The following is a 280,829-nucleotide window of genomic DNA, read 5'->3' as shown; positions in this document are numbered from 1 at the left end:
ATGCATTGGACTCTTATCAACACCTACGATATTTGCATGTAATGTGACATGCTATCATATATTGAATTTATTAATTTTATGTCTGTCACTATTGTTATATGATATGTATTTGTTACCATTATTGCTGTGCATGTCTCCCCTCTCTCCCTGTATCTTCATCTCTCTCTTTTTCTCTCTCTCTCTCTCTCTTTCCTTTTTGTCATTGTTGTAATTTAATTGTTATTTACGCCATCTATTGCATGTCCGTCCTGGAAGAGGGATCCCTCCTCACTTGACTTGACATGACTTGATGGAACAAGTGGCTGTCCTCTCTCCCATGTGAGCACACTGCAGTAGTCATTACTGCAGTTAAAGGGGGCTCTGAATGCAGTAGATGACAGCCAGCCAAAACCAGGAGTTCTGATTAAAGTGAACAGTAAGATCCCCCCCAGTTGTCTGACCCAAGCCCTGGATATTAGCTCTAGTCTATTCTTCAATGGTCTCCATGACAACAAGACCAGGCAATGCTTATCCTCTTCTCATGACCTCACTATTTAGGAAAATGTGTATTTTTTGCACAGATGTCACACAAATGCCCACTGCCAACACATGATGTCTCCCTGTAAAAGTTGCTGTTGGGTTATAGTTCTGTGGGAATGCAGCTAATGTAAAAAACAACAACAACAACAAAAAAAGAAAAAAAAACTGTAGCACATTAGAATATAGCCCGCAACTTACTTTGGAGGCGACGGGGGGAAAGGCCAAGCAGAGGACATGGCAGAGGTGCTCGTGGTGGTCAAGAGAAGCCCTATGGTCTGTATGCTTGTCACAACTGTGGACTGAGGAGACACTGGAGCAAAGACTGTTCTAACAACAAGAAAGAGGAGAAAATCCCACATCCTATGTCAGACTGAGAGTAGGAGGAGGTAGGACGGACCCAAGTGACGGAGCAGCCTGCAGCACACACACATACAATATTGGGTGAGTCACAATCTCAAACTGAGCATGATAAAATAGTGAATGCCACTAAATATACTGAAGCTAAGGTTAAAATAACCAAACCTGAACAGCCTACAATTGCGATGTATAATGATGAACATAAAGGATTTAGAAAATTACCTAAGTAAATTTTAATATAGCAGTAAATTATGTATTTTCAGTTGATTCAGGAACTACATTACCCGTACTAAAAGCATTAACATCACCTAAATCACCTTAAAAGAAGTAACCAGATTGCCTGTGAATGCGCAAATGGTGAAATGCAGTCCAAACTTACTGCTCTACACAAATTAGAATGGTCTCTTGTCCTCACAGCATCAAGTGAATGCTGAGTTTCTAAATATAGCACACACAAGTACACACAGCACCCAAGCAACCTGTTACATGCGGACAGACTGATTACACTGCACATCATATGTATCTGAAAGACCAGATGAAATTTTTGAAAGTTTAAGAAAGTATGGTATGAATTAATTAGGAAGTAGAAAAGTTGTGTCAACATGTTTTCTGGACAAAGGAGGCTGCAGCTGTTTCTGTATCTCTGTCTCCATGTCCACACCTGCCACTGTCCAAGCCTGCTGGATGGCAGTGGAAGGATTTGGAAATATGGGTCCACACTCAGATATTGCTGACTGACTTCAGTCCCAAGGATTGGGATCCCACAATTTTGTGCAGCAAAAGGGGTAATGTTTTCACTGCTTTAGTTAAGAGAACAACTGAGCTCATTCCTATTATAAATAGGACACATACCATGGTTCAAGAAACAACAGTCGACATTGCTGAATTATCCGAGGTGCCGTCTGAATTATTGTCAACATGATGTTGACCTGATGACAGGTGCGACACCCCTGGTGATTCACCAAGTCAGATTTCTGGATGTGCATTAAACAATAACCATTCAAGCACAAAGCACTCAAAAATATTTGACCTATTTTTGATTCATTGTTACAGGCTGTGGTCATTTCTTCCCTGTCATGACTCTCCTGTGCGATTACCCATATTTTTGATAAAGAAAATTCTTGATACCGGCCAGCGAACACAGTGGCATTTTGTCCAACATTTACAGGCAGTTAATGCCTCTGCCCATCCATGTGTGTTGTTAATTTCCAATCCACACACAATTTTGCGAGTGATTCCACCTGAAGCCACACAGTTTTCCACCACTGATTTGGTAAACACATTTTTTTAAGTATTCCTGTGCACATAGATTCCCAGTAGTGGTTCATGGTTTCTTTCAAAAATAAAATGAAGCTTCATCCATTTAGCTACGGGCTTCTGTGAAAATTCAGCAATTTAAAACGCAGCATTAAAAGGAAACCTGGAAAGCCTAATTTTGCCAGGTGGAAGTGCACTTCTATGATATGTTTATGATTGATGATCTGTTCACCATTAATAAGAGGCCTATAGGAGTTACGTGGGACCACCGAGGAAGATGGCAGCACACTAGTGGAGCTCCTGACAACCATCGGATAACTTCAAAAATTTCAAGACATACACTTTGCCTTTAACTGTAACTCTTTGGTCTTCTTCAAAAGAAAGTATTATCATCAAAACTCTATGGTAAAATGTTGAGTAATAACATAGCAAACTCCTTCAAAGGTGCGGAGACGAGAAACAACAAAGATACGTCACAAAGCAGCATGCTGCCCAGGACTAAATCTAAATCTCTGCAGGAAAAATCTAAAGTAGATGTCAGCAGCCGCTCTGGAAGGAGTGACGACAACAACATGCTGGAGGAGATATGGAAAATGAACACTATTCTGCATGTGGTGGCAGTGGATGTCGTTTCGATTAAGGAGACAACGAAAGAGCTGAAAGATGCCGTGGAGATCATACTTGTAAGGCTCGGGGATGCAGAACAACAGATATCAGACATCGAGCATGCAAACACACGGATGGAGAAAGGCATGAAGTGCGACAATAGACTGGAGACACTGTGGACATGAGTGCTTAGCAATGTCATTTTCTGTGTTGCTTGGCTTGGGGTTATGTTCTTTGTGTTCATGTTCGATTTTTGCATTGAGACAGTACTGACCTGGCAAATTCAGTTTTGGGTAATCTGTTTTTTACTTTTTTTTCTTAAAGCCACTGTTAGGATAAAAAACTTGAAAACACAGGGTACTTATAGGTTCGCAAATGGTAGCTAAAAGGTACATTAATAGACCTTCCGACGGAATGAGGAAGATGTAGGGCGCGTTTCGCAGAAGCTCCTCCGGAGTGTGACTTTTTTACACTTTTATTTTACACTTTTTTAAATTCTTCCTGCCGGCGTTAGGCCCTATTCTGCAGCCTTTCACTATATGTAAACTTTATTTCGCTCGTGGGCACTCTATGATGGCAAACCGAGGAAGAGGCGACATGACCAAAACAGGCTGCAGCAAGCCCCGACTATCACCTGAGCCAGAATCCCTGGATCAGCCAGATCCTAACACCAATGCTACCCTGTTGTTGAACATGAGGGAGATGATGGACGAAGACATCCTCAGTAACCACTATCTCGGCAGTAGTTAAAAGAGAGATTGTGGCGGCCCTGGAGCCCTTTGAGAACAGACTTGTTTCATATGGCGAAACAATCGCGGACTTCGAGCGCTCGGCTAACGCTCACGACACGGAGCTAACCGACCTCCGAGCTAACGTTAGCAAGCTAACCGCCACGGTTGACTCCCTGTCAAAGAAATGCGAAGACCTGGAGAGCCGTTCGAGGTGGAATAATGTTTGCCTAGTAGGCCTCCCCAAGGGCACAGAGGGACCCCGTCCCACCGAGTTCACCGCCCACCTCCTGCAAGACATGCTCGGTCTTGACAACAAACCTGTGCTGGATCGGGATCACCGCACTCTACGTGCCAAACCTAAGGACAGCGAGCCTCCTCGTCCACTTGTCATTCGGGTTAATCTATTCCAAGTCCGGAACCATATCCTGCGTCGAGCCGGAGAAGCCTCCCCGCTCTCCTACATGGGCAGGAGGATCTCGATCTTCCCCGACTTCACCCCGGCGGTGGCTAAGAAGCGGGCCGCTTTTGCCACAGTAAAGAAGGAGCTCCACGCCTGCCCGAACATTAAGTTTGGCCTTCTGTACCCAGCAACGCTTCGCATCACTCTGCCCGGCGGGCAGACCCACAGGTTCGAGGATCCGACATTGGCGCTGGATTTCATTGGAAAAAACATTAAAAAGGGAGTCACGCCTGACACTATTTAGCTGACATGCTATTCTTGCTAGCTTTGAAGACTTTTTTTGTCTCTCTCCCCCTGGATACCTTGTTTTCTCAACGTGCTTGGTGCACTACAATTCTGAGGTAACACAGTTTTTTTTTCTCTCCTCTTTACCATTCTGATTCTGGACTGTTCCTCATGGTGACTATTCGAGTGCAGGTATACCTCATGTGAAATCTTTAGCACTGTTGGTGCTTCACTGTAATAACAGAATCGTGATCTGCTGCTTTTTTTTTTCTCTCTCTGTGTCTCTCATCTTTTTAATTCTTTTTTTTTTCTTTTTATTATTGTTGTTTAAGACTGTTGTATTGAGTCGGCATTAGCCATCTGGCTTAACTATAGTACATTTATTATAGTGTAATCTTTTCATTGATTCAACTCCATGTCACAGCTCCTATGCCTAGTAATTCTAGTTCAGTAGCTGTTTAGCATAGGTTGTTTTTAGAGCTATAAGAGGTATGATAGTTTGTTTGTTTAAAGGGGTACATTGCGTGCATCCCGTTTGGGGGGACGCTTCTGCTAAGGTTCACATGGGTGGGAGGGCAAAGATGTATGTGTGCGTTTTTATGCTTTCTCTCTTTCTTTCTGTCTTGGGGTTTTTTTTTGTTTTTTTTTTTGTTTTGTTTTGTTTTACATCAGTCAAGTTTTCTCCTCCAGTTTTGCTTCAGATCCTCACATAATATTTCTGTCTTCTTACAATGACTCCATGTAATGTAGCATCATCCAGTGGGTGTGCCATTAGATTTACAAGCTTCAACTGTAAAGATCTAAACAATCCTATAAAACGTAGCAAGATACTCCACCATCTTCACCATCTAGGTGCTCATGTTATTTTCTTACAAGAGACCCACCTCAAAGTCTCAGACCATCCTAAATTGAAGAGGGGATGGGTAGGTCAGGCTTACCACTCCTCATTTCAAGCCAAATCTCGAGGTGCAGCTATTTTGTTACATAAATCTGTCCCCTTTGTAAATTCAAGTACTATCGCTGACCCTAATGGTAGGTTTGTCATAGTTGCTGGCCAGATTCTTAATACCCGTGTGGTCTTAGCTAATGTTTATGCTCCCAATTTTAACGATGATGCTTTCTTTAGACACCTTTTTCTAACTCTTCCTGATTTGTCGTCACATCACTTAATATTAGGTGGAGACTTTAATTGCTGGCTTGACCCTCAGCTGGACCGCTCTTCTCCCAGAGCTTGTGCTCCATCCAAGTCGGCTAAGGTAATCCAGTCCTTTATGGAGGAATTTGCTGTCACTGACGCCTGGCGCTTTCTTAACCCTTCCAAGAGGAAATACTCATTTTTTTCTCACGTCCATCACACTTTTACCCGTATTGACTATTTTTTAGTTGATAATAGACTGCTCTCATCGGTATCTACTTGTAAATATGACGCTATTGTCATTTCTGATCACGCCCCTATTTCCATGGATATACGCTTTAAGAACTTTAATCCTGCACGTGCACCATGGTGTCTTAATACTCGCCTACTTTTAAATGATGACTTTGTTAACTTTGTCTCACAACAAATTGATTTTTTTGTGAGCTTAAATAAAACTCCCGATGTGTCTGCCTCAGTACTATGGGAGGCCTTAAAGGCATACATCAGGGGGGAGATAATCTCTTACTCAGGATATGAGAAGAAACTTAGGAAGGAGAAATCAACCAGGCTGACACAATGCTTATCTGAACTTGACAGATTGTATGCTACTCACAAAACTTCAGAGCTGTATAAAGAGCGCCTCTGTTTACAGGCAGAATATGATGCTCTAACGACACAACGTACTACTGAACTTCTCCTACAAACAAGGTCCCAGTTCTACGAACATGGAGATAAGGCCAGTAAACTGTTAGCACACCAATTACGTCAGGCATCAACATCTCACCTTATTCCGCAGATTCATTCTAACTCACGTAACACCACTGATCCCATGGAAATTAATAATGTGTTCAAGGAATTTTTTATATCCCTTTATTCATCTGATCATGATGCCACTCCTGATTTTGATAATTTTTTTGAAAATTTGGACATTCCCTCACTTGATCAATCTGCTGCGGAAGAGTTAGAGAGACCAATCACGATTGCTGAACTTAATACGGCTGTATCCTCGCTGCAAAATGGAAAAAGCCCTGGGCCAGATGGCTTTCCCTCTGAATTTTTCAAAAAATTTTGGCACAAACTTGCCCCATTGCTATTGGATATGTTCAATGAGTCATTTGAATCGGGCCACCTTCCTCAAACTCTCAATCAAGCCTGCATTTCCCTTCTCCTTAAAAAAGGCAAGGACCCCTTAGCATGCACTTCCTATCGCCCAATAAGCCTATTGAATGTCGATTTTAAATTGTTATCCAAACTATTAGCCCTTCGCCTGGAATTGTACCTCCCTTCTATCATTTCCTTGGACCAAACAGGGTTCATTCGAAATAGGCATTCTTTCTCTAACCTTAGATGTTTGTTCAATGTACTTTATAATGCCTCCCCTTCTAATATCCACGAAGCCGTAATATCATTAGACGCCGAAAAGGCATTTGATAGAGTTGAGTGGGACTACCTCTTTTATGCTTTGGAGAAATTCGGTTTTAAGAATAACTTTATTTCATGGATTAAGTTGCTTTATTCAGCCCCACAAGCATCAGTCAGGACAAATAACATTCAATCAGAATATTTTCGCCTCTATCGCTCAACTAGGCAGGGCTGCCCTCTGAGCCCCCTATTATTCGCAGTCGCCATTGAACCTCTTTCGTTAGCCCTTCAGTCTAACCCCATTATTACAGGCATATTTAGAAACGATACTCAGCTGAGAGTTTCCCTTTACGCAGATGACCTCCTTTTATATGTTTCCAACTTACCTGTCTCAATTCCTGCTGCCCTTGCTACCCTTCATTCATCTGGGTAAGTATCAGGATACAAATTAAATCTAGACAAAAGTGAGATATTTCCTATTAACCCTGCTGCTAAGATATATCCTTTGAAAAAATTTCCCTTTAAAGTTGCCTTGCATAGTTTTGTATATCTTGGAGTTCATGTTACACACAAATTTGAAGACCTTTACAAAGCTAACTTTGCCCCCCTACTGTCCCGAATCCAGAAAGACTTTGATCGATGGTCTTTGCTCAATCTGTTTTTGAGTGCACGTGTCAACTCTGTCAAAATGAATATTCTCCCAAGACTCTATTTGTTCCAGTGCTTACCACTCTTCCTCCCTCAGTCCTTTTTTCATAAATTAGACAGTTTGATTTCAGAATTCATCTGGGATAAGAAGGTTCCTAGGCTGCGCAGACAATATTTGCCAATAAGGCCGAAGCCACTGGGAGGGCTGGCCCTGCCAAATCTTAGGTTCTATTACTGGGCCACCAACATCAGGAAGTACTGGCTTCAATATGAGGCTTTTGATCCTCCACCTGCTTGGCTAGTTATAGAAGCGAGTTCAGCAAATCCAGTTTCTCTGAAAGCCTTAGTTCACTCCCCTATCAACTCCTCCACTTCAACCTATTATTTACTTATTGTTAAGACCTCACTTAGGATCTGGGTCCAGTTTAAGCGCTTTTTTGGCTTACAGACATTCTCTATTTATGCACCACTAGCTGCTAACCATGCCTTTCCCCCTTCCCTTATAGACAGTGTTTTCCTAAGGTGGACAAATCTGGGTATTCATAACTTTAAAGACTTGTATATCGATAATGTCTTCGCTTCTTTTCAGCAACTTTCAGATAAATTCTCACTCCCTAAGCAACATTTTTTTTAGATATTTACAAGTCCGCAGCTTCGTTCATGACACATTCCCCAGTTTTCCTAATTTACCCTCTGACTCAGCACTGGATAGTTTCTTGACACCAGTTCCTACTCTTAAAGGCTCTATCTCATATATTTATAATCAAGTCAATCTTCTACGTTCAGAGTCCCTAGGCTTAATAAAATCACTCTGGGAAGAGGACCTGGGGATGGTGTTATCAGAGGAAGTTTGGACAGAGATTTTGAGACGTGTTCATAAATCTTCTATTTGTGCAAGAAGACACAGCCTTATTCAGTGTAAGGTTTTACACCGTACCTATTATACCAAGGCTCGACTGGCTAAGATTTATGATAGTGTAACCCCAGCCTGTGATCGGTGTCAACAAACACCTGCGAACCTAATACACATGCTCTGGCATTGTCCATCTCTTTATAAATATTGGACTGAGATTTTTAATACCCTGTCAGAGGTAGTTGGGGAAAAAATAAAACCAAATGCTTTGAGTGCGCTCTTCGGCGTTGCTCCCCCTTCTCTCAGTAAATCCAAAAAGGATGTACTTGCCTTTATCACTCTACTAGCCAGGAGATTGATTGTAATCAATTGGAAGTCAACAATACCGCCTTGTCATGCCCACTGGATTAAAGATACCCTTTATTATCTTAAACTGGAGAAAATCAGACTGTCCTTAACTGATCGCTCCAGTAAATTTGTGAAACTATGGGGTCCATTTATTCACTTGGTTAAGAAGACGGATCTTCCACTCACCCCTGATTGACACGACTGAAGCAGCTTTGTGAGGTGGATATGTTATTTATGGCGTAATGAGGAGTATAGGTCAGTACTCTGTTTTGGGATGTCTGTTGCTATTGCTGTTTACTTTTACTTGACTGATGTGTCTGTGTTTCTTTTATTTATTTTCTTTTTTCTCTTTTTTTCTATCTATTTTCCCCTTAAATTGTTTATCTCTGTCATAGTCCTACCCCTTTTTCCAATTTTATTTATTTTTGATTAATTTATTCATTTATTTTATTGTGGTTATTCTAGTTTTTCACAAGTTGTTTGGGTATGCCAGAATCCTTCCGTGACCACTTTATTCTTCTGTTGTGTTTCTAAAAGAAATTTTTGTATACTTGACCCTTTATACATAGAAGTGCATAAAATTGTATACTTCTGCAAAACCCAATAAAAAAAGTTTGAAAAAAAAAAAAAAGAGGAGCAATAGAAAGCATACTGACTGGAAACATCACGGACTGGCATGGTTCGTGCACAGCACAGGAAGGCTCTACAGCGGGTCATTAAAACTGCCAGAACATCACTGGTTCCCATTTACAGTACAGAGCATCAGTGACCTCGGTGAAGTGAGGTGTCTGCTCAGAGCCCAAAGGATACTGAAAGACAGCAGCCACCTCAGCCACAGTCTACTCACCCTGCTGCCATCTGGAAAAAGATACAGAAGTATCTGCTGACGAACCACCAGACCATACACACAAATCCAAAAATACAGACATAGCATTTATTCAGGAATCCCATATAATGCAGGATGCGGAAGCAGATACATTTTTAAAAAGTAGGTAGGCAAAGTTGTCCATAGTTCTTACTCAAGCAAACGACATAGGGTGCTTATTCTTAGCCATAAAAATTTAAGCTTTGTGATGTTGAAACAATATAATGACAAGGAAGGTAGACTTATTTGCGCTGAAGCCTTGATCAACGGAATCAGGACTGTGTTATGTAATGTATATGCACCTAACAAGAAAGAGCCTGATTTCTTTCATAAAGTTGATAGAGTGTTGGGAGACATGGAGGGTCAAGTCATACTGGCAGGGGATTTTAACCAAGTAATAAATGGAATGATTAATAAGAGCAAGCTGAGTGGCAAGTCTTTTCCTAGGGATAGACCTGCAACCCAAATGTTGACAGAAGATCTGAGTTTGGTTGATATATGGAGACTGGTGAATCCACGTGAGAGAATACACCTTCTTTGACTTTTTCCTGATCTTTAACACCTAAGATCGATTCAGTATAATAGATAAGAAATAGATTCAGTAGTAGACTGTGAGATAGGAGCCATTGCACTCAGTGACCATGCCTTTTCGACCTGAAAAGTGATTTAAAAGAGGCAGGTGGAGGCTCAATACTATATTCACAATATCAGAGGATCTTAAATCCTTCTTTGAAATCGATATTGGCTCCACACCAAATATATCCTCTGTTTGGGAGGCATCTAAAGCGTATATAACAGGAAAAATCAGTGCTAATTCAAGAAACAGAATACAGAGAAAGAAAAAATATTAGACAAAGACATTTGTAATGTGGAGAAAGAATTGGCAAGGCACTACTCTGAGAATCTAAACCAAATCATCTGTAATGTAAAATATCAACTGCATGAAATATAAAATAAAAATGCATATTATGCCTTACTGAGACTTAAATCCAATTTTTACGAAGGTTGTGAAAAAAATGGCAGACTTTTAGCAAGGCAATTGAAACAACAGGATAATTGTAACAATATTCCAATGATCAAGAATGGCAATAGGATAGTGACATCATCAAAGGACATTAATATGGTTTTTGAAAGCTTTAACAAAAAATTTGTAAGTTTGGACGGCCTCCCAGTCGAATACTACAAGAAATATATTTGTATCCTAGCTCCCATCCTACATGATGTGTATCTGGAGGCATTTGAAACAGGCTTTCTGCCTGGTACATTTAATGACACTTTAATCTCTCTGATCCCCAAAAATGACAGAGACACTGCACACCCATCCAACTTCAGACAACTAAGTCTCCTTGATGTAGATTGTAAGATCTTGACAAAGACTCTGGCGTCACGTTTAGAGAAAGTATTGCCAGACATCATAAATGGTGACCAAGTAGGCTTCATTGAAAACAGGTCATTGGCTGATAATATGCAAAGGCTTCTACGTCTTATACATATAAATTGATCCAGTCCAGTTCCAGTGGCAGCCCTTTCGCTAGACGCTGAGAAGGCTTTTGACTGCGTTGAATGGGGGTTTCTCATGTCAGCTCTGTCAAAATTTGGGTTTGAACCTGGTTTCTGTCATTGGGTGAAAGTGCTTTATTCCAAACCAAGGGCAGCTGTTCTCACAAATGGGCTAGTATCCTTTTTTTTTTTTTTTTGCCTTTTCAGGGGAACTAGGCAGGGCCGTGCCCTCTCCCCCCTGTTCTTCACAACAGTGTTAGAACCACTGGCTCTAGCAATTAGAGGAAATGCAAGAATAAAAGGTGCACATGCAGGATTGAGAGAACACAAGTTGCTTATGTATGCAGACAACATTTTAGCAGTTATAATGAATCCTTTTTACTCTCTCCCAGTGTTACTTGATTGTATTGACTCAATTCTAAGTTGTCAGGTTATAAGATAAACTGGCATAAATCAGAGGGTATGCCATATCAAATACATGTCACTCTAATTATGTTACTTTATTTCTTTTAAATGGGTACCTTCAGGTATGAAATACCTGGGTAATCAGTTAAATCCAAATCTGGAGGAAATAATGGCTTTGAATGTGGAACCACTCCTTTTTAAGATAAAAAACAATTTGGATAAATGGGAGAAGTTGAGGCTTACTCTGTGGGGGGAAATTAATGTGATCAAAATGGTGGTTGCCCCGCAATTCAATTATGTTATTCAATTATCCATGCTGTTGCCTGTTAATATATTGCCTCAAATGTTTAAAAAATTTGATAGGATAATCAAAGACTTTCTTTGGGACAAGAGAAGACCAAGGATCAACGTAAGGAAACTGTAGTCGCCAAGGGATATAGGAGGTTTAGGCCTCCCTAATGTAAGACTATACAACCTAGCATTTGAAATGTCTGAACTGAATATGCACTGGAAGGGAATGGATTCAGGACTGAGCTGGATCCAAATTGAACAGGAGCTAGTCAGCCCCTTCAAACCTTAGGATGTTCTTTCACATGGTTTAAAGACTGATAGACATGTTGATAGTCTAGTCTTGAGAGAGGAACACAACAAGTGTGGTGTGTATCATCTAAGACAATCATATGCATCTTTATGGCACAACCCAGCCATACATATTGAGAAAAAATGTGTTCACTAGAAACAGCGGCTTATAAAAGGGATTCACTTCTAGTTAAGTGACCTGTACTGTGAGAAGCACTCATCAACATCAGGAAAAGCTGTGTAAGTCTTGGACTGAATGCACATAAATGGCGTACACTGAGCTGCCAGTCAGACCAGAGGGGAGGAAGCCGAAAGCAAAAGCATTGGATAAAGAGAGGGAGGAGAGCCAGCATCAGGGTGAGGCTGACCTGCCTTGGACTGAGAGCTGTTCCTCTACCAAGCCTTCTTCTAGCTAATGTCTGGTCGCAGGAGAATACAATGGATGAGATGCGATTGAGGCTCACTCAGCAATGGGAGATCAGAGACTGCTCTCAGACAGGTCGCAAGAGAGGAGGAGGGCTTTGTGTTTATATAAATGGTGATTGGTGCTCAAACTCAGTTAAAGTGGATGGACTGTGCTCACCAGATGTTGAGTTTTTGGTGCTAAGATGTCCACATTATCTGCCCAGAGAATTCACCGGTATTTTTTTTTTGTTGCTTTATACATACCCCCAGATGCAAATTCAAAAAATGCAGTGCAATAATTATATGATGCCATCAGCAGGAACATCACCAAGCAACCAGAAGGAATCTTCACAGAAGCTGGTGACTTTAATCAAACAGACCTCAAATCTGTCTTACCTAAATTCCACCCGCATGTCCAGATCCCCACTCAGAGGAAGAAATATCCTGGGCCACATGTATACAAATATTTCTGATAGCTACAAAGCCCTCCCACGCCCTCACTTTGGCCTATCAGATCATATTTCTCTGCTATTTCTGCCCACATATTGCCAGCTGATAAAAAGAGTCAAACCAACAGTTAAAACTGTTAAAGTGTGGACAGATGGAGCTGTAGCTACTCTACAGGACTGTTTTGAGTGCACAGATTGGCAAATGTTCAAAGATGCTGTCACTCAAAATAACAAGATCAATATTTAAAAATGTGCATCTTCTGTGACATCAAATATTAGCAAATGTGTTGATGATGTAGTGATTACAAAGACGGTGAGATCATTTTTCAACCAGAAAGCCTGGATGAATGGGGAGATGGAGGCTCTTCTCAGAGCAAACAAAAACCTGCCCTTTTATAAACTGGAGGAGACACCAGCAGACGCTGGAGAGCAACAGCACTAAAGATACGTGGCAGGCGATTCAAAATGTCACAGGCTACAAAAGCAGGAGCGCCCCCATCATATGTGAAGCCATGCTGCCGGATGAGCTGAACACATTTTACACTTGCTTTGACCTCCACAGTAAAAACTCAGCTGTGAAGTCTACTCCGCTTCCAGAAGACCGGCCACTCTTAGTGACTACAGCAGATGTGAGAAAACTCCTGCTGAGTGTGAATATTAACAAGGCTGCTGGTCCAGATAACATTCCCGCATGCATACTAAAAACTTGTGCAGATCAGCTAGTTCATGTTATAACTGACATTTTTAACATCTCACTCTCACAAGAGAGTGTTCCCTCCTGCCTCAAGAGCCATCATCGCCCTATACATAAAACGTCTGCTGTGTCTAGTCTCAATGACTACCACCCTGTGACTCTTACCCCCATCCTGATGAAATGCTTCGAGAAACTGGTTCTCCAGCACATCAAAGACAACATCCCTGCTGGCCTTGACTCACCAGTATGCTTTCAGAACCAACAGATCCACAGAGGACGCCATATCTACTGCTCTACACTCAGTCTTCACTCACCTGGAGAATAAGAACAGCTTCATCAGGATTCTGTTCATTGACTTCAGCTCAGCATTCAACACAATCTCTCCCATGAAGGTGATTGGAAAACTTAACACTCTGGGCTTCAGCACAACACTCTGCAACTAGATACTGGACTTGCTCACATGCAGACTGCAGAGAGTTCGAAATTGGAACAAACACCTCCTGTACATTAGTATTACAAACAACGATGAGAGTTCATACCAGGAGGAAATCAACCTACTGTTCAACGTCAGTAAAACTAAGGAGCTGATTGATTGATTTTAGAGGCAAAGACACACACACCTGTCCACATCAGGTGGAGCAGGTGAACAGCTATACACTCAAAAAAATGATTCTTGGGTGTCATTGGTATTATAAGGGTAGATTTAATTGATTTTACCCAATTTAACATATTCTCAACCTATATACACTAGAAATAAATAAAATCAACGTGAATTGTTCTCATTTAGAGTGAATTCAAATGAAACGCATAAAATAAACGAGATTGGGTCTCATAAATGTTTGGCCACTAGGTGGCAGAATATGTCTCTAGCGTTGTAAAGTGCTTTGCAGCTACAAACAAAGAAGAAGAAGCAGCTTGGACACAGCAACGCGGGAATTCTCCTCTCCTTTCTCCATTTTCCTGGTTGTCGGTAAGCTGTATATCTTTATATTAGTTTAATTTAATCGATTATTTGTAGCTCTCATCAATAAGTAGCAGCTGCATATTAAGATATCTGTCAGTTTCCATGTTAGCTGGATTGTAATACGTTTTTTTTTAACATTATCAACCGTCTTTACCTCGTGTCTCCTGGGCTAATATTCTCAAATATTTTTTATACAGCTGAAGTTAGTTGCACTTAGGGTGTAACGGTACACAGAAATTACGGTTTGGTACAGTATGTACGAAAGTCACGATTTGGTACTGTTTGGTTCGGTACGTTTCGTTCTCAGTTAAGGGGAAAATGAATAAAAAACATTAGCATTAGCATTAGCCATCCCATTCGCTAGCTAAACGGACCGTTTATTCTCCTGCTGGCGCTTCTGTGATGAGCCTAGTCTGTATGGCTAGCGAATGGGATGGCTAATGCTAATGGGTTTTTTAATTAATTTTCCCAAACTAAGAACCGTGCGAAGTACCGAACTCATGATTTTGTGTACCATTACACCCTATTAACTACTGTTTAGAACGAAAGACTATTATTTAAATTAACATAATAATACGCCGAGAAATATTCCTTGTCTTCATTCAAACTCGGCTGGGACCGTCACTTGTGGCAACACTGTCTTTTTACATGGTCAAATTCAAGCTAGTTTAGTGTTAGTGGCTGAACACAGCATTGCCCGTTATGCAGTCCCTTAGTGTATGTGTGGACGTTTGTTTGGCCAAGGCAAAAGAAGCTGAAAAAATATTAGCTGATATAAAATTTAAAGCAGTTTTTGTTTGTGGCTGTGTTCAGTCACCAATACTGCGTTAGGGTGGGGGAAATTAGCGTTGTCACAAGCGAGGCAGCTAGCATTTAGAGGCAACTTGGCATGGATCTGCTGTGTAACATCTCTTGTAGATTAGGGTCTGTTGCACAAAAACACTATTTAACATCTCAATAAAATTAAATTGTGTAGTATTGACTTGATGAATTTGTATTCTCGTTTTAGGTTAATATATTGGAGGTTTTTCCTAAATATGTATTTTTTCTTGCAGATAGTGAACTTCCTTAAACAGTATTCTGTGATATTCCCATTCCCATTTGTGGAACACTGCACCGGGCAACCTCCATATATTAGTAAGTATCATGTAGTAGCCTGTAGTTATAATTCATACGTTTTTATATGGTCATAGATACCTATTTTTGGAACACCTACAATGTGTTTTTATTTGTTAAGATGTATTTTTGTTGAAATTAGTTTCTTTTTCAAGTACAGATACAGATATGACAGAATTCATAAATCCTCTGAGTCCAGGGTGTAATTGGCCATTTTGGACTACTTTAGATTTTACATTGTATATTTTATCTTAAAAACTGTTTACCTTGCCTTGTTTGATGTCAGCACAAGCTCACAAGTGTGACTGTACAGTTATTTTTTTCTCTTTTTAAAAAACTATTTACAATAAAACCACACAAAAAACAGATATGAGAAGGAAAAAGCTATAAACATTTTTTACAACTTATATTATAACAACACAATTTAAAAACTGGTTTATAATTTTAAATCCACACTTTCAAGACATGTTTAATCTGAGACTCAGATCAGCTGAATTATGTGATGACATCATTTTGAAGCAGTCATGTCATGAGGGACACACAGGCATATCTGCGCTCAGAGGGTTAAAACAGATTTGAGTGTTAATTGGCAATATTTTGACCTGCAGTAGATACTTGTGGAATACAGTGACTGATCATGAATTTATTTCTATAAAAGTTGTAATGCTCTCCTTTTTCTGTTTTTAACCTGCAGGTCTTTGGATGTGGCAGTGTAAAGTGTGTGACATATCATTATCTAGTAGGTATGAGTTGCTAAAACATTTTCAGCTCAGACATTGTCATTATGGTCGCAACTACAGGTATCGTGTGTGTATACTGATTGTCCATGCACTTTCACTTTATGGAAAAAACTTTTAAATCATGTTTATCGAAGCCATTCCACTCATACAACCCAAAAGTCATCAAAATTAGCCACATTCTCTTGCCAGATCTGTGCTTGCAAGGATATTTCATGTGAAAGGGATTACTTTGTTCATATTAATGAGCATCTAAAACGTCATGAAACAGTAACCTGTGTTTTTGAAAAGTGTTCTTTTCAAACTAACATTTACAGCACATTTAATTCACACAAAAACAGGAAGCATAAGCCTCTCACACTTTGAAAGATTTTTAAAGCTGGTGTAGTTACCACCACTGCACAGCCTCTGCAGTTGGTTGGCTCTGCTGATGATAATGCATCAGCAGATGTCACTGTGAGTGTCACACTCTCTTGAATACAGACAATGACCATGACAATCATACACTAGAAGACCTTCCAAAATTGATAGAACAGAAAGTTGCTGCTGTACTACTGAAGCTGGAAAATATTCTTCATGTTTCCTTCAGCTGTTGATGAATTGCTAGAAGAGATTCACTTTGTAATAAGCTCTGCATCAGTGCCTGTCACCTTTAACATTGTTTCTGATATCTTTAAAAATCACAACCTTCAGATAGATGCATCAGTCATAAAGAACTTGCAGCAGCAGTTTGTACATCTCATCCACTGGGGAAAGCTATTGGCAAAGAGGGTCCACTTGCTACTTGGCTTTAGCATAAACAATATTACAAAGAACAGTTTTGTGTTGTAGAGCCAGTTGAATTCATTCTTAACCCAAAGTCAAAGCAAACATTTCAGTATATTCCCTTATTGCAGTCTCTACAACAGGTACTAGGTAATACAGAAATATTAAAAAATATTTCTGGCGTTAATAGGCTTATGGAAGTGCTACTGTAGAGTCTGACAAGCAGCTCTACAAGTCCATAAGAGACGGCTTTTCTTTAAAGAAAACACTTGCTTTGCTGGTGAGGATTTGAAAATATCTGTATATTTGTACATAGATGATTTTGAAATTTGTAACCCCCTGGGTACATCACGAAAGAGACATAAGTTGTGTGGCATTTATTGGACTTTAGGTAATTTGCCGCCAGGTTCTCATTCCACACTCCACATCTATCTATTTAGCAACTCTTTGCAAGACTAACTACTTAAAGGTGTATGGGTATGCTAAGGTCTTGGAGCCCCTTTTACAAGATTTAACTACTTTAGAACACCAAGGTGTTTATATCTCAAAGCTTGGAAAGTTTGTTAAAGGAACAGTCCAATGTGTCATTGCAGACAATCTTGGTGCCCATGGGATAGCGGGCTTCATTGAAAATTTCACAGGAAATGCGTCTGCAGATTTTGTACAGGTGAGAAGGCAGATTTTAATTCCAAAGCTGTTTTGTCTGGTGCGTTTGAATTTAGAAATAAAAGAGACACATGGTGCACATGTTAAGTTTGCACAAGATAGTGGTGTGACCTGTTTTGGAGTAAAAGCGAGCTTGTATAGGGCTCTAACCGAACATCTTGCTCATTTTCATGTTACCAGAGGCTATCCTCCTGACATTGTACATGACTTGTTTGAGGGCATCGTACCACTTGAGCCTGCTCTTTGCATAGGGTTATTGATCTCAAAGAAATACTTCAGTCTCAATAGTCTTAACATATCAATACTAAATTTTCCTTTCAAGTGGGGTGATAAAACCAACCGACCACATGCTGTACCACAAACCTATGCTTCTAAAAAGACCATAGGAGGCAATGCACACGAGAATTGGTCATTACTGAGACTGCTTCCTTTCATTGTTGGAGAAGTGATACCAGAAGGTGATTCAGCCTGGCAGGTGCTCTTGGACTTGAAGGACATCGTCGAACTGGTTGTTACTCCTGTGCACACAAATGAGACAATTGCATATCTAAACTGCAAAATTTCTGAACATAGAGATAGGTTACTTGACCTGTTTCCTGATATAAAGCTCTTGCCCAAACATCATTTCCTTGAACATTACCCTCAAATGATAGAATTTTTTGGCCCTTTGGTAGCACTATGGACCATGAGATTTGAGGCCAAGCATAGTTTTTCAAACAAGTTGCACTGGCACACAAATTGCTTCAAGAACATTGCACTTACCTTGGCATCTAAACATCAGCAGATGATAGCCTATCATATAAATTCTCTCAGTTATAGAAAATCCACATTGGAAGTAGCAAATGTATCCACGGTTCCTGCAGATATTCTAAATCAGGAGGTGGCATCAACCCTCCAGCAGAATTTTCCAGGAATCACTGAAGTCCATCTTGCAAAAAATGTGACATTCAGGGTATCAAGTACAGAAATGGAATGCTAGTTGCATACGGATCTACAGGAGGACTTCCTGAATTTGCAGAAGTCAAGCAAATTTGTATCATTCAGGACAAGCTGAGCTTTATTGTCAGGCTCATGTGTGCATGGTACAGGCATCATTTTAGAGCATTTGAGCTGACCACATCCCCCAGTAGAGAGGTTGCCCTGGTTTCACTTGAGCAGTTAAGTGATCCTTATCCACTTGCTGACTACATGGTCGGAGGGATTCGAATGGTGACTTTGAAAAGACACATAATAATTACAGGTTTGATCATATAACTTTTTATTATTCAATCATTTGTAGAGGAGTTGGGGGGTGGGCCATATTCAGGGGCAGATAAAAATTGGAGTAGTAGGCTATATTTACATGGCAGCCGTCTTCTTGTGATGTCATGCTGTGTGTGGAAAGCTTGTATATTGTTCTGTATTATTATAGTTATTCAGGTGGTAAGTTGTGTAAGTGTTGTAAAAGTTACATAACCAGTTACTATAATACAGCAAAATAATATACAGCAAAAAACAGAGAAGCTGAGGAGAATCAAGAGAGATTAGACCATATTTTAAGTAAACAAAACATATATTACAGCCCATGAGCTAATCAGTATGCAGCTTGTATTAGCATTCAGCCACTTTCTAGTCAACAGTAACGTTTTGAAATCTTTGATACATGTGGAAAGGAGAGAGTTTGAGTCTAAGTTGCATTTGTTGTTGGCAATTTTCTCTTTTTGTTAGCTCTCACATAATATACTTACAATACTGTATGGTGTTTTGTCATTGGGGGCAATTAACCCAGTAGTCAGGTATTGTGTTATTTTTTTCATATTTAATTGAGTCTGAAAGTGTGTTTATTTGCAAATGGAGTTTGTACTCATAAGATTTCAAATCTCTGCCAGATTAAGCCATAAAATTACGGTGTAATGATTTAAGGAGTGTCTGTGTTCACTTGAGTTTTAGTGGATTGCTTTAGGTCAGTAGTTCTGATCACATTTGGTATATTTTTGGTACATTTTGCATAAATGTCTCCACTAAGCTGGCAGAGAGCCAAATCTAGAGGTTAATAGTGGGCAACTACTGGTGTCACCACCACTAATACACCTGCTATTGAAAGCAAACTGTGTCAGAAGAAACACATCCTTTAAAATAAAAGACTTTATATCACTACTTTTTGGGAGAGCATGCTTCTGCAACCCTGTAAAAATGGCTTCACCACCCACTTTTGGGTCCTGCCCCACCAGTTGAGAACCACTGCTTTAGGTGTTTTGTTTTAATAACCAGCTGAAAGTCACTAGTTAACTTTAAACCGTAACAGTCTGTCCCTCTCATATAATATAATTAGATACCTAACATGATGTAAAAATAGACACTCATGTAAACATTGGCTCCGAAAGTGAGTTTATAGTAAGCTTTTAAATATTATGAAAGTTTCTCTTTACCAATCATGTCTGTTTTTCAATGTTGTTGTTAATGTGGAAGTGGCTTAATACTAAAGGCTATGTTTTGATGTTGGCTCATAGGTAGTCAAACATATATAAACTTAAAATACAGTTTAATCTCTCACCATATCTTCACTGTGGTTGCTTATCAATCAAGGAGCTGTGAAAAGACCACACTATGTCAGGTTAGAAAGTGTTGGTACACTTTACAACCATTATAGCACTTGGCGACAAAAATATACAAGTTCTCCACCCAGAGCTTGATGGTACAGAAAGATGGCCACTGTGATAATATTGTCTATTTCATTCCTGTTCAGTTGGATCTCCCAGTTCATGTCATTGATTTTATGCACAACATCTATTAAAATCATAGGACCTGATTTTTATTTTACAACTTTAATTATTCATTTTGTGTGACCATTTTATTATTTTTTATTGGATTGAGCTCAAATGTATGGATATTTTGCAACGAGTTTTCAAACTCTGCATTCTGAATGAGTTGGCATGAAATCAGAAATACTTTATTTATTGATCCTGGAGGGGAAATTGCTAGAAATGTAATATAATTAATAAGAATTTATTTCTGTAATATAAATTAATAAAATAAATAATACATTTATAATTAATAATAAAATGGAATCCATGTTTTTTAGTTTTATTTATAAGAAACAAAATGTAAACCTATTATAAAATATTAATTTTTCAAGTTTTCTATTTTTCCAGAGTGACTCTGTTGGAAGATGGCTGGTCAAGTTACCCTAAGAATCCTGGTGGGCGGGGACCACGACTCCAGGAAACTTGCTCTTGAAGCTGGAATTCCAGAAACTGTGGATGAACTCTATCTCAAGATAAAAACAGTTTTTGGGCTTGACAAGCCATTTAGGCTTCAGTACCAAGATAAAGACTTTGGCAATGAATATATGAATCTGTTATCAACCTCAGAAATTCAAGACCGAAGTACCCTGAAGATAATGTACCTTCCCAGTGAAGCCACAACCTCTGATGTTCACATGACTCTGCCATTAACTCTGGGAAGCTGCAGTACTCCCATGAACCCGGCTAATATGATGACCACTTCAGGTTCTTCCCAAGATGAAGATGCTGTGTCATTTGATTCAAGTGACAGTACAATACTGATGTCATCTCCTACAATATCATCTGAAATTTCATCTCCTGAGACTAGGTTGTGTTCTTGGCCTGAAGTCTTTGTGGTACCTAGATTTACATGTGCTGCAGAGCTACAACTGGAGAAAGCAAATGAAGAATTTAAAAAAAATGGAACTCTACTCTCACCATCTCCAAAGCTGAGGTCTGATATTCTCGAGGGCATGGCTGAAGAACTTATCAAGTACACTGCATACCCCAAGAATAATCAGCTGGAGGAAGCCGCCAAGGCCCTTACGGAGGCCCACCCCTGTTTGTGTGAGAGGGGATCCCAAACTGGTTCTGATGGATGGAAGCTCTACCTCAAGGTGAAAATGGCAAACTTGCGCTCAATTCTTGGGCGACATGGACACCCAGAAGTAACTGTCAATTCCCTGAAAAATAAACATCAAGGTCAGGGAAAGCCTGCTGCTAACATAAAAAAACCCAGGAAGGCAGAAATAAATTTTCTTCCATGCTACCCAAAAGGAGAAACCAAAGAGAGCCTGGAGACGAATGCCGGGTCGCTCTTTTGACAGAAGTTAAGAAGAGGAACAATGGGGCAGTGATCAAGGAGAAAATGCAACTTACCTTCTCATATAGACGCCAAGAAGTGGTTCAAGATATGCCAATGGTTGCTGAAATCCGAAACAGATGGCCAGCTCTTTTTCAAGTTGATGAAGCATTATAGTGAGGAAAGCCTAGAGCATGTAGCTATTAACTACCAGCACACTTAACATTTGTTAACCGTTGTTTTTCTGCTTCTTACAGCAAATTGTTTAAGAGTTTGCTTTGTCTTTTTATTTTGTTTTTAAGGTTAATGCAGAGTTCATGCGGATAAATGTGATACCCCTTGAATCTCGGTTCATCTCCCAGCTGGATAAATACACCAACAACCTGATGACGGTGTTCCGCAAAAAGGGTGGAGTTTCAGGAAACAAGATCCGTCAAATAATGGCATTGACAAACAAGGTATGTGATCAAGCGCTCTCTCAGTTAACCACACTGCACAATATTTCCACCAGTAGGGTCTGGATATGACAAAAAAAATACAAGGGATAAAAGAGCATCGAAATGGTACACTATTAAATGTATTAAGTGCTGTCAACTTTTTCCTCGGCTCTAGAGTGATGACATTAACCTCAAGCGAGACTGCGTTTTGAAATGCCTCTTTGTCTACCTCAATGAAGACGGCAAGGATCTCGTCAAAGGAATACTCGGTCAGTAAATATGTAAAGGGATATTTCTGTATTATTGAAGTCTGGTTCTATGGAGGTTCTCAGCAATAGTAATGTTATCAACCTTAGTTTTGGAAAAAAGTGGACTGTCTGTTGAAACAAGCTCACAAAACCCAAGCATTCAATCTGAAGATGAGATTATACAAAGGCATAAGAACAAACCAAAGTTTACATTTTTAAATAGTGCAAAAACTGAATGTTTTAGATGAAAATTGAACAACTCTACTGTTTTTTAAAGGCGTAAATTCATGACAACAGTGTTTTGGCCCATTTTTTCTAAAACTGTAAATTACATTGTTGTAGTTGTTGTAGTATGTTTGCAGGCATGTTAACTTCTTGTTTTGAATTACCAAATACTGTTCAACTTGGTTTTGTCTGTCTTGGTTTCTCTCAGAGTGTCGATGTGGAGAAAATAGAGCTGGAGTTTCCTCAGACAACCATGGGGATCTACGTAATCAGGAAAGAAAATGCAGAGACTGAAGAACAGCCAGAGGATGTTGGAGTGCTGATTGAGGGGATGGAGGTTCTTGCAGGTCTGAAGCATCACACATGCATGCGTCATGCTATTAGGACTGATCTATGCTCTCAACATGAGCTATCCACAGGACTGGAAGTGCACATTTGAGGTGTTTCAGAAGATATTGATGAACCTGGATGGAAAGAAGCTTTCACCCAAGCTCAATCTTTGAAGATTAAGATGCTGCAGTGAACTTTGTTACACAGTTTTGCCACACCAGTGGCGTGTTGACTTGCATAAATGCACTAAAAAGAAACACTGGACAACATAATGTTATTGTTGCACTCAAATGTATCTGAAACTGACATTTGACATTGTTCTACAAATTTTTATCCAAGACCCAAGTCTTGAATTTGTTGTTGGATTTCAATGAGTCACAGTTGGAAGGAAATCATAATCGGCATTTATCTTCAGAGACTTGTAGCACTTCTCAAGTGCCTCTCTTCAACAATGGTTTGTTTGGAAAGGTTTTCTTTTAAAATATTACTGTTGCAGCCTATGTTTAGATGTTCACTGCATAATTGCAGGAAAGGACTTTTCAAAGGGTTGCTCAAGATTTTTCTTATTTTGAAATGTGAAATTTCACAGCAACTTTAACAGATACCTTTGTTGTATTATATGTCCTAGTGCTTTACTTTGAAGGGAAATTGTATCAGCCATGGACAGGTTTGGGGAAAAATAATTTGTTGAACGATTCTGTTTTGCTTTCATGTTGCTGTTAACAGTTGAAAAAAATGCAGAGGCTCCGAGGAGACATGGTATGAATAACTGAAGTCAAATGTTTTAATAACATTAATTTATTTTACAGCGGTATGGATAGTTTGTTGAATCAGGCGCTGTCGAAAGGTTTCAATTGTAGTTGGACATGGTAATCTGAAAAAATAGTTTATACATGGATGTTTTAAGAAATAACTAAGTTCATTTCAATACACTGCAGTGCTGACAAGTTAATGTCTGTGGCCAAAATCAGTTAGTATGGTAATTACCTATAGAGCAGGGGTGTGAAAATCCGGTACTCGAGGCCACAATCCAGCATGTTTTAGATGTCTCCCTCTTCCAACACACCTGATTCAAATGATCAGCTCATCATCAAGCTCTGCAGAAGTCTGAGAACGATCCTGATCATGTGAATCAGGTGTGTTGGAAGAGGGAAGCATCTAAAACATGCAGGATAGGGGCCCTCGAGGACCGGAGTTTGACACCTGTGCTGTAGAGAGTAGTGAGTCAAAAATGGCTTGGGTTGTTGACTGTGTAGTTCTGTCACACATTATATTAATTGCAGAATGACGTTTGATTTACTTTACAAGTGCATCTCAATAAATTGAGAAGTTAATTTATTTCAGTAATTCAGTTCAAAAAGTGAGTGTATATATGTATGTGTATACACATACATATATATGCATATATATGTACCTCCACATATACATATAAATACATATCTATACATACATGTATTTGTATGTATACATGTATATGTATCTATATTTGTGTGCATATATGTATGTGTGTACATATATATACCTATATTGTACAAACAAAGGATATATATATTTCTTTTTGTGTATGAATATGCACTTTGCGTTATTAAAGGCAGTTGTAGTTTCACTTGGCCTTGTAATGCTAAAGATTTCAATAAAAGTGTTATAATTGAAATGGTCTTGTTTTATTCATCTAATATGACTAAACTGAATTTAAATTCATTTGTTGCACCAACATATTTGATTTACATAGAGTTTATTTAAATGTAAGGCATAAACCTAGTTCATTTGGATTAGGTAAATTCTATGAGCTACATTTACATAAATTCTTACTGTCTATTTATCTCTGTTTTATTCAATTTCAGTATGTAAGAGCTATTAGTATTAGTTTATGTTAGAATTATTTAACTCAATTGGATGGAAATTTGTCATGTAACTGAATTACATAAAACTGACAAAACTGGCTGAAATATTTTTTTGAGTGTAGGTAACTTTCAATTATCATCACTGAGAACCTATCCAGGTCATCACACATCACCACCCAGGTTAAAAAAGCACACAAAAGGCTCTACTTCCTACGGAAACTTAGGAAGGCTAAATTCCAGAGCAAGGTCCTGGTTAACTTCAACAGAGGAGCAATAGAAAGCATACTGACTGGAAACATCACGGACTGGCATGGTTCGTGCACGGCACAGGAAGGCTCTACAGCGGGTCATTAAAACTGCCAGAACATCACTGGTTTCCATTTACAGTACAGAGCATCAGTGACCTCGGTGAAGTGAGGTGTCTGCTCAGAGCCCAAAGGATACTGAAAGACAGCAGCCACCTCAGCCACAGTCTACTCACCCTGCTGCCATCTGGAAAAAGATACAGAAGTATCTGCTGACGAACCACCAGACCATACACACAAGCACACACACACACAAACACACACACACACACACACACACTTTTCAGTTTTTGCACCTTGTTACAGGAAGTGTATGGTTTGTGCAGCCAACAATGCAATTTGGCCATTTTGTGATGAGTTTTACTGAACTAACACAACATGAAGGAAAGAAATACTAATATAGTCTTGTTATTGCTGACATGTTCAGTTAATGGACTGAAGTTTTTTTCCACAGCTAAACAAGATGCCAGTGCAGTTTCTCGCTGAAATAATACTCAGATGGGCTATTTCAACAATCAGTCGTCATGACCAACTGGCAATGTGCTCTCCAAAGTGTCACACTTTTTAGGCCTCGATATATCAAGTGAAAAGTGTCCTGCCCTTAGCAGCCACAGCAGTGTTTCAGAACTTGAAGCCAGGCGATTGGGTGCTCATTAAAGACCACAGGAGGCGTCACAGGAGGCAAAGACAATATCACCATCCATTCCAGGTGCTGCGATCTACAGAAACAGCTGTAAAGGCCACACCAGCCATTCCAAACTCATCCCAGAACTCTATGATGACACAGGGCCCTCCATTCGCTTTTCAAATACATTAGCTAATGCAGAGAGCAAATTAAAGTCACGCATACTCCAGGAAAAGATCTAGGATGACAGTATTGACATACTGTCTGAGGACACCAACAAAACAACGCAATGAGCAGGGGTGAAACGGCAACCTCCTCCTACAAGTAGCGTGCCAAGATACCACCTAAGTGACAGCGGTAGACAACCGTGTCACCAATGAGGGATTAGCAATGGAACCCAGATCCTTCAGACCTTCCAGATCCAGCCATGATGGCCCTACTTCTCTTACTCATAACACTATAACTCACTTGCTGCAACAGAAACTGCTGTACATTCATCCTTATAACATGACACTAAATGGATCATTCACAAATACACTGACTGAACTAGAAGCTCTAATCGAGGAACTAAAAAGGAATGTTGTAACAAACACAACATGGATGATGGACTGGTTTGTCTTAATGTTTGAAAAATGGAAATCATTTATTCTGACTGCTGTATCTGTACATGGTACATGTACATTGCTCTGTTAAGATGTTTTATTATTACTTGTGTCAGAGGTCTTATCATCAGAGCTTCTGAAAGGTCAGTCATACGCCAAATTGTTTTTTTACTAAAAAAAACAACAAAAAAACCCTGATAACAGAAATTCCATGGTTGTTCCCTACTCCTGTGTGAATTCCACCTTATCATTATCATGAAAAACCTGATGAAGACCTTGATGCATGAGTGTAAATAGTGATTTCCCCATGCTTACTTATCCATATCACAATGTCTATGTTCTCCTAAAACAGCTAATGCTAATTTCTACTGGTCATTTCATGAAGTGTTTGCTTAAACATGTAAATGTTTGCTCTTACTGATACTGTGGCAAGTTGTGTAAACAGATTATGGCCATAGAATGGCCAAAGGGGGAAATGTAGAGACAAAAATATTCCTTTACCTATATTTTCACATCAATCACCTTACATTAAGTTTTTATTTGACCTGAAGTTAACTCATATGAACTTGTGCAATCATCTGACCAACTCTCCTTGGAAGTTTCACTTGTGTGTGAGGAAAATTGCTGTTGAGTTCCTTGTTCCAGTACACCTTATCTCAGCAGAGGTAATCTCCTTGATTTTCCTGACACTGTGTTGCAATTAAAAATATGTCACTGAATGTGATCTTCTTTGTCAGACTCACTCAGTACACTCTAGGTGTCTGAGTGACAAGAGGTGAACCCAAATGCACGACACTTGAGACCAAAGTAACAAACAAAGGATTTATTAAGAAATTGCTTTATAAATACCCATACTCATGTATTCACATATCAGTTACCAACTGTAGTGAGGACTCATGCTGTGCTATCATAGTTCATGCAATATCATAAGTTATCGTATGCATTAAGTGAGGTACATATTGATGCATTTATAATTATTTGTGCTTCATCAGGTTTCACTGTTGGTGTAATCATTTTCATGCATTTATAAGAATCTATGTGGCATCATAAGCGATTAATGCCTACCTTATACTAGAATACTTTGAATATACATGGAAAAGACTGAAGTCTGACAATATGTCAGTAGTCAGAGTGTTGAGCCACAGAATCAGATTTTAAAATGACTGGAGGTCTTGTGTCAGAAGTGGACAGAAACTGTTACATCCCTTCATTCTGCTCTGTCTCCAATTAAGGGCACAGTGAGGATGCACCAGGTAATCAGCATCTTACCTGGGCAAATCAAGTACAGGGACATCAGTTGTTTTTGTCAGAGGCTTGATGGTTGACGGGATTGTGAGTGCTTTGACCTTAAAGTAGCTACCCTGGATTCATGCAGTGACACTCCCACTGCAGACACCCTCAACCAAGAACACAGAGACCCCATGGCAACCACAGGAGGGTGACAGCAACTTCATTAGAGAGTGTTTTTTTGTCAGGTATGACAATGATGTGTACCTTGGCATCATCATGGACATTGAGGAGCATAGCATTCAAGTGAAGTGCATGCATCGCAGTAAGGTGAACAAATACTGCTGGCCAAGTCCACATGAAGATATCTGCTGGTATGCAGTGGACCAACTTCTGTGTCTTTTACCAGAGCCACAGGCAGTCAAAAAGTGCTTTGTCCAACTGGAGAAGTCCACATGGAAATATCTAGAATACCACTATAGAAACTAGATATATGTAGGGTGCTTTCACACCTATGTCGTTTGGTCTGGACTTTTGTACTTTTCAGTTTGATCCAAACCAAAATGACAGGTGTGAAACTTCCCTTGTACCATGGTCTGCACAAACAGCCAAACCTCAGTCCGACCAAAGAAGGTGGTCTCAGTCCGGATCCAACTGAACCACACGACATTGCCAAAACAAAATGACCCCCAGAAGCCCATTAGGTGAAGAGGAGACCTAATTCCACCTATTCCTCCTTGTACATCAAATTTGTTCTACCATACTACAAAGATGGCCTACTTTTATTTCTGAAGTTTGTAGATGTGCCGCAGCTGACATGCAGCTGAGACGCTCCTGACCACCTCTGCTCAGATAGGCAGTGTGGATGCTCTAACTTGATAACATGGGCGTTGAAATAAAAAATAGCACGTAAATATATAGAGAAAAGTAACACACGTAGTTGATGACGATATGACGTATATTTGTCACGTAAATTCCATTAGTCTGTTTGCATTAATTGCAGTGTGAAACCAAAACCAACTGGACCAAATGTATACAATATAACAAAAACTCAAACCTTGGTTTGCACCTTGGCCCGGACTTTTAGGTGTGAAAGCACCCTTAAAGACTTAAACCCTTTTTGCTTAAACCCTTGGAGAGCATAGGTCATTCATGCACTTTCTGCAGGTGGTTCGGTGATTCCAAGATGTTCTTGTTTCTCTTAGTTCTGCCTCCATTGACCTTTTCCAACTGCTCCCGGAACGTCCTTGTTTTCCGTTATCTTGTGGGTTCCACATTAAGGCATGTCTGGTTGTATTGGAGGGTGTTTTCCTCAATGTATGCCCCCATTTCCTGCATTTGATATTTGATATGTTTCATTTGTTTATTGTGAAGAAATGTGCTGTCTTATTAAATAATTTTGAAAATGAAAACAAAATAAAATTTGTGGAAATCTGTTCTTCCAGTTTTTCCCTAGTCCATCATAAAGAAAGTTTATCCATGCTAGAATTAATAAAACGCATTCAATTACATTCAGGTTTTTGTCCACCCTATTACGCTCTGTCCATTCTCTAATGGTAGTATTTTTCCATTATAGTTTCATTAAATATAAAAATATCAAATACATATTTGGAGTGACAAAGATATGGAGGGGATTGATTATACATACCAGAAACTTTTAGTAATTTGCACCATAATTCACTTTTCTTAAAGAAAATAAATGAAGTAATATGTCCTATTACCATAATATGCACTTGTTTTTCTCATAAGCTTTTAAAAAATTATTGCATTATAAAAAAAAAAAAAATGATTAGAGTGAGAAACACACACTCCATATAAAAAGGTCATTTCAACAGTAATCATGCACTGAAAACACATTTAAACTGATATGTCTATGCCCTTAAGAGTGGACATAATGTGTCACACATTGTTAAAATATCTAAATATAATATTTAGGTGTCTGAGCTCAACCAATATGTTTTTCGATGTGTTAAATACGTCCTTTACATAATAGAACTTTCATATCCAGGTAAATCAACTATTTATTTTTTCCTAAGTTATGAGATACAAATGGCTCACTTTAAAAAAATGACCCAGCTAATGTTAGCTTGCAGGAAGAATCCACAGTGGTTAGCTTACAGGATACAACATACTTACCAGGGATTTCAGGAGTTGCAGCAATCTGTCCACTTCTCCACTAAAAACACATCACAAATATCATGTCAAAGAAGGATTCTTATTCCCTTCTCACCTCCGCATTGTCCTTCTTTTTCCAAAGTCCAGGAGAAATGTAGCTGAAAATGCAAAAATAAACTATTCAACTTACTGAAGAGAAAAACCAGATGCAACGAGTACTGGCCAGTACACAGTAAAAAACGTGTCAATTCAGTGTCAATTTAACTCTTCGAGAATTTAATTTAACTTTATTTCAGATAACATTTGGTCCCACTTGACAAGACTGAACTGGAATGAACCCAAATGCACGGCACCAGGTATCAAAAGTCAAAAACACTTTATTATAAAAGACAGCAATAAAGTCTTTACAAAAACAGATGCAAAACTCAAAAATTACTCAGAAGAGGAAAAGTATCAACAAAAAATCACTCGAAGGAGGTGCATGAAAAATCTAGAGATCAACAAAGTATCAAATGAAAATAGGTTTCAATCCTGAACAATGCAAAAGGCGAGGAAAAACAAAAACTTGACTTGAAGCAGTGGAGCAAGGAACAACAAAACTTGACTTGGGCATAAGTAAGGCGCTGGTTGACTGGCAGACAAGACAAGATGAACTAGCACAGGACAAAGGGAGACGCAGGCTATATATACACAAGGTAAGGGGAAACAGGTGGAGACAATCAGGGCGGGCCGACAATCACAATGACGGGAAAACACACAAAGGGAGGAAGTAAGGTGACCTGAAACGAGAGGAGAGTTAGGATTTCAAAAGACAAAAAAACAACATAACATAATTTCCTTGACATGACACCACTCATAATTAGAGTAAAATTTACTCTATGGCCAGTGTCAACTTTTCATAGTTAATTCTACTCAATTCAGTGTCAAAATAAACAATGAAATGTGTAAAAATATTTAACACTGAGGCGTGTTCACATTGTTCAGAGAAATATGATTACACTTTATAGAGCTAATTTTACTCCAAATTTAGTTTTTAAAATTACACTCTAATGTGCAATAATATTTAATTTTTATTTCTCTGTAGTGTTATTTTTACATCTAGGTGATATGATGCTATTTTACTATGATGCTATATATATTACTGAATTGCTTTGATCTAACCTATCAAATGGAAATAAACACAAACAAACAAGGTTACAGTAAGAACTTGCTTTAATGCTCACAGATAAAGCAATAAGGGACAACAAAGAGAGCTGTGCCATTCACTCCATATGACATTTGTATGTCAAAAGGCTTGGGATAATGCAGATTGTCAACATGAAAGACAACAACGTCATGCTTTGTCCTGGTCACCTCATATGCATGGAAATATTCTTGAAAAGTTACTGTAAATAGAGGCACAGTGAGCAGCAACAATTTCTCATGTATTATCAGAACTGACTCAATCAGGTAAAAGAGAGGCATTTCAGATTCAACTTTGCCACAAATAACCAGATGTGGGTGGTAAACAAAACCATTGTGTTTAGCCCATTTCACTTTTAAAACTTTAACACTGGAGGGCACTTGCATTGCCTTGACAATTTCAGAACCTCCTTTTACCATTTCTAAAGACACCATTTTTCCAGGACCAATGTCTAACCGACTAAAAGTTGTTGCCATATGATGCTGGTGTTTTTTGGCCAGTGTTTTGGTGATATTTTTAAATGACTTGAGCTGTTTCTTGAAAAAATTGTGCTTGCTTTCATAGTGCATACACCAGCTATGAAGTACAGGTCCTATTGTCTGGATGCAGCCGGGATAATGGATAAGAAAATGGTGCTTTGGTAAAAGATTTTTCTGAGGACACAACATCTTGAACAGTTTGTGGTGTGCCACAATCAAATGTTTTAAATATACACACAGACCCTGAGTTAACATGGGAGAAAATACAATGTCCACTATTTGTAGTAATAACAGAAGTAGGCCCCGATGTTGGTCAGTAGAGGTTACCAAATCGCCAAAGAGGACGGGAGCATTCCTCAATAAGCACCATGACTGAGCTGCACTCAGACCCAGATCATTAGACCCTCCACCGAAATTCACAGCCACTGGCCTATTGTTTCTCTCCATGAATCCATAATCAAAACTTTGTATTCTCGAATTCAGCTCCCCCAGTGTAACGTTGTTCTTTAAAATACAAAAACAACAGCTTCAACTCGTACTGGGCCACCCCTTCCAAAATGTCATGCATCACATCAACTGAGAAGTTCCCAGTTATGTGAAAATATGTCAGAGTTCAATAAGCTTGACCTCTTCACACCAAAAACATATGGAAGAGATGGACTATGAGCCATTTCTTGACAGTGAGCAGTGTGGGTGTCTTTGGTGCGCAACACAATTATGAAAGAATCCTCAGAGAATTCTGTTTGAAAGTAATCTTTTTCAGCTAAACAAAATCTGCAACAGTACCTTGCACTGAAAGAATCCACTTGACCAAACAAGCTATTAAGCCTAAATTCTCACCAGTGACCTGTACCACACTGCCACAAACACGACCTCCATATAGTGTAATATCAATACCATCATTCTCTAAAAATGTCTCGAACAACAGGAGCAAGAATTTCACTAAAACCGTACCGTTTAAGATCTTGTGCATGAAATAAGGCACAAAGGTGTATGTTGGCCAACACAGAATTCCATCATGTAGAGATGTTTGTTAAGGAAAAATATATTGCACCCAATTATGAATACCTTGCTTGGAACCAAGAGGATTCGCAAACCTCAAAGTCATTATAGAACATTTGAATCTGCACTGTGTGCTTTTCAGTTGAAAACAGAGGGTAAGTCTTAAATAAAGATCCATCACAAATATCTCTGAGTCTCGAGTCATCAGTGTCTGAGCTTTTCAACATTTCAGCAATATACTGACTTTTAAATATCAACTCCAGTGTAGATAAAATTGGAACATACATGAAATTATCTTGAATAACAATCTGATCATATGTTCCAGTCTTTTTATTTCGCCTTGTGTCAAATCTTGAGCCAATTACACTGGTTCTACAGTTTCCCACTTGCCTGATAAAAATTTTGATCGCTTGTATTCTGAATTAAGATTGTGAAAGGATTCTCTTCCCTTTGTCTCCTGTGCCGGATGATTCCCCTGTGTTTCCATGTCTCACTCGTGCTTCCTGTGATGTCCTGCCTCTTGCCTTGTGTTCCGCTCCTGCCTATTGTTTGTGTTAGTAAGTTTTGGGTGCCTCGTCACCGTTTCCTTCATTGTTACTTGATCCGCAGTTTGTCCCATCTCGATGGTGATTTTTAGTTTACCTTTTTGTTGTTACTTTTCCCTTCGGGTGATTTTCTGTTGATACTTTTCTCGTTTTTTGTGAAACGCTTCCTGATTTGTAATAAAAGACTTCTTTTGTTGAAACTCTGCAACTGGGTCCTGGCGTTTGTGACTGGCCGTAACACAGATGACACGTTAACATCAACAGCATTACACTCAACACTCTGGTGTGGTGAAAAATCACCTTCTTCAACAGAATCAAATGACCGCTTACATGGCACTTATTCAGATGCTTTCTGAAGCCAGAAAAGCTACCAAAAGATCGTGAGCATCCTTCTTGGCCACATTTAAGAGTCCGGCCAGTACAAAGACCATGAATTACTGTAAGATGCTTTATAAGGCTGTTTTGTCTCCCATGGTCACTTCTGCAAAGAAAACACTTCATTGTTTGATCTCAACACTAACGCATCATTCTTACTCGCAACTCTGCAACTCTGGGAGTTTTCTTCGTTTCCCCAACGTCAATATTGTAAATGGTTGTTTGCAGAAACGTGGCCAGGGAAGAGCTGTATAAGGTAATAAGACGTAATGGGCCTTAAAGAGGGCTCCCACTGAACCTTGCCATACATGGAAGTGCATACTTATCAACCACAATAAAGAAGGTGTGATTGCTGCTTCTTGCAGGCCCCTGAGCGAGGAGGTAGGGCTGGCTGCTTTGAATGATGTTATCCAGGTACTGTTGTACACTGGTTCCAGCCTACAACCAAACATTCGACAAAAATATTTAGTGACCACCCTCTGACAATAGAACACTGGGCATGAAATTGAGGTGATGAAAATTATATTTTAAACAACTGTTCAGCATACTTTTATGAATCTGATGAGGTGTTCCACAACCTGACATGCTGACATCTTCCCTGGCCTCTTCCTTCCCTGTGCGGATGGTGGCAGGAGATGAAGAAGCAGCAAGATGGCAGACATGTCACTGTCCTAGCCTACCAACAAACGTCAAGTTAGCATAAAGATAAGATGAGATAAGACTTATTTGTCACATACACAATTATACATAAAACAATGCGCAGTGAAATGTGTTATTGTGCCTGTCACAAGAAATAATAAAATAAAAAGACACAAGGTAAGATATAATATATAATATATAAATTATGAAATATTTATGTCACCTGTACATTAAACTGGCACAGTGACAAACAACAGAAATTAAAACCAACCACAACCAACTCAACCACAGCAGTTGACTCAGCATTGCACATTAAATCCAGCAGCTCTGTGGGTACCAGTCCTTGGCTTTCTGTTATCACTTTTGTCTTGAGATTGGTGGGCCACTTCTCTAAGAATTTGTTGGCCGTGGCTTACCCTAACAGCAGTCGGAAGCTTGTTCTATCTGTAAAGCAAAAATACAATGCATAGAAAGGAGAGATGAGAGATACTGCATTTGTGATGCCCACTGATGTGTGCCCACATTTGTGAACTTTAATTATTTTGTTTCTGTGTTTTAGCCCTTTGGGACAATATCTGACAGTACAGCTATACACATACACACGTATGTGTGTATGTGTATAGCTGTACACACAGGCCTTTGCCACCTTGGTCTCAAAAAAAAAAAAAAAACAAGGAAAACCCTGACCGTATGTAAAATGTGATGGTGGCGATGCATTTAGTTACTGTGTAATACAGGCAAAGGTAACATTATGATTTCGGTGGCTCAAATGTCTCTGTTTTATGTTGTCTCACGGCTTAAATAATAAAATGTGTGAGAGAAGTTGACCAAAGAAGCCATGTCCTGCAAATGGTGACTCATTTTCTCAGTTCACAGACACAGATACAACTGTTAACGGGCATCTGCAGCTGGTACCTGTAACACATGCTGTATGGGATATTTCAGTGATTCAACTAATGAAATCTCTAGAAATCTCGGGAAGACTGAGAACACATCTGCTGTGGTCTTTTCATCGTTGACCATTGAATGATGATAACTGAAGGTAGCATTCATCTTCTCATGGACAGTGTCTTCATCAGCAGAGTGTTTCAAAACAGCAATAGCTACTTCCACCTCCTCATCAGATAACACTTTGTCAGCAGTGAAGGATCTAGGCTGACCATGGCCTGGCCCACCACCTTAAGACAAAACACAATTTTATTGACTCCTGCCTACACAATTCATCAAAATCATATGTAACTGATAAGTAAACTTACTTTTGGGAGACAGAGGGACCTCTTTCCTCTGCAGCTTTCCTTTGAATGCTCTTAAACCGCCATGCAAGGTATCCTGAACCGCTCTCTGGGTCATAGTAATGTTCCTATGTAATTAAATAAACACAGACTGACTATGCTATCAACATTTCTAAGGGCAATTATGTGTTAAATGTTGTTATAACCCTTTTACTTATCCATGTTGTGAATATGGGTCTTCCAGATATGGAAACAGAGCAACTATCCCCTGTGTGTACATCACTCTGACACTTTGGGGGGGGGGGAGTGATGACAATCACTCAGTTGAACACAATTAAAAACAATCCAAGTAGTAACAATGTTTCTTCTTAGCCTACTTGTATGATTCTTACCCATGTGTTTGTGTCATCTCAGCAGCAAGTATGTTTATCATCTGTCTTCTGGTGGCATCTCTTAGAGATTTAGTTTTTGCATACTCTTGCATGATGTGTTCACTGCCAGGCTTTGTTGTAAGGATTTTTTCAATCAACTTAAATGGAAAAAACATGCAGTCAGAAATTTTTAAACCATATGTATGACTGGAAAATCATAACATAAAAACACTCCCCATTAAATGGAACAAAATCCAGATTAGACTTAACAACAATGTCCACTACCCACCGCTTTTGTGTCATTGTTTATGTGGCATGGCCTTTTTAGGTTCACTTCCTTCGGCAGCAGCTGCTTCTTCAGGATGGTCACACATCGTGAAGTTCAGAATGATAGTCTCTTCAGATGTTACTGAGCATGATGATGATGAGGATAGAGAAGCATCTATGCATTATGGAAAACAAACAAAACAGAAGAATATTAAATGTAACTGTTATTACTCCCATCCCAGCCTTTAAATTTAACATGAACACATATGTGAATGGTCAGTGTTTACCAAATTCTTCGTTGATCAACATGACTCGGAGGGTTCCAGGTGACTCCTTCACTATTTCTTCAAAGACCTCTCTGTCAGCTTCTGTGTCCAGCACCTTCATATCTGGCTGCCTGCCTTCTGGTATGTTAAATTTAGGCACACTAAAGTAAAGGAAGGAAAAGGGTATTACAGAAATCATAACAAAGCTTGAAAGACCATTTCCTTCTGGTGAAAATCAAAATGTCAACTAAGCAGAGTAAGTCTCATGTTTTTACAAAATTTTGTGTTGAAAATGAGGTCAATAGGTCATTCCCATCCATTTTAAGGCATAGCAAAAACAATTATCAACTCAGATAATTCAGAAGGAATGGTTTTATGATGAATTAGGTGTATCAACCAAGTAAAAAGTTGTGATATTGTTTTATCCTGATGTACTCACTAACCTTCTTTAATGAAGGCATTGCATGTTTGGTCAGACAGCCTAACATACTTCTGCTCCCCTCCAAACAAAACACGCAGTAGCATAAACAAGATATTTCTTGTTTAACATATTAAAAAAAGAAAAAGGAAAAAATAACAACCAAATAGGAAAAAATAACAACCAAGAAAAACAACTGAACCACTGAACTGTGCTTATATTGTTCCATAACCTGAGCCTATTTACCAACTATCGGTCCACTCTGATTGCAATTCACTTGATTACTGTGAACAACAAGGCAAAGTTTATACAGTTAAGTTGTGATTAACAAATCAATCATGCTATCAGTTAACTAAATTATCGATTTGGAGGGACTATGGTGGGTGGTCTGTGGGCATGCTCCCCTGGCAGAAAATGTGTACTTTTAAGTCAAATGGATTACTGTGGCAAAATTGTGATGGCGTGGGAACCGCGACTAGGGAAGGACCCACAAGCAAACACTTGGACAGGGATTGAAAAATTGAACAGCTTAACATTTAATGAGGGAAATGTGATGAAAGGGGGGGAAAAGGAGCCGGGGGGAACAACCATGGACAGGGATGGCAGGTGTGGTAGGTATGGTGCAGGCAGGTGAGCTTGATATGGCGAAGGGCTGTGAAGATCCAGAGCGGGTGGCTGAGCTCGAAGAAGAGAGGCTGGGTGGTGAGGCGCTGGAGCGTGACACGAGAGGCACTGGAGAAAAACACAGAGAGTCACAATGAGTAAAAATCTGAGAGACACCAAAATGAATCTTGAAGCACGGAAAGAATCTTAGAATGAGACAGTCAATCTACCACTTGCGGAGCGGGAAATAATCTGGCGCCGAGGAGATGTGAAGTCCCAGTATATAAGCAGTGAGAGGTTGACTGATGATGAGGCGCAGGTGAGAGAGTGTGCCCCGAGCTCCAGTACCCGGAAGCCACGTCCAGCCCCTGCAACACAGACAGACAGAAAAGACAACCCCAGCACACACACAGAAAGTCCCAAGCACTCACACACAGTCACAATGGCCAAATCAGCACAAAAATGTAATAGTCTATGGCAAAGACAAAATAGTTCCATTAAGTCGTAGAAAAGAAAGACTTAAAACGTGTCTATTTTAGTAGGAGTCCAAGTCCTTCAGTTATATTTGACTGGGAAATTACATGCTCAAAGTTGTCCAGTTCCTCTCCAAGCAGTCCCTCTTCATCTTAAGTTTTCCACGAAGTTAACACGGGGGTATCAAATAAACTGCTGATTTGAGAGTTCACTGCCACAGTTAGCTCAATAATAACAATTTACGACGTTCCCTAAATGTCCCATAGTCAATGAAGCGGCTATAGTACATGAGAAGACACTTAACTTCGGCGACAGCGGTACACTACCCGCTGTAAACGTACGTTATACTCAAGCACTCCTTGTCGCTTTGTGGGTGAGCGTGTCTTGCTGTGCATAAGCACCACTTTACAACTTTATTTTACTTTATTCATCAGGGAGAGCGAGCAACAGTGCGGTGTGCACGGCGAAATGCCTGTGGCGCTGTGTAAAGAAGCACCACTGTTTGTGTAATTTACGCACCACTTTGGCCACTTCAGAAAAGGGACAAACTGACCGTTGAATCGTCGGGTATTGAGGCCACACAGAGGGTATATGCTTCAAGCTAATTAGCGATTATGATTGGCATACTAATAAACAACAAGATATAACTTTGCCATAAGGCAGGCTGCGTGTATTTAAGTCTCACCAGCACTCAGAAAAAATACGTAGTTAACATGTTAAATACTGCAGGTGCATCTTTACTCAATGAGAACATGTCGAACTTACGAACTGCTAGCAAGTTAGTTGCTAGTTGTTAGCTACTCAACAGTGTCATCCAACAGAGAGATAGATGTTGACAACATGTCCTCAAACATCTATGAAACTATAAAACTGTGTTTAGTTGAAAAACAATTATTAAACGATGATGCGGACACAGGAATGTTAACGTTACTTACCTGACTGTGGCACCACTCCAGACATCTCCCACTGCATGTGCCGGCACAGCATTCAAGACGTTACGCAGACTGACATGTAATCATCATTTTGCAGAGTTGAATTTTTCACTGCATGTCTGCAAAATTTTACACTGACTTTTAACTCTACTCTTAGAGTGGGTTTACTTTCCATATAGTTGTGAATACTCTATTTAGGTTAATGAAATATTAATAATATGGGACAGCTGCCTAAGCAGGAAAGCCCAGACTTCCCTCTCCCTGGCCACTTCATCCAGCTCTTCCCGGGGGATCCGGAGGCGTTCCCAGGCCAGCCGAGAGACAGAGGCTCTCCAGCATGTCCTGGGTCTTCCTCGGGGCCTCCCACCAGTGGGACGTGCCCTGAACACCTCACCAGGGAGGTGTCTGGGAGGCATCCTTATTAGATGCCGTTCTCATTGCGGAAGAGCAGTGGCTCTCCTCCGAGCTCCTCCCGGATGACTGAGCTTCTCACCTTATCTCTAAGGGAGAGCCCAGCCACCCTATGATCTTGGTCTTTCAGTCACTACCCAAAGCTCGTGACAATAAGTGAGGGTAGGAACGAAGATCGACCGGTAAATCTAGGGCTTTGCCTTTTGGCTTAGCTCCCTCTTTACCACAACAGACCAATGCAGACAACGCATTACCAGGCGCAGCACCGATCCCGCTCCATCCTTCCCTCGCTCGTGAACAAGACCCCGAGGTACTTAAACTCCTCCATTTGGGGCAGGATCTCCTCCCCGATCTGGAGAGGGCACTACCCGTTTCTGGCTGAGAACCGTGGCCACGAATTTGGAGGTGCTGATTATCATCCCGGCCACTTCACAACTGGCTGCGAACTAATCCAGTGAGAGCTGAAGGTCATGGCCTGATGAAGCCAACAGGACCACATCATCTGCAAAAAGCAACGACCCAATCCTGAGGTCACCAAACGGGACCCCCTCAACACCATGGCTACGCCTAGAGATTCTGTCCAAAAAAGTTATGAACAGAATTGGTGACAAAGGACAGCCCTGGCAGAGTCCAACCCTCACTGGAAACGAGTCTGACTTACTGCCAGCAATGCAGACCAAGCTCTGGCACCTGTCATACAGGGAATGGACGGCCCGTATCAGGGATACTCCCGGAGAACCCCCCACAGTACTCCCAGAGGGACACGGTCAAATGCCGTCTCCAAGTCCACAAAGCACAGTTCCACGACCAGGACGAAAATTGCATTGCTCCTCCTGAATCCGAGGTTCGACTATCCAGCTGACCCTCCTCTCCAGTACCCCTGAATAGACCTTACCAGGGTGGCTGAGGGGTGTGATCCCCCTTATAGTTGAAACACACCCTCTGGTCTCCCTTCTTAAAAAGAGGGACCACCATCTCGGTCTACCATTCCAGAGGCACTGCTCCCAATGTCAACGCAATGTTGCAGAGTCATGTCAATCATGACAGCCCTACAACATTCAGGACCTTAAGGAACTCCGGGCGGATCTCATCCATCCCTAGGGCCCTGCCACCACGGAGCTTTTTGACCATCTCGGCAACCTCAGCCCCAGAAACCGGAGAGCCCACCCCTGAGAACCCAGGCCCGGCTTCCTCACCAGAAGGTGTGTCGGTGGGAATGAGGAGGTCTTCGAAGTATTCCTTCCACTGATCCACAATGCCCTGAGTCGAGGTCAGCAGTGCACCATCCCCACCATACACAGTGCTGACAGAGCACTGCTCCCCCCTCCTGAGACACCAGAACCTCTTTGAAGCCATCTGGAAGTCCTTCTCCATGGCCTCACCACTGCCGCTGGAGTCCCACAGGCCAAGAAGGCCCGATAGGACTCCTTCTTCAGCTCTACGGCATCCCTCACTGCTGGTGTCCACCAACGGGTTGGTATGGGTCTGCCAGTCAGCCAGATTGCTCAGACATCTGCAAAGAGCTTCCTGTCACCTTAATGTAACATTTTTTTTTGAGTCAGACAGCTCATATGAATGTTCCCCTGCTGAATTTATTGAGCTCTGACATTGATTTACTTTACTACAGTTTATCCTCTTCAAAGGGTTTTTTACTCACACAGGTGTCATCCTACTGTCTTAAATGTTGAGTAATTTCTCAGAAAAACCCAGAGACAGCTGGTAGCTGGCCTGGATGTGATACTGTGACCTTTGTATCCCAACCACAGTATCCCCTATCTTTTTAACTGATGGTAACTTTACTTTTGACAAGGGAAGATCGATAGAACTGTTGCTGAGGATGGATGACTCAGTTTGTGGTAGGTGCTCAGTGCTCTTGGAGTGAAACGCCTGTCGATCCACCTCTTTTGGGCCATTATCAATTTCATTTGGCAGCAGAACCAAAACAGAGAAAATAGGAGCAGGCCAACAGTCATTACTCTGTGGGGACATTCACAACTCCATGTGTGCCACCTTATAAACACCAAAGACACACTAGTTGTCCGTCACCACAGAGGGACCAGTGTCCCTCACTCAGTAGTGGTGACACTTTCCAGGCAGAGTGACAACTTTCCCTTTATCCTTAAATGTCATCACTTGAGTCCAGAGGAGAGTAATTGTCCTTGACCCTTCAAATAGTCATGATTGGGTTTAAGCGAAACATGTCAAGATTGATGGATCAAGCTGTCACAACTCTTTCTACCTCTAATTCTTCATGCCACAACAACACACATAATTCCACAGAAACACCCTGCATATAAACTCCCAATACTATCAATAGCATCTGTTTCGCACTTTTTTGCTCTACCAGCAAAACTTAAAGCGGTTCGTGGAGAAATGAGCCACTTGTTCAACAGCCTGCAAGAGGTGAGGGTTTTCATAGACTCTCTCAGAGAATAAACTGCCATTCATTCTGGTACAGAGGAGCTGATTTTAATTTTCATTTTTACTGTGGAACTTGCATTATTCTGGCTCCTTTTTTTTGGCTTGTTTTATTTCGTTTGTTTGTTTTGAAAATGTTTACATGATACAGCTGCTCATTGCCTAGTCTGTGGACAGAGATATGACCTTTTAAATTACATATGTGGGGCTGCCCACCCTTAACTTGCCCATTATTACTTTAATGGTATGACACAACTGTATTTGGGGGGGCTGCGCGCTGTGAGGGAGGAACATGCCACTCAAGGAGCACGTGTCCAACTTGCGGGGGGAATTTAGACTCCCTGGGAGGAGTTTGCAATCTTTGTTATTATTTTACTATGTTCTTGTGTTCATGTGTGGGATTATTTGGTTTCACCCCCTCCCGTTCTTTGGAGAGTGGCTGGGTTTATGGCGACTGGACTTTTGGGGTGGGATGGATCTCTCTCTGTATTCTGATTTCTTACTGTTGTCGGTTCGCTGCACTAGTGTGCATACTACGTCTCCTCTTTTGACTACAGAGGTACAGCAACACATTAGCTACTGTAAGTAAACATGTGTACGATACATTTTATTAGCTGGAATGTAAATGGGCTAAATGGTCAGTTCAAATGCACAGCTTGTCTAGATCTTTTGCGCAGACAGCGTGTGGATGTTGTTTTCATACAGGAGTCTCATTTAAGATCTATAGATCTTCATCGCTCTGCAAACAAGCATTACTATGTGGCTGCGTCTGCATCTCTAGATACCAAAATCAGGGGCTCATTAGTAGTATTGAAACACAACCTTTCAATAACTGTTTTAGAGAAATTTGGTAGCAATGATGGCAGGGTTTCCTATATCAAGACTATTATAGGTGGGCGCAAATTTGCTTTTATTTCTGTCTATGCTCCGTCTTAATATGAATTTGAGTTTTTTCCCAACTTGACTGCAACCATACTGCAGCTTCAAGATTTCTCTCTAATTCTTGGTGCAAACATGAATTGCTTTGTGAATTTCACATTGGATAAATCTACGCAACGTTTCACATACAACCAATCACGCGCATCCACAGATTTTCAAAATTTTCTGTCTGCACCTAGTTTAACAGACCTGTACCGTGCTGTCAATCCCACATCTAAACAGTATGCTTTTTATTCAGCAAGACACCAAAAATTTTCAAGAATAGATTATATACTGGCTGCGCCTACATCTTTCTCAGAGATACATGATGTTTTAATCAAACCCTGCTCTCTATCAGATCATAGCATTGTTGCAGCACATTTCACACTCCAGGGTACACCCTCCAGAGCACCACCGTGGCAGTTCAAAACTTCACTGCTGAAGAGTGAAGACTTCTTGGACTCTCTTAGAGAGAATGTAAATGTCTTTATAAATCTCAAAGTAGGCTCAGAAGGTGAATTCTCTGTTAAGATGCCGGACAGAGTTTTTGATGCAAAGGACCAGAAGAACATACTATTTTAAATGAGCTAGACCTAGCCACCTTTAATCTTTAAGATTGAAAAATAACGAGCAAAATACTCAAATATTGTGGCCATAAAAACTCCTACTGGTACTTTGAGCAACCCCCGCGACATCAATACTGAATTCAAAACATTTTACTTCACTCTGTATGCATCTGAAATTCTGCCTTCCCTATCTAATGATGAAGCTGAGTCGCTCAATGCCCTCATTTCCTTAGAAGAGTTAAGGTTGGCTCTTGTTAGTATGAAAAAGGATAAGTCCCCAGGATGGGATGGAATTCCGCCAGAGCTATACCTTGGGTGAATTCAATGTAGGTGTCAACACTGCCATAATCTCTGTACTTCCAAAACCGGTAATTACAGACCCCTTTCTCTTTTGAATAGTGATGTTAAATTATATGCCAAAGTACTTGCAACCCGACTGAAGGTGTATCTTACAAAGTTAATTCATAATGATCAGACCGGTTTTATTAAGAATCACCAAGCATCAGATAACATGCGTCACCTTTTGCACATCATCCATTCAGCTAACAGTATTGATTCTCCTTGCTCGGTTCTATCACTGGATGCTGAAAAAGCTTTCGACTGGCTGGAATGGGCATATCTTTAGACTACCTTGGACAAATTTCACTTGGGTAAACAATTTATTAATATGATCAAAGTTTATATGCGGGTCCCACAGCAATGGTTTGCACAAGCAATATCTGCTCACCCAATTTCCAATATGTAGGGGTACCCGCCAGGGGTGCCCCCTTTCACCTATTCTATTTGCACTATCCCTCGAATCGTTAGCTCAAAAAGTCAGACAACATCCCCTGGTGCATCCTATCACGTTTTGTAATACGGAACACCGGATTGCGTTATATGCTGATGATATCCTTCTTTATGTAGGTAACTCCGGTTCCTCAATACCACACCTGCTTTCTACTTTTGATTCGTTTAGCTCAATATCTGGATATAAAATTAATTGGACAAAGTCGTCACTGATGCACTTAAACTCAATTGTGTCCCAAGTTACCCTGCCTTCACACATACCAGTTGTTAAGACTTTCAGATATCTCAATGTTGATATGATTTTTGCCTCTACACCCTCAATTGCTATAAAAAATTTTAAAGGTATATGTAATAGGATAGAGACAGACTTTGAATGGTCTAAACTACCACTTTCATTTCAAGCCCGTATATCAATAGTTAAAATGGATGTACCTCCCCGTGTGAATTTTTATTTATCAAAGATTCCCCTTGCTCCCCCTGTAGGATACTGGGAGAAGCTTCATTCGTTAATTTCCAAATTCATATGGAAAGGGAAAAGACCATGTTTGAAACTTGCAACTTTGCAGCATGACAAATCACAGGGAGGACTAGCCCTACCAAATCTTAAGGTGTACTTTTGGTCTAGCTCCTCTGTCTCTTGGAGACCAATTGAGAAAAATCTCTCACTGCCTCACAGATTACAAGACCTAGTCTATTCTAACAAATCATTGAAAAAAGCCAAATTACGCCTGCCTTTCTCATTTCCAAGTTGGAAGAGTAAGGGAATCAATGTTTTGAAAGACCTATATGATAACAGTGGCCTACGAGCTTTTAACGATCTGCAAATTCAATATGGTTAACCGGGTTCATCCCATTTTTTCTGTTTACAGTTAAGGTCAGCCATGAAGGCCTATGGTGTCCCGTGGGGATTGGCACCCCCAACACACCCTCTCCACAAAATATTAGCTTCATTAGGACCTACACGAGGGATTGTTTCTAAACTATATAAATTTATTTCCAAGCCTAACAAAACATTACCAGTAGTTAAGTCAAGTCAGTTTTATTTAAAGAGCTTTACAGTGTACGACATCCCTCTGCCCTTAGACCCTCACATCACCCAAGGAAAAACTCCCCAAAAAGAACCCCTGTAACGGGGAAAAAAAAGAGGAAGAAGCCTCAGGAAGAGCGGTAGAGGATAGTGAGGGATCCCTCTTCCAGGACGGACAGACGAGCAATAGATGTCGTAAATAGCAAATGAAATACAATCATGGCAAAAAAGGAAAGAGAAAGAGAGAGGGGGAGAGGAGGGGGGGAAGAGAGGCACAGCAATAATAGAAACAGATGCATGTCATATTACAATAATGGTAGGTGTGAAATTAGTAATTGCACTCTATGATGATGTTGAGGGAGATGATAACAGTCTCATGCATATGTTGATAGGCAAGTGTCCAAAGGCAAGATCACAGCATCGGCGCAACCAGGACCAGACCACAGTCAGGGCGAGCGAGGGGCACAGTATCAGTACAGCCACAGCACGAGCACAACCAAAGGCAGGATCACAGCATCAGCACAGCTATCACCACGGTCAGGCACAGTCAAGGTTACGGCCAGGATCCAGGGAAACTAGGAAACAAGGGAGCAGGAACGCTCCCGAGAGGCAACAGGATTAGCGTAGTGCAGTTCAACAGACCCAGGCTCTGTAATCGCGAGCCCCAGGTAGTGAGAGTACCACATGGCTATCACAGAGCGAAGCTAAGCTTGCAAATGGCAATGCAGTTAACAGACATGCATGATTTCTGATGGCGGCATTGAGAGAAGGAAAGGAGCTCAGCGTATCAGGGGAAGTCCCCCGGCAGGTTAAACCTATGTCAGCCTAACTATGGGCTGGTCCAGGCAGCCTGAGCCAGCCCTAATTATAAGCTTTATCAAAGAGGAAAGTCTTAAGTCTACCCTTAAAAGTTGACACGGTGTATGCCTCCCTGACCGAAAATCGAAGATGGTTCCATAGGAGAGGATGGTAGCTGAAGGCTCTGGTTCCTAACCTACTTTTGGAAATTTTGGGAACCACAAGTAACCCTGCATTTTCAGAGCGCAGTGATCTTGAGGGTTGGTAAGGAACTATGAGCTGTGACAGATAGGACAGAGCCTGACCATTTAGAGCTTTGTAAATAAGGAGGAGGATTTTAAATTCAATCCTGGATTTCACAGGGAGCCAGTGCAGAGAAGCTAAAACAGGAGAAATATGATCCCTTTTCTTGCTTCCCGTTAAAACATGAGCAGCAGCGTTCTGCACCAGTTGGAGAGACCTAAGAGATTTGTTGGGGCAACCAAATAATAGGGAATTACAGTAATCCAGCCTAGAGGTGACAAATGCATGTACTAATTTTTCAGCATCTGTTTGGGAGAGGATATGTCTAATTTTTGCGATGTTACGCAAGTGAAAGAAAGCCGTCCTTGAAGTTTGTTTTATATGGGAGGCAAAGGATAAATCCTGGTCAAATAAGACTCCGAGGTTCCTTACAGTTGTGCTCGAGGCCAAGGTAATGCCATCTAGAGAAATTACATTGTTGGAAAAGGAGCTTCTGAGGTGTTTTGGGCCAAGAACAATAACTTCAGTTTTGTCTGATTCAACATCAGGAAATTACGGCTCATCCAGGCTTTTACATCCTTAAGAGATGTTTGAAGTCTAGATAGCTGATCAGTTTCATCTGGTTTCATAGATAGATATAATTGCGTATCATCAGCATAACAATGGAAATTTAAGGAACGTTTTCTAATTATGTTGCCTAGAGGAAGCATATATAAAGTGAAAAGGATTGGTCCAAGCACCGAACCTTGTGGCACTCCAAAGCAAACCTTTGTATGTGCAGAGGGTTGATCATTGATGTGAACAAATTGGGAACGATCTGATAAGTATGACTTAAACCAGGCTAGTGACGTTCCTTTAAGGCCAATTGAGGTTTCAAGTCTGTGCAGTAAGATTTGATGGTCAATGGTGTCAAATGCAGCACTGAGATCTAATAGGATTAAAACAGAGACCAGACCCGTGTCAGAAGCGATAAATAAGTCATTAATTTTTACTAGTGCCGTCTCTGTGCTATGATGAACTCTGAAGCCTGACTGAAAGTCCTCGAATAAACTGTTGTCTTGGAGAAAGTCACAGAGCTGATGAGCAACCACTCTCTCAAGGATTTTAGAAATAAAGGGGAGATTAGATATCGGTCTATAATTAGATAAAATCTCAGGATCGAGGGTGGGCTTCTTTCAAAGAGGTTTAATGACAGCTACTTTAAAAGACTGGGGTACATAACCTGTTAATAAAGACGCGTTGATTATATCTAATAAAAAGTTGTCTAATAAAGGCAAAACTTCCTTAAGGAGCTTAGTTGGGATGGGGTCTAGCAGGCATGTTGATGGCTTAGATGCAGAAACCAAAGTATAGAGTTGATGAAGGTCAATGGGGGAGAAATGGTCCAGATAAATTTCGGGCCTTGCTGCCATATTCAGGCTATCTGAGTTCGGGGTCAGGTCAGTTGAGGGTAAGAGGTGATGGATTTTATCTCGAATAGTTATGATTTTATTATTAAAGAAAGTCATAAAGTCGTCACTGCTTAGGGCCAAAGGAATACAAGGCTCTATGGAGCTGTGACTCTGAGTCAACCTGGCTACAGTGTTGAAAAGAAACCTGGGATTGTTTTTGTTTTCCTCAATTAATGATGAATAATAGTTTGCCCTGGCATGGCGGAGGGACTTCTTATAGACTTTAAGACTGTCCAGCCAGACTAAACGGGACTCTTCCAGTTTGGTCGAACGCCAATGTCTTTCAAATTTTCGCGATGTTTGTTTCAATTTGCGAATCTGGAGGTTAAACCATGGAGCAAATTTTCTTTGTTTCATTATTTTCTTCTTGAAGGGTGCAACAGTGTCGAGAGCTGATCGCAGTGAGCCAGTAGCATTATCGATGAGACAGTCAATTTGAGAATGACTTAAGTTAGTAGTAGTGTGCTCAGTCGTTGTAAGACATGGTAATGATGTCAAAGCAGAAGGAATTAGTTTCTTAAATTTAGCCACTGCTGAATCAGATAGACATCTAGAAGAGTAGCTCTTACTGAGAGGCTTGTAGTCAAGTAATAAAAAATTAAAAGTTATCAAATAATGGTCTGACAGAGCAGGAATCTCAGGAAAGACTAATAAATCTGCAATATCAATGCCGTATGCAAGGACTAGATCGAGGGTGTGATTGTAGGGTTGGGTGGGTTTATGTACACACTGACTGAAGCCTATTGAATCCAAAAGTGTGGAGAAAGCAGAACTAAGGCTATCACTATTAACATCCATGTGAATGTTAAAATCTGTTAAAATCCCTACGATAATAATTTTGTCTGATTTGAGCACTAAACTTGATATAAGCTCAGAGAATTCAGATAGAAATTCAGAGTATGGGCTGGGGGCACGGTACACTATGACAAATAGAATTGGCTGTAGAGTTTTCCAGGATGGGTGAGAAAGACTAAGAAAAAGGCTTTCAAATGAATTATAGTTTAGCTTGGCCTTAGTGTAAATTGCTAAGCTTGAATCAAAAATAGCAGCGACTCCCCCTCCTTGGCCAGTGTCCCGTGCAACGTGACTATTTATATGACCAGGAGGAGTGGATTCATTCAGGCTAACGTACTCTTCAGGACAAAGCCAGGTCTCAGTGAGGCATAATAAATCAATATGATTATCCAATATTAAATCTGTGACTAAATGAGCCTTGGTTGATAAGGATCTAATGTTCAAGAGTCCGCATTTAATTCTCCTGTTATGATGCTGTATGACAGGAGATGAGTTAATTTTTATGAGATTTTCATGTACAACTCCCCTTTTGTTTATTTTAGCATTAAACAAATGAAGTGGTCGGGGGACAGACACTGTTTTTATAACATTTAGATTATGGGTGTGTGACTAGAGTGTGTGAGAGAGTAGAGTGTGTGCTAGAGGAAGCTCAGAGAAGCGTGTAAGACTGCAACTCTGAAACCTGGTCCCAACTCTGATTTGTCATGGCTTTGGGCCTCTAATAAAATCGGCCAGATTCTTAGAGAGGAGAGTGGCTCCATCCAAAGTGGGATGGATGCCGTCCCTCCGGATAAGACCAGGTTTCCCCCAAAAGGAGTGCCAATTATTAACGAAGCCCACATCATTTGCTGGACACCACCATGACAACCAGGGGTTGAGTGCTGACATGCAGCTAAACTTGTCATCACTGGTCACATTGGGGAGGGGTCCAGAGAAGATTACGGTGTCTGACATCGTCTTGGCGTACTCACACACCGACTCTATGTTAATTTTAGTGACCTCCGATTGACGTAACCGGGTGTCATTGCCGCCAACGTGAATAACAATCTTACTGTATTTACGTTTAGCCTTAGCCAGCAGTTTCAAATTTGACTCGACGTCGCCCGCTCTGGTCCCAGGGATACATTTGACTATGGCCGCTGGTGTCACTAACTTCACGTTTCGCAAAATAGAGCTACCAATGACCAGGGTTGTGTCCTCGGTCGGTGTGTGGTTGAGAGGGGCATACTTATTTGAAACGTGAAGGGAGGGTGGGTGGTGTACCGTGGGCTTTGGCTTACTATGCTTCGCTCGGACAGTCACCCAGCCTCCCGGCTGCACGGGGGTTGCCGGGGGACGGCTAGCAGAGGCTATGCTATGTTGGTCCGCACCGGCTACAGGGGGCTTGCTAACTATCGCAGCTAAAGAGGGATTATCCACGGTGCGGAGCCGCGCTTCCAGATTGCTAAGCCTCGCCTCCAGTGCAGCAAATAAACTACACTTGTTACAGGTACCACTATCATTGAAGGAGGCAGAGGAGTAACTAAACATCTGACACACTGAGCAGGAGAGAGCAGAAGAGGGAGAGGAGCAGAGAGAAGCCATCGCTAACCAGAGCTAATGCTAACGAAGCTAACCGGCTAGCAGTGAGAGAGCGGTTGTGAATACACAGGAAAAACCGCTGAGAGGAGGAGACAGCTGTGAGTGATTTAAGTAAAACTTATGTGAGTTTTCAGTCACAGACAGATAAACGCAACCGAAGTAAGGAACAAGTTAGAAGATTAGCTGGGAATCGCTCGTAGGAGCAGCTCAGAGACGCTACCAGAGACACAGACAAGATACACCGGAAGTGATGTAACACGATTACCCGCAGTACGTCAGCACGTCAGCAGTACGTCAGCACATCAGCAGTGAATAAACATAGAACATAGTAGAAGCCATATGGCATAGAGACCTCACTTAATCTGCTTAATCTCATTGGTGAAGTGGAACTGGCCTGGAATTTTTTTTCTGCCAGTTTCCTGAATATTTTGAACAAACATGCTCCCTTTCACAAACTGCGAGTTAAAGGCCGCAATAATCCTTGGTTTTCTCCTGAGCTAAACAGTCTTCTTTGAGATAGAAACATTGCCTGGGCCAGAGCAAGACAAAGTAAAACTGGTGATTGGCTCAGATTTCGACAACTTAGAAATCGCTGTACTCAGGCTCTAAAAAGAGCAAAGGCAGAGTACTACCTCATGGAAACGAATAAAAACCTTAATGACCCAAAAAAGTTTTGGAAAGTGATCAGGTCTTTTTCGGACAGGTTTCCTCCACCGAACCACCATCCTTTATCAAAAATGGCTCATGTATAAAAACTGATAAGGCTGAGATCCTAAACTGTTGTAATGAGCATTTTATTTCTGAAGGTTTCTTATTTGAATCCAGTCACAATTCAAATAGTCCTGATTCTGTTTTTGAAAGCAGCAATGTCTTGGCTGGTAGTAAAGAAAATGTGGTACCCCCATTTCAGTTTCTTCCTATATCTGCTGCTGATGTGTCTAGAGAGTTGAAGACAGCGGACCCAAAGAAATCTGCCGGTCCTGATCAGCTTGAACCCTACTTTCTTAAGTTGGCTGTGGACTGCTCAGCCCTTGTCAAATTTGTATAATTTCAGTGTTCTTAATAGTGAGGTCCCAAGCATGTGGAAGTCTAACCCTCTGCTAAAAGTTGGAGATCCCTCAATTTTAAACAACTACAGGTCAATTTCAAAGCTGTGCATTTTAGCAAAGGTATTCAAAAGACGTCATCATTCAACTACAGGATTTTCTCGATAAAAACAGCATCTTATCAGGGTACCAATCTTCAGGAAAAAACATAGCACAGTTTCTGTGACCCTTAAGGTTTTAAATGACATCATGGAAGCACTGGATTTGAAGAAAATGTGTGTAGCATTATTCATAGACTTATTCAAAGCATTTGATACTGTGGATCACATTATCCTGATTGATACATTGCACAAAATAGGCTTATCCAAACATGCAGTTTCTTGGTTCAGAAATTATTTATTGGGTAGAACTCAGTGTGTCCAAATGGATACCCCGAGTTGTGTGGGGGTGCGAGGGCCTGTTCATCGCTGCTTGCAACTTTAATTACGGCCCGAGCACCGAATGGTGGAAGGCCCTCTTGAAACTGAAAGAATTATTATTATTATTATTTTTATTATTGTTATTATTATTATTAGGGCCCGAGCACCGAACGGTGAGAGGACCCTGTTGACACTGAAGGTATTATTATAATTATATTGTTATTATTATATTATATTATATATAATTAGCATGTTTTGCCATGAACCAGGAAGTAAACAAAAGTGAATAAGTAAATACAAGTGTCAAGTAACTCTGCTGTGAATGGTCCAATATGACCCAAACTTCACATGTTTGATAAGAGTCCCGCCCTAAACACATCGATATGACAGTTTTAAGCAATAATGAGAGCACCACCATTGGCACAAAAAAGGCAACATTTTACAGTAAGATGCCCCTGTGGTACATTTCACCTAGAGCTACAAAACTTGGGAGGCATGTGTAACAGCCCAAGACCTACAAAAAAGCCTTTGGACCCATACCCTAAACCCAACAGGAAGTGAGTCATTTTATATTGAATGTGCAATTTTGGTGTATTTTTGGCCATTTTCAGGGGTTGCAATATTTTTATCTTCTCCCACAGATTTCATGTGATTGAATTCAAAATTTAAACATCCTCTCAGAAGGCGCTGGACATCAAAAGTTATTACATTTGTGAATTTCTGTCACACCATGTGGCTGTTACTGGGCCAAACATTTCCATGTCTGGCCATTAACTGAGGGACATGGTCCAATCTGCACCAAACTTCACGTTTGATGACTGTCTTGCTCTTAACACATCATCAACATGACAACCGTTACCATTATTTATAGCGCCCCCTACTGGCAACATGAAATGTCCTGGAATGACATGCTTTCTTCTTTGATGGAATGCTCCGACAGATTGTATACGATTGACTTCAAATATGGTGACAAAACCTTTAAGACCTTATTTGATGCATCCCTCTGAAGTATAGGTTTTCCGTGAACGCTGTTGGTCTCAGTGGTGGCCGCCAAAAAGGAAATTATTGTAACTTGGTCAGGCTGCAGCCCTTATCACATCAACAACTTTTTTATCTATGATGCTCACTGAGCCACCTACTGTCAACAGGAAGGACTACTCGTACCACAACTATCCTTTGATTTTCATGAAGTTTACATATTATTATTATTAGTATTATAATTATTATTATTATTATTCTCTCAAATGAATTGCCTTTTTGAGGGCTTTAACATATTCAGAAAGTCATGAAACTTTGCATACTTATCAGGTTCGGTGAAAAATTTGATATCTTAATTGTCTCGTGCGTGGGTGGGAGGAAATGTATCAGTTGCGCCCCCTACTGATTTTTCAAGGAAGCAGCCCCAGCAGCACGTTTTACCTAGAACTGTAAAACTTTGGAGGTCTGTGCAAGACCCCAGTACCTACTAAAAAGTCTCTTGGGGCCATACTGTAAAACCAACAGGAAGTCAGCCATTTTGATTTTAAAGTTGTAATTTTGGTGTAATTTTTGGCCATTTTCAGGGGTTGTAATCTTGAGAACTTATCCTAGAGCTTTCATCAGATTGATTTCAAATGGTATGGCTACCTTCATAAGACCTTTGCCAGCAAAAGTTGTTCAAACCATGAGTTTTCATCACACTGTGTGATCTGTATGAGGCATCTTATTTGCATGTTCTGCCATGAACCAGGAAGTAAACAGGAAGTGGTATGTAACTCTGCTGCAAATGGTCCAATATATGTCATATATCTATATGACAATTTTAAGTGATAATGAGAGTGCCACCTATTGGCACAAGAAAGGCAAAGTTTTACAGTAGGATGTCCAGCTCCTAGCAGGTTGACTTGATTGATTTTAAAATGGTCTCAAAAAATCTGTAAGACGCTGATGATGCTTGAAAATGAATATTGAGAGTTTTCGTTGAAGGGCGTTACCGAAGTCGGTAGGACTATTTCGATGTTTCAACATGACATCAAAAACTGTTGTAACTTCGCCCCAGATGGTCAGATCTTTACAAAATTTCACAGATTTCATGAGAGTCCAGGCCTGAAGACATTTGCAGTGCAAATTTGAATCTTAGTCATAGCACCACCTATTGGTAGCAGGAAGTTGCTTTTTTACTTTTGATTTTAACTTAATTGACCTCATATCTGATTAGAATACTGTAAAGACCTTCATGATGCACAGAAATTACACTTTTGTTATATATATATATATATATATATATATATATATATATATATATATATATATATATATATATATATATATATATATATATTTATTTATGCATTATTTGCCATAAAAATGGAAGCACTTTTTGAGAGGCAAGGCATGCACCAAAACTCACAGAAACTGAGCACACACATAAGAAGTCCTAAAATGTGATATTTGATATGATTGTTTTTGCACTAATGTGGCAAAATGGCTCTGTAGCGTCCCCTAAAGATTTCAACGAAGCCCCTGCAGTACATTTCACCTAGAACTACAAAACTTGGGAGGCATGTGTAACAGCCCAAGACCTACAAAAAGCCTCTTGGACCCATACCCTAAACCCAACAGGAAGTCGGCCATTTTGAATTGAATGTGCAATTTTGGTGTATTTTTGGCTATTTTCAGGGCTTGCAATTTTTCGATCTACAGATTTCCTCTGATTGACTTCAAAATTTAAAAATCCTCTCAGAAGGCCTGGGACATCAAAAGTTCTTACATTTGTAAATTTTCGTCACATCGTCTGGTTGTTACTGGGCCAATCATTTCCATGTCTCACCATTAACCAGGAAGTAGTTTATAACTGAGGGACATGGTCCAATCTTCACCAAACTTCACATGTTTGATGACTGTTTTGCCCTTAACACATCTACATGATAACAATTACCATAACTTTTAGCGCCCCCTACTGGCAACATAAAATGTCATGGAAATTACATGCTTTCTTCTTTGATGGAATGCTCCTACAGATTGTATCGATTGATGTCAAATCTGGTGACAGATGATGCCTCCCTCTGAAGCATAAGTTTTCCATGAACGCTGTTGCTATGGAGACCCAATGGTGGCCGCCAAAAAGGAAGTTGTTGTAACTACACTTTACATTGACCAATTGGCCCCAGATTTCACAGATGTGGTCAGGCTGCAGCCCTTAACACATCAACATGTCCTTTAAAATGATACTTACTGAGCCACCTACTGTCAACAGGAGGGATGCTCGTACCACAACTATCCTTTGATTTTCATGAAATTTACATGTTTTGTTCGACAAATGATGTAGACCAAGATGCCACAGATTTTGTGTGTCCAAAGGAAGTAATTCACCTTGTGAAATATCTCCCTCAAGGGTCCAAAGTCTCTACATACTTTTTCCAAGTCACACTGAAATGGATGATTGCATCACTCAGAGTCCAGTAGCCTTGACATGCGTGAGGGTGCGAGGACCCGTTCATCAATGCTTGCAGCTTTTATTATTAATATTCCTTGAAATGAATTTGCTTTTAGAGGGCTTTAATATGCGTGAAAACTCATGAAACTCATGAAAACTCAGAACTGATGAGCTTGTCAATGTTTTATCTGTCTCAGGCTTGGACCTATAAAATGGCACATGAGCGCCCCCTAGACAGTTTCTACGGAGGAGCCTCAAAAGGCCGTTTCACCTACAACTACAAAAATCAGCAGGCACATGCAACACCCCAAGACGAACAAAAAAGTCTCTTGTAGCCATACTGTAAACCAATGGAAGTAGGCCATTTTGAGTTGAAAGTGCAATATTGGTGCATTTTTGGTCTTTCAGAGGGATCATAACTTTTCAAACTAGTGCTACAGATTTCATCTGATTGACTTCAAATTTTAAACAACCTTTTAAAGGCCTGGGGCATCAAAAGTTATTAGATCTTTACTAGTTCTTTTACACCTTGCGGGAGTTAATGGACCAAACATTTCCATGTCTCGCCATAAACCAGGTTACTTCCTGGTTTATGGCGAGACATGGAAATGTTTGGAGGTAGTTTATAACTCTGAGGGACATTGTCCTGTCTTCACCAAACTTCACGTGTTGGATGACAGTCCCACCCTGAACACATCTACATGATAAGCATTACCATATATAGCGCCTCCTACTGACCACAGTATGAGTTCTTCTTTGACGTATATCTTCTACAGATTTCACCCAATTGACTTCAAATGTGGTTTCTAAGACCTTAAGACTTGTAACACAACAACTGATTTAGAAAATTGAGGTTTTCGTCACACTATGTGGGTGTGGCTTGGTTTCCAACTTTGATGTTTCGCCATGAAACAGGAAGTTGTTGTAACTCAGCCAAACATTATTCGATCTGCCCAAAAGTTCTCATGCTTAATAAGAGTCCTGGCCTGAACATATCTACATGGATCTATTGAGTTATCATGACAAGGCCACCTACTGGAGACAGGGAGTTATATGTTTTATATTTTGATGTGCACCTCCTTACAAGTTGACCATATCAGCTCAAAGTTGGTAAGAAAAGTGTTGAGACTTTGACGATGTCTGCTTGTGATTTCAGAGCTTTTTCTGAACATTGTTGCCATGGCAACATGGTCTTCGCTGCCAAACAGGAAGTTGTTGTAACTTCACTTTGCATCAACCGATTAGCCCCAAATTTTACAGGTATGATCAAGGTGCAGCTCTGAACACATCAACATTACAATTAAGCATGATAATCACAGTGCCACCAAGTGGAAAAAAGAAGTAAGCCTCTTAACACAACTATACTTAGATTTACATGACATTTACAGGATTTGGTGTACAAATTCTGTAGACCAAGATGACTTACATGTTGTGTGGTCTCTAGCTCCACCTAGTGGCCACAGGAAGTATTACCCCACATGAAATATCTAACTGAAGGATTGGCACTATCTGCCTGCTTGTTCCATCTTTCACTGAAATGAAAGATCATGTGACATCAAAAGCTTTTCAATTTCTGACTTTTCATCATACCGTGTGGGTGTGGCTAAGTTTTCAACTTCGATGTTTCGCTTGAAACAGGAAGTTGAAGTAACTCAGTCAGACATTGTACAATCTGCTCCAAAGTTCTCATGCCTGATGAGAGTCCCGACCTGATCACATCTGCTTGGCTCATTTGATGTAACAGCATACCGCCACCACTAGAAACAGGAAGTCACATGATTTATATTTTTTGGTGCATTGACCACATTCAGCTCAAACTTGGTAACAAAAGCTGTTGAAAGACCTCCATGATGCATCCTTGTGAAGATTATGTTTTTAATGAATGCCGTTGCTGTGGCAATGCAGTATTCGCAAACAAACAGGAAGCTGCTCTAACTTCAGTTTGCATTAACCAATTAGCCCCAAATTTTTTGCAGGTGTGATCAGATTGCAGCCCTGGACACATCAACATGTCAGTTAACCATGATACTTAATGCACCACCTACTTGCAACAGGAAGTATACCTTATAACACAATTATCGTTTGATTTACATGGAATTCACATGCTTTGGTCTACAAATGATGCAGACCAGGATGACTTAGATTTTGTGGTCTCCAGCACCACCTAGTGGTCATAGGATAACACTACACTATGTGAAATATCTCACTCAAGGGTCCAAACTCTCTGCATGCATTTTCCGACTATCACTAAAATGTAAGATCATGGGAGATCAAAAGTTATTCAATTTGTGTTTTTTTTTCACACCATGTCAGTGTGGTTTGGTTTCCAACTTTGATGTTTCACCATGAAACAGGAATTTATCGGAATTAAGCCAAACATCATCACCGATCGGCCCAAAACTTCTCATGCTTGATAAAATTCCCGGCCTGACCATATCTGCATTGCTCTATCGAGTTATCATGACAGGGCCACCTACTGGAGACAGGGAGTTATATGTTTTATATTTTGATGCGCACCTCCTTACTGGTTGACCATATTCAGCTCAAACTTGGTAAGAAAAGCTTTGAGACCTTGATGATTCCTTCTTGCTGTGTCAAAGGTTTTTCATTGCCATGGCAACATGGTCTTCGCCACCAAACAGGAAGTTGTTGTAACTTCACTTTGCATCAGCCAAATGGTCCCAAATTGTACAGGTGCAATCAAGGTGCAGCCCTGAACACATCAACATGTCACTTAACTATGACAATCACAAGCAATATCACACGAAAGGGAGTGATGTTGTGTTCGTATATCAACACCACTGTAATAGGCATGAGGCTGCAGGCTGGCCAGCAAGGGCAAATTATAGTGCCAAAGATGCAGGACACACCTCAAAAACTAGGGCTGTAAATGCTCACAGAGGGCCTGACACTGACTAACAGCTGGCTGTTGGCTGGTGTGTCACATCTCTTCTATTAGGAACAACAACTGCTGGAGTGTAAAAAAATGTCCTTAAACAGACTGGCACAAGAGACAACATCCAGGGACCCTGATCAAGCGACTTGCTGTTGCTTTGAGGTGTGCAAAGAATAATCAGGCAGTTTTTCTGGCAAGAGTCACATTGCAAAGCCTGTTTGAAGTGAGGCCATCTACATTACTAAACTAAAAACTAAAAAAACTAAAGCAATCTTTATATTTGCTTGTTCACAGCACATCCAGTTAGGAAGAGGTGTCAGGGCCGTAACTCTTACCAGAACACAGTTTATTCATCTATCCACTCCTTTATCATCCATTTCGCTTTTATGGATCTGTTACAGCAGAGCATAATATTACACCATACCATCATGGTGCACTCTTCAGCTCCGTCTGTTCCCTCAGAGGTCAGCTCTGTAATGGCAGTTCACCAAGGTTGAATTTCACATGAACTTCACACCTCTAAGAGTGAATCTAGTAATTCCATTGAAATTATCTTATTTATTGATTATTTTTTTTTTTGCTGTCACCACAACCTATGGCACTACCACAGTTTAAACATAGCATACTATAAGCATAGCATACTAGTCAAGTCAAGTCAAGTCAGTTTTATTTATATAGCCCATTATCACAAAACAAGGTTTGCCTCAGAGGGCTTTACAGTGTACGACATCCCTCTGCCCTTAGACCCTCACATCACCCAAGGAAAAACTCCCCAAAAAGAACCCCTACTACATAGCTGTAATCACTCCTTTTTGGATGGGATTCAGTATCTTGCCCATGGGCACATCAGGAGTATAAATGGATCAGCAGTTTAAAGCCCAGTTTTTCTCTAGAAGAACTGCTATGCCAAATGTACTGCAATAGTTGTGTCCAACTCTCTCTGTATGCTATTTTGTAGTCATGTTATTTGAAACTGCTTTTCTCAAATAAAAAAAAAATAAAAAAAAGCCCAGTTTCTGACCACAGGACCTAGTTAAAATATAAATACTCCCTTCTGATAACAGATGATTTTTTAATGGCAACAGTAACCCTCAGGAACGGAAACTGCCTGAGCTGTAAGCAAAGGAAACACCATTTTTTCTATAGATTTAGCCTTCAACTCTAAATGTCAAGCATTAGCTGAAATCATCACACCAGATAATCCATTCAGTCTGGGTTTCCCGCCAACACTTTACATCTCTATGGATGAAAAATTTACTAAGCATGCATGATGTTTACAGCAACACTAACACTTTTGTATTGACAGTTGTTTATCAATGATCAGTGTGCTTTAGCTGAGGAGACAGTGGGCAAGGGAAAGTATCTCTTACTTGTATTTTTAGGGTGCACAGCAGTTGCCTGGAGAAAAGAGAAGTTGGTGTGATTATGAATCTGTAACATTCTGGTCAGGAGCCTGCTTAGTCCAGTCATAAGAAACTTAAATGAGTGATTCTGATGTTATGTGCAATAACAAGGCATGGAAATGATCTCATCCTGTGTATTCACTGCAAATGTCAGTTCAGCTCATACAATTCAAATTCAACAGCACAGTCCAGCTGAATTATTTTCATCCAATAAATATTATGGAAAACATGTTGACACAGGACAGTTTATGTCTTTAGTTAGACCTTATCTGACATTTACAGTTTAACAGGGCAAAATGCTTAATATGTGCCTGTGTTAGTGATGGGGATGGAACAAGGGCTGCAGAATTTGTCCCACATCATTGACATTCAAAGCACATTAGGAGTAGATTTTTAAAGGCCAGTATAAACAGCAGGAACCTGTTTCAAAGCATATTTCAGCACCTGGTAATTGTTTTCTTGCAGACAGCCCCAATAGCTTGAGATTAAACTACAGTCATGATACATCAACATTCAATACCTAAAGTATCTTAAGCAGACAGTTAACTCCGGAACATTAAAAAATGTATTTTTCCTCTTACCCGTTGAAGGTAGAATGTAGATTTATTTGTCATTTTTTAAAGAAAGTTCAAAAAACAAAATTTCATTTCAGCAGATGTGCACTTCTTTTGCCACTAGGGATGGGGTTTTAAACCCGGTATTAAACGGGACCCAGTGCCGAAATATTAAAGACCAGAAGATCAACAGTTCTGCTATTGGCACTGGGGATTTTAAGAAAACACATTTTTTGTTTATTTAGGTTACATAAATTGTCTTTTACAGGTTTTATCTCACTAACTCCATTTATACTTTGAAACAAGATGACGATTCATCTGTGATCAATTTTCGCTCTTCAATCCAGAAGAGAACTCTCTGTGTGGGAGCCATGGTTGTATTAAAGAAAGTGCTGATGCAGCCTTGGAGGCGGGGCCTCGTTAATTTCTATGAGAGCTGCTCATTGGCGCATGAAGCAAAAAAAGCTCTTTTTCCAGATATAAAATACCTGGAACTACTGGCCCATAAGGCATGTGCACTAGAGACTTACGGTGGCCAAGCGTGGTCGAATGTGCCCAAGCGAGTAACATTCGCTGACAGAGCGATTGATTTCCGGTTTAGTGCTTCGCTAGCTTGAAGGGCAGTCTAAAGCATTTAACCTTGTAGCTGTTTTAGACTTCCCAATAACTGGATGAACTGGATGGCTTAAATCTAGATAGTGAAATGAGTTTTGTGGGGGTTTTGAAACTCATAAAAAATTATTTACTGATTTACTGACATCTATTTCCGAATGTAAGTCAATGGGGAGAAGACACACACACACACACACACACACACACACACACACACACACACACACACACACACACAGGGGCCCTGCTCTCTGTGTCTCGCTCCAAAGTCTGGTTAAACTTTAACTTGTTAAACAACAGTTGATACTGCTTGTTGCCAGAAGTGCAACAACTCTTTTGCATGTAAGGGTGAAAACATCTAGCGAGGAAATGCACTGTCTTGGACCATCTCGCTCGTAGTTTATCACCCAATATGTTACCCCATCCACCTCACGTATGTTAAGAGTCTGTAATAGTGATTTGCTCAAAACAATGCTACTGCAGAATAATTTAGAAAATGTTATTACATGCAGTACTCTACAAAAGTCTTAGGCCATATTAAACTTTGTTATTTTAGCAAGGTTATAATGATCTGACATATTTATTTCTCAGTATTCTCTTAATTAAATACAACTGGAACATGTAGGAACACACTGTATACTGTATTGAAAACACAAATACTCCAGAAAAAAATCAACTTCAACAAGTTGCAAGTATTAAGTGTAATATTAATTCTGTTTTTTTTTTTTTTAACCTTTCTCTTAAATCCCCCTAAAAGAACAGATAAGAGTATGGTTAATGTACTTAATTGATTAGCAGCATTGGTAAGAATAGTAGTACCATTAAAAACTTAACAATACCCATGCCTATTTGCCACAGTGATACAATTGGTAGTTGGAGTTCAGCAGAGAGAAAATAGTTTCTAAATGAAATTTCTCTCAAGAGGGTGTGTAGATTATCATCCTCAGATTGTTTTGGGATTTAGCATTGGAAAAGTCAAGCACACACCAGGATGGCTCTGTGTATGTGTGTGTAAGTGCCTGTTGCTATGGTAATTAATGGCCCATCTGAACGTTGCTATGTTAATTAATGGCCCAACCGCACCCCTCATCCCCCTCTCCTCTTAGGTCAGCTCCATGGAGGCAGTTGAATTTAATGGAAATGTCCTTGTCAAAGTCATCCACTTTACAGCCATACCTTTCACCAAATCGTCAAAATATTACATTGGGTAATATTTTGATTCTGTGTAAAGAAAAGTTTGTGGCAGCCAATTTCCAGAAATTTCTCATCTTAATCTGTATTTGAGTAAATGGGGAATTTTATAGCTCTCCCTTTTTTTTGAGGCCCCATGAGCCAGCTGTGTTGGGTCGTCAGCTTTCAAACCCAATTTAATACTACCACCACAAGTTTTCCTACATTCTGAAGTACAAATTGTGTATATTCACTGCTAGCTGCGGGAGTAGCTACAATTTGTTCAGAAAATTTTTAGATTATTTTTCAGCTCCTCCACACTCTACCAACAGAGTGGCCTTGTTATGTGAAAAACATCACCTGCGAATTTGTAAAAAACGTTATCAAAATTTCCATTTATGTGAACACAGTTCACAACCTGGTGAATCATTTAACGTTTGAATCATTACTCTGCGTCAACTTATGGCCGAGTTCTATGGCCTCAAAAAGTCATAAACTTGAGCTGTTTTTACATCAATTTCTCAAAGCTCTGTTTACGTTGTATGGGAAATTTTTGACAGTTTTTTGATTGTTTCGGGAAAACCGCTTGACGAAAGTCTTAGAAAAGTCATGGCACACAATTCCCAAATTTTCCACATGTTTTGATGTATGTTTTCCTGCGGAACATGCGTGTGGATGCTAATAGCTGAAATCAGTTCAAGAGCATGTTTGAAAATAAATACATTTATTGCCGAAAATGCATACATTTATTGCTGAAAATGCAGAGATGTATTACAAAGTGATAGATTGAAATATCTGAAAAACTGTCAGAAATGAAAAAAGACAGACAAAGAGATTAGGAGAAAGAGGTAGAAAAATAGATAGAAAGAGAGAGAGATAGCCAAAAAGACAGACAAAGAGAGAGAGAAAGAAAGAGACAGACAGAAAGACAGAGGCAGACACAGAGTAAGAAAGACAGAGAGACACAGAATGACAGACAGAGATGAAGAGAGAGAGAAAGGCAGATAAACCGACAGATAGAAAGACAGAAACAGACAAAAAGACATAGAGAGTGAGTGAAACAAAGGGAGAGAAAGACAGAGACAGACAGAAAAACAGAGACAGACAGAGAGAGTAAGAGAGACACAGAGAGACAGACAAATAGATGAGGAGATGTAGAAAGACAGACCAATAGAAAGACAGACAAAAAGACATACAGGGAGAAAGAAAGACAGAAACAGACAGAAAGACAGAGAGACAGACAAAGAAATGCAGAGAGAGAGAAAGATAGAAAGACAGACACAGAGAGTAAGAAAGACAGAGAGACACAGAAAGATAGACATAAAGATGAAGAGAGAGAGAAAGGGCCAGTTAAGGACCCCCTCCACCTGAGGGGCCACATGATGGCACTATAAAGGGTCAGTTAACCAATAATGACTAGTGGACAAGTGGACCAGGCATCACTAAATGGCATCTTTGCATTGAAAAAGTCATGGACACACCGAGATGGCCCGGGAAGTGCCCGTTGCCATGGTAATCAATCCAGGTGCACCCCTCCTCTCACCTCTCCTCTCAGGTCATCTCAAAGAAAGCAGTTGAATTTGATGGAAATGTCCCTGTCAAACTCTTACATTTTACAGTCATACCTTTCACCAAATAGTCAAAATATTGCAACTGGAAGACAGAAAGATAGACACAGAGAGTAAGAAAGACAGATAGATACAGAAAGACAGACAGAGATGAAGAGAGAGAAAGGTAGAAAGACAGAGACAGACATAAAGACATACAAGGACAGAGATGGATACAAGGAGAGAGGGAGAGAGAGAGAGCAAGAGAAAGAGACAGGCAGAAAGACAGAGAGAGAGACAGACAGAGTAAGAGAGACAGACAGAAACAGAGACTGGTCATTGGTAGCTCTATTTTGCGAAACGTGAAGTTAGTGACACCAGCGGCCATAGTCAAATGTATCCCTGGGGCCAGAGCGGGCGACGTCGAGTCAAATTTGAAGCTGCTGGCTAAGGCTAAACGTAAATACAGTAAGATTGTTATTCACGTTGGCGGCAATGACACCCGGTTACGTCAATCGGAGGTCACTAAAATTAACATAGAGTCGGTGTGTGAGTACGCCAAGACGATGTCGGACACCGTAATCTTCTCTGGACCCCTCCCCAATGTGACCAGTGATGACATGTTTAGCCACATGTCAGCACTCAACCGCTGGTTGTCGTGGTGGTGTCCAGCAAATGATGTGGGCTTCGTTAATAATTGGCGCTCCTTTTGGGGTAAACCTGGTCTTATCCGGAGGGACGGCATCCATCCCACTTTGGATGGAGCCGCTCTCCTCTCTAAGAATCTGGCCGATTTTATTAGAGGCCCAAAGCCATGACAAACCAGAGTTGGGACCAGATTTCAGAGTCGCAGTCTTACACGCTTCTCTGAGCTTCCTCTAGCACAGTCACACACCCATAATGTAAATGTTATAAAAACAGTGTCTGTCCCCCGACCACTTCATTTGTTTAATACTAAAATAAACAAAAGGGGAGTTGTACATGAAAATCTCATAAAAATTAACTCATCTCCTGTCATACAGCATCATAACAGGAGAATTAAATGCGGACTCTTGAACGTTAGATCCTTATCAACCAAGGCTCATTTAGTCACTGATTTAATATTGGATAACCATATTGATTTATTATGCCTCACTGAGACCTGGCTTTGTCCTGAAGAGTACGTTAGCCTGAATGAATCCACTCCTCCTGGTCATATAAATAGTCACGTTGCGCGGGACACTGGCCGAGGAGGGGGAGTCGCTGCTATTTTTGATTCATGCTTAGCAATTCACACTAAGGCCAAGTTAAACTATAATTCATTTGAAAGCCTTTTTCTTAGTCTTTCTCACCCATCCTGGAAAACTCTACAGCCAATTCTATTTGTCATAGTGTACCGCGCCCCCGGCCCATACTCTGAATTTCTATCTGAGTTCTCTGAGCTTATATCAAGTTTAGTGCTCAAATCAGACAAAATTATTATCGTAGGGGATTTTAACATTCACATGGATGTTAATAGTGATAGCCTTAGTTCTGCTTTCTCCACACTTTTGGATTCAATAGGCTTCAGTCAGTGTGTACATAAACCCACCCACTGCTACAATCACACCCTCGATCTAGTCCTTGCATACGGCATTGATATTGTACATTTATTAGTCTTTCCTGAGATTCCTGCTCTGTCAGACCATTATTTGATAACTTTTAATTTTTTATTACTTGACTACAAGCCTCTCAGTAAGAGCTACTCTTCTAGATGTCTATCTGATTCAGCAGTGGCTAAATTTAAGAAACTAATTCCTTCTGATTCGCAAATTGAAACAAACATCGCGAAAATTTGAAAGACATTGGCGTTCGACCAAACTGGAAGAGTCCCGTTTAGTCTGGCTGGACAGTCTTAAAGTATATAAGAAGGCCCTCCGCCATGCCAGGGCAAACTATTATTCATCACTAATTGAGGAAAACAAAAACAATCCCAGGTTTCTTTTCAACACTGTAGCCAGGTTGACTCAGAGTCACAGCTCTATAGAGCCCTGTATTCCTTCGACCCTAAGCAGTGATGACTTTATGAATTTCTTTAATAATAAAATCATAACTATTTGAGATAAAATCCATCACCTCTTACCCTCAACTGACCTGACCCCGAACTCAGATAGCCTGAATATGGCAGCAAGGCCCGAAATTTATCTAGACCTTTTCTCCCCCATTGACCTTCATCAACTCTATACCTTGGTTTGTGCATCTAAGCCATCAACATGCCTGCTAGACCCCATCCCAACTAAGCTCCTTAAGGAAGTTTTACCTTTATTAGACAACTTTTTATTAGATGTAATCAACGCATCTTTATTGACAGGTTATGTACCCCAGTCTTTTAAAGTAGCTGTCATTAAACCTCTTCTAAAGAAGCCCACTCTCGATCCTGAGATTTTAGCTAACTATAGACCGATATCTAATCTCCCCTTTATTTCTAAAATCCTTGAGAGAGTGGTTGCTCATCAGCTCTGTGACTTTCTCCGAGACAACAGTTTATTCGAGGACTTTCAGTCAGGCTTTAGAGTTCATCATAGCACAGAGACGGCACTAGTAAAAATTAATAACGACTTATTTATCGCTTCTGACACAGGTCTGGTCTCTGTTTTAATCCTATTAGATCTCAGTGCCGCATTTGACACCATTGACCATCAAATCTTACTGCACAGACTTGAAACCTCAATTGGCCTTAAAGGAATGTCACCAGCCTGGTTTAAGTCATACTTATCAGATCGTTCCCAATTTGTTCACATCAATGATCAACTCTCCGCACATACAAAGGTCTGCTTTGGAGTGCCACAAGGTTCGGTGCTTGGACCAATCCTTTTCACTTTATATATGCTTCCTCTAGGCAACATAATTAGAAAACATTCCTTAAATTTCCATTGTTATGCTGATGATACGCAATTATATCTATCTATGAAACCAGATGAAACTGATCAGCTATCTAGACTTCAAACATGTTTTAAGGATGTAAAAGCCTGGATGAGCCGTAATTTCCTGATGTTGAATTCAGACAAAACTGAAGTTATTGTTCTTGGCCCAAAACACCTCAGAAGCTCCTTTTCCAACAATGTAATTTCTCTAGATGGCATTACCTTGGCCTCTAGCACAACTGTAAGGAACCTCGGAGTTTTATTTGACCAGGATTTATCCTTTGCCCCCATATAAAACAAACTTCAAGGACGGCTTTCTTTCACTTGCGTAACATCGCAAAAATTAGACATATCCTATCCCAAACAGATGCTGAAAAATTAGTACATGCATTTGTCACCTCGCAAGCCAATGTCCGACAGGAAAACATTTTCCCGTTACCTGGACAAGTGTTACTCTGACATGGAATCAAACCTCAAAAGAACCTTTGAGTCCCTGGATCATGTGTCCACCACCGCAGATATCTGGTTCGCCAATAATAAAAGTTATTTAGGAATGACGGCGCATTGGATAGACAGCATTAGTTTTAAATGTGAAAAGGCTGCTCTTTGCTGCAAGAGAGTGAGAGGAAGACACACGTACGATGTCATAGCTTGCGAGATGGAGGGGGTTCATTCAGCGTTTGGGCTATCACATAAAGTAACAGCATGTGTCACTGATAATGGCAGCAATTTTTCAAAAGCCTTTAGAATGTTTGAATCCCACCCTGATGGTTCTGACTCTGACAAGCCACCTGATGATGAGGAGGAGGACGTCACTTTTACTGATGTTGCTGAAGCACTCTCCACAGGATCAGACGAGACATTTTCACTGCCACCTCATCTGCGCTGTGCATCACATACACTCAATCTGATCTCAAAAAATGACCTGGAGAAATGGCTGACCAGTAACAATGACTGTAAATCAGTTTACAGAAGTGCTCTTGCCAAGTGTACAGCACTCTGGACAAAAGCTAGTCGCTCTACTGTGGCCTCAGACCAGATTGAGGATGTGCTGAAAAGAAAGCTCCTCATACCCACTGCTACACGCTGGAACTCGACTCATGACGCCTTATCTCTCATAACAGAAATCCCAATCAGAGATTTAAACACCATTTTGTCTAGACTGGGTCTTAAGGGCATCACTGAGCGAGAGTATCAGTTCCTGAAGGAATATTGTGCAGTGACAAGACCTCTTGCTGCTGCATTAGACATACTACAAGGAGAAGATGATTGCTACTACGGCACCCTCCTGCCAACCTTGGAGATTCTCATGTCAAAGTTGCTTGCCTTGAAGGATGGCCTTTCCCAGATGACAGCTGGCATGCCTGGTGCTATTGTACAGGTAAACACATATTGAATAATAACATGAATAGACCCTACCCTAACCCCTTACATAATATCTTGCAGTGTAGGCTATAGGCCTAGAATGTAATATAGCTGATTTAGCCCAGATTTATGAGGCTGTAAAAGCTGTTAATTTAACTGTATATGTTTGTCTAATGTAGCCTACTATTTTATATCACAGGCAATCAAAGACAGATTTGCATCTGTCTTGGACAGCAAGGATGCTCTGATGGCTGCTGCCACATCACCCAAATTCAAGCTCCGCTGGCTCAAAGATGAGAAGAGAAGAGATGCTGTCCAAACCATGCTGATTTCTGAATGTCGTGCCCAGACTCCTCCTGAAGAGCCACTGATGAAACCAGCAGATCAGAGCCCTGCTACCTCCAGTCACAATGGCTTTTTTGATTTTGAAGATGACATTTCCTACACAGCAGAGACTGAAGTTATGGAGTACTTCAAAACACCTGGATCCGGCTGGGAGGTTCTCTCCAGGTTCCCCAGGATTAAGGAAATCGCAAAGCAGTACAACACTCCAATACTGTCAAGTGCACCAGTCGAAAGGCTTTTCAGCCTGGGCAGTATTGTTCTGACCCCAAGAAGGAACAGGCTGTCAGATAAAAGATTTGAAAGACTTTTACTCATGCGATACAATCGTTATTTTGAAGAATAGAGAGAAAAATTAATTGAGTGGGATAAAGTTGCACTTCCTGTTCTCTCTGTTGCATTTTATGTTTCCTGCATTGTGATAATTGCAACACACAATGTTTCATTAATAGGTTCAAGAGTTTGTGACGGCTGTCAGATAAAAGATTTGAAAGACTTTTACTTGTGCGATATAATCGTTATTTTGAAGAATAGAGAGAAAAATTAATTGAGTGGGATAAAGTTGCACTTCTGTTCTCTCTGTTGCACTTTTGTTGCACTTTATGTTTCCTGCATTGTGATAATTGCAACACAATATTTCATTAATAGGTACAAGAGTTTGTGACGGCTGTCAGATAAAAGATTTGAAAGACTTTTACTTATGCGATTTTGAAGAATAGAGAGAAAAATTAATTGAGTGGGATAAAGTTGCACTTCCTGTTCTCTCTGTTGCACTTTGGTTCCTGCATTGTGATAATTGCAACACACAATATTTCATTAATGGTTCAAGAGTTTGTGACTTTGTACGTTACCAGCTTTATACAGTAAACACTAAGTGTTGATAGAGCTATGATGTTTGTCCTGTATCTACTCGGTAAATTAAGAAATGGGAAAGTAAAGTAATAAGTAGTGAAGTTACTTTTCAAATTCAGTAACTAGTAAAGTAATTTCATTACAATTTACAGAAGTAACTAGTAATGAGTAACTAATTACTTTTTTTGAGTAACTTCCCCAACACTGATTGTGGATTGTAAATGATGAAATCCCTAAATTCCTTGCAATTGTACATTGAGAAACATTGTTCTTAAACTGTTGGACTATTTGCTCAAGCAGCTGTTCACAATGTGGTGAACCTCGCCCCATCCTTGCTTGTGAATGACTGAGCCTTTCAGGGATGTCCTTTATACCCAATCATGACACTCACCTTTTTCCAGTTAACCTGTTCACCTGTGGAATGTTCCAAACAGGTGTTTTTTGAGCATTGCTCAACTTTCCCAGTCTTTTGTTGCCCAGCTGTCCCAGCTTCTTTGGAACGTGTTGCAGGCATCAAATTAAAAATTAATGAATATTTGCAAAAAAAAAAGTTTGAACATTAAATATCTTGTCTTTGTAGTATATTCTATTGAATATAGGTTGAAAAGGATCCGCAAATCATTGTATTCTCTTTTTATTTACATTTTACACAACATCCCAACGTTATTGGAATTGGGGTTTGTACTTCACAGATGCTCCTGGTGCGATGTGGAGGATTGGGTAAAACAGCACCACAGACGTAATGCTCTCAACATGCTGCCGGTGGAATCGAGAGGTTAAACTACAGAGCAGCGTCTTTCCCCAGGCTGTGAGACTCAAACTCCTCCTTTGATGCCAAAATATGTAGCAGGATTTAGGGACAAATTTTAATTCAATTTTTCTTAAAACTACATTTTAAAAAAAAGACAAATACATCTGCCTTGTACCTTAATATTAGATTGTGTCATTGAACCTTTTGAGGATAATAAAAACAGACCAGTTTTAAGGCTCTCATCATGTTAGTTGATATTGTGCTTTAGTTGGTGCATATTTCCATATAAAGGCACAATTAAAACACCACAGATCTGCTTTGCCTTTTGGTCATCCTGCCTTGTCTAGCTGTATCACAGCATCAGAAACATCTCTACACATCATCTGGTCAGTCATATGTCATCATTACCAGCAGGAATGATAAAGAAAGGTACACAGATAAAAGCTTTAAAATTAGGACTTTGTTAAACTTAGTCTAACAGACAGGGTGAGACGTACCATGTGCTAAAGGCATAAGAAAATATTATTCTGGTTCAGTGGAGAACAACAAAAAGATGCAAAAACTCACTTTGAAGCTAGACTGGTTCAGAATCTACAAAGAGGTGTAAAAAAACCCAAAACAAAAAATCTCTTTGTCTCCCTCTCCTGTATAATGCTTACACAACAGCCTGTAATCCCATAGCATGATTGAGAGTGCAATTATTAACCTTGACATGCTTAGCATCACTTACATTAATCATATTATAGTATGAGATACAGTCTCTGATTCGGTGGCAGTAGATTGTTGAGATGTGCAGTGAGAGCAGCAGCTAGTTCTCCTGTTCTGTTGTGAGGTGGAGGATTTCTTCCCATAAATTTGCTTAAAGACATCGATGTGCACTGTGTGTATTGAACACCGAGTGTGGCTTGCTGTGGCTCTCAAAGCCATTTTGGCACCAAATGTTTGATAACAGGAAATGGAAGATAACTCATAAATCTTTGATGGTCAAAGACACAGAAGGACAAAGCCATTGGCTGAAATGTACCATACACCTTCCAAAAGTGAAAATGCTGCAATGCACTAATAATGTATTGGATGCAATCTGTGTGAAAAGAAGTCAGCATGACAAAACATTAAGAGTTTAACTTGTAAAAATCCTAACTTATACATCAGCCCAGGAATAAGAACAATTAAATCTTTCTCTCTTTAATCGACAAAGCATATTAAATAATATTTTGTTATTGCTGCTCGCAGCAATGCTTCACAAGACAATAAAATTACAAATAAGCATGAAGACAAAACAATAATCTCAATTCACTGAAAGACATGTTTGGTCGTCTGAGCAGGGGCTTTAAGGGCGAGTCCCTGGGTGCATCCACTGAGCTTCTGGGCAGGTCATGGCAGGGCATGGCACGGCAGGGTTATGAGATCCAGTGACTTTAACCCTTTCACAACCACACAGGCTGTCTCTTTTCTTTCAGCTCCAATGTTCTGCATAGACTTGTCACTCACAGCTGATGCACCCAATCATGTGAGGACATCTTCTGTACCTTTCTTATCCCGTCCTCTAGCTGAAAGTGTTAAGGATGCTTGGTGTTTCAGGCAATGATTTATTAAGCACTTCCAAACTTTACTGATGCAGAAGGAGTCTCAGTTTTCTCTAAAGGGTTAACACAAGAGGTCCCTCCTGCCAACATCATTATGATAGAGATCAGCAACAACTTGTTTTGTTCAAACTGTTGACTGAAGGCTATGGTTGCAGTTGTAGACATCTTGAGAGTGAACTCTGTAGCCATGTATTACAGGGCCTCGATGCTTTGGTGAGCTAGTTTGGCTCTGAAGTAAATGTATTTAATGAGGGCAAGGGTCATAGGGGGCTAGCAGTGCACTGACAGCGCAGTGAAGGACATGAATTGTGTTTTACAATTTGACGGAGTTTCACCATTGATCAGAGGGAGGGGGAGATAAGCTTAGCCCCAAAGATGCATTGGGGTCAGGGCACGTGCGAGGCCACTGTTTGCTTTGTTGAATCTATGCAGCCTAATTGTCAGCAGTTTGTTTAAACATGTAGGGAACATAATCAGGAGTATCCCTCTTTAAGTCTGTCCACTGTTCCCCTTTTAAAAACACCTTGAAGACCTGCTTCATCCTCACAGTTTAGTCTTTGCATGCATTTTGTCCATTAAGCCCATCCAATAGCTGCTTCCTGTATCACACAGAGAGTGGACATCCTCCCCCTTGTGCCCAGACAAGCACACATCACCTTTCTTTCATTCAGCACCTGTTTGTAAGTCTAATTCAAACCCCACACCCACAAGTTATGACCACAGTTATTAAAATCAGGTTTGCCTCCAAAAAATCCCTCCGCTCATTTTGTTGCTTCTCCTTAAACAAGGCAGCCATTCTCAGAGTTACAGCTTTGTCCTTTAGTCCAGCCGGAGATAGCTGGGTGTGGAGTAGTTGAACATAAGGAAGTCCAACTTGTAAAGCTGGTAAAGTTGGATCTGTTGCTGAGTGCTGATATTGCTAAAGAATTGGGCTGTCATAGCATCTGTGGTCCGAGTGGACTTTGCGTAGCTTGGGAAGCGCAAGGAGTCGGCAACACCCACCAGCCGCAACACGTAGTTTGCATCCTCTTCAAGCGTCTCATACTTGCCCACCAGGTCATAGTGGATGTGACATGGGTGACAAAGCTGGGAAACAGTCTGCCAGTGTTCATTGAGTGGACCGTCACGCTGCGTGGCTGGATCCACCAGGTACTCTGCAAATTCTTTGAATTTGACATCAGCACCGCTGAGCAGGGCATCCTGCGTAGCGTTCTTGCGGTAGCGCCGGATAATGCGAATGCCAAAGCGTTTGTGGAAGGATGAGTTGTACTTGAGGGTGAACTTGTTTCGGTATGCAGAGACCAGCCTCTCAAAGGGCTCACGCACAAAGAGAAACTTGAGGTAGTTCTTGAGGCGGTGGTTGATCTCAGCAATACTGTACTGGTTCAGCGTTTTTAGGTTGGAGGGAATGTGGGCTTCATTGGAGGGGATTTCCATTGGGTCACTGTGGAAGAGAGGCATAACAACAGTGAGGAACAAAAAAAAAATCAATATATCACATCCTTGTATCATCATAAACTTCTACTGTACATCTTACAACATGTGACTTGCACATTTTTCTTTCTATTTGTCAAACACAGAGTAATTGGCTTTCAAGGACAATGATATGATACGATATGATATGATACAAAATACTTTATTGCCCGTGTTGGGGAAATTTGTGTTGGACTCAGTGCTGCCCAGATAATGCCTCCACAATTACAATAAAAACAGTAACTGCACCATACATACATTACAAACACAATAGTCTAAACACAAACATTAGATGTACCATTGCACATAATCCCATTTCCACCTAACACACATTCACCCAGTAAGAAAAACACATACAGCACACACCTAGAAATAAAAACACCATAAGACTACGTAACAGCATTGTTGCGTAGTTTAACTGAGATGGGGGGGCACTCTGTATTGCCTACCAGAAGACAAGAGCTCATACAAGAGCTCATACTCTGAGTAGAGGACATGCAATGGGTTGGAAATAAATGGAAGGCTGAAAGTCTCCCAGGTTAAGACTCACCTATATTTGCCACGACCTGTGAGCACCATCATGACACGCTTCCAGTTGGTACAGGCCACCTTGGGCACATAGCAGTAGATGACCTCATGGTCCTCATCCACCACGAGGTGTTTGAGGTCTCCAGGTGTCAGGACTCTGCGCTTACGGCTGGATGCACTGTAGACTCGACAGGCATCCACTACCTGATCCCTCCTGGCCTGGTGGAGCACAGCTGCTCTGGAAAACTCCAGCTGGTCAGGCAGAGACAGAGGGAGTGGGAGAGAGAATCAGGAAAATATTTTTGGCCACGAATGTAAGCAAATACCAGGCATGCATTTGACCCAGTGTTTTTGTTGCTCTCACAGACAAACAGTTAAAAAAATGGCAATAAAAGCAAACATGCTGAAGGTAAACACAGAAACAGCAACATGAAGGGACATTACTGTAAATTTAAACACAGGGGGTTGTGTATCTGTATGAAGGTCTGAAGACTGTCAGCTCTTGGATAGACATGAATATATATATATATATATATATATATATATATATATATATACACAAAAACACAGGAGTGATTAAGAGAGAAAGGTGGAGTGTTATTAATCTCAGCCTTTCATATCATACTCATCTCTTTACTGACTCTATCCTTTCCCCTATCTTAGTGGCTGCGCACATCATGAGAGAGATTAGTTCATGGCTAAGGAGGAAGATAATGATATTTGAGGATATTACAGATATTGAGTGTTCACCTTGCACAAATTCAGTCGGCAATCATATATCTGAGGCATATTTCATATTCACCATGACATTTGAGATGAAGTGGACCATGGCAGGAGAAAAACAAGACTAGTTTAAAAGTAGTAGTAGTATAGTACTTTCGGGGACTTCTTTACTATCATTGAGTAAACTGAAGACATATTTTAGGGATATTTTATATTATATTAAATTCTAAGCAATAATATTAGAGAACAACTGATAAACTGTACAATTAACCCAAATGGTTTCTGTGGGAAGTTTGTGTTAGATTAGCAATTATGATGAATTGTGAGCAGTTTATTTGCTGCACAAGAGTTTTCCAGATATTGGTTAAAACTTTGTATAGGATCCAATTATACGCACAATCATACATTCTTTAAAGGCTTCTTTTTAGATAGCAGAGCAGAGAGTGAAGGCTCTGCGAATACAGCTTGTGTTTAGATCCTCACAGTGCCCCATGAGATTAAAAAAAAAAGTACAATATTGAATATTGATCTAAATTAAAAAAAAATAAAATTACATTTATTTATCTTAGTAATTTTATGTTATTTTGTTGTATTTTATTTTTTAAAAATGATGTTTTGGTGTGTGCTATTGATCATTTTACTTGGGAAAAATTGTTTTGAGTAGGCCTACTTCTTCTATAGTTGCCAACAGCCTGACAAAATTCCCGGTTAGAGAAAGGTTGAAAATAAGGCTCCAGACCCCCAAATTCCTACCCCTGGTAATGATAATGAGATCTCAGCAGCAGAATGAGACACAGCACGATGCATCCTGGTGTTTCTAAATAATTCCATACAAAGTATGACTAAACCTGAAACTAAAACAAAGTAGTCTGTAGAAGTCTAAAGAAGTCATTTTCCACTGCTGCATATTTGGCTGTTTGTTCATTCAGACACTTTGGTGCTGTGACGAGAAGCTCCACTCTGTTTGTCTGTCTCTCTGTCACTGCGCTGCTGTCAGGCCATCCATTGTTTGATCAGCAAAAATGAAACGCTGCTCCGTTATCAAATAATTAGCTGTATTAGAGTTAAAGTCATTCACTGCATCACATGATTGTTCAACGCTTCTGCTGTAGCAGTATTTTGGCGTGAGATTTGCCTGGGCAGTGTGAGAGTGTGAGACTGATGGTGAAAGTGTGTGTCACATGCCAGGAATGTGAGAGTTAGCAACCCTGAAATATGTGTTAAATGTAAAACAATACACTTAACGTTAGATGCAGTCAACAACATAGGGCGGCGGAGGCTGCGCTGTCTGTAGCCGCTGTGTGACAGGCAGCGCTCCGCTGATACCGATAGTTTGTGAATCTTCTTATTGCCACTTATTAACACACAGAGAATGCTGTCATTGCAGCGTGACCCTATCCGACACTAAAACATGTAATGTCCACTTCATTTTCAATGAGTGTCTGATTTTCTTCTTGTCTTCATAACAACAGCTCCATCGGTTCTGACACTAACACGTATCAGTTAAGAACTTTAATAACTGCAGGGCTCCTGTTTTAGACATAGCTGTTACTCAAACAAACTGATGAGGTGATCCTTTCTCTCCTCCCTCCAAAACTGAAATAAAAACCACAGATGGCTTGTTAGCTTGTTAGCTCTTGCTATTTTTACCATGCTGCCATGTTACACTGCTTACAGAGAATGAGGAATAACTTTAGAGTATAGGACTGTCAGGGTCTGTCAGCTTGTCCACCGTATCCGTGCCTATTTCATTTGAAAGAACAAAGGCCAATAGGGAAACAGCAACGTCATGTCCAGCCAAAAAGGAGGCTGGGGAGAAATTCAAAGAGTCTGAGGTCAAGGGCAGTTGCCCGCTTTTCTCCCTGACTCTAAATTGATTTTACTCTGGCCTGCATCTTTACAGCTCCATCCCACTTACAACAAGTGTGGCCATTCAGTGCGGCAATGACTGTGGCTGGAGTGCTGAAATATCTCAGAGACCACCAAGCACTAGACACCAATACAGCTTGATTAAAGAGGTTTTTATGCATTTTTTCTTTGAAGTCTCTAAGTTGATTTTCCCACTCACTCCAAAGGACCTGTTCTGTATTTAAATTGTGTGACTCTTAATTGCACTACAGCTGATCTCCTCATTCCTGATCATATGTTGATATCTTTTAACATTAACTTAACACTGTCCAAACAAATCTGTTCCGTCTCATTTCATTTCGCAACATCAAAGATATTAATTTAAAACCTCTTTCCAGTGGTACTGACAGCCTCCCCACTGTTAGCTGCTTATCCACTCCTGATGAACGGGTTTCTCATTATAATGATGGTCTACACAGTCTTTTAAATGCCCTGGCTCCTTCAAAAACCTGGACTGTCTCCTTCATCTGTTCTGCCCCATGGTTTACACCTGCACTATGTCAACTCAAAGCAAAAGGCCGTCACTTGGAATGCCCTCAGGAAGAAAACTGGACTTGTTGTACACAAAGAAATGTACAACAACCACATTCTTTACTACAAGGGAACACTCTCTACAGCAAAATCCAGTAACTATTCAGGACTAATTAACTAAGGTCAAGGGAACGCAAGGGCCCTTTTCTCAGTGGTTAACAACATACTTCGACCACCAGACTCTCTCGCTCCTTATATGTGCTCAACAGATTATCGACAGATCATGTCATTTTTTAATGACAAAATTGACCAGATCCACCAGCAACTGACTCCGAACCCCTCCTACAGTTCACCCTCTCTTGTTGTCTCAGACTGTCTCTCTCATTCACTTTCAAGTTTCAAACTTACCTCTGTTGTTGAAATATCTGACCTCATTTGGAAATCCAAGCCATCTACCTGTCAGTTAGACCCTCTTCCTACTGTCTTGGTCAAGCCTGCCTTCCGTCTCTGTCCTCCCTAATAATTGACATCATACACTCCTCCATCACCTCCTTATCATTCAAATCTCCTGCAATAACACAAAACCTGGTGCATACCCTAACAATTTTGATAGTTTTCTTTCTATTTCTTACTTACCGTTTATATCTAAAATCATTGAAAATGTCATGCTCACTTGTATGACATTAAGCTTTATGCACAATTCCAGTCTTGTTTTCGCCCTCTCCATAGCACAGAAACAGCCTTGATAAAAATCACTAACAACCTCCTCAGGGCAGCTAACTCTGGACTGTAAACCATTCTCATCTTTCTTGATCTGAGTGCCACCTTTGACACCATCTCTCATTACATCCTCCTTTGAGTTTCCAGAAAAGCGCGATATAAATACAATGTATTATTATTATTATTATTGTTATTATTATTGTTATTATTATTATTATTATTGGCAGACTAGCCTCTATTGGAATCATTGACATACCCTTTAATTAGTTTAAATCATATACGTATCTCTGACTGCACTCAGCTCATTCAACTCAAAGATTTCAAATCCCGGCCATTTCCTGTCACTACTGGTGTTCCCCAGGGTTCTGTCTTGAGGTCCTTTGTGTTTATCATCTATCAACTCTTGGCCCTATCTTCTGTAAATTTAATATCCATTTCCATTGCCCAGCAGATAACACACAGCTCTACCTGTCCACCAAACCAACCTCCACTCTCACACCCACCTCCCTCTCTGATTGCCTACCAGATACTGAACCCAGAGTCTGGGTGTCATCCTTGACAGTACACTATCAGTATAAGTTCATATCAAAAATGTCACTAAGTCAGAGTATTTCCATCTACATAACATTAATCGCCTCCACCCATCTCTCACATCCAAAAGGACCATGATTCTCATTCACAGCCTGGTTACATCTCACACTGACTACTGCAACTCCCTTCTTTTTGGTCTATCTCTCACATCCCTCCATGAACTTTAAGTGGTGCAGAACTCTGCCGCCATCATCACCAGAACCCCCTCCATTAATGACATCACTCCTGTCCTTCAGCAGCTTCATTGGCTCCCATTCATATATCACATCAACTATAAGATACTGCTCCTCACCTTGAAGGCTATCCATAACTTCGCTCTTCTGTACCTCTCTAAACTCATACGAATCAACACACCCACCCACACTCTCAGCTCTTCTTCTTCTATCCACTTCACTGCGCCACCACCAGGTTTAGAGCCTTCAGCCGCTCTTCCCCCCACCTCTGGAACTCCCTCCTAACTGACATCTGTATCACTGACTTTCTTTCCACTTTAAAATCTCATCTTAAAACACATCTTTTTAAACTATTTTTAAAAAATACTGATCAATTTTTTTTTTAATCAAAGTCTTTTTATTTAGGTTTTACAATTAACAGTTTACAATTCAACATAGGTCTAACAAAACATAAACAGGACAGTAAAAGCCCTTCAACCCCAGCCCACCCTTTTTTTCCCAAATACCAGATGTACAATGTTAACAGTGTAGAGTACAAAGTGCAAAATACAAAATTCAGATAGCCAGACATAAAGGAAAAAAAAGACAAAAAAGAAAAAGAAAAACAGAGATTTACAGTACTATATTATCTGGCTCCATATCTTCAACAAACATTAAGAAAGGCTGCCAGGTATATTTTCGAGTAGACCCCCTGATTGTGTATCTGATCTTCTCCAACTTGATATGGTACATGACTTCCCTAATCCAGTGACTGTATGTTGGAGGTGTTGGGTCTTTCCATTTCAATAATATCAGTTTCCTAGCTAGCAGAGAGCAGAAAGCCAACATAGTTCTTTCCCACATCTCAAGATGGGAACCCATCTGAGCTACACCAAAAAGTGCAATAAATGGAGATGGCACAAGCTCTTTCCCAAGAATCTTAGAAAAGGTCTGAACTGCCAATAAATGCAAAGCTTCGGACATTTCCAGAACATGTGTAGGAGAGTGGCTGGATCCTGTCCGCATCGATCACACGTAGGGTCTATGTCAGCTTTGATCTTAGAAAGTCTAGCTTAAGACCAGTTCAGCTGGTGTACAATTGAATAACTGAATGTCTAACACAAATGGAGGAGGAGAAGATTCTCTGTATTATTTTGTGCCAAGTGTCATCTGTGATTGGTTCATTTAAATCTGCCTCCCAGTTATTCCAAGCAGTCCAAAGGTGTCAAGTTATGAGAATATAGTACTCCGTATATTGTACCAATAGTCCGTTTTCTAACTTGTCTACAATCAAAAATTGAGTCTAGCAGACAAGTTGGGGGACATAAGGGAAAACCTTTAAGATTAGAGACTGCATAATTCCGAAGTTGCAAGTATCGATAAAAATGTGATTTGGAAATATGTTATTTTTGTAACAACTGTTCAAAGGAGGTAAAATTACTGTCAATATACAGATCAGCCAGTGAAGCCATAACTCTTCTGGACCACCTATCAAAAACCTCATCCCTCCCACTGAGCGAGGTCTCTGAAGTACACTTCTTTTTATCCGGGGTGTTTTTTTGTTCCAAAAAAAAATTGATATCTGATTATTTAATTTGGTAAAAAAAAAATGACCGGAAGACGCTGAAATATATATAAAAACTTAGGCAGTATATTCATCTTTACTTTATTGATTCTTCCACCCAAAGAGAGAGGCAAGGGACCCCATCGTTCAATATCCTGATTTAAATTCGATAACAGGGGCTAATAGTTGGCTGCATAAAGATCTTTATGTTTATCTGTGATCGATATGCCGAGGTATTTGAATTTTTCAGGGCTAATTTTAAAGGGAAGTGAATTCAAGGATGTCTCACCATTACTAGTGCCAATGAGCATCAGCTCGCTTTTCTGAACATTAACCCTGTAGCCGGATAATTTGCCAAATTCAGTTAGCAAGAGCCTTAGCTTAGAAAGACTCGAAAGGGGTTATGATATATATAGTAGCATGTCACTGCTCGTTGAATTCCTTTGATATCAGTATTTTGTCTCAGAGCTAGAGCTAGTGGTTCCGTTGCAACCGCAAAAAGAAGCTGTGACATGGGGCATCCCTGCCTGGTGCCACATTTAAGCTCAAAGAAGGGGGACAGATTATCATTACTACGAACAGCGGCCATTGTAGATGTATATAAAAGTCTGATCGACGATATGAACTTATGGCTGAATCCAAACCTCTACAGTGTGCTGAAAAGATAGCCCCACTCCACCCGGTCGAATGCCTTTTCAGCATAGAGTGAAAGGACTACCTCTGGCACGCCTGGTGGAGAGGGGCTATAAAGGATAAAAGGCATCTGACATTGAAAAAAGAGTAACGATTCTTGATAAAACCTGTTTGGTCAGGCGTTATAATGGAAGGAAGAACACCCTCCAGCCGGCGTGCCAGAACCTTGGCAAGGATTTCTGCATCAGCATTAAGAAGAGATATTGGGCGAAATGAGTTGCACTCCAGGGTTTTTTTTCCTTTTTTGAGAATAACAGAGATAACTGCGTGGCGCATGGTCAGAGGTAAGGTCTAACGTGAATGTGATTCTTCAAAAACTTACAGTAGTAAAGGGGTAAGTTGGACTTAAAATTTTTTGAAAAAATCCGTCAGATAGCCATCCGGCCCTGGGGACTTGACATTTTGCATAGATCTGATTGCAGATGCTATCTCCAGGGCCAGGAGCTTGGGTCCACTGATGGAACATATAGGGATCTTAAAAAATCTTCCATCGCGGAGGGTGTTGTTGAAAGTTCTGTTGTGTATAATGATTGATAGAAATTTTGAAATTTAATCTTGAGGCTGTCTGTGCACTTCGAACCCTGATCATCATTGATTGCAGGTATAGTCTGATTGGCAATTCTTTGTTGTAGCTGATGAGCGAGAACTCGTCCAATTTTTTCCCCATGTTCGTAGCATCCGTGTCGAGATTTGGAGAGGAGATATTCAGCCTGTCGTGTTGATAGGATATCAAATTCAGTCCGTAAGGACAGACGTTTTATATTTTTATCAATTAGGATAGCTGCCCCCCTAGTCTTTGAGTGGAAATTGGAGTGATAGACTTGTCCTGACCATCCTCTCTTTATTTGGAACAGGTCTGTTGTGCGCAAGTGCGTCTTGGAGAAATGCAATATCGGTTTTAAGTTGTTTTAAGTGTGTAAATACCTTTTTATGCTTAACTGGATGATTAAGTGACTTCACGTTCCAACTCACAAAGTTGACGGATCCTAATTTTACCAGGGGGCTGCCCCCTGGTAAAATTAGGATCCGTCACGACCTACTGAATGAGAGATGCCATGCACTTGAAAGTTACATCTATAAATTAATGAATAAATAAGTCCAAGAAATGAACAAGTCTGGCGTTGTGTGTGACACGAAGACGGGCTGGAAATAGTATACCAAATCGGACGTTCTGACGGTTGCGGAGGAGCTTTCTGACCTCTGTGAATGCAGCTCTGGCTTTTGCGACTTTTGCAGTGTAATCCGAAAAGATAGCAACTGTCTCCCCGTTATACCGAAATGGAGCACGGGTGCCCGCCCGGCTCAGAACCTCAATACAATCTTGGAAATAGTGAAGTTTGGCCACTATCACTTGTGGTATCCCGCCGGGCTTTCTTGGTGCCAGGCAGAAGCGTGAGCAGTCAATGAGCACATCTTTATCCAGCTGTAGCACTTCACGCAGCAGCTTTGAGACCGTTGTCGTGGAGCTCGATCCAGTCGTCTCAGGCACCCCCAGTATTCTGATGTTACACTGCCACACTCTTCCTTCCATGTCTTCGACTTTGTCTCGGCGGTCCGCCACCTCCGTCTTCAGAGTATTTACAGTGGTCTGCAAGGTAACCACCTTGTCTGACCACGTTGATATTCCGGTCTCCATATATGGAATTGTGGTTTTCATTTGATCTCTGATTGAATCACCGCCATGTTATTTTTAACTTGCACTTTCAATACCTGCAACTCATTTTTAAGGAAGTCAAAGTTTTCGCTTTTTCATTTATGCTTCCGTCGCAGTGGCAGTAGCAGTGTGGCTCGAGGCGGTGTTGGGCCTAGTGTTCGCTGCTCCAGTGAATTTGAATTTACGCAGATTCGTCGCCATTCACTCAAATGTGGACCTTCACCCAGCCTCAGAAATGTTTTCAGAGCAGACTGGTTAATGTATCAATGTGCAGCGTGCTTACTAACTTAAAATAGAAAAAAAAATCTTACTCCATCGCCAGCTCAACAGCGCCCCCCATACTTATCGAATTTTAAGTGAATGTTAGCTTTTACAGTGTTGGACCGGTGCTGCCATAACAGAATTCTCAGTTTGTTAATCAGCAGCGACAGGATGATTCACAAACTATCAGTATCTGTACAGTACTTGGCTCTAATAGCAGCTGCAGGTAGAGCAGCCTCTGCCGGTCATACAGGGACATTCATCCCTGGGTCTGAGCGGAGCTGCAGAGGGAGGATGATCAGCGGGTACAGCTCCAGAGAAAGCAGCTGCCCTCCGCTGTGTTACGGTGTCTAAGGGTGTCTAACATTATAAGTGTTTTGTTCTGCGTTTTAACATATATTTTAGGGTTGCCAACTCTCACGCTCCCGGTGTGTGACACATGCTTTCACCGTCAGTCTTGCGCTCTCACACTGCCCAAGCAAATCTCACTCTAAAACACTGCGACACAGAAGTGTTGAACAGTCATGTAATACAGTGAACGACTTTGACTCTAATACAGCTTGTATTTGATAACCAAGCCACGTTTCATTATCACAGATCGAACAGGTGATGTAGAGCAGCGCAGTGAGACAGACAGACAAACAGAGCAGAGCTTCTCCTCATAGAGTGTCTGAATGATCAAACAGCCAAATATTCAGCGATGGAAAGTGACCTCTTCTTTGTTTCAGATTTAGTCAGACTTTGAATTATTTAGAAACAACAGGACACATCACTCTGTGTCCCATTGCACTGAGCTCTCATTACCAAGGGCAGATATAGTGATTTGGGGGCTTGGGGTCATAGGTGCATTGCCTTATTTTCAACCATGCAGCTATAGAAGAAGTAGGCCTACTCAAAATCAATTTTTCCCAAGTAAAATGATCAATAGCACACAGCAAAAGGTCAAGTTAGAGCCCTGCAGTCAGGAGAGGTTGGCCTTTTATCAGCACAATGTTCTTAAATCTACTTGAAGTTTGTTTAAGATGGAGCTTTTTATTCTTATATAATTTTGGATAGTTTAATAAATAATAATTCATCATATGTTTATTACAGTGCAACATAACATGGTCAAATGAAACTGTAAATGTCCTCCTTTTTTATTTCTTCAATAATAACATTGATCATCAAAATTTAATGATATATAGATTGCCAAACTGGAAATTTCCCCGGTTTTCATTTCTGAAATCTGGTCACCTTATACTTAAGTACAATACTTGAGTATATGTAGCCACTGTAAATCAACAAACATTTAGCTGTTTAAAACTGTTAAATGAGTAATAATAGCAGTTGTAAAGTATTCCATTTCCACTTAATACTAATACTAATTACTGGCAACTGCTAATATTTTTCACATCAGAATAATTCATAATTCAGTACATTAAAAAAACATCAAAATACAGCTTGTTTACAAAAACAAACAAACAAAAACAGTCAAGGATTCCTCCTGACCCCACTGTAAAGGTGTGGGCTAACCGTCGATAAGCCCATGGCATCAAAATTTCAATCCAGTTGGCAACCCTGATATTAAGGGTGCATGAGTTTTATAGCTGGACTGCAACAACACATTTCATACACCTCTGGTTCCCAACCTGGGGTCCCAACCCCACTGTGGGTCACCAAATCTTCCCAGGGAGCCATGAGGCCTTCTTGATTTTAAAGGCTGTTAAAAACATTAAAAATAAAATAAAACATAATAACATAAAACAACTAAGATAATTCAATGCAATTTTATTTTTTAAGATTAGATTAATGTTCAACATATACCTTTTTTTTTAAAATCTCATGGGGCACTGCAAGGACCTAAACAAAAGCAGAATTAAGTATTCAGTCTCTACTGAACAGCCTTGTCTTGTCATAGAAAAAACACATCTCAAAAAAAGAAGCCTTTAAAAAACGTATGAATGTATGACTGTAGGTATATCGAACCGTATACAAAGTTTCAACAAATATTGCGGTACTTGTAACAAGTGTAGTTTATTTGCTGCACTGGAGGTGAGGCTTAGCGATTTGGAAGCGCGGCTCCGCACCATGGAAAATCCCTCTTTAGCTGCGATAGTTAGCAAGCCCCCTGTAGCCGATGCGGACCAACATAGCGTAGCGTAGCCTCTGCTAGCCGTCCCCCTAAAACCCCTGTGCAGCCGGGAGGCTGGGTGACTGTCTGAGCAAAGCACAGTAAGCCGAAGCCCACGGTACACCTCACACCCCCCTTTACTTTTCAAATAAGTACTCCCCGCTCAGCGACACAACGGCTGAGGACACGACCCTGGTCATTGGTACCTCTACTTTGCGAAACGTGAAGTTAGTGACACCAGCGGCCATAGTCAAATGTATCCCTGGGGCCAGAGTAGGCGATGTCAAGTCAAATTTAAAGCTGCTGGCAAAGGCTAATCGTAAATACAGTAAGATTGTTGTTCACATTGGCGGCAATGACACCCGTTTACGTCAGTCGGAGGTCACTAAAATTAACAGAGTTGGTGTGTGAGTATGCAAAGACGATGTCGGACACTGCATTTTCTCTGGACCCCTCCCCAATGTGACCAGTGATGACATGTTACCTGCATGTCATCATTAAACCACTGGTTGTCGAGGTGGTGTCCAGCAAATGATGTGGGTTTCCCCCAAAAAGAGTGCCAATTAATTGGCACTCTTTTTGGGGGAAACCTAGTATTATCCGGAGGGACGACATCCATCCCACTTTGGGATGGATGTTCTCTTCTCTAGGAATCTGGCCAAGTTTATTAGAAGCCCAAAGCCATGACATCCCAGAGTCCAGGGTGCAGAGTCACAGTCTTACACGCTTCTCTGAGCTTCCTCTAGCACAGTCACATACCCATAATGTAAATGTCATAAAAACAGTGTCCGTCCCCCGACCACTTCATTTGTTTAAATTTAAAATAAATATAAGGGGAGTTGTACAAAAAATCTCATAAAAATGAATACATCTCTTGTCAAACAGCGTCATAACAGGAGAATTAAATGCAGACTCTTAAACATTAATTTAATAATTTAATTTAATATTGGATAATCATATTGATTTATTATGCCTCACTGAGACCTGGCTTCATCCTGATGATTACGTTAGCCTGAATGAATCCTCTCCTCCTGGTCATATAAATAGTCACCTTGCGTGCAACACTGGCCGAGGAGGGGGAGTCGCTGCTATTTTTATTCAAGCTTAGCAATTCACCCTAAAGCTAAGATAATCTATAGTTCATTTGAAAGCCTTTTCCTTGGTCTTTCTCACCCATCCTGGAAAACTCTACAGCCAATTCTATTTGTTATAGTGTACTGCGCCCCTGGCCCATACTCTTAATTTCTATCTGAATTCTCTGAGCTTATATCAAGTTTAGTACTTAAATCCGACAAAGTAATTATCGTAGGGGATTTTAACATTCACATGGATATTAATAGTGATAGCCTTAGTTCTGCTTTCGCCACTCTTTTGGATTCAATTGGCTTCAGTCAATGTGTACATAAACCCACTCATCACTACAATTACACCCTAGAGCTTGTCCTAGCATACATCGATATTGAAGATTTATTAGTCTTCCCCCAGAATCCTGCTCTGTCTGACCATTATTTAATAACTTTTAATTTTTTACTACTCAACCACAAGCCTCTCAGCAAGAGTTACTATTCTAGATGTCTATCTGATTCAGCAGTGGCTAAGTTTAAGAAATCAGCAATCAGCTCTCAACTCTATTGCACCTTTCAAGGAAAAATTAATGAAACAAAGAAAATTAGCCCCATGGTTTAATTCCCAGATCCGCAAAGTGAAACAAACATTGCGAAAATTTGAAAGGAATTGGCGTTCAACCAACCTCAGAGAGTCCCATTTAGTCTGGCTGGACAATCTTAAAATGTATAAGAAGGCTCTCCACTGTGCCAGAGCAAACTATTACTCATCCTTAACTGAGGAAAATAAAAACAATTACAAGAACACTCTAGCCAGGCTGACTCAGAGTCACAGCTCTATAGAGCCTTGTATTCCTTTGGCCCTAAGCAGTGACGACTTCATGACTTTCTTTAATGACAAAATTATAACTATTAGAAATAAAATCCATCACCTCTTGCCCTTAACTGACCTGTCCCCAGACTCAGGTAGCTTGGATATGGCGGCAAGGCCTGGATTTGGACCATTTTTCCCCCTCTGACCTTCGTCGACTCTCTACTTTGATTTCTGCATCTAAGCCATCAACATGCCTGCCATCCCAACTAGGCTACTTAAGGAAGCTTTACCCTTATTAGACAATTCTTTATTAGATATAATCAATGTGTCTTTATCAATGGGCTATGCACCACAGTCCTTTAAAGTAGCTGTCATTAAACCTCTTCTAAAGAAGCCCACTCTCGATCCTGAGATTTTAGCTAACTATAGACCGATATCTAATCTCCCCTTCATTTCTGAAATCCTTGAGAAAGTGGTTGTTCATCAACTCTGTGACTTTCTCCAAGATAATAGTTTATTTGAGGACTTTCAGTCAGGCTTTAGACTTCATCATAGTACAGAGACGGCACTAGTAAAAATTAGTAACGACTTATTGATTGCTTCTGATTCAGGTCTGGTCTCTGTTTTAACCCCTTTAGATCTCAGTGCCGCATTTGACACCATTGACCATCAAATCTTGCTGCACAGAATGGAACAGTTAATTGGCCTTAAAGGAACAGCATCTTACTTATCAGATTGTTCCCAATTTGTTCACATCAATGACCAATCGTCCGCACATACTAATGTCTGCTTTGGAGTGCCACAGGGTTCTGTGCTTGCACCAATCCTTTTTACTTTATATATGCTTCCTCTAGGCAACATTATTAGAAAACACTCCATAAATTTTCATTGTTATGCTGATGATACACAAATGTATCTATCTATGAAACCAGATTAAACTGATCAGCTATCTACACTTCAAACATGTCTTAAGGACGTAAAAATCTGGATGAGCCCATTTCTTGATGTTGAATTCAGACAAAACTGAAATTATTGTTCTTGGCCCAAAACACCTCAGAAGCTCCTTTTCTAATGATGTAATTTCTCTAGATGCCATTACCTTGGCCTCTAGCACAACTGTAAGGAACCTCTGAGTTTTATTTGATCAAGATTTATCTTTTGCCTCCCATATAAAACAAAATTGAAGGACTGCTTTCTTTCACTTGCGCAACATCACAAAAATTAGACATATCCTATCCCAGACAGAAGCTGAAAAAATAAGTACATGCATTTGTCACCTCTAGGTTGGTTACTGTAATCCCCTATTATTTGGTTGCCCGAACAAATCACTTTGGTCGCGCCAACTGATGCAGAACGTGCTGCACGTGTTCTAACGGGAACCAAGAAAAGGGACCATATTTCTCCTGTTTTAGCTTCGTTGAGCTGGCTCCCTGAAAAATCCAGGATTAAATTTAAAATCCTCCTCCTTACTTACAAAGCTCTAAATGGTCAGGCTCCATCCTATCTGTCGCAGCTCATAGTTTACAGTTCTCATGTCCTTACCAACCCTCAAGATCACTGCGCTCTGAAAATACAGGATTACTTGTGGTTCCCAAAGTTTCCAAATGTAGGATAGGAACCAGAGCCTGTAGTTACCATGCTCCTCTTTTATGGAACCATCCTCCTGTTTCGGTTAGGGAGGCAGACACCGTATCCACTTTAAAGGGTAGACTTAAGACCTTCTTCTTTGATAACGTTTATATTTAGGGCTGGCTAAGGTTGCCTAGACCTGCCCATAGTTAGGCTGACACAGGTTTAACTTGGGGGACTTTCTATAGGGGTCAGAGAGCAGTGGGGACTAACACTGCTGTCTGACCTTTATATTTAAGCCATAATAGCAGTTAAGTAAACCTAGTTTCGTTAGTGTGTATATTCCTGGAGCACAATTTTCTTGTGCTCAGTTGAAATCCCCGTCTGTGTGACGGGGAGGAGGGAGAGGTAGCAGAGTTTTTGGCCCAATCTGGTGGGGGTGGTTTTGAGTCCGTTCCGACCTGCCACTCTGGCTTTGCTTCCTCTCTCTTTCTTTCTGGCTCTGCTTCCTCTCTCTTTCTTTCTTTTCTATTACTGCTCTCTGGCATTCATATTTAAGTCGTAATTGCTGATCAGTGATTCTAGGATCCTCATTGAGTGCTTATCCTTTTTAATGTTCACCACCTTGGTTCTGTTGAACTGCACAACGCTTATCCCATTGCCTCTCCGGAGCATTCCTGCTCCCTTGTTTCTTAGCTTTCCCGGATCCTGGCCACAACCCTGGCTGTGCCTGATCGTTGTGATATCTGTGCTCCCCCGTTTGCCCTGATCGTGCTCTTGGTCCTGCTTGCGCCGATGCTGTGATCATGCCTTTGGACACATCCGTATCAATATATGCACGAGACTCTTATCAATATCATCATAGACCCACAATGACCCACAATATCATCATCGAGTGCATTTGATAATTTCGCACCTATCGTTATTGTATTATGACATGCATCTATTTACATTATTGCTGTGCCTCTCTCCCCCATTCACCTCCTCCCTCCTCTCTCTTTCTCTTTCCTTTTTGCCACAATTGTATTTCATTTGTTATTTACAGCATGTATTGCACGTTTGTCCATCCTGGAGGAGGGATCCCTCATCATCCTCTGCTGCTCTTCCTGAGGTTTCTTCCTTTTTTTCCCCCGTTACAGGGGTTCTTTTTCGGGAGTTTTTCCTTGGGTGATGTGAGGGTTTAAGGGCAGAGGGATGTCATACACTGTAAAGCCCTCTGAGTCAAACCATGTTTTGTGATAATGGGCTCTACAAATAAAATTGACTTGACTTGACTTAAAACATTTGGAGGGAAGTGTAAATTGGCAAGGCATGATGGAATATGAATGAATCTGATTCACTCCCAATTATTCTGTCTTTGTGCTCTCTCTACTCTTCCCTATTGATGGTTACACCCACACATCAAAGCCCACTAAGGCATACTTACAGTGTACAGAGAATAGCAGCACATAGCAGCATCTTCGTTGATCTCTCATTTTTTAATCCGCTCAGAGACATCAAGCTATGATTCACACAAATGTCACAGTGAGCGTGCGGCTCTTCATCCCAGAGGAGGACAAGCGCTAACAAGCTCTAATTAAATTGGGAAAAAGTGACAAGGGAGGGAATCTTGTCATCTCCTGCTCTGTTCCTCTCCTTATCTCTCTTATTTTCACAGGATTACCGTCTGTTCAATCTCCTCATCAAACAGCTCAATCAAGTCTCTGGTGAAGTTTTGATGAAAGAGTGAGGATGAGAGGGACAGAGAGGAGGAGATGAGAGAGAAGATAAGTCAATTCAGTCTGCGCAGGAGCAGATCACTGACCTTGGGCCATGTCAAGCCGTTTCCATGGGAGAGCAGATACAATTACTTGCATATTTTCTTAAACCTAAGAAAATCAGTCAATCAAAGATCAATAGGATTCATCAAAGCACCTCTCTCTCTCCCACTCTCTTTCTCTCTCTCTCCCCTGCCCTTGTTCTCTTTCTCCCTTTTTCTCTCTCTCTCTCTCTCTTTCTCTCTTTTTCTGTATCTCTCTTCTGTGTCTCTCTCAGACTGTCTTAGTCATCCTCTCTGCTTACAAACTGGCATTCATAGAGCAGGCGGGAATAAAACAGCCAGTGTACCACAACAATACCAACCAACCACACACACACACACACAGACACACACACACACACACACACACAGACACACACAGTCACACACACACACCTGATTTTCAAGTGCATAATGCTTCATCCATGTCTTGTAAAAGGCAACAAGGCCAGCCACTTCTATAAAACTTTGACAATGCCAACAGTTTATGCGGACAATTCATCCTTTCCACTGTCAGCGGCACATTAACTTTCCATAATGTCATTATGAGGAGTCAGAGCAGCAGAGGGGGGATAGGCCCTTACCGGCTGCTGCCCTCCTGCACCCTCTGTGGCAAGGAAAAGACCTGAGGAAATGTTTCTTTACCTTACCTTTATCCAGGGAAAATATGGAAAGTGCTTCATATTCATGGGTCTCCGCACATTCATACAAGGAAAAAGCTTAATATAACCACAGACATCTACTGAGCAGCTCTTAAGGAGGGGTCAGTACCAAAGGTACCTCAGTGGCACATAAAGTGAACCCTAGGTAATAATGGAGTAAATTTAAGGTTTTTGGATGAGGTGTATCATCATTATCGTCCTTCTCATGCAAGACCTTCATTAAAACTTGAACAAACTAAGAAACAGAATCAACAAAAAATCATCTGATGCAACATTCATACAGTATGAGAGTAATTCATGACTAACTAGTGACTAACCGTAAAAAACTAACAACAGGCAATTGTATTAACAAAATCTGCTTTTTATGTCAAAAGTGAAGTGGTTAACATACATACATACGATGCCTTTTATTAGAATGATCTCAAAATGAATAAATGCAAAATGAATAAATGCACACTGAAGTACACAAATGCATTTTGGGATTTATATGTAAATTACTTTTTACACATAAATATTTTTCAATTCACACACTATATTATATTTTACTATATTTTTTTGTTCTATATAAATGCAAAAATTATCCACATTTAAAATAATAAGGTTCACAAATGTATTTCTGATGCACACACAAATATTTCTTGTTCTAAATATATACAATGGAAATCCACAAATATGTTTATTTGAAATAATTTGCAATTTTCATTAAAACATACATGTATGTTGTGAGACTTATACACAAACTGTTGAATCTGCATTTATAAAGTGCTTGTGGTTTGTGAACTTCCCTGCATTTGTGTGTGTAATTATTTCGACTCCCGCAGCATGCCAATAACTGTACAAAAGCCTGGGCTGCTAACTTAGCTGCAGGCAACAGACTCTGTTAAACAGTCATTTCAACAGAGTGGTGAAGAAATGGGTCCTAAAACATGGAAGTCTGTTAGCCTTTTTGCACTTCCGGCTCCCATGTCTTAAGGTCTCTGGGTATTTTGAATGGGTTTTTGGTAAAATGACTTAAATAAGGTCTATGATTAACACAGGCTAAAGATATTTAGACATTTTGTTCTGCAACATAAAATACATCTGTATAATCCGTATACTTCAAAACACAAAAAGTGGTGTTGATCTGTGAAGATTATCACACTGAACAAAACATGTAAGTCTTATATATATGTGTTCGTCATAGAACTCATTTTTGGTGATAATAGAAAATCCCCTTCAGAAATCCAATAAGGTTTGGATGAGGGAACCAGTGCAATGCTAACTTCCTGGTTGGCCTATACAAATATGTCATCCCTTCACAATAAGCATCAAATTACAGCTTGTTTACAAAAACAAACAAACATAAACAGTCAAGGATTCTATGTCTACTCATCCACTCATTTGCAAGATGTAAGCTTAGCCTCATTAGATCGCTCTTCCAGGACGGACAGACGTGCAGTAGATGTTGTAAATAACAGTTAAATTAAAATAATGACAAACAGGAAAGAGAAAGAGACAGGGGAAGAGAGAGGGAGAGATGCACAGCAATAAAGGTAATAAATGCATGTCATATTACAATAATGATAGTTGTAAAATTACTAAATGCACTCTATGATAGCATGTTATGTTCTGGGTAAATATTGTGGGTGTTGATAAAAGTTCCATGCGTATATTGATAGTGAAGGCGTGACTCATAATAATGGCAGTAGAACGTCACTTCAAGCAATATCTTGGAATCGGTACAACCAGGAGCCACAACACAGGCGTAGTTTTAGACAGGATCACAGCAGCAGCAAAACCAAGACCACGATCAGGGCGAGCTGGTGGTACTCGTTTCAGTGCAGCCACAGCACGAGCTTGACCAAAGGCAGGGTCACAGCACCTGCACAGCTATCACCGCAATCAGGCACAGCCAAGATTGCAGCCAGGAACCAGGAAAACTAGAATAAAAAGGGAGCAGGAATGCTCCGGAGAGGCAATAGAGTTAGCGTAATGCAGTAAACAGACATAAGCGTTTGCATATGGAGGGAGCAAGAGAGTGTATCATAGCAAGTCTCCCGGCAGATTAAACCTATGAGAGGATACGGGATCATCTCACCCCTCGCCATGCCCTTCATCATGCCACCCCCAAGTTGCCGTCATCTGAACAGAGTTAGAGGAGATTCAGAAGGAACGGCTCCACCTCCAGCAGTCACATCAACGTATGGCAGCGGACTGATGGATAGTGTAAATGATCTTCAGTAAGCACAAGCTGCACAAGCCAACTACCTCAACCACGCTGATGACAAAGAGGTTGCTGAGACTGGCTGGTGCCCCCACCCTGGCCAAGCTAAGGTGAGTAAACACTACCCTTGAGCAATGAACCTGTGCTGGAACGCCTTGATAAAATGATGAGTGAACCTCAAGTCCTAAAAAATGACACTTTAGACACCAGGCAGGAACAGTCAGTGAACCCCCTGCTCCCTGCTGCCTCCAACCATGAGCGCTCAAGACCGAGCAATCACTTTCCTGCAGGCCCACCAATAAGTCACCCGTCCTGGTCTGGTTTAGCTCCCCCACCACTGAGGTTCACCTCCACAGCCTATGAAGTGCCTGTGAACCCACCAGCTGTGTGTTCTCAGCAAGCACAACACCCAACACCTTCTCAGCACCTCCTGAACACGTCAAGGCAGACACCAGCTTACTCTTGGCCCTCCTATGAGAACACCAGTCTGGATACAGTCTACCATGGGCCTCGTCCAACCATCCCAAACCTCTCTCATTGAGACCCTGGTGAGTTTCCTCATCTCAAGATTGCCTTAGAGAACTTGTTACTCCTTGACAGTACAGAGCTGGCCAAGTACCAAGTTTTGTTAGATCACCTAAAGATGGATGAAGCCAGATTGATTGGCGACCCTTACATGTACTTACCCACACCCTCACAGACACCATGGTGACTTTAAATGAGAAGTTAGGGCAACCTCATCAGTTAGTCCTTAATTGAATAGCCACAGTAATGGACTCACTTGACATCAGATGTGGTGATGTGGCCGCCTTTGATAAACTCTGCCTGCAGATCCAGTCACTGGTGGGGATGCTAAAGACGTTGCGTCCAGGGTGGAGAAGTAGAGTTGCAGTGTGGTTGTCATGTTGCCCGTTTGCTAAGCAAGTTACCCCCAGAGCAGTGAACTGAGTTCTGCAGATGTATGTACAGACACTCTGGGCCAAACCACACTCTTACTGACCTAGCCTCCTGGTTGAAGTATGAATCCTGGTGCTAGGACTTTGATGGTAAGCCATAATGGCAAGCACTGGCTTGTCTTTAAATGCTCTTTTGAGCACAGAGGTCAGAATCTCAACAAGTATCTCCTGCCTGGTCCAACCTTGGGAGGATCACTGCTTGGAGTCCTCCTCTGGTTCTGGGAGCGTGCAGTAGCTGTAAGTGGAGACATAAAAGGTATGTTTCACCAAGTTCACCTACTCCCTAAGGACCGCCCACTCCTGAGCTTTCTGTGGCGTGACCTGCACAAGGACGAGCCTGCTGCGGTGTATGAATGGCAGGTACTTCCCTTTGGCACTATGTGCAGCCTGTGCTATGCCACATTCGCCTTGCAGCCCCACACAAGAGAAAACAGCCAGCCTGGAGAGGAGGTGAGGACTTCCCCAGAGAGGAGCTTCTATGTTGTTAATGGCCTCCAGAGCCTGCCCACTGTTGCAGAGGCAAGAGAGCTGGTTGACAAGCTGAGAGCCCTCCTGTCTTCAGCTGGATTTGTGCTTCGCCAGTGGACCAGTAACAAACCAGATGTCATTAGCCACCTTCCCGAGGATGTCTGGTCCAACAATGCTGAACTCTGGCTTGCACAGGACAAGATAGACATCCCCAAATCGACTCTAGACCTTAGCTGGCATTTTCCACTGACACGCTAGGGGGATCATCCACTACTGCACCCCCACCCCCCCATTACAGAAGCTCTTTTTTGGGATTTTTTCCTTCAGTGATGTGAGCGTCTAAGGGCAGAGGGATGTTGTATACTGTAAAGCCTTCTGAGGCAAATCGTGTTTTGTGATAATTGGCTTTATAAATAAAATTGACTTGATATGACCCCTTCATCTCACCCTATATTATGAGGGCCAAGATGCTGGTGAGGTGTCTCAGGACAAGCATAGGGACTGGGATGACTGCCAGTTGCCACCACTTGCCACCGGCCCTCTTACAGCAGGGGACAGTGTGGGAAGAAGCGCTGCAGTTTCTCCCTTAAGATCTCCTCCTTTGACCATACCTGCCCAAAGACACAGCTACACCGGTGAAAGACACGAAGCTGCACATCTTTTGTAATGCCTCTGAGCAGACCTATGGGGCAGTGGCATACCTGAGGATGGTAGATGGCGATGGTGTAATCCACCTAGGCTTTGTGATGGCTTGCTCAAGGGTGGCCCCGAAGTGCGTGCACTCAGTGCCCCAGCTAGAGTTGTGTGCTGCACTCACAGGAGCACAGCTAACCAAGCTCCTCAAGGATGAGCTCACTCTGAGGATCAACAAGACCATCATGTGGACCCACTCTACAACAGTGCTGGCTTGGCTGCAATCAGAATCTTGCAGATTCAAAGTCCTTGTTGGCACTTGCATGGCAGAGATCCACGAGCTGACCAATCCTCATTCATGGCGCTACGTTGTCAAGGACCTCCCTTTTAACTCATGGACCCAGACCAGTGGCCGGCTGACCCTACCAGCATTCTGGAAGACCCTCCAGGCCAACTGAGCTTTGTAAAGAAACCTTCTGTGGGGTGTCATCTACTACAAAGCAAAATGTGGCCTTAGACCTGCAGCAGTAAAACTCTTGGCAAGAGTTGTTGGAGGCCACTGCCTCCTAACCCTGTCCCCAGAGTTGGACAAGACTGGAGTTCTCATCCAGGTTGGCAGTCGCCTCCGTCGAAAAAAAGACCTAGCCTTCACCACCTTACACATGTTGGTACTTGACCCCTCCCATCCAGTCACCTGTTTGATACCCAGGTTGAGAATGTATTTGTGACGACAGTGCTGTATAGCTAGTGCACAGCCCCTTCATGTGTAGGGCATCCTTAATTGACACTATGGGTGAGGAAGTGGAGGACATAATAATTTCCTTACAGCTAACCCCTCAAAGAACAAGTGAGTACCTGGCTGTCAAGGAAAGTTAGATGCGCACTTCATAGCTTGCAGAAACGTCATATTTGAGAGGGGAAAGTTTAATCAGCAGAAGCAAGAGAGTTGGCTTGAAAGCTTCATTACTGCGCTGCATTGCCTGACGGAGCACTGTGGATGCGGAGCTCTACATGATGAAATGGTGAGGGACAGACTTGTGGTGGGTCTGAGAGACAAATGCTTATCTAAACAATTACAGATTGATCCTAGAGCTCACTCTTGAGAAAGCTGTTACAAAAGCCAAAATGAACTGGTGAAAAAGCAACAAGACATGCTAAAGACTAACTTTAAAAGTGACATCTCAAACACGCTGCTCGACAGTGTGCATGCGCAGTGGAGCGGCCGCACAAGATCAAAACAAGCCAAACCTCAGTCCAGACAGACGACTCTGAAAACCCCAGAGAAACAAGCAAGTTGCAATACATCTGGGGATATAAAAGGGCACCACCTGCAACAAAATCCAGTGAGGGAAGCAACTTGCAAGAAATGTAGAAAAAGAGGACATTATGCTAGAATGTGTAGAACAACCAAAATGTGTGATATGAACATTGCTACAGTAACCGAGGATTCTGATGACTGTGAGGTTGATTTCCTGGGTTCAATGACAACTGATGCAGAGAGTCCATTGATGACAGAGATAAAAGTAGATGACAGCACAGTAGTTAAAATCGACAACCACATTGCAGTTGGTCACCAGACTAGATGACATCAGTTTGGACTCCACAGAGACTGTGAAGCAAGAGTTCCCAAAGCTTTTCTGTGGACTTGGAAAGATGGAGTGTTAGTACAGCATTATACTGAAGCTGGGGGCGCAGCCTTTTTCCATCACAACGCCCAGGTGTGTCTCCCTCCCCATATTACCAAAAGTTAAAGAGGAACTGAATCGCATGGAGCAGCAGGGCATGATCTCAAAAGTAGATGAGCCCACAGAGTGGTGTGCATTCATGGTGGTGGTACCCAAGCACACAGGCAGAGTGAGGATATGCTCTGACCTCACCGAGCTGAATAAATCAGTGATAACAGAGAGCCATCCACTCCCTTTGGTTAAACACACACTGGGACAGCTCACAGGAGTCAAAGTGTTCTCAAAGTTGGATGCCAATGCTGGCTTTTGGTAGATTCTTCTCTCTGAAGAATCTTCCCTGATTACCACATTCCTCACACCATTTGGGTGGTATCGTGACAACCGTCTCTGTTTTGGGATCTCATCAAATCCGTGTATCATTCGTTCTTTCTATTTTCAATTGGCAATCAAAAATGAAAAAAATAAAAAAGGGACAGATTATTTTGTTTTTCCTTTTTTAATCTAACACAAAAAACGAAAAAATGCCTGGTTTTTAATATTTCAATTTCAGGATCAGATCAAAAATACGAAATGGAAAAACAGGCCACATGAATAAATTTGATTTTAATATTTAATTGGTTGGATGTACGTGACCCGGAAGTTTTGTAATGAGCGTTAGCAAACATAGCTACGCTAACTTGCTAGCCGCAACAATCTATCGATCTGGACCAGCAGCCAGGAGCCACCAGCCCCATCAGCCATGGACAGCTATGTGTTGTTTTGGGGAGCAAAGCGTGTCACCCTAAAGGAGGAGGACATGACTACCGAAAAAATAGCCAGGATTTTCCAGGTAAATATTTTTTGTGAAATTGCACTCTACTTTTAACCACAAAACGTAACCTAGTTGTTCATTTCAGATATCTATAATGAGATTTCAGATATCCACGACTGGCATTTTTGATATCAAAAATGTGATTCTGCCTAATTGAAATGACATCATGTTTCCCATTCATGTGTATGGCGTACATCATGACATACTGTATATATTTAATTCAGTTGTGACTAGTCAAAACATGAAATATCTGCAATTAGCTACATTATGACGAGTCAAAATTCCAGTTACAGATAACAACAATTTAATTCTGACTAGACATAATTACGGTTAAAGATATCTTCAACTCCCTTTAATTAAATATATCTATAGTTTTCCTTTTAAGATATCTTCAATTATGTTTTAACTAGTTAGTTAAAACAACATAGAGATACCTTGAACTGAAATTGTGACTACCCTGGTGAAATTTTTTTTTACTTTATTGTATTTCTAGTATATTCATATTTTCAATAGTATATAAATGTGGGCTAGTGTTGTAAATATTTTTCTCTGACAATAGATTAATAATAATAGTAACAGGTTACAATAATAAGTGTTTTTATTTTGAAATAGAAATGTGTTGTGTTGTCGTCAGTTAGTGTAGCGTTTAGACTTTAAGTTGCTACAAAGAATCTTCTGGTTGCTAGGTAACAAATCTGATTTTTCCTCCTCGTCTTTTTTATGTCGCCTCTGTTTTTCAGTATTACATGTTTTAATCAGTAAAAATGATCGGCCTGAATGAGTGAATGTAACTAGTCAAAACGTGAAATGCAGATATCTGAAACTACATTATGACCAGTCATAATTCCAGTTTGTAGTGGACTGCCTTGGCGTGGTCATTACATTTTTCCTCTGAGGAACTCCAGAGCTCAACGTCCCCTGGGCAAGTGGGGGACACGTCAAGAGACACTGTTTTACAACCCAAAACATCCAACAGAGGGTTGTTAATTAACTTAACTGATACTCCATGTAGGCATCTGCAAACACATTCTGCTTTTAAGCCACAGAGAGCGTCAGTGCTTGGCCCTTTCCATCACAAGATGTGTGGGAGATAGGCACTCTTGAGGCCACATCCAGCATACCACAGGATGTAAGATATCTGAATGACCTCCTGGGGTCACTCAGGCACATGAAGCAACAGTCATTCATTGCCCCCACTGCTGAGATGAAAAAAGGCAGAACATGTTGTAAAGTCATTATACATCCCTGTGTTGAGACTAACATCTGACAGAATCGCTTGGACCTAGGTTGTGATTTAAAGTTTGACTTAATTCTCTAATCCTTCTCTTTGTAGGTGAGTCTGGGCCTGAATACATCTGCAGTGCAATTTTGAATCTTGCTCCACCTATTGGTAACTGAAGTCACTTTTTTTACTCTTAACTCAATCGACCTCATACTCAGTTAGAATACTGAAAAGACCTTCATGATGCACAGAAATTAAACTTTTGAGTTTTCATGAAACGCCGTTGCCAAAGATACGCATAATTTGCCATAAAAACTGGAAACACTTTTTTAAGGGCAAGGCATGCACCAAAACTCACCAAACGTGGCTAGAAACATTAGAAATCGCTAATTGTGATAGTTGACATGAATCTTTTGCATTGATCAGTCAAATGGCTCTATAGTGCCCCCTAGAAATTTTCACTAAAGCAGCCCCTGCCGACTGTTTAACCTAGAGCTACAAAACTCGGGAGACATGTGTAACATACCAAGACCTACAAAAAAGCCTTTTGGAGCCATGCCCTAAACCCAACATGAAGCCCATAATTTTTTGTTTTATTGAAAGTTTAGGGCGAATTTTTGTCATTTCTAGTAGAGCCCGACTGATTTTTTAATTCACTGATATTATCAGCCGATACAAGCCTTTTATAGACATAATGGAGCATTTTGGCATCAGCGTTTATTTTTTCCAAGATCGCTGATAGGAAAACTTTGTTCACCGACCATATAATGCAGGAAATGAAGGTCGGTGGTTTAGAAATTGTGTCTACAGTTTGTCCAGCAGAGTGCGCTCTTTTTAAACTACTCTCAGCCCTCAAGCACCTAGTGACAGACAGCGTTGCAGAACAGTGGATGGTGTTGCAGTCAGTCAGAGTTTTTTCACAGTAAGCAACATGAAATACATATTGTGAAGTTAATAAACAATGGCCTCATCATTCTGCACATGTACAAGACGATCCAAGATCCCAGGTTGACAGGAGGAGAGGACTATTACCGTGCCGACATTATCCCTATTTAGGGATTTCTCGGACCCTCTCATCGGCGTTGTATTTAAAAAGCAACAAGAAACACACTTACACTTATTTAGATCATCAGGGGATGGGGGAGAAATATACTGTCATTTACTTACTCCATTGTTAAACTACTCTCAGCACAGAGTGCACAAGAGAGCGAAGTGGAGCAGCGTGTTTTACCAGAAAGCCACTTTAAAATACATAGGAACACAGATGGCACGGTTTCCACTGATAACTGCGGTGACATTCCACGAGGGTTAGTAATACCTTTAAAATTTTAATTATCATGATTACTGAGTGATCATGGTGCTCTGAAATCATGGTAAAAACTGACAGCGGGGTCCCAAATGATCACCCACCAAGCACCAAATATGATCAAATCTCTGAAGGTTATTCAACACATTGGCAGGTAAATATTTATGGAAAAATAGTCACATATTAAACTCTGCTGAGAATCTCAGATACGTTTTTACCTGTCTCTGTGTCACCTGCACGGTGCGCCAAGCCATCTCGAACGCTACTTGTTCTGTGGCTCTGTTTACAGCACAAGACATCAGGTGATTACTAAACTATCACCAGCAGCCGGTCTGCTGGGAGCTAATGCTGCATGCATACTGATGAAGGTTATGAGATATTATGACAGAGGCCCCATAATTTGAACCATCAGAGCAAACTCTTTTTGGCTCTCACAATGACAGCGTCAGTGCAGTAGCTGCACTTCTCCTGTTTTTACCTTTCACAATAAAAACCCTGGACAGATACAGAGCATCACAGCTTGCCAGAGGGAACTTATTTATACACAGAGGTTGTGGCGTGAGATGTTCATAATATTAAATACTTTAACTTAAGATTTTGCTCTGACCTCTTCTTTCAGTTTGCATATTATCTCAATTACATTTACTCAAATAAATGTAAATGTGAGGATAAAAAGGCTATTTATTTTTTTGTCTGGTAAAAAATATGCTTGGCTAGTAGATTTTCTCTTCCAGCCAAATTTGCTGATAAATCAAAAAGTTAATTGTGGACACTGACTGTCAGCTGTAGCAAAGCTGCACTGATTTTGCTTTACCCAGACTTTTAACTAATCAACAATGACAAATCAACAGAGTGATAAGTAGCCTACTGCCTATTTAAAAAAATGTAGAAGTAGGAAATGACTGATATATATGACAAGAGTCATATTCAGTTCAATTCTACAAAAATAAGTGAAAGTGCCAGCAAGAGGTGATACAATTAGATGTATTTCACTGCCAATTATTTTTTAAATCCCTTTAATTGTCCTTTTCACTGACTTCCACCTGCTGAAGTAGGTGTACATTTTAAGCTATGTCTTAACTCCATGTTTTACGGCGCAACCCACATTTATGAAGTTACACCGTAAGTTAGTAAATACAGTTTATACTAGACTGTATATTAAGATTCCTGTCACCAAGCAGCAACCTCTGAGGCTGACAAATGAAGCCAACTGCAAAAACTGCAGTTTCTCTGATGTCCACTTGAGGCTGGCTCCAAAACAGAGTCAGCCTCCACTAGGGGTAGGGGAAAAAATCGAGTCACATAAGAATCTCGATTCTCATTTCCAACAATTCAGAATCAATTAAATCTATTAAAATTAAAAATCAATTAAAAATCCTAAACATCGATAATAGACTATATTTACTAGATATAGTCTGTTTTAACCCTCTAAAATTTTTATAATTTAGAAAAGTCTTAATTATTTTGAGACTGTTTGTCAGATCGCCTTATTTTTTTCACCAGTGAAAGCTGTGGGCTGTTGCCATGCAGAGGGATGACTCAGATGCACCGTAGCTCTTTTAGAAGCCTCAGTATCTAGCCTGGGAATTTGGATGTCTTTACAGGACCTTGTTCAATAAATTCATAATGATAGATCCGATATTGGGTGTCTTCCGTCCATATTTTATCCATATTTCGATAATAAAAGTAGATTGGCATCGATGCTAAATGCCATATTGGTTTCTCATGGTTCCTTTGGAGAGAGGTCAGAGGTTTGTTTTGGTCTTGTCCACAAATCGGAAGACGATCCAACGCTTTGTATTCGCTTACATATGTCACGTAATCTGGAGCAAACTGCACTGTGATTGGCCTCATCCTACTGTATTTATCGCTCTGTGTTAGCACCTCGTGCATTAGAATAAACTCTGGTAGCCCCTATAATAATAATGAGACATGGGTAAATCAAGAGACAGTCTAACAAGCAGCAGGGCCTCATATGGATGTAAACTCTCTGTTCACTACAGGCAGACCAAGCAGGAGAATAAGGCCCCTCTCTGGAAGTGTCAGGAGTGTGATGTGGCCCTCTGCATCATCACAGATATGAGCTGCTTTGCAGAATGGCACAGATAATGGGATACACAAACAACTGCAGAAAAATGATGGGACTTTTTTTGGAAAAGTGTGTCCACTTTTTGAACTATAAAAATTACGTTTATTTTTTCAATTTCTAATTCCAAAAACTTGGGAGAAAACCGCCATAATTTCATGCACACTTTGCTTTCATAACATAATATGCCACTGGCAAAAAAGATTGGAGTAGATCCTGAAATTACACCTCCTATATTTTGAATCGGGAATCGATATTGAATTGGAAATCATTTTGAATCGAGAATCGATTATTATTGTTTTGTTTTTGTTATTATTATTATCGTCCATTATTTTTACACTCTATGGCTTCCACTTCCCCCAACTATGCAGGAAAAAGAAAGCTAAAATATGGATATGGCCATCTTGTGTTGGTAACCTGATTTGGAGTCTATGCAGTAGCAATCTCTGCGTAGTTGGAGTTCTTACCCATGCAACCCACAACCACTGGTACAAGAGCTGTCAATCATGATGTTAAAGCCCCTTTTTTATAGCATCGAATAACAAATTAAAAACAGAGGTATCAAAAAAGGAATATTTGAACATACAATAGCATGGAGGGAGTGGGGTTTATGTGTAGACAGGAAAGGTGGGAGAAAGAAGGGGGATGAAATGTTGTAGGTCAGGGTCAATATAGACCATCGACATGGTCTGAATTGAACTTGAGCTGCTGCAAATGACTCAGCCTATACAGGGTGCACACTCTACACCCTCCCACACGACATTCAAACTAAAGTACATTTAAATTTACACACAGCTGGTGCAACAAGCTGCTGGGGTTAAAACCAGCAACCTTGAGGTCACATGCTAACCTCGCTTAGCTTTCTAACCTGAGACATCCCCTAAACTTTTTGAAAAGCAGCAAATAAAAAACTTTAAAGCTGTAAATCAACTGATTTATGATTCCTGAACTGACACCTTTTATGCAAGGCCACTGCAGAGAGGCAGTGCATGGACACAGTGTATATGATGAGGGCTAAAATCACTGGCCACACAGATATACAAGTAATGTGATGCTGTTTGCTGCAGGGTTTCTGGTCAATATTCTTCATTGATCTTCAGTACAAAAGAATGCTGGATAATAATGATGTAATCATTTGTATAGCCTTTTAAGAAAAGTCAGGGGTAAGTGAGTCAGTATTGCCTAGCAGAAATATATTGGGAGTGCAGGTTTTACTTGTCTCTAGGCACTTTAGAGATGGTTAAAGCTGCAGTGAAGCCCGAGGCCTCACCTTGCCTAAAGGAGCTGTTAACAGATCATTTCACAAGAATTGCACTAGCACCTTTTATTGGAGAGTTTTTATGATGATCTAACTGAAGACAGGGATACAACTATGGGAGAAAACACTGAACGTAGGGCCTTTTTCTGTAAAGAAAATGTTTAAAATAAACAGGACTAATAGGATTATTAGAGTTAAATATTGGTTACCAACAGATTCAGATTTGTTTCAGAAGTACTACATTGGTAGAGTGTAAATAAGTAGTAAAAATCCATTTAAAAGGTTCATAATGAATACTCAAAATGAAATGCTGCGGTGCAAGCCTCCCTTTTTGTGCCCCTTTATGTATGGTGAGATGAAAGCTGTAGTCTTGGACCATATTGCCGTATGGTTAAATCAACAAGTAAGCAAGAGGCCTGCCCGCGGACCGTAACACATCATGATTACATTGTGCTATTAATAGAGCAGCCATTCAATGCAGTATATGGCATGCTGCATATCACCAGAAAGCTGAGAATCTTGTGATGTGATTTATTTCAAGATACAACCACCACAGCAGGTTCTATAACCACTTATATCAGAAAAAGAAACAATCACAACTTGCAAGAAAAAGTGTTGTAACTTACCTATGATGGTTTAGGATTATCCACATATCAATATATTCCAACAAATATATATATATATATTTTATGTGTGTGCGTGTGTGTGTGTCTGTGTGTGTGTGTGTGTGTGTGTGTGTGTGTGTGTGTGTGTAGCTTCAAGCTTCAATCTCTGGTTTGATTATTTTCAGAAATCTGAAATACTTTATTGATCCTGGGGGGAGGTTGTAGTTTGTTACAGTTGTTCTGATGTAAGCATAGAGAATTGTTGCAAGTAGAAATAAGTACAAGCACAAGTATATAGTTAACAATTAATACAATGTGTATTTTTTTAAATGTAGGAATGTAAGTATATGCTAAGTATGTAAGTGTGTAAATATGTAAATGTAAAGAAATACAAAAAAGAGAAGAAATACAAAAGAAATACAATCCAATAATAGACAATTAACACTAATATTTGAATATTTAAATTATAATCTGGATAATGTGCTGAGTGTGTGAAGTGTGTAAAATATAAAACTGTGCCTTATGCTACAACACAATGTATAAAACTAGTATGTAAGTTCAAAATATAAAAATTACAAGTTGTGCAATGCTACAATGAACAACAATGACATACACAAGTAAGAATAAAAAAAAGAATATATATATATATATATATATATATATATATATTATTGTATATATAATATATACAATATATACAATATGTGTCACAATATAGCCTATGTTCAAGAGTTGGAAGAATATTGCACATTTGAGTACAGAACATAGAGGATTGCTGTGGTTGAAATATTGCACCAAATATTGCAGTTGAGACAGTGAAATAAAGAATTATTGCACCATAAAAATTTTTTATGGTTGCACATTTCAAGTATTTCAAGGCAGGGGCAGAGAAGATTTGACAAATTTTTCATGGTCACATCTGACATACTCGGTTCTGCTGATTGTCCCACAAATGCATGTTGCTTATGCATGGCACCATAAAAGGGAAATCATCAGGCTTTCCAACGGTATAAGATTTATTGCCAAGAAGCATTGTTACAACAAAGAAATAATCTACCAAACACAAATTTCCTTACTTTTTGTTATGTAATTTTCATAGTAGAGGTGTGTATTATGGCCAAGTGCAACTCCATATATTTCAATGTGATTTAAAAAAGAAAACTCTCTCTTTCAGCAGCAGCTTTTCTAAAAAAATTGCTAATTTATACAAGTTGTGATATTTTAAGGAAATTTTTCTGCCATGATATGAATAATAATTTAAACGGGAACCTGTTATGCTTTTAACCTTGTCTGTATTGTTTTGTATCGCAGTTTTGTGCTTGTAATAAGGAGGCTCTCTCTCCTTAAAAAGACACTGCTCCTAAGCTGCCTAAAACAGCTTTTTTGAGTTTCAGTGTTTACTTCCATAAAATGGTGACATCACAATGCAACAAATAAAATAGAATGTGCATAGAGAGCACCAGCTGACCAATCAGAGCAGACTAGGTTTCTGGGAGGCGGGACATGAGCTCAAACAGATTGTATGTTTTTTTTTAATTGATTGCCATTTATACCTTTGATACAATCACCTTGCTATAAATGCAGGGACTGAGTGTAGTACTGAGGTAATGTTATTTCTGTTCCTCTTAAAAGATAAAACCAACAGATTTTGGACATGAAATTTAGGGGGATATATGAAGCATGATAAACTGTATTTAAAACTGGATATTTTTTAGGTGACCGCTAGTGAGTAAAACAATGAGCCTAACGCCTTCTTGAGAAAGACAACAGGGATGACATGCACTAAGGGTCCCAGTTGGATTAGAACTTGTAATGTCAAGCTCATGAAATTTCCTTCTGATAATGACAAAACACAACATTTTTATATTCTCTGCAGCTATTGTATAATACTACCTCTTCTCTCTACACAGTTTATCTTCTCAGAGAGCAAAACATCTAATCTAATTCCCTTTGTCTCTCTCCTTTCACCTCCTTTCACCAGCCACGCTCATATGCAGCCTTCAGAGATAGACAGAAACAACAACAGTGAAGCCTCATCCTCTAAATACCTTTGTCTTTATACCCAGAATGTCTTATCTAGCTTTCCATATACACATACACACATATTCTATACCCATACCTGCAGCGTATAGCTTTGCTCTTGTCTGATGGTTTTACAACAGCGCAAGACTCAGACAGCTGCTTTAGCGTCTTTGCTGTGGCTGAAAGGTGCAATGTTTCTTTGAAATTGGTGCCAGCTTCTGCTGCTGTGTCACTGCATAATCTGACCCAGGGGCCCAGTTCCAAGGAGGAGGGGAGGAGAAGCGTGAGAAACCAACACACACACACACACACACACACACACACACACACACACACACACAAAACTAATCCAAGGAATTGTGGGGCTGCAGTTGGTGAAGCAATCCAGACAGGTATCATCTAGTGGCACTAACACATGTATGACATGATAAAATGACCACTCAAAACGTGATTAATATTCACATTCAAAGCATTTCCAGTGATAACTGTTGGATGTTCAACCAGGATTGATCAGTAGATTATCTTCTCTTTAAATTTCCAAGCAGGTTGTTTTGTATTTTTTTGGCTTTTTTTTGTACAGTCTTCACCATTCAGCCAAAAGTCAGTCTTAATTTAGCAATCAATCCTCCCTTCTGTCCATGTGATCTGATAATGGCTGAAAGAATGAGACCATGGATGTAAGTGCTTTGTAAAATAGGCTTTGTTCACAGGGACATTCTGAAGGAGCCTCGGGTGGAACTTCTTCACAGTGAAATGACCCAGTAAAGGTGCCTCAGTATCCAACCAAGGAGTCTCCCGGAGACCCCTGTGGAGGTATTCTAGGCATGTCAGACTGGGAATAGACCCTATATATAGAACCAGAGCACAGAGGACTGATTTCTCCATTGTCACCTAATCATGTTTCAAAAACAATATGCAAGTCAAGGTGAAGTTCAGTCTTTTATCATTGTTAGTCAAGAAAGTCTCACATCATCAACTTTGTGACTCGAATCTGGCTTGAGTTAAGTCATGTGACTTGGGTCCTAAAACTCTGCAAATAACAGGTAAACAAGAATTCTCAATACAATCACTCAAATGCAGAGATAGGCGATACTCTTTAGTCTAGGGTTAGGGTTTCTCCTGTTTGTGTTCTTTCTCTGCCCAACATGCTGACATTTTAAATAATTAATTCACGTTTTAGCCATAACCACTTATCCTCTTAAGGGTCATGCGGGGCTGGAACCTATCCCAGCAGTCATTGGGTGAGAGGCAGGGTACAGCCTGGACAGATGACCAGACTATCAAAAGACTCATACATAAAGACAACCATTCATACTCATATTTACACCTACGGTCCAGGCCGAAGATATGCTTGTTGTTTAACCATGCGTTCACATACACATGTCCGGCTGCATACGGCTGCATCATATGCATTTTTGTAAATATACTTGCCTATAAGCAACGCATGCTGCTGGAGGAGACCTCTAGAGGGCACATGAGAGAGATCAGGCTGTATGCAACTACTGGATGTGTGTGATATAAACATCAGACATGGTGACACTTGAGGAGTTTACTATCATGTTATTGCTGAGATTAAGGCAGAAAAGGCGACAATGTTGGTATATAAGGCCTATAAAATCAGTACATGACTCTCATTCTGCCAAGAAGTTAAAGGGTAGAAGGTAGATGTACTAGTCATTTTTTAAACAAAGTTTAAAAAACAAAATTACATTTGTCCTTGATCCTGCTACATCTTTGGAGTTGAAGGGTGAATTGATCAAAATCACCAGCTACTATGAAAATTCCCCCCAGATGCTTGGGCATGTTACTGCTGATGGCATCATTCAATTCCTGCAGTGCATTTTTTGAAATTGCATCAGAGTCTTGTGTCCTTATGGCTCCCAACAAGGTCTGCCCATCCAGTGTTTGATTTATTCAGAATGTTAGGGATTAACCATGTCTCGGGGAAGATGCACACAGAGAAGCTGCTGATTTCCCGTTGCTGATTGAGCCTCAATCAGATCTCATCTGTTTATTCTCTTGCAACTGGACATGAGCCAGAAGAAAGCTTGGTAGAAGAACAGTTCTCAGTCCATGTCGGGTCAGCCTCGCCCTGATGCCAGCACTCCTCCTCTCTTCGTCTGGTGCTTTCGATTTGGTTTCTCCCTTCTGGTCTCACTGGCCGCTCAGCATATGCCTTTTGTGGGGATCCTTTCGCAGTCTGCTGCATTCAGTCCAAACCTCAGACAACTTTACTCGATGTTGATAAGTGCTTCTCTATTGTAGAAAAGTTGTGCTTCAGCAGAAAGAGCCATGGTGTTGAGAAAAAGATAGAAAAATATAGCAAAATTTAGCAAAAAAGTAGCAAGGATCTAAGGAGCTACAGGTTGCTGCATGTACATGCCCTGCCATCATCGTAGCAATGAAGACAATTGCATGATGAAAAGCACCACCAGTGCTATCACCTGTCTGCTTTGGCTCTTCACTGCCCCTGTTGTCCATACACATATGCATGATGGCATCATGCATATGCGTCTTGCCTTAGAGTCACTGATTAACCTAACCTGCGTTTGTTTGGAGTGTGGGAAGAAAACAGAGAAATCTCATGCTTACACGGCAAGAACATGCAAACTCTCAAAGTTCCCCCACCCAAAGTTGCAAACCCACCCTGGTTTAAACCTGGGAGGCAACACTGCTATCCACTACACCACCATGCCACCCAATTTTAAATTGGTGTATCTAAAAAGGCTTTCAGACAAATCCAGACATTAAAAACACAGATACTTAACAACAAACTAATTGACTCAGACACACACAACAGACACACACGCACAAAATGTGACACTCTATTAGTGCTTTGAATAATTCATCCCAGTTCCAAACCCAAATCTTCACACCATTTTCACCAGCTTCACTTCTCATCTCTTAATACCAGAAAGCATTTAACTGGGAGCCAGGCCTCAGCTTGCAAATAATGGTGTCTACATGCCTCTGGAAGAAAAAAAAAAACATTTCCGTGAGGATTATAGATTGTTACTGTGTAAGGAAATGAGTTTCCTTCCCGGTATCTAGCTGGTATCTGACCATGTGGCCCAACACATGGTCAGATACCATCTAGATTCCAGATAAATATGCGTAAGCGGCTTTCATGAATAGACCACATGTGTGGATCACAAGATTGTCCTAATACAGACACGAAGAAGATGTGTGCGGTGGAGTTTTCAGCAAGTGATCAGCAGCTTCTCATGGAAATGTACGAGGAGGTAAAGCATTTAATGTGCAACAAAAAGAAATATGGACATTTTAATCAAAAAGAGAAAAGGCCTGACAGACAACAGCAGACCAGTTATATGCCTAAGCAGTAAAAGAAGTACAGACTTAATTTCTACAAAGTTATGATGAATATAGTGAAGTGGCCACTGCCACTGACTTTTGCCCATGGGGTTCGTGTTCAAGTCTCCTTCGATATGATCTTTGTCTCTTTAGATCTTATTACTCATTACCTTTACCTCCAGCTGCACTGACACATCATAATTACCATGCAAGGAGGTAATGTTATTTTTACAAATCAGTTGGACAGTTTGCCTTAAAAGTCAGCAGGCGAACTTAATGTTCCAGAAACATGCTATTAAGACTGTAACAAGTATTTAATAAAGCGACATGTTCTACCTGCACCACACTCATCCACAACGCCACACAGAGCATCTGTGGGAGGCTGAGAGCCCCATCACTGAATTCATTGAAACCACCTTTGAAGCTTCATTAGCCATTTCTAATCATCTCAACAATTGTAATAATAACCTGCAGATATATGTTACATATTCACTGAACTTCTGAGAGTAATATGATCAGGAGGAAAGGTGGTATTGTAAACAGGAGTGCTGACTTTTAACTGCTTGGCCCTGGTTTAAATCTCTCTCAGTGTGCACTTTACCTGGAAATTTACACTGAAAATGATAACAGCAGGCCTACTACTGAATTACAGAGTGGAATTCTATTTTAATGCAGGCTAATAAAAATGAATAAAAAAAGAGGCCAATGAGACCATGGAATAGTTTGAATATTCATTTCCAATCGGAGTGACAACTGACAGACTAAATCAGGCACCATGATTAAACAAGCCTGGCTGTCAGCCTGGTCGGTAGCAGGCTAGCTGCACAGAATAAATCTCCATGGTAATTTATGTGCCTCTGTTTTCATGCAACTGAGTCACAGCTAAATTCAGCCTGGATACCTGAAAAATCCTGGATTAATCCGCTATCCAGGTTTTATGCAATAGCCCTATGGTTGGTTTAAGTTTAGTTTTTGACAGCAGACAGCAAATAAATTACCATGGAGATTAATTCTGTACTCCTGACCAGGCTGACAGCCAGGTTTAATCCTGGTGCCTTATTTGTTCAGTCAGTGTGTTCCATGGTCCTCTTGGCCTCTGTGTTTTATTAATTTTTATTGCATTAAAATAGACTTCTACTCTGTAATTCATTAAAATAGGCCTGCTGTTATAAAAGTAAAGTCAAAGGTAATGTGCACCCCATGAGGGAGATTTAAACCAGGGCCAAACAGTTAAAAGTCATCACTCCTGTCCACAATACCACGTGTCCTCCTGGTTATGTTGCTCTCAGAAGTTCAATGAATATGTAACATATATCTGTAGTTTATTATTAGGATAGTTGAGATGATAAGAAATGGCCAATGAAGTTGCAAAGCTGTTTTCAGTGAAGTCAAAAATGAGGCTCTCACCCTCCCACAGATACTCTGTGTGGCGTTGTGGATGAACGCGGCCGAGAAGCAAAAAAATGTCTGTTAAATACTTGTTACTTTTATAAGTGTTAGCAATTGGTCTTCATAGTACATTTCATTAATTATTAATTTCCACTACTAACTTTTGTGTCCAACTGATTTGAAAAAGTAACAAGTGTCTCCTTGTGTGGTTATTATGACAAGTCAGTGCAGCTACAGATAAAAGTAATGAATAATGAATACAATTTATTATCTAAAGAGACAAAGACCCGCTGACAAAAAGTAGTGATGTTAACGACTACATTATACTGTATATCCCAAATATAACTACTCAGCACTTGTGTATCTGTGATCAACACATGTGGTCTATTCATGACAGCTGTGAGCATGCACTTATCCAGAATACTCACACCTGGTTTCACATAGTCACACCTTCTCACCCTTGTTTGGCAAATGTGCAATGGATTAAGCCAGGAGTCACTGATGAGACTAGGTCAGGCCTCGCTTTTTCTGTTATCCTGGATTTCTGAATTCTTTTCACTTTTGTGCAATAGCCCGTAGGTGAATGAACTGGTAAAAACAGTGAATAAAGCAGGTCCATGTTACAAATCAGTGTTTCTCCAACTCTGTTTGGCTCATCACAAACAGATCACTAAACCTTGTAGCTGTTCATTTGTGCTCACTTTTTTTGTCTGATAATTCAAGATACAGATGCAGGATCAAGTTTTTACAGGGAGTTAAATTACCAACAGAGGTATCTTCCTCTCCAAAAAAAAAAAAAAAAGCCAGAAACGTGATTTAAAAAGGTAATGATATTGAATAAATAAGGTAGAAGGTAGATTTATTTGTCACTTATTTAAACAAAGTTTAAAAAACAAAATTACATTTGTACGTTGATCCTGCTACATCTTTGGAGTTGAAGGATGAGTTAATTAAAATCAGAAGCTACTATGAAAATTCCATCCAGTTGCTCTCTTGTGTCCTTACGACTCCCAGCAAGGTCCACCCATCCAGTGCGATAGCTTGAACTGGGATGTTAGGGGTTAACCATGTCTCTATGAAGATGAAAACAGAGCATTCTCTGATCTTCTGATGCTTAGTGAGCCTCAATCGCATCTCGTCCATTTTATTCTCTTATGATCAGACATTAGCCAGAAGAAGACCTGGTAGAGGAACAGCTCTCGGTCCAAGTTGGGCCAGCCTTGCCCTGATGCCAGCTCTCCCCCCTCTTTTCATCCGGCGCTTTTGGTTTGGTTTGTCCCTTCTGGTCTGACTGGCTGCTCAGAGTTTGCTGTTGGTGGGGATCCTCTCTTGGTCTGCTGCATTCATTCCACTCCACACAACTTTTCCCGATGCTGATAAGTTGTGCTTCAGCAGAAAAGATCATGGTGTTGATTAAAAAGGAAAAAAAATGGAGCTGCTAACTAATCTGGCCAACATACAAAAATGCATACAACCCTGTTTGATTTGTCCTTTCTGTGCCGTAGAAACATGGTGGTACAACATTGAGATGTCTGTGGACAAGGACCTGCTTCTTATATAAACAGCTCATTTTTGGTGATTATACACTGACGAAAAGTCAGTCAGTCAGTCATTTTCTGTAACCGCTTGACCTCGTAAGGGTTGCGGGGGGGCTGGAGCCAATCCCAGCTGTCATTGGGCGGAAGGCGGGGTACACCCTGGACAGGTCGCCAGACTATTGCAGGGCTGACACATATAGACAGACAACCAGTCACACTCACAGTCACACCTAAGGGCAATGTAGAGTCACCAACCAACCTGAGCTGCATGTCTTTGGACTGTGGGAGGAAGCCGGAGACCCCGGAGAGAACCCACGCAGACACAGGGACTGACGAAAAGATACTTCTTATATTGTTCCATATGTTCCATTTCTGCCAAAAAATTTCCTAAAATCATACTCACTGGACCTTAAAAAGCACTTTAACTTAACCAGACAAGGTCCAGATTATCCAAATATAGCTACTTTATGATTCATAATTTTGGTGTCCGACCAACAAGCCATTTCTCAAAATATTCTTTGCATTACTTTTAGTTCAACACTGCATGCATAATGACCTTTAGTTTAACCCTCAAACCAAGGCAGAAACCAGAAGTCAACCAGTGGAGTGAAAATATCTTTGCTAAAATATGGCCAAAACAATCCCGCTCTTAAGGTTCACCATTCAAATTGCCTCTCTCTCCCTCTCTCTCTCTCTCTCTCTCTCTCTCTCTCTCTCTCCCACTCTCTCTCATACACACACACAAACACGCACACACACACACACACACACACACAGCCATGGCTCTCTTTCTTCAACACTGAAAGAGCATCCTGCTAGAGTTTACTCTAGCTGCAGTAACACCTCCCTCTGCACACAGTCATATATCAATGAGACTTCACATGAGTGAGAACGTGTGGAAAAACCCTCCACAGAAAATGAACCTACGCTGAGTCCACGTGTACCTGGTCTAATCTTGGCTGTCCAGAAAACTACTTAAAGCCCCCCAAATACATTTAAAAGGTGCACAGTGATAAATGGTTGATAGAGAAAAAGAGAGCAACAGAGAAAATGTGGACAGAAGAGGCAGAGCGGAGAGACAGCTGGAGGTGTGAGAATGGAAAGAGATCGCGGTTAGTTGCAGACCACAAAGGCAGGCAGACAGTAAGTGGTAGATATCGAGGGGGACAGTGATGAGAGAACAGAGGAGGAACAGAAACTATCCAGTCAGTCACAGTGATAACATCACCTCCAACAGTGTCCTTCTGTCTCCCTCTTCTCCCTATTCTCCTGCATCTACTCAACAAAGTGCTCTTCAGCCTGTGCTCGCCTCTTGCTCTCTCTCTCAATATATATATATACATATATATATATTATATACAGGCCTCCCTACATAATGTTGAAGAAATCCATTTTGGGAAAAAGTGGTTTTGCATGACAAAGCTCATAAACTACAAATTGTGGATAGTTTTCATCCTTGCCAACCCCTTTTAGAGCATTAAGTTATTGAATTGATTTCCTACCTTCAAGCCATCCATTGGTTTCACTTCACTTGCTTGATATTGATAATTCATCACAGCGAACATTAAGTTGCTTTGCTTTTGGTAACTATTGATGCATGCAAGGACACTCAGGGGCCTGTGCCAAAGAGCATCATTTTTTAAACTATCACAGCTGGGTTTATAACCTGAAAGCTTGAAAGCTTGTACAGCTGCAGCTCTGTTGGTTGTAATAGCATTGTACTGAAAGTTTCTGTTAAATGACGAGGCTGTTTCATTATACATATTTCTGCTAAATATCCCAACATAAAGCATGTCTTTTGTTTCAAAAGTACAAATGTGGGGGGCATCAGTGGCTGGGTGGATGGAGCAGGCGCCTCATGAATGGGGGCGGTGTCCTTGCTGCAGCGGACTTGGATTCGACTCCCGCTTGAGATCCTTTGCTGCATGTCATCCCCTCTCTCTCTCCTCCTTTCATGCTATTCTGTCCTTTCTAATAAAGGCTAAAATGCCCAAAAAATAATCTTTAAAAAGATAAAAACAAAAAAGTACAAATGTAGGAAGACATTAAGGACCCTCCAATCTGTTAAATGATTACATCTCCAGCTTGATTTCAAGCACACAGCTGATATTTATGTGGTTTGTTTACATTATGTAAAAAGGAGTGCATGCCAAATGGATTCAATGTGGTTAGGGGTGTTTTGTGATGTAACAGTCTGTGGTGCTGATAGTCAGTCGCACATTTGTTGGGACACAGTATCATTATGTTCCACTCAAGAGCAGCTGCTGATTCAAGTACAACACCCAGTGGTAAAATTCAGCACACCTGTCCAGTTTGGGGCTTTATATCAAACTGGTTTGAAAATGTTTACACCAGCACAAACCTAGCTCACACAGTTTATAAATTAAACAACAAATTACTGCAGACATTACGAGTATGCTTGCTGTTGCTTTAACATCAAACTAAAGTCGTAGCAATGTTATCTGGCAGAATTATTGCTTGCAACCTGTTTGCTTGTCTGATGACTCACCCTTGTTTGGACCCCTTTGGGCATTTTTCTACTGATTACTGCATTCTAAGATAAGCAACTACAGAAACTAAAATTCAAGTTGTAATAAAGCATAGCCTTTTACCAAGTGTAGCACCCCTCTCTCTGACACCTGCAATATCTTTTGTTTGAATTTTTGCAATTTGGACAAGCTTGATGGTTTTGTTATATTGTATGCTATTGTCCTGTATTTTGTCTGTATTGATCTGATTGTTGGGCTGACAGTATTTAATTTAGTGCTGTCAAGATGTGATTTACAGTGACCACATATGGTGCTTGTTTTTGTTGCTGTATAAAGCAATACTTTAATATTCTAATCACATGTTGTTATTTTTTTATGCAAATTACTAATTGTTTGTTTTCTGGGAAAACAGTCTTTCCTGTTAAGCAACTCGGTACCAAAGGGGGGAGGACCTAAGAGCAAACATATAGACAGTGAGAGAACAATCAACATGGTTTTAATGATTTTGGAAATGAATGAGGAAGGGAATGGAGTTTTGGCTGAAGGGAGCCAGGGCATGAGAGAGCATGAGAGGGCAGAGGAAGCTGGTGAGCCTGGAGGGATTGGTGGCAGTGGTGAGGTGAAGGGAAGCGTGAGGCTGGTAGAGCAGAATGCAGGGATTGTCCGAGGTGGTGAGGGAGGCGAGCGGCTGAGCACGAAGGCTAGGGACTGAGTGGCGAGGCGCTGGAGCTCGGCATGGCACACTGGTGAGGTGGGAAACAATCTGGCGCCAGTGAAGAGTGGAACAGGAGCTTTAACGCTATGGGGGAGGTGATTGGAGATGAGGCGCAGGTGAGGAAGTGTGCTCAGAGCTCCAGCACCCGGAAGCCACGCCCAGCCCCTGCAACACAAGAGAACAAGGGGACACACCACCAAGCATGCACAAAAAAAAACCCACAAGCAAACCACAAACATTGCAAGGCACCACACTTTCCGGCTGACAGCAGCTAAAACTACACAGACTGCTCCAACTGCCACTGCTCTCGTTTTTTCAAAGCCATCAGAAAGACTTAAAAGAAAGGTGTAATCACAGTGAAACTGTGCACAGGTGCTTTAAAGTTATCATGGATCCACTTAGAATTATCCTTTTCACAACATTTGCTCTTTTGTCTTTCATTTTCTTATATAAAGCTCATGAATGCAACACTTTTTTGGCAGCCACATCTTAACTGAGTTGGGTGCCAAAAAAATGTTTTTACCCTTAAAAATAACAGCTGCCTGGAAGGACGAAATCATCCTAAAATGCATAATTTACTTTGAAAGTGGTCAGCAGTAATCAGTCCCTCCAGGATTTTGTGGGCAGTTTTTAGGATTGTTGCGGCCTAAAATGCCTGATTACGTGGCAGCGTTTCTTAAAAGAAAATGCGATACAAGGTGTGATATTTCAAGGTTTTTTTTTCCATGAAATTGTGGTTAGAAGCAGGTTAAAAATGCAAAAAAATCTGTCTCAGTAAGCATCACAACTGTTTCCCACAGAATTTAAATATATTTGTGATGGTGTGGGGGATGGGGTGGAGGCGGGTTTAACACTGCTTTCTCTGCCAGCTTAAAGCCTTATTTATGGTAAGGTGCTCGACATTTTGAAGAGTGTTGCCCAACAGAAATTAAAGAGCAGAGAGAGTGACATTTTAAATTTATGTTTTATGCTTCTGCAAAAAGTTTCAGTTGTCTCCATGGTAACCAGAGACAGCCTGCATTTTTTCACAGTCCGAGTCTGTTTCTGAGCCTTTAGTGAAGCATAATCTGCACAGACAGCTGTTCAAAGTCACACAAATATCCCACTGTCTATGTGCTGTATAAAAACCATATCTACATTGAATGATCAGCTCCCAGTCTGTCTGTGAGCTGCAGATTTCCCTCACTCACTCAAACACAGTTAATTTCTGCTCATGTGGCTGACATGAAAACTGTTTTGGCCCTGCTGAATACAAGCAATATGGTGTCAAAACTATCCTCATTGTTATCCTTATGTGTGTACAGAGTACTGTCTGTCGCTGGGGCAAAAGTTCTCTCATGATAAACATAGGGGGGTCAGAGGGACATTGAGGAGTGAATCAATACATTGTGTGCAGCTCTACAATAAAAAGAGACTGTATACATTTGCCAAATTTATGTTAAAGTTTCAGTGATTGGACAAAATTGCCAAAGTTGACAAAGTCGAACAGAATCCGCAGGTTTTGGCCGGATTTGCATGGATCGTTGCAATTACAACATCACAAAATTCTGGAGGGACTGAGTAGTGAATGTGAAATACGCAAGTATCATAGTTAATGGGTTAAGTGTGACACTGCAGATATACTTCTTTAAGATAACTTATAACGTTTTTAAAATGTTGGTGAAATAGGATGAATCTACACAGTGGATATGAGACCCTTTCCCCCACATTTTCACTGTTAATTTGTTAATACGGGTGTCTTTTACCAAAATCATGCCTTTTGCAATTATAATAGTAACTATTAATAGTGTCTGTCAAGAGTGTCTTGCTATACGCAGCTCGCTAAAACCTTTGTCACTGTCTCCATTTCATTCTGCCATCTGTCCTCACTATAAACTACCGACTAATGTGTATGGTAAATGGACCTGCACTTATATTGCTGTTTTCTAGTCATTTGAAAACTCAGAACACCTTCACATTATGAGTGACATTCACCCTTTCACACTGGTGGCTGAGGCTACTGGAAAAGGATTCACCCGCTACTAATTTTTTTACACATAAATACACATTCACACACTGATGGAACAGCCATCGGGAGCAATTTGGGGTTCAGTATCTTGTCCAGAAACACTTCAACATATTGACTGAAAGATCTGGGGATCAAACCACCAATCTTCTCATTAGAAAAATAGAATCATAATATACATTAATTTCATGTCAGCCATCATGCAGTTATAGTAGGTGTCATGTTCTCAGATAGCTCCTATCTCATGATGCACTTTATATCTTGTATATTGTGGAGTGCTAGATGATGTGAGGCTTCACTGGCTGGAACAGGCACTGACTGAGTGCAATAACAGTCTTGCTGTTCACAGAGACAATTAAAGAATACTACCTGCGGATGTTTAACACAGTATTTTGTTGCTTATTCTTTCCTGTCTGACCTTAACAGAGGTAAGCTGATAAACTTCAGGAACTCTGCCCTTGTTTTGTCCCTTGTTGTCTGTTCTCATTCCTGCAAGCCTGAAGATGGCTTTTTCGCCTCGGGTTTGTTGTAACATTCTCCAACAATCAGACTGAAGATGTACAACCATTATATAATACTCTCTCCTGGAGTTTTCATGATGCGGTCTCTCTGGAGGGTGGACACTTCAATGGCTGTCACTTCAACCTTGACATTCTGGCATTGACACACATGTCACACTCAGGACTGAGCAGACACCCACATGTAAGAATAGGGAAGCTAAAAAAGACAAAAAAAACCACAAAAAATGCTAAAATTAAGGCAGCTAGGGTCAGGGCCTCAGAGGACCTTGGTGTGTCAGACCTCTCACAGCTGAAGGAGACTAATAATAGGAAGAGATGAGGGTCAAGAGGGAAAGAGAGAGATATATTCAAAGAGAAAGCCAGCATGATGGCCTCTTACCTGTGTGGGATTGTAGAGTTCCTGCAGGGCATTGCGGGACCCTTTCCTACAGCAACCGTCCAACACGAAAGGGTTCCTCCGCATGACTAAAAAACACAGAGGAGACATGACTAAGAACTTCCATTCAAGTTAATGAGCCCAACTGAAACCCCCATGTTCACATTTATACCAAAAATAATATTTTCTTCTTTGGGAAACTGTCATGCCCATCTGTATGCAGAAGACACTGTCCTGTATCATATCACTGATTCTGTACAGACAAAAACTTACAGCATTCTTTAACATTCTGCACAATGATCTTTAAGACCTAAAACTTGACCTGGATACTGATAAAACAAAGTTCAGGCTATATTTTGCGGAGCCAAAGCTATCTACCACACTGACCTTAATATTTCTAACATGGAGGGACTTACAATTGAGGGTCACATAATATAAATGTCTTATTTAGAAGTCACATAGATAATTTTATGTTCCTATTCAGGCAAAAGATTTCCTATTTTTACAGAAGCAAAACCATCTTCCCCATGTTTTGCAGGAGAAGGGTTGCTGAAACAGTTTTTATGTCCGTCTTGAACAACAGTAATGTGATTTATCAACACACATCCTCTTAAACTTTCAAACTAAAAGGTGGAGTCTATGATTCTGAAGACAGACTTTTGATAATGGAACTCAAAACCAAAACAGACACAAGTCTTCCTGCAGAAGCTCTGCCCCCCAAACTCATGGATGCGCACTGCTATCTAAGCAGTGTAATGTTAACATTACTGTAGTATTCCACAGCAGTACTGTGGTATAATGATCACATAGCAGCTGTATAGTAGAAACATATATGACAGTTTTTTGGAACTCTGTGAATACTGTTTTGTGTTAAGGTGCTGGAGCGTGCTGCGCAGTTATCTGTATTGTGTGACATTGCCGAGTAAAGTGAGGTGCTTGTGAACCTGAGTCTGTTTTGTCAATACACCAAAAGAACGGTACAGCACACAAACCCACTGACACACCAACTCTTAGTCACCATAAATCACACACCTCCGCTCCTTCTCTCACCAGAGTCCTCTGCTCTGTCATATTGGAACACAGAAAAGGATAGCGGCAAATATGAATGATTAGCTGCCATTTTGTTAGCATTCAGTTAGCATGAACATTAGCCAGCTTATCTTCGTTCAGAGATTTATGTAGATGGCATTTGGCTTGTAGATCTGAAGGTCCTGTGCCCACCTGTTTGTAGACTGGATGGATGGATAGATGGACCTCTAAAGATTTAAGGTTTTTGCTAGGTGCTAACACTAAACACCAGATAGACATCAGGGACCATATGGTTAATGGGTGGCAAGCTGGAAAGGTCTGTAGGGATCAAAATCATTAACTAACTTCAAATTTTCAAATAATTTGCTCGGCTACCTCTATTGAGTTGAGTTTCCCTTTAAATCAGCATTTTTTTCAGGCTTAAATCTACATTTCTGATGATAAATGATTGACAGATGATTACACTGGCAGCCATCACAATAAATTACTATACAACTACTGACACTTATCCTTCTAAGATGGCAGCACCACTCACAGAATGCAGTTCCCATTCCCTATAGAGTAATGGTAAATGGACCTCAGCTTGTATGGTGCTTTTCAAGTCATTTTGACCCCTCAATGCACTATGAGTCTCGTTGACCCATTCACACACACTTGCATACACTGGTAGTCGTGGGCACCTGCTACTCTGTTTCTATGCACTCAGACACACTTAAATATTGATGTATTGATTGATGTTCAATCCGATTTGTTGCTGCAGTCTATGCTGCAAAGATAACATGCAGAGAGGATGACACATTTTCACAGAGTAACAGTAAGCAGCTCCAGACAGCGATACTCACAGCTGACCTTTTGGTATCAGTTCTGTGAAAAAGCAGAATTAATGTTACCCAGAAACAGAGCAACCTCCACATCTATCTTCAGCTGTCTTGAGCTGTCTATGCCTTTCAACTGTCAGGGGTTTCTCCCCTGCTGAAAAGCCTCTCTGATGTTGAATTGGTTCTGCACCCTAACATTAGTCTAATCATATATATCCCTTCTTTTATGTTTTTTGTTCCTCTAAACTTCTCTGCTGTGGCTGTTTCTTGGTCATCTCTCCTTCTTGATAATGTGTTGTGGATTTCAGCATCACAGCATGTGTAGCCAGATTTACCATTCCTCTTGCTGCAACTGGCTTTTTCTTTTACCACAGCCCTTTCCCTCGCTTTCTGTTGCTATGGCTACAATAGTGTTGTGAAGCTTGGTCTGAGCTCCTTAGTATATTTCCCATTTACAGAGTGGGGCTGTGTATAACGACCAGATTTTTCAGTACACACACAATGGACAACTAGCAGACTGTGAGAATATATTTTAGCTTAATTTGACAAAAAGTGTATTGGATTTGAATCACAGACCACACCTAAAAGGACCCAGTCCCTCCCTCTCCCTTAACATTTATCAGCAGTGATTTCTGATACCAGATATTATATTTTATATGACAGGGCTGGATTGTTTTTTTTTTTTTGCCAAGAGAGACGTGATCCTAGCTGGAAAAATCTGTCATTAGGCAACCTGACTGAGAGCAAGATGAGTGGGACACAACATATACCAGTGGGCAACTTCAACTAAAATTTGGTCACTTCTTCACTGAGATGTATTCCTGTGATTTATGTAAGAGTGAGATCTAACTGCTCTTTGTTAAGCCTCATTCTGGACCACCTGGGCCCATCCTCAAGGACACTAGCTTGGAAACCATCGCTTAAAACCACCAACTGCTCTGAGAAAGATGCAGAAAGCTACAGGGTTAAATAATGAGAACAGCGACTATGTGCCAAGGGCGAAGCCACAGTTCAGCGTTTGGCTGGATCTTAGCTCTTTGCACAACTCAATACAGAGCGGTAGCTGCTGGCAGCAGCTCAGCGGGAGCAGCCAGCGCAACACTCTGCCCCCGCCAACATACTCTCTCCAATTACTCTGCATGGAAAAGTGCTGAAGGACGGAACAGGATCGATGGAGAAGAAAATGAACCACTAACGAGAAAGCGAGGCATTTAATGGGAGTTTATTTCACACATCTGCCTCATGTTCATGGATGAACATGTGTTACTGCAATCACAAGAGCTAATAAAGAAAATGATGCACGTTCTCACAGGATACAACTCTATAGAGTACATCTCCATCAGTTAAACTTACCATTTTTTGCAAGTAATTCATTATAAGACAGCATGGACAAAAACTATGCTTATTTAATACTGCTGTGTCCATCTCAATATGTAACCTTACAGGTCAGAACTGGTTATTACCCGATAACTTGAATAGCAGATAAACAGAAAATAATGAATTGACAGCAGTTGTGATAAATTATTAATTGTCATTAATCAAGAAAAATATTCAGGCACCTCAAATTCTTATATTCTCTTTTTTTTCTATAATATTGTCAGGCAGCAATTGCAGGATCAAGCCAGCATGGACCTTTAAAAGATCAAAGCTACAAATGCTCCGGATCTTTGACAGTTTCCCACATGTGCATTAAAGATGACTAAGGGGGCAATCACACCGAAATGTGTCGCAAGAGAAGCGTCATCAGCAAAACCATTGTTTACCTCTGGTACAGCACGCAGGTTGGGCACTCCTTTTTTGCTGCTACATGAGGTGTTCTCTGGTGGTTTTTAGGCATGCATAGAAGTTAAAATATTTTCAACTTTTCCACTCAAGGCACGGAATCGCACCTCTCGACAATGTCACTTTTGGACACGCACACAGTATGTGCACGCGGCCCCATTCCAGGCGCTCCTAGCTGTTTTTCCAGGTGCATTTCCAGGCATGTTTGGAGCAGTTGCACCTGGCTCTTTGACAGGTTTTCTGACGATCGGACAGATGCTCATTAATTTATGATCAAACCCCATTGACATTGACATATCCTGCAAGCTTCGTTGTCTAGGTCTGCTTATGTGCTGAGCAAGATTTCAAAAATATGTTTTACAAAGGGTTCAAAATGGCTGAAATCTAGTGCGGTTGACTTTAAAGGCTCTTGAGGCTTTTTTTGTAGAGCACTTTGAGCTGCACTTTTGTGTCCAATTTCAAATGAATCAAACTTACGGTGTGACATTTCCAAATGGCATTTTTGGGCCTTCGTAGTGCTCCCCTCCAGGCTGGTTGGAGTCATATTTGATTGGTGGCATTTGGTCACAAGTTCTATTCTTTGGTGAAAGTGTCATACGTGTACAATTTTGAGGAATTTACTAAAACATTCTGGAAAAATTCAAATAACTTATACAAAAACAGTTTCAGCCCTTTGAGGGTAAGTCCCTCACAATTGTTGCAGTCAATGCCAAAACTAATATTTACAACTAGCATATGCTTTGTATATTTGGGTTTATCCACAGGTGGGCACATTCTACAACTTTTTTAAGCCTCATTTTAGCATTCTCAGTTATTAGTTACTATTTTTCCACCTGAATTCAGGTATGACCACCAGAAATTTCTTCCTGGCAGTGTGGAAAGGGCAATGAAACAGCCTATAGACCTGCATGATGAAATTGTGTTGATCTATTTCACAGGCCAGTTATTTTGTAATAAAGTGCTAGGACTATATAATTCTACTAATTTCTGAAAGCTGAAGTCCTGACATCATCCAATAGCTTCTAAAACTAAATGGAATTTTTACTGAGCCTAAAGCTAAAATCCTAGCTGCAGCCCTTGTTGCACTTCTAAAACAAATGATCATTGACATTAGTTACATCCAAAATAATACAAGTACAACTATGCAGATATGTAAAAAATTACTATGCACATTTGAAATCATCAGTTTGAAATTATTAGAAACAAAACGTGCAAAATATATGCAAGCCAGCCAAAAAGACATTAAATGACCAATTATCATTAAGAAATGCAAAACAAGCCAAAAAAAGATGTTAAATGACCACAAAACAGATGCAAAATGGCCAAAAAGAGACGCAAAACAACCAAAAACAGATGCCAAATGACTAACAAGAGATGCAAAAGGACCACAAAGAGAAGCAGAATGACCACAAAGGGAAACAAAAACACCAACAATAGACACATAGCTGAAAAGAGATGCAAATTGACTACAGAGACCCAAAACCACAGCTGCCTAACATCCAATAAGAGATGCAAACAACTACAAAGAGAAGCAAAATAACCACAAAGAGACACATAATGACCAAAAAGGCACACAAAATTACCACAAAGAGAGGCAAAAGTGTTTTCTCTTTCTGTCTTGCTAGGAGGTGTGTGGGGCCTTTTTAATATCTATACCCAGGGACCTGTTGTTTCATAATCTGTCCATGATAAATGGTCAGTAGCCATTTATACATGTGCAGGAGTGCAGCCATTTGACACCGCCATGTTCCTTGTTTGTCTGTGGGAGTAGTGCAGGATTGAAATCTGCACATCGGCTGTTAAGGCTGATAATGTCAGAATCAACATTTCCTCATCTACACACCTGCTGGTGTGCTGAACTGTAAATTTTCAGATCTACTGACGACAAACATGTAAATCTGTCTCTGATTTCTTGCCAGTACGCAATCAGTATCTGCATAATGAAGATGCAGTTTGTGACTGTTTTTCATCTTTTTTTTCTTTTCTTTTTTTTGCAACAGTTTTGGCCAACTTTCCTTTGAAAAATCACTAAGGGTTCATCTGCTCTTACTCTCATCTCACGTCAGAGGAACATCAAAGCAAAGATGCAGACACTTCTTGGCCGGGTGTTGATTTTTTAAAAACCTGGTTAAAAATTGAAAAAAAATTGAAGAGTCTAGTGTGCTGAGGTTGGTGCTGGCCACAAATATACCCAGAATTCCTGTATATGAACTGGAACCTTTCTATTGGCCCAAACCAGATCCACTGATGGAGCCCTGGGTAGCGAGCTGAGTGCTTGTTAGTGTAACAAGCCCCAATAGACAGCCATGACCTTCAAATGCCAGAGGGAGGAAAGAGAGAGGCAGGGATGCCTTTACACCCTCAACACATGATTAATCACGCACACACACACACACACACACACACACACACACACGCACACACGCGCGCACACACACACACGTACACACACACACACAAACACACACAAAGAGTGTGATTGATAACCTTCATACTTAAGCTAGTATTAAATGATGCAGTTCAACACTCCATCCTACTGTGGATGATGTAAACAGGCAATCACTGCTTCCTCTGAGGGTTGGATCTCTTTTTTGTGCAATAATGCAATCATGGAATATTTGCTTTTTAGGCTCACTCATACTGAAAAGCACAAAAACACACAAGCACACACACGCTCTCAGCTGGCTGAATCAGCAGAGCAGTGGGGATCACTGATTGATGTGGACACAGGCTGGAGGTGGAGCTTAAAGTAATGAGATTTCAATCTGGATGTGTGTGTGTTTGTATGCTGCGTGGCATGGATGGGTCACAGAGCTGGGGTGATATTGAGACAGTCCTTGCTGTTGTGTTAACATAGAGTCTGTGAAGCTTCTTCATCCCACCAAACGTGCATTCGTTGACATCATAGTGACGGCCAGCATCATCCCACCATGACATCATCCCACCACATGCAGTTGATGACATCACTTCAACGCCATCCTGGAGCGTAAACAGCTAACGCACAAGGTATCTAAAATGTCATAGGTTGACCTGACAGAGCAGCACCATGTGATGAGTTTGGAGTGAGAACGTGTTGGCCAGTAGGTGTGTGAAAGGCTGTAGGAGAGGAGACAACACTCACTGTGGGAGTTCTGTTGTATTAAGTTTCTAAGGTTAAGGCCTCTGCATTGGAAGTGCAACAAAGTGTATAAGCACCATAGCCATCATGCCATTTTAAATGTTTTGTTATGGATTTTTCTGTTTAATCTTATTTGGTAGTTTCAATGCTTCCATGAACGTGCAATGTTACCAAAATGTTAATTAGTGTAGAACATCATCTTGTGACTTTTGGAGCTAGTGCTAGCTTGTTGCATTCAAATACAGTTGGTAACACTGGTTACCATGGTGTAACCCTACATTCACAAAGTATAGGTGTAACCATAGCTGTCACTATTTCAGTGTGTTTTTAGTTCATCAACATTTTTTGAAGTCAAAGGATTAATTTGAAACATTGAACTTTTCAGCTCTATAACAGAGAGCAACTAGCCTATAGCCTTTCAGCCCTTCTTTATATTTCCTGCAGAAGATTTCTTACAAAAAAAGAAACAAAAAGAAAAAGCCCACAGCTTTCACAACTTTCCCCTATTGATCGATATTGATATTTATCACGATATACAATTTGATAACGCTGCCAGTTTGAAAAGTATTCTTATAATGTCTGACACCTGAAGAAATCAAAGGACTCATTAAAAAAACTCATTAGTTGAACTTAAACTGTAAACATGCAAACATGCCTTTCTGCACTGTCTTTCAAAAGCTTTCAAAATATTTATGTTCCCTGTCTCCAACTGCCCCACTGTGACTGGAGTCTATAAATCTCTTTAACTCTTTCCCCGCCAGAGTATTTTTATGAAGTTGCCAGCCAGCGCCAGCATTTTTGTCATATTCATTTCAAGACCTCTAGAATATTTTGTGTTTTTAAACAATTAATACATCAAAATAAAGAACAGATCCTCAGCTGTCATACACAAAAAAAACATTTAATTCTAGCTTCTTCTGCTCCTTTTTTATCAATATCTGAATTTGTGCATTTTAATTTAAAAAAAATGACATTTAGGACAAAAAGCTGTGAAAATCACATTTTTGTAAAGGAAAGTCATTTTCAAAAGCAAAATCAATTTCATTTTTAGATTTTTTTCCCCTCTAATTCTCTTATGTCAACTTGAATTGTACAAAAATAATGCCGAAAATAATATTCTGTTTGAGTTATAGTGGAACTATAGAGTGTAACATTCTGGAACATTCCAAAACGGAAGGAAGCACCACAGCACCACAGCTACAGAAAAGTCCCTCAGTAACGGCTCATCAATGGTGGGGAAAGAAAAAAATAAAAAAACTTTAGTATACACTTTACACATTATAGGCCTATTATACACTGGGGAAAACGTTTAATTTCCTTCCATTTTTGATGATAATGTGATGTCTAGTTCACCTTTACTACTGCTTTGGTTCTCACTTCCATTCATTTTCCCCTCTTTTCATTATTACTACAGACTCCACTTGGCACGTTGTTTTGCCGGTCGCGCTGTTTTGCCGGGCATGCATTTTTGAATTTTTTGCAGTGAAAAATGGGCGTGTACTGTGACATGTGTCCCCCCCGCTGCTGACTGACAGACGTCTAACAATTTCTGCTGTATGACACAGCATGGCCGGCAAGCTGTTCGAATCTATCTAGGTCTATCCATATCGAGTAAAAATGACCATAGTTTATCAGCGTCATCGACGTACTTTTTATTGTGATCCTGTATTGAAATTGTTTTATCGCCCAGCCATACATGCAGCCCTGATCCGAAATAAATGCTTCAACTAATGAAGGTGAAGGTCAAAGTTCAACAAATGGGACCTTTTCATTTGGAAGCATGGTTTCCATTCTGTATCCTTCTGGGTGTGTTCAACCAATTTCAAAATGAAACTAATTTCTATGCAGGTTTATGCTGAGAACCACCCTTAGAGAAAAGTGAAAAGCCCTCTAAATCCCTCTCCCTCAAATGGTGCATAGCTTCACACACACACACACACACACACACACACACACACACACACACACACACAGACATGCATACAGTGACATGCAACTATTTGAAATCCATCCACAAAGGCCTTATCACTGTGCTTAGGTCTGCTGATTTCTCCAGGTGTGAACACAGACACATGCATCACACACTCAGACAGCAGGCAGGCACAAAGTGAGCTGTTTAATCTCTCAGTAATCCCATCTGTGGTCTGTTTGCTGTCTTTAGCAAATGCTTCACACCATGCATACCAACATTCAAGCCACTGGGACCTAAATAAACCAAACTGAAAACCAGATTACAGAGTGTGTGTAAGCACCAGTGTACACCCACCCAGGAAATGGGAATATAAAGTCACCCTTGTTTGGTAAGAACGGAGCCTTAACAATGGGAACTGCTACCCTTCACCGTCCTCTCACCTGCACTGGCTGGCTGGATTCCTTGAGTCTGGAATCTGGTAAGGTCATGGGAAAGCAGAACCTTCTCATTTCCTCAGTGCTGACAGGTATTGACTGCAAAACTGAAAAGTGCAAACAAACTTATGATGATGTGCTAATAGGCTCAAGTATTCATAAATGTGAGGCCAGTGTTGTGGACTCACAACAGTCAGCAGGGCACATTTATTATTGCAGGACCATTTTTGGAAGAGAAACAGGGGGGTTGAGATTTCACCCTTACAGAAAATTAGTGAAGCTACTGAGTGGTGGAGAATGTACACTTAGGCTGGAATGCATCAACTAGGATTAGCATTTAAGCTTGATTAATCATGGTTTAAGTTTAAATTCTGCTGCACTACATTTTAACTAGCTTAGAATAAAGGAAGGTCACCAGACTATCACAGGGCTGACACATATAGACAGACAACCATACATGCCCACAGTCACACCTAAGGGCAATTTAGAGTCACCAGTTGACCTGAGCTGCATGTCTTTGGACTCTGGGAGGAAGCTGGAGACCCTGGAGAGAACCCATGCAGACATGGGGAGAACATGCAAACTCCGCACAGAGGGGCCCCCGCCCAAGGACCAAACCCCATTCCAACTGGGTTTCGAACCAGGGACCCTCTTGCTGTGAGGCAACAGTGCTAACCACGATGCCACCGTGCTGCCCCTAAATGTAATTCTGTGGCACCAAAACGTTTAACTCCAGTTTTGTGATCTGTGATCCAGGGTTAACTTGAAAGCTACAGTTGAGGAGGTTTAACTTTTACAAATGCGGCCTTTTTGGGATGGATTGAGCAAAATAATCAAGTTCCTCGATGAAAGTTAAAATACAGACTTAACCCAATTGACTTTTGTGCTGCTGCTGCTGATGATGATGATGATGATGATGAATCAAGAAACCGGTTCAGTTCATTCAGTATGTATGTATTTATTTAATTACGTATTTGCTTGTTTATGTATCATTTTAATTTTGATATGCCACTTGTCCCTATTGATTAAACTGAAGTTGACTTTACTACAACAAGATGAATTTTTAATGCTAAAACTGTCACTATATCCACACTGATCAAATATGAATCAAAATTCTGTTAATTTATTGCCTTAAATGAGAATGTTGTGACCATGTTGCAAACAGTTGAGCCAAAAAGCTAAAGAGACTTTCACGTTTTGTTCTATGACATAAATACATCAGTAAATACCTCACTGTGAATGCTGAAGCTTTTATGTGTCTTAAAAAAGGCAGTTGCTAACAAGTGGCTAAATGAGACTACACAATGTCATCATGCCGAGCTTGTGCAAACCTTTTACTTTTGACGATAGCATTTAGGCCTCAAAATCCTAAAAGATTTATTAATATGTAAACATGCTGAACAAAATGTATAAGTTTCATAAATGTTGGTTGGCCACAGAGCTTATTTTCTACAGTAATCCAAAATACAATGGAAAAATCCTATAAGCTTTTTGAAGAGGGGACCAGGTCTTCCTTGTCTTCCTACATAAAGGTGTAAATGTTCCTGGGACATCTTAACCTGTATAATTTTTTCTGCAAGCATCTTAAGGTCATAAGAGCAACTGCATTTTAAGACACCCTGGCTTTTGAAGTCTGTCACTGTCTGTCAGCCAATGAGTTAATACAAAGGTAACTGAGCCACTGAGTGTGGCATTATATTTGCAGTTTTATGAATTTGGTCGGCAATAATATTTGTGGTTATTTGTTTTCTGCATTAAGAAACTGCAAATGCAAACCTAACATTTCCTACTGCTGCAGCTTCACATTAAAAGCATTTTACTGTTTATATGTGAGTTGACTTTTGTTATGAAGTAGTCAGGAAATCGCTATACTATTGCACCCATTCCCAGCATTTTTTGACAGTGGATCAGTTTAAAATCTTGCAGAGAGTGATGGAACAGTGAGCAGCAGCCACAGTAAGCTGTTAGCGACAGGCTGCACACCTCAAACTATCACTGTGCCCTGCTGTCTGCGCTATCATGTCATGTGCAGCATCCAGTCAAATCATGGTAGCTCACACAATGGTCAAAAGATCCAATTATTGTCTGACGTTCATATTGAAACAACACTTTCTTTTGCTGTCCCAGAGCTCTATGACATGTAGCATTAAATTGCATTTGCTGTTACCACACGTAACTGCAGGTATCTTCTCCTCAACTGAGAGCTAAATCTCTTATTCCTCAATTTACAACTGCTTAGTTCTTACTAATAAATATGTTAAAATGACATTTCGGATTGACAAATGTTTACAAATAAAAAAGATGAATATGTTCATAAAAAGAGATAAAATGTTACAATAAAATGGGTTCATATAAGTGTTATATACAGTATATACAGTCCATTATGGATTAAAAAACAGAGCTATAGCAGACTAATAAGTCTTTCACTATTTCACTATAATACATCCATGGGTCAGCTCACAAATTAACCTCAGAGGGCGTTAAGTTGTCTATCTTTAGGTTTTATTAATTGTATTGGTTGTTATGATCTTGTCAGCCCTATGGGAAAGAGGGGTGGGATTTAATGGTGTTTGAGGCCCTAAGCCCTATGAGACAACTTACAAAGTTTACAAGTTTACAAGTGTAAAGCTGCAGAGTAATTAAGTCCAATAGAGTTTGCTGACGAGTAACGGACAGTAAGAAGCATGCATAAGGCAAATGCTTTTGTGTGTATGTTTTGTACTGCTTTGGCAAGATGTAGTGTGATAAAATGGAGATGCTAAGTGTGATTAGCGCATTAGCACGCTAGTGGGATTAGCATTTATAGCAATGTAGCAGCAGCTAATGTTACTTCATGTGGTTAGTATGTGTTAGTGTGACCAGCTTATTTAAAGCTCACAGACTCGGTATGAGAAGTAAATGGACTTATGGATGAACTGAAGGAGACTAAGAGAACTGTTAATGTGCACAGTGGACAAGGAAACTGTTGTGATGTGAACATTATTAAGTTAATCTTATCAGAATGGGAGCACAAGTGCTATGCACCCACCAGGGGTTGATGTTCCTTATATTGCATTTATTTTGAAGGAGACTTCTGCTCTGATAGTCACGTACGCCCCTGGCGTTGTTGTATGCTTGACCTCTAGCCGACAGAGACGTTAACAGACTAGCTCCGGTTGTAATATTAAGGTTTGCCAGTGTTTATATAAAGTGCAACTACGGCCATGACGTTGTCGAGTGGTTCTTTTCCAGCTGAAGTTACCACAGAAACACTGGACGAGTAGAAGTCTCCCACTCAGCTATCACTTCGTTTGGACTGTTGCCGCCAGCCTGTAACCTCAGTAACTGACTGTTTGCCTTGTCAACCATCGCCCTGCTTTTCACCTGTCGCCCATGCTGCAGACAAGGACTGAAGGATTCTTGAGTAAAAACTAACCAGTGCACATGCTTTTTTTTTTTTTTTTTGCTTGCAGTAGCAAGTGAACCTGCCATTTGTTTTTGGTCACAGCGCTCCCCAAGCCACGACTCAGGCCTACAATATTTAATTTTGGGTTTAAAAGACACTATTTTATTTTGGTTACAAAATGAGTAAGTGTGAGTGTGCACATGAAGATCGATAAAAATATCATAAATCAAAAATGAACTTAAAGGGCACCTATTTGGTAAATATTGACTTGACTGAAAAACATTTAAATTAAAAAAAAAATGTAATCATTTTTATATAGCTTAATTTGGCATTTGAATTTAAAGTATTGTCTTTGTCATATTTACATTTCATTAGGGTGTATTTTGAGGTTAAAAGGGGAATATTAAGTTAAAAACATAATTCTTAGTGGGATTTAAAACCAGTAATTCCTACTTTCCCTGCTAAGTAGAGGCACTGCCATTTAATTAAAAGTCGTAAATAAGTTTAAAAAAGCTTAAAAGCAAGTAAATCTCTCTCCTGTTACACAAGTTAGCACGGTTAGTCATAAATAAACATACCCAGGGCCCCGCCCATAGTACTAAAACACCCCCTAACTAATTAGTTAAACATATATCTACATGGGACAGGTGCTATACTGTAAATCTCAGTCAGTATATCACCAGCAAAGAATCAACATTCAAACACACATAAACAGTTAAACATGTTTATGTTTCACAAACTCAAGAGGATCAACATTTCATGATATGTAGGAGTTTTAGACATTTCCCGGCATATGTTCAGTTCAAAACTGACAAGTATGTTCTACAGAAAATGACATTTTTCCTACATTTTTTTCAATTCCACCTGTCAAAATTGACCAAATTTGGTAGAATCTTTTGATTGAGACATAAGTTTATATAACTTAATTTACCATCCTCTCCCTCCTCTCTTCCTCTCCTCTTCTCCTGCTCTCCAACTCTCCTGCTCTCCTTCCCCAGCTGTAATGTTTTGAGCTGTGTCCCTGCAGCCTTAACACCAGTAGCCCAGTCAGTTTCTAATTCCCCATGTGAAGAAACGCACAAACATCCACACAAAGCACATACACAGCTTCCATGGTCTGCTTTTATCAGACATAGCAGGGATACTGTCACACTGACAGCCCTGCACCTCAACTCCTCCTCCCTGTCACCATCATCATCCTGCTGCTGCTGAAAAAGCTCCAAAACACTTCGATTTCAAGTGTATTAGTTATTTTAAAAGCAGATGGAGAGAAGCTGGGAAACTTCTAGCTCAATACAACAAGCAACCCTCTGTCATCCACTAAAAACAAGGGGGAAAACTAATAGTGCTCCCCAGTAAAACTTAATGCTCCCACCCTGCTTCCCGAGGGATGCCTCCTCTAAATTACGCTGCATTGTGTTTGAGAAGGTCAGACACATGGATTACACAGTTCACCAGCAAAATGATCAATAAATGTCTTTATTGATCTTGCAGGGGAAAAGAGAAAAAATCTAACTTCCCAATAAGAACAACTCCCAAACATGCTGCCAGGCAAGATTCTAAGAGACTGACATCATAAGTCATTAGCAGTGACAATCATCAGAGAGCTCAAAATAAAGTGTGCATTATATTGTACAACAGTGATACTCAGCCTACAGCCTGGGTGAGGTGTATGATGTTTGAAAGACCCGAAACACTTGGTGACCCCAAGCTAACATCACCGATGATGTGCCCCAGCATTCCATCAAAAGATATTTCTTTAAGAGCTACAGCAGTGATATTCAGCTCAGGGTACTGGGTGCCCCCCCAACTACTTTCTAATTTACAATAAAAATAAATTGATGGATGGAATTGTTTTTGTATTTTTGAAATACATTAGGTGCCAGAGTGCATAAAACACCAAAATAGAGCTTGTTTATAAAAAAAAAGTGCCAGTGGAGGATTCCCCACACCACCTGAAAGAGGTCCTAGCAAAGCCCCTATTGTCTTAAATTCTTAGAAATGTCCTTAAATTTTAGAAAATTCCCCAAATCTGGGAAATCAGCTGAAATCCAAGAAATGTCCTAAAATCATAAAGAAATATGCTAAAATCCTAGAAATGTCCTTTAGTCCTAAAAATAACATCCTGAAATTTTATAAACATCCTAAAAGCCCTCAAACATCCTAAAGTCCTAAAAATGTCCTACGATTCTCCAAAATTATCTAGAATCCCAGAAATGTCCTAAAATCCCACAAAGCATGTTAAAATCCTAGAAATGTCCTAAAATCCTAGAAACATTCTAACATCCTTGAAACGTGTATGGGATATGAGACTGGCCCCTGGCCTCCTGTTATTTTCAAAAGTGGCCCCCAAGCAAAGCAAGTTAAGTTAAGTATCCATGATGTATGGTCCATCACTCACTCACATCACTTTTTATTTGTGACCATCCAGTTTGCTGACAAAGACATTAATCGAAGTTAATCATCTGTATGAGCGCAGGAAAGTGGGGGCTGAGGGGGCTGCAGCACCCTCTATTGACAAGGGGTCGAACAAAACATTCTGTGAATAGTTGGCTGAGTTATTTGAACATTTGATTTAAATTTTGAACAGCATATGATAAGGTGTCTGTCAGACAATAAATGAAAAAAAGGTGTGCAAATGTATTAATTCATCTGATCTGGGGCAATGACATCACATTGGATCAAAGTGCAAGGGTGGAGGTCAGCTCAGGGGTCAACTAAACTTGGAGAGCTAATCAGTAGAGAGGTTTCCCCCTTTCTGGTGGACCATCATGGGACCTCATTTCAGAAAAAAAATATGTGTGGCAGTTAATGGTGAGGGACAAATAATTGTTTTGCATTGTGGCACAAATTACACATATGAAGTTTGCCCAATTTAAGACAATTTTGATAGGATGGAAGAGACTGGAAAAGGAAAGACTTAAGTTCTCTCTTCTGAGCTACTTTCTAGATCCATAAAATATCTTGGACAATGAAGGCCTTACACTGTGGAGGAACTGAGTTTTGTTGCAGCTAATCATTTATTTATTTATTTAAACTTTTATAATCAGGCAAGTCATTAAGAACTTTATTATTTTCAATGCTGTCCTCACAAAAGGCAAAGCCTCCAAAAGGAGGAAACATTTCCAAAAACACCCACAAATTGAACATCAAGTTATTTCAGGCAGGCCACAGAGTCAAACGCTGTTACTGTTTATTTCAGCTGATATCATGAAAGCCCTCATCAGCTGATGGCCAGCTAATTCACCTAATTCAGCATCTGATTCACTTAACTCACTCGCTCTGCCTTATTTAAGCTACTCTATCCTGCCTGCTCTTTGCTGTTACCTCTGCATGCCGCTTTTGCATCCTCCTCCTCCTTTTTGCCATTCTGGCTTGATCAATGTCAGTGTTGTCGTTGATGCCTGCTCTGTGGGGTTTTTTGTTTTTGTTTTGCTGCTGCTCTCTCTGCCTCAGGCTTTCCTCGTATGCACAGGAAGGGCAGGAATGTGTGCTGTTCTGGCTTAACGCTTTTCACGTAAGCATGTGGGAGGGCAGGGGGAACCCAGAAACAGAAGTTCAGCACGATTCAAAAACAGCAAGTGACAGTGCGCTGCCTCTCTTGTTGTTTCGAAACTTTTCATTTTGTTTCCCTACAGCGTGTGCAGCGAGAGAGAGAGAGCACGAGTGACAATGAGCACGAGAGTATGAAGTGACCCGCAGCTGTGTGATGTGTCAACAGTTGAGGCTGTTTGTCAGAGCATAAATGCTACAACTCCTCAAGACCCAAGATACAATCCCATGTCTAGCTTGCCAGCTGTTGATTGAACTGACAGAAGTTAGCCCTGAAGTTAGCAAGCTGAGTTAGCTTCCCACTGAAAACAGACCAGGCTCCCTTCAGATGGACTGTTAAGGTGGACCAGCTTTTCTCATTGTAGTGACACTCCCAGCTGCTTCTAAAAAGATAATGGAGAAACGTCTGTCTGCTGAGTCTCTCTTGAGTTAGTGAAATAATCACACACACAATAAACACTCTCACTGTCCTGTCAATTACAGGCAATAAAAGCCAAAAAAAAATCTTAAAAAAAAAAGAAAAAAGAAGTGAAGCCCTGAAGTCACCTTATGTAAAACTGGCACTGCAGTCAGTATATTACACTGCATTATATTGTCTCTGCATTTGATTACACAGCAGGCTGCACATGCTCAGGACAGCCCCACAAACACGCACAACATCTGCCGCCATTTATCAGCAAAAGATTATGGGCCGCTGGAGGAGGATTAATTTGTCGCTAATCTTACCTTCACAGTGGGAGAGTTCGGAGATCCACTCTGTGCGAGTGTGTGTGGTTGTTATCATTACCCTACACAAAACTGAAGTGCTGCAGCCTAATTGAGATTTAAATGAACAATGCAAGCAGAGCAGAGAAGTAGAGATACAGGTGATTAGCAAATGTTGGCACAACTTCATTAAACATTGCTAAATACAAACTCGGGGAAGTGGTTTTGTGTGTGTGTATGTGTGTGTGTGTGTGTGTGTGTGTTTGTGTGTCTCTTCCTGTTTAGAGTTCTGAGTCTAATCCCCTAAATGATGATTACTAACATGACGATAATACACAAGCGATTACAGCTCTGACAGTCCTAACCTCTGGCTCAGAGACAGAGTCATGAAAAGAGAGATGATCAGATATCACTCTTAACTACATTTCTCCTCTGCTTGGTTTTATCATCAGCCTGCATCACTGTAAGCTGGGAATGACAGCTTTATGCAGCAGGAGGCAAGAGGTTTCAATCAGTATAGCACAGTTTGATAATAAGATGAAACTGAGCTTTGGAAAGTGTTTCACTGATAACAGAATTAGATTTTTGTCTCACAATGTAAAATAAATAAATAAATCATGATACAAACCTTGTAATAACTTAAATACTCACAAACAAATTATGCTTGACAAGATTTTTCTGGAATAAGAAATATAAGATTTGACTTCCACCTGTGGACTGGATGGATATGAAACATTTGCATCATCGCTGACCTGAATGCTTCAGTGCTTGAAAGTTTCGCTGCCATGGTAATTGACATCCAAAATCAAATATTTCTTTAAAATCGGGATTAATCATATGATGTCAATAGTTTATTGAGAACAATCATATTTTGTAATCATGTTTTCAATTCCATGATTTGCATTACAAAACTGTATTCCATATTGACAAAGTAAAGCAATTCTTACCATACTGTCTTGATTAGGATTTAAATAAAGTGAGCATGTCTTTAAAGGGGAGACTAATGTACCCATAGAATGCATTTTCATTCAGATATCAGAAACCACGATTCATAGGTCTTCAGGTGTCATATGACACCAGAGTCATCACTCGAGCTTTTAAACGCAGTGCGGTACAACCTCCTAAATACAGGACTGTTGGCTGGTGATTTAAAAGAAAATAGACTATGAATTGACCTGGTTAACATGTTACACACACACACATGTGCACACACATATACAGTATATATATATATATACAAATATATATAATATATATAATATATACACATATATGTGTGTATATATATACACACATATATTTGGAATTGTTTCTACCCCGGAGAGTGGAGTGCCAGAGATGTCAGATGCCAAAGAAAGAGGGGCATATCAAAATTCGAGCCAGAAAACTGTGAGTAACAGCTAAGCCATCTTGTTAAGTTTTCTTTTTCTGCCAAAGTTACTGCGAGCTGTATGTTAAAAAAAATGGCTAATTGTCATATTGTTTTAGGTGCATCAGCTGAAAAATGATGTTTTATCCAACGATGACACCTGACTAAACCTAAACATTGACACAGTGATGTTGAAAAATGTATCTGCGACATAATAACATGCAAATGTAATGTATCCGTGGTTTGCAGCAACCGTATAATGCCATTGTTTTTTTCCTGGAGACAGGGAGTCTGCATGTGACTGCATGCATTAGTGCTGCACACACAATGACAGCGTGCACTGTACATCCTGCACTGCCTCTTGGCACTGAATGTGAGCTCCTGTAGTCCTGTATCCTGTGTACCAGCATACTTTTTCACATTTCCCCATGTTAGCTGTCAATATGTTTCTGTGCCATCATCACTAAGGCAAATTCCACACTGTGTAGCTGACAGATAAAATGATGACTCTGAGAGCGCGTACGACAATACAGAAGCATTAACAGAATGCAAAAGCAGCCCGAGACAAAGATAGCACTTGACAGCCTCTAAAATGTCTACATCATAATTAAAGAAATAGTGAAGAGGATTTTTCAGGCCTCCTGGAACACTTTAGAGCCGTCACTGAGCACACTGGAGCAGAACACAGAGACACAGCAGGTCAGGAAGAGGCAGGGTGAAGAGGAAGAGTCACTGAGCAGGCTCTCCCATTCAGACAACCTCTGCATCGCCTCACTGTGGGCTCTCATTCATTTAACATGAGCAGTCCCAACACTGATGCATCAATCCTCTGCAGTATGCAGTAACATGTACTGTATGTATGCAGAGATAATAAGCATGAAACCCGAATCCGGTCCTGCTGTGTTTTGTCTGTATCATACTTCCTTATTTTTGTAGATATATATTTTTTAATTTCTCCTCAATTCTCAATAGACCAGAATGCAATGCAGCCACGAAGGATGACTTCTGCACAGGCGATGAAATAAATTATGAATCCTTGAACATGTTTAATAAATACAGTCATTATTGCGTTAAGTTTTTTGAGATAAATGTTGTTGCTAAGAAATAATAAATGATAAATCTGCAGCTTCAAGGCTTCTTCCATTAATTAGGTCAATACTCAGCATTTAATAACATAATTATGCTCCAAGATTATGGATGCAACAAACACGGCTACACACATTGCATTTTCTGTGATCGATCTTTAAAGTATTTCAATGCAAAACTGGTGGCAGATATCATGCTTTGTCAGCCTCATTTAGATGATAATGCTTACAGTAGATGATTCTGGTTGGCCAAAAGAAAGATATTGTTGTGCTGCTGAGTTTTGTTTCCCTGTCGACTCCAAGAGTTGCATCCATGCTGCAGGACGTAAAGGTATTACATATTTCTGTTTGATTTGGTCTCTGGGATTAAGTCCTTGCTCAGGTAGTGGAAGAAAGTTTGCACACAACAACACAGTGAATGGTAAATCTGTGCACGTATATAGTGCACCACAGGCAAAGCTGGTTAAAAAATAATACCTATTATCAAAACACCACACTTTAACCCTTCGGTACCTGAATTGACATCACTTTTCTTGTGCTTCCCTCAGGCACCTTTCACAAGGACTTAAAACTGTCTGAGTTGAAGTCCGCTTTAAAAGGTCGAGAAAATAGTACTATTGGTCAGTGGGACTGCTGCTCCAATGACAACTGAAATCTGATGATTGCACTTTTCACATATTAACTGGAGATTGTGCTTGCTCTTTGTATTGTGTAATAGCTGTATTTGTTTGATAGTTGTATTTGTCTGTCTGTATTTATTGTTGTAACCTTGTTTTAAGCTGCCCTCTTGGCCAGGTCGCTCTTGGAAAAGAGATTTTAAATCTCAATGCGTCTTTTACCTGGTTAAATAAAGGATATATATATATATATATATATATATATATATATATATATATATATACATATATATATATATATATATATATATATATATATACACAGAGAAGTATTTAAACCTTTGAACCCTGAGCAAATGGGCGAGATTTCATAGGGTAAAGGCAATTACCAACGTGGTAAATAATGTTCCACAAATTGCAAGAAATTAGCAGATATTGAACTTATTAATGAAAAAAAAAGCTGAGGGGAAATGTCTAGGGACAAAAGAAAAAAGCTAGAGGGGAAAATAAATTTATAGCTTATCATAATTACATAAAATGTATTTTAGAGTGTCATTATAATTTTTAAGCACTTTTTCCAGCTCACCTTTTTAATAATAATATTAACAGTAACAAATAATTGTTGTTGTTGATTTTCTTTTGCTGTTTTTGATCAGTTTTTTTGTTGGTCTTTGCTCCCCATGTTTTTGATAGAAATCAATTCAATTTGCTCAGTTTTCAACGGGTTAAAGGGTCAGTTGACCCAAACTTAAGCAGTGCAAAAAGTGAATCATTTTTTCCATAATTGAGATACCAATGTCAGATATTTCCATTGTTATCACACAATACAGTGTTACACTGTGGATAAGCTACAGTCTATCAGTAATTTTCATAAAGACAGTTTCTAGAAAAGAAAAAGCACTGTATGTAATCACAGTGCGGTCTGTGAGAGGGTGTTTTTACGTAGTTTAGGGTTTTTAGGCAGAGACTGAAAGCTTAGAGTCTGACACCTCAAAACAGGATGCATGAAACCTCACCACTGCTACAGGTATTTCATCTGGGTGACCTGAACCATTCAAAATAAGATGTTTGTATGGATGTATGTATGGATAGATAGATAGAATAACAAATATGTAAGACATACACAGTTAATACGCAAGTCAACTTTTGTCCATGACATCACTTTCCTACTTCTACATCTGATTATTCCCAGTGTTCCCGGACCCCTGAGTGAAAGCTACCCTCTCGATTACTGACTTAACGTTCCCTCAACTAAAAAGGGATGGAATCCAGACCCAGTAGCCTTAAGATGGCGACCAAGACTGTAGACGTTCACTTAAGTCTTTGTGCCTCCACTATGACACCAACAACTCACACATGGTAGGTTGCCAAGCAGCATGGGAGTCCACGTGGAAAGCATGAGTCAGACAGATAGTGAAACATGTACGAACTACAGGTCAACTGATGGCTTTGGAGTTAAAGATTTTCATGCCAGGCATTTAGCGGTGGTCTCCTGAATTTACACTGTAGATTGTTTGATGATTACAGTCTCCCTTTACAACCTAAAAATTGACATTTTGTTGAAATGAGGGGCATTTAATTGGAAAGGAAACTTACTGCCTCTAAAAGTTTTCACACACAGGGGATGTGCTTTAGTGTATTGGTGCATCAAACATTAAAAAAAAACACCAAAAGACATAAATATAGAAATATGGGGTGTTTACCAAAACTGTTGTTAAATAAACTATTTAAAATATGAAATATGCAAATAAAGTTTTTAAAGAGCCTTCATTCCATTAGAAGTTTGCAGTGGGATGATGGTCTCAGGAGAAGGAGGGAGACAGAAGCAACACTGACCCAAAGGAGCTCAAGTCCTTGATGGATGGCAGGAAGTCAACAACAATGACTGTTTATAGTTCACCCCTCCCTCCAGGCACACTCACTGGCACACACAAACATACACATACAATCAGACTGGGTGACAATGGACCCGCGGTGAAATGCGGTCAACCGTGGGCCAATTCAGTCTGAAGGTGGTCAAGCGTAGAAGAGACCCAACCCAGTCACGAGAAGCCTCAACTGGGGCACCAGAGCAAAACCACAAGATCACGGGATAAAAAAGCTGCAGGGGGGAGTCATGAGGATGGTGAGAGGAGAGACTTCTGCCTAGATACAGATGGGCAGACCAGAGAGATCAGAACGAACTCACTGACCCTCCACTCACATGCACTTTGGGAGTCACACACTTACATACTCCAACCCGCACTTAATACTTTGTAACCTCCACCTCCTCACACTCTACCCACCAATAATGGTAATGGTTGATTGCACTTGTATAACGCTTTTCTAGTCTTATTGACCACTCAAAGCGCTTTCACACTACAACTAAACTGAACTAAGTGAAGAATAAATTTGCTTGATGGAAAGCTGACAAGTCAAACTGTCATCCCCAAAACCATCACAGACGGACATAGGGGGCATGATGGGAGAAAATTTGCACCATACACTGAAGAAACAAAGCCATTTAAATCCCAAAAAACTACAGATCCAAATTATCTTTGTCTTCCCCAGTCCTCTCTGCCTGCGCACCAGGGTCTTATGCATAAAACTTCTAAAGCTGGAGAGATGCTCTCTGTCGATGAGGTCGTGATTCCTTACACTGCTTCAAGGCAAGGGATGTAGTAATGATGAGGATACGTGGGGGCTGCTGGTGTTCACATGATTGGACTTGTGTTTAAAATCTGTTTGTCGGGGGAGACTCAAAACCTTAGTTAACACATTAACTTGAGTTAAGGGTATATACCATACTGTATATATATTCCTTTAATGTTCTACTCAACTGTTTGGTAGAGCACATTTTGAGTCACTTTATTTCAATTAAAAACCTTTGAATTCAACTCAATCTAATTGAGCTGTCACTATCATTTAGTTTAAGTTTGTTAGACTAAAAAATCCACTTGATGATGCTGTGTCTGTGTCACAGTTACTGTTTTTTCAGTTATCCAATGACAACAAAAATTTCACAAGACATGAGAGCTCTTTGTGGTGGGATTTTCAAAGGTAGGCAGATTTATTCAACATGTCATAGTTCAAGAGGTCTTAGCAAACAGATTAATTTAATTTAATAAAAAAATAAAGTCTAATATGGGTTCAAATACATTTTTTAAAACATGATCTGCCAAACAGTTGATTTGTCCTTTGATAGTAATATATTATATTGAATGGGTGAAGATGGCGCCCCTGTGTTTGGCTTGTCATCTCCCTCTCCTGTGTGTTGTTGTTTTTCCTGTTCCTGCTACTTGTTACATGGAGCGTGTCACCGCTGCAAGTGTATGATCACCTGAGCCCTCTCAGCATCCGCAAGTCGCCGCGATTAGTGGCTGTGATGGGCATTCTAAGACGCCCCCGCCTTTCCTGGTGTCCATACCACCGTTTCTACGGCATCCTTCGTGCTGGTTACCTCGCAAGAGTCGCCGTAGAAGGAGGAGTCCTCATTAGACTGAAGACTTACTTGGCTTCTCCCCTTCACGATCCCTGTCGCTTGCCAGGATCTTCTATGAAGTACAGCAGCTATGATCTGCGGAATTCCACGGAGTACAGGTACCAGTGGCTCGGGCCGACTGTCTGAGACACCGGGGAGCCGCTTCCGTGTTGTTGGCCAGTGCGGATCTCTCGGCGGGGCCGTGTGCCCGGGAATCTCCGCCCGCTCGGTCCCGTCTCTCAGCTGACAGACCAATACTCAGTCCAAATGGATGGAATGAATTCGATATCAGAGCTCTCATGAATAAGACGTTTATTTTTAATGACTTTTTCACCAAGCATGATCTGGATTTCCTCCTGTTGACTGAGACCTGTATGACACCAGGTGATGACAGCGCCTTCTCAGAGCTCCTCCCCCCGGCTGTTCCTTCTTCAGCAACCCGCGCTGTCAGTCATGGCGGCGGCTTGCCTGCTATATTCAACGACAGCTTCAAATGCCGAATGATAACCGCAAATAACTTTTCCAGTTTTGAACTGCAGCTATTTGTGATTGATCTCACCTGCCCTGTGTTGTGCGTCACTGTTTATCGCCCACCTAAATTTAATAAGGATTTTATTCAAGAGTTTTCTGAGTCTTTGTCTAATTTTATCCCAAAGTTTGATAAACTCTTAATCTGTGGTGACTTTAATATTCATGTTTGTTGTGCAGCCAATCAATTGGCCAATGAGTTTAAAGGCCTTCTGGACTTGTTTGGTCTCACTCAGTCAGTTAATGGTAACAGCTCTCATTGTCCAAGAGTGTTATTTAATATTATAGATTCTGTTATTAATCCATGTCCCACTGTCCTGTCTGATGCTTCCACTGTAACCTGTGAAAAGATTGTTTCTTTCTTTACCGGCAAAGTGGTGTCCGTCAGGCAGAGTGTCAGTAATGGATCTATGTCTCCTGGTGATGTGTGTGTTCCTCCTGCTCAGTTAACTGTCTTTGAACAGTTTCAGACAATTTCTCTGCCATTTTTCACTAAGGTGGTTGGTAGCATGAAACCTACTAACTGTCTCCTGGATGTCATTCCAGCCAAACTTTTAAAGGAGGTTTTTAATTCTGTTGGGTCAAGTCTTGCTTGCTTTTATTAACTCTTGTCTACGTTCAGGGTTTGTCCCAGCTGCCTTCAAACATGCTGTGGTTAGGCCCCTCCTTAAAAAAAAAATCTTGATCTCTCTGTGTGGTCTAATTTTAGACCTGTCTCCCATCTGCCTTTTCTTTCTAAGGTTTTAGAAAAAGTTGTTTTTATACATTTAGTCTTTTTTTAGAGTCAAATTTGATCCTTGAGAAATTCCAGTCTGTTTCCGATCCCGACATAGCACTGTTAAAGGTGTACAATGACATTGCCCGGTCTGTGGATGCTGGGAACCTGCTGTGCTAGTGCTCCTTGATCTCACAGCAGCTTTCAATACAGTCGATCATGCAGTCCTCATATCTCGTCTGGATCAGTTTGTAGGCATCCTTGGCACCGCTCTTCAATGGTTTAGGTCGTACCTAGCCAATAGAAGCTTCTCTGTGTTGATTGGTGACCTCCAGTCATCACATGCATTTCTCCCTTGTGGGGTGCCACAGGGTTCTATTCTCGGCCCTACAGTCTTTTCCTTATATTTGGTACCACTGGGATCAATTATAACTAAATGTAACCTGTCTTTCCATCTATATGCAAATGACTTACAGTTATATTTACCCATGAAGCCCATTGAAGGCACTGCATTTAATAACTTACTGAGCTGTATTAGTGACATAAAGCAGTGGCTGGCATAATTTTTTGCACTTGAACGACAGCAAAACAATGTATTTTGTTTGGCTCCTCTTCTACACTTAATGCTATTGTAACAAATTGTGGCACTCTGGCTCCCTTTCTTAAACCGGAAGTAAAAAATCTCGGGGTAATATTCGATAATGGCCTGAAATTTGATAAATAGATCAGTTCTGTTGTTAAAACAAGCTTTTTTCAGCTCTGTCTCCTGGTCAAAGTGAAGCCCTTTCTCAATCAGCAGGACGTTGAAAAGGCAATTCATGTATTTGTTAGTTCGAGACTCAATTATTGCAATGCCCTTTACGTCGGCCTTAAAATAAAGAATGTGTAAATGCCAAGCAAGAATGTGTAACCATTAACCCTTTACAGGGTACCAGGTACAAACATTGATATTTTTAGAGAATGAATGGAATGTATGTTTTCTAATAAAAGTAACAAAGTAGTTTTCATATGTGGCAATTTCAACATCAACGTATTAAATCCAAATAAACATAAAGCAACAGAGGAACTCATCAATGCGATGTACACTTTGAGTCTATTTCCAAAAATCACCTGACCCACCAGAATTATGCCCAACAATGCCACCTTGATTGATAACATGTGCACTAATGACATTGAAAACAAAACAATAAATGGTATACTAATTAATGACATCAGTGATAATCTACCATTTTTTTATTATCTATGATTGGAATTACAAGAACAAAAAGACAGACAAGCAAATAGAATATGAATAGGAGAGTGAGGTCAGAAGAAACAATGAACACATTCAAGAATGGATTATTAGCACAGAATTGGGAGGTAGTATATCAAGAAAATAATGTGGACAATGCATATGAAAGATTTTTGATTGTATTTAAGCAATTATATGATAAAAACTGCCCAATTAAAGAATATAAACAAAAACAGAAATATAATACAATATTAAAAGGATATGGGGAATATTAAACAGTATTATAAGAAGTAGTTCTAAACAAATAGACTTTCCAGAGTACTTTATTGATAAGGATAATGTAATTTGTAATAAGCATGATGTAGCTGACAATTTTAATATTTTTTTTGTAAATGTAGGACCTAACCTTGCAGAAAAAATCTCTGATCCAGGTACACTTGGTAAAAATATCGATGAGATCGATATCGATTTTGATAGAGTGAAATCCAAACTCAAAGTGGTAGATGAGAAAGAAATACTGGACATTGTTAAAAACTGTAAAAATAAAAAGTCAAATGTTTATAATGGTATGGATATGACAGTAGTGAAAGAGGTCATTGAAGGGATTTCAAAACTGTTAACATACATCTGTAATATCATTAAAACTGGTTCATTTCCAAACAAAATGAAAATTGCCAAAGTCATTCCGCTGTACAAAACTGGGAACAAACATCATTTCACCAACTACAGACCTATCTCCTTACTAGCACAATTTTACCAAAATACTTGAAAAACTCTTCAACAATAGACTGGATACATTCATAGTAAAACACAAAACACTCTCTGACAGTCAATATGGTTTCAGACCAAATAGATCCACGTCACTAACAATAATAGAAGCAATTGAAGACATCACAAACACTATTGAGCAAAAGAAATATGCTGTTGGAATATTTATCAATGTCAAGAAAGACTTTCACACAATCAACCATGACATATTAATAAAAAAAAACTGGAAAGATTTGGCATCACAGGTATCATGCTAGACTGGATCAAAAGGTATCTACAGAGGCTGGGTCATGTTTGTTCACAATGTTTGGACATTGTTTGTGGTGGCCCCCAGAGGTCAGCGTTGGGCCCTAAACTATTTATTATGTATATCAATGATATTTGTAGGGTGTCACAGGTATTGAAGTTGGTGTTGTTTGCTGATGACACAAATATTTTCTGCTACTGAAAGAAGTCACAAAAGAAATGAATAAACTGGCTTGACACAAATAAATTATCACTAAACTAAATAAAACTAAATAAAAACAAAAATAATGTTATTTTGGGAATTGCAGAATTAGGGTACAGGTAAAAATACAGATAGATGGGATGCAGATAGAAAGGGTTAAGGAAAATAAATTTCTTGGGGTAAAAATAGATGAGAAAATCAGTTGGAGAGCACACATCAAACATGCAAACCAAGTTATCAAGAAGCATTTCAGTTTTAAACAAAGCAAAACATGTTCTGGATAAAAAATCTTGCATCCTGTTCCAATGTCTTACCATATTTTGATTACTGTGTAGAGATCTGGGGCAATAACTACATAAGTTCAATCAATTCACTGATTATTCTTCAAAAAAGGGCAATACGGGGCATTAATAATGTTGGTTATCTGGATCATACTCACTCACTCTTCTTGCAGTCAAAATTACTGAAACTTACAGACATAGTGAGATTCCAAACAACACAAATTATTTACAAAGCTAAAAATAACCTTCTACCACAAAATATACAAACATTGTTTAGGGATAGAGAGGGGGGTTATCAATTAAGAGGGAAACATAACAGAAAAAGATTTTGCATTTCATTCTGTGGGGTGAGGCTGTGGAATGGTATAGGTGAGTTCAAACGATGTCCAAACATAAAACAGTTTAAAGCAAAATATAAAGAATATGGTTTCACGGGACTGCGATGGTCTGGCGAACTGTCCAGGGTGTACCCCGCCTTCCGCCCAATGACAGCTGGGATTGGCTCCAGCTCCCCCGCGACCCTTACAAGGACAAGCGGTTACAGAAAATGACTGACTGACTGTTTTCACGGGATACAGGGATGAAATAGGGGTGTGACAGTCACTACGTGTTCACAGGATACTCTTACTTGATATTAATTCCTCCTTTTTTTATGTACATTATTAGCTGGTCTTTTTCTGATCGTTATGTTTGTTATTGTTAAGTCATTTTTTTTTATTGTCCTATTTTATTGATGCAGATGTATATACAGTAGGTGTACAATCATTGTTATTATTATTATTGTTCTTGTTTTGTTTTGTGATTATTTATATTATTATGATACTTTTATGTTATTATTATTATCATGATCAATATAACTATTAGTGATAGCTATTTTGGGGAAGCAGGATAGACATGATAGATATGTAAATCAGTCACATCTGCTCCACTGCTGCTTCACCTCACTCACCTCTCCCTTAATCATGCTGATATCCTGCACCTGTGACGTTTCCCTCTCTCCCCCTTTGTCTGGCTGCACCCTCATCAGTGGTAATCACGCTCACATGTTGCCAATCCCTGCTCCTGCATTTAACCTGTCCTGTGTCTCATCCTCAATGTCTCAATGAGACGCTCCAGCGTTCTTTTCCTGTCTGCCCTCCTGTTGCCGAATCTGCTGGACCCTGACTAACCCGCTCTGTCTCCGTCGCAGTGATTCGACCTGCCTTCTGTCTCCTGATTCTGAGTTCGGTCCATGCTTTCCTGATCCCTGGTCACCGAAAAGAGGTGGAATTCTGCGAGCCTGCTCGTCTGCGAGATCCGCCATCGCTGGGGTGAGATCGGCTGATCTCCGCGGCTCACCTGCTCCGCTTTCCTGGTGGGTTTCCTGCCTGAGCCTCATCGTTGGTTTGACTCGGTTCGGGGATCATTCCGGTGGATCACCGGCATTGACTTTCAGCTCTGTGGACTTTGTTGGAACTGATGCATTCTGCCTTTGTTATTAAAGACTCTGTAAGGCTCCTACCGGTTTGTGTGTTGCTTTTGGGTCCTGGCACCAGCCGTGACATAAATCACTAGTATAGGAGAAGGGGTGGGATTAGATAAATTTTTACTTCTTCCCACTCCTTTTGAACATGGATAACTTTTTATCATCTGTTGTTGCATTCCTTTCTTTATGTTCAAAATAAACTTCAATCAACCACGCATAAATGCTAATCTAACAAAAACTTTCTGCAAGTAGGCATTTGGGTTAAATGTACAGTTTATCAGTTGTTCTCTGCTGTTACTGTAATGAGTTTAATATAATATGAAATATCCCTAAAATGCATGTTCATTTTACTCAAACACTGTACATGGTCCAGCCAATTACTAGGTACTACAGTGCATATATTTTAATACAATTTTGGATCAAGCTCTGCACTCTGAACTGTTTTCTTAGTACCCTGAACTGATGTCCGACTTACGTTACCTTTGTAGCAGAATTAAAAGTAAAAAAATATAAATGTAAATCCACATTTTAAAGTGGGTTCAAAGAGAGATTGCATCTTCACCTATGTCACCCCTAATGAGTTTGCACCCCTGGCTGATATCGGGACAGCGCTGCGTACCCTCCCACCATGAACTTGAAATCCGCTTGCCACCATGAATGTCTGTACAAATTTTTGAGATATTTCAATTTGGACCAAAGTGATGTGCGACTGAAAATGCTATCCCTATACATGCCATTAGCATGGCTAAAAAACGAGCCAGAGCCAGAGACCATCCTTGAGCAACAATATAAGTACTTGTTAAGTATGGAAAAGTCAGGGTGGACTTTTTAACTGACATAATTTAGGAAGAAAGCCCTGAAATGTCTAAGTGCTAAAGCATTAATAATATGATTGTTATCTTTAATAATTCCTTTCAGCCTCTGCCTGCAATCATCTCCCAAAAGCAAAGCACAGAGCCATGCTGTTCAAATAATTTAATTGTGGAATGAGACTCTATATATAAATATTCATCAGAGGGTCACCTTCAGTCTTCAGCTGAGAAAGTTGTTCTTCACATGGAGAATACTAATGCATAGACTCAGCACTAAAACCTCTGGGTGTGATTTATTTATTTTTTTACCATGGACATTTAGAAAAACTCTTTTTCCTGAGGTTTGCTGTGGAGCTGGAGGCATAAAGCCTTGCGGGATCGGAGAAATACAGCTACTAACACACTTACATTACATTCTAGCTCTTTGTCTTTACTGTGTCTGCATAGTACAACCGTACTGTAATCTCAGAGAAGCCTTCCATTTTGAAAATCACAAAGCCACTGTAAAGAGGCCAAGGATCAAAACCGCAAGAGTGTGATAATAGATGTAAGGAATAGAGCTGAATATTACAGTTTATTTTGCCAGGCAGTGCCACATGATGACAGATGTGTCAGACACAGGCTAAGGAAGAGGGAAGAGGGAGGAAGAGTGGACTTGAAGTGATTCTTAAAGAGATAAGTTATCAATTCTAGTTGAACATAAGGAGCGACTGCAGCTCTCCCCGTGGCAATAAGCTCAGAAGAAGAAAAAGAAGAATGAGGCTCGGATGGAGCGGTGCCCCGGCTGCTGCAGGCAAGGTAGGGCTGTGTTCACACTAACAGCCAGGTTCAGGAATGATTCCTGTCCAAACTGCGCCTGGAAGTCAGGCTACAGCTCCAGCAGAGGCCTGACACACTGGAGAGCCCACCCTCACACTCTTATCCCCCTTTTCCACCAAAATTAGCACATGCATGCAGGTTTTTCAAACATAGGTAAACCCACTAAATAAAGACAATAGATTCCATTCCCATTGCCAGTGAACAAACCACTCGAGTCTACCGTCCTGTCAGCTTTTGTGTGTTTGTGTGCGTGTGTCCATGTGATGTCACGGACAGGCTGAAGAAAAGTAAACATTAGACAGCAGCATGGGGAATAGTCTGTGAAAACTTTTCAGTGATTTCTTTTTTATTTATAGACCTCTTACTTATTCAGTTCATTCACTTATTCATTCATCATTGCATTTCGCCGTTTAAGGAGCTGAAATTACCACATTTATTTGGATGTTTTGTTTCAGTCAATGCCAATTGGAGCCGGAGGCGATGAAAACCTGTGTCTGCTGCATAATGCCATTCGTACACATTCTCATTGCATTAAAAAGCCAGATGTTGGCAGGTGCTAGCAGGTATTTTGATAAGTGGGAATGAGGCTTTATACTGATAGATCATCAATGTGCGCTGACCACCAAATTGCAGAGGCTCTGTCAGAGTGGTGTTCTGATCGACTTCTCAATAAGCCAACTTTTTCTCAACCTACCTCATACTTCTTTCTAAGTTAGTGGTGTCCTGCACTTCCCATAATAACATTGTAGAATATCTAGAGAAGTGGTGCAAAAGCCATTTGTTTCAGATGACCAGATCAATACAATCATGTCTGGATAGCCTGTCATCCATTAGCCTAGCTTAGTGTAAAGACTGGAAGAAAGCGAGAACAGTTAGCCTGATTCTGTAAGTCATAAAAGCAAACTATAACGTGCTAATTAACGCAATATTTAGTACAGTGTAGATTGAGTGTTAGAGTGTTAAAACGATTATTTGTAGGCCAACCTGGAAGTTAACATAACCCTAGTTCCCTCAACAAAAAGTAGGCTAATTGTAATTTTTCCAATGGATTTTAGATTATTGCTTAAAATAAACTGTGCGGCAAACTAATGTTTATGATACTTACACATCTGATAGAAGATAAATCTTCACAAACAAACACCACTTTCATCATTTTCTAAGTTTGAATGCAATTGCCAGGAGTAAAAAGCTAATGTTAGGCTAGAAATAAACTACACTACTGTTGCATGACTTAAACATCACTTCCTCAGTGATACTCTACAGTCATGTTCAGCGTGATGACGTTGTGTAGTATCATTTAGCAACTTTTTAGCAATTGTCCATTTTTGAACAAGTAAAAGCTTCACAGTGGGGTATTTACTGATGTATTTTACGTCCTCGAACAAAACACTGAAAGTCTCTTCAGTTTGTGTTAACCACAGACCTTATTTCACACATCCAACCAAAAACACTTTCAAAAAACACTGACATCAAGGTGAGGGAACTGGAATGCTAAAATACTAACTCATTTCCTGCACCATTTTATTGAGTATTAAAATAAAAAAAGAAAAGTTCCATAATCGAAGTTGTCCAAACATCTAGGACATCATGAGACCTGTCGCTAGACATTCTTCCTGAGCTTCCATTTAAGCTCGTAATACGACATTAAACCAAACAATAATAAAACTTTGACCAACAGAGGATTTGAACCCTATTGTCATGGTCTTGCTCTACCATGTGTGATCAAAAACACTTTTGGCTCTAAAAAACACCTCACACATAAAACAGTGAGACAGAAACATTATCTAGATATAGACAAACAGCATTATCTTTTTGATGTTAAAAATAGAAAATATTGGAAGTGAACAATACTAGTCTTTGGGTTGTGATCGGACAGGTGGCCATCTAATTAGCCCTTTCACAACCAAACATCCAAACGTATGAAGTAGTCTGTATCTCTCTCTCTCATATATATATATATATATATATATATATATATATATATATATATATATATACCTGTACTATACTATACCTGTACTTTCAAGCCACAATTCCAGAGGCTTTAATAAATATCTATAAAAAAGAAAAAATTAAAATATAGGGCTAAAAATATATAATAAATATATAAATTAGTGTTGAAGGAATCTCTTGCGCTTGAGCCCCTCCACAGGCGGTGATCGGTGCTTACAGAATGGACCATGGTTTGACTCTGATGAAGGCGCAATGCACCTCGAAACGCTGGTTGTTTTCACCTTATTAAGTATTTAAGTGAATCATGTGCTCCAGTATTTTCTTTGGGTGCAGTCCTTGTGAAGTTTTCCATTGAATTGTTTGCTAATATAAACTGTTGTAGACAGTACTGTAAATGAATAAGCCAAATGTAAACAGTAAAAGAGCCATATAAACAGTTTGTAAAACAGTAAGTAAAGGTAAGGTGACAGTATAATGGTTATCTTCAGGCTCAAGCTTAGAGCTCAGTTGTGCTTGCTTTTGTCGGTAATGCTGAGCTGTGTAGAAATTATTACTTGGCCCTAAACTGGACAGATTTTACAGAAAAAGCATTCAGGTCCTTTTCAAACATGACGCCAAGATCTAAAATGGATGATAAAATAAAATGGTGTTTATGAATCTGAGTGCATGTTATGAAGGAATACAACCATGACTTAACCTCAGTTCTGCTTTTCTCCCTTCCATCTTCATCTTTTATGGGTGAGTTACAGTGCAGTTTATGTGTAGTGTTGTGATTTTTGTGGAGATTATCAATAAGTTTATTTTGTGGATTTTTTTTGTAGTTTTATGTGTGGCTTTTGACCTCTTTCACAGTGTGTAAGATTTTAGTCTTCAGGCCAAAAACCATTGTGGCTGCATTGCATTTGAGTCAATTCCATGCTCAGCGTCTAGACAGGTTGTTGTCCTTAGTGGTCTTACTAATGCAAAAACATCAAGTTCACTGCTTAAGTTTTACTCTGCTGAAACATTCATGTCATGGCGGTGCCCGGTCACTGGAAAAACATCAACCGACACTTTTCATGTCTGTGATTGAAAATTCCACTCCAGTCGACTTTTTCCACTGACTAACTGGAACACTAAACCCACATACTGGAAGCCATATCAGAACTGGAATAATTTATCGACAACTACTACATCCACCAAACGATGGACAACAACGTCAAGTCAAGTCGAGTCAAGTCAAGTCAAGTCAATTTTATTTATAGAGCCCATTATCACAAAACATGGTTTGCCTCAGAGGGCTTTACAGTGTATGAGATCCCTCTGCCCTTAGACCCTCACATCACCCAAGGAAAAACTCCCAAAAAAGAACCCCTGTAACGGGGGACACACACACACACACACACACACACACACACCAGACCCCAGCAAACCAAATAAATGGACAAAAAACTTCATCAACAGACACAAGTGACTTGCCGACTACAGACATTGTGGTCAGTGTACTACACTCCATTAACAAAAAACTGAATTTACTGGTCATTCTCCACGACGAACTGAAAGACATCCACTCCAGCCTTGAATTTGCCCAAAATTAGAACAGTCAAACAACTCGCTTCAAACCACCGTAGAAGACCTGAACGAAAAAATGCACTTGATTATCAAAGAAAACGAAACAATGAAAGGAACAATACTGGATGACCTGGCATTCCAGAACAACCCTCTGAAAATGCAAAGACACTCGTAATGGATTTTCTGGAAAACCAACAAAAACTCCCACCTGATACCCTCAAACAGATCACCTTCCACCGTGTCCACCGTCTTGGATCACACTCAAACAAATCACCATGGTCCATCGTCGCAAAACTGGAACACTACAAGCATAAGGAACTCATTAAAAACAAAGGGAAAGAACTAAAAGGAACAAAATTTGGACTCTACGACCAATTCCCCCATGAAATCAACAAATGCCCAAAAATCCTATTCCCCATCCTCATACAACACAGACAAAACAATAAACGTGCTAATGTGACTCCTCATAAACTCCACATACACGGTCAGCTGTACCGCGACTCCAATATAACTCCATGGCTCTTCTGAGCCCCCCACCACCCCAGGCTAATCCCATACAGAGACATGCATGCACACACACATACACATGCACACACATGTGCGCACGCAGACACACATACACATACACATACACTCAGACACACACACATCCCACAAACATACAAGCATGTACACACAGGCACACTAGCAACATACAACAAACAACACACACACAAACAGACACATACAAAACCCACACCAATCACACTCCAACATGTCATCACTTAAAAAAATCAGCTGGAACATAAGAGGGATTAGCTCCCAAGCTAAAAAGACAAAAATATTCAACCATTTGAAAAAATTAAACCCAGACATATGTCTACTTCAAGAAACCCACCTGAAAGACACCAATGTAAACAGATTAGACTTCCAGGATTTTACCCAGACATTTTCTGCTTCCTACAATTCAAGACAAAGAGGTGTATCCATACTGATTCACAAAGATACCCTACTTACCAATGTCTCAGCAATCAGACCCCAAGGGCAGATTGATTATTTTAAATGCTTTATTCAATCATACCAACCTGACTATAGCAAACATTTATAGTCCCAGCACACTGATACACTGTTCTTCCATAGTTTCTTCACATTGTTAGGTAATTTTACAGATTCTACAATTATAATAGGAGATTTCAACAATGTTCCCAACACAGCAATAGACTGCTTAGGAATAGCAAACAGAAAATGGCAATCCACCGACACCATACAACAATACATGGAAGAGATCGGTCTTGACGACAGCTGGAGGCTACAACACCCAACCACGAAGGAATTGTCATACTTCTCACCACTACATAATTCATTCTCCTGTATAGATTTCTTCTTGACCAGCAAATCAATAATCAAAGACATAATAGATACATAGATCCATCCGATTTTAATAAGCAATCACACACCCATCTCCCTGAATCTCCACAGCAAACACTTTCACAAACCACCCACCAGGTGGCGCTTCAACAACTGATTACCTCAAGATGAAAACTTCAATTAATATCTAAGGAGAGAATGGACATCCTTTATGGACATTAATGACTCCCCAAACCACTCTCCAACAATCATCTAGGAAACCGCAAAAACAGTAATACATGGAAAAATTATTTAATTTTTATCATACAAGAAAAAAACAGAAACTGCCTACAAACACAACTTAGAAAAAAACATCAAAGAATTAGAAAATACCTATGCCACAGATCCAACGGAAGAAAATCTAAACAAACTCAGGAAATATAAACTGGATATGACTGAGATAACAAACAAAAAAGCAAAGTTTTTAATACAACAATTAAAACATAAACATTTTGAATATAGTATATAGTAATATTGAAACCAGACAAAGACCCCTCTGTCCCCGCAAGCTACCGACCCATATCTCTTATCAATACTATCATGAAAATCATCAGTAAAACACTATCAACTAGAATCAAAACTGTCACCCCATCCATCATACATAGTGTTCAAACAGGTTTCATTAAAGGAAGACAAGCATTCAACAACACACGCAGACTGATTGATATTATTCATCTGACAACCCAAAACAATGAAGAAACAGCAGTTGCCTCACCTGATGCAGAAAAAGCCTTTGATAGAGTAAACTGGTCTTTTTTATTTGCCACTTTACATAAATTTAATTTTGGAAAATCATTTACCAACTGGATCAAAACACTGTACAACTCACCAAGAGCAACAGTCACAATTAATGGTCTAACCTCATCAAACTTCAAACTACACAGAGGCACAAGACAAGGATGTCCACTCTCTCCCTCCCTTTTTGCAATATACATTGAACCCCTTGCCGCAGCTATCCGCTAGAACAACAAAATAGAAGAGTAGAGAAGAGTACAATCCATCACAGTCAACCATAAAAGAAGTCTATATGCAGATGACATCATACCGTACTTACAAAATCCACAAAAATCATGAACCTGGCCCCACACCTTAATACCGTGACACTTGCTGTCTAATCATAAACATCCTATCAGCCATCATCACAGTGAACTATAAACATACCAAAACACACTGTAAAACCTAACTGTCATGGACCTGCTGTCTGTTTCCTCCTACCTGCTGCCAGTACTTTTCCACACACACACACACCCTCTCTCTGCTCCACTCTACCTGCTGACCACGCCCACTGCTGCAGCCTGCTCTCCCCTCAGCTGCAGCTCATCACCAATCAATGCAGTATTTAAGACACTCCAGGACACACACACATTGCCAGATTGTTCCTCTGCATTATGCATGTCTTTCCAGCGTTTCTCCGTCAGATCACCCGTTGCCGACTCTGCCTGTTCCTGACCTGCCCTCCTCGCCTGACTCCCCCCGGACCTACCTGCTCTTTGTCCTCGACCACGTTTCCAGTTTCGGCGTTCCGGAAAACTGACGGCTCCACTGGTAAAGACTCCTTCGCTCGGCTAAGACGATCCTCCTGCCTGATCCCTATCGGTACTGTTGTTCCCGCGGACGGACTTCCTGGTTACCGAATCCCTGCTTGTCCCAGACCATCCCTCTGCTCGATCCCAGTCGGCGTTCCAGCACGTGGAGACGGCTCGTGGAGCTACGGGGTTTCCTCCCCGCCAGCCATTGTGGGTACAAGCTTCGTTTCTTCACTCAGTGACAAACCCAGAGACACTGCTAGTGCTCCCTGCACGAAGAACGAACTCTTTGTCTGTAAGCTGAGCCATTTCTGTGTTGGTTACAATAAAAGTTATTACCAACTTCAAGAGCCTATTGTTGTACTGCATCTGGGTCCTACCACCACCCGTTTCAGTACAATCTGGCCAGACATGGACCCAGCAGACTCCAATGCTCTGCAATCCCGCCTAACCCGCGTGGAGGGAATGCTTCAGCAACACGAGGCTAAGCTAACCTCCAACGCGGCAGAGGCACGACAGTCCGCATCAGCCCTGGAGCGAGCGCTAACCCTACTAGCCAACCAGGTTCAACAGATGGCTACGTCACTGACCCAGCACGCCGCTCCTGTTCCTCCTCCGACTCCATCACCCAGCATGGCATCAGAACCGCGTGTGGGAGCGCCAGAACGCTATGCCGGGGATCCGGAGGGGTGCAACCCATTTCTCACGAACTGCTCGATCCTGTTTGCCCTGCAGCCTCGCACGTTCGCCACGGAGGGGGCTCAGGTCGCCTTCGCCATAAATCACCTCACGGGCAGAGCACGCTTGTGGGGAACGGCGGAGTGGGAGAGGGGCACGCCAGCCTGCGTGTCGTTTCAAGCCTTTTCTGAGGAGCTTCGCAAGGTGTTTGGTCCCGTCTCCTTGGGCCCCGATGCTACTGGGGGTCTTCTGAATCAACGGCAGGGGGACAGGACGGTGGCGGACTACGCGATCGAATTCAGAACTCAGGCTCGACAGAGCGATTGGAATTCGGTCGCTCAATGTGACGCCTTTCTCAACGGTCTAGCCCCATATATAAAGGACGAACTGGTGTCGTTTGACCTACCTCATTCCCTGGATGGACTCATTGAGATCACCACGAGGCTCGACAAACGCATTCAGGCCAGAAAAAGGGAGCGACGCCAGGAGGAGGGGGCTCATCGTGTTCCGGTTCGTCAACCCGGATTCCCAATGAGTCCCGGGTCACCTCCAGTATCAGCTCCAGGGGGGCCAGAGCCCATGCAGGTGGGCCAGACCCGGCTTTCTTCGGAGGAGCGGGAGAGACGCCGGCGAGGAAATCTCTGCCTGTATTGTGGTCAGGCCGGCCATTTTGTCACCAAATGTCCGGTAAAAGGCAGGGCTCAGCAGTCGAGAGGGGCATCCTGCTGAGCCGATCCCAGAACTCTGTCCCACGTCCTCGTCCGCTGTTCCACGTTCAGCTCCTGGTTAACGAAGGGTCCCACACCCTCGCCACCTTCGTTGACTCCGGGGCTGACGTCAACCTCATCGACCAAGAACTCGCTCGTCAGCTGGGGATCGAGCAGGTTCCCCTTCCACGTCCCGTTCCGGCACACGCCTTAGATGGACATCTTCTGGGAACGGTCATCCATCAGACCGTTCCTGTCTCCATGATCCTGGCTGGAGAACATCGTGAGACCATCCAGTTTCACGTTATGGATTCTCCCAAAGTCCCGCTGATTCTTGGATATCCATGGTTGAGGCGCCACAATCCACATATAGACTGGGCCACAGGGGTGATTCTGTCATGGAGTCCTTCCTGTCAGCACATCTGCCTCCATCAACAGATCACGCCCACACCGCCTGCCAGTGCCGGTTCTCCTCCAGACCTCTCCGGGGTGCCATCGGATTACCACGACTTTCGGGAGGTCTTCAACAAGTCCAGGGCCACATCTCTGCCACCCCATAGACCATATGACTGCGCCATCGATCTCCTGCCTGGGTCTGCTCCTCCCAAGGGCCGTCTCTTCTCGCTATCTGCACCAGAGAGGGAGGCCATGGAGACCTACATCTCCGAGTCCCTGGCGTCTGGAATCATCCGACCCTCCTCGTCTCCTGCCGGGGCCGGATTCTTCTTCGTGGGGAAGAAAGATGGATCACTCCGACCGTGCATCGACTACAGAGGTCTGAATGACATCACGGTAAAGAACCGATATCCTCTTCCCCTCATCGCCTCTGCTTTTGAGCTGTTGCAAGGTTCCACCGTGTTCACGAAACTTGATCTCCGCAACGCCTACCACCTGGTCCGCATCCGAGAGGGGGATGAATGGAAAACGGCGTTTAATACCCCCACAGGACATTATGAGTATCTGGTGATGCCTTTTGGACTAACTAACGCTCCCGCCGTGTTTCAGGCCCTCATCAACGACGTGCTCAGAGACATGCTGAACAAATTCGTTTTCGTCTATCTTGACGATATTCTGATCTTCTCCCGATCCATGCCTGAACACATTCACCATGTACAGAGGGTTCTGCAGCGCCTTCTCGAAAACTCTCTGTTCGTGAAGGCTGAAAAATGCGAATTCCACACCTCTTCCGTCGCCTTCCTGGGTTACATCATCAGCCACAACCACATGGAGATGGACCCCACCAAGGTTTCCGCTGTGTCCTCCTGGCCCGTTCCTGACTCCCGCAAGCAGTTGCAGCGGTTCCTGGGGTTCGCCAACTTCTACAGGCGTTTCATCAGAGGCTACAGCACGATAGCCGCTCCTCTCACCGCCCTCACCTCTTCCAAGATCCAGTTCCGCTGGACCACAGCTGCGGGCGAGGCCTTCCAGCACCTGAAGGACCGATTCAGTACGGCTCCTATCCTGCTCATCCCTGACCCAGACCGGCAGTTCGTGGTGGAGGTGGACGCTTCTGATGTGGGAGTGGGGGCTGTGCTGTCACAACGCTCTGCTGAGGATGGGAAACTGCACCCCTGTGCCTTCTTCTCCCGGCGTCTGTCTCCAGCAGAGAGGAATTACGACATCGGGAACCGGGAGCTGTTGGCTGTCAAGCTAGCGTTGGAGGAGTGGCGACACTGGCTGGAGGGAACCAGGGATCCCTTCCTCGTCTGGACAGATCATAAGAATCTCGAATACATCCGCTCAGCCAAACGAATGAACTCTCGTCAAGCCCGGTGGGCCCTCTTCTTCGCCCGCTTCAACTTCACGCTCTCCTATCGCCCCGGTTCCCGAAATGTCAAGCCAGACGCCTTGTCTCGACAGTTTCTGGTGGGAGAGGAAGACTCTCCTCACACGGACAATATCCTTCCCTCATCTCGTCTCCTGGCCACACTCACCTGGGAGATCGAGGAGCGGATCAAGGCCGCTCTGGAGGATCAGCCGGGGCCCAGCTCATGTCCTCAGGATCGCCTGTTCGTCCCTCGGGAGTTCCGGTCGGAGGTTTTGCAGTGGGCCCACAACTCTCGACTTACCTGTCACCCGGGGATAGCTCGGACCAAGGAGGTCCTACAACGACGATTCTGGTGGGCCACCCTGGATGAGGATACCAGGGGTTTCGTCAACGCTTGTCCAGTCTGCAGTCGGAACAAGACTCCTCGCCAAGCCCCGGCCGGCTTCCTGAGGCCCCTCCCTGTTCCTCATCGTCCTTGGTCCCATATTGCTCTGGACTTTGTCACCGGTCTGCCACTGTCAGGAGGGAACACTGCCATCCTGACAGTGGTAGATCGCTTCAGTAAAATGGCACATTTGGTGCCTCTGCCAAAACTCCCCTCCGCCAAAGAGACTGCCAGTTTACTGCTCGACCATGTTTTCAGACTCCACGGACTCCCCACCGACGTGGTGTCTGATCGTGGTCCCCAATTCACGTCGGCGTTTTGGAGGGAGTTTTGCCGTCTCCTGGGAGCCTCCACCAGTCTGTCCTCGGGTTATCATCCCCAATCCAACGGTCAAGCCGAGAGGATGAATCAGGAGATGGAGACGGCTCTCCGGTGTATGGCCTCCTCTCATCCGGCCTCCTGGTCCTCCCAGCTCATGTGGGTGGAATATGCGCATAACACCCTGGTCAGCTCTGCCACAGGACTCTCCCCTTTCCAGTGCGCTTATGGCTTCCAGCCCCCTCTGTTTCCTGAACAGGAAAAAGACACGGCGTACCCGTCAGTGGAGGCATTCATCCGGCGATGCCGCCAAACCTGGTCGCAGGCCAGAACCGCTCTGCTCCGGGCCACCGATCGCTATGCTGCTGCTGCCAACCGCCGCCGCTCCCAAGCTCCATCCTACCGGGTGGGGCAGAAGGTATGGCTCTCCACCAAGGACCTCCCCCTTCAGGTGGACTCCCGGAAATTGGCCCCCAAATATGTGGGTCCATTTCCGGTCGATCACATCGTGAACCCCATGGCGGTCCGGCTCCGGTTACCCCGTTCGATGCGGATTCACCCCACATTCCACGTCTCCCGGATCAAGCCGGTTAAGGACAGTCCTCTCCAGCCCGTTTCCCAGCCACCTCCCCCTCCTCGGATCATCGACGGGGCTCCAGCATACACCGTACGTCGTCTGCTCCGTTCCCGACGCCGGGGGAGGGGCCTCCAGTACCTGGTGGACTGGGAGAATGCAGTCCTGAGGAGAGGTCGTGGGTGCCGGCTCGTCAGATCCTGGACGACCAGCTGGTGAGGGATTTCCACCGCCTGCATCCTGATCAGCCCACTCGTGCCGTCCGGGGGCGGCGTTCCTCTGCTCCTGTTCCGGTCCCTTCCTCTCCTGTTCCCGGGACGTCTGGGCTGAGATCCTGCTCGGGGGTTCCTGCTTCACGGCCGCTGGCCGTTCCTTCCTCCGACGATGACGACGTGGGTTCCGGTGTTTCGGGGGACTTCGGTCCCTCCTCCTGACCCCCTCCTCCCACCCGGCTTCGGTGTTCCTGTTTTGGGACGTCGGGGGCCGTCCCTTGAGGGGGGGGTTCTGTCATGGACCTGCTGTCTGTTTCCTCCTACCTGCTGCCAGTACTTTTCCACACACACACACACCCTCTCTCTGCTCCACTCTACCTGCTGACCACGCCCACTGCTGCAGCCTGCTCTCCCCTCAGCTGCAGCTCATCACCAATCAATGCAGTATTTAAGACACTCCAGGACACACACATTGCCAGATTGTTCCTCTGCATTATGCATGTCTTTCCAGCGTTTCTCCGTCAGATCACCCGTTGCCGACTCTGCCTGTTCCTGACCTGCCCTCCTCGCCTGACTCCCCCCGGACCTACCTGCTCTTTGTCCTCGACCACGTTTCCAGTTTCGGCGTTCCGGAAAACTGACGGCTCCACTGGTAAAGACTCCTTCGCTCGGCTAAGACGATCCTCCTGCCTGATCCCTATCGGTACTGTTGTTCCCGCGGACGGACTTCCTGGTTACCGAATCCCTGCTTGTCCCAGACCATCCCTCTGCTCGATCCCAGTCGGCGTTCCAGCACGTGGAGACGGCTCGTGGAGCTACGGGGTTTCCTCCCCGCCAGCCATTGTGGGTACAAGCTTCGTTTCTTCACTCAGTGACAAACCCAGAGACACTGCTAGTGCTCCCTGCACGAAGAACGAACTCTTTGTCTGTAAGCTGAGCCATTTCTGTGTTGGTTACAATAAAAGTTATTACCAACTTCAAGAGCCTATTGTTGTACTGCATCTGGGTCCTACCACCACCCGTTTCACTAACAACAAAACCTAACTACATCTTAATAAAAGAAATAAGTTAACATAACTTGAACTTAAAAGTTAGAGTCACTCATTCCCATGAATTAAAATAACTCAAAAATGAATTGTTGATGTAATAACTCAGTTGTTTTGAGTGCACTAAAAGTTTGAGCATTTAAGTAGAGGTGATGTAATTAAAGCTTTTTCCATTGACTAATTTTCTTTAAGTTGTTTTTATATCAAAATAAAAATGTATGACTATAATAATAAGTACAGGTTAGGAATTTTCAGTTTTTGTTGTTATTTTAGGTCATAAATCTGTATATTGTGAGCAAATAAACTAAAGAATGCATCCAAATAATTCTTAATGAGCTCCCAAAGTATAAAGATTGAATTAACAGAACAGAACAGCCAACAGCTATTTTGATTAACCATGTAAATACATTTGCAAGTAAAACCATTGCTTTGTGACCATTACTTTATTTTTCCAGCGTCTGAAATGTGAGTATTTTTTTCTTCCTTTTTATTTTTTTTAATTAATTAATGTATTTATTGTTTAATATGTAAATTTAATATTTTGGGGGTTTGGATTGGTTTGGTAGAACAAAAGGTATCTGATGATATATATACCGAGAAAAAAAAGAGAGAAGGCAGCTTGGTTTGTTGCATTCTGGCCACAGTGTGACGTGTTCCAACTCAGTGACGGCACTCCAGCCACGACGTGAACCTGGAATAACGGAGGTACTGGAATACAGATTGGATACTGGAATAACGGAGCTCAGCAGTCGGAAAGACACACTTAGTGTTACTGGAAGGATTTGCTGGCGCAGTACACATACACGACCATCTCTCTTATTTCTATTCTATCACAGGATTTCTGCCAGATATCCTGCATGATGGAATTAAAAGATATAGTTGAGCTTGCTGTGTCTCATTCTTTCACAGATGATACCATTCAGTACATGGCCTGTATGATTTCAGATCACAGGCAGCTGCTTCGAGAAGTCTTTCCCAACTTAAGATTACGACCAAAGCACCATTACATTGAACATTATCCTTATCTGAGTGCTTTGGTCCTCTGGTGCATCTCTGGACAATGAGATTTGAGGGGAAACACAAAGTTTTCAAGAAAATAGTTCTTGACACTCATAACAAAAATGTGTTAATTGGCAGAGAGACACCAAAACATGATGGCATTCTATCCGTCATTACAGAGATTTTTCAAGCCACCAGTACAGACTTCAAATGTGGAGTCTGTGTTTGTTGAGTCATTGCCTACTGATACACATGCGTTCATATCAAGCATCACAGACAGCAACAGTGTATGTGGCACAACACAGGCAACCATTCAAGTCAGAACTTTCGTGGTATGCATGTTTGTTTGTAGTGGGACACATGCTGCTTTGCCTGAGTAAGCATGAGCCATTCGGTGAAATCTCTGAGTCAGCTAACTGACCAGATGCCACAGATAGCCTACAAAGTTTCAAGCAAACTTATTCTCACAACTAAACATTTCATTCCAGTGTCTGAGAAAAGGAGTCACACCACACCAAGCAGCCATCCTGAGCCCTTTTCTCCCAGTGACCTGATGGAGCCTGAAGATCATCAGGACCTTTTCGAGGAACACAAGAGGGCACACACCTCAACATAAGTAAAGGTAATTTCTTTTGTCTACTATGACCCATGTTTTATAGGTACATGTGCTCTGCATTTTACAAAAGTCAAAAAATGACAAGCTGGACCACATGTCTGTTTAACTGTTGCTGCACACTAGTAAGAAAAAAGAATGTGTTCAGATTGTGTTGTGGGGAGAAGGCAGAAGGATTGTCGAGGCCAGGCAGAGAAGTCGTTACCAGCAAGATCAGTCAGATACCAGAAACGCTGCGGCAGAACACGAGGTCAGGGACAGAAGGCAGGTGAGTTTACCGGGAGGCAGACGAGGAGAGCAGGTCGGGGACAGGCAGAGTCGGCTTCGGGAGATCAGGCAGGAGAAGAACGCTGGAAAGTCTCGCATGACACTGTAGAACAATCTGGCAGTGAGTGAGAGTGCTGGAGAGGCTTATATGGAGGGCTGATTGTGATGAGCTGCAGCTGTGAGGCAGGTGAGCAGAGTTGGGCTGGTGAGGTGGGCGTGGCTGGCAGGTAGAGTGGAGCAGAGGGAGGGTGAGTGTAAAAGTACTGCAGCAGAGTGACAGGAGGGGAATGAGAGACAGGGGCTGTGACATGGAGATGCTTTGCCAGGCTTTCACTGCAGCTGTCTCCAAGTGCTGTTTGTTTTTGGGTCTGTCTGCCTTCAGTTTTGTTTTCAGTAACTGGAAAGCATGCTCTATTGGGTTGAGGTCAAGTGACTGACTTGGCCTTTGGAGAATATTCCATTTTTTTGCCTTCAAAAACTGGATACATGGACTTTGTGTCTGGATATATTATAATATATATATATATATATATATATATATATATATATATATATTTGTATATAATACGTGTTTGGATGCGTAACTAGTGAGGAAATGTATTTTTTCTCTACTTGCACTGGATACCCCCCCAACAACCCATGCAAAATTTCTATCTTGGGTCCGCCAAAGACTCAAAGAGAATTTGTTCATATCTGTCTATTTTAGGTTAATTGTCCTCTTTGTCCCTGACATGTGTTTACCTTAAGGCAGTCACATGTCACCAAACAAGAAAATGGGTGAAGAGTTACTGCTTAAACAGTGTTGTTGTGTTTAAGGGTGAATTTCCTCAGCAACCACAAGGAGAGAGAGGAAGAGAGATCTGTCTTGATGATTTACAGTTTTTCTCAGTTGCTTTGGTACATTTCTCGAATCATCCTCGACATTTGCAAAGTTAGTGCATTTATCAAAACAATTCATACAAATAGCAAAACACCATGGATTACCTGCAAAAGCCAGTCTCTTGCTCAAAATCCTTAGTTCATCTCTCACAAGTAAATATCTGTATCAATGAACATGTCAGTGCCATCAGAATGACAAGTCCTTGTGTCATTGTATACGGATAAGACAGTCAAATTGCTTAGTCATGTTGACAATATAACAGCGTACTCTGGAGGGATGTTCTGATGGCTAAAGTTTTGATGACAATTATTGTAAATTGTAGGTTGCACCTTAGTGTATGTGGGAGATTAATTGCAAGGGACTGGACAAGATTTCCATTTATGCTTTTACTGTTTGCACTGTAATTTGTCGACAGACCATGTCATTGTGATACAGAAAGGAAAAGACAGCACTGCACAGCACAAAAACAAAAAAACAAACACAAAAAAACAAAAACAAAAAAAAAAAAACAAAAGTAGTAATGTGAAAATAGGACAATCTCCTTTGGGAAAACTGTACATGCAGTGCTGTAGGAATTACAGAAAGTATACAGTATTACTGTACAGTGCCTCAGTGTTCTGTCGACGAAAAATCTGAATGATTGAGGACACAGTTGTTCTCCCAACATTTGGCTGCACCCTTCAACCAGCCTCAGCCATTGTAAGCCCATGATTGAGAAGGTGGTCTACAAGTGTGGCTCTTATTTCACCAGGAACACGCATATAATAATAATAATAATAATAATAATAACTTTATTTATAAAGCGCTTTCAGTCAAAGTGCTGTACAGCTAATAAAATCAATCAATAAAACATAAAACTAAAACTATAAAAACATTAACACAGTAAAAACAAATCAGGACATATAGCAAATAAAAAAGTGGGTCTTCAGCTTCGTTTTAAAAACATCCAGAGAGCATGCCTGTCTTATGTCCAGAGGAAGACTGTTCCAAAGTGTTGGTGCTCGGAAAGAAAAGGCTCGCTCACCAACAGTCCTTTTCCTGACTTTCGGCACCATCAGCAGGCTAGATCCTTGAGAGCGGAGAGCACGAGACGGTGCATACAGTCTGACCAGATCAGTTAAATAAGAAGGTGCTGCTCCATTTAAAATTTTATAAGTCAATAAAAGCACCTTAAAGTCAGCACGAACCTGACATGGAAGCCAGTGAAGAGAGGCCAATACCGGGGTCATGTGTTCATATTTCCCAGCACCCGTCAGAACCCGAGCCGCAGCATTTTGCACCATCTGCAGGGCGCGGAAACTTTTTTTGGGTAATCCTGACAGAAGAGCATTGCAATAGTCCAAACGAGATGTGATAAAAGCATGGATGAGGACTTCAGCATCTTTGTCACTCAGGATTGGCCTGATCTTAGCAATCCTTCGAAGATGAAAAAATGATATTCTAGTCACCTCCTTGATGTGCTTATCAAAAGCAAGGGTCTGGTCAAATATGACACCAAGGTTTTTTATCTTGTCACTGCCAAGAACAACACAGTCATCAAGAGACAAAGAAACATTACCGAATAGATTTTGTAACTTTTGGGGTCCAATGACCATCATTTCAGTCTTTGCAGCATTAAGGAAAAGGAAATTTTCAGAGAGCCAAATCCTGACAGCTGAAAGACAAGCCTCAATTTTTGACAAGTTAGAATTATTTTCACATGTTAATGGCATGTATAATTGCAAATCATCTGCATAACAGTGAAAATCAATATCAAAGGAATGTAATAAGTTACCGAGTGGTGCAAGATACAGTGAAAAAGCAGAGGACCCAGAACAGAACCCTGAGGAACCCCATGCTTCACTGTGCAAGGCTCAGATAGGACATTATTAAATAAAACACATTGAGATCTGTCAGACAGATACGACTTTAACCATGACAGCACCTTGCCTGAGATGCCAAAATGGTATTCCAGTCTTTCAATTAAAATACAGTGATCAACCGTATCAAAAGCAGCACTGAGGTCCAACAACAATAAAACTGAAGCACAATCAGAGTCAGCATTCAATAACAAATCATTTACCACCTTTATCAGTGCAGTCTCTGTGGAGTGATTTGCCCTAAAAGCAGACTGAAGAGGCTCAAAGAGATCATTCTTTGTCAGATAGTGGATCAGCTGCTTTGACGCCACTTTCTCAAACACTTTTGATAAAAAAGCAAGGTTTGAGACAGGTCTGTAATTTGATGGTGTTTCAGCATCTAGTCCTGGCTTCTTTAATAATGGTTTTACCACTGCTGATTTAAAACACGTTGGAAAAACCCCTGAAAACAGAGAATAATTTAAAATGGATAAAACATACGGGCCAAGTGCAGACCAGAGCTCCTTTATGACCCAAGAAGGGAGAGGATCCAACGAACAGGTTGTTGAGCGAGATGAACTAACAATCTTGGATAGTTCAGACAATGAAGGAAGCTCAAAATCACTAAAACCTTGTCCATTGCTAAAAGAAGGAGCAGCAATACATAATGAGTCAAACTGAAGAGACTTTGGAATTTGCAGCCTGATGTCCATAACCTTATCATTAAAAAATAAAAGAAAGTCTTGTGCTGTCAGTTGTGGACAGCTGACCACCTGATTGATCTGGGTGAGTTTTGACACAGTATCAAACAACAACCTAGAATTATGCCTATTATTGTCAATCAGATGTGAATAAAATGAAGACATTGCAGCTGACATGGCAGACTGATATGTTGCTAGACTGTCCTTCCAGGCTTGATAAAAAACGTCTAGCCTGGTTTGACGCCACCGACGCTCAGCCTTCCTGCAATGTTTTTTAAGAAGTAAAACATTGTCATTCAGCCAGGGAGTAGGGCTCTTTTTAAGACTCCTCTTAACCTTGGCTGGGGCCACCGAATCCAGCAGGTTCCGAAGGACAAGGTTAAAGTGTTCAGTCAGGTTATCCACTGTACAATCAATACTAAAAACTGAGTCAGCCAAATCAGGCAGTCTTGAGTTAAAATCATGTAAGGCACTTGGGCTGATGTACCGAGATATCCTTGACGTCGCCGTTCCACTTCCTGAAGTTGATGACATTGGAATTAAAATGTCAAATAAAATTAATAAATGGTCTAACGCTGGTAAGACGCAAAAGTCATTAATTGAAACAGACAACCCAAAGCCTAAGATGAGATCCAGAGTATGTCCACGGCAATGAGTTGGTCCAGACACAAACTGTGTAAAATTAAAAGAATTAATTATGTTTAAAAAGTCTGTGACCAGTGGCTTATCCTCACAGCATAAATGAATATTAAAATCACCCACGATTAAAATCCTATCATAATGAACAATAAAACTAGTTAAAAAGTTGGCAAAGTCCGATATGAATTGTTCATTATACTTGGGAGGGCGATAAATAACAGCAACTAGGACCACACAGGGATGATTAATAGTGAAGAGCAGTGACTCAAAAGAGGTAAATGCAGCAGAGTTCACGGACTGTCTGCATTTAAGAAAGTTATTAAAAACTGAAACCACCCCTCCTCCCCTCCCTGTCAGTCTGGGGGAGCTGAAGAAGCTGGTATCAGGAGGACTGAGTTCCAGCAGGGGGGCCACTTCACCATCACGCAGCCAACACTCCGTGATAAACATGGCATCCAGCTGATGAGTCTCGTAAAAATCACGGAGGACAAATGTTTTATTCGAAAGAGACCTGGCATTTATCAGTGCCATTTGGACCCTTTGCTCCTGATTCGGAGGGAAAGCAGTACAGTGCACCCGATGCAGGTTGTCGGGGCTCACTCCGGCTCTCCAGCCCCACCTCCTTCGTGACCAGCGGCGCTGCGTCAGCTGATCGAGCTCCACAAACGCCGGGTAAACAGGAAGAAGGCATCGCTGGCGGTAAAACAGATCCATTCGAACAAGAGCCAAATCACCAAGACGATGTCGACTTTTCTCCAGAGACCAGATCCGAAGCTTCACACGCATGCCTGCACGTTTGCCACGAGCCCGACCCCGTTTCCTACGGGTCGCTCGCCGAGGACGGAAAACCGACTCCTGGCTGAAGAGCTCAGCAGGCACCGAAGCCAGAAACGGAGGAAGCGTCGTTGTCCTCTGCTCATAATCGGCATGATAAAACTTTCTGATCGTATCACGGATGTTAAAAATGACCTCGGCCTCTTCTGCCTCTTCCTCTGTTTTGCCTCCCAACTCCTCGGCCACACAGCCTCACTCCTCTTCCTGTTCTTCTTCTCTCTGGCTATCGACCCCGTCCAATTCCTTGTCCTTCCATTGTCAGACATTGTAACATTGTGTTGTGCTCCAGCTACACATATATATATATATATATATATATATATATATATATACTTGCCAGCTGATGGTTCATGAGATGCACCTTTGAGCTATTTCAGAAAACTGGTTGATCATTGGTTGATTTAATGCTTCATGCATTTCCCTTCGTTAGAGAAAGTCAAGATTCACCTGGGAGCAATTTACCAATTCAGGCCAGATTTAGGAAATAGTCTAATGGAAATGTGTAGAAATACGCTTGACATACTATGACAAGTTGTTCAACCATTTTGCATGTAAAGACTTATGCGATGAACTAATGCCTAAATGTTGTGGGGGGTGAGACTTAGTCAACAGAGACCCATTATAATACAGTCAGTTAGTCCGCTTGTCCTCGCAAGGGTCACGGGGGGGGCTGGAGCCAATCCCAGCTGACATCGGGCGGAAGGCGGGGTCCATTATAATACATTTTGATCAAAATGACATAAGCAATTGATAATGTAGGAAACAGCTGAGAATTGTACATAATCATTTGCATGGATGTCCCAAAGCATTTGCAACTTGTTCAAAGAAATAAGAAACTGTTTTTTTGATGTGCAAAAGTGACACAATGATGTGAAGACTGAACAAGTAGTTTTGAGAATTTCAATTCTGATCTGAGAAATGTACCAAAGTGACTGAGAAAAACTGTAAGAAACATATTTTTAATGCACTACCTGTGATTTCTGTCAACACCACGACCGGTTTCATTTCGTTCAAGTGTCTGCTGCAACAAGGCATGAGCAGCACAGCTTAGCAGGACACAGACACAGACTGTGTCCCTCTGGCTCGACTGACAGAATGCAGGTTCATGGCAGAGGAACATGACGGGAAGAGAAAGATATTCAATATGCTGAAAGCTGTTCCAGAGCCGTTATAGAATATATTTGCATGATATCATGAATAAGAGCACTTAGCTGTTTGTCTGTGGTGAGTCATCACCAGGGCCCTGTTCTTGGCTGTCTCAGACAACTTGACTGAATTGTTAATGGTTAATGATGGTGGATACAGCCACTGGCGGGCATATAGTGGCTTTAAAGCTGCTCTCATAAATGTCTTTATTATAGCAATGGATGAAATGACTATGTCTGATGGGACTGAGGTTGCTCATCATGACAAACTAAAACAAAATGATCACCCTCTGCTCTATGCAGCATTGTAGTTGCTCTCATGGGGTCTTTTACAGCTGCAGCTGCTTTTAGTGAAAAAGGCGCTGTACACTATCTGCTCAGCAGCAAATAATAGTTGGACACAGAGAGCAACTATTGAACATAACACAGTGTTTACCAGATATAGGGAAAGATGTTTCTCCCCAGTTTTAGTTGAGACCAAAGACCGAGCTAAAAGGACAGAAAATCTTGGACACACATTCATACAAGGTGATAATATGCCAGAGAAGCATTTACAGTTTCTTGATCTGCTCCTCCAGTATGATCCCATCCCTGCTTGTCATATTTTTATGTTTTGGCAGAAACCCTGGCAGCCCTTTATGTAGTATTGTGTAGTATTGGTGGTTAGGTTTAGGCAACAAAATTAACAGGGCAGGACCCAAATACTCGGATATTTGGGTGCTTGGTTTTTTCAGTTTAGGCACTGGGATATTCTTTTCTTCTTCTTATTCTTTTTTTTTTTCTTTTTTTTTAGCAGCGGACGAATGCCATTTCAGTGATATTACTGTTGCTCCTGTCACACACACACACACACAGTGACAGGAATGATAATTTTATCCATCAGTTATTAACTGTTTTATTTAGTGGGTTAATTAAGTGGGTAAAGCCATTTTGGTGTTGGTGTGTCCAGCACCAGAATGCAAACATCCCCCTGTGCCCAATCAAACTTGATATCCACATAGATTTGCTAGAAAATGGGATTGTATTTCTCTCTTTTGCCAATACAGTGCAGCTACCTATAATAATCCTGCTATTGACATTATGAGAATGGTTTATCTAACACGCCTAAAAACGGCATTAAACTGATAGGTTTCATGGCTAATCAACAATGGATGTGATCACATAATAATCACATAATTTATAAAAGATTATGATATTATTAGAAATTGCCAGACTCAGCAGCTGGTGCATTCATATCTTTTCTAGTTACAGTTAACATTTTTTTTAAATTGCAAGACACATTACAAAATACTTTATGGAGACAGTGTTATAGCACATATTTGGTGTGGAGAAGTGTTTTGTGTGGTTTGTCAGATACAGCAACCTGACACTGAATATAACATTAGTAAAGGTCAGGCTGCTGATTTCACCAACTAGCTTGCTGAACAATGGCTGCATCCTGCTGACAAAGAAATACCATCTAGTTTTCTAGAAAGTGTTAATAGTTTAATAGCTGTGTCATGTCTTGCCACCCCAGTTGTATCGTTTGGTGTTTAATCTCCTTTTTGAATTAGCTCATGGTATGACCAGCACTCTGCCAATCAAATGAGTGCTGGCACCAGTTTGACTCTCCTTTTCTACTTTTGTACCATTTGTAGAACCAAGCCCCCTGGGTCAGAGCAAACAGGATTATTTTAGCTGGCTAGCACTGTTAGCTCGGTTTAGAAAGCAGGTCCCTTGTGGTTAAAAATTTAAACAAAGTGTTCATCTGATCTTCTAGCCGCGTCTAAAATCACCTTCATCCTCACCCTGTGTACTGTAACTTCATGAAAGAAGAGAACCTGGGTGATCTTTAAAGCACTCTCCTTTATCAGTTTGAAGCGTCTCTGAATTCCTTTTTTTATTTCCAGTGGAGCTGACAATGCTAAAAATACCCTTTTATACCCATAAGAGGAAACCAATAACCATGCTTAAAAAAAACTTTTTTTTTTTTTTTTTTTACTGAGACACTTGATACAGACACACACACAGAGCTGGGAAACAGAATGGAAAGAGACAGATAAGCATTCAGAGTCATGGAGATCAGTCATAAACTAAGACGCCCACAGGGTGAACCCATCTAAACGCAACACAGAATCATCTTAAGTGACTTGAATCATGCCCACACACACACACACACACACACACACCAGGATTTGGGGGGATATGATGATGATATGATGTTCTTTTCTTTCATGTAAAATCATCCAATGCATTTTTGTTACCATGATGAATGATCTGTTCATATCTTCATAGTGAGCTGACACATTCTCATCCCAACCCAGGAAAGACTGCTGCTTGGTCAGTGGCACTACACATCACATTATGATGTACTAGGTACCCTCCTGCATCTGTTGCCTGTCAGTTTACCCTTGTTATATGCATAGTGATTTTCAAAGTAAACTTTTACAGTTTTTTAAAAACGCACACACAACATTGGTAAAACAATTCATTTTTCCATTTATTTCCTTGTGCAACAAAAGCATGTGGTTGGGTTTTAAAATAGACATCATAGTTTGGTTTAATAGTCACACAGGAAGTGATGGTTATATTAAGGCTTTATAAAAAAATCTTTACAAGTTCCCATCTTGGCAACTTATGAAGATAACAAAAAGATCTTTACCTACACTAGAGCTGAAGCACCATTTGGAACTGTCTCTGAGTTAAAGGTTTTATGTGCAACATTCAGGGTATTCATATAGCAGCAAACCACTAAGTAAAGATATCATGGAGTAATGATGTTCCAACACGTTCTCACCCTGGATCATCACATGTTGCTGCTTTGCAATGGATGCCAACATGTGTGTTTGTGTCACCGATTCAGTCCAGACTAAAAGTCAGCCACATTCAACTAAAACACAAGAAATTTGTGCTCCAGAAAAGGATAAGCACTCAATGAGGATCCTAGGGTCACTGATCAACAGTTATGACTTAAATATGAATGCCAGAGAGCAGTAATAGAAAAAGAAAGAGATTGAAAAAGAAAAAAAAAGGGGGAAAGAGGAAGCAGAGCCAGGGTGGCAGATCTGAATGGACTCAAAACCACCCCAGCCGGATCGGGCCCAAAGCTCTGCCACCTCCCCCTCCTACCTGTCACACGGATGGGGATTTAAACTGAGCACAAGAAACTTGTGCTCCAGGAATATACGCACTAAAGAAACTAGGATCACCAATCAGCTATTATGGCTTAATATAACGGTCAGAGAGCAGTGAAGACTAACACATCTTTGGGGTCATCAGGTGGGAACCTCCTTTCATCAGTGTTTCCAAAGCCACTCCCCTAGTGCCAGCCCTCACTGCTCCTATACAGCCCAAACAGCCCTGCCATCTTCAACAAACCCAGGCTCCGTTAATGCGAGCTCCAGGTAGTGGCAGTACCACCTGGCTTTCACAGATACAAGGCTAAGCTAAACTACTACAAAGCTCTCACAGATGCAAGCTAAACTACTATAAAGCTATCACAGTTACAAGGCTAAGCTACACTATAACATGGCTATCACAGATACAAGGCTAAGGCTAAGCTATGCTAGCCACGCTAGCTAGGCTAGTTATCACATGGCTAGCACAGCCTACAGACAGATACCACAGGCTACCACAGATACAAAGCTAAACTAAGCTAACACATGGCTATCCCCCAGGAGGCTAAACTGAGCTAACTAAGCTAGCTAGGCTGGCTATCACATGGCTATCACAGCCCAAACAGCAATACCGCCTTCAACAGACCCAGGCTCTATTTATTGACTAGTGACTGTGCTGATGCTATCTTCCCTAGCACATGCATCACAATTGCCAATACACTACAACTCACATACAAGACTCAAGCTAAGGGAAATAAGGGTGAATTGGATCAAAAAACACACTTACTTGGATGGCAGCATGGTCTCACACAAAGAGACTCAAACAGGCCACTCCCACTCCTAAATTCCCTCACACTTCCTGGATTTTCTCCTGAGAGGACTGATTGGTGGATCTCTCCACCTGATCTCAGAGTTGTCCGTTCAGTGGATCCCCCTGCTGGTCCCCAACTACCATTGTTTCTCCTAATCCATCCACTGACTGGATTTGAGTGCCTCATCTGACATTTCCCTCACTGTCTTCCTCAAACTTTGTCCCCTTACTCCCAGTTCCCCCAGGAGAGAGATAGCTGATCCTGTTACAAATCCCCTACATCCCACTTCAACTGGGCGAACCCTAGCTTTCCATCCTTTCTGCTCAGCTTCTGCCTGTAAGTCTGTGTACTTCAGTTTCTTCCTTTCATAGGCTTCTTCCACTGAAGCTTCCCAAGGGATTGTAAACTCAATGAAATAAACAGGGTCAGCAGTGTTTTCAAAGATTTGTTCTTCAGTGATTTCAAAACAGGACATGGACAATATGAGTAAGCATAGCAAAAGTGTTTTAAAATGAAAACAGATTAGTGTGGATGTAGCCTAAATCTTCCAAAATAAGACTTAAAGTTGTATTTATTTATTGTATTTTTTGTACACCTGGGTGCAGCAGAACCAGCTATAAACTCATAACAGCTTCCTGCTGTTGGAAACAAACGCTGAGAGGAGACTGAACCATAACAGGAAAGTTGCAGTTTGTAAACCAAAACAGTGAGTTGAAAGACGCTAATTTGCTTTGTAGAGACGAGGCAAACTAAGTTCTCCTCATGATGATCAACCCCTGATTACCACAGCTTTATTACTATCAACCCTAAGTTCATTGCTACACACTGTTCTAAAGGTTGTTTGTAAGCGACTGGAAGGATTCTTTATCACAGCCACCGTCTGCCTGCAATTTCTTCATTTATTTCTCTACACTTGTATTTGTAAATTAAAATACAAATGCATTTTTACCCATTACAAGCAGTGTGTTGCCAGTGAAAGACTCCAAGTGTTTGGGATACATTACTGTATGGAAAAATGTTTTTCTAAATATGTATGGTTGTGTATGAATAATTCAATAAAGTTAAAGAAAAAACAAATTCAAATATATGTTTGATGGTCTAAAATAATACATGAGAAGACAAACATGAGTGAAACAAGCACACACACTAACATATACACATGCTAAGCTGAAATGGAGCTTGTGTGGAAATACAGTTCTTTGACAGGAAGCTGAAAACTCACTGATGTACAGACAGACGGAGAGACAGAAAGAGGTTGAAATGTAGGTGTAACAGCTGTTGAGGAGTGTGACTTTCCACCATTGGCTCAGTTAATTAGCTTTCTCTGCTCTCGTGGCAAGCAATGGGTAACTTGGCTGCTGAGTCTGCCCCTGCTGTGCCTGAGGGTCCTGCTGCAGAAACCAAAAAAAGCTTCCCTCCTCTGGAAAAAATCGAACTCTTTCTTTATTGTTGAAATGCAGTAGGTGCTCTAAATTGCCATGAGATTGCCTTTAAGAGTCATTTGCTCCATTTGAAAATCATCTTCTAGAGAGATAAGTGATCCATCACAGTGAACGTCATGTTGCCTTTAGTTTTTAGTGAAAACACATCCAACACACCAAAATACATAATTTCCATTAGCAAACATGCACTCAGTTTGGAATAATGCTTCTGATACTGTCACTTTTACTATAAGGGCATAAGAATGTTAATTGTCTGATGGAAGAAACACTTCATCTGGATCCACACCAGAATTTAATCAATTGTTCCTTGGCAAACAGCCTAACTATTCCCCAGTATGCATAAAAATCCTTTCATCAGTTTTGCAAACATCCTGCATACCAGTAAGCAAATAAAAACAAATGTTCATGACTTAAGTAATGAAAAATTAATGTGATTCATTCAACACAATAGTGCCCAGAGCACAATTAAACTAAGTCTAAAAAACAACAGGAACTGTATTACTCTGTGCATTTGGATGTAGCTGAGCTGTGACCTTTGACCTTCCATTGTGTCTTCATGTGGCTCATTACACACATTGATTACAGGATAATTAAAATATCATGCTGGTTAATACACAGACTCCCACACAACAGCTGCATCAGGCTGCCAATAATCACAGCAAAGCACTTTGACACACTCATGCGCACACACACACACACACACACACACACACACAAACAAACAGACAAAGTTCTCTATAGCCTTTACTCTTAATAGCTATAACAGTTTAAGAGCGAGACCCTGACACTGTGGTTAGGAATTCACTTCCCACAGGGGGAGTTACAAAGAAAATAAAGATTAGAGGTACTGTGTAAGTGTCAGTATGTTTACATGATGTTAGAAAAAGTCAAATTATTGTATTAGTCTGAGTAAGACTAGACTTTAAAATACATGTAAACAGGTTAGACTGTTGGGCTAACACACCTAGATAATGGGGTTGGGAATCAAGCCACTCTTTCACATATATGCCTCAGTCAGATCTGAACTAGCCTAGGTGTTCTGAGCATGCTCCATAGTCCCCCAGGCAGGCTTTGCCCTGGAGGTCGGACAGCATAAATTAATGAAAGAAAGCCGAGAAAAACAAAAGAAGATGAAGAAGGGAAGAAAACAAAACAGGTAAAAAATAACGTGTACATCTGAAATGTACAGCCCTGAAAATTTCTCCATGTTTTCACTGTTGACATGTAACCCGTTTGCTGCTTGCTAACTTTTTTGGTATCTGGTGGTATGTGTGGTCAACCACAGGAGGTTTCCAATGGCAACCATAGAGCTAGTCTGTTTATGAGCTGCACCCTGTGGAGAAGAGCGTTGTCTCATGCAGCCCTCCCATGGTGCTGTGGGGCCTCGAACAGGTCAGAGCCATTTGCCACACAGGAGGTCTCCAGCAACAGCGCTATGGCAGCCCTTTACATTCATTGGTTTGGGGCACTGGGGTGAGATAGGTGCCTGGGTTTAAATCCCAACCATCTACCCTGCTGCAGTGTCCTGTCGCCATACCATGAAGTCCTGATCTGTGGCCATTTTGTTGATAGAGCCACTTCTGTAAAAGCTGTTCCTGTAGGAGCTTTGTGAATCCAAATGTGTTGCTTTCACGTGATGTTAAACTCTGCTGCCATCTGCACCATGGTGGTGCTGTAACTGTATATAGAAGAATAAAGTTATATCTTTACTTAATTAAATATGTATGTATTTATTTATTTCAACAGTCATGGAGACAGGCATGACATTTTGGTTGAATTTTGAGGGGGACACATTAAGGGTAACACTTAATTTTCCATATTCTGGTGAATTGTTCTGCACAGATTCATGGTGGAAACAGTTCAATTGATGTAAAGAAAAACACTTAATTCAGGATGCAGGTGACAAATGACAAATGGGGGGGAGGGTGGTCCTAGATGTACAGAGTGCACACAGTGACACTGAGGATCAGTTCTACCTCGAAATTCTTCAGTTAGATATAATAAATGGTAAATGGACTGTACTTGTATAGTGCTTTTAGTCTTTTCAACTACTCAAAGCGCTGTCACAGAACATGTCACATTCACGGATTCACACACACATTAACAGAGTATTGGCAGAGGCTACTGTACAAGGTGCCACCTACTAGGTAGTAACCATTCATACGCATGCACAGTCCAGTGATGCGGCATCGGGAGCAAATTGAGGTTCAGTATCTTGCCCAAGGATACTTCGACATGAGGAGCCGGGGATCGACCCACCCACCTTACGATCAGAGGATAACCACTCTATTTCTAAGCCACAGCCACTGAGTTAACTGAGTGCTGAAGATAGTCTTTTTGGGGTTGTTTGGTTCATGTTCATTAAATTCAGCTTCCTACAAATGCTTCTTTTATGCATGCCTCAATGCAAGGTTTATTTTATATTTCCTCTTGTTGTAACTTTCTCATTACAACCCTTTGATTTAACCCCATGATCCAGTTAGATGTTGCTTTATCTCCTGTTGGTTTAAAAATAAAATGAAATTCCCGTTTTAAAATTCAGTCCTGCCTGTGTTTGTGAACAATGATGTTTGTGAATAAGACAGCTGTGAATTAACTGAAGTAACTTTAGTCTTCGTTTCATTTAAGTCTATCGTTAAATCTATAGTTTAAGCTCATCTGCCTTAAAAATAACAGTTTCAATGTTGATTAGTTACCACACTAACTTTTAACATGGAGAATAGCATCGAATGGCTTCTCAGTCCTGCAGTGTCCTGCCCGCTTGCTTTCAGCACTGTGGAACTTAGCCAGCAGGCTGTGGTTCGCGTACAGCTTTGTGGCACACACCAGCCCTCAGCTGAAAAGAAGCTAGTTAGCTCCTATGTATCTGTATGCATTTTTGTAAACGATCTTGTGTACAATAGTCAGTCTGAAAAAAAAGCCAGTTAGCTTATTGTGGTGCTGTTTGATACAATGGCTGTGGCTAAAGCCAGATAAGGATGGAGACAGAGGAAACTAGGAAGAGAAAAAGAGAGACTGGCCGAGCAAGAAACTACAATAAATATTGGACACATTGGTGAGAGCTTCGCCACACAGTAGATAACATAATCGTGCTCTGCAGATGCGTTAACTGTAGGCAGATTTCCATTAACCCTAAAATTGCGCAAATTGGAATTGCGGGTATCAATAACACAGAATAAAAACAGGTCATTTTCTCTCATTTATTGTAAGAAAAGGTTTTACGCTAGCATGATGTTGTATTTCAGTGAATTCGAAAAAGCTATAATCGGCAAAATTTCAATGAAAACCCTTTTTTTGGCTTTTCTTGGTCACATGATGCTATGGCTATGTAGGAAAAAATACATGGCTGCCACCATATATAAGGGGCTTGTCCTGTCGTTATCGCTCCATAACAAGCCTACGTGGCCTTGGATTGGAAATAATGATGGCTAGTACCATGGCTGCAATAGAAATAAAGCTGCTAATGTTTTGAACATCCATCACCATGGTTACTGGAATGTTATTCCCAGAGGAGAAGTCGAAGAAAATCACTCAGCGAAAACACAGTCATCTTACTTTTGTGTTTTACTGACATTTCAAAAATATTGCTTAGGTTTTGTGCAAATCTGTAATGGAAAACCACCTTGAGGTGGCTGTAACAACAAGGGAAGTGGAAGAGGGAGAGGTAGGGGCTCTTGCTGTCTCACAAAATTAAAACTCAAGAGCAACAAGCTTTTAATTGAGAATTGATGCCAAAGGGAAAAAAAATTTAAAACTAAAATGTAAAAAATGTCTTGCAAAAGGAGCATTTATCAAGACAGAGGCCAAAAGTGCAGGAGCTTGAGCACCATCTGTGGTCTACCTGTACATGTGTTTGCACAACACATGGCACAAGCTGTGTGTTTTCACTGCTTGCAGCTCATCAAGTGTTCTTTGTGGAAGGTCTCTGTGGCTGACGTCATCTCAGCATTAGCGTGTTGTTGACACAACGCCTTGATCTACGTCACCAAGTGAGCTTACAGTGAGTCTTTTAACAGGAGAGAGTGAAAGAGAGAGAGAGATAGGTAGACAGAGAGAAAGAGAAAGAGAGAGAGACAGCGAGAGAGAGAGAGGGGGAGAGGGAGAGTGGAAAGTCAGAGTCAGCATAAAAAGCTGGGTGTAAAATAACTGATGATATTCCGACAAAGCATAAGTTTGTGTGTGTGTGTGTGTGTGTGTGTGTGTGTGTGTGTGTGTGTGTGTGTGTGTGTGTGTATCAGAGTTGTACAAGGCTGTGAAGCCAACAGTATTTCTTCCTGACAGAAACCAATGTCGTTCCAATGTCAGCCGTTGAGGTGAAGGGATGGCTGACAGGAGCTGACAGATTGTTATTCTCATGCTCTAGCACCCTTTTCTCCATATATCACTCGAAGGCCTTTACAAAGAGTCCTTCTCACTGTCGCACTTCTTTTACTGATTTTCTATGTATCTCATTTTTGTGTTTGCGTAGAAGTACTGGATTTACTTGTGGGATGTGCTCCTCAACACCGGGATGGTAAACATACTCTGTGTGTGTGTGTGTGTGTGTGTGTGTGTGTGTGTGTGTGTGTGTGTGTGTGTGTGTTCTCGTGCTATTTGTTTATCATTGTAAGAAGCACTTTGAGTTTTAGACTGTCAGAGACAGGATGTTTTTGCCAAGTGAGGTCATGTTTGCTGATCTTCCCTTCTTCCAGGAGCCAGATTAAAGCTTGGACTGAGAGTAGGTAAAAGGCTGGCAGTATACTTAACAGCATCACATTTGGCATGTTCTCAATCTGAAGTAGAAATGTCAGTTTAAGTTGTTTAATGACATTCACAACAGATATAGTAGATGTATGTGAAAATGTGGGGGAGAAGACATGATCTGCAAGTTCCTCAAACCAACAGTTGCACGGCAACCACCTAATTCAAATGACTGACGAAGTAAAAAGAGACTAAAAGTCAGAGGTTGCTCTTCAGGCTTCATACAGACTGCATTGTTTGCAGTATGAAAGAGTTTGACGGAATAAGGAGCACACTAGTAACAGTGCTATTCATAGAGCCTTAAATAAATGGGGCTAAACATGTTAAGTTTTTCCTGAGGTGGAACTTGAGGAAAAGCCACCAGGTTATTAAAATCAAATTGGGTTAAATTCAATTTTCCCATTTTTTAAAAATATTTTTCAAGATGAATATGTTCAGAGAATGTTACTGATATGGAGTCATAAAGTCAACAGGATACAGTGGCGGCACATGTCATAGGCAATAGAGGCAGCTGCCTAGGATGCAATCCCAAGGGGGGGCACCAAAAATACGCTCAGAAAAAAAAATTCAAGTGAGTTATCAACAAAGTGCGATGTATGAGTCATGTGGACATCAGAGGACCTTTCTGCACCCACCTTTCAGCCATTAAGCCAGATTATACCTACTTCCTCCTCTGTAACCTAACCATCTACCTGGTCAAACACCCACATCATCAGCTACCACTACTCCACTGAGAGGAGTGTGCAAGGAGAGGAAGAAAATGAACAACAAAACCCAAAACAAACAAATCAGTGTTGAAATCGGCAGGAAGAGGGATAATTACCATTAGCTATAACTAACAGCTCACAGAGGCTACATTGTGTTTCACTGTGATGCGCTCTATTCAGTAAAAATGACCACTGGAGCATCATTAAGTTAATCACCTGTGCCTCATCAATTCAATCTCCTGCTGTGACGTATATGGGCGTGTCTAACCCCTTCTCCCTTGTTTTCTCAGTTCTCACAACCTCTCCCTCTAAACCCTGTTCTTCTCCTCTTTTCCTTCTCAGCAGGGCTGCAAGTGGCCTGACCATCTGCACTATTGCCTCACATCAAATGTGCCTGGCTATGAAACCTGGGGGACTACGCAGTACAGAACTGATTGAGACATGTCCCCCACTATGAGTCTCGACCCTCATACAAGCTCCAGCCTCTCCACAACTCCTGCAAAAGCCATCATCACAAAGCCCTCCTTAAGACTGACTGCGATGGTCTCAAGAGGGAGCGGAGGAGCTCTAAGATTGTTTTGACACCACGGACTGGCAGGTGTTTTTTGGCACATGTGCTGATCCCCACGAACTGACAGATACAATCACAAGCTATATTGAGTTCTGTGAGGACAATGTTATCACAACCAAGACAGTAAAGGCGTTCAGAAATAACAAGCCATCAAAGGCTATCAAAAGACCTTAAAGCATGTTTAAATGAGAGAAGGGTTGCATTTCTGGCGGGTGACACTGATTTAGTAAAGGAAAAAGAGAAGGGATTTCTATGTAGATTTTCTCAGGCCAAAATTGTTTTTAGAAATAAGGTTGAGCAAAAATTTTGTACAGGGAATACAAAGCAAGCATGGGAGGGGCTTAATAGGATGATGGGCAAGGAAGGAAAAAGGAGAGAGACTCAAGAATAGGCTGCAGTACAATCTCCGAGGAGTTGGGTAGCTATGAACCTTTTCAGCTGTCTGAGAGAGAAATCGCCACATGCCTTTCCAAAACCAGACCCAACAAAACCCCTGGACCTGATGGTCTGAGAGGGAGGGTCTTCAAAGTGAGCTCGGAACAGTTTAAAGGGCCCATCACTTGATTATTTCAAACACTGCTAAACAATTGTATTTTTCCACACTCATGGAAAAATCAGCTATCAGGCCTGTGCACAAAGTCCCTGGAGCAACATCTTTTAAAGATTTAGACATGTTGCGCTCACCTCACTTGTAGCTAAGTGCAAGGAGAGGGTGGTCAGTGTCCATCTGAAGTCCTCTGTTGGGAATCAGCTTGACCGCCTAAAATTTGATTATAAATTGCACTGGGGAACAGACGACTATGGTGGACCAAATAGCAAGACACCTGCAACAACCAAAATCATTTTTATTGATTTTAGCTCTGATTTCAATACTATGCAAATCAGTGCTCTTTTAGAAAGAATGTTTTATAATAAATGTGAACTGGGGTCTTATTTTGCTGGATTAGGGGCTCTTTAACTGACCACCACTGCCCACAGCAGCAAGTCAAGTCAAGTCCAATCAATTTTATTTATAGAGCCGATTATCACAAAACATGGTTTTCCTCAGAGGGCTTTACAGTGTACGACATCCCTCTGCCCTTAGACCCTCACATCACCTAAAGAAAATCTCCCAAAAAAAGAACCCCTGGAACGGGGAGGGGAGAGGAAGAAACCTCAGGAAGAGCGGCAGAGGATGATTGGGGATCCCTCTTCCAGGATGGACAGACGTACAATAGATGTCGTATATAACAAATGAAATACTATCGTGGCAAAGGGGAAAGAGAAAGAGAGAGGAGGAGAGGAGAGAGGGAGTTAGAGACTCTCTCAGAGTCTCATGTGTATATTGATAGGGAGGTGTCCAAAGGCATGATCACGCGCAACCGGGACCAGGACCACGATCAGGGCGAGCAGGGGGAAGAGTATCAGTGCAGCCACAGCACGAGCACAACCAAAGGCAGGGTCACAGTGCCAGCACTGCTATTACCACAGTCAGGCACAACCAAGGTTACGGCCAGGATCTGGGAAAACTAGCAAACAAGCGAGCAGGAATGCTCCAGAGAGGCAACAGGATTAGCGTAGTGCAGTTCAACGGGCCTAGGCTCCGTAATCCCTAGCCCCAGGTAGTGACAATCCCACATGGCTATCACAGATGCAAGGCTCAGCAAAGCAGTAAGTGTAATGCAATAAACAGACATGCGTGATTTTCAGATGGTGGGGGTAAGAGAAGGAAAAGGAGCTCAGCATGTCATAGAAAGTCCCCCAGCAGGTTAAACCTATGTCAGCCTAACTAGGGGCTGGTCCAGGCAGCCTGAGCCAGCCCTAATTATAAACTTTGTCAGAGAGGAAGATCTTAAGTCTACCCTTAAAAGTGGAAACGGTGTCTGCCTCCCTGACCCAAACTGGAAGATGGTTCCATAAGAGAGGAGCATGGTAGCTGAAGGCTCTGGTTCCTATCCTACTTTTGGAAACTTTGGGAACCACAAGTAATCCTGCATTTTCAGAGCGCAGTGACCTTGAGGGTTGGTAAGGAACTATGAGCTGCGACAGATAGGATGGAGCCTGGCCATTTTTAGCTTTGTAAGTAAGGAGGAGGATTTTAAATTCAATCCTGGACATTACAGGGAGCCAGTGCAGAGAAGCAAAGAAGAAACAGGAGAAATATGGTCCCTTTTCTTGGTTCTCATTAGAACACATGCAGCAGCATTCTGCACCAGTTGGAGAGACCTAAGAGATTTGTTGGGGCAACCGAATAATAGGGAGTTACAGTCATCCAGCCTAGAGGTGAGAAATGCATGTACTAATTTTTTAGCATCTGTTTGGGACAGGATATGTCTAATTTACGCAAGTGAAAGAAAGCAGTCCTTGAAGTTTGTTTTATATGGGAGGCGAAAGATAAATCTTGATCAAATAAAACTCAGAGGTTCCTTACAGTTGTGCTAGAGGCCAAGGTAATGCCATCTACAGAAATTTCATCATTAGAAAGGGAGTGTCTGAGGTGTTTTTGGCCAAGAACAATAACTTCAGTTTTGTCTGAATTCAACATCAGGAAATTACAGCTCATCCAGGCTTTTACATCCTTAAGACATGTTTGAAGTCTAGATAGCTGAACAGTTTCATCTGGTTTCATAGATAGATATATTTGCGTATTGTCAGCATAACAATGGAAATTTATAGAGTGTTTTCTAATAATGTTGCCTAGAGGAAGCATATATAAAGTAAAAAGGATTGGTCCAAGCACAGAACCTTGTGGCACTCCGAAGCAGACCTTAGTATGCATGGAGGATTGATCATTGATGTGAACAAATTGGGAACCATCTGATAAGTAAGATTTAAACCAGGTTAGTGCCATTCCTTTAAGGCCAATCAACTGTTCCAGTCTGTGCAGTAAGATCTGATGGTCAGTGGTGTCAAATGCGGCACTGAGATCTAACAGGATTAAAACAGAGACCAGACCAGTATCCGTAGCAATCAATAAGTCGTTATTAATTTTTGCTAGTGCCGTCTCTGTACTATGATGAACTCTGAAGGAAGTCCCGGAAGTACTGAAAGTCCTCGAATAAACCATTATCTTGGAGAAAGTCACAGAGTTGATGAGCAACCACTCTCTCAAGCATTTTAGAAATAAAGGGGAGATTAGATATCAGTCTATAGTTAGCTAAAATCTCAGGATCAAGAGTGGGGTTCTTTAGAAGGGGTTTCATGACAGCTACTTTAAAGGACTGTGGTACATAGCCGGTTAATAAAGACGGATTGATTATATCTAATAAAAAAATGTCGAATAAGGGTAAAGCTTCCTTAAGTAGCCTGGTTGGGATGGGGTCTAGCAGGCATGTTGATGGTTTATATGCAGAAATCAAAGTAGAGATTCGGCGATGGTCAATGGGGGAAAAATGGTCCAAATAAATTCCAGGCCCTGCTGCCATATCCAAGCTCCCTGTGTCTGGGGTCAGGTCAGTTAAGGGCGAGAGGTGATGGATTTTATCTCAAATAGTTAAAATTTTATCATTGAAGAAACTCATAGTCATTACTGCTTAGGGCCAAAGGAATACAAGGCTCTATGGAGCTGTGACAGCATGGTACAGGAACCTAAGTGGAAAGAGTAAAAACAAGCTCCCTTAAAATTGTCAACATTGCAGGGAAAGTGATTGGCAAGTCACAGACACAAGTCAGCGATATATCTGACAGTGCTGTACACAGGAAGGCCAAACATATAATTGCAGATGTCTCACATCCATCACACTCAGAGTTTTAGTTGCTACCATCTGCCGTCGATTTCAGGTCCCAAAAAACAGATGTAACATTTATAGGAAGTCTTTTATTCCATATACCATTCAGGCAATGAACACAGGATAATTGTATTTGGGAAACTACTATTTTGTAAGACATGCTCTCTTTTACTATTTATTTATATTTATATAAATTATTGCCTGTTTGCAGTATTGTCTCTTGTATATTGTACATTTGTGTGTTTTTAATGTTGTATTGTTTTTATGTGTTGTATGTATCTTTGCGCGAAGGCAAAGACACATTTCCACTGAGGTGGACAATAAAGTCTCTCTATCTCTCTATATATATAAAAAAAAAACTCAATTCCCCCTTCTTCCCCTCTCCTCGACCCTGTCCCCATCATCCCATCATACATGACCCTGATAACTTTAGGGTCTAACAAGAATCCTCTTCTCATCCTTCCCCTCAACCTCCATCATCCCATCGAACTTGACCCCCTTCACTTCATCCCTGAGCCTCCATTTATCCAACAATCCAGCATTGTCTTGTTAGTGAATGTTATTTTAAACAGTAGTATCATCATCAGCCCAAAATTTCAAAATCAGTGTATCATAGCATTATCAGAGAATGATAATGGGGATGTTGACTCTGGGATGCTCTGAAGGCAGTTATGTGCGCGAAATTACAATTCTACAATTCTACAATTTCATTTAGCAGACGCTTTTATCCAAAGCGACGTACAACACAAGCAAGAATTTAGACTTAAGGAAAAAACCCTTAGTAAGTGCAAAAAGTGGCAGAAGAAGTGCCGCACAGCCCCCCCTTGTTTTTTTTTTTTTTTTTTAGAAACCAAAGTAATAACCAGTAGCGATCTCAGCATCAACATACAACATCACACAACTTTGTCAGTGCTAGATAATCATTAAGTGCTGGGTTTTGGACCATAAGACTTACTCTACCCCAAAGGGCAAAGAGGAGAAGAGTCAGGTTAAGTGCCTAGATGTTCTCGGAACAAATGAGTTTTCAATTGTCTCTTAAAACTAGAAAGGGACTCAGCAGAACGCACAGAGTTTGGAAGTTTGTTCCACCATTTGGGAACAACAGAAGAGAGGAGTCTGGCTAGAGATTTAGAGCCGTGCTGGGTGGAAGCACCAGGCGTCTTTCGCATGCAGAGCGTAGTGGGCGAGTAGGAGAGTAGACCTGGATCAGGGATTCCAGGTAGGCTGGAGCAGTTCTTGTGATTGTTTTGTAAGCCAAGAGAAGTGCTTTGAATTTGATTCTGGCTGCCACTGGAAGCCAGTGAAGAGAAATTAGCAGCGGGGTGACATGTGCTCTTTTGGGCTGGTTGAAGACCAGACGTGCTGCTGCATTCTGGATCATCTGAAGAGGTTTGAATGAGCATGCAGGGAGGCCTGCCAGAAGAGAGTTGCAGTAGTCAAATTAATATCACAGCATACCTTAAAAAACTAGGCTTGAACAATACCAGAAAAAGATTGGAGAACACAAAACTCTGGAGCAACAAATAAGAAAGAAACAGCAACAGAATGCAATCCACAAAATCAGAGATCCCACAACCAACACATTAGAATTTGAACCAGGCAAGATAGACAAGATTTTCAAAAATTAGTATAAAATCTTTATCCACAGCCAGCTGCAGCAGATGAGGAAAAAAACCTAAACTCACTAGACCTACTAGCGTTAGGTAAAGAAGAAAACAGGATAATTAACTCAAATATCACAGAAGAAGAATTGGAAGATGCCAATAATAAGTTGAAATCTAATAAAGCCCCTGGAAGTGACGGTTGCCCATCTGAGTGGTACAAAAGTTTTAAGGAGTTAAGCCCTCTGTTATTAGCATCATTCAATGAAACTATGAAAAAAGGTAAAATCCCCCCCACATGGAAAGAGGCCATAATCACTGTTATTCCTAAGGAGGGCAAAGCAAAATAGTTGTTTGTAAATTACAGACCAACTGAACTGTGATTATATGATTAATACAAGTATCTTATCCAACAGAATTGAGAATTTCATGACAGAAATGATAGATGAGGACCAATTAGGATTTATTAAGGGACGCCAAAGTCATGTTAATATAATAAGAACTTTACATATAATTAAAGTACAAAAAAGGAGAGAGTGCAGTGCTCCTTAGTTTAGATGGAGAAAACGCTTTTGACAGCATTAGCTGGGAGTTTCTCTACCTCTGCTTAGAAAAATAAGACTGTAATATAAACTCAGATAACTGCATGGAAACACTTTATCAAGATCCTAGGGCAAGAATAACAAATAAATGGTAACCTCACAAATTAGTTTAAGCTAGAAAGATCTACCAGACAAGGGTGCTGTCTGTCACCCACCCTTTTAACAGTTTTTATTGAGCCTTTAGCTAAAGCAAGAAGACAAGATGGAGGCATAGAAGGGGTGGTGATAAAAGACATAGAACATAAAACTGGGTTATTCTCCAAACCTACAAGAATATTATTATGCTGCACAGCTCTGCTACCTAGATTACTGGTGTCACATCTGGTGGCAGCAGGTTGTCACATCCCAAATATGACTGCAAATAGGGATATGTTTAAGGACAAAAAGGAAATGCTTGATTCAATTACGAAATTCACTTTTGAGGTATGGTTTACAGTGGTCAGTAAGTATAATTTGATTTGAGAGGGAGATCAAAGTTCTTAGCTGGTTGGCTTATGTTTAAGTCAGGAATTTTAGACAAAAGATATAAACAATCAGTAGACAAGGGCATTACAGCAATTAGTACCATTATTGTCAAGGGTAAAATAAAAAAGCTAAAGACTTAAAGAGGAATTTGACCTGAGAACCATAATTTGTTTAAGTATTTGCAAGTTAGAGATTTCTTTGGGAAAGAAGATAAAACTTCACTTAAGACATGAACTTAAGCGATTGTAACATTGTGTAAAGCGTACAGTAATAATTCATGTAGAGTAATATCAGCACTGTATCAAGGTCTACTGATGAATAGAAAAACCCCTACCCGCATATTCGAGACATTTTTAAAATGGACTGTCTGTATGACCCTTCACAGAGACACCATTAATACTCCCGAATAAAATGGACATTGTGACTATAACAACTTTTTTTTCCATCTCTAACACTATGTTTATTTAATTTTTATTTAATGTATTGAAAACAATAAAACCTAAGTTTAAAAAAAAAGTGGCAAGTGGCACCGAAGGAAGCTTGAACCAAGTGTTCTAGAACCACTACTGTAAGGACAATCAATTGAGGACCATGAATATCAATGCAGTCAATACAGGCTGCCGCAACATGGCAACACTGAAAACAGTTTTTTGAAAATCTTCACCTGGATCCATTTTCAGTGATCTTAAATGCAGTTTTTGTGCAGAAAAAAAGGCCAAAATGTATAGAAAAGGTTACATTTAAAAACTATCCTTGGTGTTTGGAGTAGGCCTTAGGCTTTCTATATATTTTTTTGCAAGTAACTCCAGTGATTGTGTATTGTGCTGCCAAACACAGGTGACCTACACATCCTGTGTAGACATGTTGACAAGTCGGACACGACTGCTGACATACTGCTGTCACTAACCTACCTCCACACAGGAGCTCTGTGAACCAGAGGCTGGAGTGCAGAGCTGTCATGTGAAATAGCACTGAAAAAAGAAGTCTGAAATTGGTGGAAATTTGAACCTTCATGTCTCATCGATTCATTCCTGTTACTTGTTCTCTCGTCTCACAGGTTCCCACAAATGACGGTTGCGCTGCTGCTGTTGTCCTACCTGCTGCCAACAACTACTGCTATCATTCTAGTCATACTGGTATAACCCAGAGCCCTTAAAGTCATGTCATTTCCATTCACTCCAATGGACCGTTTTTTCACAGCAATGGTGGAACATGGAGCATCTCAATAGGTCCTGGAAGTAGCATTAATTGCTAGCGGCGCAGTGGAGTTACAGCAGAGAAGACCATTTGTGATGGGCTTTAACAGGGTAAAACGTCTAAAGAATCCTTTTTCATATTATCAGCAAATCTTAGCTAAATTAGCATGTGCATCAAAGCATGATATTGGATTATCTTCCACTAAATTAGTAGATTTCCGAAGCAATAACAGACATGCTAACAGAGTGAGCTAACATTAGTAAACTGCACTGTATACACTAAGCACATATCGTTAGCCACTAACAACCTGTTTATTTAAAATGTCCTGCTCATGTCCTGTTTCATCTAACATTAAGGAGTTAAAGGAGAGAAAAGGCTTGTGTGATTTATTTTACAGGTCAGATTGAGTTACATGTCAGCTTTGTTAAAGATAACATGGTCCTTGATAGCAGAGTGCTAATTTGTGATATATTAGTATTAATATGGATTAAGAGTGCATATTTGAGACTAATAAACAATGTAAAAAACATTTCTGTAAACAGAAACGTAATTTAAAGGTGAGTGTTTTTAGCTTTGTGATTCTGTTGACTCCATTTGTCTATATTATTTTTCAGCTCAGCTGATTTTCCATTGATGGCAAAGGGAGGGAAGCTGAAAGACCTGACTGAGATCACAGGGTAAATCATTTAGAAAAATGAAACATACTAGGCTTAATGGGGAATTATTCTAAATACTGAAATTGTTACACTACTGTATTATTTTATTTTTTATTATGGTGTTATATATGTAATCTTTTTATTTTATATTGGTAATTTACAATAGGAGCACTGGCTGCTGAATGAACTATTTTGGGGCGGGTTATAGAAACACAGAGAGCTCTTGTTTAATGCAGTTCATTAACATATAAATCCAGTAGAGGGCAATATTACACAGCCTGATGAAGGCTCTCCTCTGGAGCGCAGATCTGAATAATTCATGCATTCACATGCAGTGGTTTACACTGTTTAAAATCACTCTCTAATATTAACAGTAGTGCGATTACATAGAACAATTAAGTAGCCTAGACCTTTTTAAACAAAGGAAAAAGCTTAGACACAGGGACGGGCAGGCTGACAAAGGATCAAAGTCTGATAAATGATTAAAAAAGGATCAGTATTTGTAGGCCTTTAATAGAAAACACTATAGACAAATGCTGAGGTTAGCACAGCAAAAGCTAATGTCCAAGTGAGTAATTCACTATGATAAGAACAAACTTTACACAACTAACAAAGTTCCATAACTGAAGTTGGGGAACAAACACACCTCATCTCCCAAAGTGGTTTCCCACCCAGGCCTATAAAGGTATGTGTAACCCTCTCTCCTGTCCTTTTCTTCCTCCCTCTTTCAGCTAAAGAGCTACACAGGGATTCAATGGAGCCTGGAGACTCCCTGCACTAAGACAGCACCCTCATCCTGAGTGTCAGCTCCCTGTCTTCTGCAAGCCTTTCCCTGTTTCTTATTTTATTAAACCATATACAAGGCTTCCCAATGGTCTGCTCTTTGTTTGAGGAAAATGTTCTAATGCAATTTTTGAAAATGATAACCTCACATATTTTTTTGTAGTTGTAATCTGTGGTGAGTGTAAGACTACTTCTGCTGGCATTATTCAACAATTTTTTCCTCATCTGCATGTCAGTGGAGAGAATGTGCACTCATACCCCCTTTCTCTATGTTGCAGGTTCTGCTTATCACAAAAAATGACGAGGCGAGACTTCTGATTGAAAGCGAACGTCCTTTAGTGAATTAAAAAAGGGAAAACATACATAGTGTGCTAACTAAACGAGAGGTACAGCACGGCCGCCAACAACAACAACAACTGACGTCATCACCTCGCGCAGGTCCTTTTTTTTTCTACACACTGAACATATTAACTGCTGTTATGAATATTAATGTTAACTTATATTTCAACTTCTTAATTCTTACAAACAATATGTCCCTTCAAATAAATTCTCAACACTCTACACGCCTGGATCGTCCCCATGCAGTACAGCAAAGCATGGTGGAGACTATCTGAGAGGACACCACAAAAGAAAGGACACATACCAACTGCTTGATGTGCTATTTATGTTTCTGAGTTTATTAGATATTAATTAAATTAATTAATTGTTAGTAAGTAAGTAGGTCAATAGAAAGCCAAAGATAAATAAGATACACATTTATATATATAAGTATACATATACACATTTTACATATAAAAGTACTATACATATACAGTATATATGTATGTGTGTGTGTGTGTGTGTGTGTGTGCTTGTGTGCTTGTGTATAGATTTTATATATTTTTTATTTTAAAATATATATTTTACACTTCTGGGAACTATTCAAAGAGTCACGTGACGCCCGAGCATTTTGAACTTCCGTTGTCATTACTCTGTTTATTGTAGTGCACTAGTATAACCCATATGATTATGACTGTCACATATAGATACTACCATATTACACCTCATGCTGTTGCACATGTACATTATATGTATATCAGCATTCTGTGATGTTGGGTACATCCCAGGAGTTATTTCTGTCATGAAATCCTATAATTCACTTTTGAGGTACCCACATGCCCTTAACCTGGCCCATCTGTTTCTGCCACGTTTAGTGGTTTCCTACACTTCCCAGACTACCTGTCATCGACCCACAGTATAGGCCTGAAGCAACATGCAGGGATGCATAAAAAACTAGTGCAACTTTCCAAACAGGAAGTGGTATACAAACAGAAAGAGCCATTAGAATATTTTTACATCAGTGCAGGAACAGACTATGATAACATTTCAGTTTGGATGCTGTCTCTCAGAAGTGTTTTACATAATAACATACAGAACAAGTCCAGGTTATGTCCAACAAGGTTAAATAAGGGGTGTCAGCAGCATCTATTTATGGACAGCATTGTGCATGTGCATACCACTAATGACAAGACTTAAAGCCTTGAATCTACACACAGTTAAGCACTTCAAGTACCGTAAAATCTGATCTGTGCACCTGCCTGTTAGACCCCATCCCATCTAGGAAGGAAGTTTTAGCCTTAATTGACAACTTGTTAGATATAATCAGTGTCTGTTAACAGGCTATGTACCATAGTCCTTTAAGGTCGTTGTCATAAATTAAGTGGCTGGCAGATTTTGGAATCCACCAGTGGTAGGTGGACAAAAAAGTTACTTTCCAACACTAGCATTGACGACAGAACACAATTCGCGACATTCCAAGGTGCAACCACAGGTGCTTTAAACAAGCTAACCTGACAGACACTTGTGGGCGCAGTTTGTCCTAGTGGCATATTAAGTGTAAGCTATTGTAAGGTATTGAAAGTTTTGAAAGAAGACTAAAAGTGCACCAACATGGCAACATTTTGGATTTGAAGCCAACAAAAGAGCTGTCTTTACTGGTTGCAGTAGGGTGAGCTGAACATTCATCAGGCGCTCTGTTTTTCATTCATATATGTCTCTCATTTTTAAAGTACTGCAGTGGAAGAGGAGTGGCTGATTCGTGAAGCTGAAACACACTGTCAGCTGCGGAGATCGCCAGGAAGCTGAAAGTTTATGGTGATCATTGTTAAAAGCAAGCTAGGCCAAAGTTTCATGCTGTTTGATATGTTGTATGTAATTTCCAGTCAAAGCCACTATATAAAAAATGTGTATTTTTTAACATTACATTACTCACTCATCCTCTGGACAGAGAGCTCTAGTGTTACGTGATGTTATGTGATAGACACTCGCTTTCTGTTGGGGCACAGCATCAGTTCCACTGAGGTTTTGTGTTTTTCTCATGGTAAACCTTCCTCCTTCCAGGTTCTTTTCATTTCTCTCTTTGTTCCATTCAGAGGCTGAAAATGAGATTTCTCACCAAAGCTAATTAGCTGCTTTTATGGGCTCTTTTTCAGCTTTTCTCTCCCACTCTTCATTTCCTCCCTTCACACACTTGTTTTTTTAAATCTACTTTTTAGCTTGTCTGCATTCTATCCCTTTTACTCCACATACATACAGTCTTTTCTTTCTCTCCACTCGCTAGCACCCCATTCATCTAGCTCCTCTCCAGGGTGCGGCCCAGCAATTAAGGGTTTTGTGGGTGAGTTGAGCCCCAGTGCGAGCTGCTTCAAGCCAGATCAGCCCCCTCCGGAGCCACAGTTGGCTTCAGGGATGAAATATAGAGAGACAGCTTAGGCCTTGGCAAGAAAACAGAGGCTGAAACTGATACTAAGGCAGAGGGAAGGAAGATCGATTTAGATAAAACCCTGAAGGCTTGTTGCACAGAGGGAGAAGAAAGCAATATAATAAAGACAGTGAGAGGAGCAGAGCATGAGAGCATAACAGAGCATGTTTTACAATCCAAACCTCCACACTGGATTGAGGTGATTTAAGACGCACCAGTATCGATGGCTCTGACTGTGCTTTCAATCTGTGCTCTCTGGCCAGAGGCTGAAAAGGCTCAGTAGATCACAGCAGCAGCACTACAGCCAGTCCTGCTGCTCACACACATCACCACCTCAGCATGAAGCTACAGCAGAATCTCTGTTGCACACTTAAAGGCTCATTCCTGTGCTCTTTTACAAATTACGTTTTTTCAGAGCACATAATTACTTAGCTTGATAAATTTATTCTTCAGTATGAAAATTAACTTGCAGAGACGCCACATCAGCTTTAAGGCCCAGACACACCAAAGGGACTAGTGGCAATGGAGGCTGACTGTTGTATCACTTCATTTCTTGTGTGTCACAGCCAAAAAGTTGAAGAAAAAAACCCTCCAATTATGAGAAGTTTGTTTCGATCTTACTCCTTCTTGACTTTAACAGTTTGTTTGGTTTGGTGTGTCAGGGCCCAACAATGTTCTTCATTTAGCGTCCTTTAACTTTATCACTATGTTATAATGTGCATCACATTTTAGATATAGTCTTATCATCCTTGAGTCTATTTTGGAACATTTCTGTTTGTCATTTCAAGGCCACGTTTATTTTTTTAATGTACTTTATACTTTATACACCTAAGATGTTGGTAGCTTTCTACAGACTCTGTTTCAAGTAAGATCCACAATGTTGACTATCAAGTCAAAACATGGAAGTGAAAAAAGCGAAGAGCTTACTAGTTATACCATTGATAACTACTGTGAGTGGTGGTTTCCTGCGTATTGGAAAAGGACAGCAGTGAGCTGGCTGAAGGAAACAAGTGTCACACACAAAGGAGGCCTAAAAATACACTTTCTGTACTCTGGTCACACAGCTGTATTTGTCTGCTGTTGTGTGGAAGCCTCCAGTATCCTGAGCCTCCACAGAAGCACCTCTCATACTGAAGAGGGATAAATCAAACCCTTTATTTCAGTCTGGAAGTGTGAAAGTCCTCTGCAGCTTTACTCATGAAATTCTCTCATGCCAAAAACATCAACGAGAACCAGAAGAAAACTGAATGAAGCTGACCTGCAGTTTAGCTCCCATCATAGCCTCAGTGGCAGCGATGGAGCTAACTTCCTGTGTCAGCTCTATTTGCACTGTATTGCATGTGCGTCTGATGCTACTGAAGCATACAATGGAGAGGGAAGCGGCCAGTTTCATCTCAATTACACCAATTTGAAGAGAGAAAAGTCTGCATGGTGATGATGCTGACAGGAAGAGAGATAGGATTGATTCCACACCAACATTGGCTCAGCAGCCAGGTGCACTTTAGAGGAAGAGGGATTGAAAAACTGTCTACTAAACATCTACACAATCAATCGGCAGGGATCGAACTGCCAGCTATGTTGCTGGGAGAACAGAGGATAGTTTTTTTTTGACCTGAAACACAAACACAAATCACGTTCTCACACAAGCTGATAACATGCAATCAATCCTGCCACAGTGAACACAGACATGAATGTGTGTGTGTGTGTGTGTGTGTGTGTGTGTATTTATGTGCATAATCTTACTAATAGAAATAGAAGTGTAGTGAAAGATAAAACCATCTTAACTTACTGCAGCCACTTTTAAAGGGTCAGTTCACCCAAATTATAAGGGGTTTTCACTTCCTTGGGCCAAAGTTTTGTGAAGTGGCCCTTTACCAAGCATTTCTGGAGTCAAACCAACTTTGTGGACAGTTTTTAGATGTCTTGGCACCAAACAGTTGTGGGGACTCCTTGAGAGTTGCTCATCTAAGTATTACATACCTCCAGTTTTGTTTTTTAATTTATTTTTGCATTTTCAATACCAAACACTGGACTGTAATGTAAGTGGACTATTGGAGGTTTTTATTATTTTATTCTCAGCTTGAATTTTCCCCATCAAATGCTCAGTAAAGCCTTAACTTTCAGGATATTTCTATTTTTTGTGACTAGCTGATGTTTTTAGTGCTGCAACTTACCAATATTTTTGTTATTGATCAATCATGCCACAAAAGTTTGTTAGCCCTCTGGGGCAAATTGTGATTTGTGACATTAGACTTTATTAATAAAACTTGAACTGAATCTGCTGATTATGTTCTATATTAATCCATTAGCCAGCTGATCGTTACAGCTCTAGTTATTTTAGTATTATGTTGTTTGTTGTTTACATAGCCAAAGTTGCTGGTTGCTGGTGCAGCAGTAGCTTGTGTGTTTGTTTGATTAATTAACATACACTTTTAGCACTCATGGTTCCTCCTGTCCTTGGACAATACCTACTCTGAAATAAAAGCTCAAAACAGCACTCTAATAGTGATAAATACTAGTTTTAGCTATGCAGACACAATAAAAAAGGGGGCATACTGCACACTCAAGATGGCTGCCAAGGGTGGATGTGGATTGTTAGGCTCCACACCTATCCTTTTATTCAACATTTTAATTTGGATTTTACCAGCTCTAGCCAATGCATTTCAACAATGAAGCTTTTACACAAAGAAACACCTGAATCAAAGACAAGAATCAACCAAAAAGTAAAGAGAAAATGGATGTTTTGGGATATTGTCACTTTGCATGTTGTTTCTGATTGTCCCACCTGCTCAAGGCCTCTCTATGGCTGGAAATCAATCAATTCCTCCAGGACACGCTGCACTTATGAATACACCAAGACTGACATTTTTTGGACATGGAAATTTGAATGCTTACTCCATATTTTGTCAGAAAGAACTTAACAATCAGGTTTCTAGTAAAAACAGCAAACAATACACCAAGATAAATAAATGGCATATCTACAGTACTCTACTGTTTATTTTGTTAATAAGTGGGGATATACAACTAAACCCTGGTCCTTTAGCAAACCTCAACCCGGACCAAAAATGTGATTTGCCAAAAGACAGTCTAGCACAGTGGCTTTGTGGTTAGCACTGTTGCCTCACAGCAAGGGGGTCCCTGGTTTAAATCCCAGTTGGAACGGGGTTCGGTCCTGGCGGGGGCCCTTCTGTGCAGAATTTGCATGTTCGCCCTGTGTCTGCGTGGGTTCTCTCTGGGGTCTCTGGCCTCCCACAGTCCAAAGACATGCAGCTCAGGTTGATTGGTGACTCTAAAATTGCCCTTAGGTGTGACTGTGAGTGTGTATGGTTGTCTGTCTATATGTGTTGGCCCTGTGATGGTCTGGCGCACTGTGCAGGGTGTACCCCGCCTTCCACCCGATGACAGCTGGGATTGGCTCCAGCCCCCCCCCCGCCTTAAATTCTTTCAGACTGTAAATCAGACTCAAAGACTAAACCAAAGGGGATGTTGGATATTTGAATTGTTGAATCATTGTTTGAATATTTGAAGCATCATATCAAAAATAGATCAGATTCAACACCTACTGATAGACTGAAATCTGGATTATCAATGTCTATCTGTAAGTAAATCCTGGCTAAATAGTAATATCCTAACACTCATGATTGATGTACTTGGTTATGTCTGTTTCAGAAAATATAGGGTAGGTGGTGTGTTGATTTATATCAAAGAAAATTTTAAAAGTGTTCAAATTAATTTAGACACACCTTTAGAAGGGGGGCCATCACTGTAATGTTGTCAACAAAAATGATGTTTAATATTGTGACTTTTTATAATCATCCCTTGCATGGTGTTTATTTTTATCAGAATATGGATGGATTACTAAAACAGCTTAATTGTCACTGTAAAACTATCTTTCAAGGTGACTTTAATATCAACTGGTTAATTAAAAGCAGTAAGCAAAAACTGAAAATGATCTATTCAAAACATAATTTTTTATCAAATTATCAAAGAACCAACAAGACTTACTAAAAGCAGCAAAACACTAATAAAACTGAGCGAGTGACAAAAACTTTTAATCACAGGTCTTTCTGACCATAATATGTTTTTAATTGTTAGAAAATTATCAAAAAAGTGGCTACAATCCCTCTGTAATGATTCACACAAACCACAAGTCACAGGCATCCCCAAGAGTAACTTAACTTGGTTTGAAAATGAATTGCAAGATATTAACTGGGATGATGTTAAACAAACTCGTGATTTAGATACATGCTGTGCTAGAATGATGAAAAAACTCACAGACGTAATTCAAAAATCCACTCAGGTTCTGAAACACCTCAGGCACAAGAGAGCCTTAACATTGGCTAAATAAAGATATTTACAACCTGATGAAAAAAAGAGACCTTGCTCTTAAACACTCATTATCTACAAAACACAAATGGATATACTTGTTTATAAAGGACAAAGAAATAGAGTAGTCAGGGAATTGCGTACTGCGTACTCAAGCAGAAGGAAAAACGTCACTACTTTGGAAGCACCTAAATATTTTAACTAATCGAGCCCTGAAGTCACAACAATCAGTAACTGAATTGAATATAAATGGTAAAATTAGTAATGAAAGAACTGAGACAGCAAATGAATTTAATCATTTCTTTATCCAGTCTGCAGAGGAACTGGCTACAGATTTCAAACCAGTACAGTTAAAAGACACATTAAGAAACCAATCAACATCTCTTGTTACAAAAGAGGTGGACCAAAGTGAGACTGATAAAATCATCATGCAGTTAAGACAATCTAAAGCCCTGGCTTGGATACCTCTTTTATACAAAAAAACCCTGAATTCTCTTCTTTTAACACCAATAACATGTTTAGTTAAGCTATCAAGCTATCAGCTAGCAATTATAACTCTTATTCTTAAATCTGGAGCATGTGACCAGGTCTCAAATTATAGACCAATTTCCATTTTGCTCTCAAAGGTTCTTGAAAAAACTGTTGCCAAACAACTTAGTAACAATCTTCTACACCCCAAACAATTTGGGTTTACATCAAAATACTCGACAGAGTTGGCAAATTATTACCTTACTGAAATGAGAAAACAGTCACTTGAAGAAGGCAAAGTAGTGGGGGCAGTATTTCTGGACTTAAAAAAAATACAGCAAATCACAGAATCCTTTTGAACAGACTGCAGCAATTTAACATGTCAAATAATGCTAGAACTTGGTTTAGATCATATCTTGAACACAAATAGCAGTGTGTTAGAATACGTTCTACTCAGTCATCTGTTCACTTGCAGAATGGGGATTCAACAAGGCTCAATTTTAAGCCCTTCAATTTTTAGTTTATATATAAATGATTTACCTGAGAGCTGCAAAAGGGTTAACTGCCAGACGTATGCAGATGACACAGTTGTGTCTGCTAAAACCCCTGAGATGGCAGCAGAGATACTCTCAAAAGAAATGTCTGGTGTGTCACATTGGCTCTGACTTAATCGTCAGACTTTGAACTATAATAAGACAGTCTCAATGAGCTTTTCAATAAAAAGAAAAGTCAGTGAAAACTTTAGAGTAAGGTTTGATGAGAGGGAGATAAAAGAGATCAAAAATACATTTAAATTTGGACATGTTAAAAAAAAATTTTCAAAACTGTCAGAACAAATCTAAATTGTTTCTGTTAAACAAGACCTATGTATGATATTTTCTCATTTATCTTACTGTGTAACTACTTGGGGCCAGGCCAAACAAACAACAATCACATAGTTAAAATCTTTATATAAACAGGCATTAAAAATTATGGATCAGAAATCTGTCAGGTACCATCACTGCCTCATCCTACAGAAAAATAATTTATTAAGTTTTGATAGTTCTGTTAAAACAGTGGAATCAGAACTAGAGGTGCAGTAAGTGGAAACTGTTTGGCATCAAAACGTAGAACAACCTTTGGTCAATCATCATTTTCAGAAAGAAGTATAAAACTATGGAATGCATTACCATCTGAACTCAAGAAACTGACAGAACTCGAGGTTTCTAATGCACATATGAAGAAGTGGCTGAAACTGAAGCAAGTCTGTGAACACTGAGTGTGCAGTTAAAAATCCTAGACCACACACAAGCACAAATATATTGACCTGTATACATGCATGCACACACACACCCCTCAAACTTATAATGTTGCAATATTTTATTTTATTTTTATTGTATTTTATTTTAGTCTCTACCTATGCAGGCTTCCATCTTTTTTGAAGTCCTACATGTTATTGTATACATTGATTCTATTGTATGTTTCTAATGGTTGTAGTATTTTCAACAACTCAGTACTCTGTTATATCTGTTTAAACTTTGGAAGCCTAACCAGGGATGTGGGTTACAAATTAGCCTTGGCTAGAAACCTGTATGCATAGCATCTACTTTATATTTCTTATGAAGCAATGTTTCATGCATTTGTCCCTGTCAAATAAACACTTAAATAAATAAATCGATAAAGTTCTTCTGATCCAAATCTCTTTCAAAAACATTGGAATAAGGTAATGGGCAGCTTCAGAAGAAACAACCAAGAATTTTGTAAATAGAACAAGAAAATTACCTGAATATTTGCAAAGACATAAAACAAAAACTAGCAAAAAAAACAACAACTCCAAAACAAACAAAAAAAAAATTGAGGAAAAAAAAAGAGGAAATGAAAAACCGCTTGGGGACATATTTTTTTTAATGAATTTCTTGCAGTTTGCAGGGAATTTCTTGCCAAGTTGCTCTTTGACTTGTTTTCCATGTTGTTGTTTTTTAAGCAATCAAACTAATTTGCTCATGGTCCAAAGGTTTCAATACTTGTGAAAGGCATCTGAATGTAGCACAAGAAAATAAATTCTGATCAAGGTTTAAAAAGGATAACTAGCACAGAATGATACTCAAGAATCAATTATATTTCTTCAGAATTGCATACTGAGCGTTTGAATTTAGAAAAAATTAAATAAATGCATGTGTGATAGCATTGCAGATGTTTGAACATTTCAACCTTATGATGGTGTTATTTAGCACCCCATGTCTGGATATGTAGGCAAGTTGTATGTATGACTTGTCACAGTGTGCTTTAGAGAATGAAATAGGATTTGTGAACCCACGAGAGAACAAGCAAACCACAAAGCTTACAGAAAGCCTTTGTTGAGAGCTAATGTACTGCAGACTGCTTCTGCTCACCTGTCCTGTCAATGCAGCTCTGCAAACATGTGCCTCCACTGTGTCCTTACACTTGTTTTTTTAACTTTATCTTTATACAATACACGCTTGCCCTATATACTATGATAGAGTTATTGCTGTGTCTGCGTGTATTAGGCCATTGTACGTAATTTTGCAAATCAGTGAGCTGGACCGCTTTATGACATCATTGGATTTTCTATGATCCCTTGCATCAATGTCACAAAGTCATTTCCTGGACAAACCAGAAACAAACAAAGGTTTCAAGAGTGTGTTCTTTTTTCTGTTGTAATAAAATGAAAAGTAACTCAAATGACCTCATCAATCACAGTTTGTAAAGATCCAGAAACATAAGCTAAAGAAAATTGTCTAACCAAACTCAAGAAAAGAATTATCATTATTGTTTGGGGTTTTTTTAAAAAAGAAAAAAAAGAACTGGAATTCATACTTGGGGATTAGCAGTAGATGGACAGAGAGACTAAAAGAGTAATGAAACAAGCTCTTAATTTAGCAATGAAACCGACTGTTCATGTGGGTTTTTTTAAGTCTATCACTGCTGTTGCATCATGCACAGAGGAGTGCTTTCTTGCAGTGGAGGAGGATTCTGGATTTACATCACTTGCAGATAAAAGCAGGAGCACAGAGTCCAGTCTGGAGAAAAGGATGAATGATAATGAAAGAGAACCTACCTAATGCGTGACCTGCATCAGCATTCAGCTCAAACACTCCAAACTGTTCCTTTAAGTTGGCTTGTTTTAAGTGTGTGTGTGTGTGCTGGTGTTTGTGTGTGTGTGTTTAATTTCTGGATGACTGCATATACTGTGTTTATGAGTTTGTGTTGGGAACCATAAATACATGTTAGCCTCAGTAAAAAGATGAGAAGAAGAAAAGAGATGATGACAGATTGATTGGAGAGAAATGATAGGATGTCGCCTCTGCTCCTCCAATCAGGCCGGCTGCCTTTAAAGTGTGAACAAGTTTGGCACTTGGATGGCTGTAATAATAAAAGTCTTCATCAGCAGGGAGCAGAGGAGAAGAGTGAGTGTGTGTGTGTGTGTGTGTGTGTGTGTGTGTGTGTGTGTGTATGTTTACAAGACACTACTGCGTCTGCTGCTACACACAAAAAAATGATGTGTGTGCAGTGAGTGCGTGACGGGAAAGTGTGTGTTTGTGTATAGTTGAAAATAGACACAAAATGACTGTCGATAATGTGTGTGTTTAGGAGTGTGTATGTGCATTTAAATGGGCTTGCACAGCTGAAAATAGTTAGAAAATGAGTGTGTGTGGACATGGATTATGTGTGTGTGTGTTGCATTGAAAATAACCTTAATGTCAGTGTGTATGTCCTGAGATTTTGTGTGTGCTGCTCTTAAAGTGGTTCGAGTGTGTAGGTCTAAGAATGTGTTCAGAGTGAGTGTGTAGAACTTACCAGAACTTACCTGGCCACCTTCCTCTAGTCAGATGCCGGCTCAGGTTTCTGTAGTCATTTGACAGCCTGTTCTCATTACAATCTTGTTATATACCACCACTTTGACAGTGCTTTTTACGTACCATCCTGACGCCAAAAGGCACCTTTCGTGTGCACATGATATGCCCCTGGATGGCATCAGTTGTGAAAGTGTCCATACCAGCCCCACCCAACCGGCGTCATTGTGGCGGTGTCATTATATACTGCCAGACCGCTGGATGGCATCTGCCCTTGTCAGTCTGAAGTGTCACTTGGGAGCAAGACTGGACAGAATCTGTCACATCTGCATGATATGCCACCGAATGGCATCAGGTTGAAACACTGACAGTAACGACAAAATAATATAATGAGTGCAACAGTGCCTATCAGGCAGGCGGGAGTGGCTGTCTAACAAACCCCAGACTTTCATGCTAAGAGTCCAGTGTTTGCTTCTGTCTGAATGTGAATTTTTGTTGACATCATGGTAGCAGCATTCTGAAATGTATAGAGCAGACGCAGAAGGACACCTAGAGCGTAATATGTAGACCCGGAAGTTCACTGCAAAGCAGCAACATGTGAAAACTTGGAATGAGAACATGTTGGAACTGAGGTGCTGATTCTTGAAAACTCATGAATCAGCTGTTCCTTGTCCGTTGCAACAACAAAACAAAAGTTTGCTCAAAAATGACATGCTTCATCATGCTGCATCTCTCATGGGCAGTTAGGACGACTAATCAATCAAAATCAATCCAATCAAACTGATTTAGCTGCTCGTGTCACATCCTGTCAGGACACAGTGTTGGTTTGTGTGCACAGCCAAGAAAAGTTGTAAATTATTAATATGTATGTACAGTCAGTGTGTGTGTGTGTGAGTGAGTGTGTGTGTGTGTGTGTGTGTGTGTGTGTGTGTGCATTCTGAAGATAAAATGAGTCACATTGTGTACTTTCACAGTCTTTCTTATTACCTTTCAATAGTTTCCAGGCAGGTTAAAAAAAAAAGATTTCTCAAGTGTGTGTGTGTGTGTGCGTGTGTGTGTGTGTGTGTCAGTGTAATTCTTTTAATAGGTGGTTTATCGCTCAGGAGTGCATGTTGTCATTTTCTTTTTCATTAGTTTATTTGGAGGCCAGCACATCCTCAGCAACGAGCTGCCACTTTGCTTTCATCTCAACTTACATTCAAGAAATCAATTCTTCATTATGCCTCCAAATGAAATGAACCTATTACCTTTTTGGCTTTCGTCTCCATTCCCCCATCATTATGCTTGGGATTCCTCTCGGCTCACACACACTCTCACCGTTGATGAGACCGGTGTTGTCTTTATGTGTTGATGTGCAGTTTGTTTGTACTGTAACAGTGCAGAAGTTGGGGATTTAGCTGAGTTCAGTCATGATGCATCAGCAGAGTGATATGCCTGGTTTAATCTCAAGATGTTTCCCTAATCCATCATTTCAGAGTCTCTTCTCCATAATCTTTTTCATATTCATTCTGAATAAAACCGTTGTAATTTAGGTGCTCATCTACAATCATACTTTGAATGTGCCTGTCATTAGTCTTTATAGCGTTAACAAAAGAGATCTTCAAATGTCCTATTTGGTATCTCTCCCTGGGGCTGCCAGGCTGTTTAATGTATTCACACCTGTAAGTGTTCCTCCATAACCTCTAAATCACACATCTCACGTTCCTGGCAAATATGCAAATGTAATGCACGCACAGAAAATGATGCATGCTGGATGGAAAAGAGGAGTGCTAATGAGATGGATCATTATCAAACTCGTAACTGTATATCTGACCTGCCTGGTTAAACATGATAAAGACAACTGACTGACAACTTCATATTAGCCTTTATGTCTTTCAAATAAGACAGCATACTTTACTGAAAGCTCACCTCCAGCCAGCCAGTGTTACTTCCTGTTTAAGTGTTAACATTCTTTCTCAAACAGAGAATGGTGCTGTCGTGAATAGTCGGATGCAATCTATTACCATGACAGCACGATTACAGCTACAGTTATTTGGAAAACAGCAATATGGCCCTTCATTTGATTATTTTAGTGTTTATCGGAGCACAAATGAAACAAGGATTAGTACAACACACTGGCTTTCTCCCTCACTCTCTCTTCTGCCCTGATTCATCAGCATCCAGCCAAAATGAATGAGCTCACAACTTTGCCACAGCAGCTGGCAGCTACTATTCTCACTTGTTTTTCAGTGACAGAGCCTGGACAACACACTTTCACATTCAGAGACAAACACATATCATGCAGGGGGACCTGCCAATGGAGGGCCATGTTTCTTTGGTTTTCTTTAGACGCCCTCACATAAACAGCAAGACAGACACGCCATCCACAACGGCCTTCATGTGTTTATTGCTGCGTGCTGTCCTCAATAGAGGACGCACATTGACAGCACAGCTGCCAAAAACCTGCATCTGTCTCCATGTAAGCACTGAGCCATTACAGCTATTTAAGTGGACTTGTATAGTTATTTTTTATAGAGTAACTTACAGAACATGCAAAGAGCTCATTTGTGAGAGCATAGCATTAGACAAAAGGGGAAATAAATGAAGGAGATAAGCACTGAGGCATTTGGATGCATGTAGTCCTGCTGTGTCTGTCTATCTTCCTCTCTCTCTCTCTCTCTCTCAGTGCACTCAGATGCCTTTAATGCTGCCTACTCGCGCAACTCTGCAGTTATGCACCTCTAAATTATAGTGTATGTTTTTTTTTTCTTGAGAACTGCTAGCTCTCTTAAAATAGACAGATGTGGAAACTATGGCCCTGTGTGCTCATGTGTTTTTGTGTGTGTGTGTGTGTGTGTGTGTGTGTGTGTGTGTGTGTGTGTGTGAGTGATGGAGATGGTGAATCAGTGAGCTGCTGGACCCTGAGAGACACAGAGCAGGGATAGAGAGCGGCATGTTAGGTGTCTCTGTTACCTGTCAGATCTGCAGCTGAGCACGGCCGTGACTTGGCAGGAGGATGTGTGGGTAACTGACTCAGGATGGCACCGATGCACAAAACATGTGTCAGTTGTCACAACTTAAACAGAGGTGGACATGCAGAGACGCCAGCAGAAATAAGTGCTGAGAGATAGAGACTAAACATACATACTATACATACTAAATAAGAAAAGCTGATATTTCAATAACGATTGTCAAATAATAGCTGGGGTGTGTCCTGCAAATAAATTCTCTCTGTCTCGTGAAGGTGAGAAAGGCTCTTCACTGACATACATTTTCCGTTCATACTGCACTTAAGAAGTCACTGTTCAGAATAACTGCAGTATAATGGGAAAATAAATCCAAATGTACAAGGTTCAGTTTTTCTTTTTTCTTAATTTTGAACATGCATTAGTGCAAGTGTCAAAGACACCATCCTCCTGCTGGGGACTGAGCTAAGATTTTGGAACATTTCCAACATTAATATGTTACACTTTACAACACTAAACAAACACAATCTCAAAGGGAGTTCATCAGAGAAAGTGGTTTCAGGGTGATGTCCTCTGACACACTGAGAGCTGCTGACTAAGGCGCAGGGCGCATGCGCCTGCAGCAACCGGCAGTGAGTGAGAGCTTTGTGTCCTCATCTTCGTGTTTTAAGTATTTTTAGTGTCTTCGTTGAGTTTCTATTGTTTTATCTTTTTTAATATATTTAAGTGCTCCTGGATTCATTCATCAGCGATGGATTTTCTCTACATAATTCTGTTTTGGCTTCTTTTATTCTGACTGCTCGCCTGTAATGTCTGAAGGGCAGTGTGCCAGGTGAGAACGGTGAGGACTCAATATACCAGGGATGTGCTGCTGGAGCAAAATGTCGTCACTATAGCCCAGCCGGCCGACCTCACCGGTATACCGGATTTTATTCTCAGAAACTTTAATGAAGCGAGTGAGACTAGAGTGTTCAAGAAGAGGAAGCGGGGCAAATGTGGTGGTCTCAGACAACGCCTGAGGAAACAGCGGCTCAACCGGACTCCCCTGCCCTCTGTTATAATGGGGAATGTCCAGTGTCTGAGATAAAAAGTGGATGAACTCTAGGGAAATGTTCGTTTCCAGAAGGATTTTATGAACTGTTGCATCATGGCTTTGAGGCACTGAGACGTGGCTTAATGAGCATGACCGGGACATCGATTTGACTATCGATGGTTCTGGAGCTCCCCTCCGTCTGGATCGTCATGCAGTGGTAACAGGGAAGTCTCAGGGAGGTGGGGTGTGTGTTTATGTGAATAAACGATGCTGTCACTCTGTGACTGTAAGAGAGCGCATCTGCACGCCACATGTGACTCTTATCGGTATCATTACAGCCTTTTTACCTGCCCTGTGAGGTCCCTCAACTTTTTATAACTGTTGTGTATATTCACCCGGGAGCGGATGCTGCCTCTGCCGCCAACACAGTCTCTGATGTGATACGGCAACGGCAGGCTGTTTCACCTGATGTGCCTAATTTTAGAATGGCAACTTTAATCATGTCTGTCTCAAAAAATCACTTAAGAACTTTCACAAGTATGTCACTTGTCCGACCAGACGTGATAAGACACTGGATCGTTGTTATGGATCAGTGAAGGATGCCTATAAATCAATTCCATTTCCTCTCCTTGGCTCCGCGGATCATAACTGCGTGTACCTGCTACCCTCATACAAGACTGTTTTAAAGAGGGAAAAAACGAAGACCAAGGACATTGAAATCTGCTCAGAGGATGCAGTTCTCTCTCTTCAGGAGTGCTATAATTGTACTGTCTAGAATATCTTTGCTCAATCTTGTGGAGATGACTTGGACTCATTGGCTGATGTGACTTGCTCATACATTGCTTTTTGCAGAGACATGATTATTCCTTCCAAGCGTGTGAAGATATACCCAAACAACATACCATGGGTTTCTGGGTCTGTTAAATCCTGCATACAAAGGAAAAAATGGCTTTTAAATTTGGATCAGCATCTGATTTGCTATTAGCAACAAAAGAGTTGAAGACGGAATTTTTCTAATCAAAACACAAATACAAGTCAGACTTAGAAAGCAAGATGGCTGCTAATAATCTTGGCTCAGCCTGGGCAAGCATGAAAACTTTAACAGGGCTTCAGAGCACAGAGCATAGCACTCGTGTTACTCTAGATGGTTTTAACACAGACACCGACTTCTTAACTGTTTTTGTCGTTTTAATACCTTTGATTATAGCACTGAAATTCATGAACTGAGCCACAAACTGAAGGATGATCAGCACTTTAATATTCAGCTGGAATAGGTTGAAAAGGCCTTTTGCACTGTAAAAGTCAACAAACAACATGGCCCAGATAATATCTGTTGTTGGTAATTGAAATTGTCCCAGTTCCTAAATCCAGCTATCCTAAGTCCTTAAATGAATTTAGACCTGTTGATCTTACCTCAATTCAATGAAGACCTTGGTCAGATCTGAGATCCTGAGGACAACAGAAGGTGCCCTGGATCCAATGCAGTTTGCTTACAGGCCTAATGGAGGAGCAGAAGATGCTATGGTAATGCTGCTAAACTTGCTTTTAAAACACTTGGATAATAATGGGACGCATGCCAGGCTTTTATTTGTGGACTTTTCCTCTGCTGTTAACACCATCCAGCCCCACATCTTGACTGAAAGGCTGTTGGAGCAATTTCATTTAAGTAACAATCTGGTGGGCTGGATCCTTGATTTTTTTAACCTCTTAAGCCCTAGGCCCTTTTTTTGAACATCTGCTGGAAAATGACATACCCAAACTTTAACTGCGTGTATCTCAGTAATTACAAGGTGCATCTGTATGATCTTGGAATCATTGTGAAGGTAACACTTTTGAGATTAATTCAAAGGTGTCAGAATTAGCATATATTACTGGGTAGGAGTAAATAATGATGGCACACAGCAGAAAATGAAAAAAATTATTTCCGCCTAAAGTTTATTTCACTTTTAGAATGAATATCCCTCTGAAATGATGCAGTTTCAACCCAAAACCTCTTGTAATCTATAGTACAACCACTGACCATTACCCCTGCCAAAATCCATGGTAAAAACGTGAAATATTGGAATTCTAGAGAGATATTATTAGATGAATGTGTAGGCGAGCACCCCAGCTGTTCCATTTGGGCAAATTTTGGCACCATGTGTGCCATTTGAGGTTCCTCAGGTACCAAACAGTAAAACTCATTTTCTTCCACTTGTATGTCACCAAAGGTACATACTCTATCATATTACAACTGTTTTTAGGTGTGTTTTTGAAAATCCACCAAGCACACACACAAATAAATATAAAGGAAATAACATTTGACTCCAAATGGAGCAGATTTATTGAATGAATTGAATTGAATGCAAAAATGCAAAATGTGAATTTGCATAAAAATGAAACAACAAAAGTACAATGTAAAAAGGAACAGTAAAAATAAAATATAATGTAAAAATAAAAAATAAATGTAATAATAATAATAATCCGTGACTGTGTGGCATCCTCCCCATAGTACTCGGGCATGCATGTGAGAGGTGGTGGAGGTGGTGGTGGTGCTGAGCCCTCAGCAAACTGCAGCATCTCTGCAGCAAGCTGCTCCCTGAAAAGCTTCTGGGTGAGTGGTGTGGCGTCATTTCTCAACTTACTGATCTCTCTGTAAAGGATGTAGTTGTTCACCACAGCAATGTCTACAAAATGGTAAAATAAAGTCTTGTACCACATGGATTTGTGGCGGATGCTGTAGTAGCCAATCAAAGCATTGGATAGATCCATACCACTCATGTTTTGATTGTAGGCAACCACAGCAGGTATGGCCTTTTGCGGCCACACACCAGCCTCCTTTACATTTCGCCTGACGGTCTGCCCACTGAAAGCCTCATGTACCAAGGAGCACATAGTCCCTTCTCGGGTGTCCATCCACTTGGGAAACAAGACATTGTCTTTCCTTATCCACCGTAAATCACCCCTCCCTGCGTTTTTGAGCAGGCCATTTTCCACAGTCTTTGGAAAGCCAACTATGTTTGTCCTGATGGTCCTACCAATGTTCTTGTGCCTCAAGTCCTGAAAGAGGGCAGGGCTCATGTAAAAATTGTCTCCATAAAGTTTGTAGCCCCCACCGAGTACAGAGAGTGGCAGAAGGTTCATCACTGAGGAGTAGCTCAGACCTTGGCCTGTGGCTGACACACTATTGCCAGTGTACACAAAGAAATTCCATATGTAACCTGTGGAGGAGTCTGCAAGGACAAACAGTTTGTATCCCCACTTTGTTGGTTTGTCCTTCATGTACATCTTCATACCAATGCGTGCCTTGGTGCCCACCATCCACTCATCAATGGAGATGTTTTGATGGGGCTGGAAATAGGCTTGGCATGCAGTCACTATGTTGCTGTACAGGGGCTTTATCTTGAAGAGTCTGTCATAACCAGCACAGTTCTTCTTGCAGTCGTTATCCTCATCTTCTTTTGGGTTGCTCAGGTAAAGTGACCACAAGATGGCTTCAAAATGGTAATGCGTCATCTTTTCACAGGGGAAGGGAAAGTTGTACAGCCACTTCTTCCTCCAGTAGTCCGCTCTGTGATGGACTTTCACAAGACCACTGAAGATGATGATAGTGTAAGCTATTTTATTATGTTATTGGAGTAAACGGAAGTTATCTGGTGAATCACTGTATTGCATATATTAGCAGCTCTTATTGTGAAAAGTTCAAAAACGGAAGTGTGTGAGTTGGTGATGGGTGTCTTGACGCTGTGTGCGGTAATAAAGAAGAAGTCATCTGTTCAACTCCACGGAATCTCCGTATTTCTTTGTTTATAGCTTCATAAGTATAGGCGCAACAGAAACCTTCGGCTACATTGGTGGCAGCAGTGGGATGTTTTCCTGCTCCGACGATTCACCGTAAGATAAGTTTGTTGAAGTCTCAGATAGTTAGCCGATGTTAGCCACTGCTAACGCACGCTTAGCTTAACTTTTGCAGTGTAGTTAGCGTACGAGTTCGTGCGCGTTTCGCCTGATGATCTCATCCGTCTCCTCACCGGAGTAGTTTAGTGAGTGTAATAAATAAAGGAAAGCAAAGACGATCACAAAGCCGGCGTAATGTGGAAGTACGATGAGGACCCGCTGAGCTACAGTGAGCGCCGCGGTGAAAGACCTTGTAGCAGCAACATCAGGATCGAACTCCCGCCGCCCTTTGCTGGAGATGAAAAACAAAGTTTCCCGTGCTGGGCCCGACAGTATGAAGTGGCGGTGAGAGCACTGGTGGGAGGCAATGGAAGTGACTATGATTATGAACTGATCAGGATTTTGCCAACACGACTTTCCAAGGCTGCTTTCCTCTTGTGGGATAGCCTCCCAGCGGTTGTCCAGGCTGACTATTCTACAGTGAAGGAAAAATTGCTGGAAGCTTTTGGACAAAGATATTTCATGGACTGTTTCAGAGCAAACCTTGCTGCTTGACGCCGTGCTCCAGGTAAGAGTTTGGAAGTGTATGCAGCAGAAATAAGCAAGCTAGTGCAGGAAGCCTTCCCAGGCTATGGTGACATAGCTCAGAAAGAGGAGAAGTTTCGTAGATTTTTGGCTGGACTTGACCCGGCACTCAGAGCTAAATGCCACGAGCAAGGCGCTACTGATTTGGAAGAGGCTCTGATTATTGCTGGTCGTTGTGAGATGGCCAGAGAGACCCTAAAAATGGACTATGTAAACCCACATGTACACCAGCCTCCTACTGCAGCAGCCATATCTGATGGAGGTGGGTTGTACAGGGCTATGGACAGACTGACAGAGGACATGAGAGAAATGAGGATGGAAATGAGACAAATCACCGAGGAAAATCATCGACTGAGGTCCGGTGGTCGAAAGGAGGAATGGAGATTGCCTCCCCATGGAGGTCAGTGTCAGTGTACCTGTGGGGAGCAAGGCTGCCAATCACGCCGATCACGTGGGGACCAGAGAGGGCGCTCCCTTGACCGCAGCTGGCGTGACCGTGGAGCAGAAGAAGGACCCGGGGAAAGACAGGATTACAGGGTGCCTGAACATAGCCGCACTGGGTCTCCAAATTGGAGGAGCCCCAGACCTGCCAAAGGCTCCTTTAATGATGACACCCCAAGGCGTCGAGGAGTGCGTTTTCTCTCCCCCAGGAGAGAAGACTTAGTCAGTCAGTCGGGAAAAGAGCTGTAGCTGATGTTGCGGCGCAGACACCAGCTACAGATTCCTTGGGCCCATTGGGGGGAATAATGCTTACCCCCTCCGCAAGTAATGCCTTAACACCAGACAGAACTGAGCAGCAGCAGACCTCATATGTGAGGGGCAGCATTGAAGGAACAGAAATCAACATACTGGTGGATTCAGGATCGACAGAGTCATTCATCAGTGCTGAGTTTCGCATGGCTGTTCCAGCACTACGCAAGCGACCCCTAAATGCTGACCTCATTGCTGCCCGCGCTGTGAATGGCCAGATGCTCGACACACTGGGCACCATAACAGCAACCCTCCACTTAGGTAATGAGACCTGGCAGCATGTTTTCTATGTACTTCGAGGCTCTACACAAGCAGCACTGCTGGGCTTGGACTTTCTTGTTGCTAACCACGCCCTTCTCGACTATGCCCGCCGCCGACTGCAGTTATGGGACACTGTTATTCCCTTGTTGAGTGGCAAGGATTTGATACCTGTGTGTTGTAATGTTTCAATCGCCACTGTGGTGACACCCCCCCCCCTCAGCGAGATGCTGGTGCCTGCGAAGGTGTCCCCAGCCGGGCTCATTGACCAGCTCCCCGAGTTACTTGGCACCTAACCTCCAGAGTAAAAGTGAGTGTGTAGTGGCTCACACAGTGACATCAGTGAAAAATGGGGTTACAACAGCCCGTGTTTTAAACCCAACAGACCAGGACATTGTACTAAGAGAGGGCATGCACCTGGGGGAGTTTTTCTCTGTGGATGAGTGTGAGCTTGTGCCCCTCCCACCGGTTCCAGCTGAGAGTGTGTCTGCCACATTGGCCACGGATGTGCCTGTTGTGTCGCTGGAGGAATCCCCAGCTAGTCTGCATCAGAAAGCACAGTGGATGCCTTAGATGCCTTGGATGCCTTAGCAGGGTCCATGTGGTTTAGTACGTTAGATTTCTCTAACGGATACTGGCAGGTGGAGGTCGCTGAGGAGGACAGAGAGAAAACGGCCTTCACAACAGGCAGGGGCCTGTACCAGTGGCGGTCGATGCCAATGGGCCTCACCAACTCGCCAACATTTCAGCGCATGATGGAGCTCGTGCTCAGAGGGCTTCCATGGCAGGTGTGTATGGTGTACCTGGATGATGTACTGATATACAGTCCCACCTTTGAGGATCATCTCTTCAGTCTACAGGAAGTTTTCACCAGAATCCAGGCAGCAGGTCTTAGATTAAACCCTACAAAGTGCCATCTGGCCCGGGATCATGTGGTGTTCCTGGGGCATGTGGTTTCACGCCATGGCCTACAGCCTGACCCTCAAAACACAGAAAAAGTCAGGAACTGGCCCACACCACAAAACCCGACTGCAGTGAGAGCATTTGTGGGCCTTTGCTCTTATTATAGATGTTCTGTGAGGAACTTTGCCCAGCGTGCAGCTCCCCTGCACCACCTAACATGTAAAGACACACCTTTCCTCTGGACAACTGAATGTGATGCTGCCTTTGAGTACCTTAAAGGGGTGCTCTCCTCTTCCCCAGTTGTCACTATGCCCGACTTCAGTGCCCCCTTTAGAGTGTACACGGATGCCTCCATGGAAGCGGTGGGGGCAGTGTTGGCTCAGGACAGGGATGGACTAGAGAGAGTGGTGGTATATGCCAGTCAGGCGCTCACTCCCACAGAGAGGCGCTGGTCCACATTTGATCGGGAGTTGTGGGCTGTAGTATGGGCCGTGCGTCAATTCAGACACTACATTGGATCAGCTGCTTTCACCATAATAACGGATCATAAGCCGCTGTTGGGCCTCCGCAGCATGTCTGTCGACAAGGATCCCACAGGCAAACGAGCAAGATGGATTTTGGAACTGGACCCTTTCAACTGGGTCATAAAGTACAAGGATGGACAAAAGCATACTAACGCTGATGCTCTCTCACGGAGACCTCAGAACCCTGAGTCTGCTATGATGAATCATACCTCTGAGGAAGCAGTCATCCAGGTAAATGCCATAATGGAGGACAGTGAATCAGAGGTTCCCAAGTCAGACACTTTATCGTCTCGGCAACCGGCTGTGGCCGCCCAGGCCGCAGGCCAGCAAATGGTCATGGACAGTGAGTTGAATGACTTGTTTTATACGTCAGCACTTTCACATGAGGGGTCTGGACTGAGAGAGCTGCAGCAGGCTGATCCAGATATTGCTAAAGTGCTGGATTGGGTTGAAAGTAATGGATCTCGGCCTCCACGGGAGCAGATGCGAGGCAGCTCCCGGAGGCTTAGGAAATTATGGACAGAGTATCCTCGCCTGTCTGTTGTGAACGGGCTTCTCTGTCACTACACTCCCTACTTTTTGTGTCATGGACGTGAGGCACGTGTTCCAGTGGATGTTTTAGTGCCGTCTCAAGCGGTGCACTTGGACATGTCTTGTTCTCATGCAGACTTTGTGACTTCTCTGGCTGTCAAGCTGGGGACAGCTTTCAGTGGTGCCAGGCAACGTGGTGCCGCTGCACACGAGGGACAAAAACTGTACTATGATGGAGCAGTCCGTCACCAGCCATATGCTGTGGGGGATCTGGTGTGGCTGCATAATCCTACAGAGGACCGGAGGAAACTTGCCCCGCACTGGAGGGGACCCTTCAGGGTCATGGCTGTGTTGGATTCGCAGGGGGAACCTGGGCTCACCTATCGTATTGGCAATCCTTTGAACTCTGACGGACTGGGGCAGGTTGTCCATTATGATAGGCTGAAACCCTACACGTTGCCATTGCATGCTGATTCTTCAGGTAGCGTCTCAGCTTCTCGTGTTCATGCTCCCTCGCTGCAGGATGAGGGGTCGACACATGGGGAGTTGGGGACTGAGGAGCCGCTGTTTGATGGTGGCACTGGGGCTGCGTATGACACGGCCACCAGCGGGTCGGAACGGACTGTGTCTCGTTCTGGTAGAACTGTGAAACAGCCAGTTCGTTTCAAGGACTTTGTTGTTGATGGTTGACTGCTTTGGTTCTTGCTGTTTAAAAAAAAAAGAAAAAAAAAAAGGAAAAATGTACACAACAGGATATGTGCGAAGGGAAGGGATAGAGTGATAAGATTATGTGTATGTTCTTGTTTACATGTCTTTCTGTTAAGGCAGGTTGTTTCTGTGCATATAGTATGTCTGAACGTTATTCACTGTGTATCAGCTGTGTCTGGTGTACAATTATGATTTGTGGGGGCATACTTGGTTGGAGCGGTGCAGTTCTGGGATGCTGTTGTTAATTCTGGATACTGGTGTTCTAGAGGCAGGTTTCTGTTTTTGTTATGTGTTTATTTCTTGCATTTGTGCTGTTCATGTTGTGAAACGTGGACGTTTCTTCTTGGAGGAGGGGAGGTATGTAAGCTATTTTATTATGTTATTGGAGTAAACGGAAGTTATCTGGTGAATCACTGTATTGCATATATTAGCAGCTCTTATTGTGAAAAGTTCAAAAACGGAAGTGTGTAAGTTGGTGATGGGTGTCTTGACGCTGTGTGCGGTAATAAAGTCATCTGTTCAACTCCACGGAATCTCCGTATTTCTTTGTTTATAGCTTCATAAGTATAGGCGCAACAGAAACCTTCAGCTACAATAGTCATGAAAATATAGAAGCTGCTCACTGTCAGCGCTCTCCAACAAAACTTTTTTCCAGCCTTTAGTCTTCTTGCAGCATTGGCATTAGTGTTGTCAATGAGCGTCCGGATTACAGAAGCACTAAAAAAAAGTTGAAAGAGCAAAAGAAGAGACCAGGGCCTTGTCGTGTCAACTGTGGGACTAGGTACCCTGGCTGGCATGAATCTCAGTGGGTCTGTTTTTTTGTCTTTGTCTTCCCTGTTGTGCCACCTGTCCTCTTCCTCTCTCACTGCCAAAGCAGCTGAACTTCCACCACTTCAATCGCTTGGCTGACCTTGGCTGAGGAGCAGGATCAGAGGCACGCTGAGTGGAGCCTTGCTTAGGCTGAGCGGTAGAGGTAGATGATGATGAGTGTTCATCATCATCACTGTGGAAACAAATGTAGAAGAAAAAACTGTTGTAAATAACATTAATATATATATATATATATATATATATGAACATCTTCATTTACTGGTCTACAACTATGAAAATGTTACTCAAAACACACACCACGCTAAGCTATTTTTGGCCCTGTACTGGGGAAACCAAGAGGAACAAGTTTAGACTAGCTCATAATGCCAACAACATGGTACATAGGCTCACTAATCACAATAAAAAATGACAATAAAAAACAAACAATAAAACCAAAGTTACTTACCTTTCTGATGAAGGTATTTTATAGTCAGGATCACTGTTGTCCTGATCCTGTTCAGGCTGCATCAAATTGTCCTCGTCTGAGGAGGAGTCCTCCAGACAAACAGCAGCCCAACTGTTGTCAGTCACCATATCAAGCACCTCCGCAATGGTGAACATCTTTTTACTTCTGCCCGCCATCTTCGAAAACACGTTTCCAAACACAATTTCCCAAGAGTGTGTGAAAATGAAGAAAAATCGTGCTCTGTCATGGGTCCAGTGCATAATGGCGCATAAACTGGGTCACACAAACTTATGTGTACGTGCACAGATATCTCGCGATCCCATTGGTCGATTTCAATGGTCAACCCCTCTTTTGAATCATCAGAGCCAATAGAATCAAATGATTCTCCCCAAATCTACATCAGCAACACCATCAGCCAAACAGAGTGTGGTAAATGCAATACACAGTGACATGAGGGACCCAGCCCTCCCAGTTTAGAGGTACGTAACAAAAGCGAACTTGGTCGAATGTTTATGAAAATCGTTGCTATGGAACACTGAGGTATAGAGCCATCTGTCCATAGCGGCTTTCTGCACACAAATGAGAATTATGGTCACAAAACAGCAAAGGTAAGACATAATTTCCAGTTATCGCTTTTAGTTCAGTGAGTTTTGGTTGTATCGTTGCAAGACTCATAGCATTGAAATCTGACCCTTCTTGGCTTTCAATTAATATGCAGTATGTTACGGTAGGATAGAATATAAGAGTTTCTGGTGTCATCTTTGTCAGTAGGTGGCACTATGTTGTTTTTGCTGTTTGCTCGTTTAGTTGCTTGTTATTGAAACTATGCTCTGTTCATGTGGAAATGGTTGTTTTAGACTTGTAGTTGAGATTCTTCCAATGAAGTGGATATGCAATATGTCTAGGTTGCTACATGATTATCATGTGCTTCGTGGTCATTCATCTTGGAATCTTGTCCCGCCCCTGGGGCTCTCGGGCTTAAGATGTTAACTGAGAGAACACAAAGGGTAAGGCTAAACAATATTCTGTCGGACCAAAAATGAACATCCACAGGATCTCCACGAGGGTGTGTGCTTTCACCCCTGCTGTTCATCCTGTACACAAATGCATGTCAGAGTAAACATGAGAACAGAGTCATCATAAAGTATGCTGATGACTCTGTTATTGTAAGTTTACTTAATGAGAAAGAGTCCAGCCACGGCCCAATTGTTGATGATTTTGTTTCTTGGTGTGAGGAGTCGTACCTTCAGCTAAATACATCAAAAACAAAAGATATGCTGACTGATTTTAGGAAGAGACCTCAACAAAACTGTGTGACTTCAATCAAAGGTCAGACCATTGACTGTGTGTAGTCATACAAATATTTCGGGCCAATCATTGACTCAAAATTGAACTTTGAGGCTAACTTTGAAGCGGTGTGTAAAAAGGCTCATCAGCGTCTGTATTGTCTGAGGAAACTGTCACACTTTCACATTGAACGAACACTAATGACTATGTTCTACCTGGCTTTTATTGAATCAGTTTTGTCTTTTTCCCTGGTGTCTTGGTTTGGTCACACGTCTTTGAAAGATAAAAATTCCTTGAGTTAAGTCGTGAAATGGTCAAGTCGACTGATCCAGCATCCCTGTGCTAAGCAGTTGCAGAGGATAGCTAACTCTGTTTTAAATGATGAGTCCCACCCTTTGCACTGTGAATTTCAGCTTCTCCCCTCTGGACGGAGGTTTTTAGTCCCAAGGTGCAGAATAAAGCGGTATAAAAACAGCTTTGTCCCTGCTGCTATTGCTGAACTGAACAAGTCGTAGCCTTATCTAGAATACATGTATTTATTTGTTTATGCACTTTTATCTATTTTTTATATTTTTTCTTACATTTGAATCTTAAACCTGTTTTTTACCCTGGTTTTTGAGATCTGATTTGATTTTAATCAATGGTATTTCACACTCTTTTATGCCTATTTCTGTTTTATTAATGTAACCTTGAGCACTTTAATGTTTTAATGTTTAACCTTTGTTTATGGCATGTTTGCTTAATTTTTCAGGGGATAAATTGGAGGGTGGGGGTGGGCTCTTATGTTCTAGGAGGTTTTAAATAACATTTAGTTTTTCTGTTTGTTTGCTGCTTGTTCTGTTCTGTGGCCTGTGTTTTGAAATGGACACTGTAACCTCACTTGACTGCAAAACAAATCTACCAAATAAAGTAACCTGAACCTGAACTGATGCAGTCAAATGTGCGTTAGCATGTTGGATGTGCTTCCATTCACAGATCCTACAACAGCTGAGCAATACTGACACACCATCCTTGTCTTATACACAACTCTTTCTCTCTGTTGCCATGGATGTTGACCGGAAATCCAACAACAGGTCTTGCAGTTCCCCCATTTCATTTGCACATGCATAGCTTTACTGACCTGCAGCCAGTCAATAAGCTGTGCTAACCCCAGCATATATTGCCAAGAGCGTGCAGGTAAAAGTTTTGTGGTGGAATCTAGTGAACTTTGGTTCCAAATTATGTGCATTACTCTACATCCTCAGCCTGTTCTCATTCCAAACTTGTAATAAAGCCCTGCTTTGTTAGTGCAGGGTGCAACGCCAAAAGGCACCCAATGGAATGCCGCTGAATGGCATCAGGTGAAAATGTGGCCTGACAGAACCAGTCACAATGATATCATATGCTGTCGAAATGCTGTACGGCACCTGTCGCATCCACATGATATACGCAAGGGCGTATAATGTGAGAATGTGGCTTATCAGAGCCTGTTGCACTCATGTGCAATGCGGCAGGATAGCGGCAAGTTGAAACAGTGCCGAAACAACGTAATACAAGGAGTGAGAGGCCACCATTGGGGGGGGTGAATGAGTCCCACAAACAACAGACTTTCATGCGGGAGTCATGTGTTCCCCCTTCGATTTGAATACGTTTTTTTTTCCCCTAATATCCTAACTTTCCATGCCAGCATGAACATTTATTGATGTCCTGGAGTTGGTTACCATGTGCATTTGCTGACAACACAGCATCCTGGAACATAAACAGCAGAAGCAGAAGGATAGCTAAAATGTGATTTGTAGATGCAGAAGACCACTGCAAAGCAGCAACATGTGACGAGATGGGATGAGGACATGTTGACATACTATGTATCCTGTGTGTTGCTGCATGCATTAAGCCGTGATCCTTGAACCATGATGATTCAATACTACTAATGTAGGTGCTGTTACAGCCATAGCTTCTGGCTGACAGGTTTTGAAAGGGAAATAGAATGCATGAAATAAAAAGAAAGAATCTCTTGTTCTTCTGCACTGATTTTTATGTTCATTTTCTTCTAATGTACATTTGACATCTCAAACTGTTCATTTTCTCTGTGGTTCATGCTAACATTTCAAGGGGGCTATAGTTGAACAATTATTATGTTCTATTCTGTTAACTATTACTATTACTATTACTTTATATGTTTCCTCTTGGCAACATAATTAGAAATCACTCTGTAAATGTCCATCGTTCTGCTGATGATGCAAAACTGCATCGATCTATGAAGCCAGATGAAACTGGTCAGCTATCTAGACTTCAACCATGTCTTAAGGACATAAAAGCCTGGATCTGTAATTTCTTGATGTTGAATTCAGACAAAACTGAAGTTATTGGTCTTGGCCCCAAACACCTCAAAAACTCCTTCTATCTATCTTTTGCCCCCCTTATAAAACAAACTTCTGCTTTCTTTCACTTGCATAACATCGCAAAAATTATACATATCCTGTCCCAAACAGATGCCGAAAAATTAGTACATGCATTTGTTACTTCTAGGCTGGATTACTGTAAATCCCTATTATTCGGTTGCCCTGACAAATCTCTTATGTCTTTCCAAATGGTGCAGAATGCTGCTGCACGTGTTCTAACGGGAACTAAGAAAAGGGACCATATTTCTCCTGTTTTAGCTTCTTCGCACTGGCTCCCTGTAAAATTCAGGATTGAATTTAAAATCCTCCTCCTTACTTACAAAGCTCTAAATGATCAATACCAACCCTCAAGATCACTGCGCTCTGAAAACACAGGGTTACTTGTGGTTCCCATAGTCTCCAAAAGTGGGATGGGAGCCAGAGCCATGCTCCTCTTTTATGGAACCATCTTCCAGTTTCAGTCAGGGAGGCAGACACTGTTTCCACTTTTAAGGGAAGACTTAAGACCTTCCTCTTTGATAAAGCTTAGAATTAGGGCTGGCTCAGGTTGCCTGGACCAGCCCCTAGTTAGGCTGACATAGGTTTTATTTGCAGGGGGACTTTCTATGATACATTGAGCTCCTTTTTCCTTCTCTTGCTCCCTCCATCTGAAAATGCTCATGTCTGGTTACTGCATTACGCTAACTCTGTTTTCTCTCCAGAGCATTCCTGCTCCCTCGTTTCCTAGTTTTCCCAGATCCTGGCTGCAATATTGGCTGCTTGGTCATGGTGATAACTGTGCTGGTGTTGTGACCCTGCCTTTGGTAGTGCTTGGCTGTGGCTGCACTGATACTGTATGCCTGTGTTGTGGGTCCTGGTCATGCTGATACCGTGATCATGCTTGATGCAACCTTCTACTGCCATTATTACGAGCCACACCTCCACTATCAATATACACATGGGACTCTTATCAACACCCACAATATTATCAGAGTGCATTTAGTAATTATCATAGAGTGCATTTAGTAATTTTACACCTTTCAGTATTTTAACATGACATACGTTTGTTTCCATTATTGCTGCGCTTCTCTCCCTCTCTTTGCCCTTCTCTCTTTCTCTTTGCTGTTTGTCATAATTGTAATTCAATTGTTATTTAAGACATCTATTACACGTCTGTGCGTCCTGGAAGAGGGATCCCTCATCATCCTCTGCCACTCTTCCTGAGGTCCCCCCCCCCCATTACAGGGGTTCATTTTCGGGAGTTTTTCCTTAGGTGATGTGAGGGTCTAAGAGCAGAGGGATGTCGTATGCTGTGAATCCCTCTGAGGCAAACCGTGTTTTGTGAAAATGGGCTTTATCAATAAAATTGACTTGACTTAAACAAAAAAAAAAAAAAAACACTTATAACTACCGTGAGCCTGGGACATTGGGCATCCAAAAGGCCAATAAAAACTGCCCCGCCTTCTTAGGGCTTGTAAACCCATCTGTGGGCATGAACATTCTCTCATGGGGAATAACAAATATGAGGGGGCATGTGATAAGACGGTTGTTTTTACAATAGGGGACTATACGTATGTCTATTTAGATATCATGAAGCTATGTATACACTAGACAATGTTCTGCTGTATGGGTTTTTATTTTTGTTTTGTTTTCTTCTTTGTTTTTAGGGTATAAGCTGTAAGCCTCTTCAATTGAAAAGCTCTTTTTTTCTCTTTAAATTTAAGGAATAGCACACAAATAGATGGCACTACGAGCTAACTCAATGCTAAGTGATGTATTAATCAAACTAAAAGAGTATCAAATTACTGGCAAATTCCTGTTTGATACCCTGTCATGGGATCCTTAATTGACCCCATCACTTGCTCTTATTCATTAACCTCTTTCCTTTATAAAGCCAAGCAGGGAACAAGTTAATCTATGTTTACTAGTACATTCTGTTTCATTGTTGTTATTGTTATCTAATTTATTTAGGTACCTATTTATTTCCTTACTTTAAATCTCACTTAACTGTTTTTATGGGTAAACTAAATACTTTAATGATCTATAAGGGGATCAGGGATTATGCATACAAATATATAGCAAAGGGACAGACAGGGAGAGACACTTTAGTTTATGCTCGCAAGTTGTGTCACCACTTTAAAATTTTAAAGGCCCAAGGTTCCTAAATATGAAAATGAAATAAACTATTTGGCAAACTGTTAGAGTTTGTCACATATGGAAGTTAAGTTCTTGTCAAGGTTTTGATTTACTTCTTAAATGTTTTGTTTGTTTAATGTTCACTTGTACACTTGGCTGACTTGAATTGCATTACCATCATGAGAAGAGACCAAAAGTCTCAGAGATATTGTAAAAAAGTAGGGCCCTTTATATATATATAGGAAATCAAAAGCATTATGACCCTTATTAAGGTTATATCACACACTATTAATAGCCTCAATAACCCTATCAAACGTAAAAAGATATTACAAATCAATTTAAAAAAGATTGACATGATATAGTTTCCTTCAGGAGACTCATCTTACTCAAATAGAACATGAAAAATTGAGCAAATTAACATCAGCCCAAGTTTTCTACTCCTCATACAAATCAGCAAGGAGGGGAGTAGCAATTCTTATATCCCCCGTATTGTATAGCAAGCTAACAAAATTGTCTCATATAAAGAAGGGAGATATGTTACGGTCACTGGAAAGATTGATGATGTGGCGGTCTCTTTAGTAAATGTGTACACCAGGACCAGGCTTAATCAAGAAAATAGTGGAAATGTTAGCTTCCCATTCAGAAGGAATAACAATCGCTAGTGGGGAATTTAACCTTGTTATAGATGCTACATCGGACTCTCAGGGCAAAAACAAAACATAGAACTGAGCCCGCAGCTCAAATACTGAGAAGAACAATTGATGAGATTGGATTTGTTGATTTGGATTTGTTGCCATCAATCTAAGAGAAGGGGATTACAAATTTTACCCAAAATCACATGATAAATGTTCGAGATTAGATATTTTTTATGTCCAGAAATGAGCTACCTAAGGTAAAAGAGTGTAAAATCCACCCAATATCACTTTCAGACCATGCACCAACATCGCTACTGTTAGAGGCAGGAACAAAAAAAGGGAAAACGATATGGAGATTGAATAACTCATTAATACATATGAAAGAGTTTAAAATTAAGACGAGAGATACCAATCCAGTTATAAAGTAGTTATTAGAGGCGAAATTATCTATTTCTCATCGTGGAAAAAAAGGAGACAGAGAAGAAAGCAAAAGATTTAGAACTCAAAATCAGGAACCTGGAGAGAACTCACAAGATAACAGGGTGCACCTCAGTCCTTACAGATCTAACAAAATTGAAAAAGGAACTGGATGGGCTACTAACTGAGAGAGTAAAATGAGCTCTTGCTTTTACGCAACAAAAATATTGTGATGGAGTGTCAAACGCCTTAAGATTCTTTCTTTTAAATTGAAGAAACAGCAAACAAAATCAAATGTTGTATCCATTAGAAAGGGCTCTATGAACAAAATATTAGCAGACAAACAGGAGATTGGAGAAGTGTTTGCAGACTATTATAGACAGATGTATAGCCCAGAGAACATACCCACTCCTCTGCAATTAAAACAACACTACCAAGGACTTATTTTACCATAAGTGACTGAAAAACAAAACCAAAACCTTACAGTACCAATAACACCTGAGGAGATTTTAAAGGCAATTTGGAAACTAAAACTTGGAAAGAGCCCAGGCAGTGATGGTTTCACAGTTGAGTTCTATATGGAGTTTAAGGAGGAATTGGTCCGCATTCTACATAGAGCTTTTTTTTTTTTTTATCATTTTCTTTTTTATTAATTTCAAGTGTAAACTTACAAACACATGAGACCAAAAACATATAAAAGGGTCTGGATTGCTTTGTCTCCACAAAATCAGTCACTTTCTATAACAAGTTCATCTGTTCATCCTCTTGACTTGTCGTTGATATGTAAACAATGTCCATTTCTCCCATTTCTCTTGACATTTTTCCTCTTGAGTTCTTATTCTGTAGGTTAATTGTTCCATGTTATATATTTCAGCCACAATTTCCAGCCATTCCTCTTGTGTTGGTGGTTCTCTACATAGAGCTTTTAATTGGGCACTTGATAATGGGACATGGGCTGACTCCTGGTGCAATTCACTGATAACAGTTATACAGTTATATAAGAGGGTAAAGACCCATTAGACTGTGGGGGAACAGGCCTATAGCCCTATTAAATACTGATAAAAAAATCTTAAGTAGTGTAATCGCAGAAAGGTTAGCGAAGATCATGCCTGACATTATAGACTTTGATCAGACAGTCTTCGTTGTTAAAAGAAAACATTAGGCGTACAATCAATATAATCCATCACATACAGAAAACTAAGGCTCAAGCACTTGTCCTGACTTTGGATGCAGAGAACGCATTCAATCATTTCATTTTTTAAACCTGTCAAAAATTTGGCTTCAATAACAAATGTATTTCCTGGCTACAGCCCATGTATGGTATTTCAAAAACCCACGTTAAAGTCAATGGCACATTATCCAGCCGCTTCAAGTTGAGAAGAGGGACACAAAAAGGACATCCACTGTCCCCGCTAATCTTTGCATTATGTATTGAACTTCTATCAATAAGCATTAGAAGGAAGGAAGAAAAAAAAGGGATAGAAATTGAGGGACTGCAGCATAAACTGGCTCTATATGCAAATATTATTCTTTATTTAACTGAAATTGAGACCACCCTTCCAGTACTAATAAAAATCAATAATGAATATGGACATGTATCAGGATATAAACTAAATGACGCTAGGATATATAATCCTCATGTCACTGATATTGGAATACCCATGAAAATGGGAGATTGAGAAGGGTAAAAATACTTAAAAAAAAAAAATACAAAAAAAATTGGATTTATTATATAAATTAAACAACAGTATACTAGAAATTAAGATTAAACAAAACTTAAACAGATGGAATCTAGCCCCCAGATCTTTAAGAGGAAGAACTGATGCTGTAAGAATGACAGTACCCCACCAATTTGTATTTCTCTTCCAGACACTGCCTTTGTATGTTGAACCAAGTATATTTAAAAACTATTACTTAAATTTATATGGGATGGCAAAAAAAACAAGGGTCAGAATGAAAACACTTAAATTGCCAAAAATTGTGAGGTTGGAGATTTGTATCAAATTAGAATATTAAGGAAAACTGCACTTACACTTATGACAAAAAAGTGGTGAAAGAAATTAATTCTTTCTATAAAGAAACAGAGAGAATTAGTAGAGCAAGTAAAAGAAATTGAACAACTTACATATAATATTAGCAGAATGGGGGCACAAATTAGAAAGTGGTGGTCCAAGTGGGAGACTAACAACGCAATAGGCAATTAATGATATTTTAGGTCAACAGCCAAAAGAGGGAACATAACTGTTACTATGTGAAATTTCTTAGTAGTGACTGTCAGGTTATTTTGTTTTAATTTGATTTGGTTTTTTTAATAGGTGTTTGGATAAATTAGGTTGGTCTGCTGTTTATTTAGAGATTAATTACATATTTATCCAAGACTTAATTCACCACAGTGTTTCACTGTTTTCAACACTGAAAAATAAAGTTACAAAAAAATAGAGTAACACAAAAAAAAAGTAGATTTTCACTTTTACTTTTATCAGTGCTACAACACACTAAAATAAATTCAACACTTCCTTAATGTTCCACATTAAAATCATACCAGTGAAGAGAAGGACTAGGCCCTTTGAGCTGCTGAGAATCCTTTAATGTGAAACACCTGTGCAGGAGTTTTACTGACAAAAGAATAAGATTGATCGAAAAAAAACCTGCAAAATAGAACCCATTTCAACAGAAGACAGAAAGACCATTGTTGTGCTGATGCTAATGCTGTGGACACTTATGCTGAGTTTAATAAGACAAAAATTAAATATGGAGCAGCAACAAAAAATGAGAACAGGAGTAGATCAGTAAACCAGAAGATGGCTTCCTTAAATTATACTTATAAATAGGGATGCACGATAATATTGGCAGGTCATTGGTGTCAGCCGATATTGGCTTTAAAATGAAAAATCGGTACTGGCCACCATGCTGAACAAACCAATATTTGTATTTATTGTTTCCGGTTTTTGTTTTTTGACAAAGTTAACATGTACAACACATTAACCCTAAGTGAATGAATATTACAAACTGAAGAGCATTGTATTTCATGTCTCCATCTGCTGGCGGGCCATCACGATAACAGTCTGCATACTATGATGTTAATTCCACTACAGAAGAGACTTGATGATCACTAAGATTAGGTGGGAAAATATATAAAAAGATAGATATAAAGATATAAAGATATATTGATATTAGTATTGGTTACTGGGCAAATGAGTTGTTATATATCTGCATATCGGATATTTGCAAAAAATCCCATATTCTGCTTCCCTACTTAACAAAAAATAAATAAAAAGCATGCCACTACTGTAACACTTATTCAAAAGCCTCTGCGGTTAAGGCAACTGAGGAATTTACCTCACACACACATACACAGTGTTGTGCACAGATACAGGATTTATATGGATTTATAACACTTACAGTATATAACCAATGCTATGTGGAAACCCTCTGACTCGAAATTGAGAATATTGTAGCGACTCACACTGACGAGGCTACCAGGCGTTCTCTCGTTTCTCCGTTCTTTATTTCTGACACAGAACACAGGTTACTGTAGGCCGTAACCAACGCCAAAATAACAAAAACAACCTGTCTACTGCTCCGGTAACACAACTCATCAACTCTTAGCTTTGCCGCCGTCTTTTCCGAATCACACACACCACGCTCTCTCCAGGAAGAATAACAACCAACCCTCCTAACTTTCTGCCAATCACAAGTGAGTCTTCTCATGCAAATCACTGTGATAGGCAGCAACAAGAGACTGACAGGCTTAACGTCAAAGCATCTCATATTACAGGCATGGTGTGTTCACTGACCTGAAGAAAACTGGTAACTCTGAACTCTCTAACTGATCCCTTCCTTAATTAAGCATAACTGCCTTAACACTGTGAACCTGACATCACAATTAACATAAACATGTCAGTCAGTCCGTTACAATATTTAAACTCCAACTCAAGGATCATAGTGTTCTCTATGGGCTGAGATAATTATACATGCCCAATGAAAACCTTTCAAACCCTATCTGATCAACTCCTAAATGCATTGTGGGTTATGCAGTAAACAAGGCTGCTTCAGTCTCTGCAAGTTGACATAAAGAGGGTTTCCACCTGACAGTCATGGTAAATATAGATGTGACTGGCCATGATGTCTTCATCTGCTTCCATTACAGATGTGTTCAAACCCTCACACCAAAACCAGACAGACTCAACAAAGCCAGTCACACTTCTGCTACGCTACTGTGTTTGGCAAACCCCAGACAACTGGGATGTTGCTCTGCTTCCATTCTCTCCCAGTCTCCATAGCAACCCCATCCTGCCTGCAAAGCATGCTGGTAGTAGGAGGAAGGTGTAAAACCTTTGTGCATGTGTTTACCCCCCTCCTCTCCTATCCCGCTCTATCGTTGTTTGTTCCTCTCTGTAGCTGAAGCTCCCTCCATCTTGAGCCTGCATCTTTCAGCACATGCACATCCTCATAAATATCTCCTCATCACCATCACTGCTCATTCACGATAACCTAAAGGTACATATACAACTGTTCCACATGCAGAGAAGCAGAGGAGAGATGGGCCTTCACAGGCAGAGAGTGACACATTACTTTGAGGTTCTCCTGAGCTGCCTGCTGAAAGCAATTGGCTACCACAGGAGAGGAGAGGAGAGGAGAGGAGAGGAGAGGACAGGACAGGACAGGACAGGACAGGACAGGACAAGACAGGACAGGACAGGACAGGACAGGACAGGAGAAAAAGTGAAAGGATCAGGATCCAAGAGGAGAGAGAAGAGAGGGAAGAAAGGAGCCAAAAAGCCGAGGCAACGAGCAAAGAGAAAATGAGAGTTATATCACTTTCCCACACAGACTCGTATGAGGCACGGTAGTGAACACACATTCAGTGTTTCACCTTCACACCAGACAGACTACAGGATTAGTCATCAGTAAATATGTCTCCATTTACTTAGACCTTGGTCTGCATTTGTCCTTCCAAAACAAATCACTGAATATTGCACTGGAATCCTTTGCATCAAGTACCTTGTACCTTCATACAAAAGGTGCCTCTCAAAAAGGTTTGAATAGCTTTTTGCACAAGATGGACACTGCAGTCAGCTCAGACTCACAATTACAATTCTAATGCTGACTCCGAGCCATGGCAAAAGTGGTAAAATACTCTAGAGCTGCAAGTTTCCAAAGTGTTAGTTGATACTAAAATTCCTTGTTTGTTCTGACTGACAGTCCAACACTAAACCTTAAGGGAACATAGTCACATTTGGAACAAGTATATTTTTATAAATACATTTTATAAATCTTTGGTTTAAAAGTGACTGAAAGATTTTGACTTGAAAAGATAGAGTTGAGAATTTTAAAAGTCCATAGAAGCATTTCAAACCACCAATCTCTGCCTCTCTCTTCATCTGTAAATGCTCATGTATTATTTCTGCATTACACTTACTGGGCTTCTTCTCTGGAGCATGTCTGCTCCCTTGTTTTGTAGTTTACCCAGATCTTGGCTGCGCCTAGATTGTGGTGATGGCTGGGGTTCCCCAGGAGGAACTGGAAAGTGTTGCTGGGGAGAGGGACGTCTGGAGTGCTCTGCTTAGCCTGTTGCCACCGCAACCCGGCCTCCAATACGCGGACGAAAATGGAGGGGTCTAAGGACAGAGGGATGTCGTATGCTTTATAGTATTCTGAGGCAAATTGTGATTTGTGATAATGGGCTTTATAAATAAAATTGACTTGACTTGACCAATCAGTGTTGGGGAGTGCATTGCAGAGAGCTGCATGTAATTATTCTAGTTGTGTAATTATATCTGGTAGGAGTTTGCTGGTAGTTCAACTACATTCATATTTGCATGTTCAGTCAAGTTGTTTATCTGAGTAGATGTAGTGTTTCTTTTTCTACTATTTTTAAGTGATGTTAATCACTGAAACTCCAAACGATTGCAAGATCGCAAAACGTTTATGAGATCTTGCAAAAACTTTTGCTGACAACCTTTGCACTCTCCATTGAAAAGTGGGGTATTTAATTTTGTTTTATATCCAATCTGTGAAAAGATGGACACTATTTGCTATCAACTCAGTTATGACATTTTTTGCTGGCATGTGACTTTTTATATCAGGTCATGGCACTTGCTTAAAATTTCTGACGACTCTGCAGTGTATAAGTGATGGACAGGAGGAGGAGTACAGAGCACTGATGGACGATTTTGTGGAGTGGGCTGGGAAACACCATCTACTTCTCAATGTGGTCAGGACCAGAGACATAGTAATGGACTTCAGAAGGAAGAGGACAGCTTAACAACCACTGTGTGTTCTGGGAGTGGATTTTGAAATAGGGGAGGACTACAAGTACCTGGGTGTATACATTGACAACAGACCTAACTGGAAAGCCAACACAGAGGCTATGTACAAAAGTGGATGTAGAGCAAGATGTTCGAAACCATCTACCAGTTTGTCATAGCCAGCGCACTGTACTTTGCTGTGGTCTGCTGGAGGAGCAGCATCTGAACCAGCCACACCAACAGACTTAATAAACCTACTGAGCGCTAGCTCTGTAACTGACTGCAAACCAGACACTTTTGAAGCTGGGTTGGAGGGGAGGACATTGACCAAACTGTTGTCCATCATGGATAATCCACCCTCTCCACCACCTAAAGGACATTGGGATGTTCCTTGAAAGTCAGAGATTGGAATCATCTGAGACCCTTTGCTCTTAACTTTCTCCAGACTCTTTGGTAGAAGCAGCTGCTGACATGAAGGCAATGGTACAGAGGAGGACAAGGTTTGCACCGTGAGGGTCTGAGATAACATCTTCTTTCTTCTGCTTAGAGGTGGTGAATTTACAGCTCACAGCAACTTAATACAACGCAGTCTCTTACTTTTGTTTGAAAATCTGGTGTCTGCAAAAAATGTTGTTGCACATTTGTGATCCTTCTTTAGCGGCGTTTTCTTGTTGACTATATTATGTGAATGCCACTATCACACTGAACACCCTTGCTTTGCCTGTTCAAACTTTACAATTTTATTTGGAAAAAAAAGTAATTGTCAAACATTCATATTTAACAGCCAAATCTGATTTGACTGATAAAAGACTAAAACTGCCCCATGAAGAATAAACTGCTAACTGCCACTAATACATGTGGACTTACTCAAGTCATAAATTAACCTACAAGAATATGTGTTGGGAATGATGGCATTAAAACATCAACTTGCATTGATCATATTTTTACGAACTCTCCTGAGCTGTGTAGTAAGGTATTGTCTGTGCCCATTGGCAGCAGTGATCACAATCTGATTATAATTGTAATAAACACTAAGGTGAGTAGACCTGGACCCACAGTAATATTTAAAAGATCATACAAAATGTTTAATCATAATGAATTTATTCATAATGTTAAAGAGATTGGTTGGTCAGAGGTGTTATTCACGAGGAATCCGGAAATTGCTCTTTTGAAGTTAACAATTTATTGAAGAAGTTTACTATCAGGAATACCACAACACCCTGGTTAAACAAAGAAAATCAGAGATCTAATGAAAAAAACTGCAGTCATTACAGGAAATAAATGTGACTGGGACCTCTATCTTAAAACAAGAAACTCTGTCACCAAACTTAACAAGACAAAAAAGAAAATTTATTTTGAAAATAGAGTTAAAGAGGTAGGAAATGATAGTAAAAAACTATGGAATGTTTTAAATAATCTGACGGATAGGAAAGATAAGAATCCTTTCTGGAGGCAGATGGTAAATTTATAACAAAGCCCATAGATATTGCAAATAATCTCAATGATCATTTCATTAGCAAACTAGACAAACTAAGAGGAAATATGCCTAATCTTAGTAATGATATATCTCACCTATTGATAAAAAAATGAAATTATGAAAACTAAAAACACCAGGTTTAAACTAGAAAAAGTTAACATAAAAAGGGTAAAGAATTTCCTGAAAACCTGTAAAGACAAACTAGCTCTTCAAACTAGCTGCTGATTATATTGCTACTGCACTAGCCCATATCATCAATCTAAGCTTCAAATGCTGTACATGTCCACAAGCATGGAGACAGGCTAAAATAAAAACAAGAAACAAGAAACTGCCTTTCTCTGATACAAATAGTCATCCTATAAGTATTTTACCTGTATTAGGAAAAATGACAGAGTCTGTTGTATGCGAACAAATTAATAACTATTTTTCCACTAATAACTTGTTCAGTGATTATCAACACTCTTACAGAAACGGTCACTCCACGGCCACGGCGCTGACTCACATGTCTGATGATTTGCTCAGAGAGACTGAAAAGAAAAACAGAGTTGGTGCTGTATTTCTTGACTTCTCTGCTGCTTTTGATATTATTGACCATGATCTATTACTATAAAAAAAAACTTTCCTGTTACAACGTTGAGCAATCAGCACTCACCTGGTTTTAGAGCTATCTATCAAACAGAACACAAACAGTGTTTTTTTAATGGCAGCTTCTCTGAGATCAGAACTATGACATGTGGAGTGCCCCAAGGGAGTTGTCCTGCAAAATAGAGCTGCCCGTACAGCACTCAAGTGCAACTGTAGGACAAATATCATTTCCATGCATAAATATCTGAACTGGCAATTGGTCAAAGACAAACTATTATATTCACTGATCATTTTCACTAGAAATATTTCTGACTCAAAATCACCTTTTATTTTGTTTAATAACCCTTCTTTTAGTACTTTTATGAAAGAATGGAATTCATTGCCTAAACATATCAAACTCACCACTACCTTAAATAATTCTAAAATATTGGTAAAACAGTATCTATCAAAATGAGGACATATCTGGGAGGCAACAACTATGTAAATATATATGCGTATATATATATATATATATATATATATATATATATATATATATATATATATATATATATATATATATATATATATATAGATAGATAGATAGATAGATAGATAGATAGATGTAAGATATAAGATATATATACCTGTGATAAAAGATATAGGACATATGAGAAAATATCTGTGTATGTTTGTGTATGTATGTGTGTATGAAGGATAATACATACTGTTTTATGTGGTATACTGAGAGAAGATATCAAGATATAAGATATTATATGTAATGTATATATATGATGTGGGATATTATATATCTATATAATGTAAGATATTGTGTATTTATGTGTGTGTATATGTGTGTGTGTGTGTGTGTGTGTGTGTGTGTGTGTGTGTTGTAGGTACATGTAAATTAAGGACACAGACTTTTGTATGTTGAGATAAGTTGAAGCATAAAGATCACAACTTTTCAATTTGCTTTATTTTGAAAGGCTTTATAATGTTTTTTTTCTCTGTAATGTTTTTAGGTTTGTTTGGGGTTCTTTTTTGTTTGTTTTTTTCATGCTGAATAAAGTTTTTCTGGCATTTTGTTGTTCTTTATTGTATGTATAATTTTTTAGACCCAGGAAGAATAGCAACAGCTTTGCTGCAGCTAATGGGGATCTTAATAAACTAATTAGATAGATAGATAGATAGATAGATAGATATACTTTATTGATCTCAAAACTGAGAAATTGGGGTGTAGCAGCGCCATGCAGTAACAACAAGAGAATAAAGAGCACACATTATTAATAGAATATAAAGGAATACGCTTAAGAAAACTAAAAAACTAAGAGACTGTACATATATACATATATACGTGTAAAGTGTAGAACAGTATCTGAATAAATAAAAATAACGTCAGCAGTGTAGAGTGACATGGAGCTAAGACCAGAGTTTAAAGAGCAGACAGAGGTGAGTTATTGTATAGGTGGATGGCTTGTGGCAGGAAAGATTTCCTGTATCTGTCCTTTCGACAGCGAAGCTGAATCAGTCTGTTGGAGAAGGTGCTCCGCTGTCGGTCCAGTGTGCGGTGGAGGGGGTGCTCAGCATTGTTCATGATGGCGAGCAGTTTTTTAAGTGTCCTCCTCTCCACCACAGTCTCCAGCCTGAAACCCACCACAGAGCCAGCTTTCTTAATGATTTTATTAAGTCTGTTGGTGTCACTGGCTCTGATGCTGCTACCCCAACAAACAGCAGCGAAGAAGATGGCACTGGAGACAACAGACTGGTAGAAGATCTAATTAAACTAATTAAACTAAGTCGGGGACAGCCTTACTGGACAGGCAGTGGAGCTCTTTTTCTAACAGCTTTGGTTTTGGTTCAGCTTCACTGTCACAAGGACTGGTAGTCTTTCCTGACCTCTGTCTAACAGAAAACTGTCAGCTTTAGAGGTTCTGTCCCAAACATCTGCACTCTGTTTTGCTCGTCAGTAACCGTGCACATCTTGTACATCTCATTATATCACTTTAAAACACTACATTTATTGCATTCTGTAAAACCAAAACTTTAACAAATTTGTACATTTTGTTTAATCTATAGATAAAATAGACAGTTTGTTATACTGGTTATTGCCTATATTTAATATTTCATTATCTGTATTTTTCTATATTTACAGTGGATTATATTATATTCTTCATACTGTATATTCTTTAGATATTCTATAGATATATATTGTACTTACTGAGTATGCTAAGGTTTATTTTTCTATTGATAAATTTTTTTCTCTTCTAGTGCAATATTTGTATCACTGTGTTTTTACAGCTCCTGTGCAATGTCTTAATATCATGCTGGTCTAAGAGAATTCCTTTATTTGGGATTAGTATAGTTCATCACTCTACCTATCTATCTGGCCTTATGTTAGGTATGTAATGTGTTCCTGTGTTAGATATCATATGAACTGCTAATAAAACATCACACAAATCTTTGTATTAGGATACATCAAATTAATACTCATTGATCTCTGTTGATACATTAATTTCAGTGACAAACAGATGGACACAGAAGAGGATTTCTAAATGTTCCATAGAGAGAGGAGTGCGGACAGAGGAGTAGAGAAGAGAGGAGCAGACAGCTGTCATTAACCCTTAGCTATTATGATGCTGTGCTGTGCCTATCTGGTAGTGGTTTGACTTGAGCCCAGCTCTGCTTCTCCATCACAGTAAACACACTCACAAAGTGCTATGTGCTGTAGTGTTTTCACGTCATCAACACATAAATACATTCATTTCGAGACATTAGTATAATCACTGTGAAGACAGACTGTCACAGAGAACCCTGGCAGTCTCTAGAAGCCTTCATGCTGCATTTTATAGTCATGTAACAACTTGAAGTGAAATCTACTTCACTGTATTAAGGTGGAGTCATTTACACACTGTCGCTTAATGAATCTTTGATCTCAACTGGCTGTTAGAGATTCTCCTCATAGTAGATGACAGGAGGAGTGAAAGCCGGTGATAAATCACTTCTACCGCAGTTATCTGCCTTTAGAAAAGCCGAAGAGAAGACAAACTGAGACAGGCAAATGTTAGCATCATAGGGTTTGGGGAAAATGTAGTCCTGATTTTGAGGGAGTCAAGCACTACCAATACCAGGAGCATGAGACACAAGCTGCCAATCATTAAAATGAGGGTACAAACATTGTCAAAATTGATACTTGTTATTTCTATGGTCAAACACAGTCCGAATATTTGAGTAAACGTGAACAACTCTAAGGCTATAAAATCTGGAGCTGCTCTATCAACAATGAATGGTGAAAAAATGTTTTAATTGACACTGAGAGCATCAGTGGTAATGATCTTAGCATAGGATCATTTTCTGTTTCACAACTGAGAACACTACAACCCCAACCAGGGACAGGGGTTCCAAATTAGCCTTGGCTAGAGGCCATATATGCAACACATCAGTAAATTGTTTTCGAACTTGCTACTATGGTCATTGCATTGTCCCTGTCAAATAAACTAATAAATAATTAGATACAATAGAATAAATAAATAAATAAGTAGATATATAGTTTGGAATGAAAATGAAAAAATGTTCTGTTGGTCCACAAAATTAGTCTCCTATTTCTTAACACAACTGTTTTTCAGTGCAAACTATTAAACATTTCTCTGTAAGTGGCGGCTCTTACTGTCAACTTTTCATTTATTGCTGTGGCTATGTTGAGTACCTAGCAGCAAATGTCTGCTGCTAGGTTATGGTTTGTTTGCTTGTTTACCAGCTGTAAAAACACATTTGTTCTTCTTGTGTAGTTAAATGTACAGCAGATGGTAAATGGACTGCACTGGACAGCATCGGGAGCAATTTGGAGTTCAATATCTTGCCCAAGGATACTTCGACCTAGAGGAGCCGAAAATCAAACCACTGACCTTCCGATTAGAGGACAACCTGCTCTACCTCTGAGCCACAGCCACCCCACTTCCTACTTTACCCTGGCAGACTACATAAAGTATATTCTGAAAAGTAAAGCCTGGCTTTGAGAGAGAGCAGCTCATGTTCATAAATCAGAATTAGAATCAGAAATAATTAAATAAACTTTCCTAGGACGTGGAAATAACACATTGGCATAACACATTTTTAATTTAGGTTGTGTTCGGCTTTAAGGCCTGTTCATTTCTTCAAGCTTTACTACCGTCTGTCCCAAAAGAAAAAACTGGACTTCTGCTGGACTCTGCATCCTCAGTGTCTCAATATCCTGTGCCTTCCCCTTCTTCCTCTGTTTCTATCCTTCTGTTGAAATCTCTCTTTTCCCCTCAGTCATGTTAAGACACAGTGTGTCCTGGCATGACCCGGCCAGACACCGCAACACAGACGAGGAGGGGATGGATTGTGTATGTGTTTGTGTGTGTTGAGAGAGAGAGAGAGAAGGGGGTTCATTTTAGCCCACTACAGAAACACCAAGGGCTGCCACTGCTGGTTGGTCTGCTGGTTGGTCCTTCCATCCAGCTCTCTATTTGTCTAAAGCTTTAGTCAAGAGCGGTAAACACCTCTGAAATTTGGTTTTCAAAGTGATGGCCAGGGAAAGCAGCTGTTGTACAGTGCTGAAACATATCAATGGAGAGGGCTCAATCCTGAAAGTAGCATAGAAAAATTTGTTGATGCCTCTTTAACATCTTTAACAATACAAAGGGGCACTCCTTAACACTGACTTTTTGTCTTATCGCCATTATGTTTCAGTAGTCTTAGGCTACATCTACAGTAGTCCACTCTATTGGAGCATTTTGGAACCTCTGAATAGAGACCTTTCAAAATGCTGCTGACCCTGTTTTAGTTTGAAATAATTCCACATTTGTGTTTTAGTCTGAATGGACGTAAGCAGAGACTTTTGGAAACCTTGATGCAAACACGCACATTCACTTCCTGATTGATTCTTTCTAGTCAAAGGTTGTCAAGCCAAAACGTCATAGCTAGGCCTAAGTACCTTTTATGATTTCATTCCTTTTGTGTGGTTATTTTTACCTATTACCATGACTTCTTCCTAGTATGGTAATGTTCCTGATATTTCACGGTATTTGCTTGATATTGACTTTTGATCTGTCTTCCCCCACATGGCTGCTCGTGTTATTTTCAGTCACAGTTTTACCTTATTGTCGGTATATTTGGTTTTCTTTTCGCCATCTTTGCAGTATTTTTCTGTGACTAAGCAATCAGCTGCAGAGAAGATAATATGCTTCCTGTTTATATCAGCAAGCCTGTATCCGGTCAGTGTGCTCATGTGATCAGCGTTTTCAGTTGTGTTAGTATGGATGAAGATTATTTCTAAAACATTGCTGTAACACTGTGTACAGAGATCGTTTTTCATGTTTTTCATTTTTTTCATTTAAAAAAAACTGATTTAAAACAAAAACTTAGTTGCGTTGATGTGGCCTTAGAGCAATACGTGTCCTTAACATTTGGTAGTGATATCAGAAAGCACTAGAGATCAGGCAGGATGGTGCAGAGGGCCAATTCCTTATCTTTTTTCACAAGGTAGCTCACAAACAACTGGATTTCCATACATTGTGGATTTTAATGCCATCCAAAGATGAATCTTACTGTGTTAGTGACCCCCTTACCTTTCCACAGCACCTTTTCTCAGTGCAAGTTTCCACTTTATGTACACAGAACATTAAAATCTAATGAGGAGAGTGCAGATTCATGCTCCACAGAGGATAAAATGTGCTTATCTCTATTATAGCTTTCAGGCCAAATTTAACTATTGCATCTAACAGACAGATTGCAGTGAATGCTCCCAGGGGGATACGCTAACTTAATGAGAGAGTAGACTCATTTCTGCTGCAAGACTGCCTTGTTATACCATTCCACAGCTCTTTCTTCAAGGTTTGTTGAGGCTAATGTGGGTTTTGTATGCCCAATTCTTGCTCAGTCAATGAGAAGAGGTTTGTTTTCTCTGCCAACATGCCCGTCCTGACCTCTTTGGAAGGACACCAAAGGAGTCTTTAAGTCTCTGTTGAAGTGTCCAGTTGAGCAGGGCCTGCACTGCTGGGGCCCGCCACACCATTGAGTCTACAGCACGACCAATGGCAGCATCCCGCAGCTCCACAGGCCAAACTGGTCATGCTGGGAGAAATCACCTGGGCTGGAAAAACTCCCCCAACACTGAGTCCAGATGGACAGATAATGGAAAAGGGAGCTGCATGAAGGGAAGGAGAAAGATGTGATGTGTGAAAAATGTGGAGGCTTTGTGAGTAATTGGGGATAGTGTCAGTGTTTGGCTGCACAATTACTCAGGTAGAACTGCACATAATGGTTCAGTATCCACAGATTTGAACTGTCATGTCAGCAATTTAGATAGAAAAGTAATTTCACTTCACACCCAACAGGAACTGGTGAAAACTAGAGACTGTCAAGACATTGATAAAAGTAGCATAAAAAGCTGGAAAACAGCTTCTCATCAAGCAGAAATCACTTTCCTGATACAGTGTGCATTCAGGCTACATTGGGTGCACAGTGGTATTGTATTTTACGGGGACATATTTCTGTGCGTGTTTCGGGATATTTGTGTTAGTGTCGCTTTGTCTGTTTTTTGTGTCAGAAAAGCAGGGGGGAAGAAACACAACACAATGCAAAAGGCGCTTGAAAGCCCGCCTGGCAGTGAACAGCAGCTGTGGCTCAGGGGGTAGCGCGAGTCAATCATTAATCAGCAGTTTGATACCCAGCTCCTTCAGTCCAGATGTTCCAGTAAACTTTGTTAAAGGATACTGAGTGTGTGAAGGTTGAAACTGAGTAGTAGGTGGCGCTTTGTATGGTAACCTCAGCCACCAGTGTGTGAATGTGACACGTAGTGTTAAAGACTCTGTCCAAATGCAAGTCTGTCCATTTACAACCAATCTTCAACAAGAATACAGGGAGATATCTATCCAGAAAGAGATGTAGAAGCAAGTTTTCTACACTAGCAGGAGCAGGAATTGGACCAAAACGTAAGCCATCTTGGCTTGGTCCCATGTGCAGGCATGTATACAAGTTGCTAAAGTTGCCTGAACAATAGCCCATTTGCCCTCTTTGGCTGAGCTGCCCCTCTGGAAGAAAAAAAATCATTGTGGCATTTTTGCTGTTGTGAAAGAGAAATATGAGTATTAATCATTAAAGTTAAACCAAAATACGGTGGGGGAAAAGACAGCTGACCATGACACAAAGTAATGCCCTGTGAGCCCCCATCAAGTGACACTGCTATTTCCAACTGTTGAGGAAGTTGGAAATGATTACTAAGAAACAGTATAACCAATCGGATGCTGTGTAAATACAATTCTCCACATAATGCTCACATTGGCTTATATTATGCTACCACATTAAACATACCTAGCTTGCTAGCTGGCATGGTAATGCATAGAGAGCCCTGGGAATGAGTCCTAAAACCTGGAAATTTCAGCATTGCAGTTCCCTTGTCTCAAGGTCAATGGGTTTTTTTAATGGGTTTTTGGTTAGAAGTCTGAAATAAAGTCTGCGGTTAAGCTGAAGAGACTTTCATGTTTTGTTCTACGACACAGAATATGTCAGTTAATACCCCTGTGAACTTTGAAGCATCTATGTGTCTTAAAAAACTGTTGCTAACATGGGGCTAAATGAGACTACAGCATGTCATTGTGCCGTGCCGAACTGAATACAACTTTAGAAGGAAGAAGGTAGATTTATTGGTCATTTTTTAAACCAAGTTTAAAAAAACAAAATTACTTTAGTTCTTGAATCTGCTACATCTTTGGAGTTGAAGGATAAGTTGATTAAAATCAGCAGCTACTATGAAAATTCCATCCAGTTTCTTGGGCATGTTGCTGCTGGTGGCATCATTCAATTCCTGCAGTGCATTTTTTAATATGCTCCAGAGTCTTGTGTCCAAATGGCAGTCTCTAATCTCCTGTTGCTGAGTAAGCCTTAATCGCATCTCATCCACTCCACTGCAAGGATAGCAAGGATTTCAGGAGCTACTGGCTGCTGCAACTACATCCGCTGCCATTGTCATAGCAACCTTTACAGCTTTAATGTGGTGGCAGCGTTAAATCATGTGACCTTAGTGTAGATTGTTTATTGCCTAACAATAGCTTTTTACTTCTGTTGATTGCATTTCATAAATCCAAAAAGGAATGTTCTTTGTCAACATTACCTTGCTGAACAACATGGGTAAGTATCATAAATACTTGTTCAGGGACGCCTGGTGGGACAGTGGATAGAGCTGGTGACCCATGTTTAGAGGCTGTGTCCACAGTGGCCGCGGGTAAAATTCCAGCCTCTCCCCCTTTCACATTCATGCTGTCCAATCCAAACCATAACCCTAACCAAGTCCAAAATTAAAGGCAAAAAACACCCTAAAAAATAAAAATGCACCCTCCAGAGGTAGCTTGTTTTCTACAGTGATCCAAAATCCGATTTAATAATTCCACAGACCTTTTGATGAGGGAAACACAGCAACACTAAATGTATAATTATCCCAGAGGCACTCTAAAGACAGCCGGCTATGTGAGGGACAACATATATTTAAAACTGAAAACTATTTGGTTAGTTAACCATATTTTAGACCATTCGGGTACATGTCAGTGGGGAGAGGGGTTAACGCTTGATTTCACAGCTTTGGGCATTAAGATTATTAAACTGACCTATGTTTAAAATAAGGGCAGAGTTCCTATTTAAGGGAACACCAAGGCTTTAAATGTGATGGATTGCTCCTCTAAGAAATGCAGGAAATCTCTGACTGAAGTAGAACAAGATGGGACCCATTTAAATAAAGTAGGTACACTGAGAAAGTTAACTGCACCACTTTATCACAAAAACCCTCTCAGAATGGTCAGAATAGCATTGGCATTTAGTGTTTTAAATCCAATCGTGGATTATTGCTTTTCTTTTGCGACAAGTATGAGTCAAATCCAGAGATAAGAAGAGGAGCGAGGAGTGGAAAATCCCTCCCAGTTCAGTTAACTGTCCCAGTAGCTGGTGGAGAGCAGGCAAGTTTAAATGTTCCTTCACAAGCCATTTGATGAGACACGGCTCAGCCCTCTTCCACTTAATTAAAGCCATGATTCTCTTCTCTTATGTCATGTTGTCTATAGTACATCTTGCACCTACACTTACACCCACACACACCTACACTGTTTTGGGTTGACTTTCAAAGAGCTTACCATAGTCATGTACTTTCCCTAATTCCAAAATCAATGTGTTGACATTACCAAAAGATAAGGAGTGACACACACACACTTCACTGGCTCCTTGCAATCCAGAGGTAAACACTGGTAATGAGATTTGGTCTGAAGGCCGTTCTGTCACCGCCTAAAAATGCCCCCTGCTCCCTCCAGCTCTGCCATTATTAATGCCCAAATGTGGCGAACGCGCAACACTCGCACTCGGCTCACTGCTTGGAGCTAAAACCTAACAACCAAATCAATATTTATAGGCAGTGGTGGTGTGATTACATTCCCATCCATGCCACTGCTGCTGTTCGGGGTCTGCAGACGAGCAGGAGCAGCGTGCACAATGACTATGGTAACCATTCCACTCCCACTATACACTTATTAACATGCCAGCACTGAATGCACAGAGATGCACGCACCCAGGGGTGCAGCTAGGGACTTCAGGATCCTGACAGACCATATAGCACTGAGCCCCTCCACTTGCTAGTGTTTAGAGGCAGTCTTATTTAAGTATCATGCATTGCATTTCTTTTGCATCTTGGAAAATGATTCATTCCCCAAAATTACCTTACTTTAAATGGTCCAGTAACTAACTCATATTTTCTCTATTATTTACTATATTCTTTCAGTAAATCATAGAAAGGAAGGCTCGAAATGGTTATGTCAACAGTTTTTATTATTGTCAACAAATTACACAAAAAGACCAAAGGCATGTGTGTTAAGGACCAGACACACCAAACCAACATCAGAGAACAATATCAGATGAACTGACACAACAAAAGCCCCAAAAGCCCCAGTTGCAGTGTCTCAGCCAAAAAGTTGTCCGTAAACACACCAAACCGCCAAACCACCTAACAAGTACGTATGTTCTGCGCCTGCTTCAGAGAAAACACCCCACCATACCAGCAGATGGTGGTAGTCTGTAACTGCTGTTCAAAAAGGAAAACCAAATCTTGATGCTAGCTCATTAATTACATAGTCCAATGCTGAAAGAACAAAGCATATTTACCAACAACACAAACCATCGTTTTTGCTAATGAGCTCAATGGTTAAAGATAAATAGCTTACCTTAAGGATGATCCTTAACAGTAAAGTGCCATTGGGTAAATAAGGAATATTTAAAAATATGATTCACTTTAATGCTCAACATGGGACATTAAGAGCATTAAATACAGCAGCAAACCAATACTGTCTATTGGCATCCTGAACAGAGAATGAGGTCCCGCTCCCTCTGTGTCTGTAATCTGAGCTTCTCTGTGATTTGCTGTGGTAAGATGGTCTGGCTGCGCATTGATTTCAACGCATGTGTCTCTGACAGGCTAGCTCACTGTTGCCGTACTGTGCTGCACATATAAAGCTGTTTCTGCTGATATCGAACAGTGTCAAACATCGTGCCCACCCTTGGGTTCCCCCTGGTGCACACCGTATGCTCTCTCAGCACTGTTGCCACTATTAATAAGCAGTGTTCATGGAGTTAGCATCATTAATGACTACCTGTCATCTCAGCCAAAGATCTCAGGAGTGTGCAGTTCACTGACTCTCATTTTGTGATGTCTGGAAACTGAAATCCTTAAAGTTCACATTTGTGTCACTGCCTTCGAAGCTACAGACTAAAAAATCCCTGCATCTTCTTTTGTTTGAAGACTCCATTAATTATTGGCAGTTTTCTTGCTAGTAGCAGACATCCTTTTCCTCTACACACACACACACACACACACACACACACACACACACACAACAACCACAGACAGACCAGATGTCTGTGTGGAGCATGGAAGTCAAATGACAGATGGAAGCCATGTTTCAGTTTACTGCTGTACAAGATTTTAATCGGCCTACACACACACACACACACACACACACACACACACACACACACACTGACGCCTTAAAAACCAGCACAATCCCAGTGATAAATAACACAGTAAATATGTTAAATGTGTGAGTATTTATGTGCCAGATTATTGATTGTGCCAGGTTTTGGCAGAATCAGCTCTCTGCCTTTGGGAAGTGATTTGACAACTTTCAAAACCTGCATTAAACCACCTGAGCAACCTGAGACATGTTTTATGATGTGTGGCAGAGTACACTGCTCACATTTTCTGTCTGACTCATGGAAACATCAAGTAAAGATCTTTACCGACTAAAGAAAACCCCCCAAAACGTCTGAGAAACCATTATCTGTTAAATACAGACGTCTGCGTCGAAACACCTTTTACCCATTAATATTCCAACATGAGGACACACACTTCACTCCAGTTTTATGACAGTTTGGTCACAATAACAGACTTGTACAAGTTGGGTGAGGAGGAGCACAGACACAGCTGACTCCTGTTCTCCAGACAGACAGTGGTTTTTCGGAGAGAGAGAGGGTGGGGGTGACGGCAATTTTCCCATGTGCAACACTCCCGCTGTGTGTCTGCTGAGGACAACTGAGTGAGGGTGTGTGTTTCATGTGTGTAACTCCCCTAAGGCAGGGAGGCCTCTCCGATGATGTGCACATGAAGTTATCAGGGATGCAAAACTGGAGGCAGGGCTATTCTCTCTAATACACACACACACTCACTGAAGGGCAGCCAGTGTCTGTTTATTGTTTCCTCAAAGAATAAACCTGCTTGCTGAGCTATGGGGATGTCTCACTGATTCTACTAATGCCTTAATGGCTGTAAAAGCTGTGTGTGTGTGTGTGTGTGTGTGTGTGTGTGTGTGTGTGTGTGCACTATTTCTATACCTTCAAGGACAAAAGTGAAGTCAGATGGCGAGACAGTTAAGGAAATCTTGCCAATCTAGGCTACATTCTTTTACACACTACTTAAAGTGATCTTGAAAAGTGTATGTGTGTGTGTGTGTCCTCTGTGGCAGCCCTTTCATCGCCTCTCTAATGAAGTCCAGACGCTTGTGCAGATGGTTATCAACTCATTCTAGTAAATGAAGGGTCCTCAGCTTTGCCCTCCGGCTGTTGCCTGAGCCAAAGTCCAGACTGTGAAACGTCACAGTCGGTCTGCTCCGAGTTACTCACAGAGAGATTCAGGAGGACATGTGGGGCACTTAAAACACTCACAGACTACATGGTCTAGAGCCAGATTCTACCCACACTAAGCCCGGCCTGACTGAATTTAGAGATTTCAGAGAGACTGTAGCAGGAGTTCAGATCACAAAGGACACTGGGCACCTTTGCCGAGAAACAGAAAGGCTTACAGTATGAGAGGCAGCTGATCTGGGTGTATTGGTGATGGTTGTGGAGGCTTTGGTTGGACTCAGCAAGGGATCCACCCCTCCCCCCTTATGGACTAATGTTTGATGTGGGATTTAAAGCAGAGCTGGGAAGGAAAACAGCCACAGTACTGACATCTCACAAAGAGGATATCCTGGATACAGTCTCACAACAGACACACACACACACACTAAGGCAGGGGACAATGACTGGGGCCAGCGGGTGGGTGGGGGGGGGCTCTGTGTGGAACACTGAAATAGGAAGACAGCCTTTTATTACACACTTAAACCTGAGCAGTCCCTGACAAAGAAGCAGGAGGGCTTCCTCTCTCCTGCACAGCAGCAGTTTCAGCTCAGATCCGTTGAGCTGAATGAAAGTGACCTGCAGTTTCCTCACACAGCTGCTTCTGCCTTTGAATATGTACTGAGGTGCATTTCAAATGTGATGCTATCGCTTGAACATAGAAAATAAACTGTGTTGTCAAAGAATACAAATCTTATGACTGAAGTGAACACAAGCATGAGATGAGCAGAGAGATTAGTAAAGTTCACCTCTTCTCTCTGAGCCCCTCTCACTGATTATTGGTGCAAAATACTGTTTATTTTCATTTAGTTCTTCATGGGCCTCATTACACAACAATATCCAAAGTGCTTGTCTGATCTGAAGTTCATTTGTGATGGGAAACTCCTATCTGTGTCCTTTCTGATCTCAGACTTCCAATTTCATGTTGAGAAATCAAATTATCACTGAATATTTGATTCTTCAGTGAGTCTTGTCATACCTGTACCTCATTTTAAACTGCCAGTTCGAGGTGGCAATATCACACCATTATGGCGCCTCATTATTCTGTATATAAGGTCCGGGGGACAGCATGGTCTCACCTCTGAGCCATGGAGGACGCCATGACAGCACCATAATGAGCTCTACGTGAAATGGAAGGCTGGACAGATGTTATCATGAGGACATGTTTGAGTGTCACCCAACATGGGAGATTTAAAAGCAGCTGTTATTCGTAATTTAACGATACATCGCAAGGCAGTTAAGAATCGATACAAATTATGTTACATTTAAATAGGTGAAATTAAAAAAATAAAGCGTGATACTTTTTTTAACAGCAGAGGGCGTAATCTGCTTACCCCTTCGCTTGATCGACGTGCCATGTCACTATGTGTTCAACTTCCTACGTCATGTCCGAGACTAGATACAACTCACGTACGTAAATAAGACGAGGCAAAGGCTCCGTGACAGGCAATACTGAAAGAGAAGATGCACCCTCCAGTTTCACCAGAAAGTAATAAAGGCGAGATGGTAACAGAAAAGGCAAAAACAGTCTGTAAATATTACAAGAGGGTGCTGAACTACACAAATGGTACAACTAACATAATGCAGCATGTGAGCCGGAGCTTCGGTCAGCCCCACCTACACACGTTACTCCTTAAAGACAAGTACACAGCCAAACCACACCTACAAGCACCGTTGCAACCTTCCTTGCCCAAACAAATACAAGAGACCAAAGAGAGTGCCTAACTTATCACTCATGAATGGGAAATGGCCACTTCTGTCCAGAGTGAATTTTGTTTTGGTTTTTTTTTACAGCAGGGGACGTTGTGAATATCCAGAAGTGCTTACATTGCATAGTTAGTGTTTTGCATTTATACCCTACCTAAGAAATAAAAAAGGAATCTTTAATTTGATTTAGAAAAGAAGAAAAAATGCAGTATTTTGTATATTTTTTGTTTGAAATTATAAACAGAATATTTTTCAGCCAGTATTTTTTCATTTTATAAAAAAAATTTATATTAAAATTTTATATTAAAAAAAAATCATGAAAAAAATGTATCGTGAGCCCAGTATCGTGAATCCCTAGCTGTTAGCATAGTGGCTTATGCAAAGAAGAAGAACAGCGGCCGTAAATGTCTGCAAACTGGAAAAACAATAACATTCAATCATTTGTTTCTGTGTAAAAATGCAGGGGCTGAATGAAGCTGCTTGAGATGGACGGTCCACAACATAAACAGATCTCAGTTGTCCCAGGCCAGCTAGCTTGCTATTATGGACAAAAAAAGACAGATGTTCATGTTAAGCTCAGAGTAGTCTGCGACATTAATCATGTCAGTAAAGGAGAGGTAACTCCCCCTTGGTGGAAGCTATCATGTTAGCTGGGTCACTCAACCAGTAAGTGGTCACTACATCACTGAACTTCCAGCAGTGACTATTTTGTAAGGAGGCGTTAATGGGTTTTGCTCTGCCATGTGCTGGCATCAGCTGCCACTTTGTGTTTGGTGATAGTTGGTGTGTAAATATCACAATGATAATGATGTTTAGATTACACTTTGACAACTCTTCATAGTCCGCAGTGTCCTCAGAGTGAAAACCTCCAAGGCAACACTACAAATGTTTTATAGGAAGGTTTAAGCACCGCAGCCCATTTCTCCAACTGCAGTGTCCCATGTTTGAGGTCACCGACCTCAGTTACTTAGCAGTCTCCTTCTGACCAATGAAGGTGAGGAATTTCAAGTTTCCTGTTGAAATACCAGGCAAGAATCCCTCATTCTCTCTTTTCCCATTCCTTGCCCCAAACCAGTGTAGCTTTGTTGTATGTTTGTCGTTATGGAAATCTCTCCGTCACACACACAGGCACACAGAGAGTTAAAACAAGACCAGGTTGGAACCAAGTATATGGTAAGTTTGTTTACTAATGGCGCTTTTCCACTACATGGTATCGGTTCTACTCTAGTCTACTCGCCTTTTTTTGGTTTTCTATTAGGAAAAAGTACCTGGTACCTAGTACCACCTTTTTAGTACCTGCTCTCCTGGGGTTCCAAAAACAGCCGACTAGGTACTGTGACGTGAAACACTGCAGACCACTGATTGGTCAGAGAGAGAAACATCAGTCTTTCAGTGCGTCTTCAATGCACGGCACGCACGGAATACTCTGAACAGTGCAAACAGCCAAGCTATTGTTGCGGCCGCAGTTTTGTATCATTTTTTTCTTTCCCAAACTGCCAACCGGAAAGATCACGCCGTTGTCGCTTGAGGAGATACAAACGTTCCTCACTTGCTGGCCGACGAGTGTATCCAGCGAGTGCAACTCTGTGTGTATGCATAGTTCGAATTATGGGGGCTAAGGGGAGCTCGGATCCCCTGAAAGCCTCCCTTGAGATTTCAGAGGGGGCTCTAAAAAAATGGTTCACTTTTGTGTTACAGATTATATATTTTCTGCACATAATGGTTCCTGGAATAATAAATAGTATAGAAGTAATATGTCAATGTTGTGTGTTTATTCACTCATTACATTCCATTTTAGAACATCTGTCTCCATTATTCTCTAACTTCTATGTCTATCGTTGCTGTGGCCATCTCTGCTGCGCTCAACCTTCAACATTTACGTACTCAAATGAAGTCCTTATCATCCGACAGAAGGGACAGAGAGAGAGAGGAAATGTTAACGGCAGGTATTACTAAAAAAAATTTAGCAGTAACCCTGTTATTGACCGCGCACTGCCGCACACTTTATGAATGTTACATATTTAGTAGTGCGTACCGGAAAATGGAGCTCCCCCGAAAGTAACTGTTTAATTCGAAACCCTGTGCGTATGTGTGTGTGTCATGTTGAAACTGATGTCATGTCGCTATGATGACTAGCTACACTGACGAGGTACTATCTTCTAATGGAAAACAACCCCCAGAAAAGTACCCAATACCAAAGGCGAGTAGAGTAGACCCGGTACCATGTAGTGGCAAAGTGCCATTTTTTGTGCCCTAATTGTTTCAAGGATATCCAGTGGTATCTGTACTATGAATCCCTAGATATTAACTGTTCTTCTGCAGTGTTCTGCAGAGGCCATTTGTTCTTTGAGGTAGCATGTCATATAGCATGGCTATGACTATGAGTCAAATAATTACGGACTGCTTTCATTTTATAAATTCTACAATTTATTCATGCTATTTTTAACTAGTTGTTGTTCTGACTTCTTCACCTACACTCTAACACTGTAAAAAATAAACAATTTGTTTGAACTTAAAAAGGTTAGTGTCCCGGCTGTCTTAAAATTTTAAGTTGACTGAATTTGAGAAGACAAGTTAAGGTAATTTTGTAATGATTCAACTTGTTTTCTCAAATTCAGTCGACTTAATAATTTAAGGCAGCCAGGACACTAACTTTTTTTACTTTAAAACAAATATTCTGTTTTTACACTTAAGTGTTACTGTCCTGTTTCAGTCAGCTGCCAGCATAGAGTGTGCAGGCAGTGGTTTGTGTTAGGCTACCTTATTAAACAGATTGCACCAGATTGCATCCCATGATAGTTGTGAACATGCCAGCAGTTGGGAAGCAAGGCACACAGAAACTTTGTTCTGGTCGTGAAAAGCTGAGAGTTATTCATAGACAAACTGAAGCCTTCACTGTCAGCCCAGTTGCCAGTAGAAAATGATGCCATTGTGCGTTTCTGCAAACCACAGATATGTTACATTTGCACATTTCATCCGTATCATCTCAAAATTACTTTCTGGGGACAGTGGATGGCGTGCTACTGTTCGAAACCAACAAACAACAACACAGCCTGTTAACTGCCAACCCTTTGTGGTAGTGGTGGGTGATAAGGCCTTAAGGTATTTTTGCAATAATTATATTCTTGATAACAAATACTGAAAAATATTTTATCAATTTCAAGAATATATAATTGCAAAAAAAAGTGTCACAGTTTTATATGTCAACATAAATGTAATAGTCTGCCTGTCATGAAGTCTTATATTACAACATACAGCACATTGCAAAAAAAGAGAGGGAAAGAGAGGCACTGTGCTGCTGCCATCGAAGCCACTGACTTAGTTTACTCTAAGCTGCAAGTCTGAAAAGCACAGGCAAAAATATTCAGGACACCCAGGCCACTGGTTCCAAATGACTGATGTTGCTTCCTTTTTTGGAACTGAACTCTTCCACCATGGAGCTGGTAGCAATTTCTGTTTAAGCCATGTTTGTTGTTGCTGTGTGTAACAGTATGGCATCATAATGTCAACAAGTCAAATTATTGACACAATCACAATATACATTTTTCTTAATAAAGTAAAACAAATTACACCAGTATTATGGTAAAGGATATGATATGGCACAGCCCTACTCTGCAGCATTTCCAGCATGTTTCTGGCACCTGCCTTGCTTTTTTTTTCCGCTGACACATTGCGCTGCATTGCTTTGAGACAATCAAATGTAGGTGCTGTAAGCCAAAACATATTATTTTCCAAATCGTAACCAAGTGGTTTTGTGCCTAAACATAACCACATATTAACCACAGCGTTGTTGAGGAACATAAACTTTTCGTATCCACTATAAAATGATGCACAAATGTAACATATCTGTGGTTTATAGAAAGGTTCAATGGCAACTTTTTTTCTGGTGCCTGTGTTGAAACTTTACTATCACTTGACAACTTTACTGTTGATTTCCTCTCTGCTTCGATCACCAACACCTCTTTGCTTTCAGTGCATCCACCGTCACTTTCTCTCTCGCTCGGCCTTAAACTTGCTACAGCGACACCATGCTTCTCTTATAACTGATCAAGCCATGTCATAAATACATGGTCGAAATACCATGTTTGAAACACTTATACAAAGCCACGGAATGTCTTAAATGAAGCCTTCTGAGTAAGCTTTGTTAGTAGTGTAACAAACGCCCTGCACAGCAGCAACAACAGCCCTGTATGTATTAAAAGGGGATCAGCTGATTGATCACAGAGGAAAAGGCATTACCAGCCAAAAGTCTGTCATGTCGATTCATTCTGAAAGATGAGGAAACCAACCAATGGTTTAACATCATCACTCACTCAATTGACACACTTAACAGGACTGGCTTCCACTTTACTGCAGTCCAGCCAAAAATACCAAGTTGGGATTTTAAACCAGGTCACTGAGGTGTGTCTCTGAGTGACGTGACTGCGTCAAAGGTTTGTACCATAGTGAGAGACAAGACATGTGAGCGGGCAATTTTGAGGCCTGAGTGCACAAGCAGGTTACTACTCACAGACTGAAAAATGACACAGTACAGTGGGTGAACAGAGCTGCAGTCTCAGCACACACATACACACACACACATACATTCACACATACACAGACTCAGAAATTTCCCAGAGGCTCTCACAAAGAGACCAACAAGCAGCCTACAGAGCAAACTGCCTTATTAGTGGTGCTGAGCTCAGCAGCAACAATGCCTTTAAAGGAGCAGCAGACGCTCGAACTGATGAGGCACACTCCATGTGTCACAGGCACAGAGTAACCTCAGGCTCAAAGTGAAGTCACACAGACAAGATGGAGGTGGAAGAGCCCAGGTCCTTACTCATGGCTGTTAGCAAGCAGCGGCTAAACTAAACCAGCCGGCTCTTTTGGCTGAAATATAACAAAAGGCGTGACAACCCTCATTTGGCACGGCTGACCCGCGTTTCACCAGCAGGCTGTTTGTGTTTGTGTGTGCAGCTATGTGTACTGTACAGAGAATCTATTGTAGGGTGCAGTTTGCTTTCAAAACCCCTGTGTTCATTTTGGAAAAGAGCTTTTGCTGCTCATGACTCAATGTTTCAGGCAGGCAGAGAGAACAGCTGTCAGTAAATAAACGGAGTGATATTCTAATGTGAGCTCTCTATGATGCTAGCAGACATTTTGTCAGATTGAATATTTAATTTCAATTTACAACTTGACTCTTTAAGGACTTCACCAACTTTTGGGAATTTTGGCCACTGTAGGATAAGAGGTTTGGCCCCAAATCACAAGTCTCTGGTGGATAACGTTGTGCTGATGCTTTAGTGTACAGCATATTAAATCATCAGTTCACCCAAATCACATTAATATGTGTATATCCAGGGAGCTTTGGTTTTCTTTGTTCTGATTTTAAAATCTCTCTCTCTATCAAACACAAACACACCTTGGAGAGTGCTGCCGGGCTCAGTCTCTGTCCTTCAGTCCTTAGTCCTGACAGTGTTGTAGATATGATGTATAATGTTGGCTCGATGGACTCTCCTCACTGCTTCTCCCCGCCAGGGAAGCACCCTGCTCAGGCCTCAAGGAAGGTTAGAATTTAATATTATGATAACAGTACTTTATTTAAGAAGATTTAAACAGTAGTTCATTTAGTAGCTTAGTATTTTTGCAGTCTATAGTATTTAGAGGAGCTGTGTATGTATGTATGTATATATATGTATATATATATATATATATATATATATAGAGAGAGAGAGAGAGAGAGAGAGAGAGAGAGAGAGAGAGAGAGATAGATAGATAGATAGATAGATAGATAGATAGATTGTGTATTATGATAAAACTTAAAAATATCACAATATTATGTATAGGCCATACTGCCCACTCTTGGTACTGCAATTTGTCTATAAACATTAGATAATTAGTAATATTTACTTTAAAAAGGAAATCAAAGTATAAAAGTATATCAGTATGTGATTATGTAACTCTTATGTTGACATAGACTGTAATTACCCTATACACTTCAACACCATCATCAAATACCTGAAATTCAGTTATGGCTTTTTGATCTGGTGTGCTACTCCAAGATTTACCCTCAGCCCATCTGTATCCCCCATTGAAATAACTCCTGGGGGCACCACTGGTCAGGACATCCCCATCCACCACACCAACAGCACTTTTTAACAAAACATTGGCATATTCCTTCAACACACAGGTGCAAATAGCTTAACTGGACACAGAGCATGAGAACAGGCTTAAATAATGTTTTGACTGCTGCCATGATTTCTGCCTGCTTTGACTCAGGCTGGCACAACACTCCAAACTAAATTTAATTTGGCGTTTTCTCAAACGGCTGTCAAATACAGCACTGCAGGCTAATGTCCCCCAGGTCTGTTCGCTCTTCGGCTTCCACACCAGATGGAGAAGCTTCTTAGTCACAGTGGATGCACAGAAGATAAGAAGTAGAAATCATAACACTTTAATTCCTTTTTTATTTTGAATTTACTGCAAATCTCTAAAGCCCTGCACTGTGTGTGTGCACACAGTGCACACACACAGGCCACAGCATCTCCCCCTCCTCTGACTCTACAAGAGGTCACGACCCTGTAGGTCCTGGAGGAGAGGTGAGTGTTTACACTAGGAGGTCAGACAGGATTTCCAGGCTCACCAAACATGCCTGCAGCAGGGAGACACTGCCTGGAACTTTATCTGATGGACAACAATGGTGCTGCCATGTGTGTGGGAAGAAAGGGGAGAGTAAAAACATGAATTAAGAGAGGGGATTATGACAGAGGGCTGAAGTTATTCACAAAGAAGGTAAACAGACTGAGGTAGGAAGAGCTGCAAAGGAAGCAAACAACGCTTACACACACTACTCACTAATATCCTTCTTACCTGTGCAATCACACATAAATACACACTGCAGCATTAAAACTTCTGTCCAGCTCCTGCACTGACACCCTGCTTCAGACGCCACCTTTTCAATTACAGCATCCTGGATGCAGCACCCTGTCATCACCACAACACAATTACACATCCATTTTGTGCTCTATGTGTGTGTGTGTGTGTGTGTGTGTGCGTGTGTGTGTGCGAGTTGGCCAGAAGCTGATGCAATGCCTGTGGAGATTGGCACCACTTTGGGAGCAGGATACAGGGGTCCCTGACAGGGGTTTATTGTAGTCTTGGTTCAATATTTATAATCAATTCCCTGCCTGTAAGCTCATTTAATGACACTCCACAGAAGAGAGGTCTCACTCCGTACAAAGTTATTGCTACAGGACACAAATTTCAGCATCTCATTAATGTGGAGAATTCATAAAACATGCATTCTGCAGCTTTCATGGGCCTATGTCTCTGGTCCATTTTTAAAGTGTTTTGAATTAATTAATTGGGTTGAAATCAAGATTCTCAGAACAACATCTGAGAATCTGCATCTCCACATAAACACCTTTTGATCAGGGATGTGACAGCATGTCTGCTTTGGTTTCATGCTAGTGTGGATGACTGTCCAGTATGCTCTGCTGACACTCATACTGGTATGTGTTTCTTCCCTCTGTCATCCCAGTAGCCCCATTACTCCAGCACACACCAGGAGCTCCACTATTTCTGCTTTCACATCATCACCTAAAAACAGTAGATGGATGTGATGTGTACAAGATGTCACACTCTCATAAAGCACGATGCAGGTTGTCTGAGATCAGCCCTGCAGACACTGTCTCCTGCAGCAGCATTATGGGATTATCATTTCTGCTCAGGGATTATTCAGTTTCTGTTCGTGGAAAATAAATACCAGAAAGATGTTTCTCCTTTCCCAACATACAGTGAATCAGTTGTACTGTAGGTCAGCAGCACTAAGAACACCGCGCTCCTCCCCTGCTCTGCGCGTCTGAATGCAGGCTTGTGTGATTTTGGCGCACAGATAGCTGCTGTACACGGGGATCACATCCATGGGCGTTGATTCACTGAAAAGAGAATTTGACAAAGCAACATATCAAATCTCCTAATAGCGTGGAGAAGGCTTACTGTAGTACGTGATAAATTGTTGAGGGGGTCCCCAGATGCGCGCAGAGTAGAGAAGACATCGGGTTGAATTCTCTTACAGATGCTTTATTTTTAGATGTGGACTCCAAATTGATTTTCCCATTATAGCTCAGTCTTTGCTGTCGTGGTCACATTCTCGAGGTGGATCAGATGTGGATAGCTTCAGCCTGCCCACTTTGCCAAACCCCACTGACGCCCATGCACCGATTCCCGTCGCCAAGCCACGTTTCCGCAGACAAAAAGGCTGCCCTCCCATCTCCATGCCACTTGTCAGCAGAGGGGAAGCGAGGCGACAGCGCCCGGCTGCTCACATCCAATTACACCCGAAGCATTCCCTGAACAAAAGCCGGACTGAGGTGCAGCAAGACAATCGACCCATACTAATTGTACAACAGCAAAGATTGATTTAAAGCCGTGTTCTCCGGCTGGATGCTTTACGCGTTCACGCGGAACAGCTATCAATTATTTATCCGCTGCGTTACTGTACAGCCCCAACAAATCCATGTGTCAACATGCCAGGAGGCTGCCAGATAAGATGCAATACATCTCTCTCTATATATATCTCTCTCTCACACACACACACACACACAGCCGAGAGAGGAGGGAGATCTTACCTGGTTGGAACATACTTTGGAAATAAAAGATGACCAGAATAAAGGATCCCAAACAAGTGGCAAATACCATCCGGCATATCCTGCTCATCCTCATCAGTTCGCTAAGAGTCTGTTTCATGACAGGACGGAGAGGCGGAGGGTCTGTCGGAGGCTCCGGGGTTCTGCTGGTACTAATGACTACTGTCCGCTGGTCAATGAGCTGTATGCATCCAGCACGGAGCGTACCACTGCGGAGCTGCCGGAGGGGGGAGCAGGGACAGCGTGACGGCACCCCCGCTCTGAGGGAATGAGCGCGTCCAGATGTGTGCGCTTCCACTCAAGAGCATCACATTCAAACCGACTTCCTTATAATACATCCATGATTCAAACCAAGCCCCCAGGAAGTGCGCCACCCTCTGAAGCGAAACTACAGCGTCACGTGATGCACACTGGCCCAGAAAGACTTTTCCCCGTTTGTTAACGTTGGGAAAGAGACCTCCTTAAATCACTGGATATTTTTTTGAGACATGTTGACTTTTCAAAACGCATTTTTTATAGCCATTATTAAAAACATTAAGTCCTAAAGACGTAAAATGCGCTATTTTTAAGAACCGCGGGACTCTACCATGAGAGCGCGCATGTAACTCAATTCATCATTTTTAGCATTTTACAACACATCCATACAGTGCTGGCTGTAAAGCTGTAATATGGATGTCTTACCGTGTCTGTATCAGAGACCGTATATACAGTCTACGGTCTGTATTCAAACTACCGGTTATCAGTGAACAGCGCAGAGCACTAGTAACAGTTACTAAAAGGTACTGAACATAGTATTTTTAAAAGTTGAGCTGTGTGATAGAACACGGGGCAATGTTACAAGGCACCCACTTTTATTACCTTTTTATGGGCACAACACATTCTGATTCTGTTAATTTGATTTCTCTGGTCGTGATTACGATATGATTCCCTGATGAGTTGTATGTATATGTGTGTGTGTGTGTGTGTGTGTGTAAAGAGAGATAAATATACCATTATCTGATAATCACATAAATATTAAAACCGACAGCGCTGTCGTTATACCGCCGATTAGCTGCTTTTGCTAATAAGCTAAGCTACTACGAGAGCAATGCTTGTGCACCGCTGCTGTTCACTTCGAGCACTCGGGTCATCTGTGTGAGCGAGTCAGTTAATGTTTGGGTACACTCGGCGGCGTTCAGCTGTCGTTAATCACTTCTACGCATGCTCCATGGGCCAGTAGATCCAGGTATTTTGCACTTTTCTGAATCGGAAAAAGAGTTTTCTCTGCTTCATGCGCCACTGAGCAGCTCTCATAGGAATGAATGAGGCCCCGCCCCCACGGCTATATCCAGACTTCCTTATAATACATCCATAATTCAAACCTGTTGTTTGAGCAGTCTAACAGAGTCAGGCTTTACATATGTGCTTTCAACAGTTAGAGTTAGAGTTAGTGTTCATTGTAGTGGGCTAAATAGCCCACTACAATGAAGTGGGCTAAATAGCCCACTACAATGAAGGCCTAAGATAAAGTCTACATTTCAATTACTACTCACGTTTAAGTTACTATCAGCAAAATGTTAATTTTACTTAACAAAAATGGGAAACAGATTGCCTTGAAAAATGACCTAAAATTAAAAATGTGCTATGGCTCAGTAGTCTGGAGTGACTCTCTTAATTTCCTAAATATAACCATTAATCGTAACCCTTAGCAACTATTTGGTGCATTTTCATTATTCCTTTTTTTCATTTTGGCTGTGTTGATGCATAGCCTATGGCATAAATTTTGGAAAGATTATGTAGGCCCTATTTTTGTTAGATCTTGGAATTTCTTGCTCAGCTCATATAATAAGTCTAAAATACACTGTATGAACAATATTGTTACATTCAGACTGCTAAGGCAAAAAATGCTCCATTGAAACCCATTCAAACTGACATTTTTGGCCATCAAAGCATAAACACGTGCATTGTATTATTTCTGGGTGCCATTCTGGGCTTTTGCCTTAGAATTTGCCATTTTTACTATTTTCCACCTGATGACGTAATTTTTACCATATTTGGCATATGGAGAAAATACATGCTATTTCCATGAGATGCAGGATCACAGTCAATGTTTCTGCTAATCATTGACGCATCTCAGGCTGTGTTCAACCAAAAAATCTACTTACCATGTAAGTTGAACACAATTCATATTGCGTCTGTGTGTTCGTGTTTGCGGGTGGGCGGGTGGGGTCTAAGACTAGAGTGGCATCATAAAAAATGGCATTTAAGTGGTTAAAATTCTGAAAATTAATGAATATTTGATATTTATGATTAGGACTGATGTTGGTTAAAAATAAGCTCAATGAGAGTAGAAAACCATATAATGTATAATATTTTTATAGCCTGATTTTGAGAAGTGCATTTTGTGTGCAGAGCAGTATGATTGTGAGTATTTGATACTGGATAAAAAATAATAATGTATAAAGATCAATGTTACAAGGGTTACAACTCTGAAAATGAATTATCATTTGATTTTTATGATTGGGACTGATGGTTAAAAATTGCCTTAATGAAAGTAGAAAATAATATTAATGTATAATATTTTTTTAAAGCTTGATTTTGAAAAGCATATTTTGTGTGCAGAGTATGTGTAATATTAAAGAAGGCCCTCTAGGTTAATTTATATGTACCTATCTACTTTGAAGTTAACTTAAACTTTAGTTATATTTACTTAGTTTCGTGAAGTTGTTGCAACTTAAAATGACAGAATTAATTAAATCAATCTTTCAGAGTTTTAGTAACTCCATGATCAAGTCGGATTAATTTGGTTAACTGAAGTTGCTAACAGTTAGAAAGAACGAGGGCTGTACTCTAATGATTCATTTTGGTTTGCAATGTGACAACAGCAGTCATGTCATAGTAAACAAACTAATGGCGTAAACCAGGGATCATAAATATGCAACAATATTTTTTGCAGACACTGGATATCAAACGAAAACCTAGAGACTGTGGCATAATAATATACAACATAATTTAAAATTAATAGTTAAATTTACTTTCCTTTTTCAAGGTAATTGGTTTCCAAGATTAGAGTAAGTAAGATCAGCTTGTCAGATTTTACAGTGTAGGCTACTATTCATCAGTCTAGATACTTTTGGTGTGAGTTGCTAATTTTTGGAAATATCTGCAGAAGTGTCTTAATTCTCTCCAATAGTCGAAACAAACCATCTGAAAAACTCAAAAGCAACGCCCCTTCCCAGAAATCATGACCCTGTTACTTAAGATATTTCACAGACCTTGCTGTGAGCATTTTATGTAAGAACTGCTTTCTTTCAACTGAACTTCACTCATCAACAGTATTAACAGAAGAAAGGAAGGAAGCATGCGTTTACTGCTAGCTCACCTAGCACCACCAAGCTAAGTAACTTTACAGCTGAGCTGAGAAGGAAGCCATGTAAGAGGGGGTCTGTGGTCTGGTGTATATACAGTGGTCTTCGCTTTCTATAGATATCTTTCTTTTACTTAAGCATCTAAAAATAACCAGTAAGTTTTAGTTGTAATAGTAGCAGTAAAAATAATGACATTATTTATACAGCACCTTTCATGGAAGAAATACAGCATAAAATGCTTCACAGTAAGGGACTTATTTGCACTGAGTGTTTCTTGTGAAAATCAGCAGAATAAACATAAAACAGGCCAACAAGGGAATTCAACAGGGAAGTAAGATACAACATTTTAAAAGAATTTCAGCACTGTGAAGTGTAAAAAGAGAGTTCAAGGCCTGTATTGCTAAAGTCTGAGCTGATGGCTGAAATAAAGAGATATGTTGCCGGCTTTCTTTCAACAGTATTCAGTTAGCTGGCTTCTCTCATATATATAGGTAGTGAGTTCCATAGCTTTCGGATGTAATTGACAAAGGCTGAATTCCCTATTTTCTTTTGGCTGTTAACCCTACACTGTAAGAAATTTCACTGTAAAATTACTGTAAATTATTGGTTAATAATTGCATTTGCAATTAGCTGCAAATATTTTCACAACAATTTACCGTAATTAATTCACAGTACTTTACTGTAATTATTCCACAGTAATTTACAATAAAACAACAACACTTTACCGTAAATTACAGGAATTACAGTGATATAGCAGTAATTAGCTGTGGACTTACTGTAAACTAATGTGAAATAAGTACAGTAAATTGCTTTGAAAATATTTACGTTGAATTACTGTAAAAGTAATGCAATTATTAACCAATAATTTACTGTAAATTTACAATTTAATTAACAGAGTAATATATTGTAAAATCCATTTGTTAATTGTAATTTTACTGCACCCTCTCACTTTATGCTCAAAAAAGAAAACAAAACAAAATGATGATTTTTTTTTCACTTTTTAATCAAGCTTGCGATAAGTGCAAAGTGCAATATTACATTTAACAGGAAATTTTCCTGGGCAAACATGCTGCCAACATATTCAGAACAAGCATACAAGCACCTTTATAAAATGTATAAAATGTGCAACAGCAAAAATGTGCAACAGTAAACCACTCACAGGAAATACAGATTTTTTTGGCTCTTACATAAAATCTAAATGGCTGCGAATGGAATCGAGAGGTCATGACAAAAGGGACACCCTTTACAAGCAGCTTTAAAAAATTAACGATTTAAAATGTGCAACAGCAAAACTGTACAATAGTATAACCACTACAATTAAGGCATGTTTTAAAGGAACAGTTCAACATTTTGGCAAACTGGCCCATTGCCATAACCCCATAGTCAGTAGGTCCATTATCTTTAATTGTCCGTACAAGCTATTTTTTTAGATAAGGACACTCACAAGTTTTTAAAAAAACAAAACAAAACAAAACATTCTACCTTCTACAACCGTCTACATTGCCTGCCACTCGAAATCTACCAGTTTGCGCATTAGAGTGCTTACATGTGCGTTGATCCCTCCACGCCTCCTCTTTGTCTTCAAGCCAGTGTCTGGATTGATACCCAGGAAGCATCTGTAAATCAACAATAAAGTATTAATATCAGGTGATCTTTTATGTTAAATTAACCTTTATACCCTCTTAGGGACAAAAGTGTCCTTTGCAAGTTTTATTTTCTTTATGTTATGTTTTTAGCCATGATATTTGGCAAAGGTGTGTAGTTTTTTACCTATTTTGAAATTTCAAAGACAAACCCTATACTTTTCTACACTGTAAAAAAATAGTCACACACACATTAATATTTTTTTTCTGATTTTTTTCATAATTCTTTGAATCAACTCCAGTCCTAATCATAACTACCAAATATTCAATTATTTTCAGAATTTTAATCCTTTAAATGCCAGTGTTTATGATGGCATTGCAAATTTTTGTAAAAAAAAAAAAAACAAAAAAAAAACACACACACAAAAATTGAAATATTTTCAATATTTCAAATGCAAAGGCTGATTTTCTATATAATAAATGATCTGGGGGGAGGGATATTTTTATCTGGTATCAGAGTCTTGGATAAGTCAAAGATTTGTAAAAAAACAAAAAACAAAAACTGATTTTGATGCATAATTGTTCCATCAGTAGATGGCGCTATTTACGTTCTTTTGTGTGTGTGTGTGTGTGTGTGTGTGTGTGCATTAAGATTTTCATTTTTGAGTAAAAAAGGGCGTCAACTAAGGATCCAATACAATGCTAGTTTTGAAATTACTATACTGTACCTCTGAATAAACTCCAAAGTGCAGGAACTGTCTTCAGGGTACTGAAGATTCAGATTGTAGAAGCTGGCAAAAAGCGCAGCCAACCCGCTCACGATGTTGCTGTATGGTCCCATCACCACTCGTTCCTCAATTGACAACATCCACGCCCTTGGCTTTATCAGGTCACCTGAAATAAGCAGATGGGTGCTGTCATAAAGATGTGGAATGCTGAAGGTGTCATTGAGATGATTAGCAACATTCAATGCTCAAAAAAAAAATTATCAGAAAAGATCAGAATCAGAAGAGATGGAGATAAGATACAAAATTTAGCAAAAAAATTTTCAAAACATCAGTCAGCCAGTTACAGTAAGTAAACATATGTAATGAATTTATAATCATTTATAAAATATTCACAGTTTTCACATTTTTCATACAAATATAAACTTAAAATCAAAGGAACAATACCTTGTACAATCAAGCAGGGGGTGCTTGGCAGCTCCTGTGTCCTTTGTACATCAGCGGCAGTGGCACATGGCTGTAAAATAAAATCCCTGTATCATACATCTGTTGCAGCAAAATGTGTGCTTACTTATGCAATCACTACATGCTTATTTATCTTTTTAAAAACTTACATCAGTCTCAAGCATGATGGAGGTTTTGGGCTCTTTGAAGTATGCCATCAGGAGTAGAAGGACACACACAGCCTTGTCTGATGTCTCTGGCTCGTAATCAGCCAGGATTTCTTCAATTTTGGGATGACGGCTGAGTTCCTGGCAGAACCGAATGATGGTACTGCCTTTGTTGTTCATGGCCTCGTGCATTTTAACAAGGATGGAGACATCTGTCAGTAGGCCGAAGTGGGTATAAAGGCCCTTCTGTGAAAACAGAAAAGGCCACTCCTTCTGAATGTCTGCAACCGCCGGTGCAGGGACACTGTTAAGGTACTGGCGTTGGATAACATATGTCTTCTCCATCAGAGCTGCTGCTGTCTCTTCCCCGCCCATTCCTTTCTCCGAGTAGATGTTAGACAGTTGGTTTTTGATTTCATTCAAGCTCTCCAGATGGAAGTTCTGTGGGACTCCACCTCACACAGCCGTACTGATCCACAGGGCCTCTTGCCATCAGTCTGCCTCCCTCTACCACTGCAGTGCGCGGTTGTTTTTCTTGGCGATGCCGCGCAAGGGTATTTTTTCTGTTTTTGTATTCCACTCTCGCTTTAATTTGTTGGAGAAGAGAGTGACTGCCATCTCCAACAATATCACCTTTCTTCCCGACATCAGCAAAACATTTCGGGTATTCCCGTACAATGCTCCGGGCAATGCTGTGACATATTGCTCTTGTTGGGTTGAGATCATGCTCAAACATCTGGTCAACAACTGCCCTCACCATGTCTTTCCTGTCCCCTGGTGATGGTCTTGCTTGATTTGACAATGCATATTCGATTTCAACTATTGGAAGTGCTAGAAGTGAGAGGACAAGAAAATATCAATAAGTAAATGGGAGGCATGAGATAAATATATTGCTGAAAAAAGTGTCAATTAATAAAATGTTACATTCTGCAATTTTTGCTATTTTACTGATATCATAGGCCAAATATTCATCATGACCCACTCATGCTCTAATGAAAATAGAACATTTTCAAAAGCTTCAAACTGTTATTTGAAATTGGTGGTGCATTTGGTCAACTTTTGTACAGCAGTATCTAAATGTGTATTTACCTTCATTCTTAAGGCCATTCAGCAGCTTACGGAACTGGATTGGTCAAAGGCATCTCACCAGATCATTCTCTTCAAGTAAAACAAGGTCTGCTCTACTCTCAACACCAAGCTCTTCCAACACCTCCAGCAAGGATGTAAGAGTTTGAGCAGACAGGCCAGGTAGATGTGTTGAGATTGCTTCCTCTATGTCTTCACGATTCATGTTCTTTAAGATAGGAGAGAGTGACAGACAAATTGATTACAGCAATGTACAGTCTTCAATTAATGGTGCTTTATTTATTATAACAGTGGGGGCCCTAAGAGTGCCACCACTAAGACGAACAATTCCCATCTTGTTGCAATACCTCTGTTCATTAATCAAGGATAAGAGTCATCTCAATAAATTAAAAATAAATATGCCAATTTAACGAGTTTCAACTGTGCTATGAAATTAGAAATTAAACCATACATTTGTTCCACTCCCATAACTTTTAGACCCTAAACACACTGTGTGTCACGCTGGCTTTGGCTCCAATTGTAAGACAGACACTTTGAACTACAGCTCAACAAAATATACTTTATATTTCTATTCGGATGGTGGGTAAGTGCATTCCAAAAATGTTGAGGTACAAGTCATATTAAATAAACAGCAACTTTGTGGTAAGTTATGAATATAACAGAATAATGTAGTTTGATACTCCACCAAATGCCTCATCAAATTATACACCATACACCTTTTTTTCTCGCAATTTAAAGTTATTTTTTACCTCAACAGCCTGCTCCAGTATTGAGGTGTCCTGTCTACTTGCATCACCTGCCTGTTTATACCGCCTCTGAAAAAGAATGGTGAAGAGCAATTAGTGACAGGTCAAACACTTTGTAAGCTGGAAGAGGATAGTAGTCAAGCAAATCATCATGCTTGATGCAAACATAATGCTCTTGGGCTTTGCCTAACTCAGAGCAGATTCCCATGTCTCTCAACTTTACATAGGTGTGTTTCTCTGTCACAAAGTGCACACAGTCATGGCAAATAATGATTTGGTTTATTTCCCCAGCATAAAGTTCATCATCACTGCTCCCAAGCAAAACGAACATTCCTTTTTTGTAAAGAGTGCCTTTAACTGTGACACTGTTACAGGCCATGGCAGACTGTGATTCAAACCTGTAACTGGCAACAGATGACCTGATCTTGTCATTGTAATCATGTACATAAAACTCTGTACCCTTCTCTACTTGTATAGGTGCAGGAAAAAGGTTGCCTGCACTCAAATAGGCTTGCAGAAGTTGGTGTCTCTCGGCCAGAGTTTGGCAAATACTTTTGAAGTTTTGTAATTTTCTGGCACATTGCTTGAAAAATGTGTGTTTGCTTTCAAACCTGAGAGTCCACAGGCGAATAAGTGGGCCAAAGTGTATGATCAGCTCTGGATAGTGGCACAAATAATGGTGCTTAGGCTTCAGGGAATGACCAGGGAAGTGCTTTTTCCTGTGGAATATGTAGTCTTCAATGATGACTTTCAGATAGGCTACTTGGCCTGCTGTAATTTCTGGTGCACAGACAAGTTCCACTATCTCCCTCAACTGCAAAATGAGCTGCCAAACCTCATTGTTACAAGGATCCTTGATCCTGTCTCCCACCAAGAGAGGTAGTAGTCTTAGCAGGCACCAGTTTTGAACTGCGTGCCCACTTAATCTCTCACTTCCAGGGAGGACATCTGCTGGTTTGTCAAAGCCATCATTTCCTTGGTATTTGAACTGGTTCTTGCACCGATTTAATTGCAGGTAAGTAAAATGCTTCTCCTTGACTAATTCGCTGATGAACAATGCAAGGTCATAAGAGACAATACCCTCGAACAAGTCATGGCCTAAGCATGGTAGAAGGCCAGGTTGACAGACATGGAAATGAGCCAGCTGGTTAAAAGGAGAGTCACACTTTATGCCACATACTGAGTCAGTGACAGTAGTTGTTAGATGTTGCAAGTGACTTTGGTAATATTTTTCTGTTCTGGGGGTACCGCACAACAGGGGTTCATTCAAAAATGTGGCTCTGTCTACCTCACAGTAGCGACAGAAATGATCAGCCCGGCTGAAATTTTCTAAAAAGCCACCAACAGAATGGGATCCCAAGTTATCTCCTGAAATGGCAACCAATGTACCTTTTACAACACTACCATCACTTGTCACAATACCTCTCTCCTCCAGGACTTTAAGGTCCTTGATAAGTGGTTCCAAAACTTTGTTCATCCCAAAGTATTTAAAGTCCTGCTCCCTACATAGGAGGACGAGTTGCATTTGATTTAAACTGGATCTGTTGTGAGGCAAAATGTCAGTCAGAGTTGAGTACACAGCCAACACTTTGTGTTTTTTTTTCCCTGAGCCAAGCGGATTGACCACTTCAAATGCATCTTGGTACAGTATCACACCGACTGAAGATGGCTCAGTTTTCAACAGAAGATTACTTTTAACTACCTCTCCATCCCTAACATCCTGATAGACATTAACTGTGGAGGGTTGAATGCACGTTGTGGCATACTGTTCTCGCACAGACTCATTTTTGAACAGGGCAGCCAATGTCTCCTGTACAGGTACATATTGAGCAAAACGTTCTTTACCATTTTCATCATTTCCCAAGAATACAGGCACAGGCTCAACATAGTGGAAACTCTTTTTAAAAGCATTCTTCCTCTTAAAATCTGTGCTCAGAGCTCCTTTGTTATAGATCTTCAGTAGATCCTCTCTGTTAATTTCGTCAATAATGTTGCTTATTGTGGTCTCAGGAATTCCAAGAACATTCAGTTTTTCACTAAGAATGTTAAACATGTGTGACAGGCCAATTTAATGGGCATTTTGAAAGTCCTCAATGATAGTTTGAATAGTACTTACTGGTAACAATAACTTAGCCTGTAATTTCAAGTAGAGAAGTGTAAGGTTGTGTAGGAATAGGGCTTCATCCACAGCAAATGGAACTTCTGGTTCATGTTGCTCATCAGAAACATCTGAACATGAGGGCCCCGGTTCAGGCTCACTCAAAGGCTCTGTAGGAACAGACTTGTGTAGAACCAAATCAATTAGATCATCTACACGCCTACTTCTATGCTTCCTGGAAATGTGCGAGTCAAAACTGGATGAAACTGTGAAGCTGCAGTCTCTGAATGGACATTTGATTTCCAATCCATCTTTTGTGTGTGTCTTCAAATGCTTTAAAAGAGAGGTTACAGTATCACACTTGAATGCACAAGACTGAGCCACACACTTTAAGGCTGTGTCCACTTGCTTGCAATGCAATCCTGCTGATCTGTGCTCTCTATACATGTGCGTTTGTAGAACAGTGGCTTTGAGGTACTTCCGTGTGCAGTCAGGCACAACACACTGATAGTAATAATTGGGAGTGTTACTGTGCAGCTTTATGTGCTTAATAAAGTGACTAACGTTATCAGACACATAAATGCACCCACTAAATTTACAGTGGAACATTATTCACCAAAACAATAAAATTAATAAACTAGAAGAGGAAAATACAGGCAAAAATAATAACAACTCGTTATGTGAAGAGGAAAATGGACCCCTGCCGAAGCAAAATCTCTTAAACTGAGTTACAAAAAACCAGGACAACCGATGCAAATCAAACTATAAACTAGAGCATATGCAACAGGTCAATGATTTAGCTACAATCAACTTTTTATTCCATCATTTGATGGCTGTAAAAAAAAAAATAATAAAGTTGTTAAGGCCTAAAAGACAAACACCCTGGTTACAAGCCGTTGATGGGTCAAGAAATGCTTGGAAAAAAGGGGAAAAAAAGCACTGGCGTTATATTAGCCTACATGCTGCTCTACTGAGAATTTCACACGCAAGATGAAAGAGAAACGTAAACTAACGTTAGCGTGGGTGTTTTGCACCGTATCAAACCAACTATCTAACTTGCTAACGTTACCGCAGCCACAGCCTCAAATCAAAATGTGGAGCAAACAGTGACACAAAACGTCCCTTTAGCTCACACAAAGAGTTAATCAAACCAACTAACCGTGTTAATCCTCCAGGTGATTGTCCCTCGCAGCCTTCGGTAAGGTGGGTATCACTTGGTTTTGACTGCGTAGAAATAAACGCGTCAGAGAATAAAGAGTAATTAATACGATGAACGTCACACTCGTTTAAAATGTCAATACAGTGAACACAAAAGTGGAAAACAAGGCTAAATTACCTTCTCTTGTTCTCCGGGCGGGTGGTATCAAGTCCATGCACCGACAGTTAATATTTGAAAAAGTCCGTGGCCCGAGGTCCCACAATTCAGTGCGGTTCATGTAATTTGCTGTGTTTTTGCGTGGAGAGTCTTAATACAGTATTTTGCACTGAAATAACACAATAAAACGCTGTGAAATCCCAGTAATAATTAAAACAACAAATAATACAGTAGTTTACTGTGATGGCACTGTTTTTATAGTAAACTTCTAAATTACAGTGTCATACTGTGAACATTAAAGTTAAATCCTGTAAAGTGATAATACTGCAATTTAGAGTGAAATTTTACAGTTGACTATTGTGAAATCCTGGTAATTATTTACAGTGTAACCCTTATGCTAGCAAAATATAATAAACCAGCAGAAGCTGATCACAATGTTCTTCAAGGGAAATAGTTGACTAAAGTTAGCACTGTAGCTTGGTACGAGCCCATTTAGGGCTGTGTATACAAGGAGGAGGACCCTGAAATCAATACTTAATGCAGAGGGAAGCCAGAGCAGCCAGCTAACACTGGCCTGATGTGCTCTCTCCTCTTGGTTCTGGTTAACAGCAAGGCTGCAGAGTTGAATAAGACGAAGTCTCTCAGTGCTGCTCTAGAATCCCACTAAGACTTGTAACCTCATAATTAATCCACGGAGTCAAATTCACCAGATTATTACACAGCATTTGTCTATTTTTTAGTTTCATCAAGCAGGATTTAAATTTTGTCTTTGTTTAACTTTAAAAAGTGATTACTTCATATTTACATTCATTTATTGCCACAAGACAGGTAATACAAGGTACATGGTAGATACTTGATCCTGGAGCTGAAGGATGAATTAATCAAAATAACCAGCTACTATGAAGATTCCATCCAGTTTCTTGGATATGTTGCTGCTGGTGGTATCATACAATTCCTGCAGAGCATTTTTTGAATTTGCATCAGAGTCTTGTGTCTTTTCAGCTCTGAACAAGGTCCACCCATCAGTGCAACAGCTTGATCCGGGATGTTAGAGGTTAACCATGTCTCTGTGAAGATGTGGGCAGAGCAGTGTCTGATTTCCCGTTGCGGAGTGAGCCATCACATCCCATCCACTTTATTCTCCTGCAACTGGACATTAGCAAGGAGAAGGCTTGGTAGAGGAACAGCTTCGGTCCAAGTCGGGTCAGCCTTGCCCTGATGCCAGCTCTCCTCCCTCTCTTCGTCCAGCACTTTCGGTTTCGTTTCTCCCCCCTGGTCTGACTGGCTGCTCAGCGTATGCTGTTGGCATTCAGTCCAAACCCCAAGCAACTTTTCTCGATGTTGATAAGTGCTTCTCTATTGTAGAAGAGTCGTGCTTCAGCAGAAGGGGGCATGGAGTCAAAAAAAAAAAAAAAAAAAAAAAATATAGCAAAAAAGTAGCTGCTCTACATGCGCTGCCATCATCATAGCAATAATAATAGTGGAGTTTATATTTGCAACATCATTGTGTTCAGTGTAAATCTACAGTTACGTGTCATCCACGTAACTACTGAAATATACATAGTGCTCTCTAATGATGTCACAAAGTGGCAGCATGTACAATGAGAATAATGATGGACCGAGGCAACTTCCTTGTGATACCCCAAAACAGAGCTCAGACTCATGTAAAACTTTCTCTCCTTGATGTATGTTTTGAACCAGTTTAACACACTGTCAGACAGACCAACCAACTTTTCAAGATGACTGATTAAGATGTTATGGTTAATTGCATGGTGGCGAGTTGGCTCCGATGGTGGGGGAGGACGCCGGTCAGACCTGGCAGACCCAAACGCATTGTGAGGGTCTGCCGGGAACGTCTGGCAGAGTCTCCCGTCAGAAGGGGCTTCAACTCCCACCTCTGGGAGAGCTTCGACCATGTCCCGGGGGAGGCCAGGGACATTGAGTCCGAGTGGGCCGTGTTCCGTGCCTCCATTGCTGAGGTGGCCGACCGGTGCTGTGGCCGTAAGGTGGTCGGTGCCTGTCAGGGCGGCAACACCCGAACCCGCTGGTGGACACCGGCGGTAAGGGGTGCCGTCAAGCTGAAGAAGGAGTCCTATCGGGCCTTCTTGGCCTGTGGGACTCCGGAGGCAGCAGACAGGTACCGACAGGCCAAGCGGAGTGTGGCGGCGGCGGTCGCCGCGGCGAAAACCCGGGCGTGGGAGGAGTTTGGCGAGGCCATGGAAAACGACTTCTGGATGGCTTCGAAAAGGTTCTGGACCACCATCCGGCATCTCAGGAGGGGGAAGCGGTGCACCATCAACACTGTATGGTGGCGATGGGGCGCTGCTGACCTCGACTCGGGACGTTGTGGATTGGTGGAAGGAATACTTCGAAGACCTCCTCAATCCCACCGACACGCCTTCCGTTGGGGAAGCAGGGCCTGGGGACTTGGGGGTGGGTTCCTCTATCTTTGGGGCTGAGGTTACCGAGGTGGTCAAAAAGCTCCTCGGTGGCAGGGCCCCAGGGGTGGACGAGGTCCGCCCGGAGTTCCTCAAGGCCCTGGATGTTGTGGGGCTGTCGTGGCTGACGCGACTCTGCAACATTGCGTGGACATCGGGGGCAGTGCCCTTGGACTGGCAGACTGGGGTGGTGGTCCCTCTTTTTAAGAAGGGGGACCGGAGGGTGTGTTCCAACTACAGGGGGATCACACTCCTCAGCCTCCCTGGTAAGGTCTATTCGGGGGTACTAGAGAGGAGGGTCCACCGGATAGTCGAACCCCGGATTCAGGAGGAGCAATGCGGTTTTTGCCCCGGTCGTGGAACTGTGGACCAGCTCTGGACCCTTGGCAGGGTCCTTGAGGGTGCGTGGGAGTTTGCCCAACCAGTCCACATGTGCTTTGTGGACTTGGAGAAGGCATTCAACCGTGTCCCTCGGGGAGTCCTGTGGGTGGTTCTCCAGGAATATGGGGTTTTGGACTCCCTGATACGGGCTGTCCGTTCCCTGTATGACCGGTGCCAGAGCTTGGTCCGCATTGCCGGCAGTAAGTCGAACTCGTTTCCAGTGATGGTTGGACTCCGCCAGGGCTGCCCTTTGTCACCGATTCTATTCATAACTTTTATGTACAGAATTTCTAGGCGCAGCCAGGGCGTTGAGGGGGTCCGGTTTGGTGACCTCAGGATTGGGTCTCTGCTCTTTGCAAATGATGTGGTCCTGTTGGCTTCATCGGGCCGTGACCTTCAGCTCTCACTGGATCGGTTCGCAGCCGAGTGTGAAGTGGCTGGGATGAGAATCAGCACCTCCAAATCCGAGACCATGGTTCTCAGCCGGAAAAGGGTGGCGTGCCCCCTCTGGATCGGGGACGAAGTCCTGCCCCAAGTGGAGGAGTTTAAGTACCTCGGGGTTTTGTTCACGAGTGAGGGAAGGATGGAACGGGAGATCGACAGGCGGATCGGTGCGGCGTCTGCAGTAATGCGGACTCTGCACCGGTCTGTCGTGGTGAAGAGGGAGCTGAGCCGAAAGGCAAAGCTCTCGATTTACCGGTCGATCTTCGTTCCTACCATCACCTATGGTCACGAGCTTTAGGTAGTGACCGAAAGAACAAGATCGCGGGTACAAGCGGCCAAAATGAGTTTCCTCCGTAGGGTGGCTGGGCTTTCCCTTAGAGATAGGGTGAGAAGCTCGGTCATCCGGGAGGAGCTCGGAGTAGAGCCGCTGCTCCTCCGCGTTGAGAAAGCCAGATGAGGTGGCTCGGGCATCTAATTAGGATGCCTCCAGGACGCCTCCCTGGTGAGGTGTTCAGGGCACGTCCCACCGGTAGGAGGCCCCGGGGAAGACCCAGGACACGCTGGAGAGACTACGTCTCACAGCTGGCCTGGGAACGCCTCGGGGTCCCCCAGGAAGAGCTGGACGAAGTGGCCAGGGAGAGGGAAGTCTGGGTTTCCCTGCTTAGGCTGCTGCCCCCGCAACCCGACCCCGGATAAGCGGAAGAAAATGGATGGATGGATGGATGGTTAATTGTATCAAATGCTGCACTTAGGTCTAAGAGGAAAAGAACCAAGACCTTAGTTTCATCATAATTTAGTCTGAGGTCACTGATAATCTTAGTAAGAGCAGTTTAAGTGCTGTAGTGTGTTCCAAAGCCTAATTGGAATTCCTCAAGTATACTATTCTTTTTAAGAAAGGAGTTTATCTGCATAAAATATTTTTTCAAATATCCTACTTATATATGGAAAGTTGGCTTTCGGCCTATAGGTGGTCAGCTGGGTTAAATTGGGTTTAATTGGGCCCTTGGTGGAGGGGCATTAGGTCCTTGATTGTGACAAAGACATCTTCTGAATTCCTTGGTTGATGTGAAGCAGAGGAACAGGACAGGGGAGAGAGGTACGGGATATCCCATCAGCCTTCTTCACAGTCCCAAAAGGTATTGAAGGTGTCATAAACTTTATCCCATGAGTGAGGCATGTGCATGCCAGCCATGTATTCAAGCTGAGGAGTCTGCAAAAAGATTGAATTCCTCTCCCTAAATTTGGGACAGGGTCTGAAACTAACACATGCTATGACTATCAATCACTCAGTTTAACAGACAGTAGCAGTAGCAGACCAGTGTCTCTTTTCAGAATCTTGGGGGCAGTTTTCCTTTGCAGAATGTCAGTAGACCCAGTATGGATAAGAATGCTCATATGAATTAGATGTGTGAAGAGGATGACTGGGAACAGCTCTGTTAGCTCCCTGATGTATCAACTGAAGTTGGATTTTAAGTCTTTGGTACGCTCTTATTTGATTTCTTGCTTAGAAATGTTTTCTCTGGCTCTGACCTTATTGGGGATACAATGTTTCCTCTCACCCTCGACCTAGCAGTGGCTTTGAGTCCATTTCTAGGGTTCTGGTCAGCCCTGGTGCTGGTGGTGGGATTGCCTCCCTGGGTTCAGTGTAGTTGGTATTATCACACGTTCTGTTTAGAGTCAGTGAGAGTGCAGGTAGTGGTGTGAGTGTTGGTACTCTCTTATTTGATTTCTTGCTTGATTTAACTCCGTGGTGGACAACTTCAGTCCAAGTCGCGGTAGGAGTCGATGCTTTGGGTCTAGCATCCTTATTGTGCCAGTAAGAGGCATCGAGGCTGGTTCGAGAAGCCTCTGCAGTTAATCCAGTGGCGTTAGGACACATCCAGGGAAGCATGTCAGCCAGGGATGCTCTACATCTGTCTGTCCACCTTGCAGCTGCAACAGTCATTGAATTGCTTACTCAAATGTATTTGATAGTGTTTCAGTCTTCTTTTCAAGCTGCATTATCCTTTCAAACAGTTGCTTACATTCCTCAAAGGTCCTCCGACTCACCAATAACACTGGTTACCATCTCTGGCCTGATTTCACTCAGATAAATAGTTCAGTTGTCAAAAATGAATTAAGTCTACGCTTGATTGTCTTCCAGCAGTGGAGGGCAGGGCTTGACATTAACACCCCCCCACCCACCACATGCAGGTAGATTTCACCAGTGGTGGGAAACAGGGGCACTCTCACTAACCACTTTGGCAGGCAGCATTGTTTAATATACAGTATATTTTTCAGTCTGAATATAAACACATTGCAATGTGACACTAAGACATTGCAACTCCCATGAGTACTACCTGCACATACTGTACACCAAGACTTGTCGCTAGAGAAGCATTGCCAGCAAAATCATTGTTTCCCTATGGTACAGCGCACCTGTTAGGAACTCCTCTTTTGCTGCTGCGTGGTGCATGTTTCTGGTGGTTTTTGGGCACGCATAAAAGATACAATATTTTCAACTTTTCCACTCAAGGCGTGGAGTCACACCACTTGTCAATGTCATTTTTGGCCATGCCCGCTCCACAGGTGCTCCCAGCTGTTTTTCCAGATGCGCTTTCAAGGCGTTTGGAGTGATTGCACGATGCGTCTCGGTGTGACTGACCCTTAATGCCTTGTGCTCTAGACAACACTGGAAGCAAGAAGTCAAGTCAAGTCAAGTCAAGTCAAGTCAAGTCAGTTTTGTTTATGAAGCCCATTATCACAAAACACGGTTTGCCTCAGAGGGCTTTACAACATACAACATCCCTCTGCCCTTAAACCCTCACATCACCAAAGGAAAAACTCCTGAAAAAGAATCCCTGTAATAGGGGATAAAAAAAGGGAGAAACCTCAGGAAGAGCGGCAGAGGATGATGAAGGACCCCTCTTCCAGGACGGACAGACGTGCAATAAATGTCGTAAATAACAACTGAATTACAATTATGACAAAAAGGAAATAGAAAGAGAGAGGGGAAGAGAGGGGGAAAGATGCACACCAATAATGGAAACAAACGCATGTCATATTACAATAACGATAGGTGTAAAATAACTAAATGCACTCTATGATAATATTGTGGGTGTTGAAACGAGTCCCATGTGTATATTAATAGTGAAGGCATGGCTCATAATAATGGCAGTTGCGTCAAGCACGATCACTGCATCGGTGCAACCAGGACCCACAACACAGGCATAGCTTCAGACAGGACCACAGACAGCAATGGCAAAACCAAGACCACAATCAGGGTGAGTCCGGAGGTACGGTATCAGTGCAGCCACAACACAAGCACGACCAAAGGCAGGGTCACAGCACCAACACAGCTATCACTACGATCAGGCACAGCCAAGATTGCAGCCAGGGTTCTGGGAAAACTAGGAAACAAGGGAGAAAGAATGCTCCGGAGAGGCAATGGAGTTAGTGTAATGCAGTAACCCGACATAAGCATTTTCAGATGGAGGGAGCAAGAGAAGGAAAAAGGAGCTCAGTGTATCATAGAAAGTCCCCCAGCAGATTAAACCTATATCAGCCTAACAAGGGGCTGGTCCAGGCAACCTGAGCCAGCCCTAATTATAAGCTTTATCAAAGAGGAAGGTCTTAAGTCTTCCCTTAAAAGTGGAAACGGTGTCTCCCTGACCGAAAGTGGAAGATGGTTCCATAAAATAGGAGCGTGGTAGCTGAAGGCCATCCTACTTTTGGAGACTTTGGGAACCACAAGTAATATTATTAATATTAATATTTATTAGTAATATTTTGTGGGTCTTGAAAGATGACTCAAAATGGCCAGAAAGCTGGCACAAGCCACTTTCCATTATATAATAGGGCTGGCACTCAATGAGTTAATTTCATTTCTCCTTAAATCACGTTTAAGAAAAATGATAATAAATTTACCTTGTACCTTGTAACTTGAAAGGCGCAATGCGAGGAGAACATGAAAAAAATATTGAACAAATAGACCAAAACCACCAAATTGTTGTCACACGTTGTTGGCTACAAAAAATTAATTCACCATCATGTTACATTTATGTAATTTAATTTATTAAACACAACCCATTTCCATGATTTTTCCACAACCTTCAATGATTTCAAGATTCAACATTTCCTTATTGGTACCCAAGGGTAAATTTGTTGTGCAGGCAGGAAATTCAGCCATCCAAAACAAGTCATCACAACAATACTGATTTAAAAGACATTAAAACAAATACATTAAAACAAGTATCATTATTTTTTACCAGTTCCATGCCTGGAAAATGTGATTGGAAAATTTCATGACTTTTCCTTTTTTTCCATGACCGTGGAAACCTTTGTAATTGCACAGATAGCAGTGGTTGCAGCAGTTGTGATAGACCTTCGTGTTGTAGTAGGTAATGTGGAAGCTCTATTGGCAGAGGTCACAGTACAAGTGAGAATACATGCAGTGGTACTGAAAGTAGCAGTCGTGAAAGTATTAGTAGTTGCAGACATGATAGTAGAAGTAAAAACAGTATTACTATAATAAGTTTGTTCAAACCACACATCTTTGTACCTGTTTATCTTTGTTTCTTTATGGAACTCCTTCTTTTCTCTTATCCACACGCAGTTACAGTGCCATCTGGTGGTGCCAAAACAGCACAAACTTATCGAGGATCAGGTGAAATCCTGAATAAAGTCCAATACAAGCAGGCAGTGATAGATAGTCCCCTGTGCATCATCTTAACCTTGCTGTGAGACCTGCACAAAGTCACAGGCTGTATTGCTTTGATACAGAAGTTATACTCTAATGACACTTTCAGGCATGTGCCAAAAGAGAAACTACTGTGAACTTTTTCTAATTAGGATATCTGTCTTACTTGCAGAAGCCAGTCTGTCAGGCACAGAGTCAGAAGGTGGTCTGGAGGATAACCATGGAAAATTTGCATCTAATAATAAGCAATAGTGTTTAGCAAGCAATAGTACAGTGCAAAATAGAACAGGCATTAACCTGGGATGGATGAGTCTACATCACCCACAGAATGAAAATGAGGCCCTTGCGTGGGACACCCATGTTGCGCACTCACAATTTTTTCTTATTTTTTTATTCAGATGTAGAGTGTGGACCTGAGGTGGTGGTAGTGGGGCAGCTTCGAGGGTCAGTGGTATGCTTTTAGGAAATATCTGCACTCCAGTCTCTGCATTCATTTGAAGGAGACACATTACTTAATGATCTGCATGAATATTCAACAGTTGTTTTAAGAGAGTCGTTATGCTTGGCAGCACTGAATCAGAGAGAAAATAAAAGAGGAAACGCAAACAAGAGAGTGCATCAGGAACTCTGGCCAAATGTCTCAATAAAGACAACATATGCATCAATTAAAGCAAGAGCAGTCGCCAATAAACACTATTAATTTGGGTAATTCCATAATCCCTGTCAAGTTCATTACATGAAATTAAGGCTGTAAAACCCCCAAGGCTTGTGCCATAGCAATAAAAACACAGCGTATAAGCCTGAGCTTTTACTCCATGTAAATGCATCAAATCCCAGAGTCTTATCACTCTCCTGCAGCCTTTAAAACTCAGCTATATTAAAGCTTACAGAGGCTTTCAGAGGCAGAACCCTAGGGAGCATCTTATCTTCTTTAAAGTTGAGAGCCATAAAAATGCATCAATGGTGCTGTTTATTTCAAAGTTCTGCTCCAAGCAAACAGTTCATAAAAAATGCAAACAAACAAACCTAAAAAGCAGCACAGACACGAAACTCCGCATAGAGGGAGACGTGTCAGCAGCAGAGCATCGGTCCTTGCCCACCTGTCAATCAGGCTCCAGGTGAAGATGTCATTGGATAGTCTCTCAGCCATCCTGCTGCCGTCAGTCGTCAGGGTTATTGCAGGCACTTCCCTGCTGTCTTCTACTGTTGCCATAGGCAACTCTAGCTGACGGCAGGGGTCTAACCTCATCAGTTTCCTCTCACCATCAAGGCCACAGACATTCGCCGGGTTTGGTTCAATGAGCTGAGCTCAGTCTAACATGTATGGAAATCCTGTAAAACAAACTTCTGCAGTTGTAAGATGGTGACTTGTAACATTTGCATTTACCTATTTGCAATGAATCTTAGTAATGTCCATAAAAGTGTTGAGTCAAAGCCCTTATGTTTAGGATTTGAAAATGTGAAAATGTCTTTCTTTGAAGTCTCTCTGAGGCACTAGGAGTGTTTCAGATACAGATTTGCACAAAACTTAAGCAATATTGTGAATAATGTGAATAAAACACGTTCCCAGTTGGTGTTGGCCTCTGCCAGGGATGTCCCTTGTCACCAATTCTGTTTGTGATTTTCAAGGACAGGATCACAAGGTGCAGCTGGGGGGGAGGAAGGGATCTGGTGTGAGGGACCTCAGAAGTGCATCTCTCTCTGGTCTTTGTGGATGATATGATTTTGTTGGCTCCATCACACTGTGACCTCCAGCATGCACTGGGGCGGTTTGCAGTGCCCAGTGAAGCAGTTGGGATGAGGGTCAGCACCAGGCCATGGTTCTCTGCTGGAAAATGTTGGACTGTCACCTCTTGGTGAGGGAGAGTTGTTGCCCCAAGCACAGGATTTCAGGTATCTTGGCATCTTGTTCACGAGTGAGCGTAGAATGGAGCGTGAGATGGACAGGCAGTTTGGTTCAGCGTCTGCAGTAATGCAGGAGTTGCATCGGATTGGCGTGGTAAAGAGGGAGCTGAGCCAGAAGGCAAACCCCTCGATTCCATCTACATCCCAACCCTCACCTATGGTAATGAGCTCTGGGTAGTGACCGGAAGAATGAGATTGCAGATACAAGTGGCCAAAATGAGTTTCCTCCACAGGGTGGCTGGGCCTTAGAGATAGGGTGAGGAGCTTGGACATTGGGGAAGAGCTCGGAGTAGAGCTGCTGCTCCTTCGCATCAAAAGGGGCCAATTGAGGTGGTTCGGGCATCTAATCAGAAAGCCTCCTGGGCGCCTCCCACTGGAGGTGTTCCGGGCACGTCCAACTGGTAGGAGGCCCCGTGGCAGACCCAGAATGCGAGAGGGATGTCTGAAATGCTCTGCTCTGCCTGTTGGCCCTGCAACCCAGCCACGGATAAGGGGGACGACAATGGATGGATGGATGGATAAAGCACAATTGCGAGATGCTTCCATTTCCATTAAGTGATGTTCTACAACTTCTCTGGTGATAACATTCCAGGAAGTATGGTAATGGATGTTCAAAACATTAGCAGCTTTATTTCTATTGCAGCCACCGCACGAGCCATCATTATTTCCAACGCAGTCATGTCATGGAGCGGTAATGGAAAGGCAAGCCCCTTACACATGGTAGCAGCCAGGTTTGAGCGATTTCTGGGAGGCGATAGTCCACAATTTCACAGAGGAATTGTGGATTCAAAACTTCTGGATGATCCCCTTAACTTTTGAAGAGTTATGTGATGCAATAAGACCTACTGTAGCACCTGTTGCATCATGCCCGAGGGAGCTAGTTTCTACCGACAAGCTGATAGCCATAACATCATGTGACCTGAAAAAGTCAAAAAGGTGTTGCCATTGCAGTTTTGCAAAAAACAGCTTTTTCGAATCCCTTGAAATACCACCTCATGCAAGCGTAAAAACTGTTTTGCAATAAATGGGAGTTTTTTTTAAACTGACATGTTGAGTGCTTATCCTTTTCTGGAGCACAAGTTTCTTGTGTTTAGTTGAACTCAGAGCTAGCTTAGCTAGTGACTGCTGTGATTAGGGCAGCTGACAACAAGGGAAAAACCATGTGACCACTTGGAAAGACAGCTGACAGAGGGGAAAAGACCCCAATGGTGCTGACATGGGCTGGCAACCCAAAGCGGCTGTGGTGAGGTGTAGTCGGCTTTTTACAACCAGAATAAGTTACAGACAACATAGGAAAAATACCCCAAGAGTCAGTGAGAGAAGGGGTGGAAGTTGACTCACAAGTGGATTACAAGGTAAAAGACATTGGAATGGACATGACTATACATCGGATACGTGACTCAGTGAAGGATAGGGGCACAGACCTATCTGCTAGGGCTAGCGCTAGCACTAGCAGCATTTGGGATAAGGTGAGCTCATCTGTAGAGGACAAAGGTAGTACAATAGAGGGCAAGATGCTTCAGGTTTGTCCTTGTGGCTGGCAGAAAGTAACATCAATCAGAGGCCTTAGAACTCATCAGGGAAATAAGAAGTGTTTAGCAGAGGAAGGCCAGAGTGGCTGCACTGATCAGTACTTTTTAAGAGGTCAGTCAAGTCAGTCGGATGATGTCCAGCGGCAGGTAGAAAACCACAGTTCGCAGGATATCAGTAACACTGCTCCTGAGGAGGAGGAATCAAGTCAAGTCAAGTCAGTTATATTTATAGAGCCCATTATCACAAAACATGGTTTGCCTCAGCCTCGGCTTTACAGTGTATGACATCCCTCGGCCCTTAGACCCTCACATCACCCATGGAAAAACTCCTGAAAAAGAACCCCTGTTACGGGGGGAAAAGAAGGAAGAAACCTCAGGAAGAGCGGTAGAGGATGATGAGGGATCCCTTTTCCAGGATGGACAGAAGTGCGATAGATGCTGTAAATAACAAGAGAGAGGGGAGTAAAGGGGGAAAGAGGCACAGCAATAATGTAAACAGATGCATGTCATATTACAATAACGATGGGTGTGAAATTATTAAATGCACTCTATGATGATGTTGAGGGTGATGATAAGAGTCTCATCATATATATAGGGAGGTGGCAAGAAAGGCAAGATCACGTCATTGGCGCAACCAGGACGAAGACCACGACCAGGGCGAGCAGGGGGTACAGTATCGATGCACCCACAGCACTAGCACAACCAAAGGCAGGGTCACAGTGCCAGCACCACTATCACCACAATCAGGCACAGCAAAGGTTACAGCAAGGATCCGGGAAAACTAAGAAACAAGGGAGCAGGAATGCTCTGGAGAGGCAACGGGATTAGCGTAGTGCAGTTCATCAGTACCAGGCTCCATAATCACAAGCCCCAGGTAGTGACAGCACCACATGGCTATCACAGATGCAAAGCTAAGCTAAACTACTGAGGCTAAGCTAAGCTTACAAACAGCTGTCACAGATACAAGGCTAAGCTTAGCAGTAAGGGTAATGCAGTACACAGACATGCATGATTTTCAGATGGCGCGAGTAAGAGAAGGAAAAAGAGCTCAGCGTATTATAGGGAGTCAGATTAAACCTATGTCAGCCTAACTATGGGCTGGTCCAGGCAACCTGAGCCAGCCCTTATTATAAGCTTTATCAAAGTGGAAGGTCTTAAGTCTACCCTTAAAAGCGGAAATGGTGTCTGCATCCCTGAGCGAAACTGGAAGATGGTTCCACAAGAGAGGAGCATGGTAGCTGAGGGCTCTGGTTCTTATCCTACTTTTGGAAACTTTGGGAAGCACAAGTAACCCTGCATTTTCAGAGCGCAGTAATCTTGAGGGATGGAAAAGAATTATGAGCTGCAACAGACAGCATGGAGCCTGACCATTTAGACCTGACCATTTAGTTGGAGAGGCTGAATACTAGGGAGTTACAGTAATCCAGCCTAGAGGTGACAAATGCATGTACTAATTTTTCATCTGTTTGGGACAGGATAAGTCTAACTTTTGCGATGTTATGCAAGTGAAAGAAAGTAGTCCTTGAAGTTTGTTTTATATGGGAGGCAAAAGATAAATCTTGATCAAATAAAACTCAGAAGTTCCTTACAGTTGTGCTAGAGGCCAAGGTAATGCCATCCAGAGAAATTACATCATTAAAAAAGGAGTTTCTGAGGTGTTTGGGGCCAAAAACGGTAACCAAAGAATTGTCTAATAATGGTAACGCTTCCTTAAGCAGCCTAGTTGGGATGGGGTCTCGCAGGCATGTTGATGGTTTAGATGCAGAAATCAAAGTAGAGAGTCGGCGCAAGGTCAATGGGGGAAAAACAGTCCAAATAAATTCCAGGCCCTGCTGCCATATCCAAGCTCCCTGTGTCTGGTGTCAGGTCAGTTGAAGGCGAGAGGTGATGGATTTTATCTCAAATAGTAATAATATTATCATTAAAGAAACTCATAAAGTCATCACCGCTTAGGGCCAAAGGAATACAAGGCTCTATGGAGCTGTGACTCTGAGTCAGCCTGGCTACAGTGTTAAATGGGACTCTTCCAGGTTGGCTGAACACCAATTTCAGCAATGTCAAGCTGTTCAAATACACAGATGATATGCTTCTGGTGAGTCTTCTCTTGGAAGATAATACTGTGTATGGTGAAGCTCACTCTAGCCAGGTCACTGTACTTCAGGACTGTGGTCAGGCAAGTAAAGTGGAGATGAATATGGCCAAAACAAAATAACTTATAATACAAACAAAACCATAGGGGACCAGTGACATCCTTACTGTCACACTCTATGATCAGCCTGTCGAAAAAGTGGAACATTTTAAGTACTTGTGCACAATTATTGATCATACGCTGAATTTTGATGATAATACAGAGAGCATCTTTAAGAAAGCAAATCAGCATCTGTTTTTAATCAGGAAGCTGAGGAGCTTTGGTGTCCTGCAGTCACACACATTGTCAATTCCTCCCTAAAAACTGGCACTTTTCCTGCTACTTTTAAGCAAGCCCATGTCACCCCACTGCTCAAAAAGCCTAATCTCAACCCCGCCCAGGTTGAAAACTACAGGCCAGTCTCACTTCTACCATTTCTGTCAAAAATACTGGAGCGCGCAGTATTTAACCAGGTCTCTGAACACTTGCGGAACAACAATCTACTCGACTCCTTTCAGTCTGGCTTCAGGTGTGACCATTCCACTGAGACTGCACTCCTGTCAGTCACTGAGTCACTGAGACTGGCTCGAGTGGCTGGTCAATCCTCTGTCCTACTGCTGCTGGACCTGTCTGCTGCCTTTGACACGGTGAACCATCAAATCCTCCTCTCCACACTCTCTGAGCTCGGCATCTCAGGTTCTGTCCTATGGTGGTTCAAGTCCTACCTCACAGGCAGATCCTTCAGAGTGTCATGGCGAGGAGAGGTGTCTAGGTCACATGGCCTATCGACAGGGGTTCCTCAGGGGTCGGTGCTTGGTCCCCTACTTTTCTCTCTGTACACCACCTCACTCGGTGCAGTGATCCGCTCCCATGGTTTCTCCTACCACTGCTATGCTGATGACACTCAGCTCTTCCTCTCCTTTCCACCTGACGACAGAACGGTCTCAGCTCGGATATCAGCGTGTCTGGCTGATATCTCCACATGGATGAAGGAACGCCACCTTCAGCTAAATCTGTCTAAGACCGAACTCATGGTCTTTCCAGCTTGTCCATCTGTTCAGCCTCGGATCAGTGTCCAACTTGACTCGAGCCTACTTGTGCCCACAAACTCAGCCAGAAACCTGGGTGTCATGATTGATGACCAGCTGACCTTTAAGGTTCATGTGGCCTCAGTTTCTCGGTCCTGCCGTTATGCCCTCTACAACATCAGGAAGATCAGACCCTTCCTGACCCAACAGGCCACACAGCTTCTGGTTTAGGCTCTTGTGATCTCACGCATTGACTACTGCAACTCTCTTCTGGCAGGCCTCCCTACATGCTCACTCAAACTTCTTCAGATGATCCAGAATGCAGCAGCACGTCTGGTCTTCAACCAGCCCAAAAGAGCACATGTCACCCCGCCGCTAATTTCTCTTCACTGGCTTCCAGTGGCAGCCAGAATGAAATTCAAAGCACTTCTCTTGGCTTACAAAACAATCACAAGAACTGCTCCAGCCTACCTGGAATCCCTGATCCAGGTCTACTCTCCTTCTCGCCCACTACGCTCTGCATGCGAAAGACGCCTGGTGCTTCCAGCCCAGCACGGCTCTAAATCTCTAGCCAGACTCTTCTCTTCTGTTGTTCCCAAATGGTGGAACAAACTTCCAAACTCTGTGCATTCCGCTGAGTCCCTTTCTACTTTTAAGAGACAACTGAAAACTCATTTGTTCCGAGAACACCTAGGCACTTAACCTGACTCTCCTCCTCTTTGCCCTTTGGGGTAGATTAAGTCAGATGGTCCAAAACCCAGCACCTATTGATTATCTAGCACTGACAAAGTTGTGTGATGTTGTATGTTGACTGTTATCGTAAGTAGTGATACTGAGATTGTTGAATCTCAGATATTGGGATCGCTACTGGTTAGTACTTTGGTTTCAAAAAAAAAAAAAAAAAAAGGGGGGGGCTGTGCGGCACTAGACGGCAATACCTGTGACCAATCACACCTGAAGCACTTTTTGCACTTACTAAGGGTTTTTTTCCTTGAGTCTAAATTCTTGCTTGTGTTGTACGTCGCTTTGGATAAAAGCGTCTGCTAAATGAAATTGTAGAATTGTAGAATTGTAGCTCACACATACTTGAAATGGCATACAGAGGCCTGGTTGAAAGCATTAGTTGGGATGGGGTGTAGCAGGCATGTTGATGGTTTGGATGCAGAAATCAAAGTAGAGAGCTGGCGCAAGGTCAATGGGGGAAAAACAGTCCAAATAAATTCCAGGCCTTGCTGCCATATCCAGGCTACCTGAAGGGCAAGAGGCGATGGATTTTATCTCAAGTAGTTATAATTTTATCATTAAAGACACTCATAAAGTTGTCACTGCTTAGGGCCAAAGGAATACAAGGCTCTATGGAGCTGTGACTCTGAGTCAGCCTGGCTACAGTGTTGAAAAGAAACCTGGGATTGTTTTTATTTTCCTCAATTAATGATGAGTAATAGTTTGCCCTGGCATGGTGGAGGGCCTTCTTATACATTTAAAGACTATCCAGCCAGACTAAGCGGGACTCTTCCAGGTTGGTTGAACACCAGTTTCTTTAAAATTTTTGCGATGTTTGTTTCAATTTGCGGATCTGGAGGTTAAACCATAACCTCCAGCTAATTTTCTTTGTTTCATTATTTATTTATTTTCGTCTTGAAGGGTGCAACAGAGTCGAGAGCTGATCGCAGTGAGTCAGTGGCATTATCAATGAGACAGTCAAATTGAGAATGATTTAAGTTAGTAAGAGTATTCTCAGTCACTGTGAGACATGGTAATGAGGTCAATGCAGAAGTAATCAGTTTCTTAAATTTAGCCACAGCTGAATCAGATAGACATCTAGAATAGTAACTCTTACTGAGAGGCTTGTAGATGAATAATAAAAAATTTAAAGTTATTAAATGGTCTGACAGAGTGGGAATCTCAGGAAAGACTAATAAATCTTCAATATCGATGCCGTATGCAAGGACAAGGTCAAGGGTTTGGTTGTAGTGGTGGGCAGGTTTATGTACACACTGACTGAAGCCAATTGAATCAAAAAGCATGGAAAAAGCAGAACTAAGGTTATCTTTATTAATATCCATGTGGATGGTAAAATCCCCTACGATAATAACTTTGTCTGATTTAAGCACTAAGCTTTTGCTTAAGCTTTTGATATAAGCTCAGAGAATTCAGATAGAAATTCAGAGTATGGGCCGGGGGCGTGGTACACTATAACAAATAGAATTGGCTGTAGAGTTTTCCAGGGTGGGTGAGAAAGACTAAGAAAAAGGCTTTCAAATGAACTACAGTTTAGCTTAGCTTTAGTATGAATTGCTAAGCTTGAATCAAAAATAGCAGCGTCCCAAGGATAGAAGAAAGCTGGTAGTGGAACAGGTAAGCAGGCAGGAGGAGCCGATAAGGAGGGCTAAGACAGTGGCTCAGGCTAAGCAGGGGAAGGTGGTTGATTTGGGAAAGTGTAGAGATAGATAAAGATAGATAGATAGGTACTTTATTGATCCTGAGGGAAATTTAAGAGAGGAAGAGGCTTAGCTGGAGGGACCTGTGGAGCATGGAGGAGAGCTGCATTAGATTCCTGATAGGGGCTACATACAATGTGCTGTCGAAACCCCCAAAACCTGGAGCTCTGGATAAATGGCGAACCATTATGCCCATGCCATCATGTGTTCAGGTACTGCAACCTTGAGACGTATTTTGTCAGGCTGGAAGATTAGTTTATCACAGGGCCGGTATACTTTGCGACATAATCAGGTGTTGAGAAGCTTAGCTGCAGGCCCTGAAGAGAGAAGACAGGTGAATTCAGGAGGTTTTTAAAAAGAGAGTCTAGTTGTCCAGTTTGTGCATGAGGATGAGAAACATAGAGGCAATAAGTAAGGGAGGAGGCAGGGGTGCGGCCGCCTGGAAGGACTTTGTAATAAGAAAACACAGGTAGCTTTAGGAGGAAAGCTTGTTATTCCCTAGGAAATAGTCTGTACTAATTTGAGGCCTGACATAGTGCTGTGGTCTGTGAGTCAACGGATCATTTATTTCACTGAGCTAACAGTCCCTTAGGAAGACTCAGTGGAAGAAGCCTATGAAAGGAAGAAACTTAGGTACGCAGACTTAGAGGCAGAAGCTGAGCGGAAAGGATGGCAAGCTAGGGTTCACCCAGTTGAAGTGGGATGTAGGGGATTTGTAGCAGGATCAGCTGTCTCACTCCTGGGGGAACTGGGAGTGAGGAAGACAGTGAGGAAAATGTCAGATGAGGCAGTTAAATCCAGTCAATGGATTTGGATTAGGAAAAACAATGGTACTTAGGGTCCAGCAGGGGGACCGACTGAATGGACAACTCCTTGAGATCAGGTGGACGGATCCACCAATCAGTCTTCTCAGGGGAAAATCCAGGAAGTGGGAGGGTATTTAGGTGTGGGAGTGGCCTGTTTGAGTCTCTTTGTGTGAGATCATGCTGCCACCCAAGTAAGTTTGTTTGTTGATTCTGACAGTTCATCCTTATTTCCTTTAGCTTGAGCCTTGTATTTGAGTTGTAGTATATAACAAGTGTGATGCTTGTGCTAGGGAAGGTAGCATCAGCACTGTCACTACCTGGAGCTTGCATAAACGGAGCCTGGGTCTGTTGAAAGGGGCATTGCTGTTTGGGCTGCGATTGCCATGTGGTAATATAGGTAAGGTAATATAATATGTGGCAGTTGCAAGAGAAGGGAGTACTGGCGCTGTCACTACCTGGAGCTTGCATAAACAGAGCCTGGGTCTTATGAAGGTGGCAGTGCTGTTTGGGCTGTGATAGCTATATAGACCTCCATATAGAAGTTTTTAAATCAAGTCATGGACGTGGAGTAAAATATTCTGCAAACGTTTTGAAACGTCATCGATAAAAACAATGTGTGTGAGCCTTGGAAAGCTTTGGTGAACCCACTTCAACACTGCTGTGTCCCAACAGGAACGTGTGGTTGGCATCCATGTCATGGGCCTTTATGCTGGAAATGTCCTCCAAGGCTTCGTGGCAGCGATGAAATGTGGTCTTACCAAACAACAGCTGGACGCCACAGTGGGGATCCATCCCGGGTCAGCTCAGGTCAGATCCACTCTCCCACACTATTTCATTAAACAGCTGTGATGTGATATTAAGACAAAATATGGCTACCTGCTGCTTTTGACACCTATGAATTTCTCTCCTGGCAATGATTAACAATCATTAACATTCACCTACTTGATATCCTGTCACACTGTGTTTTCAGGTACTGTGCTGAGAGGTCACTTTTCGGCCATTGGAAAAGCCCAGCTGTCTGGGGTCAGTGCTAGAGCAGCACATTCAAATGATTTTCCTCTGAATGCTGCCTGCCTGAATTATTCATAGACAATATTTAATAAAGCTCATAGTCCATGTCTGTGGAGACTGACCCCAGAGGACATGAGCTGGTTAATACTTGACATTTTCCAAACTTCATTAATAAGCCATTCAATGGAGTGTTAAATAGAGGTCAGTGGTCCTGGCAGCTTCAGCTCAGAATGGGGATACTGTGTTATGGCTAACCATTGATCCATCACCAGACTGATTGATGAGAAAGATTGGTTGCTCTGAGGGATGCAGGATCCTGTGATTATCAACCTTTTACTGACGGCAGGTTTTACAGGTTAGAGCTCAGAAATTTGCTCTTACATTTCAAATATGTAAATGTTTAGCTCTTGATGTCATGAAGCATGTTGCTGGTTTTTGGACTGATGTTGCTGCAGTTGGTGCTCAGACCATTTAGCTCTATAAGATGCCTTTTGTTGCTTCTAAAAGTTCCACTTCAAGGGCTTACAGACCTCTTGCAGGTCTGCAGAGATAACAAGGCTGTTAGTTAGCAATCATCCTAATATAACATATATTTGTGGCAGAGTGTGTAATTGTGGTGAAGTAACTGTAGATTTTTAAATCTTTATGTTTTATATTCTACAATTCTACAATTTCATTTAGCAGACGCTTTTATCCAAAGCGACGTACAACACAAGCAAGAATTTAGACTTAAAGCAAGAATTTAGACTTAGATACATCTCACTTATATACATCTCAGTGATTATATAGTGCTCCATGTCTA

General features: G+C 41.1%; 4 protein-coding genes, 1 long non-coding RNA gene and 1 pseudogene across 6 annotated transcripts; 1 reads left to right on the top strand and 5 right to left on the bottom strand.

Moving 5' to 3' along the window:
• Nucleotides 1–33,394: 33,394 nt before the first annotated feature.
• Nucleotides 33,395–36,553, bottom strand: LOC148185964 (uncharacterized; annotated as a pseudogene).
• Nucleotides 36,554–48,573: 12,020 nt separating this feature from the next.
• On the bottom strand, nucleotides 48,574–49,552 carry LOC148185963 (uncharacterized). Its single transcript, XM_088072652.1, has one exon. It carries the CDS (start codon nucleotides 49,453–49,455, stop codon nucleotides 48,574–48,576), a length of 882 nt encoding a protein of 293 aa, XP_087928778.1. The 5' UTR covers nucleotides 49,456–49,552.
• Nucleotides 49,553–66,000: 16,448 nt separating this feature from the next.
• LOC148185962 (uncharacterized) lies at nucleotides 66,001–70,122 on the top strand. The gene is made up of 3 exons (XM_088073072.1): nucleotides 66,001–66,777; nucleotides 66,961–67,388; nucleotides 70,032–70,122. The coding sequence occupies exons 1-3, from the start codon at nucleotides 66,055–66,057 to the stop codon at nucleotides 70,120–70,122; spliced, it is 1,242 nt and encodes a 413-aa protein (XP_087929198.1). The 5' UTR covers nucleotides 66,001–66,054.
• On the bottom strand, nucleotides 68,580–249,901 carry chst11 (carbohydrate (chondroitin 4) sulfotransferase 11). Of its 2 annotated transcripts, none has more exons than XM_042510939.2 (4): nucleotides 249,707–249,901; nucleotides 116,651–116,736; nucleotides 72,316–72,545; nucleotides 68,580–71,736 (listed from the first exon to the last, which is right to left on the bottom strand). In XM_042510939.2, the coding sequence occupies exons 1-4, from the start codon at nucleotides 249,822–249,824 to the stop codon at nucleotides 71,112–71,114; spliced, it is 1,059 nt and encodes a 352-aa protein (XP_042366873.2). In that variant the 5' UTR covers nucleotides 249,825–249,901; the 3' UTR covers nucleotides 68,580–71,111. The 2 variants fall into 2 exon arrangements, with proteins under 2 accessions (XP_042366873.2, XP_087928485.1); XM_088072359.1 differs by having other exon boundaries at nucleotides 249,722–249,900.
• A 4,175-nt stretch (nucleotides 249,902–254,076) lies between these two features.
• Nucleotides 254,077–256,567, bottom strand: LOC148185961 (uncharacterized). The gene is made up of 4 exons (XM_088072958.1): nucleotides 255,994–256,567; nucleotides 255,827–255,896; nucleotides 255,383–255,548; nucleotides 254,077–254,687 (listed from the first exon to the last, which is right to left on the bottom strand). The coding sequence occupies exons 1-4, from the start codon at nucleotides 256,363–256,365 to the stop codon at nucleotides 254,567–254,569; spliced, it is 729 nt and encodes a 242-aa protein (XP_087929084.1). The 5' UTR covers nucleotides 256,366–256,567; the 3' UTR covers nucleotides 254,077–254,566.
• A 117-nt stretch (nucleotides 256,568–256,684) lies between these two features.
• On the bottom strand, nucleotides 256,685–258,781 carry LOC148185960 (uncharacterized). Its single transcript, XR_015775580.1, has 3 exons — nucleotides 257,826–258,781; nucleotides 257,080–257,284; nucleotides 256,685–256,821 (listed from the first exon to the last, which is right to left on the bottom strand). It is a non-coding gene; the product is annotated as an uncharacterized LOC148185960 (long non-coding RNA).
• Between the last annotated feature and the right edge of the window lie 22,048 nt (nucleotides 258,782–280,829).

The sequence above is a fragment of the Plectropomus leopardus genome, chromosome 22, assembly GCF_026936395.1.
Source record: "Plectropomus leopardus strain MGB_pleo_1.0 chromosome 22, ASM2693639v1, whole genome shotgun sequence".
Classification (NCBI taxonomy): Eukaryota; Metazoa; Chordata; class Actinopteri; order Perciformes; family Serranidae; genus Plectropomus; species Plectropomus leopardus.
This window is presented reverse-complemented; position numbering and strand designations above follow the sequence as displayed.

What these genes read in the sequence shown, in the direction of transcription:
- LOC148185961 (XM_088072958.1), bottom strand. Translation starts at nt 256,365, where the DNA reads ATGGGCGGGGAAGAGACAGCAGCAGCTCTGATGGAGAAGACATATGTT. An exon ending in CCATCATGCTTGAGACTGAT is followed by an intron (nt 255,897 to 255,993) that starts GTAAGTTTTTAA and finishes TTTATTTTACAG; the next exon opens with CCATGTGCCACTGCCGCTGA. An exon ending in CCCCTGCTTGATTGTACAAG is followed by an intron (nt 255,549 to 255,826) that starts GTATTGTTCCTT and finishes TGCTTATTTCAG; the next exon opens with GTGACCTGATAAAGCCAAGG.
- chst11 (XM_042510939.2), bottom strand. Translation starts at nt 249,824, where the DNA reads ATGAAACAGACTCTTAGCGAACTGATGAGGATGAGCAGGATATGCCGG. An exon ending in CCAAAGTATGTTCCAACCAG is followed by an intron (nt 116,737 to 249,706) that starts GTAAGATCTCCC and finishes TGTGTTTTTTAG; the next exon opens with TCATGCGGAGGAACCCTTTC. An exon ending in AACTCTACAATCCCACACAG is followed by an intron (nt 72,546 to 116,650) that starts GTAAGAGGCCAT and finishes CTGCCTGACCAG; the next exon opens with CTGGAGTTTTCCAGAGCAGC.
- LOC148185962 (XM_088073072.1), top strand. Translation starts at nt 66,055, where the DNA reads ATGGAGGGGGTTCATTCAGCGTTTGGGCTATCACATAAAGTAACAGCA. An exon ending in TGCCTGGTGCTATTGTACAG is followed by an intron (nt 66,778 to 66,960) that starts GTAAACACATAT and finishes TTTATATCACAG; the next exon opens with GCAATCAAAGACAGATTTGC. An exon ending in ACCCCAAGAAGGAACAGGCT is followed by an intron (nt 67,389 to 70,031) that starts GTCAGATAAAAG and finishes TCGTCTGAGCAG; the next exon opens with GGGCTTTAAGGGCGAGTCCC.
- LOC148185963 (XM_088072652.1), bottom strand. Translation starts at nt 49,455, where the DNA reads ATGGCTTCTCTCTGCTCCTCTCCCTCTTCTGCTCTCTCCTGCTCAGTG.